A 248,945-nucleotide genomic window follows, 5' to 3' on the forward strand; every position below is an offset into this window, starting at 1 on the left:
GTTACACATCACATCACGACTACAGGACCACCTGTATTCTCTAAAGCACGACGACTAGCTCCTGAAAAGCTAAAGTTAGCGAAAAACGAATTCGATCACATGATGGACTTAGGAATCATACGACCGTCAAGTAGCCCATATGCATCTCCGTTGCACATGGTCCCTAAAAAGGACAGCAACGATTGGCGTCCAACTGGTGACTATCGGCGATTGAACGCGAAAACCATTCCCGATCGTTACCCGTTGCCTCACATTCACGATTTGACAGCTACCTTGGAAGGTACAACTGTCTTTTCGAAAATCGACTTGGTTAAAGCGTATAACCAAATCACTATGGCTACTGACGACATACCGAAAACAGCTATCATAACTCCTTTCGGACTCTATGAATTTTTGCGAATGCCTTTCGGTCTAAGGAATGCTGCTCAAACATTCCAAAGATTCATAGACGACGTTTTTCGAGGTCTCAACTTCGTACACGCGTATGTTGATGACTGTCTAATCGCAAGTCCGGACAGAGAAACACATCTCAAGCATCTGGATCTTGTTTTCGAACGACTTCAAAAACATGGCATTACTGTAAACGTTCAGAAATGCCAATTCGGAACCGACTCGTTAGACTTTCTGGGACACACTATCGATGCTCAAGGTATCCGACCCCTTAGAACCAAAGTGGCGGCCATTCTGGATTACCCAGAACCGACCACCGTCAAGCAATTACGCACGTTCAACGGCCTGGTAAGTTTCTATAGACGTTTCATACCCAAATGCGCATTACTTATGAAACCTCTGACCGACCAACTTCGTGGAAATGCGAAATCCATTAATTTGGACGACACCGCACGAAAAGCATTCTCCACAGTTAAGGAACTGATTGCTAAAGCAACAATGCTCGCACATCAGGACACCCGAGCACCCATTAGCATCGCAGTAGACGCATCCGACTCAGCAATCGGAGGAGTCTTACAACAATGGGTTAACAACTCCTGGCAACCTTTGGCATTTTTCTCTAGAAGGTTGCTAGACACCGAATCGAGGTACAGCACATTCGGTAGGGAACTCGTAGCTATGTATTGTGCTGTACGGCATTTCCAACACTATATCGAAGGCCGTGAATTCACTCTTTTCACGGACCATAAACCGCTCACTTTCTCGTTAAGCTCTCCTTCTGACAAGTACTCTCCTCGTGAGTCTCGACAACTGGACTACATTTCGCAGTTTACTTCAGATATTCAACACATCTCTGGAGCAAACAATGTAGTTGCAGACGCTTTATCTCGTATAACTTCCTTGAACAGTTTCCAAGGAATTGACCTTCTTAAACTCGCCGAGCTTCAAAAGAAGACAGTGATCTTCAGCACGAGTTATCGTCCACAACACTTAAACTACGCATCAAACAGATGGGAACAGGTAAAGAAACCTTACTTTGTGACACATCTACAGGTAGGGATCGCCCAATCGTGCCGAAACATTATCGACGCAATGTCTTCAACACATTGCACAAACTTTCGCATCCAGGTGTTCGTGCAACCATCAAGCTTATAGCAGAAAGGTTTTGCTGGCCTGGAATGAATAAAGACGTGAGGGAGTGGGCACGCTCCTGTGTAAGCTGCCAAAAATCTAAGGTTATCAGACACAATAAATGTCCCTTAGGCTCGTTTAAAACTCCCGATGCCCGTTTCGACCATGTTCATCTGGATTTGGTAGGACCTTTACCAGATTCAAATGGATACTCTTATCTCTTAACCTGCGTTGACCGTTTCACTCGATGGCCAGAAGCAGTACCTATTAAGGACATCACTGCTGAAACAGTGGCCCGCACCTTCGTCGAACGATGGGTAGCAAACTTCGGTTGCCCTTCAACCATCACTACAGACCGCGGACGTCAGTTTGAATCCGATCTTTTCCGTCGTCTGACCACACTTTTAGGAATCACTCGCTTCCGAACGACCGCCTACCATCCACAAGCAAACGGGTTGGTAGAACGTTTTCACCGACAACTGAAAGCTTCGCTATCAGCAGCAAACGTTTCACAGTGGACCGACGCTCTTCCACTCGTCTTACTAGGTATTCGCAATGCAGTGAAAGCTGACATTGGATACACTGCGGCTCAACTCGTTTATGGAACGACACTTCGACTTCCAGGAGAATTCGTGGATCCTTCATCCTCTTCAATGAACATGGATCTAACCTCCTACACGAACAGGCTTACAAACGCAATGCGTTCAGTTAAACCTGCTTTCACTCGACCTCAATCAACTGATGTTTTCGTTCAACCTGGCTTACGATATAGTACACACGTTTTCATTCGTCGAGACTCGCATCGACGACCATTCGAATCAGCATACGAAGGACCCTTCAAAGTTCTTCAACGTGAATCTAAGTACTATATAGTCGATAAGAACGGAACAAACGATAGCATCAGCATCGATCGCTTAAAAGCAGCGTATTTAGAAGGAAATCCTATCCACGTCGATTTTCCTTCGGTACAATCGAACGACACGACTCCGACACTTACAATACCTCATCCGACAACCAACACACACGATGATACTTCGACAGTATCCGAAAATAAACTTAAAACGACGCGTTCTGGAAGAAGGGTGAGATTTCCAGAACATTTAAACGACTATTGCACGTAAGGCACTTCTCGACATTTTATATTATTTTTTAAAAAAAAACAATTTTAATATGCTTATATATTTTTATTTCTATTTAAAAAAAACAAAACAAAAAAAAAACAATTTTTTTAATGCTATTACGTGTTCATGAGTTTATTTTCCATTTTTTTCCGCCGACATTGTGTTTTTACGCACATACGAGTGTATTTCGACATGCACTTACATTTTCTTTTTTCTTTTCCAGGACGGCTGGAAAAGAACGATGACGTTTATGAGGATCCGAAATTTTCATTGTACATTTTCTTTTTTACTATGTTGTACCTCCGTCCCATATAGTAAGGAAAGACGACCAGACGCTGCTAAATTTAGTAAGCTATCAGAAGAGTGTTTACCAACGACAAACTCGTTGGGTTTAAACTTCTGGCTGGCCACGTCTTAGGGTCGTCACTGCCCCACTAGGGGGGGAGTGATCTGTAGCGGTAAATAAATCCCCAAAATAAATAGCATTAAGTTTTCGACATTGGATGCTGACCATATGTTTTAGTGGACTCATCTAGCTGAAGGCGCTCGGTCAGGCATCCGCACCAGATCACGTGTGGTAACGCCGTGCTCAACATCAACCGCAATCGCTAGCCAGATTAGATCAGAGAATTCCGATATATTGGTCATCGCCAAATATACTCTTCCGATCTCCTCGACTCTGTCTTTTGATTTCTCTTGGTGGGAACGAAATATATTAGAAGGTGTTACTGGTAGAAGCGTTGTCAAACACTGAATACCTGTGACATCATCATGATCATCTTATGAGTTTGAAGTAATTTTTCCTCACTTCAAAAATCAAGACTCAGACATATACCTATACCGAAATCTATAATCATTTACATAGATAAAGGGTATATACTATCTGTTAAATTGTAATACGTCTGCTCATCGAGTGGTAATTAAGAGTGAGTGATCGCAAGTTGTTTATGAGATACTCATGTTACAACATATATTTATTACATGGATGTTCATCTCCCAACATAGTTCCATCGCTGACTATCAGATCCCGAAGTTATGTAAAAAAATCCTTGAACACATGCAAAGCGTATTGCATTCTATTAGTGATTATTTACAAAAATATGAATACCAACTTCCTACTGAGTGTGCAGACTCCGGTTATCTAATCACATGTAGGGCCAGTTAAATGTCATTGAGCCTTAGCCAAATAATCCGGCAGTTGGATCACTGAATACCAAACAGATAATCGATCCCTGTCGAAGTCGAGGCCAATCAGCGAGCATCTGTTAATCATATGCCATGGACTGGCCAATACGTTGGTGGTCTCGCTATCTTCTCTGTACTCACTCTTACCAATATATTTCCATGATAACATCCTTTATGTTATACGGTCTTCAAAGCGGTCATAGCATCTAGATACGTCGAAGGGGTAATCCACGTTTAATGCTGGGCGCGAGGTGTGATTTCGAAGTTAGCTGGTTTGTCCCGCCACTCCTGTCCAACTCCAGTAGACCTCTGATCATTCTACATAGATCGTCTACGTTGGTGATCTACACTAGTGAGCAAGATTTCGAATAACACAATCTATCATCATCATTTTTGTTATTTCATTGTGTACTTATTCTTTTTCACTTTTATCGTCGCATATATTGATCGATTACTGTGAACATTCGTTGCATCATACCAATGTTGATTAACACGTATTAGCAGCATATAAATGCATATGTGTAATATGTCTGTTATAATATCAACCACTGGTAAGTATAGCCACAAGGCATTACGAATGCATATCTGTTTGTAACTTATCCACCTGCATAAGCGAGACAATACTAACTGTCGATCATGAATTCATCTTTCTGCTTAGTCACTATCGACTATCTTCCGTCAGAAACTATCCACCAGAATATTTTACTTACTCGACCACTGCCTGCCTAATTTCAAATTGGTGAGTTCCATGGTCAAACAGAGGATACGAATTTATAAGCTTACGGTGAGATTGAACTATAAATTTCCTGCAACCTTAGATCTCGTTTAGACTGCCGGTCAGAGAATGCCACGTATTTGGCTTAAATTAATCTTGGACTTACACAAATTCAGTCTACAACACTGTTTTAATCCAAGAATTTATTCAGCATTACCTCATATCAAATGTAGGTTCAAACTACTGTCTACCACAAATTTTCATTAATTGGAAGCGAGAGTAACCCAGGCAATTTTCATAATTTCATTAGATAATTTCATACTATGTTTATGATGCCCAACAACACTACGTAGTTGTTTACACGTAGAGTGGTCATATATTCTGTCACTGCCATCAAGTTCTACTCGAAAACATGTATATTCATGACTCGTCATGCCGTGGAAGAACGTATTGCATGTACACGAGCAATCTTGGCCCATGTCCTAACTAGACACTTTGTCGTACGTAATATGTCACTTAACACTAGGTAATAAGCTCTTTGCATCAGCCTTTTGCGAAATGGCCACGTTATTTGAATCCTCCAAAGTTTAGTTACATTGGTGGCTACCATTTTAATTTATGTTTACCATACTTTTTGTATTTGCTATTGTCTCACATGATAAACCATGGCTAGATTTCCTTATTACACGAAAGTCATTTTAATTCCGTTTTTGGTTTGTTCAGATGCAATACGAGTTTGGAGAATATCTAAACGACTTCTGAAATTCGTCACGAACCGCACCATATTCTTCGTATATGTTTTTATTAACACTTCCAACTGTTACACTAACAACACCCAAACGAACGTTCAGTTCAACTGTCACCATACATAAGAACAATGTTATTTCGATTCGACGTTATTACACATCCGAACTATTGTAGTTATTTAACTTCAATATCTTACTTTATTTTATGAAGTATGGCTTCCGCATGGTTGTTATATAACGAATGATTTCGATACATCAATCGGCTGTTCAACTACGCGACGATTTAAAACCCGTCCAGTTTAGTTGGCAGTCTGACGACAATATCATTCGTGCAAACCATCAGTTTACGCAGTCGAGAGGATCTTTTTGCAAACTGAAAACGATATTGTTTCCCCTATGCCAACATTAACAGCGTTTTTCATTGGTATCATTGACATGAGTCCAGAATGACACTCTTGGTTTCTTTTGTTCTTTACGATATTTCTCGGTTCACTTATCAAACAAACATGCAGCACTCATCGTTTATCATCTTTTAAAGACTTCACCATACCACCTTTACGATCGATCTGTAGTCTTCGACCCTCACTAATTGCAACAGCAATCCTTGGCTTTTCAAACTCTGACTACAAGTTGATCAATAGCTTCGGACGACAAAATCACGACTTCACGGTTATACTTCTGTACTTAAAGTTAGTCTGTTAAATACAGATATAACTAGAATTCGACACTTACGAACAGAATCTGTCAACGACACTGCCTGACTTTATACTTTAAACCAATGGAAGTAAAAACATCAAAATCAATTGATAATACATTTATGCTACTGTTACTATGACATCATTACTCCCTCGACAAACTTAACGCTTCTCATAGGAAGAACTCAATCACTTTTCAAAGCTATCTATTTCAACGCTACTTGATATAACTTTAAAACGTTATGCTTTTCCTATTCTTTATATGGTTAACCACTTTACATTCAACCAACGTTCTACTAAAATATTATTTCTCGTTGTTTCCCGATCAGCTTGTGCCGCCTCCTTTCCATTTGACTTACAGCTTCGCAATACTCGCGGTCAGCACTTAACGTGGATTACCCCTTTATCAGATCAAGGTGCTCTGGATGCTTTGAAGACTTCATAACATAAAGGACGTTATTGCAGAAATTTTATAGTAGGTACAAGCAAAATTGTGACCATCACCGCGAGCGACATTCCATGGCATGCGAATAGCTGATGAGCATTTATTGTTTTTGGCCTTGAAAGAAACTGATGATCTGTTCGATACTCAGTGACTCAACTGCCGGATGATTTACCTAAGGCACAGTGACGTTTTGCTGACTCTACAGTGTTAGTGCACTTAATGTTTTCAGTTAAAGAATCATAAATTTCAATCAATTTTCTGAATAGCAGTTTATAATAGTACTTATTTCTACTACTGGTAATCTTTGTAAAGATATTGACAACCCAAAAACTGGAAATCCATACAAAAAGTAGAAATGAAAAGATGTTTGCTTACTACCTGGTGAAAGCTGCACATAACCGCACGTTTCGTGAATGGGTATGATCAATTTCCTGCAGTTTAATGATTTGGTGGTTGCTTTCACAATTCAGTAGGAGCTTTTATCGCCTGAAGCGGATATATGACAATCACAACCTCAAAGAATGTTAAAATCTTCACTATCAATTAATTTCCAGCATAAAAGTAAGACGAAATAGTGAAAATCAGCTGAAACTTCAAAAACGAAGACAAAATCACAAATCATCATTCAATCGTTACTTGTTGCGCAGCCTTGATAGCCTCAACGACAACAATTTTTATGATGGTATACACTCTATTCACATAATTTCTCATAAAAATACCACTAGTCTACATTTGGTGTATCGCTAGATGAAAATCAGTGCTTGCCGACGATGTCGTTACAGAAAAACTTTTGTAGTAGCACCTGAATAAGGAATTCTCAAGACTTCGCGTTGCTATATACTGCGGAGTAAAAATACTCCGTTTACTTCATTTTGGAATCAAAATGTAGCTTTGTAAGGTTATTTGAAATTGACTTGAACTTTGAACAGTGCACAACCTAGAGATAGAAGTGTGGCACAAAATAGTGCCTCAATACTACAGTGTCACTACCTTATAGATTAGATATCGAGATTTGCGCAGAGCTATGGACCTCGAGCTCCTGAATACTTTCAAACACATGGGCTATTCAACCTTCAAATTTGCTGAGTGAAGCTAACGAGCTTTTTTCCTTGAGATTTACGTGTTGGTAGTTGAAGTACATCCTTAGTTCCTTATGTGTATGAATCTTGTCATATTCGTAGAACATAACCGGATAACTCCAAGGTGTGTACCTAAGGAACAATGCTTGGTGGGGTAGCTCAGGATACTGTTTTCTGACCCTTGTCATGTAAATGCCTTTTCTAGTCTCCCATCAGTAATTTTCTAATATGCAGACGACATCGAGATACATAGAGCGATAAAAAAATGAAGGTAATGATTAGGGCTATCACAATGACCCAAATAAATTATCTGAATGGTCTGGAAGTTCTCAGATGTTGATAAATGCTTCGAAGCGCGTATATTGAATACAAAAGTACAAATAAAGACACGGTGAGTAGCATTGAACGAGATACACAATAAATTAGAAGTAATCGTTAGGTGATACCTGAAAACTACTCCACAAGGCCGTAAGATGGATGCCAAAGTTTGTGGGACTACAAGGTTAAGACTTAGAGCCCTGAATGACGTTGATGTTAAAACGTTTTCGACCTTGTCTACAGTGTTCATTGTTCCTAAATTCAAGCACTGTATACAGGCAACCAAGCCGTGCCTAAAAACGGCAGTGACTGGTTAAAAAAGGGCCAGAAGAACTGTGACTAAATTAACTACTAGAATCCCATCGTACAAAAAGAGATTGGACAATCTGAGACTGTTTCCCTTGTCACGCAAAACTGCGTTCTTTAAATAACCCAACGATAAGTTTGCACCTTACATGCCCTTATTTTTCCTGTCCTCCAAAACGAGCGATTTATGAGGATGCTGTGTAGAAGTTCGTCAGCTCAGAACAAACTACTTGCCATCTAACAATCATCAATAGACGGGGTTCGCAACCTCAACGCGTGATTGAAGCTACATCTGTCGACGCATTCAGGAGGAAGTTGAATGGACTAAGATATTGTCATTGCCATGACGAACACAAATTATCCAGCCTCTTATCCTTTCCAAACTTTAATTTAAAGTGGGTTCCCCAGAGTATACATTGGAAATGAATTTGTGATAAGGATGAACAGCAGTTGATATGAAGTCATCCAAATTTTAATGAAAATCGAACTCATTTAGGACTAGTGCTTCGCATTGAACAAGTTTCCCACAAGAAGCAAATGCATTATGGGGATAAATAAAATATGATATTACATCAGGTTCTGGTTTTCCGGAAATATTTTCCTCAAATCTGTTAAAAATATAACTGGAGGGTAATGGACCATCAGAAAAATTAGCATCTATCAAAACTGCATCAGATTTTTGATCATGATTTGATTCACTCAACGTATTCTTTTCAGATTCATAAGAAACTTCATCAAAAGCATGTGAATTATTGGGATAATCATATCTGGTACAACAACGTGAGACATCTGTTGAGTTGATTGATTAAAAACTGTTGTCTGACAATGATTCTGAGTTTCGTCTAACTCTGGTCCGCTATGTGACTCTATACCGCTTTTCGAAGTCGTGGATAAAGATAAATGATCGTTAGAAACACTCAACTTAATAGGATAACAACTACAAATTTTAGCATTAGTTGCAGCGTAATGAACCGTAGTATGAAAAACTGACTGGATGTATCAAATCTCACCACATTTGAAGCATTTAGATTCACGAAAGACACATGAATTAAATGAGTGGAACTTGCCGCAGGACAAACACTGACCAAACTTGTGCCCATCTTCGTGAAATGCGTTGAAACTTCTCAATGAATTATCTGCATGACCTTGAGTATGCACTGGGTTGGGATGACGTGGTAATGTAGTAGAATTTTTTGTATCCTGATGAATCATTTTACGGAAACTTCCCTCTTTACTGCATTTGAAATCTGTATAGTCTAGCAGTAGTTCCATGAGAGTTGATTAAGGAAGCGAAATAGGCTTTTCCGGCATAGCCAGAGTTTTTAGTAAGCTGTAAGCCTCCTTTCCGATGAATGTAAAGAAATGTGCCACAACATTAACATCTTCAACCCCTACCTTGGTCATAGCCCAGATTTCGAACCTTTCAAAGTAATCCTCAAAAGCATGAAAATTGGAATGCATGTCCAACCATTCCATCGCAACACCAATGTGATAATTAGGAGTATTTTAATTACTGTACGAACTAGGAATCCCAGGAATAACTCGATTTAACCAGGAAGTGTTAGATGAGCACGAACAAACTTATTGCATTCGGAATTCAAAATCAAGCATTCAGCAAGTACAAAGCAATCGTTATTTCATACAAACACTACAGCAACATTGGAGATTTTGTAACATTTCGTAGTTTGTTTACTTGTAGAAAAACTAACATTTATTTTCGTGTTGTTCGCCTCTTTGCTCAATGAACAGCTGCTTTCCAAAAAGAAACTACAGCTCTTACTACTCTATTTTACTCAATAACACGAGGACCTATCGTTCATCCAAAAGCGAGTATCGAGATTCCTGGGCTATTCAGCTGCAACAGATTCCAAGTCTGTGTAAGCTTATTGATGGGTTTTGTGGACCCTTCGTCGATTATATACAGTGGCTTTCCGTTTCCATACATGACAGAAGATGTAATCAATCAGTAGTTTTAACGCCCTGAGTCTTTAATGAGAAGACAGAAATGAACCTTATTATTTTGATAAGCAGCCTAATCATAATGCAATATGTTAGAATCAGAGGGTGAGGGCGTGTTTCCGCGTAATGACAAGAAACTTTGAAAAAGGCCGTCCCATGAATAACCAACTGTTAGTCGAACATAAAACCTATTTTGAACAGCGGCAAGTACAGTGCAGTGGATTCCATCATGATTGTAAGTCAAATACATTATCTACAGGAAATAAAGAAGCACTGTCAACACTCTTCACAACCTCTGGATTGCAGTAAGCTGTCGACAGATAATCATTTATTAGCAATAGAGAAAATGACCTTTAAAAGCCTTATTGAAGGTCTATATCAATGAATGTTTCATAGTAGAAAAAAGTCTAAATGAAGAAAAAGATCGAATATCTATTGCAGTCTAAAAAACACTATAAGGTGTGTCAAAACTCCAACACAGCTGGAATATTAACCAGAGTTTTACAAATGAAAGCAAACTTGAGTTTAGCAAATATACATACTCATGACGTTTTATGTTAAGCTGCCACTCTATATGAATGACCGAAAAAGTAGGCTACTACACTCATTGTTTTCTTTCTCCACGTTAGTCCCTTATCACCACCTCTCCATTTCCTCCACCCATTTGCCCGCAGCGTTAACACAATTTGTTCTATAGCCAACGTTGTTTTCTCCTTTTCATTGATTATGTGCAGATAAATAATTCTTATATGTTTTACAAAGATTGAGTTTTAAAAACCCCATGTCCCCAGAATCTCTTCGCCCACAACTGGTCGTCCGATGCTGAGAGACTTCTGCTGTCGATTAGGTGTATCAAATTTTCCTGAGAGCATCACAAAAAATCATGACTCATAAATAACAAATCTATTGTTCTATACCAGCTCATTTCAAATATATCGAGTTTAGCAGACTGATCGTGTTTAGCGTCTCTCCCTTGTTAAGCGGGATCATGGATGCGCACGATTGAGGAGTCCCACACTAAGACAAAACGTCCGTCCAGCGTTTCCAGGTTTTCCATGGTGATATAGCTTCAAATGACTCATGAATTTTTAGTGTGGAGTCGAGTCTTTGTTGACTATGATCGCACAACAAGAAGGTTACGTACCAGATATCAGAAGGCGATTGGAGGTTGTAGCGAGATATATTTGTTAGCGATCTCGTGGTATCTAAAGAATACCGAGATCGTGCCAAAAGGGTACAAGCGAAATCAGTGAGCAAACGTAAGTGCATGCAAGGTCACAATCAAAGGAATAATGTATGTATTTTGGTACAGTTTCACAAACAAGTACGGTAAAACAATCCCTGGTACAATTGGTTATAATAATAATTGTTTCCATTACACCAATCGCGCTCTCTCGATAAAAGTAGGTCACTACGGGAGGCCCCCGCTGGAAAGGGTTTACACTTTCGATACGTAGCGGTTTCGTTCGTGGGACTGATCGGCAAACGTGCGATTGTAGGACTAGAGGGTTGGCAGAACAGGAAGCGATCGTTGATCCTCGATTTTCTGCCGAAGATCTTTTACGCAGAACGGTACCAGGGGAAACGTGTCGTATTTGTTGCTTGAGTTAGCGTACCACACCAGAGTGGTTCGTATCCAGGATCTGAGGATTGCGCTCGTAGTGGGGCGGACCAGAAAACGCTGCAGACGTAGGACGGAACCACGTTGAGCCAAGAAACTGGAAGCGGCCATAACAACCAAGCGCGAGACCAAACGTATACCAGACAGATTCGAAACAAGAATACCGACTGAGTGCGTTGACAAGAGCGTAGATGATCAGGCCAGCTTTCGCCGAGGTTGACTGAAGTCGACCGTATCAAACGGGCGATGGTTGGAGGCGTGTGCTAAGGATACAAAAAAATCAAAAAAGAGAAAAGACGTAGCATGCATGTAGTATAGGAATGGTCCTACACCGTATCCGTTGTTGATTGTCCGGTTAGTCGCGAAAGCGTACGGGTAGGCGTACTCGGCAACCGGAACGTGAGACGGTAGTTTCGTTCGTACTTCGTGAGCCTGCAATCTCATCCGAAGTCAAAGGCAGCGTGGTCTGCTGATCCGGACGTGTGACTGACGTCTCATCCGTAAATGGTGCAGATGACACGTTCTGTCAACGGGGACGTGAGAATGAGGTCCCTGATGCATCTGGCGTGGGATCTAAAGTACATGTAGAGATTCTGCTAGCAGGTTTGATGGGTCCAACAATGCGTCTCAACTTGTCAGGTAGGGCACCGTCATCAACATGTGCTGGTTTGAGACGATCAATGCTGACGATCTCGAAGCGGCCATGTCGATCAACCTTGAAGGTCCTTTCGTGACGAGGAGTCACGAGAAGAGGTCCTTCGTAAGGTTGTTGCAGAGGTTTGTGTACCGAATCTACTCGTACGAAAACATGTGAAAAGGTAGATACCTCTCGAGGGAGAGCAAACTGTCGATGCTGTATTCGAGTTGAACCGGAGGCAGTGTTCGCATGAATTCAGACAGTCGATGAACGCAGTCTGATTTATCGAAATCATTACTGCTCCGTGGTACGAAAAATTCCCCCAGGCAGACGCAATGTCGTCTCGTATACAAGTTCAGCGGCGGAGCGTTGAATATTTGGCTTTAAGCTCGTTCTGACACCTAAGAGGACGAGCTGTAAGGTTTTGCACCACTTGTTGTTTGCGTGTGCTTGAAAGGCACTTTTAAGTTGGCGATGAAACCGTTCAACTAAACCTTTTGAAGCTGGGCTGTAGGCGGTAGTGCTGATGGGTCAGGATGAGCGAGGAGTGTAACTTCATCCAGAGCCGTTTTGATCTCTGAAAATACAGTACGTGCGGCATTGTTCAATTCTAAATTGCGTGGATTACCGCGAAGTAAATCGCTTAATGGTCTTAACCGTTCTGCCGTGAGTGAGAAGAAACGTCGATAGAAGTTAACCAAACCGAGAAGTGCCTTCAGTTCCTTGAGTGTGGACGGCATGTTGTACTCCCTTACTGCACGTACTTTGTCCTCGCAAGGTAAAATACCCTCTTGCTTAATGATGTGACCCAAGAACATTATTTCTGGTTTGCACAATTCACACTTGTCCGGGTGGACTACTATTCCATTATCCGAAAGACGTTGGAACAAGTGTGTAAGATGTTGATAATGTTCATCTGCGCTTGATGATGCGATTAGCAGGTCATCAATATAGACGTGAACAAAATCTAAGTCTCGTACTATGCTATCGATAAACCTTTGAAAAGTTTGAGCAGCATTCAGTAATCTAAATGGCATTCGTAGGAACTCAAACAGACCAAAAGAAGTTGTGATAACGGTTTTCTCAATATCTTCAAGAGCGACTGGGATCTGATGATATGCTCGTACCAGATCGATCTTAGAAAAGATAGTAGTGCCCTTGAGCGATGCCGTGATGTCGTGTGTGTGGGGGATGGGATAGCTCTCAAAGCGCGTAACTACGTTTAATGCACGGCAGTCGCCGCATGGTCTCCAACTAACCCCATCCTTTTTGCGCATCATGTGAAGAGGTGAGGCCCAGGGACTGTGAGAAGGACGAATAATGCCAGTAGCTAGTAAATCGTCAAACTCACATTTAGCGAAAGCTATTTTGTCCGGTGCCCGTCGGCGTGGTCTTGCTGTGACTGGGGGACCGCGGCTGACTATGTGGTGTACCACACGATTGGTCACCGATGGAATCTCCCCGATTGGCTTAGTTAACTTGGGGAATTTCTCGAATAAGGCGTGGAATATATCGTCATGAGAATGAAAGACGCCTAAGATTGGGTACAAGTTTGTTTGAGCTTTGAGGCCCATGAATTTTCTGTTCGACGAAGAACCAATTAGCTGCAGCCTACGTGAATCGTAGTGCTGTAGGAAACCAGTACCGAGTATGGATGTGGGAACATCGGCAGTGATGAACGTCCACATATACTGTCGTCGGTTGCCCGAGGTTGACCGTGAGTTGTCGTGTACCATGGGTAGGAATGGCTGAGCCATTCTCAGCGCGTAGTCGGAGTGTTGTAGCTTGTGACTTACTGTTACCATGAGGTACGACAAAAACTAGGGCACCAGTTTGTACTAGGTACCTAGCGTTTGTGCGATAATCGTGCACATAAAATAAACGACCAACCTGAGGTGAAGGGCCGGCGAGTACGGCTGCATTTACTCGCCGGCTTGGGAGTTTCCCGCCTTGTATGAGCGCGGCGGGCACCGGACCCGAAAGAGCGGTGAAACCAGTATCAACCCCACCCCGCTTCCGAAGCCGCTTTTTGGCGTGGCTTGGAAGATGCCCTCGTTGGGAGAGTGGTTACGGCTTTCCGAGAGTGTGATCTGTCCCGAGGGACGTATGGTTCGGGTATGTTGCAACGGTCTCGAAAGCTAAGACGTGTATGAATACAACCGCCCTTATCACCTTGAGCCGGGAGGTGACTAGCGTCGATGTCCTCGTTCGAACGTGACATTGAGACAACTATGTAGTCGGCTTAGCATCACCCAGAGGGTGACGTGTTAATAATGTCCTTAACCGCTCCTCTCTCGATGGGAGGAAATATCCGAGGACCATTTCCTTGAGACGATTATAAACGTTAGGCACATTGGGGTTGAGGACGACCTCACGGTTGCGTACCAGATATCAGAAGGCGATTGGAGGTTGTAGCGAGATATATTTGTTAGCGATCTCGTGGTATCTAAAGAATACCGAGATCGTGCCAAAAGGGTACAAGCGAAATCAGTGAGCAAACGTAAGTGCATGCAAGGTCACAATCAAAGGAATAATGTATGTATTTTGGTACAGTTTCACAAACAAGTACGGTAAAACAATCCCTGGTACAATTGGTTATAATAATAATTGTTTCCATTACACCAATCGCGCTCTCTCGATAAAAGTAGGTCACTACAAATTCAAGTATAAAAATTTCTAAGATCTCCATAAAATTCCTTCTGAGAATCAATATTTGTTAAGCACCATTGATTTAGTTATTAGCAAACCTTATTTACTCTTCAAATTGTAAAAACAAACACATTTCGGTTGTCATTAACATACGCAGCGGTAGATCACATGCAATAACTTGTAAAAATAGAGACTTTTCCTTATTGAGAACTATTTATTTATAAATCACATCTCGCTAGTCATGATTATATTGTTGGCAGCGATATTAATCTGAGTTCCAAATGCCTTGATAATGTATATTCCAGTAGCATAAATTTTCTAAACTCTAACATGGGCACACTTTCAATTTCCTGTACGAATATAGACTATATTCACAGTTATGGACTCTTCCAGATGGGTTACTTGGATTATGATTGTTAGCTTGTCACACAAGATCAGTAAAACTTTGAAAACAAAGTTCAACTATGATTATTTTCAAAGTACCAGTGATACATATCAGGATTAGTTGACTGCAAGGTATGATTTCAGTGACTTCACTACATTTAATGATCCAGAACGTCAACACACCAGAGATGTATGTGGCTGAAACTAACTGGATTTTACAAAGCATTAAATGACCAGTAGGCTAACGGACGAAGGTTAACTAACTAGTAGCAAATGTTCAGACAATTGAACATATTCTGAAAGTATTTGTTTCTATATAAAGCACACAAACACTAAAAACTTGTGTGGAAACTCAATTTAAGTACTGTCAATATGTAGCGTAGTGGATTAATGTTACTCTCCAGTGATAAACACAAAAGCTTATGTTATCATGTATTATTGAGTAACTTCCTACTTATCATTTAAATGTAATTCGATTATTTTTGTGAAGAAAAACTTTTGTTGTTGCTTAATCAGAATCGAACTGGAAAGATGATTATAACATGCATAAATACGTCAAGAAAATCTAGGAACAAGTCGGAACCAGTTGCAAACAGGAGATATTTTCAGGTCTAAAAAATATACATATCGAATAGATCCAAATGGTCTAGAGATTTTTTGTTACAAAATAATACTTTCACATCCGCACCCCGAGTTAAATAACGAAAAGTCAACCACACAATAAACTGTTAAAGTAAAATCAACAGTACTATCTGTGATCCGGTAAACATTCAAAAGTGGATTTGTGAACAAGAAGTGAATTAAGAAGCAGATCGTATTGTAAATAACAATAAAGTAGCATATTTTGTTGGCACTATTAAATGCTGGAGTACAGTCTGCTTATATGAATGTTCTAATATTGCTTATTAATCATAAAACACTTGATATTCTTACTGAATTCAAGTTGCTATTTGGGTTTTACCGTGGTGAGTGGTTATCTTCATTATCACACATTTTAAATGCTTCGTTATTATTTGTTTCGATTTTTAATAATTCCAAAATACAATTCTATACCGTCTGTTTCAAGTCCATGCTTCTCAATTCATATTCCTGTATCTTATTGACTAGTTATTGCGTTATGATTCCTACCAATATTTAAAAAGTATGTTTACCCGGGGCTTTTTAGATACGTTTGTATATTCACAAGTAAGTTTTCTATGAAAGCTTTTGATAAAATGAACTAGGTGTTTACTTAACTGTGCTACCCATTCGTAGCAGGTAATTTGATGCACCTCTTTTTGACTATTTCTCATATAGTTGCATGCTATTTGGAGATTTGCAAAGTTTGGGGATGATTTTTGTCATAACTTTAGATTTGAAGAACTGATTTGAAATAATCGACTGATATTTACACAGTCTGATTTGACTACAAGTTGCGATTATCGCTTGTTGTAGTGAAGGATAGTAGTGTATGCTTATAGTTATTACCACTTAATGATCAGTATTCACTGACATAAATTGTAGCAAGATGACGACTTTCTACATCAGCTAAATTAACTATTTAACCTCCTCTCTTTAGTTAAAAGGATTTTTATAAAAAGACAGAACAAACAAACAGTAAAATATTTTGTCACTATAATATCACACTTATGTGCAAAACATCCCGCAAAATGAAAAGCATCATTATATTGTCATTGTACATTAATTACTAGCTGCTGAAATCTAGACTTAACCCTAATATTTGGTTCATGTTAGACACATCACTTCCCCTATCCCAAAAAATGCTACAGGATGTTTGGATAACAACATTATAAAGTCTTTAATATTCATAAGATTCTTTTCATTTAACTAATGTTCTCTTGTAATTCACTTCTTTTGTGACCAATTTGATTCGACAACAATATTGACCTAATTGTAATCATGAATGATTAATCTGAATTTCAGCTTTGGTTTTTTTAGTTTGTTCATTTATTTCTTTTGTATATGATTGTTTGTTGAATCATACCTCTAAACCAGTCTTTTTGAATAATTTTCTTTCATGACATTGAGTTTTATTTCAGAAGTTCATTAGTAAATTAATAAAACTTTTCATGTCCCAATTTTAAAAGTATTTGCGTGTCACTATTTAACATTTTGTGACATACTTACACAATTCAGCTTATACACATTATACTATGACCATCAAATACCAATGTCAACAAGTGACTACAAATCCTTTTTAATGAATTACTGAACTGTTCATTGAGTTTCAACTAATATCCAACTATTGTAAATTTATGATGATAGTTAACCTTGAATTTCTGTTTTCATTCTAAATAAATTGACTCACGGAAATGAAAACGCAGGTATTTTTTACAATTACTTTTATCCAATTAGGCAGATATGGTTTTGGAGATCATTTGACACATCATACGATTGTTTATTAAAAATAGCAATTGATATAATCGATTCACAAATGAAAACGAGAACAAAAGTGTGATACATGGGTAAAGGGAATCAATGGAGTTTGACAGAAGATTCAGCTTACTAAGAAAACATTTATTTTTGGGAAAACAACCCAATAAACAACAATGGTCATAAAAGAGAAATAACTTCCATCGCTTGTACTGTATAAGCACATCAGCATCATTGCATAAGAAGGCTTTTAGTCATTTAAATAATAAGTCCCCGAATAAAAATGCAACTTCTTATTATAATAAAAGTATTTCAATTTTATTTGTGGAAATACCCTAAATAAAAACGCCCAATCAATTTAACGAAGTGTTTACTTTATTAGAAAATTTGTAGAGATTGCCGAGTTTATAATTAGTTTTCATCACAAAATGAAATCAAAAGAAAAACCAGTAAACTTTAAGAAGCACTAAAGGGTTGTTCAATTCTACTTTATGACTTCTCAGTATTGAAAATTCCTGGGCACTTCATTGCTCAATCCGGGACTATAAATTTTAATCAGTTTACGCACTAGACAATAAATGTTTTATTAAAGTAAATGGGTCCATGAAGTGTATGATAAATATTCACTTATCTTAGCTCACTTTGTAATAGCAAACTGAGTAACTATATAATCAATAACTATAACTTAACTATTAAATAAAATTAGTTTCGATATAAGTCATCGATAAAGAAAACTATTTATTACTAACTGATAGCTTGTCTTACAAAGCAATTTCACCAATTACTTGGGAGCTACAGTAAACATTTTAATAGAAACATCCTTTGCGGAATATGATATTGAAAGGTGTGTTTCCTATAAAAATGTGTTTCCACCCGTTTAATTGTTTATTCGTAATTACTTTTTTAGTGACTTTTTTAGTGACCCTGGTAACAATACCCCCCCTTTTTTATTAACTTATTTCTACTTATTTATTTATTTATTTATTGCGTCATTATTCCAACTCTTTCTGAAGTTTAAATTACATCAAACATAACTGACTGATTTCAATTCATATTTTCTTTATTATCATTAATCTATGTTCATGAGTTCTAATCACTATTTCAATGTTCCGGAACTTTCCCTCCCAAACTCTATATATTCGAAACAAAATTTTATGACCTCATTAACCCTATCGGAATCTTCGCTACACCATGATACATTTATTTATCCTTAATCACCCTCTTAAGTATACGCATGTCAATATCTGTAATAATTTTGAATTTCAAATAATTTAGGTTGTAAGCAGCTGATGAGAACCTGACGAAATAAGATGAATTCATATTATTCTACACCAATCTTTGTTCTTGCTCTCTTTAAGATAATAAAGGGAACTATGTGTATGAAATCTAATTTGTTACGTATAACATGTTGTCAGTTGATAAGAAATTATTAGCCAGTTACTTGAAAATGACTATATGATTTCTTGGCGTCCAACAACAGTGATAACTTGAGTCAAAGATTTAAATTAACAAGTGATTACATGGTGTATGCAATTTATGTCGACAGATGTGACACCGATCGGAAGTGGAAACCCTGGCAGCAAAAGGCTAAGAAGATCAAGTTGTAAAGAATAGAAAGGGAAATAGAAAGGGATCGTGAATAGGAAGAATCATGCAGAATGTGAAGGACAATCAAGGGAAATTTGCAAATGAAGTATTCAATGTATTGCTCCCATATTTTACCAAGATATTCTGTAATTTTGTATTAAAATACATGGGCTGTCCCCACCTGTGTTCTCGTTCACTACAATTACATTGATGACTAGTGAAATGAAAAGTATATCTCCTTAAACTACATATAACTGAGTTAAAATAATATGCCAATATATTTGAATCGATAAGAGTAGAGGTGAACCGTAAACGTAATACAAATTTCATACGCACAATATTTTATGTACAAGAGAGACTTAATTACAAGTAACTAAGTGAAGTAAGTTAATGAACCGGTACAAATCCTTGCTCATTAACAGTTAGTAACCAATTTGTAGACTATTTCCATATTTAGACGTTTGAAGAAAAGATTATCTATTTCTATATTTTTCTGCAGATTATGGTACGACTTTACTGGGAAGATATACCGACAAAAATGTATACTTTATTAAAAATTTAAGTAAAAAGTTAAAAATTTAATGCGTTTCGCAAAGTGGAGTAACTAACAGTTTTCCATAACCAAATAACTTAGAACACTGGAAAATGGAGGTTTATCATCGTATTTCTGTTAATTCACACTTAATACTATCTTACTTACTTACTTACTTACTTACGCCTGTTACTCCCTATGGAGCATAGGCCGCAGACCAGCATTCTCCAACCCACTCTGTCCTGGGCCTTCTTTTCTAGTTCCATCCAATTCTTGTTCATTTTTCTCATGTCTATCTCCATTTCTCGGCGTAATGTGTTCTTTGGTCTTCCTCTTTTCCTTTGACCTTCAGGATTCCATGTGAGGGCCTGTCTTGTGACGCAGTCGGGTGCTTTCCTCAATGTGTGTCCTATCCACTTTCAGCGCTTCTTCCTGATTTCTTCCTCCACTGGGATCTGGTTTGTTCTCTCCCACAGTACGTTGTTGCTAATAGTGTCCGGCCAACGGATCTGAAGTATTTTGCGTAGACAACTGTTAATAAACACCTGTATCTTGTGGATGATGGCTTTCGTAGTTCTCCAGGTTTCCGCCCCATACAGTAGAACTGTCTTGACATCTGTATTGAAAATCCTGACCTTGGTGTTGGTTGACAGTTGCTTTGAGTTCCAGATGTTCCGCAGTTGTAAATATGCTGCTCTTGCTTTGCTGATCCGCGCCTTCACATCTGCATCAGATCCACCCTGTTCATCAATGATGCTGCCTAAATATGTAAAGGTTTTTACATCTTCCAAATCTTCTCCGTCAATTGTGATTGGATTGGTGCATTCTGTGTTGTATCGGAGAGTCTTGCTTCTCCCTTGTGTATGTTGAGACCTACTGCTGCTGAGGCTGCTGCCACATTGTTCGTCTTCTCCTGCATCTGTTGTTGCGTTTGGGATAGAAGGGCCAGATCATCTGCGAAGTCTAGATCGTCCAACTGCATCTTAGATGTCCATTGTATCCCGCGCTTCCCTTCAGACGTTGACGTCTTCATGATCCAGTCGATAACCAGGAGAAAGAGAAAGGGTGAGAGTAAGCAACCTTGCCTAACACCGGTCTTCACTTCGGACGACTTTGTCAACTGTCCTCCATGCACAATTTTGCAGTGTAATCCATCATGTGAGTTCTGTATGATATTGACTATCTTCTGAGGCACGCCGTAGTGTCGAAGAAGTTTCCATAGTGTTGTTCTGTCCACGCTATCAAATGCCTTTTCGTAGTCAATGAAGTTGATGTAGAGTGATGAATTCCATTCAATTGATTGTTCCACAATGATCCGTAGAGTTGCGATTTGGTCTGTACACGATCTATCCTTACGGAATCCTGCCTGTTAGTCACGAAGTTGGGCGTCTACTCGGTCCTTCATCCTGTTTAACAATACCCTGTTGAAGACTTTTCCCGGTATTGAGAGAAGAGTGATGCCCCTGTAGTTATCACACTTGCTGAGATCGCCTTTCTTCGGTATTTTGATCAGAAGTCCTTCTTTCCAGTCTGTTGGTACTTGTTCCTCATCCTAAATCTTATTGAAGAGAATGTGGAGTATCCTTGCAGTTGCCGCTACGTCTGCTTTTAGTGCCTCTGCTGGAATGTTGTCCGGTCCTGCTGCTTTGCCACTCTTGATTTGTCTGGTGGCCATGCTGATTTCTTCAATTGTTGGTGGGCCAACATTGATTGGGAGGTCCGTGGGTGCTGCTTCGATATTGGGTGGGTTCAGTGGGGCTGGTCGATTCAAGAGTTCTTTGAAGTGTTCTACCCAGCTGTTTTGTTGCTCTTCAATCTTGATGATTACCTCACCGTCCTTGTTTTTCACTGGTCGTTCTGGTTTGCGGCGATTTCCAGAGAGTTTCTTTGTCGTGTCATACAATTGTCTCATGTTTCCTTCTCTTGCAGCCTTTTCCGCCGTCGTTGCTAAATCTTCCACGTATTTACGTTTGTCGGTTCTGATGCTCCTCTTCACCTGTTTGTTTACTTCTGTGTATTCAGCTTGTGCCTTGGCTTTTTCTGCTCTTGTTCGGCTGGTATTGATTGCTGCCTTCTTGTTCCTTCTTTCTTGAATCTTATCCAGTGTATCAACAGTGATCCATTCCTTGTGGTGATGCTTCTTGTGACCCAGGACCTCATGACATGTTGAAGTGATTGCCTCTTTGATCCCCTTCCAGTTGCTCTCCACAGTAGTTCCTTCTCCATTGAGTAGATCATGAAAGGCCTGGAACTTGTTGCTGAGGTCTATCTTGAATTTGTTGAGTTTGTTAGTATCCTGAAGAAAGGCCGTATTGAACTTTTGTGATATTGTCCGCCCCATTGTCCAGTCCTTCTTGAGTTTCAATTTCATCTTGGCGACCAGCAAGTGATGATCTGATGCTATATCAGCTCCTCTCTTGGTTCTCACGTCCTCTATAGTCCTCCTGAACGTTTTGTTGATGCAAATATGGTCGATTTGGTTTTGCGTGGTGTGATCCGGTGAAGTCCATGTGGTTTTGTGTATGCGTTTATGTGGGAATATGGTGCCGCCTATGACCAGTTTATTGAAGGCACATAGATTTGCAAATCTCTCACCATTTTCGTTCCTTTCTCCCAGTCCGTGTCGTCCCATGATGTCTTCATATCCAGTGTTGTCCGTTCCAACATTGGCGTTGAAATCTCCCATCAGAATGGTCAGGTCCTTTGTTGGGCGCTTCTCGATGATTGACTGCAGCCTATTGTAGAATTGATCTTTAGCATCCTCATTGTAGTCGTTGGTAGGCGCATAGCGTTGGATGATGTTCATTGAAATACCCCCTTTTTTTGTTTTGAAGGAGGCTTTGATGATCCTTGGTCCATGAGATTCCCATCCTATAAGTGCATTTTGCGCTTGTTTGGACAGCATCAATGCAACTCCTTGTGTATGTGGTGCATTTTCTTCATGGCCGGAGTATAACAGGAGCTCTCCTGTAGTTAGTCGTTGTTGTCCAACTTGTGTCCAATGTGTTTCACTGATCCCAAGTACCTCTAGGTTGTATCTTCTCATTTCTGCAGCAATTTGGAAGGCTCTTCCGGTGTCCCACATTGTACGAACATTCCATGTACCTAAATAAATGGTCGCTCTGGTTGTCAGAAGGGGCATCGGCCTCGTGACTTACGAAGGAATTCGGCTTTCATCATGAGGCGTCATAATTCTTCTAAATGAAGACCTTCTGACTCCCAGGGCAGAGTTTAGAAGGTTTGAATAATTTTTTCTGGTTAGCGTTTTTTAGCGAGTTATTTTTCTACGGGATGGGGACGCTAACTCCATGCCCAACCCTCATCCTTTATCCGGGCTTAGGACCGGCAGTAGCCCCCGGAGGGACTCCAGGCAGAGTTTAATACTATCTACATTTCAATAAATTGTCGAAACTGGTTATTGTTGAAACGTAGAGCTTTTCACGATTCGACATTAAAATATTTACATATTAGAAATAAGTACGGAGAATTTCTAAGTATCCATTGAAGATGTTTGACAGATGATTGAAATGATTTTAAAAACGATTTCTGAATGGATTAATAAAAAACGTTGAAGTACACCACATGTGAACTATAAGTTTAATCAAAGACTTTAGAAAAAACTGTATATCCTAAAGTAGACAGTAATGAATTAGTGAACTGTTATGTTTAATATTTAAAATATTATAAACGTTTGAGTTGCCATTATGAAATAACATTGAAAAATTAAGATCATGATCTCGCCTTTTTGAGTACGTGCAACACAACTGCTATTAACATTACGTTCGGTAAAATACACATGCTTGTATGAGGGAACACCTTATCATCTAGCTTACAACTTGCACAATACTGTTGCCAAACACAGTAACTAATTAACGCGAATAAATACACACATAACTTTTATTACCATAATTATTTATTAATCAACGGCATAGAATGGATAATAACTTACTTACTAACGCCTGTTACTCCTCGTGACGGAGCAAAGGCCGCTCACCAGCGTTCTCCATCCAACCCTGTCCTGGGCAATTCTTTCTAGCTCCTTCCAGTTGTCATTCTGCTTCTATTTCCCGACGTAATGTGTTATTTGGCCTTCCTCTTTTCCGCTTCCCTTTAGGATTCCAAGTCAGGGCTTGCAACGTGATGGATAATGAATAGTCCTAATATTGATGAATTCGCAAAATTACGCAACAACTTTTCGTTTGACCAAAAACTGTAATACTCTAGAAAACAACGACATCTTTTCCAACTGACAAAGAAGCTCTACTTTATTAAACACTAATTACAAATCTTACTTATACATAAATGTTCTTTTCTTCTTTCTCGCAATTTATTATTCATTTTCAATAGTGTAAACTGTCATTTATTCACTATTGTTTGACTCATTAAATTTGGCATGAATTAGATATACCTTTTACGTAATCTAATAACAGTGATTTATTCATAAGTCTAAATAAATATAACCATTATTGCAAGCTTAAAGGATACATCTAAATAATTCATTGAAATACTGAAAAAGAAATCAACTTCGCTCTTTATACATTATAAGTTTTATTATCTCTTATCACGATAATTGACGGCTTCAATCTACGTAAATGGACGAATTACGTTCCATTTCCATGTGGTCGTTAAGAAAATTCATTTCACTTATTTTCTTTTATCTCGATATCTATTAGAAGCCAGCACTAATCATCATGTGGCGCTTAAATAGAATTGATGTAGTATTTTTTTTCCTTAAGCAACAATTTTATGTTACACTTTGACAGAACCGTCTGGATTGTTTCGTTAAAATAAAATTCTAATGTAAAAATGCAAATTCTGACATCTAGTCGAACCACTTTATGCTACTTTTGATTGAACTAATCAGGTTACATTAGCGCACAATTTACAGCCAATTATCAAATTAGTAAAGGAAACCATAAGTTTACTCCTAAACACATGGACACTCATTTAAAAATACATGATAACCAATCACTTATTTTTAAATTCTTATAATCATGCCCCCAAATTTTCATCAATAGGGGCCAGGAATTTCAACAACCGGTGGATAAATATCAGCCATACGGGGTAGGTCAAATAAATTACTCACAAAATACTTCATTTCATTGAGTTTCGAATAAAATTCTCTGGTACTACGTTAGACTCTTTACTGTGAAAAAATTGGGTAATTTTGCAAGCAATGCTAAATGTTTTGTGATTTTGAAAATGTTTCAGTTGTGAAATTACTGTTTAATTAGTTCTCTTGAATTTGATTAACTTCCTTATATGTGATTATAAGCAAAGCAGGATGATAATGAAATAGCAGAACTCTAATAATTTGAAAAATGTTATTTACGCTTTGTTTGGAACTTGTTCTACTTTGTTTCTAGAATGACATTTATTACAAGACAGGATGATAAATCTCAATAGCTAAAAAGCTTGTATTAAGATTAATAGGTTAAATTTGTTGAAAAAGGCGAGACTACAATTTATGGACGAACCAATCAGATTTGAGATGACGGGTCTTGGATTTTAGGGCGAAATTTATCCACTCATTTAACTAAATACTCTTTTGACATCATAGCTAACATCAGTTCGTGTTGAAAACACTAAATCTAGTCCGTAACCCTAATCACCAACTATAAATCATAACTATAATTCCTCACACTGTTTTACAACCCTCATTTGGTCCTACTTAGTAGGTGGACATTTTAGCGTTACTCTAAGGTCGTCCATAAATTATAGTCTCACCTGAACAACTGGAATTCCGAAATGTATCATCTCTAATATGCTATATATGTTATACACTATATTCCTTGTTTTATATACGAAACATCGTAAACTGTAATTATTCGCAGTCCTGTTAATTTCTTAATAGTTTCAGTAAAACTGAAAATCAGTGTAGTCCAAAATAGTTGTCGGTGATAGTTCGTTTTAGAAAGTAGAAGAAATGTTCCTTTAGTTCTACCTCTGAACTATCTGCTTCTTATTACATATATTCTAATTTAAATTCATGTTACCAGTTGCTATTGAATTTTGTATCCACAGTTCTAAACGTTCAATCTCTACCCAAACTCATTAATTCGTGAGGGTTCAGTAGTTAAAAAATTGTATAATGATCTGAAAAGGGCTACATTTTATTAAAAGAAGCCGTAGACAACGAGGTATATCGTCCATGTCATTAAACAAAATAAACACAATTGGTTGAAGACTTCCTAAGAAAAGTACATTTTCTTTGCCAAACCATCTTCATTCTGTTTGAAACCATTTAGTTCTCGTTCTTATATGACAAGTTATGTCATAAAGACGGTAACCATATCTGAATTATCAATCCAAAGTATTCTTTCCCATACATCTACAATAAAGAAGATTCAGTGTAGCCATATTAACCCACAACTTAAAGAGACATTTCAACTAAAGACAGAAATCTAAATACATTCTCTGTAGCTTTTAGCGTCTTTAGAGTTGTCAGTTGTAATGATAAACACTATTATTTGTTCTGTTAACAACCATGTATGGTTAATGCATTTTGACTTCATGCCTGCTTTCCCATGAAGTGGATGGACAAAAAAACATTTTCAAGTGATTTTATTTTTATTTAACAAGAGTTTCATGATTCTTGAACTGCCAAAATCTTCGTTATACTAAACGTGAAACTTAAAATAATGTTTTGATATATAGTACTAGACTATTCTTCTGTACAATAGTTCAAGGCAGATTCTCTCCATTTTCCCATCAATATCCATTTTTATCATTTATTCTGCAGTAATTTGTTCCATCGGTCAAAATTTTATTAAATAGCCAACCAGTTTAATTTTCAATGAGCATAACTTGAATAGTTTTACATTCATTGAGAACATGTCAAAACCAGATTTTTTCCAAGTTCCATCAGATACATGTCTGCAGTGAATGACAATGTATTTGATCAGTTAATCAACAACCTTTCTTTTGGTGTCTGGTGTGCTAAATTTAATGATACCAATGTCAATCAATATGTCTCAAAAATCGGTCAAATGACTACAAAAGGTTTTATTCAAAATCAAAGTTACTTATCCACATACTGACTCCAGACATTCGAATACAAATATTAAAGCTGTAGTACATATGACCGAAGTTTTTGTAATGGTTACATTCCATACTTTCTAGATTGCATCAATAAAACAGTCGTCACTTAAGGACAGGGCGAGACACTAATGGAGTTATATTAGATTAGTACCAAATTTTAGCCAATCTAATGTTTAGGGCCAAAGCAATGTTTCTGCGTTTGTCTGATTATGATTTACATTGGAGTTGAGCTTGATAACATGATAGAAACGGAAAAATATTTTGGTTTGCAAAACGATCACCTTTTTTCACTATGATTACTTCCAGTAAATCACGAAAATGTTAACAAACCAATACAATAGATTTATTGGCTTTTATTCAGTTTGAGATAGTATTCTGAAGATGTTTCGTTGTATCTCAATTGATCAAATATGTTCTCTCGAATAAATTTTAGACACAGTACTCAGTATATTCGCGGAATGCTGTCCATCATTTAGTAACACCCTTTTTTAAACCGTATAACAAAAAACTCCCATACTAGGACGAGACGCCTGTGCAGTACTTCTAGGTTTACAATTGTGATTTAACATTGATTGGTTCATGAGTTTGAATAAATTCGACCATCTCCACAACCCGGAACTTAAATAATATGCCGTCATTTTACTGAAAAAGAAACAATGATTTATTTTGACTGAACTGTAAAGACTTTCGTGTGCTTTATATTTTAATTGTTTGGCTATTCAGTTGGTCACTGCTTTTTGTTTGAGAATAGCAATTATTTGGGGAATTTTCAGTGCTTTAAACTGTCTACTTATTTTAAATACGTCACAATAACCATAGATTATTATTACTATTAGCTTGACCTGTTCTGTCATCAGGTCTACCAAATACAGGAACGGCAGTGTGCATCTTATCAATACTTTGATGTTGGTAAACAATTTGTCAGAATGTTTCTCGTGGAAATAGAATTAACGAATCAGAAGTATGGCGTAAGTTACTTGAATATTATAGGCTATTGTAATGCATACAATGATTGATAATAGGGTAGAAATCTCTATATAAAATCAGTAGTAAATTTAGCTTTTAAACTGTTTGACAACTTTCATGATAAAACATCTTTTCCCCCAAAAAAATGATTCGTCGTCTTAGAAAATGCTCTTTCTATCTCAAGTCATTTTTTTATGTTATAGTAATGATCTTATTAACAATATGGAGTTATTATTATTTTATTAGTAATGATGTTAGTGAAAATCATTCAATATCCTCAATGGTTATAGGTAACTTCACGGTAAGAGATGACAACTACTGAATTCACTTGTACTTAAGCTGATAAAAAATAAAAACTACAAAATGTGTTTAAATGACCAATTATACTGATGAAATAAAGACAAGAATGCCTGCTTAAACTGCTGAGTCCCCATTTTTTTTAAAACGTATATTTATTGTCATAAATTTTCCTGTTTAAGATTTGTTTTAATTAAATGGTTATGTTTTTTGTATGTAATTATGTGTGACCATAAAATGTTTATAACCTAGTATGAACTCAGTCACTAAAAGACCCATACATCACCATCACTATGGTCCATATATTTCATAATCCTCAACCCTGTCGAGAAATGAGGAGCTATTACTATGAAATTCTTACATCAAATTTATAAAGAGTTAAAAAGAGTCATCATAAGAGTAAACATGTATTAATGAACATGAATCCCTGTTCATCACCATCCAAAGACTTTTATAGATATTTTTAGCTATTGAGCTGATTGTTTATTTTTTGTTACTCATTACCATCAATTTTAATAACATAACAATAGTTAGTTAAATTTTGCAACATGAAAGTGTCTGTCTTCAACTATTTAGCCATTCAGAAATGTTAAACATTCGAACGCTTTTTAAGCCGTGTTTCATTGACGAAACACTGTTATGACATTACACATAAAAGCATTGATATATATATTGGATTGTATATTTCTTTTTCTCTTAACTTTTAGGATGACAAGATACACATTTCTATTTTAATTGATAGTGAACGGGGTCTTTTATACATGGATAGTCTTCTGAAATCCCTTTTTTATTATCAGAAACGATTTCATTTTGACTTTAAACAATGTTGTATATCCGATCTCTGTGATAAAATCAGCGACGATTCCTCACATTATAAAGATAGAATGTTACATATTTATCCAACTGTATTTCATATTTTAACAAATAATAAGTCCAGCAGTTATTTGATCCATTTTCTAAATATGTGGAAATTGCATAATGTGGAGTATTATTTTTATGAGTACAACACGTATTTGGTAAGTCTGTTTTCTGACAGACACCATATAACAATTTCTTATAAATTGCTTCATTGAGGATAAACCATAGTTTATATAAACTTTTTTTTGGATGAAGCTATAACTCAATTCATTAAATATTCCTCAAAATTAAATTTCATATCTAAAGGATCTACAGTTGTCTTGCTTTCTAAATTACTATTCAAATATGAAAAGGATATTAAGAGCTGGTTTTCCAAGACTATTAGGTTTATTCAAAGCTTAAGATAACACTCATATTTTCAACTTGGTAACATTTAAAAGGTTGTTTGTGGAAAATACTTAAATAATTATAACTCACTGCTAAGAAATCCCACACTAGGACGAAACGGCCGTCCAGTGCTTCCAGGTTTTTCATGTTGGTCTAGCTTCAATTGACGTATGAATTCAACTATTAAATTACTATAATATCCACAAAACTCCGTTTTTTGATAATTTTTAATAATTCTTCATCTTATTCTGCTGTTACGATGGAAAATAACTAGTTGAAACAAGTATTAAATATTGAAGTACCCATTCGAATACAAATACCAAAACTCTGCATTCAACCGAAGCTAGACTAAACTCACTTTCTACTTTCTTAGATTATAGGAACTAATATGTCAGCAATAAACCATGTTGTAAAGTGATCCAATAAGATACATATTAGATTATTCTGTTTGTTAATAACACTAAGTTAAACTTTTCGCTTGAACCATCCACCACCAGTAACCTAGAAGTCGGAGTTTTTATGAGACTGTAAAAGATTAATGTCATCCATGTTTTTGCCTTACTATCAAAAAGGACGGATAGTAGTACCATTTGTAAACGTTTCTGTAATATCCATGCACTGAACACTATACTCACTTCACTACCTCAGTTTCTCTTCGATGAGAAACGAATAAAATCTAATCACTGATGTTCCAACACAAACTTACCATTAAAAACATGGATCGTCTTTTGTCACAAGAAAGCGCACTAATCACAGCTTCAAATGCTTAATAAACAGATAAGGAATTCTCAGTAGCTACACAGATACGCATATTTTCTACAAATTCCCTATCTGTTATTTTCGTATATTCTAAGATGACCGAGAAACTGTTTTTGTCTCATTAAACTGCCAAATATTCGTTTATGCACATCTGTGAGTCCTTTGAGTCATTGAAATTCAATCATCTCATCACCTTTGAGTTTATTTTCATATTTGGTGCCATCATCTAGAATCTAAAACTGTGACGTTTACTGTTATCCTGTCATGAAAAGATACATTATTTGATTGTGTTTATCAGGGTATTCTTGTACACAACTAAAAATGAGAATCGAACTGATTATTCTGATCGTATTAAGTTCTCGGAAGATAAGCAAGTTCAAGCATACTGATGTCATTCCTGTCAAGTGGCTCTACATGATACATGTTGAAAGTGTATATGGGTAAATGTAGGTAAATTGCAATGAGATAATTTATTCTATTTTGAACTTTCAGCTTCATTATTGAAATAACAGTCGATAAAGTAAGATCATTTGGTTCTTCTATTCTAAAAATAATGATGTTAGCGATAACAAAGAAAAGAATTAAATCCCTTTTTATTGATGAACGCTTATGACAACTCAACTCTCTTTTCGAATATGATAGAAAATTGGACTTTAGCAAGTTCTTAAAGAATTCCAGTAATGCAAGTGATTCTCGTTTGTGTTTAACGAATTAAACATTAAATTCATAACCCATACTAAAACACAAAGACATTCCGTGGAAGAGAATTTTCTTTGAGCACTTTATAAACGATCATAGAATTCGCTTAAAGGTTAAAATAGGAAAAATTGGTTCAATGAAGAGTTCTCTTTTCGGCGACTTCATTTTCAGAAATATACAATCGCAAATATATATACTTTTTTTTCAGGATGATAATAATCAAAATAATAACGATAATAAACTTCTGTTAGGCATGGTGACAGTGAGGTAGAATAAACAAAGGTATTAAAAAAAAATATTTTTAAGCAGGGAAACTAATTATCGTTTGATTGTTAATGGCTTAAATTGTCCTCAAAAGATAGATAGGGAAATTATTATTGGGAAAGGATGGTTCAGCATGATAAGATAAAATGTTTCTGATTCTTTAAAAAGAACGTTCTTCGCAACCAAGTTGCGAATAGTATTCTTCAGCCGATCATTGTCTACCAATAATCTTAAGGATAAATTATCTCATCTGACCAGCTCAATGTGCACTTACCAATTTGCCTGCTCATGTGGAGCCAAGTATATAGGTCGTTTGATGCGTACTTTATCCAAAAGAATTCAAGAACATTATCCGGCGTGGCTAAGAAGAGGAGGAAAAGGCTCAATAAGAAGTTCGATAATCAAACACCTTGTGAACACAGGTCACTCAATCAAGACAGACTCTGCGTTCAAAGTCATCTACAATGTAAGAAGAATTCTTCCAAAGACAATTATGTTGCATCTTCGTGGAATTGCCGAAGCAATAGCCATACATCTGGAAAAACCAGAATTGTTTTTCCGAAAGAGATTGGTACAACCTCTGCTTCTATCATGGACTTAATGTCTTATAACTCTTTTTTCATACTCTTCTTCCTTTATAGCCACCTGCTTCCCCTTCCATGTCCTTTAACCCTCTACCCCCAACTGGTTTATTTCTGGTTCTGCGATCCTCCTGGTTACATTTAATCTCAATTTCAGCATTTTATCTTATCATGCTGAGCCATCGTTTCCCAACGATAATTTCCGTATATATCTTTTGATGAATACTTAAGCCATTAACAATCAAAAGATAAGAGTATTCTTTCGAACAAACAATACTCTAAGATCAAAACTAGTAAGAATCAAAGATCCGATACACAAGGAAGAACAACAGAATTGTGTTTATGAAACCAAGTGTAGTGACTGTAATGCAACTTATGTAGGTGAAACATCAAGGCAACTGAATGTGAGAGTGAAGGAACACAAACTATGGTTAAAGTACATTCCTATATCTTCAGTTGAGGTAAGAAAACTCAAGAACAAATCAGCGATAGCATTACAATCGATAGAATCAGGTCATACAATTGATTTCAATGGCACAAGAATCCTTCAAAAAGGTCGAGGCCCTACATATATGGGCTAATCCAAACAGTATTAATAGGAGAGATCGAATGCAACTAGCTAACCCATGGCAACTAATAATTAATAAGTAGACCTGAACTGCTTATTCCATTCTATCTATATCGTATTAAACTAATTAACAGATGTTACTTTCAACGATTCAAATCAGTTATCTTATCTAAATATGTTAAACAATTGATTGGAACATTAAAACAACATAAACTTTCAATTACAAATTCTTCCTCTTTGAATTCATTCTTTTATCTTGTTTATATATCTTCATTTAATCCATGCTGTGACATTTTTGATTCATATCGTATATAAAAAATTATATGTGGTGGTACTGTGTTCGATTCCCAGAGTGAACATCAATTCTGTGATGCAGGTACATCCAGCTGAAGAGTCCCAAATAGGACGAAACGCGCGTCCTGGATTCCACTGCAGCTTGTGACTTCAAACAATATCGAGGCATACGCACAGTATGCACATATGCCAACAACAGACTGATCAATTGCAGTCTTAAACTTCAATGGGACTGTTTGATCTATATTGTATTTTTTCGGGATATATAGTATTTTTATAGACATGACCATCACAAAAAATATAAGCATATGATTCCCATACTGTATCTAGCAGAATTCAATATGAGAATTAATATTGGTTTACATGAGTGACAGTCAACATGTCACCTACATTTTCATTTAAGCCATTTTATATTCATTCTACTTCAAATCAGAAAAGATATTTATCAACTGTCCACATAGACTTATAACAGAAGTTAAACGAATTGACTGTCAGGGAGACATCAATGCCAATGTAGTTCAACAGCATAATTATCAAGTACGAAAATACTTTTTTCATCCTATTGAATGGCTAAAGATAAACATCAGAAATCTTTGGGATTAGATAGCATAGCTGTTGTTATAATAATAGAAGGGCATAAGCTATGGAATTTCGCAGTTGATAATGGAATTAACATTTTCTGTAACCCTTCTAGAGAATAAGATGCAAACTGAATATCGATTAGAAGATAGCAACTACTGTGTCTGATACTTGTTAAGTGATTTCTGAGTCACAAGAGAGAGGAAAATTTGAAAATTCTTACTAATGATGAATGACAAATTTTTTTAAATTTTAAGTGGTCAGCAATTAGCAGGACGATTGATTCCCTTAAATGTTCATGCTGAGAGCTACCTGATCATGTTATAACAGGATATTGTAGTGTTTAATAACAATCATCTTTTGCGATAATTCTGATTTATGTTCCAGGTCATTGTACTTGATCTCGATATGATTCTTAACACTAACATTGTTGAACTATGGAATCACTTTGAGAAATTTCCAGAAACCCAGGTTAGTTAGTTCTTAATTTCAAATTTCTGATCCTCATATATTTAGTTACTTTATTTTAAGACATATTTTGCATGAACTGTAAACTAATTATAGTTTAACTCGACCGCATCTAATATATTCAGACGTGAATTTATCACTAGATTGTTTTTCAAATTATTCTCATCTTAGATTAATAGAATCTAGTAAAATGTACAGAAATTCACTATTCTCATTAAGAGTATTACTATTTCGGATATTTCAATATTTTACTCTATAGCGATTGATTTTAATCCATTTATCAACGGATGTTTAATCTTGTGAATTTAATTTCGATGAAGCAAAATATTACTGAAAAGCATTTGACTTTGATCGCCATTAGGTTGTTTTGATCATTTTTTTTCTTTCAAATTAACTGACATGTGAAATTATCTCAAATCCAGTACTAGCGATTCATTTAACCCCAGTACATAACTTTTTACTACAAACTACCAATTTTTAGCAATCTGTACAACAATACCATCCCAATTATATTTCTATTTCTTTTTAAAACAAATTATACTCAGCTAAATAAATTATTTAGTCGTTGAAATATTAAAGTATAATATGAAAGAAAGCAGATAAACTGTTACTTTGGAAATGAGTTGAATGAAATGAATACAGTTTGTAATAGACGCTCTGTAAATCCTCCAAGTAGTTTACAGAAATACTGATCAATGGGTCGGAATACAATCAGTGAGCCAATAAACAACATGTTAATGATACTTCCATAAATATCACTGGTGTATAATAACTACGCTCATTGATTACCCATTAGAAGACTAAGTATAACTATAGATATTACAGCACCATTTTATTAAACATTCAATTAATAGCGAGTAAGCTGATGTGATTACGAAATCAAAAATTTTCGAAAAATGTATGTTGTCAATGTATACAATCCACAGGAGTAACAAATAGAATGACATATCGATTACAAACTCCAATAAAAGCGAGCTTGTCCAAGATCTAGGGTGAGAAAGTGATGTGGAGATGAATGAACTGATTAGGAAAAATCGGACGTCATAAACTGGCAGATTCATAAGTGCATATAGGATTAATACTATTTTGATTAACAAAGTTTTGATTGAATACTGCTTGTATTAAATTAAATAAATCATCAAGAGAAATGTTTATTGTTATTCAGACTGAATAGTGCAACTTTGCTGCAGCTGAAAAAAGACATATTACTCATAAAAATGCAGTGTTTAGTTTCATTTTCAATGTTATAAGCGTTCTAAACATTGACTGAATATTAAACGATGGCCTGAATCGATAAGCATAGACTACGTAGGTATTATTACTTGGAAAAATAACAAGATAGAGTACAAAAAGTCAGACAAAAATGACTTCTTTAACTAATGAAATGTTTTGTGAAGTATCTTTCTTACTCAGAACATGTGGATTCAATTTTCACATTCCAACGATTCATAAATACAAATAAGATTAAAGCCCAATATAAATATTGTAGTCAACACTGTACATACTACTGACAAGATATATGTATCCTATAAAATCTCAGTCGTAACAATCCTTCTACTCAATACACTTTTAGGAAACTTTTGAAAAATTGAATTATCATCAATATTGTTATTTGACTCAAACTTTAATATGAAACTATATCTGTCTAAATATAAGTGTAGTACTGAAAAACGAACATCTTAGTCGTAAATTGACGTTAATTTTCCGAAAGTCTTACGCACACTTCTTATTCATGATATGATGCGATTAAAAAGCGAAATTAGATTCTTTTGCTCCTTGTGACTTCTTGTTCAATATTACTTCCGTTTATTTTTTAATTCAATACGTTAATTAATCGGAGTAATATTTGTTTCTGTTTTCCAATGTGATATTTTATTCGATGTAACATTGATTTATTTCACTATCATGTTTATGCAAGATACAATATTCCTGTATTAAATTAACATAACCTTTGCTCAGTATGATATGCAGCATACGATTTGTTATAACTCGAGATTTTCTCATCCATGTGACTTTATTCTAATTAATAGACAATATGTGTGTACAATCAATATATAAATGAGTGTAGTTTCGACTAGGCTCGTAGTCGTGTTCTGGGGTTAATGAATCTTCACTTATATCATTCATGGTGTCCTTACTTCTCGTCGTGGGAATTGTAGTAGTTTCTCGTTGCTCTTTTCAAGTATAAGTAATAAGCGTCAGCGTAATTAATAGTTGGTTTATTATAATTAATATAATTTATCTTCACAATTGATCGATCACTGGCTGGTGATCAATGTCACGTATGTCAGGTTCTTCTTACTGCAGATCAAATACTATCGACCAAGTTGCAATGTGGCCACCAGTCTAGGTGACTCGACATTGCGTGCACCATGTTGAAATAAGACGGTGGTTGGAGGTAGTCGATAGGAAACCCTGAACCTAGGTTTCGTGTTACTTTGCCGATACAATTCGAACTGCACTAATAAGGACCTGACATACATGACATTGATCGCCACCCGGTAATCAATCAATTGTAAATTTATCTCAGTCCTACAGGAAGTCAGTCACGGCCCGGATAGCTCAGTGGTAACGTCTCTGACTGTGGAGTTGGGTAACACGGGATCGAATCCATCAGGGAGTACCAGTTCCCTCAGGATTACAGGTACACCTCGCTGACGAGTATCAAGTAGTACGAAGCCTAGGTCCAGGGTTTCCTGTTGACTACCTCCAACCACCATCTTATAATTTATCACCGTTATAAATTTTATAGTCAAACGGCGAAGTCAGTAAAATAATATGGATATTAAGTGTCATTGCGTAACTTTTATCGCCCACTTCTATTGTTATAGAAACGTGTCTCCATGTGTTTCCAGAAGTTCCCTATTAGAATTTTCACTTTAGTTCACACATAATTGTTCAACTAGTGGAATATATCTAGAATTCACCCATATTTATTATCTTTTTATAAATTTTCACTAGTAGATTATAATGTATGAATACTGCCTTTAAGTCATCATTACTATTGTATCTACATTGTACACAAGTGAAGAGAATTCACTAAATAAATGAATTCATTATTTTTGATGTACTCAAATTTCTTCTATATTTCGATCATATTTGGTACATCATATTTTGTGTTTTCTTGTTTCTTTCCTAAAGGTGATAGGCATTGGGTTGGAACAAAATCCGTATTTTCAAGAAGTTATGAAAAATTTAATCAGTGACTGGGAAGTAAGTGTGAACATTCTGTTACATTTATTGACAATATTATTATTAAGAGACAGACAGTTTGATGCGACCCAAGTTTTTTTCAAAATAATTCACATTAATTGATGTTTGACAATGTATTCTAAATCTGAGTATAAAGTCAGCTATCATTTTTTGATACTGTTGTAAAGTTACATCTACAAATATATATCGTTTGTTTTATTGATAAACTGGGTAGCTCTTTATTGAAAAGTATTTACAGAGTATGTTTAAAAGAAATTAACCTTCACATATTAGGTTCCATTTCTTCAGAGCAAATAAGTTTACTTACTTGCTTATATATATCAAGTACGCCTCGTGAAGAATAGGCCGCCCACCAGAATTCTCCAACCAACTCTGTCCAAGGCTGAACTTTCCAGTTGTCTCCAATTGCTATACATTCTTTTGATTTTTCCCGCCGATTCCCGACTCAGTGTCTTTATTGGTCTTCCTCTTTTCCATCTCCCTTCAGGATACCAAGTTAGTGCTCACCTCGTGATGCAGTTTGGTGATTTCCGTAATCTGTGTCCTGTCCACCTTCAACGTCTTTTCCTAATTTCCTCTTCAGTTGGAAGCTGGTTTGTTCAGTATCTTGCGTAGAAAATTGTTTACAAATATTTGTGCTTTTTTGGTGACGGTTGTAGTAGTCTCGATGTTCGTATTGAAGACTGTGACTTTGATGTTGGTTGACAGTTGTTTTGTGTTCCAAATGTTCCTTAATTGTAGGAATGCTGATCTCGCTTTGATAATCGTTGCCTTTACGTCTGTATCAGATCCCCCTTGTTCATCGATGATACTGCCCAGGTAAGTGAAAGTTTCCACCTCTTCCAGAGTTCCTCCATCAATTGTGATTGGTTTTGTGTTCTCTGTGTTGTATTTGAGGATGTTGCTTTTTCCTTTGTGCATGTTGAGGCCTACTGATGCAGAGGCTGCTGCTACACTAGTTGTCTTCATCTGCACTTGTTGGTGTGTATGGGACAGGAGTGATAGGTCACCTGTGAAGTCCAAATCGTCTAGTCGCATCCAAGCTGCTCATTGTATTCCGTGCTCTCCCTCAGATGTCATGGTCTTCATAATCCAGTTGACCACCAGAAGGAAAAGCAAAGACGAGAGTAAGCAGCCTTGTCTGACTCCTGCTCTCACTTGAAGTGAGTCTGTCAGCTGTCCAGTGTGTACGACTTTGCAGTGTAGTTCATCATAAGTGTTCCGTATGATGGTGACGGTCTTCTCAGGTACACCACAGTGTTGATGAAGACTCCATAAGGTTCTCCTATTGGCCCTCCTCATATTCATTGAATTTGATGTATAGTGACGCGTTCCAGTCAACTGATTGTTCGACGATGATCCGTAGTGTCGCAATTCGGCCAGTGCATGACCGATCCCTACGGAGTCTGGCCTGTCGATCTCGAAGTTGGGAGTCAGCAACACTCTGAAAAAACTTTTTCGTGGTACCAATATGTTATGGCTTTAAGTTTGGGTCGATTTTTATCCTGTGCTAATTGTTGTGTCCTTGACTGGAAAATTAGAGAGCAGCGTACTTATCGATCGATTACAGTGACACGTAAACACGTACGGACGGCCTAGAGTCTCGATTGGTCCCACTTCCCTGTCTAGCCCAGCCTGTTGAGTCCAGAACACAAGTCACAACCTTTGAGATATGAATCATTATATTTCAAACATACTTTGTTTATATACCAATCAAGCATACCACATCGTACCACAAAATAGAAAACAACATTTTGTACAATATTCAACAAGTGAACAGATATCGACCAATAGAAAATGTCCATCTAAAGTCCAAGGACACCATTGGACTTAACATCATAATTATTGGTCTATTCCTCCGCATCCACAACACAATAGTAATGTGATGTCTCTGTAAGTCCCACATTTGCTCAGATCTTCCTTCTTTAGTATCTGGACGAGGTATCCTTCTTTCCAGTCTGTTGATATTGTTCTTCCTCCCAAATCTTTCAGAATAGAAGGTGGAGCATCATTGGAGTTGCTTCTATATCTGATTTCAAGTGCTTCAGCCGATTTTTCTGGTGGCCATCCTGATTTTTTCGATTGCTGGTCTCGTAATATACATAGAAATACCTGTAGATGCTGCTTCGATGTTTGGTGAATTCTGTAAGGCTGGTCTTCGCAAGATTTGACCGTTCAACAACGATCTGTAGTGTCGCGATTTCATCTGTGAACGATCGATTCTTACGGAATTCAAACTGTTGATCTCGCAACTGGGCGTCTACTTAATCTTTTATTAGGTTCGACAACAATTTCCTGGTACTGATGCCTCTGTATTTCTCACACTTTCTGAGGTCTTCGTTCATTCGTATTTTGATGTGATATTCTTCTTTTCAACCTGTCAGCACTTGTCTTTTTTCATATATCTTTCTGAACAGAACGGGGATCATATTTGCAGTTATCTATATGTTTGACTTCAGTGCTTCGGCTGGAGTGAGAGTAAACTACAATCTCGTTCTAAAATTTGACCTTGTACCTGGAAACCGACCAAAATGAAGTGTGAATTACTATTTAAACAATCATAATCCATAATGGAGGGCGTAATTTGTTCTCTGTCGTTTTTAATAGCTTACATTAAAAATGTCAAGTATTACGTGACGAAAATATCGCTCCATCATGCAAGAGACGTGTGAAGTGTTGTGCAGTAAGATTACGACACACCACAGAAGTCATACATCCAAATAATTTTATAATAGAAATTACTCTGAGTTGTCTACAACTGATTGACTGAATAGACGATAACATAGCTGCAATCACTGACTACGATACACTTAGCTGACTTTACTACGTGGATTTTATACCCAGCTGTACAGTAACGTCTTCAAGAAGGTTTGTGAAAGCCTCTTTGACGTCCGATGGGTTCGGTGGTGTTGGTCTATTCTTGAGCGCTTCAAAGTGCCCTACCTATCCATTTCACTGTTCGTGAATCTCAGTGGTTGGCTTGCATTCTTTGTCATTGGTTGATCGCTCTTGTTTACAATGTTCTCATATTTCCTTCTTTTGCGGAGTTTTCTGTTGTCATTGCTAGGTCTTCCGCGTATTTCTGCTTGTCGGCTCTAATGCTACTCTTCATTCGATTATTTGCTTCTGTGCATTCGATATGTGCCTTGACTTTCTCTAATCTTGTTTGACTGTTATTAATTGCCGTCTTTTCGTTCTTCCTTTCTTGAATACTGCCCTGGGTTTCGACATAGATCCATTCATTGTGATGATGCTTGCTGCGGCCCAGCAACTCCTGACACGTTGAAGTTACTGTTTCTTTGATTCCTTTCCAGTTATCCTTCATATTAGCTTTCTCCTCCTTAAGTACATCTTGCAAGACTTGGAACATGCTGTTTAGAGTTATCCTGAATTCGTTGAGTTTGTCAGTATCTCAAAGGAAGGCGCTATTAAATCATTGTAATGCTGTTCCTCCAGTTGTCCAGTGCCTTGTTAGCATCATTTCATCTTGACAACCACCATTTGGTGATCTGAAGCTCTTCACCTGGTTCTAACTTCTTCCACTGACCTTCTAGATTTCTTAGTGATGCAATTATGATATCCTCATACCCAGTGTTGTCCACCCGACTTTGGCGTTTAGGTCTTCTATCAGGATGGTTAGGTCCTTTCCGTGACACTTTTCTACAATCGACTGCAGCTTCATAAAACTGATATTCATCGTCTTCGCTGCTATCATTAGTGGACGCACTGCACTGGATAAAATTCATTACTTTATCTTTCTTTGTTTTGAAAGATTCTTTGATGATTCTGAATCCATGAGATTCCCATCCTATAAGTGCTTTTCGCTCTTCTCTGGACAACATCAGAGCAACTCCCTGAGTGTGTGGAGTATTTACTTATTTGTGACCAGAGTACAGTAGAAACTCTCTTGTATCTAACCTTCTACCCATAAAGTGAAAAAAATTAGACAGAATTCTGTTAGTATTCATAGGGGAACTTTAATGTCGATCTCTGGCTCTGCCAACTTTTATAAATCTAATCGGCCATCTGTAACAGTGCACTGTTAGTGAACGAAGACGAGATACCCAGAGAGATAATAGTTTGCCATTTCGAATGCCTTTACATCTTTTACATAATGTATTAGTAAGTTGTGATGTGATTGTTTACAATCGGACATATTCTTGTTTCACTCAAATCATGAACCGATCAACAAATTTTACCAAAACAGTCATCTTTTTCAAGTGATAAATTTCAAAATACATATTTCCGAGTAAAACAATACTACGTTAATATCAGTCATTCAGCTTATCTGTTCGAACTACTACTACAAGTGTAAATATTAAAAATTAATAAGTCAATTAATCAACAACTAACTTAATTTTAACAAAGCAAAATATAGAAAGTCACGTTCATATTTTCATTTCAGGGTTACGGATATAATGGTGGGATTTTATTGTTCGACTTGTCACAACTACGTTTGATGATGTGGAATGATATATGGTTGAGCATAACTGTACACTTGTTGCAAATTAAAGGATACCTAATCACAGGAGAGCAAGTGAGTCGAAACACATTACGAATACATGACATTTTAAACACAGTCAATGCCCAAATAAAGACATTTCCTTAACACTGTTATGCAGATTGATTCTGTCAATTATCATAGATATGACTGTACGGATGTTCATTTCAATGCATTTCACATCATATGGTTCTTTTTAGTTGATAATAAAACTATCCTGGCAATACGTTTTTGAGCCTTATTAATGAGTTATTCTTGCCTGTAAAGAACGTGTTCATTATGGAGAAACCAAATTATATCATTCTCAGAAATTCCCTTAAAATTGTTGGGGATTTTGTTATGAACACTTCTTCTGCTCCTTTTTCTCTTACAATATTAAAAATCAGGAAGTTTACTTCTCAAATGATTACTATAAATAATCTGATATTGGTTTCTGAAGAATTCTTTCAACAAGTGGGCGATACTTCTTTGATTATAATTATGTTTCATGTCTCTCTAAATGTTATTAATCTTACAAATGAAAAACTGAATAGTGCAATTTGAACCATCGATTTTAATTAGTAATGAATTGAGAGAAAGAACTCGATATTACAAATATTTTACTGTATTAAAATCTGTCAAGAAGTTTAGTATCAATAATAACTCGGCACAATTTTAAAATTTCTAAGATTTTAACAATAACAAAGTTTAAGATTACGCTCGAACTCAAGAGTGTTGTAAAATTTGGTTCCATAATTAGTAATTCAGATCGATTCTTCATTGAATACTGCTCTCAATGTTCCTATTTAAGAACTGTTATACGAATATCAAATCAGAGTAAAACGATTGCTTGTACAGACCTACACTGAAGCTAGTTTCTGTGTTTCGGTTTGAACTTCTTCACATGTGTAATGTAAAATAATGCAATGCAGATATTTCGATAATAAAATTTATTTACGTATGAAAATTCAGTGATATTAAGTTGTTTTCGAACTATCGTAGAGTAGTTTCTGTCTTTCTATAGTAATATCCGAATTCAAATGAATTCTTAACTGCATAACCATTTACTAACCTAATATTTTTTCCAGTACATTAAGTAACATTTTGGAAGTTCTGAACGGAAATTCGATGATCATTCTTTGATTAGTTGAACCCCTGAGAGCATACCTATGGTATTCTAATTGTCGTATGAATTAGGAATTCCAGGATTAACGCAATTGAATTAAGAAGACACAGACACCAACGAATGTATTGTATTTAGAATTCGAAATCAAGCATTCAACCAGTACAAAGGTATCATTAGTCCATTCAAACACCACATCCGCCACAGCTTAAATAGAAGTATAAGTGTTTGTAATCGGTTGTACGTCTTCTTGTTAAGTTCATCCTGAGTCTGTCCGACATTGTATAAGATAAAAACTTTGCAGTATCTAGAAAGTGCTCATTAGTATTGGAATTAACAAACGAAATCGGAACAGACTCACCTGGAATTGTATACAATCAGCATGTCGGTTTTGTACTGAAATCATTAATATCTAGAATTCGAACCATAGATTTTTCAATCCTATCCTCCCCCACGAAATAATGTTGGATCTTTATATCCCCAAGTTATGAATGATGTGGCTTCATTTAAAACATATTTCTCACATTGTTTAGAGTAAACATTAGAACTGTTTTTGTGATAAGGGTAAACAGCAGTTGATATGAAATCATCCGAAATGTAATCAAACTCGAGGTCACTTAGTACTCGTGCTTCGCATTGAGCAGGTTTTTCACAAGGATCAAATGCATTATGAGGAGAGGTAATATATGATACGACATTAGGATTTGATTCTTCTGAAATATTCTCATGAAATTCATTAGGACTGTCATTGCAGAGCGTAGGATCGTTAGAAAAATCAGCATCTATCCAAACCACATCAGGTTTCCGATCATGATTAGGTTCATTTAACATATTTTCCTCAGAATTGCAAGTAATTTCATTAGAAATATGTGAATCATTAGGAAAAGTCATACCTGGTACAATAGCATGAGAATTCTGATAAATCGGTTGATTAGGAACTGTTGTCTCACAAGAATTCTGGATTTCATCTAACTCTGAACTGTCATATGACTCTGCACTGTCTTTTGAAATCGTTGATAAAGATAAATGATCATTAGAAACATCCGAATTATTGAAATTTAAATTACAAGATTTAGTACAGCTTGAAGCAAAATGGACAGTAGCTTTGCATACTGACTGAATGTGTCCTACCTTACCACATTTAAAACATTTAGCATTACGAAATACACATGGATTGCGAGCATGAAACTTTCCACATGATAAACATTTACCAAACTTCATCTCACCTCTGTGATTTGCTTTGTAATTCCTCGTTGAAACACCTTTCATATTTACACGAGAATAGGAATCACTGTTAAATGAACGCAAGTTTGATTGACCCTGAGATTGTAGTTCATCATGACGACTAAGCAAAGTATTAGAAATCTTCATCGACTGGATATCAAGTTCATTGACTACTTCGTAGTTAATACATGCAGTTCTAGCATCTTGAAAGGAACAGTTTGGCATTCTTAACAGCTCTCTTTCCAAACTCGGTATGTTAATTCCTGCAATTAATCGATCCCTCAGTTGCACATGAAGTTGATCACCGAAATTACACTTGGCAGCTTGTTTCTGTAATTCAAGGATGAATTCCCGAGCCTTTTGGTCATTTTGACGAATCATCTTATGAAACTTCGCCCTTTCACGGCATTCAAAACTGGTGCATTTTACATGACTTAATAATAGCTCTTTAAGAGTTGCATAAGGGAGTGAGATAGGTTTTTCTGGATATGCTAAAGTTTTTAATAAGCTGTACGCTTCTCTCCCAATGAATGTGAGGAAGTGTGCCACAATATTAACATCCTCATCATCTTCTTTGGTCATGCTCCAAATTTCGAACCTCTCCAAATAATCCTTAAAAGCTTCAGGAGTTGAATGAATATCCAACTTTTCCATTGCAGGTTCCATCACGACGCCAATATGGTATTCTAATTGTCGTATGAATTAGGAATTCCAGGATTAACGCAATTGAATTAAGAAGACACAGACACCAACGAATGTATTGTATTTAGAATTCGAAATCAAGCATTCAACCAGTACAAAGGTATCATTAGTCCATTCAAACACCACATCCGCCACAGCTTAAATAGAAGTATAAGTGTTTGTAATCGGTTGTACGTCTTCTTGTTAAGTTCATCCTGAGTCTGTCCGACATTGTATAAGATAAAAACTTTGCAGTATCTAGAAAGTGCTCATTAGTATTGGAATTAACAAACGAAATCGGAACAGACTCACCTGGAATTGTATACAATCAGCATGTCGGTTTTGTACTGAAATCATTAATATCTAGAATTCGAACCATAGATTTTTCAATCCTATCCTCCCCACGAAATAATGTTGGATCTTTATATCCCCAAGTTATGAATGATGTGGCTTCATTTAAAACATATTTCTCACATTGTTTAGAGTAAACATTAGAACTGTTTTTGTGATAAGGGTAAACAGCAGTTGATATGAAATCATCCGAAATGTAATCAAACTCGAGGTCACTTAGTACTCGTGCTTCGCATTGAGCAGGTTTTTCACAAGGATCAAATGCATTATGAGGAGAGGTAATATATGATACGACATTAGGATTTGATTCTTCTGAAATATTCTCATGAAATTCATTAGGACTGTCATTGCAGAGCGTAGGATCGTTAGAAAAATCAGCATCTATCCAAACCACATCAGGTTTCCGATCATGATTAGGTTCATTTAACATATTTTCCTCAGAATTGCAAGTAATTTCATTAGAAATATGTGAATCATTAGGAAAAGTCATACCTGGTACAATAGCATGAGAATTCTGATAAATCGGTTGATTAGGAACTGTTGTCTCACAAGAATTCTGGATTTCATCTAACTCTGAACTGTCATATGACTCTGCACTGTCTTTTGAAATCGTTGATAAAGATAAATGATCATTAGAAACATCCGAATTATTGAAATTTAAATTACAAGATTTAGTACAGCTTGAAGCAAAATGGACAGTAGCTTTGCATACTGACTGAATGTGTCCTACCTTACCACATTTAAAACATTTAGCATTACGAAATACACATGGATTGCGAGCATGAAACTTTCCACATGATAAACATTTACCAAACTTCATCTCACCTCTGTGATTTGCTTTGTAATTCCTCGTTGAAACACCTTTCATATTTACACGAGAATAGGAATCACTGTTAAATGAACGCAAGTTTGATTGACCCTGAGATTGTAGTTCATCATGACGACTAAGCAAAGTATTAGAAATCTTCATCGACTGGATATCAAGTTCATTGACTACTTCGTAGTTAATACATGCAGTTCTAGCATCTTGAAAGGAACAGTTTGGCATTCTTAACAGCTCTCTTTCCAAACTCGGTATGTTAATTCCTGCAATTAATCGATCCCTCAGTTGCACATGAAGTTGATCACCGAAATTACACTTGGCAGCTTGTTTCTGTAATTCAAGGATGAATTCCCGAGCCTTTTGGTCATTTTGACGAATCATCTTATGAAACTTCGCCCTTTCACGGCATTCAAAACTGGTGCATTTTACATGACTTAATAATAGCTCTTTAAGAGTTGCATAAGGGAGTGAGATAGGTTTTTCTGGATATGCTAAAGTTTTTAATAAGCTGTACGCTTCTCTCCCAATGAATGTGAGGAAGTGTGCCACAATATTAACATCCTCATCATCTTCTTTGGTCATGCTCCAAATTTCGAACCTCTCCAAATAATCCTTAAAAGCTTCAGGAGTTGAATGAATATCCAACTTTTCCATTGCAGGTTCCATCACGACGCCAATATGGTATTCTAATTGTCGTATGAATTAGGAATTCCAGGATTAACGCAATTGAATTAAGAAGACACAGACACCAACGAATGTATTGTATTTAGAATTCGAAATCAAGCATTCAACCAGTACAAAGGTATCATTAGTCCATTCAAACACCACATCCGCCACAGCTTAAATAGAAGTATAAGTGTTTGTAATCGGTTGTACGTCTTCTTGTTAAGTTCATCCTGAGTCTGTCCGACATTGTATAAGATAAAAACTTTGCAGTATCTAGAAAGTGCTCATTAGTATTGGAATTAACAAACGAAATCGGAACAGACTCACCTGGAATTGTATACAATCAGCATGTCGGTTTTGTACTGAAATCATTAATATCTAGAATTCGAACCATAGATTTTTCAATCCTATCCTCCCCCACGAAATAATGTTGGATCTTTATATCCCCAAGTTATGAATGATGTGGCTTCATTTAAAACATATTTCTCACATTGTTTAGAGTAAACATTAGAACTGTTTTTGTGATAAGGGTAAACAGCAGTTGATATGAAATCATCCGAAATGTAATCAAACTCGAGGTCACTTAGTACTCGTGCTTCGCATTGAGCAGGTTTTTCACAAGGATCAAATGCATTATGAGGAGAGGTAATATATGATACGACATTAGGAATTGATTCTTCTGAAATATTCTCATGAAATTCATTAGGACTGTCATTGCAGAGCGTAGGATCGTTAGAAAAATCAGCATCTATCCAAACCACATCAGGTTTCCGATCATGATTAGGTTCATTTAACATATTTTCCTCAGAATTGCAAGTAATTTCATTAGAAATATGTGAATCATTAGGAAAAGTCATACCTGGTACAATAGCATGAGAATTCTGATAAATCGGTTGATTAGGAACTGTTGTCTCACAAGAATTCTGGATTTCATCTAACTCTGAACTGTCATATGACTCTGCACTGTCTTTTGAAATCGTTGATAAAGATAAATGATCATTAGAAACATCCGAATTATTGAAATTTAAATTACAAGATTTAGTACAGCTTGAAGCAAAATGGACAGTAGCTTTGCATACTGACTGAATGTGTCCTACCTTACCACATTTAAAACATTTAGCATTACGAAATACACATGGATTGCGAGCATGAAACTTTCCACATGATAAACATTTACCAAACTTCATCTCACCTCTGTGATTTGCTTTGTAATTCCTCGTTGAAACACCTTTCATATTTACACGAGAATAGGAATCACTGTTAAATGAACGCAAGTTTGATTGACCCTGAGATTGTAGTTCATCATGACGACTAAGCAAAGTATTAGAAATCTTCATCGACTGGATATCAAGTTCATTGACTACTTCGTAGTTAATACATGCAGTTCTAGCATCTTGAAAGGAACAGTTTGGCATTCTTAACAGCTCTCTTTCCAAACTCGGTATGTTAATTCCTGCAATTAATCGATCCCTCAGTTGCACATGAAGTTGATCACCGAAATTACACTTGGCAGCTTGTTTCTGTAATTCAAGGATGAATTCCCGAGCCTTTTGGTCATTTTGACGAATCATCTTATGAAACTTCGCCCTTTCACGGCATTCAAAACTGGTGCATTTTACATGACTTAATAATAGCTCTTTAAGAGTTGCATAAGGGAGTGAGATAGGTTTTTCTGGATATGCTAAAGTTTTTAATAAGCTGTACGCTTCTCTCCCAATGAATGTGAGGAAGTGTGCCACAATATTAACATCCTCATCATCTTCTTTGGTCATGCTCCAAATTTCGAACCTCTCCAAATAATCCTTAAAAGCTTCAGGAGTTGAATGAATATCCAACTTTTCCATTGCAGGTTCCATCACGACGCCAATATGGTATTCTAATTGTCGTATGAATTAGGAATTCCAGGATTAACGCAATTGAATTAAGAAGACACAGACACCAACGAATGTATTGTATTTAGAATTCGAAATCAAGCATTCAACCAGTACAAAGGTATCATTAGTCCATTCAAACACCACATCCGCCACAGCTTAAATAGAAGTATAAGTGTTTGTAATCGGTTGTACGTCTTCTTGTTAAGTTCATCCTGAGTCTGTCCGACATTGTATAAGATAAAAACTTTGCAGTATCTAGAAAGTGCTCATTAGTATTGGAATTAACAAACGAAATCGGAACAGACTCACCTGGAATTGTATACAATCAGCATGTCGGTTTTGTACTGAAATCATTAATATCTAGAATTCGAACCATAGATTTTTCAATCCTATCCTCCCCACGAAATAATGTTGGATCTTTATATCCCCAAGTTATGAATGATGTGGCTTCATTTAAAACATATTTCTCACATTGTTTAGAGTAAACATTAGAACTGTTTTTGTGATAAGGGTAAACAGCAGTTGATATGAAATCATCCGAAATGTAATCAAACTCGAGGTCACTTAGTACTCGTGCTTCGCATTGAGCAGGTTTTTCACAAGGATCAAATGCATTATGAGGAGAGGTAATATATGATACGACATTAGGAATTGATTCTTCTGAAATATTCTCATGAAATTCATTAGGACTGTCATTGCAGAGCGTAGGATCGTTAGAAAAATCAGCATCTATCCAAACCACATCAGGTTTCCGATCATGATTAGGTTCATTTAACATATTTTCCTCAGAATTGCAAGTAATTTCATTAGAAATATGTGAATCATTAGGAAAAGTCATACCTGGTACAATAGCATGAGAATTCTGATAAATCGGTTGATTAGGAACTGTTGTCTCACAAGAATTCTGGATTTCATCTAACTCTGAACTGTCATATGACTCTGCACTGTCTTTTGAAATCGTTGATAAAGATAAATGATCATTAGAAACATCCGAATTATTGAAATTTAAATTACAAGATTTAGTACAGCTTGAAGCAAAATGGACAGTAGCTTTGCATACTGACTGAATGTGTCCTACCTTACCACATTTAAAACATTTAGCATTACGAAATACACATGGATTGCGAGCATGAAACTTTCCACATGATAAACATTTACCAAACTTCATCTCACCTCTGTGATTTGCTTTGTAATTCCTCGTTGAAACACCTTTCATATTTACACGAGAATAGGAATCACTGTTAAATGAACGCAAGTTTGATTGACCCTGAGATTGTAGTTCATCATGACGACTAAGCAAAGTATTAGAAATCTTCATCGACTGGATATCAAGTTCATTGACTACTTCGTAGTTAATACATGCAGTTCTAGCATCTTGAAAGGAACAGTTTGGCATTCTTAACAGCTCTCTTTCCAAACTCGGTATGTTAATTCCTGCAATTAATCGATCCCTCAGTTGCACATGAAGTTGATCACCGAAATTACACTTGGCAGCTTGTTTCTGTAATTCAAGGATGAATTCCCGAGCCTTTTGGTCATTTTGACGAATCATCTTATGAAACTTCGCCCTTTCACGGCATTCAAAACTGGTGCATTTTACATGACTTAATAATAGCTCTTTAAGAGTTGCATAAGGGAGTGAGATAGGTTTTTCTGGATATGCTAAAGTTTTTAATAAGCTGTACGCTTCTCTCCCAATGAATGTGAGGAAGTGTGCCACAATATTAACATCCTCATCATCTTCTTTGGTCATGCTCCAAATTTCGAACCTCTCCAAATAATCCTTAAAAGCTTCAGGAGTTGAATGAATATCCAACTTTTCCATTGCAGGTTCCATCACGACGCCAATATGGTATTCTAATTGTCGTATGAATTAGGAATTCCAGGATTAACGCAATTGAATTAAGAAGACACAGACACCAACGAATGTATTGTATTTAGAATTCGAAATCAAGCATTCAACCAGTACAAAGGTATCATTAGTCCATTCAAACACCACATCCGCCACAGCTTAAATAGAAGTATAAGTGTTTGTAATCGGTTGTACGTCTTCTTGTTAAGTTCATCCTGAGTCTGTCCGACATTGTATAAGATAAAAACTTTGCAGTATCTAGAAAGTGCTCATTAGTATTGGAATTAACAAACGAAATCGGAACAGACTCACCTGGAATTGTATACAATCAGCATGTCGGTTTTGTACTGAAATCATTAATATCTAGAATTCGAACCATAGATTTTTCAATCCTATCCTCCCCCACGAAATAATGTTGGATCTTTATATCCCCAAGTTATGAATGATGTGGCTTCATTTAAAACATATTTCTCACATTGTTTAGAGTAAACATTAGAACTGTTTTTGTGATAAGGGTAAACAGCAGTTGATATGAAATCATCCGAAATGTAATCAAACTCGAGGTCACTTAGTACTCGTGCTTCGCATTGAGCAGGTTTTTCACAAGGATCAAATGCATTATGAGGAGAGGTAATATATGATACGACATTAGGAATTGATTCTTCTGAAATATTCTCATGAAATTCATTAGGACTGTCATTGCAGAGCGTAGGATCGTTAGAAAAATCAGCATCTATCCAAACCACATCAGGTTTCCGATCATGATTAGGTTCATTTAACATATTTTCCTCAGAATTGCAAGTAATTTCATTAGAAATATGTGAATCATTAGGAAAAGTCATACCTGGTACAATAGCATGAGAATTCTGATAAATCGGTTGATTAGGAACTGTTGTCTCACAAGAATTCTGGATTTCATCTAACTCTGAACTGTCATATGACTCTGCACTGTCTTTTGAAATCGTTGATAAAGATAAATGATCATTAGAAACATCCGAATTATTGAAATTTAAATTACAAGATTTAGTACAGCTTGAAGCAAAATGGACAGTAGCTTTGCATACTGACTGAATGTGTCCTACCTTACCACATTTAAAACATTTAGCATTACGAAATACACATGGATTGCGAGCATGAAACTTTCCACATGATAAACATTTACCAAACTTCATCTCACCTCTGTGATTTGCTTTGTAATTCCTCGTTGAAACACCTTTCATATTTACACGAGAATAGGAATCACTGTTAAATGAACGCAAGTTTGATTGACCCTGAGATTGTAGTTCATCATGACGACTAAGCAAAGTATTAGAAATCTTCATCGACTGGATATCAAGTTCATTGACTACTTCGTAGTTAATACATGCAGTTCTAGCATCTTGAAAGGAACAGTTTGGCATTCTTAACAGCTCTCTTTCCAAACTCGGTATGTTAATTCCTGCAATTAATCGATCCCTCAGTTGCACATGAAGTTGATCACCGAAATTACACTTGGCAGCTTGTTTCTGTAATTCAAGGATGAATTCCCGAGCCTTTTGGTCATTTTGACGAATCATCTTATGAAACTTCGCCCTTTCACGGCATTCAAAACTGGTGCATTTTACATGACTTAATAATAGCTCTTTAAGAGTTGCATAAGGGAGTGAGATAGGTTTTTCTGGATATGCTAAAGTTTTTAATAAGCTGTACGCTTCTCTCCCAATGAATGTGAGGAAGTGTGCCACAATATTAACATCCTCATCATCTTCTTTGGTCATGCTCCAAATTTCGAACCTCTCCAAATAATCCTTAAAAGCTTCAGGAGTTGAATGAATATCCAACTTTTCCATTGCAGGTTCCATCACGACGCCAATATGGTATTCTAATTGTCGTATGAATTAGGAATTCCAGGATTAACGCAATTGAATTAAGAAGACACAGACACCAACGAATGTATTGTATTTAGAATTCGAAATCAAGCATTCAACCAGTACAAAGGTATCATTAGTCCATTCAAACACCACATCCGCCACAGCTTAAATAGAAGTATAAGTGTTTGTAATCGGTTGTACGTCTTCTTGTTAAGTTCATCCTGAGTCTGTCCGACATTGTATAAGATAAAAACTTTGCAGTATCTAGAAAGTGCTCATTAGTATTGGAATTAACAAACGAAATCGGAACAGACTCACCTGGAATTGTATACAATCAGCATGTCGGTTTTGTACTGAAATCATTAATATCTAGAATTCGAACCATAGATTTTTCAATCCTATCCTCCCCACGAAATAATGTTGGATCTTTATATCCCCAAGTTATGAATGATGTGGCTTCATTTAAAACATATTTCTCACATTGTTTAGAGTAAACATTAGAACTGTTTTTGTGATAAGGGTAAACAGCAGTTGATATGAAATCATCCGAAATGTAATCAAACTCGAGGTCACTTAGTACTCGTGCTTCGCATTGAGCAGGTTTTTCACAAGGATCAAATGCATTATGAGGAGAGGTAATATATGATACGACATTAGGATTTGATTCTTCTGAAATATTCTCATGAAATTCATTAGGACTGTCATTGCAGAGCGTAGGATCGTTAGAAAAATCAGCATCTATCCAAACCACATCAGGTTTCCGATCATGATTAGGTTCATTTAACATATTTTCCTCAGAATTGCAAGTAATTTCATTAGAAATATGTGAATCATTAGGAAAAGTCATACCTGGTACAATAGCATGAGAATTCTGATAAATCGGTTGATTAGGAACTGTTGTCTCACAAGAATTCTGGATTTCATCTAACTCTGAACTGTCATATGACTCTGCACTGTCTTTTGAAATCGTTGATAAAGATAAATGATCATTAGAAACATCCGAATTATTGAAATTTAAATTACAAGATTTAGTACAGCTTGAAGCAAAATGGACAGTAGCTTTGCATACTGACTGAATGTGTCCTACCTTACCACATTTAAAACATTTAGCATTACGAAATACACATGGATTGCGAGCATGAAACTTTCCACATGATAAACATTTACCAAACTTCATCTCACCTCTGTGATTTGCTTTGTAATTCCTCGTTGAAACACCTTTCATATTTACACGAGAATAGGAATCACTGTTAAATGAACGCAAGTTTGATTGACCCTGAGATTGTAGTTCATCATGACGACTAAGCAAAGTATTAGAAATCTTCATCGACTGGATATCAAGTTCATTGACTACTTCGTAGTTAATACATGCAGTTCTAGCATCTTGAAAGGAACAGTTTGGCATTCTTAACAGCTCTCTTTCCAAACTCGGTATGTTAATTCCTGCAATTAATCGATCCCTCAGTTGCACATGAAGTTGATCACCGAAATTACACTTGGCAGCTTGTTTCTGTAATTCAAGGATGAATTCCCGAGCCTTTTGGTCATTTTGACGAATCATCTTATGAAACTTCGCCCTTTCACGGCATTCAAAACTGGTGCATTTTACATGACTTAATAATAGCTCTTTAAGAGTTGCATAAGGGAGTGAGATAGGTTTTTCTGGATATGCTAAAGTTTTTAATAAGCTGTACGCTTCTCTCCCAATGAATGTGAGGAAGTGTGCCACAATATTAACATCCTCATCATCTTCTTTGGTCATGCTCCAAATTTCGAACCTCTCCAAATAATCCTTAAAAGCTTCAGGAGTTGAATGAATATCCAACTTTTCCATTGCAGGTTCCATCACGACGCCAATATGGTATTCTAATTGTCGTATGAATTAGGAATTCCAGGATTAACGCAATTGAATTAAGAAGACACAGACACCAACGAATGTATTGTATTTAGAATTCGAAATCAAGCATTCAACCAGTACAAAGGTATCATTAGTCCATTCAAACACCACATCCGCCACAGCTTAAATAGAAGTATAAGTGTTTGTAATCGGTTGTACGTCTTCTTGTTAAGTTCATCCTGAGTCTGTCCGACATTGTATAAGATAAAAACTTTGCAGTATCTAGAAAGTGCTCATTAGTATTGGAATTAACAAACGAAATCGGAACAGACTCACCTGGAATTGTATACAATCAGCATGTCGGTTTTGTACTGAAATCATTAATATCTAGAATTCGAACCATAGATTTTTCAATCCTATCCTCCCCACGAAATAATGTTGGATCTTTATATCCCCAAGTTATGAATGATGTGGCTTCATTTAAAACATATTTCTCACATTGTTTAGAGTAAACATTAGAACTGTTTTTGTGATAAGGGTAAACAGCAGTTGATATGAAATCATCCGAAATGTAATCAAACTCGAGGTCACTTAGTACTCGTGCTTCGCATTGAGCAGGTTTTCACAAGGATCAAATGCATTATGAGGAGAGGTAATATATGATACGACATTAGGATTTGATTCTTCTGAAATATTCTCATGAAATTCATTAGGACTGTCATTGCAGAGCGTAGGATCGTTAGAAAAATCAGCATCTATCCAAACCACATCAGGTTTCCGATCATGATTAGGTTCATTTAACATATTTTCCTCAGAATTGCAAGTAATTTCATTAGAAATATGTGAATCATTAGGAAAAGTCATACCTGGTACAATAGCATGAGAATTCTGATAAATCGGTTGATTAGGAACTGTTGTCTCACAAGAATTCTGGATTTCATCTAACTCTGAACTGTCATATGACTCTGCACTGTCTTTTGAAATCGTTGATAAAGATAAATGATCATTAGAAACATCCGAATTATTGAAATTTAAATTACAAGATTTAGTACAGCTTGAAGCAAAATGGACAGTAGCTTTGCATACTGACTGAATGTGTCCTACCTTACCACATTTAAAACATTTAGCATTACGAAATACACATGGATTGCGAGCATGAAACTTTCCACATGATAAACATTTACCAAACTTCATCTCACCTCTGTGATTTGCTTTGTAATTCCTCGTTGAAACACCTTTCATATTTACACGAGAATAGGAATCACTGTTAAATGAACGCAAGTTTGATTGACCCTGAGATTGTAGTTCATCATGACGACTAAGCAAAGTATTAGAAATCTTCATCGACTGGATATCAAGTTCATTGACTACTTCGTAGTTAATACATGCAGTTCTAGCATCTTGAAAGGAACAGTTTGGCATTCTTAACAGCTCTCTTTCCAAACTCGGTATGTTAATTCCTGCAATTAATCGATCCCTCAGTTGCACATGAAGTTGATCACCGAAATTACACTTGGCAGCTTGTTTCTGTAATTCAAGGATGAATTCCCGAGCCTTTTGGTCATTTTGACGAATCATCTTATGAAACTTCGCCCTTTCACGGCATTCAAAACTGGTGCATTTTACATGACTTAATAATAGCTCTTTAAGAGTTGCATAAGGGAGTGAGATAGGTTTTTCTGGATATGCTAAAGTTTTTAATAAGCTGTACGCTTCTCTCCCAATGAATGTGAGGAAGTGTGCCACAATATTAACATCCTCATCATCTTCTTTGGTCATGCTCCAAATTTCGAACCTCTCCAAATAATCCTTAAAAGCTTCAGGAGTTGAATGAATATCCAACTTTTCCATTGCAGGTTCCATCACGACGCCAATATGGTATTCTAATTGTCGTATGAATTAGGAATTCCAGGATTAACGCAATTGAATTAAGAAGACACAGACACCAACGAATGTATTGTATTTAGAATTCGAAATCAAGCATTCAACCAGTACAAAGGTATCATTAGTCCATTCAAACACCACATCCGCCACAGCTTAAATAGAAGTATAAGTGTTTGTAATCGGTTGTACGTCTTCTTGTTAAGTTCATCCTGAGTCTGTCCGACATTGTATAAGATAAAAACTTTGCAGTATCTAGAAAGTGCTCATTAGTATTGGAATTAACAAACGAAATCGGAACAGACTCACCTGGAATTGTATACAATCAGCATGTCGGTTTTGTACTGAAATCATTAATATCTAGAATTCGAACCATAGATTTTTCAATCCTATCCTCCCCCACGAAATAATGTTGGATCTTTATATCCCCAAGTTATGAATGATGTGGCTTCATTTAAAACATATTTCTCACATTGTTTAGAGTAAACATTAGAACTGTTTTTGTGATAAGGGTAAACAGCAGTTGATATGAAATCATCCGAAATGTAATCAAACTCGAGGTCACTTAGTACTCGTGCTTCGCATTGAGCAGGTTTTTCACAAGGATCAAATGCATTATGAGGAGAGGTAATATATGATACGACATTAGGATTTGATTCTTCTGAAATATTCTCATGAAATTCATTAGGACTGTCATTGCAGAGCGTAGGATCGTTAGAAAAATCAGCATCTATCCAAACCACATCAGGTTTCCGATCATGATTAGGTTCATTTAACATATTTTCCTCAGAATTGCAAGTAATTTCATTAGAAATATGTGAATCATTAGGAAAAGTCATACCTGGTACAATAGCATGAGAATTCTGATAAATCGGTTGATTAGGAACTGTTGTCTCACAAGAATTCTGGATTTCATCTAACTCTGAACTGTCATATGACTCTGCACTGTCTTTTGAAATCGTTGATAAAGATAAATGATCATTAGAAACATCCGAATTATTGAAATTTAAATTACAAGATTTAGTACAGCTTGAAGCAAAATGGACAGTAGCTTTGCATACTGACTGAATGTGTCCTACCTTACCACATTTAAAACATTTAGCATTACGAAATACACATGGATTGCGAGCATGAAACTTTCCACATGATAAACATTTACCAAACTTCATCTCACCTCTGTGATTTGCTTTGTAATTCCTCGTTGAAACACCTTTCATATTTACACGAGAATAGGAATCACTGTTAAATGAACGCAAGTTTGATTGACCCTGAGATTGTAGTTCATCATGACGACTAAGCAAAGTATTAGAAATCTTCATCGACTGGATATCAAGTTCATTGACTACTTCGTAGTTAATACATGCAGTTCTAGCATCTTGAAAGGAACAGTTTGGCATTCTTAACAGCTCTCTTTCCAAACTCGGTATGTTAATTCCTGCAATTAATCGATCCCTCAGTTGCACATGAAGTTGATCACCGAAATTACACTTGGCAGCTTGTTTCTGTAATTCAAGGATGAATTCCCGAGCCTTTTGGTCATTTTGACGAATCATCTTATGAAACTTCGCCCTTTCACGGCATTCAAAACTGGTGCATTTTACATGACTTAATAATAGCTCTTTAAGAGTTGCATAAGGGAGTGAGATAGGTTTTTCTGGATATGCTAAAGTTTTTAATAAGCTGTACGCTTCTCTCCCAATGAATGTGAGGAAGTGTGCCACAATATTAACATCCTCATCATCTTCTTTGGTCATGCTCCAAATTTCGAACCTCTCCAAATAATCCTTAAAAGCTTCAGGAGTTGAATGAATATCCAACTTTTCCATTGCAGGTTCCATCACGACGCCAATATGGTATTCTAATTGTCGTATGAATTAGGAATTCCAGGATTAACGCAATTGAATTAAGAAGACACAGACACCAACGAATGTATTGTATTTAGAATTCGAAATCAAGCATTCAACCAGTACAAAGGTATCATTAGTCCATTCAAACACCACAATACCTTTATCGATTAATATTAAACAAATCCATTTCATATGATATAACATATAACTTTATTTATTACTCAGAAAGTAATAAACTTACCAATAATTTTTACCCTTCGGTTTCACTTTCTGCATTTCAGGATGTAATGAATATGATCGTATGCAAATACAAAGATCTTCTGTATGAAATTCCTTGCGAATGGAATGTTCAATTAAGTGCTGGGTCAGAACCTGAAGGATGTCCGGTTAGTTGGTTAAGTCATGTGGAATTGCAAAAACGCAATTTTTATACAATTAATAAACAACCAAAAATTATCCATGTCAATCATCATATAAAACCGGAAGATAAATATTTTCCAAAACCCGTATCTATCAATAAGATTGACCGATCGGATGTTATACTTAAACGTAAGTGAGAGTAGATCTTTAGTAAAGTATCTAATAATTCATGGGGTTAGATAAAACTCGAAAAGGGTAAAAACGTACTAAAATCACTTGGTGCGATGAAAATCTCCATCAAAATTAAGCTTGCTTTGAAAGGATGGCTAATATCAATGTATTCAATGACACATTTCCAAAGAAAGACCTTCCACTATAGAATATATATATATATATAGAGAGAGAGAGAATATATATATATAGAATATATATATATATATAGAATATATATATACTTTTTATTGAAATTCTGGGGACTTCGTAAGTAAAACCTATTTGCCGAATGAACACATTAGTGTTTTTGAAATTTTTAAAGATATGTTCATATAGATTCATAAGTACTGTCAGTAGTTTAACACGAATCTGGAAAACTAAGTGGATCCTAGATTTTAAGAAGGAGGAATAATCCTTTTTTAGTCTTAAAAATGTTCAGATTAGTTGTACAAAGTACTAGTTCATCAAATTTAGCTTGTTTAAGAATTCTTACTTAGCTAATATTTGAATATCGATATCATCGAATCACTGCCCACAGATGATGGAGCCACCAGAAGAGTGTTGTTATCATTGGAAGTAGGGTTATAGATAAAAGAAATGAATCACATGACGATGGTTTGAACATACATACTACATGATCGATGCCTACTCAAACATGGTGTGTTAGCATAGAATTAGTCCTAGATAAGGTTATGAATGGCTACATCAAAAAATGACGTCATTTTACAAAGTTAATTAATCTTGAACTGATCCGTGTTGAAAAGAAGCGGACTTCTTATTTGAGGTCTGAGAACTAATCACAACGTGTAGTTTAATACTTCGGTTATCACATTGTTAAATGTGGCTCAAATGGATTCAATGTTAATGCGTTTTCTTATATCTTGAATTTTAGTATTAACTCATAATTTTCCTTTATTTTGCTTATTTTGGAGCTACACTCTCTATGATTGTCACCAAAGTCATTATTTTGTCTCATCTTTTAGTATGTCGATTTATTCTCTTAACTCAATCATGTTTAAATCAATCAATTGACTTTCTTCTATTAGGAATTCTTAAATATTTGCAGAAATACACAGATGTATTCTGCAAACTTTATTTCATTAGGTTCTTAATGAATTAACATTTTAACAGTTACAGTAAATAAAAATTATCCCAGCTGATGTCCAATGATGTTTAATTAACAGTAATGTATAATAAATCCGAGAAATAGGAGCAAGTGCAAAGATACTCCTCGGATTGTTCATAAAAAACTGGAAAGATAAACACAGACCAATCAACTGAAATGAGAGACACCAAGGAATGGAGATGTTAAAAATTCTGAAAACGACAGAAAAATTACACTTCCGTTAGTACTAGGCACAGTTCTTGACAGGCTGTTATTGGCCTAAATGAGAGATTCTCTAGACACCCATGTAGCGACACTGCGGATCACTGTTGAACAATCACTTAAATGAAGCTCGTCACCATACATCAACTTCCCTGACTACGAGGAAGCATTCAACAGCACGGATAGGAGGACCCTGTGGAACCTTCTTCGACATTACGGAGTACCTGAGTCGTCACCATCATGCAGAGCTCCTACGAAGGGCCAAATCGCAGTCTTGCATGCAAGAAATCTCACACGTCCATTCCAAGTGCTTACTCCCGTCTCATACCTTTCTTCTGGTTGTTGGCTGCATTATGAGGACCTCCGGTTCTCGTGAAGAGGATGGAATACAGTAAGATACTTTGGACGCAGCTGGACGATTTGGACTTTGAAGATCATTTAGCCATGTTACCACATGCACAACGATAAATGCACGCGGTTTATCAGTGTTGCAGCAACCTACGCAGAAAGACATTAAAATTCGCAAGTGAGGAAGCAAGACTCTGAAATACAATAGTGAGCATCAAACAAGTCCCATTCGGTGGCAAAGCTCTGACAGAGATGGAAGCGTTTGGGTGCCCACCTGGACAGCATCATCGATAAACATGAAGGACTTGGTGCAAATGTGAAGGCACGAATTGCCAAGCGAAGACGATATTCATACAAAAGAACTGTTACTCAACACCGAACTCGGGATTCTCAACGCAAACATTAAAACAGTTCTATTGTGTTGGGTTGAAACTTGAAAGACTACCAGCACCATCATCAGGTATTCATAACTAGTTGCGACTCAAGGTACTCCAGACACATTGGCTAGACTACTAGCAATAACCTACGCTGGACAAGAACAAGTCAGCTGCCAGTTGAGGAGGAAATTAAGAAAAGAAACTGGAGATGGATAAGACACTGTTCGGAAATCATTGAACTGAATCACGGTTCCAAGCCTTAACATGATACTCTCAAAGCGAAAAGAAAAGAAGGAAACTAAAACGCACATGAAGTTGGAAATCGAAGAAAGATGTCAAGACCACCAATAGTATTTGGCAACAACTCTGAAGAACAAGTCAAGATTGAATTGGTTGGAGATCTCCTGTCAGTGGCCTATGACTCAAGAAGGATAATACGCGCAAGTAAGGCGCACTAAGTAGAAGAATCTTCACGTTCATGTATCAGCATTTCAATTCTGATTTTCATACTGAGACTGCAAATAAGTACCTTTTACTTCAAACACTTAGCACATCATCCACTGGTCTACTGATTATAGATGGCCAACAGCTTGTACAGCAGGTAGGGAGTATGTTTAATTTATACTGGTATGAATATTTTCTGTGTTGACGTTAGGGATTACAAGTGTTTTTAATTTTTATTAGTTTTTACTCATATAACTCACTTTTCACGGGTTCGCTATTCTGTTTTATTATTGATAGGACATGAAATGTACTACAGACTCAGTTCGGTATATTACAAATTTCGTGCACTTAAACGTGAGTGTTTTCAATAACTTCAGTGTTTACCTACCTTTCAGCACTTCGATTGGCAGACCTATTCATGATCCCTGATTTGAATCAACAGATCTGAGAATTAAATAATGGATGTAAATAAACACGTAAATTGTAAATAATTGGATTTACTATAAACGGTCTTTTTAATTTCATATATTTCTTCTGACATTTCATATGAAACACCCCTTTACTTTTGCTACGTATTGGAGGGAACGAGAAAACATCGACTTTTACGTTGAAATCGAAAAAATATCGACCACTGTACTTGAACTCAGTGTAGCGGTAAATAAATCCCCAAAATAAATAGTTCTAAGTTTTCGACATTGGATGCTGACCATATGTTTTAGTGGACTCATCTAGCTGAAGGCGCTCGGTCATGCATCCGCACCAGATCACGTGTGGTAACGCCATGCTCAACATCAACCGCAATCGCTAGCCAGATTAGATCAGAGAATTCCGATATATTGGTCATCGCCAAATATACTCTTCCGATCTCCTCGACTCTGTCTTTTGATTTCTCTGGGTGGGAACGAAATATATTAGAAGGTGTTACTGGTAGAAGCGTTGTCAAACACTGAATACCTGTGACATCATCATCGGTAACACAATGAAGTTAACATTGACACGGTACTAGGCAACTAATAAGTTAATTTCTACATGGTGTTGTATGAAATCTCCTTCGAAAAATTTTACATTAGCGCACTAAAGTTGTCCACTATTTCCTAGTTTTCATTGGTTCCTTTGCTGATACCAGTTTATAATGAAAATTATCTTTAAGGCGAACAGATTTTGGAAAAGTCATCACATGAAAAAAATACTACTGAGAAACTTCAATATTTCTGCGTCGATATGACTTAATACCGTTTACTACGAAAGTGATAATCTCATAGTACCGTATTTAGACTGCCGAAAATCAAATGTAGCTTAATTATTTAACCGGAACATTTTACAGTCAGACTAAGTAATATCTATAAAACAAGTTAAGTGATGCAGAGACTGGAAGTACCTTTATGAACACGCCAAAAGTAACAAATAACCATTCCGATTAATGTACAAAAAACTAAAGCCTGTTTGATGAAGAAGTTCTGAATAACGAATCCCACAATAGTGCTGATGAAGACCTTATGAAATGTTTTAAGATGAGAGACTAAGATAGAGAAATCTCAGATTGCGTGCAGTACTGAACGAGTCATTCACACCCTGAAGTTTCATTCACTCTGTAGTATCGAATGAAACTATACCTAACTATGATCACTAGTAGCCCAGAAACAGCGTAACCGGATCAAGGGGTACCAGATAAGCACGAACGAATGTACTGTATTTAGAATTCGAAACCAAGCATTCAACGAGTACAAAGGAATCATTAGTTCATTCAAACACCACACTAACTCTGTATCATTGACAGCTAGACAGCATATATCATAACGACAATCTCTGCCAGATGAGATGTCTGTCAGTGACATTAGTTACTAATAGATGTTGGCTTATATATTTTCCAGTAGCTTAGTTTGAAGAGTGAGAACGTCCAAGCATTATTGAAATTGTTTTGAAGATAATTTTGATACAAACAAGGAAGAAGACTAAGAGTGAGCTGTGTTTGAGAAGATTACGATATCGCCTAAATCGGCGAACAGAACGAAAGTCAACAGCACAATCTAAATTACTCACTGAGACACAGCCCTGTTAACCAGAGGGAGGAGACCAGATTCAGTCGAGGGAAAAGAGTATTCCACAAGCAATCGGAAGCACGGACAAACAAGCAAACAAATCAAACGTACATATAAAGTATTTAAAGATGTCCTTGGGAGATGTCAAAAAATCGTGCATTTAACGAGAAAACAAACCAATGACGTTTAAGGTCCTTCTTAGTGGGAAATACAGTCTGAAGGCAAAAATGGGCGCTTTTAGGGTGAATATAGGAAATTTAAATTTCTAAGATAAAGTTACGAAAATAAGACGTTTATCAAATAATTTCTGGCGATCTATCATCCCGTTTGAACGTAGAAAGAGACAGAAAACACAAGACTTGTTAACTGACTATGTAGAGGAGGAAAAGCTTTGTACATGAGCCGTGGTGGATGTAGCCTCCATTCCTAACCAAGTTCCCATGTTTAGCATTGTCGACTAAAATTATCACGCTAAGGAACAAGGCTGAATATATATATATATTGTTTTAGCCTCCTAGCTTCCATGACATCAAAGGCTTAGTCCTGAAAACTTAAACACCACCTGTATTTATGTGACCACTATATAGGATTAAACAGATATCAAGATGTTTCTCCATCCTGGAAAAGAAACCGCATATAGTAAGTCTTCACGATAAAAAATAATTTAATTTAAAACACCCTAAATACTAACGAAATGACTTATTGATTCGTCAACAGATATTTTCAATCTATCAGTATATATTTTTTAATATGTATTCACAAATGTTCATTGCAGTTTAATAACCTTCACGTTTCTTGTTTAAACTTTAAGCTGATTTTTATGGACAAACGGTAAATTTCCCCAAAAATAATTGGTTATTTATTCTTTCTAACTATTTGGTTTTTTCGATCAGTCTTAATACAAAAAGACTTCCGGATTGTTTTTCTTCATTAGCATTTCCATTAAAGCTAAGTAATTAATCAAGAAACAGCATTTATTAAACAGGTTCAAGTATTTACGAGCGACACAGTCATATACCTAAGAATCTAATCACTGTAAGAGCCAAGTTTCCGTTTGACTTTAAAGCGATAATTGAGTAAAAGTTGGAATATAGATCGTACCGAATATATATTTAAGTACCTGAATTAAAAGGCGCAGAGTAATAACAAATAATCAAAGTATAATTGGATTGAGTGAATACAACTGTACCGAAATAATAGTAGTGTTAGAATAAAACGAGAATTAGACCTTATTGTAAATGAATTGTATTTATGTTGACAATGGCATAAAGAATCACCAGCAGTTATCTCAGAATGAAAATAGCTTTGAAGATGGATAATCCAGAAATTCAAATGTAATAAAATGCATATAGAAATACTCAAAATCGGCAAAAAATGTGTTCAAATTAATTAAATCAGGTGTTAAGAATGTAAAAAAATTCAACGTGTTCCAAAATTCATACATTGATGGAATAGCAGAATATCATACAAATTATAGATAGATAGATAGATAGATAGATAGATAGATCGGTATGTATGTAGCGGTAACTAAATCCCCAAAATCAATAGCTCTGTGAGTCTTCGACATTGGATGCTGGCCACATTAGTTTTGATGGACTCATCCAGCTGAAGGCGCTCGGAGATGCATCCGGACCAGAGCATGAGTGGGGACGCCGTGCTTAACATCCCCAGCAATCACCAGCCAAAATAGATCAGGTAATCCAAGATATATTGAGAACCTATCAAGCATATCTTCTAAACTATTCGCTTCTGTCTATTGATCTCACTTAGAGGGTAGGATTCATATTAGGTGTTACTGGTTAAAGCATTGTCAAACTCCAAATACCTGTGACATCTTCATTGGTGGGCCCAACGTGATCTGTTACACCAAACTGCACACTGTGAGTCTGTTACTTTTGGGGGTTTATATATACTATTGCTTTATTTTAATTTTTATATATTGTGATATGTTTTCCATGCTTTTTGGATATATAATTTTTTCGCTCGTTCATTCTCGTACTTGATATTTCACCATGACGGAACAGACACCCAAGGTACCTAAGTTAAAGACTATGTCCTCACCTTCGTTTCAAATAATGATCTTCTGGTCAGACAACATCGAAGCCTGGTTCTGCTACGCAGAGGCCGACTTCCACGAGCACAGCGTCAACGACACGCGTGCACACTTCTTCGCAGTAGTCAAGGCACTACCGCGCGAGTTTAACAGGTGCGTAACACCTAGTATGTTCACTAGTGATGTTTCGGAACACTACGAAACACTTAAACGCGGAGATGTAGCTGATCGACAGGGATTAAACCGACTGCTTGATAATATCGACCTGTAAAACGGTTCTGCAAGAGACATGTAGCTAAGAATGAGAGAGGTTATCGGAAAAAGAACTTTCAATGTTGGCTTATTCAGACAACTTTTCCCATCTAAGCTTCCTTAACAGGTGCACATCGTGCTGGTCTCGTGTCAAAACAACGCGTTAGGCGAACTGGCTGCATTTGCCGACCGCATCTTAGAAATCACGAAACCTTATAATGTACACGTTATCTTAGATTTCGTAACCATCGTAAACGGTTACATACTCCGCGAAGATGCACTTCACGCAAGCGATCTGTCTCTAGACCGCGAGAGACTGATAACCCAGACTGGTGCTGATATCATAACCAGTACGGAATACTTTCTCGAAATTGCAGCAAACACTTCAATTTTCCGAACTTAAAATCGACCGACACAAAAAACAATATGGGAAACTTCCCAGCCGGCGCGCGTTAATAGCAACCGTAGCTGGCGAAAACAGCCATCTATTATACGTCACAAATGCGATAATGAAAATTCGCTACCTCGTCTATAATGGCGCAAAAGTTAGCGTTCATCTAGCAAATTCTAACGACCGGCTTCACGAATTGGTTTTAAATCTACATGCGGCTAACGGAAAGCCTATCTCCACATACGGTAAAAGGTACGTTTACCTTAACGTGGGTTTACGGGAACCCATTCACTGGATCTTTGTTGTCGCAGATGTTTCTATGCTAATCATTGATATAGACCTCCTACAACACCACAATCTACTCAGATACGCGCAAACGAGGGCTAGTAGACGGAAACACCAGTTTTTCCGGTTACAGATTATCTTCTGTCTTCTATCAACCATTACTTGATAAGTATTCTGGGATATACTAACCACAACCGAGATCTCGGTGTGTAACCAGCAATGTTACACGTCACATCATGACTACAGGAGCACCTGTATTCTCGAAAGCGCGCCGACTAGCTCCCGAAAAGCTGAGGTTGGCTAGAAACGAATTCGATCACATGATAGGGTTAGGAATTATTCGGCCGTCAACAGCTCATGGGCATCTCCCTTGCACATGGTCCCTAAAAAGGACAGCAACGATTAGCGCCCAACAGGTGACTATCGACGATTGAATGCGAAAACCGTTCCCGATCGTTACCCGTTGCTTCACATTCACGATTTGACAGCTACCTTCAAAGATACAACTTTGTTTCGAAAATCAAGTGGGTTAAAGCTTATAACTAAAGCCACTGACGGCATTCCTGAAAGCACTATCATCACCCTTTTGAGACTCTACGAATTTTCGTGCACGACATTCGGCCTAAGGAATGATGCCAAACATTCCAAAGGTTCATAGATGACGTTTTTCGAGGTCTCAACGTCGTACATGCGTATGTTGATGACTGCTTGGTAGCAAGTCCGGACAGAGTATCCCATCTCCAGAATCTGAACCTTGTTTTAGAACGACTGCAAAAACATGGCATTACTGGTAACATTCAGAAATGCCAAATCGAAAACGACTGCTTGGATTTCCTAGGACATATTATTGATGCACAAGGCATGCGACCTCTTAGAAGCAAAGTGATTGCCGTTTTGGATTATGCAGAACCGACTACTATTAAACACTTACGCACATTTAACGGCCTTGTAAGTTTCTATTGACTGTTTATACCGAACTGTACATCACTTATGAAACCACTAACCGACCAACTTCGTGGAAATGCGAGATCCATCAATTTGGACGGTACCGCGCGAAAAGCATTCTCGCGAAAGCAACTATGCTTGCACATTAGGACACCCATTAGTATCGCAATGGACGCATCCAACTCGGCAATCAGAGGAGTTTCACAACGATGGGTTAACCACATCTGTCAACCTTTAGCATTTTTCTCGAGACGGTTGCTAGACACTGAATAGAGGTACAGCACTTTTGGTAGGGAAATCCTAGCTACATATTGTGCTGTACGGTATTTTCAACACTCTGTCGAGGACCGAGGTTTCGCTCTTTCTACTGATCATAAACCTCCTACCTTCTCCTTAGGCTTATCTTCAAACAGGCACTCACCTCGTGCATCTCGACAACTGGACTATTTCGCAGTTTACTTCAGACATTTAACATATTTCTGGGGCGAACAATGTAGTCTCAGATGCCTTGTCTCATATAGTATCCTTGAGCAGTTCCTTAGGAATTGACCTTCTCAAACTTGCCCAGCTTCAAAAGAAGGCACTGATCTTCAGCCCAAATTATCTTCAGCAACCCTAAAACTGTGTACTAGACAGGTGAGGACAGGTAAGGAAACCTTACTATGCGACATACCTACAGGTAGGGATCGTCCAATCGTGCCAAAACACTATGGACTCAACGTCGTCAATACGTTGCACAAACTTTCTCATCCAGGCGTACACACAACCATCAGGCTCATAACAGAACGGTTTAGTTGGCCTGTTATGAATAAAGACATAAGGGAGAGGGCACGCTCCTATGTAAGCTGCCAGAAATCTAAGGTGATTAGACAGAACAAATGTATTTTAGGCTCATTCAGAAATCCCGATGCTCGTTCCGACCACGTACATCTTGATTTGGTGGGGCCCTTACCAGATTCAAATGGATACTCTTAACGTGTGTAGACCAATTCACATAATGGTCAGTAGCAGTACCCATCATGGACATTACTTCCGAAACAGTAGCCCGGGCCTTCGTCGAACGGTGGGTAACAAAATTCGGTTGCCCTTGAACTATTACTATAGACCGTGGACGCCAGTTTGAATCTGGACTTTTCCGTTGTTTGACTACACTATTAGGAATCACACGATTCCAAACGACAACCTACAAGCAAACAGGTTGGTAAAACGCTTTCACCGACAACTAAAAGCTTCCCTATCAACTGCAAACGCTTCACAGTGGACCTACTCTCTTCCACTCGGTGTTCGCAATATTGCATATGCATTGAAAGCTGACGTTGTATACACTGCAGCTTAGCTCCTTTATAGGACGACACTTTGCCTGCCGGGTGAATTCGCGGATCATTCGCATTCAATAAATATGGGTCTAACCTCCTACACGAGCAGGCTTACAAGCGCAATACGTTCAGTTAAACCTGTTTCCACTCGACTGCAGTCAACTGATGTTTTCGTTCAACCTGACTTTCGATATAGTACACACGTCTTTGTTCGTTGAGACTCACATCGACGACCACTCGAACCAACATACAAAGGACAATTCAAAGTTTTTCGACGCGGACCTAAGTATTATATAGTCAACGAGAATGGAACGAATAATTGCATCAGCATCGACTGCGTCAAAGGAAACCCTATCACATCAATTTTCCTCCGGTAAAATCGAACGTCACGACTCCTGCATTCATGACACCTCATCTGACAACATGCACGATAGTAATTTGGCAGTATCTGAAAATGGACTCAGAATAACGCGTTCTGGAAAAAGAGTGAGATGTACAGGACATGTAAACGAATATTGCGCGTAAGACACCAGTTAAGAGTTTACTTCATCCCAATTTTCCTTTGTATTACATATGATAAAAAATTTTAAAATGCTTATACTTATATATTTACTCCAAAAATACAACTTTTTGCTAATATGTGTATATTTAATTTTTTTCTTAGAAAAACCAAAAAATTCTTTCAAAATCGCTATCGCGCAATCGCATGTGTGTGAGTTTATTTTCCTCTTCCCCCCCTTTGTGTCTTTACGCGCGTACGAGTGTATTTCGACATGCACTTACCTATCCTATTTTTCTTTTCCAAGACGGCTGGAAAAGACGATAAAAAGAACGATGAAGTTTAAGAGGAACCGAAATTTCGATCGTACCTTGTTTCTTTATTACTTTATTGTACTATGTGGGAAAGACGACCAGACGCTGCTAAAATCGTTACGCTAAGGAAGAAAATCGGTGACATATTTATCCAAGTAATTTGAACATCCCACAGGTGCTGAAAGATTGACAATGCCCTTGCCGGTAACACATTTATAATCGATGTATGCCAACCCAGTCAAATCGGAAGTCAGAACTGAGGTGGTTCAAAGTTGCATTTGAAAGTCTATCGATGTTTCGTGAAACATTTGGTCCAAGCTGGCTAACGGTTGTACGGGGTGTCTAGCATGGCGTGCCTCCCCCCCCCAGTTATCTGGTGTGAATGCCTGATCAAGCGCCTTCAGCTAAGCGTATCAAGTAGAACTGGAGAGGTCGACATCAATGTGGAAGACCTACAGAACTACTGATTTCGGGCATAAAACAACACACTCCAGAAGAAAGTTAAGGTTTCCGAACGCTTCAACAACTGCTGAGTGTAGAAAACTGAATAAAATTTTCTTCCAACCTGTTTTTTGTAATTTTACTTCAGAAAAACAAAGACAATATATGTTTTATGTAATATGCACTATATGTGAGCATATTTTTCTACTAAAAATCAAAACAACCATTGTGAGAAATTTGTTTCTGTCATTGCTTGTTATCAAAATTTATGTACACAAGTTTATTTTCCTTTTTTCTGCTATTCTGTGTTTTTATATACGCACAAATGCATTTCGGCATGCGCCTACGTTCACTTTCCTTGTCTTTTTCAGGAGGACTCGAAAACATAAGAAACTAATGAAGAATACGAGGTACAGAAATTTTCATTGCACTTTTTTCAATGCTATTGTTACCATATGGCCCCCTAGATCAGGCAATGACGAGCAGGCGCTGCTGAACATAGCAAGCTATCAGAGGAGTGTTTACAAACGACCAACTTACTGGGTTTATACTTCTGACTGGCCACATCTTATTGTCATCACTGCTCAACTAGAGAGGGAGTAAGCTGTAGCGGTGAATAAATAGTTCTGTGGGTCGTTGGCATTGGTGTTAACCCACTAGTTCTACTTGATATACTTAGCTGAAGGCGCTTGATCAGGCATTCACACCAGATAACTGGGGGGGGAGGCACTCCATGCTAGACACCCCATACAACCGTTAGCCAGCTTGGACCAAATGTTTCACGAAACATCGATAGACTTTCAAATGCAACTTTGAACCACCTCAGTTCTGACTTCCGATTTGACTGGGTTGGCATACATCAATTATAAGGTGTTAAAGGTAAAGGCTTTGTCCAATTAATATTACGCATGTTGGCCCACTTCATCTCCATTTGTCAAAAACTCAAACATAGCAAGTTCCTAAATTTTCTAAAACAAGGATTAACCCTCTATCAAATCTGTGAATCACATCATTTATCTGAACACAGAATCAACGAAACATTTATTTTAATAATTTTCTTCATTGAGGTTTGAATACCTAGACTTTACGCGCTAACAATAAACGGTCCGAGAAGACAAAATCTGCATTTATATTATTTAGCTTTATCTAGGTAAGTGTTATTCGGATTTTGTTATCTGTACTCAAATAAGTCCGTGCTTTTATTTTTATTTGATGTGCGTGAATAAATGTACATAGTTTTTTGCCCATAAAGTTTTAACAATATACAGGAACTCTAAATAACCCATCTTCACTGCATGAATGTCTAGTTACGTTAGATAAGAAAATACCGAACTGACTTTAGCATGCACTACAATTTAAGCCGGCAATCACAGCTGCTTATGTAATCCATACTACTGTTCTGTTTATTTCACTAAACTGATAACCCAAGCAACCGAAAAAGAAATAATGGGGACATTCCAAATATAATTTAAGTGAGAATATCTCAAATTAAGTTAGGCCATTTAAGTGCCATACAATAACTATTATGTAAAAACTTAAGAAAGACAGATAGGAGCTTGGGCCAAGATGAACATATTGTACATTCTCAATCTAGGAGATTAGATCGATGGGCAGAACACTTTAGGGATCAGTTCAACTGGCCTTCAGCCACACTTCGGTTTCCCACGATCTCCAGTCAACCTGAATGGCAAGTTAATGTAGGTCCTCCGTCCCTTTACGAAGTTGAAAAAGCCATAGGAAATCTGAAACGAGGGAGAGCACCAGGCCCTGACAGGTTTACTCCTGAGATTTTTAAGGATGGTGGTCCAGTATTAGCAATGAGATTAACCGAGGTCTTAGATAGAATTTGAGAACTGGACGTAATCCCATCTGACTGGTCTCAATCACTGATTGTGCCAGTCTATAAGAAAGGACAAAAGTCCTCTTGTGACAATCACAGAGGGATCAGTTTGACTAATATAGTGTCTAAAATATTAGCTTCAATAATACTTCGACGCCTTACTAAAGCTCGTGAAGAGCAGATTAGAGAAAACCAGGCCGGTTTTCGACCTGGACGTGGTTGTATAGATCAGATATTCACACTACGTCAGGTTCTAGAACACAGACACACATTCAGACGCCCCACAATGGTAGTATTTCTCGGACTTAAGGCGGCATTCGACTCTGTTGATCGTGAGGTTCTATGGCAGTGTTTGTCACTGAAAGGAGTACCAAAGAAGTACATTAACCTTATAAAGGCTCTTTACTCGAACACAACTTGTCGAGTGAGAGCTTATGGCGAACTGTCATCAGAATTGATTACCTCAAGTGGTGTTGGTCAGGGCTGTCCACTCCCTCCACTCTTGTTTAACTTTGTCGTTGACGTACTTTTAGAGTTAACACTTTACTCGTCTACATTTCCAGGGGTTGAACTTCTACCAGGAGGTTCACTTGTTGACTTGGAATATGCCGATGATATAGTTCTGTTTGGTGAGGACTGTGACAAAATGTAGAGTCTTCTGACCACCATAAGCAACAGTGCAAGCATGTTCAGGATGCGATTCTCCCCCCCGAAATGCAAAATGTTGTTTCAGGATTGAGTTGCCTCGACAGCTGAACTAATGATAGTGAGTGAAGTAGTTGAGTGTGTCGACCGCTTCACTTATCTTGGAAGTCTCATCAGCCCTTGTGGTCTGGTGTGTGACGAAATCTCAGCACGGACACAGAAGGCTCGACTAGCTTTTACCAACCTGCGTCATTTATGGCGTAGGCGAGATATCCGTCTATCAACCATAGGACGAGTTTACTGTGCAGCAGTTCGTTCCGTCCTACTTTATGGCAGTGAAACATGGGCGGTAAGAGTAGAGGATATCCGTAGGTTACTAGTATTTGATCATAGGTGTCTTCGAAGCATTGCTCGTATATTCTGAGACCACTGAGTAAGAAATGCAATTGTTAGGACACGGGTACTAGGTAAGGATGGCAAATCAATTGATCACCTAGTGAAACTTCATCAGTTGAAATGGCTGGGACATGTGGTACGTATGCCCAACAACCGACTGCCCCAACGAGCGATGTTTTGTTGTATAGGAGTAGATTGGAAGAAAGCTAGGGTAGGCCAGACCAAAACATGGCACAATTCCATGAAGTCGCTGACAAGTAAATTGAGTCATGTTGGTAGGTGTAGACTACCTGGTTGGGGACCGCGAGATGATAGCAACCGACGGTTAGAGACCCTGAATGACATGGCTCAAAATCGTTTGCAATGGCGCAGGTGCGTACACTCTTTGTGTTCTCACAAATTTTCATCTCCTTATTCCTCCTTGTCTCTTTTTTTTCTCTTCCCAAATTTATTTCACTGGATTATACTCCTTGAAGAACATCTTCAAACCCTAATTTTTCTCATTACAGCTTATAATTTTACTAGATCTAGCACTACGGGATTTGAATCGACCACTGTATCTCTGTGCTAATGTGGTGTGGCAACTCAAACTGATGTACGTTCGTACGAAGTTCTACGTTGTTACTGACTGACTGACTGGGCCAAGGATACAGGCTTAGCAGTCCTATGACGTATGAAAGCAGAATTTGACTCTGTAGACCGAGAGGTTCTGTGGCAGTGTCTCTCATTGAAAGGCGTATCTCAGAAGTACATAAACCTTGTGAACGCTCTTTACTAGAACACTACAAGTCGAGTCAGAGCTTATGGCGAACTGTCATCTGCTTTTGCAACCTCAAGTGGTATCCGTCAAGGCTGTCCACTTTCTCCATTTTTTTTAACTTCATCATAGACCTACTGATGGAAATAATGCTCTCATTGACTGAATTACCGGGCATTAATCTCCTACCAGGAGGTCCACTTATCGACTTAGAATACGCAGATAATATAGTCCTGTTTGGTGAAGACGCTGATAAAATGCAGTCTTTTGGTAGCACTGAGCAACAATGCCAGAATATTTGGAATGCGCGTCTCTACCTCTAAATCCAAGTTATTGCTTCAGGACTGGTCTGTGTCAATACCTGAACTAAGGATAGGGAGTGAAGTAGTCGAACGCGACGACAACTTCACGTATCTTGGAAGTTTGATCAGCCCTAATGAGTTGGTGCCTGATGAAATCTCAGCACGGATTCGAGAAGCTCGTTTCGCTTTTGCCAACTTACGTCACCTATGGCGAAGATGAGATATCCGTCTATCAATTAACGGACGAGTATACTGCGTAGCAGTTCGTTATGTTCTACTTTACGGCTGCGAAACGTGGCCATTAAGAGTAGAAGATACTCGTAAATCACTTGTATTTGATCACAGATGTCTTAGAAATATTGCTCGCATCTGCTGGGACCACCGGGTAAGTAATAGTGAGGTTAGACTCAGGCGATTGGGGAATGATGGTAAACCAGTTGATGAGGTTGTGAATCTTCATCGACTGAGATGGTTGGGTCACGTGTTACGCATACACAACCACAGACTACCACGGCGCGCAATGCTGACTAGTGTTGGAGACGGTTGGAAGGAAGTTAGGGACGATCAAACCAAAACGTCGCATTAGTCCTTGAAGTAACTAACTTCTAGTCTGAGACATGTTGGTAGATGCAGACTACTTGGTTGGAGACTTTGGGTGACATGGCTCAGAATCGATCACAATGGCGTCGGTGTACGCACTCTTTGTACACCCTTGTAACGATTGATTTTTGTAAACTGAGATAGTTCGTGCTATGGCTTATTTTCTACTTTACATTTAAGCTGTTCATTGTTGGCCATTAGTCTAGCTATAAATTTAGACGTATTAGATGCTGCAATTTACAAATCGAATTCGGAACTGTTCTGCGTACCTATGCAACGAACTGCTCATGCTATTCTCCTACTGCAATGTTCATAATAGTTGCCTAATATCCTCATTTTTGTTCACCTTTGTCATAGACATGATCATAGATATGTTCTCGTCTACATCCGCGTAAATTGGTTTTCTAAAAGAAAATTTATCTAACGACACATCTTAGTAATATTTATTTCCCTTGTAGCCCGTTACGTCTAAAATGACTAACGTCAATATTCAATATGATAACGCGCTACTGGGTATTCTCCAAAACGAAGGGAAGTTAGAGAAGTTTTTAGATGTGATATTCGGGTTCTTAATGCGCAGGTATCTATTGTAACACAGGATGTTGATTGTCTTCAGGACCGACTTTTTCTATATTATGACACCAGAACAAAAAAAAATAGGTTTCCCACCTGGTGTGAGCATCGAAATGATTCTTAAGGTGTGTTGTAATATCAAAATATTTTCCAGGCTTACGAGAAATATAAAACAATATTTGAGGGTTACCAGCGTCATCGTCAAGTAGACACCAACCAACCAACCAGTAAGTCCCTTTCCCGGTTCACTTTAAGAAATTGTAGAATCAGTCACCAAAGAAGAACCAAAACAGTCAAATGCCACTGACTTACCTTCAAACGATGATAAAAAAGTATCTGGGTGTCCATCAAGCGTCACAAACTTAACATCGAAAAGTGAAGAGTATGTGTTTGTAAATAGAGTTTACTTCCAATAACTAGAAATGATGAATTTAAAGTTTATCAGGCAGATCCCGATTGCTACAACGGAGCCAATAGAGATAAATACACATGGAGCCAGACTATCAAGGATATTGATATTAAAATAAAGGTTTTTATGCTCTTAATTTAAATAACTTTATCGCATACAGATACCAGAAAACGTGGATGCTCGCAATATTTCTGTTAATATTGAACGCAAACATATTCGTGTTTCAATTCAAAAAGACAAGAAAGAAATTTTTTGTTTCGATGGGGATTTGTGTTGGGAGATTCACAAGAATGATGCTATCTGGACCTTCCACTCCAAAGAAAATCAAGTCAGTCATCAGTCCATTGCTTATACATCTTGAATTTATGTTCGTGGAACTCTTGTTATTGCTAAAATGAATCTATCAAAATGACCCCATTACTCCCACATGTACTGATACATTTGCGGGTGCCCATATACCTCGTACCGAAAAACTATCACATTTGGTGTACGAGTGTTATTGTACTAGTATATAGATGTTAGCGCGTTAGTCAGTAAATTAAAGTCAATGCAAGAACTAACACAAATTTAATAATAAAAATCACATTTCAGTTATCAAAATGAATCATAATGACAATATAGAACCTCCAACCTGCAGGTTATTATCAATCATGTTTTATTTAATTAGATTAAACACGAGTCCATAACCTAGTCAGTTAGTCCATGTTTTGGTTGCTTCTAGTCTCCATTGTTTCACGTAAAAATAAACTATTTAAACTCACGTAGTTAATATTTTAAACAAAGCATACTGTCTTCCTAAAACCTAGGTGCTGACTGCTACTTTCCCTCTGAAGTATGTTACCAAACCATATCGTTAACTAAGACACACTGAAAGCAATTATAACTCAAGTGTCATGATCACTCGGTTATAAAGTAACAAATATAGATTGAATTAATCTGAAATCGACTTCTCTTAAACCGTGAGAATAAAATTACTCTGTACCTTTCTTTCTACGAACTCACCCTTCCTTCCTGTATCATATTCTTATACACAATCTTTCTTTTATATATTATCACCATCGAAGTTACTACTTCTGTGAATTTGGTGTTCATCTTGTTGTGCTAACGAGGTATGACACCTTGAACTGATGTATAAATGTGCCTAGTCTCACGTTGTAGCGGACTGAGTGACCGACCCGAAAGGGGAACTGGGTTAGTAGTAGTCTCAGCAACCTGAAAGTGTGACCCAAGGGACCACTGTTCGAGGCATTTCGGAAGTCCCTATCGCCAGAGACGGTCACTCGCGGGGTAATGTGGCATTTCTAGGGTCAAACTTTCCTAACCCCCTCATTTCGTCGTGAGGGCATATTGTCGCTGTAGATGCCGGTTATCTGAGGAAAACATCTTGCTGTCACCACACCTGTACAGTTAACAGTACGACTTCGTCCTCGAACCAAGAGCTTACTGCTTTTAGTCTTACCGTGCTCCAACCGACCTGTCTGTCATGATAGGACATAAGGGAACAATTGTCCCAGCTGATATACCTCGATTAGGTCAATATGATATTCAAACTCGACCACCACGTCGAGGTAGCAACCACAGTCTACCCGACGGGCAGATAACAGTAACTACCTGCTACAATTTCTCTCAGAAAACCGATCATTCCTAGCAGGTAAAAACTTGAGACATAAGCACAGACACTGTTCAAACTGGGAACCCCCAACACAAACACAGTGTTGAACACGAGCGGATTTATCCCCATCACGCATCGTTAGAGAGGCTCGATTGAAAACTGCTGCTATTACTAAAGTAAACACATGGATTATGACCATGCCGCAGTAAATATACGCATCTATGCATTTCACTAAACGTATGGAAGTCACAGCAAGAAAATTACTTAGGTGTCAACTGAAGAACATCTGGAACTCAAAACAAATGTCAACCAACACCAAGGTCAGAACTTTCAATACAAATGTCAAGACAGTTCTAATGTATCGGGCGGGAACCTGGAGAACTACGAAAGCCATCATCCACAAGATACAGGTGTTTATCAACAGTTGTCTACGCAAAATACTTCAGATCCGTTGGCCAGACACTATCAGCAACAATGTACTGTGGGAGAGCACAAACCAGATCCCAGCGGAGGAAGAAATCAGGAAGAAGCGCTGGAAGTGGGTAGGACACACATTAAGGAAAGCATCCAACTGCGTCACGATGCAAGCCCTCACATGGAATCCTGAAAGCCAAAGGAGAAGAGTAAGACCAAGAAACACATTATGCCGAGAAATGGAGACAGACATGAGAAATATGAACAAAAATTGGATAGAACTGAAAAGGAAGGCCCAGGACAGAGTGGGTTGGAGAATGCTGGTCTGCGGCCTATGCTCCATAGGGAGTAACAGGTGTAAGTAAGTAAGTAATGCATTTCACTAAACATGGGGAAGTCACAGAAAGAAGATTCCTTAGGTGTCGATTTGAAGATGAAAAGATCAACGACGCATTCAGGGGAAATTAGCTAAGGACCTAGTCGGGTGTAGAGAAATAGTTCATGTTAAAGAAGCTTGGAAAAATATCCAAGCAGCCGCAAATACAACCGTTGCATCTATCAATTACTGAAATCAAAAAGTTAGGAAAACCCAGTGGATCTCGATGGCATCTACTGAGTTGATAAAAGCCCAAAAAATCATCCCGACAAGCTTTAAGAATGATAATAAGCAACTATAACTCAAACATGAACCAACAAAATGTTTACCTAATGGTCGTGGGGAGCGATGAAAAACGAAAAAGAGATGGAGAGGGCAACAACGATAAGTTATAGCAGACAATTGTTCATACTTATCAACGAAGTGGGTATTAAAAGGTAAGTGTTGATGACACCATCCCATTAAAGGACGGGACTATTATTTTTCTAATGTCGTCATAGATGTCCTCCTAGGAATAACACTCTTCATCTAACTTCTCAGGAGTTGATCTCTTCCCAGGATACCCACTAGTTGACTTACAATATTCGAGTGATAGTCCTGTTTAGTAAAGGTGGTGATAAAATTCACTCTTCTGACCGCTTCTATCAACAGTGCAAACATGTGAGAAATGTTGCTTCAAGACTGGTCTGTGTCACCGCTTGAACTATTGATAGGGAGTGAAGTAGTTGAGCGTGTCGACCACTTTGGGAAGTCTTATCAGTCTCGGTAGGTTGGCGTCTCATGAGATCTCGACACAAACCCAGGAAGTTCGGTTGGCCTTTGGCAACTTTCGTCACGTGTTGTGTAGGTGAGATATCCATCTGCTAACCAAGGGCATGTGAAAAATGATCGTTGATCGCAGAAGAGATGCGTAGACTAAAGGTTTTTAATCATAGGTGTCCTCAAAGCATTGCTCACATTTCGTGGAACGACTAAGTGGGCAGTGTGGACGATGAGCATAGGTACTTGATGATGATGGGGGGTCGGTTGTAAATGAATATTTGGTTTTGTACTCCCCTGAGTCAAGGATATGGTTATTGTTTATGTTTAATTCTGAGTATCATTCAAACCCTTTATTCAATCATTTTAATATTACGTGATATAACTGCTGTAACGAATGTTTGCTCAAGTTATTATTTTTTTAATCAAGATCCAGCTGTGTCTTGACAAGGTTCAGGAACGGTGGTGGGAAGCTGCTTTTGATGGAGAAGACAAACTAAACACACGGAAAATCGATTGCTCTCGGCCTATGCACGAACTAGACGATGAGGCGCAGGCTAAAATCCAACAGTTAATGTACGATGAACAGCGCAAACGCCAAGGACTACTTACTAGCGAACAAGAAGTAAGTGTTGATTCTATTAGCATCTGCTGTTCATCCATTTGCATTGCTTTGTAAATATTTATGAGGTCAAGATTGTAGGAACTATGTTGAGCCCATCGCTACTTAGACGCACCGTTAGGCCATTCAGAACTTGTAAATTATTGGAGATTAAATAACCATTCTTCGTATATGCTACCTTATCAAGATTGTTTGGTGGCTGTAAGGATCCCAGATGTTAAAAGCTTAGTGAATGGTCTTTAGTAATACCTCTATTAAAATTACGAATTTCCCTGTCTTAAGTATTTGAAGTCATAAGAAATCTTAAACAAATATTAAATCGGTATATATGCAAATATAAATCCTGAACATATCATTTTCTTTTCTAATTATTTCAGAAAATGAAAAACATACTCGCTAATGCTTGGAACAAAGAGGGTTCACCTTTTCGAGGAACTCCGTATGACCCTAGTCAAGTCAAAATAGACGGCACAAGTATGCACATTCAAACCCAACCGATGTGAAGATGAACCAAAGAGAACAATTATATTAACTCCATGTATAAGGTTCATAGGAGTCAAAATATGTTGAAATCGTAAAACTGTTTTGTTGATACTAAATAAAAAAGCGAATTTCTTATCCCTACTATTAACTCGTTAATTTTCTAAATTAATGGAACCAAAATTAGGCCGTTAGCGTTTCCGTTACCTGGATTTGTACTTTTTTTTCGCTCCAAATGGTTGGAGATTACAGAATCCAACGTCACAACCCCATGTTGAATTAGTCAGTACTAACATGTTGGGCTAAATGTATTTTATGTAAACTTACCTTATCTCATGCAACCAATTAAGCCAGTTGGTGCAACTGACTCTTTCGACCACGTAAAGTTGTGGGTATCGAAATAGCATTAATTTTAAAGTCAAGACATGTTCCTAGTCCTAGTTGTTAATCACTTCTGTCCTATTTAAAGGGTTGGGAAGATATCTACTTTCCCCACCTGTATACTCATCTATTTGAATTTGATGTCACAAACAACTAAAATGTTCAAACCCTGGTTTAAGAAACCAAATAGGCAGTCCCGGTTACATCGTCACTTCAAAAGGACATTAATTGGCGAGGAGTGGACTTAACGATTTGTTAAACCACCCTTGATGCTTAAACTATAACTAAACCTACCTCTAGATTGGAGAAAAATATCAAGACATTCTGTTTGATCTCTGAACAATTGATAAATTGCAATTGTGAGATCACTAAACCCTAATTAAAATGATCAACACCCAAGGAGTAATAGTCAGGAATTATTAGTTAGGACAACCATTAAACTAAGGTAACAGGACTAGTGTGAACCAATAACCTATCAGGTTTTTACATATGATGCCCCTAATAAATAATTGTTTTGACTACTACTCTTCCAAACCATAGGGTTCACCTCACTGGGACTGAAGAATAGCGAATGGCATCCTCGATTTCAAACGTGCTGACCACGCTGAGACAAGAAACGCCATTCTTGAACTGAAACATGAACTTATATCTCAGGTATGAGTTAGTGTTGTAGTTATCATCCGAAGTGTATTCGACGAAATAATGTGTGATTTCACATACCTTTCTAGAACTAATCAATCTGAAAACTCAATCAGTTAGTAGTAGGCACGTAAAATGTAGGTGTCTAGGTCAACGTCTTAGGGTCCGTAGGTTGGTTCTCATATCTAATAGATACCAGATAATTCTTAAAAGCTAGCTTGGTCGTATGATAGGTTGAAAAACGAAGTCCCGTGACTGCAAGCTGTGCTAACTCCTAAAGAAAATATGAAAAGCCTAAAGGGTTTCAGTACTTTGTTTGTTTGCTTTTAAAGCATTAACTGTGTGGTGGCGATCCACTGATACAAATGTGGGTATTTTTTTGTTTTTCTGTGTACTCGTAAAATATGACCACATAAACTGATGCACTATAGTGAGAACCGACGAAGCAACTGTCCCAAAATAATTATCTTGTTGTTAGCAGATTACTATGTGTTGAGATTAATGACTAATTAAAAGCTAGAGTATGAAGGCTAAAGATACTACTAAATTATTAAGTGGAATGCGTTTTAAGCTAACTTTCGATGTCCGAGTGCTTAAATCACTGAACAATTGTGTGGTGCTTTTGATCCCAAGGAGGTAGTCACCTAGGTTATCCCATATAGGAAAACATGATGGACTGATACCTGTTTAAAACCTTGTCACGGTATCTTTAATTAAAATTAGAGGTCGCATATACTAGTTGCAGAGGGTTATAAGTATGAATTTTCTGGACACATGATTATAAAGCTTTTAAAGTATAAACGAAGCAATTTTGTTTTTGGTGGATTAACATTTAAAATGCACAGAAAGCAATTATATATATATAGCTGTTTAAAGTCACCATGAACGTCGTATTGGTAAAGATCATGATACCTATTACACGTATAAATTTCAAAAGTAAAACCGCTAAGTAAGATAAACAGTTAACCGAATGGTGTATTAATTTTTTTACTCATGGTGATCACGTAGCAGACCCAACGCCAAAGAGACGCCTGTTGCTGAATTTGGCATATCTGTAACCTGAATAACTGGACGTGATTTTGGTTTTTTTGGATTCCTTGATCTGCTTTTAGTTTTACATAGTGGGCATATTGGAGCGTTTCGATGAATCAACTGTTGACACGCTTGACATGTCTTCATGGGTGGACATTGTGCAATCAACTGAGATTCGTTTGTATGGAGCAATGACTCACCAAAATCTAGACTAACTGACTTGACCTGATTACGTAGGGAAGTTGACGGAGATTCCGAACTGATATGGTCTAGATTACAATCAGACAAACTTGTATATCTGCGAAAGTTAACCTGGAAATGTTCGTTATTCGGCCACGGTGAAACGCTAAAATTACGATTGTGCACGCCTCCTTCACGCTTATTTCTTTCTTCGTTAAAGGGAAAGTCATCAAGTACTTCACTGTCTAGTGAAAAATTAAAACAAAGTAAGATTAACAACAAGATTGATAAATTTTGATTTCAATTTTTGTTATCAATCTTAGCCTGAAGATTGGATAGCTACAGAACATTTAAAGCCAAATTAAACCAGTAATACGTAAAAAAATTTCTGACCGTGGCTACTTACCGTATCACTACTTTACCGTAATGACCCAGAAGGGCTTTATTGGCTGAAACACTTATTTCTGATGTTCTGTTATACCAAGCAGGTTGGTTAAATAGCAATGAAGTATATGAGTATCGTCGCGCAAGCGATTGAATTGGGCTGTTATGGGAGTGAAGGGTATTTAACGAATAAGCAGCTCCTCTGACAACATTGTGTTGCCTGGATGGAACGGCTAGAAATGGTCAGTCCTAAAAACAGTACATTTCACCTCGACACAGATTTACAGTGCCGATGATCAGAAAAGTACAGAGTTAGTACACCCATAACTTACAAAAATCCCGTGTCCCTGTCTTAGGGAGTTGTTATTTGGACCTAGCTTCTGTGCCTTAAATGTTGACAACACCACTTCTAACCTATTTTGCTATATGAATTTCTTAAGAAAGACTTCTTTTAAAGTGTGGGTGACCGTGAAGTCATAACTACTCATACTCACCTAGTTAACGATAATATCCATCCTCCATTCCTAAAAATGTATCCTATCGATGCCGTTAACATCTCTTCTGGATACAACTTTTTCTTCTATGTCCGAACAACGCTGACTTCGTGTATTCACGAAGTCTTTTCCTGGTCTTCTAAATCAAGCTCTAAACTAGGTATCGAAACTTTTAGTGTCAATCACACAGAGGCTTCATTAGGTAAGGCTCTAAATTATCGTGTCAGTGACAAATACTGTTTCTGAAAATCATGGAGGATCCAAGTGGTCTTATCTAATCACCTTGGAAGACCAGCGCGATTTACCATTCAAATATCTGGTTATTTGAAAGCTTCCTGCGTTTTCATGACGTGAGTAAGAGAATGAATTTGGAAAGTAGAACAAACTCCGACAAAATAAATTCACCTCAACAGTCTTATATTAAGTGTCCAATCAAATGTAAGCGAGACGTCAGGTTACGCGTAGTTTTCGTCTACGCTTTGATTCACTGCAGTTTTGATGAACTGATTAGACCAATTTACAGGGAGCTTGATCTTTTTAAAAAGCTAGACACTCGTTGATAGTGATCTAAGCATCCAAGTAGGAAAGCAAACCCTAGATAAAGACACTGCTGGACACCAGCACAGATAATGGAGATCGCGTGGTGCACTTATACATAGACGACCATTAATTTTTAGTAAGAACCAACTAAGGCATTGAGAAGCAACATTGCCTGACACAGCGACTTCGACATTAGCTCAAGGAAGTAAATAAGTAAATCCCATCAGATATCGTTCAGTAGGAGACTGCCGTTCCTTCTTCGACACATCTAAAATGTGATCATGCTTTAGCTTCAGAACGCTTCCTTTTTATGGTCCAAGATGTTGCACTGGGAAATCCTGTTAGAACTTAGCTTAACGATAAAGAAGTTGGTTGATTTTAAAAATAAATAAAAAGTCTGAAAACGACAGAAAAATTACACTTCCGTTAGTACTAGGCACAGTTCTTGACAGGCTGTTATTGGCCTAAATGAGAGATTCTCTAGACACCCATGTAGCGACACTGCGGATCACTGTTGAACAATCACTTAAATGAAGCTCGTCACCATACATCAACTTCCCTGACTACGAGGAAGCATTCAACAGCACGGATAGGAGGACCCTGTGGAACCTTCTTCGACATTACGGAGTACCTGAGTCGTCACCATCATGCAGAGCTCCTACGAAGGGCCAAATCGCAGTCTTGCATGCAAGAAATCTCACACGTCCATTCCAAGTGCTTACTCCCGTCTCATACCTTTCTTCTGGTTGTTGGCTGCATTATGAGGACCTCCGGTTCTCGTGAAGAGGATGGAATACAGTAAGATACTTTGGACGCAGCTGGACGATTTGGACTTTGAAGATCATTTAGCCATGTTACCACATGCACAACGATAAATGCACGCGGTTTATCAGTGTTGCAGCAACCTACGCAGAAAGACATTAAAATTCGCAAGTGAGGAAGCAAGACTCTGAAATACAATAGTGAGCATCAAACAAGTCCCATTCGGTGGCAAAGCTCTGACAGAGATGGAAGCGTTTGGGTGCCCACCTGGACAGCATCATCGATAAACATGAAGGACTTGGTGCAAATGTGAAGGCACGAATTGCCAAGCGAAGACGATATTCATACAAAAGAACTGTTACTCAACACCGAACTCGGGATTCTCAACGCAAACATTAAAACAGTTCTATTGTGTTGGGTTGAAACTTGAAAGACTACCAGCACCATCATCAGGTATTCATAACTAGTTGCGACTCAAGGTACTCCAGACACATTGGCTAGACTACTAGCAATAACCTACGCTGGACAAGAACAAGTCAGCTGCCAGTTGAGGAGGAAATTAAGAAAAGAAACTGGAGATGGATAAGACACTGTTCGGAAATCATTGAACTGAATCACGGTTCCAAGCCTTAACATGATACTCTCAAAGCGAAAAGAAAAGAAGGAAACTAAAACGCACATGAAGTTGGAAATCGAAGAAAGATGTCAAGACCACCAATAGTATTTGGCAACAACTCTGAAGAACAATACAAGACAGAATCGATTGGATATCCCTGGTTTTCATGGGATGATATGTTGACAGCCGTCATCCGCGGAACAAGAATCTTATACACTAGTTTTTGTGATGCTACTTTCATTAAGGGAATATCCAAATTATGCTTTTTTCAATAAATAGCTAACCCTAAGAGAACTAATGATTTACATGGTTATTGAAAACTGATGACAGTAGTGAAGTGGAATGAGGTTAACCCACCATTCTTATTATTTTCCATCTCCGCAGTAGATAGGATTACATTATCCGTCGCAATAATCTCATTAGGATTGTACAATGGTTTATGATCGTCTCCGTGATCTCTTTTCGAAACTTGAACGTCCTTGACATCTTCGCTACTTGTTTTTATGCTTGAGTTTTGCTGTAGCTTTGTGTTTTTGTGACTTGCTTTTTTACTTTGTCGTACTTTTGACTCTACTTCATACCCGTTCTCCAATAAAAACTGCTTGGAACTTAGATATTTTTTAATTGACTCGTTTTCTAATCCATTTGTCTCATTGCAAATGACCTTGGCGATGTCCCTGAAAAGTTGAAAATTTACATACTTAAGCTTCGAATGTTTTTTACAACTGACTTAAGAAATAAAATAATTCCACACGATAATTCTTGATTCTGATTCGAATTAAGTAAATAAGGTCTTTAAGCTCCATTTTGATTGTTGTCTTACCTAAAGGTGGTATTCCCATAGGGAAAGTTTTGCATTAAGACGGGGAAACTTATGATTAAAACTGTGTTTGGATGCTAATTAGAACGTATTGATGTGAATGTGATGACAAACGATCAGCTACAAATAGTGATACAAAAGCCATAAACAGATAGATCTAGAAAAGCACGGCATCCAAACACTTTTTGTTAGTAAACTAGTCAGTTAGTAAAATAACAGGCTTACGTACAAAACACTTATGGTAAGAGGAGATATTCACATCATTTGTAAGCCCGCAGAGTAAGTCAGTCAGCTACAACGTGAAACTAGGCACATATATTCATCGGTCTCAAAGAATATTGTTATTAAAATAATTTCCTGAACCTTATCACCAGAGGACTTCTGTAAGTTATTTTTACGACCGAAGTGACCAATTATATCTTACTTTTAAACGTCAAAAACCATAAGCTTGACTTTAGTATGGCCTATCTCTACTAAACTGCAAGCTGATGAAGATTGTACTCTTCGTAAGTACAACTGTTTTCCATAGATATTTATTCTGTTCGACCTCTCATCAATATTTTGTATGTTTTACTCTCCTTTTTATAACCAATTATATTTCATATTTCCTTACTAATCTGTACTTGATAAACAAATGAAGTATTAATGACCGCGTTTTGGACTATAGTTTCGCCCAGACTGATTTAACTGTATTACAGAGCGTGTTTGTAGGACAAATAAATCGCAAAATTTCAGTTTGTTTTTTATGAACTAGAACAACTAATAATTAATACTGTGTTTCATCTAATAATTTATTCAGTTTAACTAACTCTACATCACTATCCTCAAAAACTCTGGGTTTAACGCATCTGATTTCTACCCCTTCTCTCTTTAAAATGGTCATAAGCTGCTCAACTTTGCGAGGATTCAAGCTTCCACTCAGGTTGCTGATGGAAAGCGAATAAATGAAAGTTAATTGGAGCCAACCCGAACTCATTCAGTGTTACATGTATTCTTCCAATCAACCGCTTTGAGAGTAAATCAATGATCTGTATTTATATAAGATATTTCCACTAATTAATTACATTCTAGCTACTTTCCCTTGATAGTACCAAACAGTTACATACTATTATTTATCATTGATATTCTCACATCGTTAACGTTTGTTACCAACCACCGTTTACGATAAGTTGAGTTGCTTTTGTTTCTTAGTGTTTTTGACGCCACTAAGAAGTAGATACGAAAGACCTTAAAACAAAGCACGGTTAGAGTCTAAATATGTACTCGAAACAAGCAACAGTGAATGACCACAGTATAGTAAATATTTACCGATGACTCTGTCGATTGCCATTTTGAATAGTTTCTCTCTTTATGTTTAAAGTTCTGATTTTCTGAGAATGAGTGGATGTCAAGGCATAGTCACAGTAAATGGCTACTGCTATCTGTATGTTGGACCTGGAACATAGAATGCACTAACTAGATAACTAAGCCTACCTTTTAAAACAAAATAAAATGACCACTAATATAACTTTTTGAGGTATATATGTGGCTTACTTATGATCTTCAAACACTTCTTTGGGAGGTTTGTATGGATTCCGCAAAGGTGCTAAATCAAAGTCTTTTCTGTGTTTGTTTATGTTATTTAAAAGTTGACTATATTCACCGTACAGCTTTTGAATACAAAAAACACTCTTGTTTCGATCAGACCAAGCTTGACGCACTATTGCTCCTAGCTGTAAAAAGTAATTTGGCGTTAATGAATACTTTATTCAAAGATTTTTCGACTAAAATAATAAAATATTACGAAAAACATTACTAGTGAGTATAATCCAACCCAAACAGATTATTACCACATAGGAGTGCAGTTGTGAAGCCTATTTAATGATATACTTAACATCGCCAAAGGATCTTAATTAAGTAACTATTAAAAATGGCTGGACGATATACTGAATTGATTGAAGCTAAACACGCAAACGACCGGACAACATCTCAGTGGCCTAGAAGTTAGGCTTCCGTTGCCAGAGCCTGGGGTCCTGTGCCCGTGCACCCAAATACCCTTGTACGGCCAAGGGTGAAGACAGTCCGCTCGCCCTCTCGAAATGCTCTCAAATTACCACATGTATAAAGCTTCTACCAGGGAAGCCCTACCTTGCATTTTCATGACGGGGGTGTTTTTTACGAAATTGAGAAGACGAGAAGCGAATGTTCGGCGCCTTAACCGGGTTGGTGGTTGGAAAACCCTGATTTCTAATTAGTGGTGTACATGGGCTCCAGAATCCTGAGGAAACAAATGGATTATGAACCTTTTGTTAGGAATGAAGATCGAGAGGAAAGTAAAGAGTGAATCCATATAGGTCATTATGAATGATTCTGAGACATGACACCTGATCGAAGTTACGACATGGAGTCTGACCAGGTAGCCCGTTTCTACCAACATGGATCAGAACAACAGGCAATGACTATCATGAACTGATGCCACGTCACGGTTAGGCCGCTCAAGATATTTTTCCAAAATTTGCACTAGCAAGCATCACTTGTCTAGGTAGGCAGTGGTTAAGCAAAAAATATATATAAACATACTACCACAGCCAATGATATACAACCTTATCAGCCGATTCCCCATCATCATCAAGTACCTATGCTCATCGTCCACACTGCCCACTTAGTCGTTCCACGAAATGTGAGCAATGCTTTGAGGACACCTATGATTAAAAACCTTTAGTCTACGCATCTCTTCTGCGATCAACGATCATTTTTCACATGCCCTTGGTTAGCAGATGGATATCTCACCTACACAACACGTGACGAAAGTTGCCAAAGGCCAACCGAACTTCCTGGGTTTGTGTCGAGATCTCATGAGACGCCAACCTACCGAGACTGATAAGACTTCCCAAAGTGGTCGACACGCTCAACTACTTCACTCCCTATCAATAGTTCAAGCGGTGACACAGACCAGTCTTGAAGCAACATTTCTCACATGTTTGCACTGTTGATAGAAGCGGTCAGAAGAGTGAATTTTATCACCACCTTTACTAAACAGGACTATCACTCGAATATTGTAAGTCAACTAGTGGGTATCCTGGGAAGAGATCAACTCCTGAGAAGTTAGATGAAGAGTGTTATTCCTAGGAGGACATCTATGACGACATTAGAAAAATAATAGTCCCGTCCTTTAATGGGATGGTGTCATCAACACTTACCTTTTAATACCCACTTCGTTGATAAGTATGAACAATTGTCTGCTATAACTTATCGTTGTTGCCCTCTCCATCTCTTTTTCGTTTTTCATCGCTCCCCACGACCATTAGGTAAACATTTTGTTGGTTCATGTTTGAGTTATAGTTGCTTATTATCATTCTTAAAGCTTGTCGGGATGATTTTTGGGCTTTTATCAACTCAGTAGATGCCATCGAGATCCACTGGGTTTTCCTAACTTTTTGATTTCAGTAATTGATAGATGCAACGGTTGTATTTGCGGCTGCTTGGATATTTTTCCAAGCTTCTTTAACATGAACTATTTCTCTACACCCGACTAGGTCCTTAGCTAATTTCCCCCTGAATGCGTCGTTGATCTTTTCATCTTCAAATCGACACCTAAGGAATCTTCTTTCTGTGACTTCCCCATGTTTAGTGAAATGCATTACTTACTTACTTACACCTGTTACTCCCTATGGAGCATAGGCCGCAGACCAGCATTCTCCAACCCACTCTGTCCTGGGCCTTCCTTTTCAGTTCTATCCAATTTTTGTTCATATTTCTCATGTCTGTCTCCATTTCTCGGCATAATGTGTTTCTTGGTCTTACTCTTCTCCTTTGGCTTTCAGGATTCCATGTGAGGGCTTGCATCGTGACGCAGTTGGATGCTTTCCTTAATGTGTGTCCTACCCACTTCCAGCGCTTCTTCCTGATTTCTTCCTCCGCTGGGATCTGGTTTGTGCTCTCCCACAGTACATTGTTGCTGATAGTGTCTGGCCAACGGATCTGAAGTATTTTGCGTAGACAACTGTTGATAAACACCTGTATCTTGTGGATGATGGCTTTCGTAGTTCTCCAGGTTCCCGCCCGATACATTAGAACTGTCTTGACATTTGTATTGAAAGTTCTGACCTTGGTGTTGGTTGACATTTGTTTTGAGTTCCAGATGTTCTTCAGTTGACACCTAAGTAATTTTCTTGCTGTGACTTCCATACGTTTAGTGAAATGCATAGATGCGTATATTTACTGCGGCATGGTCATAATCCATGTGTTTACTTTAGTAATAGCAGCAGTTTTCAATCGAGCCTCTCTAACGATGCGTGATGGGGATAAATCCGCTCGTGTTCAACACTGTGTTTGTGTTGGGGGTTCCCAGTTTGAACAGTGTCTGTGCTTATGTCTCAAGTTTTTACCTGCTAGGAATGATCGGTTTTCTGAGAGAAATTGTAGCAGGTAGTTACTGTTATCTGCCCGTCGGGTAGACTGTGGTTGCTACCTCGACGTGGTGGTCGAGTTTGAATATCATATTGACCTAATCGAGGTATATCAGCTGGGACAATTGTTCCCTTATGTCCTATCATGACAGACAGGTCGGTTGGAGCACGGTAAGACTAAAAGCAGTAAGCTCTTGGTTCGAGGACGAAGTCGTACTGTTAACTGTACAGGTGTGGTGACAGCAAGATGTTTTCCTCAGATAACCGGCATCTACAGCGACAATATGCCCTCACGACGAAATGAGGGGGTTAGGAAAGTTTGACCCTAAAAATGCCACATTACCCCGCGAGTGACCGTCTCTGGCGATAGGGACTTCCGAAATGCCTCGAACAGTGGTCCCTTGGGTCACACTTTCAGGTTGCTGAGACTACTACTAACCCAGTTCCCCTTTCGGGTCGGTCACTCAGTCCGCTACAACGTGAGACTAGGCACATTTATACATCAGTTCAAGGTGTCATACCTCGTTAGCACAACAAGATGAACACCAAATTCACAGAAGTAGTAACTTCGATGGTGATAATATATAAAAGAAAGATTGTGTATAAGAATATGATACAGGAAGGAAGGGTGAGTTCGTAGAAAGAAAGGTACAGAGTAATTTTATTCTCACGGTTTAAGAGAAGTCGATTTCAGATTAATTCAATCTATATTTGTTACTTTATAACCGAGTGATCATGACACTTGAGTTATAATTGCTTTCAGTGTGTCTTAGTTAACGATATGGTTTGGTAACATACTTCAGAGGGAAAGTAGCAGTCAGCACCTAGGTTTTAGGAAGACAGTATGCTTTGTTTAAAATATTAACTACGTGAGTTTAAATAGTTTATTTTTACGTGAAACAATGGAGACTAGAAGCAACCAAAACATGGACTAACTGACTAGGTTATGGACTCGTGTTTAATCTAATTAAATAAAACATGATTGATAATAACCTGCAGGTTGGAGGTTCTATATTGTCATTATGATTCATTTTGATAACTGAAATGTGATTTTATGATCTATGCACTAAACTTCTAACCTAGGAATTTCACTTTCGAGTCTCGGTCCATATAATTAGATGTTGCCAATGGTAGAATGTTGTCAGTCCATAAATTTAGTACACCTTAAGGTCGATCACAAAAACTAGGGGCTGATCACTTGAAACTCTGCAATTCTGGTTATTAACTTAGATGACAGACAGACACAAGGTCCCCCACGCAATATCCACTTAGAAAGCAACCTAATATGCTTCAACGACGAGTTACTATTTCGAGTTTTGTTAACCCTTGCATGTATTTTCTGTTACTTTGTCAGTCAATCGTACGCAAGATAGAACATGCGACATGTGCATGGGTCCAAGCTGTCATACTACATTAGCACACCGAGATAAATTTTGAAGTCAAACCCAGAATTAATACAAGCTGGTTCGAAACAGGAGTTAACATGCACTATCACAAAACAACCCACATAAAATAAAATGCAAATAAAGTATTTTCCAATTGATATCTGCGATGGTTTCAAATAGTATGCTACAAGCGGTCTGTCATTACAAAACTAACTCGGCTATCCAAGTGCTTCTCGGAAAACATATACAAAACAAGAATTAAAACGATACTTCTAGATACCAGTGAAAAACTAGATCAGAGTGCTTATTGAACTTAACAGTTCTGTGGGTGAGGCTAAAGAACAAGTCAAAACTTAAAGTATATTGAAGGAACACTGACCAAGTCTCCCGATTTTGCAGAAAATTTCATTACGTTTGGATTTTCAGGAAGTTGGAATGGAACTTAGGGAAAGTGCGACAAAAACCATAAAATTCCTCCTTGTCTGAGTTTTTTCTAATACTTCAAGTCACTTTGGGAAATTTCGAGTATTCCCCAAATTTTTCCCCAGACCTTGAAGAAAGCGGTGAGACTATAGTTTATGGACGACCTTAGAGCGACGCTGAAGTGGCCTTGAGAGCGGACACCTACTGATAAGGACTAAATGAGGATTATAAAGCAGTTGGAATTTTCATTTACAGATGACAGTTAGGGTTAAAAACTAGATTTAGGGTTTTCATCACGAACTGACATTAGCTATAATGCCAAAACTCTATTTAGCCAAATGTATGGATGAATTTCGCACAAAAATTTGTGACCCGTTATCTTATGTCTGATTGGTTCGTCTACAAATTATAAAGTCCCCAGTAAAACCTTTGTTCGTCTGACATGTAAGAGGTGCTTGTTCGCAGAAAATACTCGACCAAGTCCATAAATACCTATGTGGAAACAACTCCCGGCACGGAAAATTTATCAGCGATAAATATGACCCAATCTTCCTATATTAGGGGAAATTTCATCCGTTTTGAATAAGTTTTGGAGAAGCTGCAATGGAAAACTTTGGAAATTTTAAAGAAATGGCACAAAATCTCAAAATTCACCTAAATTTTCCACAAAATAGGGAAGTTGGGGAGCACACACGGTATTACTAAAAAGTAACTAAACACTAGGAACTAACCGTAGATATATCTTGCTCGACATTCTGTAGTTGGTTCAGGATAAAAGACCTCTCGTCAAGCAGACACCGCATTTCCGTCTCATATTGGACTAGTCTAATCGATTCTTCCTCCATGAAGCCAGTTGCGCTGTATATATCCCCTAGAGTCTTCAAAAGCAACTCCGAACTTTCACTTAAGATCATATAATAAACTGAGCTTCTCATACTTTAAGGCCCCCATTGATTGATAATCTCTCAGGATGCCTTCTTTTACCATCTTTTCAGAACTCTAATGTTTGACAATATGACCCCTAATTCCAAAAATACCCATAAAGTGAATTAGCATAGACAAACAAACCTTCTGACATCTTAGTGGCAAACCAGTTCACTCAACTTAGGAACTTTAATAGTTGCTTAAATTCACACATTTATAATTACTGAATTACAACGACTAACTAAATTCCTAAACATGTAAGGATTTAAATGGTTTTGGAAGGAATAGAAGAAGCTTTCGCTTAACGGGTTTCCATATCTAGTAACAGTGAACCACCAATACTTCCAGGCAAGAACCTAGGTGTATCGTCAACAAAAGAGGAAAGAAAAAAGTTGGCAAATCATAGTAAGATACTATCCTCTTAAAGGACTCTCGCGAAGTCGCCTGGACTAGTCAGGCCGGCAACGAATTCCAGCATTGAACTACTCTTAAGGAGTAGAAGGTCTGTCTACAGTCTGTTCTGTTATGTTGTGTCTCCGGTTGCTAGGTGTTACTCTAAGTTTTGTGTTGGAACCAAGCTTAGGTAGGTGTATTTAGGATGCTGTAAGCCTTTAGAAGGTCACATCTAGGACGCCTGTACTCTAATGAGTAAATATTTAGTGATTGGAGACGCTCTTCATAAGCCTTGGATTTGTGTCATCGAACTGCTTTCGTGGCTCGCCGTTGGATACGTTCCAAGGTGCCCTTATCCTTCTGGAGTAAAGGAGGGAATCCTATATTTCCGTACTACAAATGGGGACAAATAGAACCGTTGAATATTATGTGGACCGTTCTTCCATCGAACTGGCCAAAAATGAGATACAATGTTACTAATGCAGGGTGTGATTGAAAGGATATTTGTCGCCGTTAGCGTAAGACTTCAGATCGTAGTGTACCAGCACCCCCATATCTCTTTCAACTCGGAATAACTCTGGAGGGTAGTCGCCCAAGTTGTAGCTGTAGTTTGCAACATGTCACAGATGGACTACTTTACACTTTGAAGTGTTAAACGTAAGTCAGTTGTTGTCTGAACAACTATGAAGGCTAGTCAGATCCTCCTGAAGTGCCAATCTATTCTCTTGGTTGTAAACTTCTCACCAAAGTTTCACATCATTAGCGAAAAATGATATATCTGACGATACCCGCTGTAGAAGTTGGTTTATGTAAGTTAGGAAAAGAAGAGGTCCTAGTACTGAACCCTGGGGTACCCCACTGGGTTATTTCATAGCCTGGGAGATTGTGAAATGAAGCCTGACCTTAAGATGCCGATTATTTCAATATGAAGTAAGCCAATCAATTAAAGGTGATTTCATACCTAATCGTTTGAGCTTACGTATACGAAATGTATGATTTACTTTATTAAAAAAAGCTTTTGAGAAGTCAAGGTATATTACATCAACCTCGAAACAACTAAAAGTGCTGTTCTGCCAGTCGGTCGACGGTGGCGTCACCATCGTTGTTGGTTGGGCCATTAGGACCTTGCAACTGGAAAACACCGGCTCTAGCTTGTTGAAAAGAGGCGGCATGACGGAATAGGCCCTCGGATTGGAGACCGTTTCATAATGATAATAATACTATATATCCTTAGACAACAATACGTTACATTAGGCATACCAGTTCATTGCATGTATGCACCGTTGTTACCAGCTCGTTTGTATGCCACCCAGCAGTGCCTTTTGCGGATTACCAAACGAAGATCGTAGTTCTTGGTGATTGCAGGTTGATGTAGATTTTGGAGACCATTTGAGGAACAGACTGCCTTGTACCACATAAGATCGTGTGCAGTAAAAAATCCCGATGGGCATCCAGATCAAGTTGAGGCTGAACCTCCCAATTCACCTGCCGTAGATTGACCTGTAAAGCTGACACACCCAATCACTTGAAATTACAGCGCCTTTTGTTGGTAGAATGTATTAGCTCAGTTTTGATGATGAAACTAAAGGCTATGACGGCGTGATCGCTTCTCCCTAAGGGAGCCAGGATTGAGAGGTTGTCAATTTGCAGTTCTTTGTTTGCAAATACCCAGTCTAAGCGCAACGATGTTTGACTTTCTCTTCAACGAGTTTCTTACTCAACATTTTCGAACAGTCCCAGATCCTCAATGGGGTCGAAGAACCGAGCTTCAGCAGACTTTTCAGCCCCGATGTACGCATGTTCGGTGAAAGTGTCCATCTAGTTCTTTCTGGCGTAAATTGCACTGTTTCGAGAATTTCTAGCTAGTGCAATAATTTAAATAATTCTAGCCGCCACACTAACTCCTTCATGATGTGGAATTAGGATATGTCTCGGTCTAAGAAATACGATCACGAGTGAACGAAGCTATGGACCAGAAAACTATCCACGAAGGCGTGTTCTGACAATTCTTCTTGTATCAAACTTTACAATAGGTTCAACTTGTTCTTCTTTTATCATAGTATATCCCGTCTGATTAGTTAGCCTTATTTGACGACTGGATTCTGGAGATCACCAGCTCTCAAACCCCCAGTAACAAGGGAAAACATCGGATGAACCAAAACGAAATTATAGATCTCTTTAATAACTTTATGGGTTTTCTAAACTGTTCAAATAACCGCAGATGGCCCAGAACTCTCCAAAAAAGACCTGCTCCTCGGTTGCGAGGAGTGAAAAACCTTAACTCTTTTTGATATCATACCAACAATAACAGGTCGCAAAGATGAATAAAACCCTAATCTCACACAAACTACAGTTACTGTAAGAAACGTCCTCCCCACCCCGCATTAATGAAAACTGTAGACTGTGAATTTGAATTTCTGGTGCGATGATGAAGGCTTACTGTATTATTGGTAGTACCACAGGAGTTAGTAGCCGTCCTTTACACAGTCATCAACATAATCTTTTCTTTAATCTTCAGGTAATAAATTGATAGCTGGTCAACTCATATATAAAGAGGTGAACGTATATTTATAGCAACCTACTTCGCAGTCAGTCGTTATTGCGAAAGTCTCAACTTCTACATTCGATGGAACCAATGCATCGGTAATATTGGTCTAATGCAATCATACTGATGTTTCATTACCTGGATCTCAAAGCCCCATAATTTTGACTCCAATTGTAGTTAGTGCCGTTTCTGAGTGTTTACATGTCTCAGTCAGTAAGTATACCTGATAAATTTAAGAATCATACCTGTTTTTCGGTAGTAATCTTGGGTGATTGTAATTGACGTTTCAGCCAAACGGTTTCTGTTGTATCAGTGGTTTGAATGTGTTGTTATTACTAAATAAATATAGCTTATTGTTATGGTACGACAAGCCAGAATAGACAATAATGTGACTTCCACGTAAGATCTAATATATTAGGTTTTCACATCATGACAAGTCTACAATTTTGAAATTAGGTCTATTATTATAGCAGTACTAATGACGAACTAGACCATAATTCCACAGAGTACTACTCCGTGGTTGTTTTTATGTGAATTGATTGGTTTTATTTTATCCCGCTGATACTGAAACGTATGTTCTGTTTGTTAGGAACGCTTCGTGTAGATAGCCTATAATTAGATGCACGATTCTTGTATTTCCTGAACAACTGTTAACTTATAGTTGAACTGCTCACATTTGGAGCACATTAAGCTGACCTATCCTTCTTTGCCTGGTAGGAATACATCTATCTGGTTGAAACTGATATTTTTAATGGTCTAGTTCCTTCATGTTTCACAGTCTGATTGTACAGAATATATTTGTAGTGGAGAGTAACATATATTACAAGAGGAATTATTAAAGTAAATTTCGTTTATTTTGTACCTATATATTATCCTGACAGAGCCAGTTCTGTGCTACTTTGCACGTTTTTATATGTTATCTTGACCAAGCGTCGTCCTCTGGTATATTAAAACTAGGGAGTAAGTTAATGAGGAACCCAATGACACATAACTACCAGTTATAGAATTTCGAAATTTTACGATTACGCCTATTGTAAATCACTTTTATTTCCATTAAAGACGACATCTACCGTTAAAACTCTCACAAACTAACTGAATTCACAGTGACCTTAGCTTAGTTGATCGTAGTCAGTCAACAGAAATAACTGAACGCCACTAAAACAGAAAGAGAGCCGTTATACTGAAGGCTTTTTAAATTATCACAGTTCGGAATGAAACGATACCTAAACCACATTTAGTTCTTCGGGAAAGTATTCCATAGGACCAACCGTGTTGATGGAGTTGGTATTCCTATAAATCTGAGTTTTGCATGATCCTAATATATTGCTTCCATTGAGCCCTAATAACTTCATTAACTATATATACAGTGAATGAGAAAACGTATTTATTACTCATGAATGGTGTTGTTATCAAACGGTAGACTTTGGACAATTCTATGCCCTAAAGAGAATTTTCAGAGCAAGTAGATCCCAAATTAGCAAATACCGTCCGTGAGCTAGTGGCTTAATCGAACAATTTCCATCTACCGATGTCTTCATTTAACATGACTTACCGAATTACACATGTCATTGTACGTTGCGGTTCATTACGTCTACCTTGTGAATAATAATGTTCCTTACCGTACGCTTACATACTACAAGTGTGGCGTAAATAAATTCTGACAGGAACTGAATGTATTGATTAAATAACAACAGCAAATTGAATCAATGCCCTAAACAGCGTTGTATCTACAATGTTGGATTAATAGAACCTAAAAATGTAATACGTAAAGACTTAAATTACATCTAAAAGTAGTAAATTCCACAATGTATGATTTTCCATACCAACCCTTACAAATAATGTTCTCGAGACTAGACAACGGATCTCATGCAGACCGAATAAACATATAGCCAAACATATAGGGTCAATAATGTCATCGATGTAGGACGGATTTACACACCTACTGTTTCCGTTTAGACTGATTATTGTGGACTATCCCCTAGGATGAAAATAACATTTACTGTCCTGGCAATTTAGTTGTGTTCAGTTTCTTTTTTATTTGAATAAACCTGCTTAAAATCTATATATCCAAACATTAAGTCTGGGTCAGGTTTTGTATAGTTAATTGATATAGCAGATTCGCACCCCCAGAGTCATTCATTTTCACACTTTTGAGGTATGTCTCTATACATGTTTGTATCATTGATTGAACCGTATACACCTTAGCACATACCTCAAAATGGTGAACCTGCGAATGCCTCAATGGTTATCGATTATGTCGACTTACCATAAGGAGGATCTGATGCAGGCGTAAAGGCAAGAATTTTCAAAGCGAGATCAGCATTCTTACACTCGGGGGACCTATAGAACTCAAAACAATTGTCAACTTACACCAAAGTCACAATCTTCAATAAAAACGTCTCGAGATAAGCCCTAACTTGGAATCCTGAAGGGACATGGGAATGAGGAAGGCCGAGGAACACATTACGTTCGGAATTGGAAGCAGATATGAAAAGGATGAATAGAGACTGGAAAGGATTGCCGAGGACAGAGTTGGATGTAGAATACCAATGAGAAACCTATGCTGCTCAACAAGGGGTAACAGGTGTAAGTCGATAAGCGAGTAGGTCACACCACTGAGACTAGTACCGACAAGACCTATATCCTTCAGAACAACTAGGCTTATTGACTAGGGGATTGGAGAATACATAGGTGATGGACCACCTCTTAATAGTAGCCACTGGAATGTGATAGTAAACTGTTTCCTTATAACTTGGGATTGGAAAAGTAATTGTCATTATCTTGTAAATACTAAAATGTGGGTCATCACCATACTATAAATGTAAATAGGAAGTATCATAGGTGGTGCTACTTACTGTGATCGACAATCAAATTGTTTTTATACTGTAGATATAGACATTCCTCCGAGTCAGACTTCACTGACTATACCCCGGTTTTCTACCTGCTTTTAGTTTTGCAACATGAAAAATAGACAAAAGCTGTCATTGAAAGGGTCATGTAATAACATCTTGTAATATCCCGAAAGCTGACTAAAATCTTAAGTGTCGTGAATCTATTTAAACTAAAATTACACATTCAATCACGGGAACAGCTATAAACATCTGTTACGTAATACTGACCAGATATTTTTGGTAACCGTTACTTATTATATGATATGTAGCATATGAACTATCACTGTGAGGAACTGAAATAGTATTCATGAAGTCCTTTCTATATGTTTTGATTGCTTACGAAATGTTCTCTGCATACACGTTTAATGTGACGATTTGTCCCACTCTTAAGTGTAAAATTATCATCCTTGATCGCTTCACCTGCATATTACGTTTGTTTTTGGTTCCAGATGAAATTTATCACTCGTTTTACTTTGAACTTTAGTTTTATTAATGTTCAATTTCATGTGCAAGGATTTTACAAGTTGCGCTAATTTTATTTGAACTAACCTTCGAATTCGGTAGCTTCAATATGCATTTTTGGGTTTGGGTTGGCGTTGCTTAAACAGATTGAGTCAATCCACAGCATAATAGGAGGAAAACATTTATGAGCTACCCTGTGTCATTTTATTTGGACAGGGTACTAGTTTGTACTATTTGGCCGTCTAAATACCGCGTGTATTTTTAGATTCAGTTACATAAATTGTGTTGAATAACTCAGGGGGCTGTATAGCCAAAAGGTGATATGATTTTGTAGTGGCATAGGACCATAACCACACAATCCTCAAAGCTGAATACGAGATTACTCGGAAAATAGATATTCAATATTTAACGCGGAGAAATACCTAACGATGGAGAAGGCGCGAACAAGGGATTGAATGAACGGGATTTGACGAATGGCATGGCTTGGCCATTCAGGCATGGTTCCTACTGAATACTACCTTATATCTTTTATTCATATTAAATATATTGTTCTTTCTCTAGCCTAAGCTTGTTCTTCATCATGTATTGGTAGTTGTAACGATACAGTGAGTCGGTGTAGACGATGATGTGACTTCCACGTAAGATCTTATAGATTAGGCAGTTATATCATGACAAATCTACAATTTTGGGATTAGGTCTATTATTAGAGCAGTACTAATATAATAGTAGACCATAATTCTACAGTTTCATTAATTCTGCCATAATTCCTATGAACAATGATACTGGTTAGAGCTGTGGACAAATTAACCACTGTGTTTATAATTTACCTGTGGGACGGATGAATATCCAGTTTTTACTGGGCGCTACACAGAACCCAAACCACACCTTGAAGGTCAAGATATGGTTACCCTCCTATATATTTGTATGTAAGAAGGACCGCTTTGAAGTTATTACGACGGGCTGGGTTCAAGTAAAGAAGTAATCTGTATTGACTTAAACCACAATTGAACAGGAGAAGCGTTACATATGGTTAAGGTTAAGATCTAAGAGAAATGCTACTGCCTTTTCAGACTAGTGTCAAAAGTTCAAGTTGTTCGAACACAAAATATACTCGTTACGGATAAGTATAAACTAAACAGTTTCGTTGTACTGGTGTCTTGATATCTAAGAAATGCTATTTCGGCACGTTAATATTTCTACTTTGGTGTATTTTCTACTTTGATATAATATAATGCATTTCTGCCAGGGCAGGTACACGTCCTTTTTACAGGCGTGATCTATGTGTTACAACATTAGATTGCTTAAATATGCTTCCCAAGTGGGGTTGTTAAATAAATAAAATCAATACAAACAAAAGATAGTGCATTTGTGCAGATGTCTCACTGCGTTAATGATTAGACTTAATGTTTTACTACTGCACTGAATACGGCTTTTAAAATACTTTTCCAAAATGGCATGGCTTCTACGTTACACACCAGATTTAAACTCAGTATAATTTTTCTAGAATTCTGGTTGTGCTAAGTATTTGTGCAGAAGTTTTTAAGTTTATGGTTGTTATAGAGTATATTTGTAGAGCGCTTGGTGTCAACTATGACCTCGACCAAGAGAACACTTCAAGTTTATTCCAAGAATGGAAAGCTCCATAGCTGTGCCCTGAGAGCGTGATGCCGACAAAGGAAAACAAAGGAGCAACAAAAAACTTGGATATAAATGCTAAATAATGCTTAACATTTTGTAGTGTAACAGACTTAGGTATGACAAATTAGTAGATAAAACTCATACTAGCTCCTATCGCTAGAGTGAAATGTGGGGATGAGAGAATGCAACAATAAGTAACAATGAATTGTATCATCTAACAAGGTGGAGTAGGTTCAAATGGTTGAAGGGGAGTTGAAGTTAGAGTTAAGAAGGCTATTTTTAGAATAGAAAGTGCATCAATAGAGTAAAGTGTTAAGAACCACACATTTTATTGTCCGATTTTTAAGTTTTACTTCCTAATCTGGCGCCAGCCACAAAGTCTTAATGTAAAGGCCAGAGTTAGTATGTTGTAGGTCGTTTTAGTAGATTAGCTAATCCGGCATGAGATTGGAAACGTGACACTGAATAACGAGAGTAGGGGAACAACCTCAATATCAATGAATCAATACCTCGTTATTAATTACAACGAACCTAATACAAACAAAATATTCCGCCCCACAAAGATGGGTAGATTGAGGTCGTTGCTCTCAACATCATTGCTTGCTGGTCAGTAACTTCACCCTCCCTCCTTTTGTGATGCTACGCCCGCTTACGCTTAATTTTCGACATGATACCTCCCATGATCCATTTTAAAAGCTTATCAAGCAGTCACAAATTGTGAACTATGGGTAAGGCGTCGATGCAATGCTTTAAATGACGGTAGTATAAAGTATGGGTTGCCAACCAAAGTATGGGTATCAAAAAGGGTATAGTGCGAAATAGATTTTTACCGAGGTGGGCGGAAAAGTGTGTGCTTATAATAGTTATAGATAAAGTAATGGATGATGAGATAAAGTTAATGATAATAATAATAATAGTAATTTATTCCCAAGTAACAGTTTGTTACACGATGCATGCTAGTTTGCAGGCAAGATCAAATTGTTACAAAATATACAATTTTCACCATAGTAAATTACTCAGCTGGGTTGATATTTTATAAGACATTAATGTAGGTGGTTTTAGTAAGAATCGTATTGTCAGTAGCATAATTGGCGCGCTTTATGAAGGTTGCGTAGCGACCTGTAACTGATGGTCAAATGGTTCGAATGGTTGTGGATGGAGTAGAAGAAGCTTTCGCTTAACAGGCTTCCGTGTCTAGTAGCAGGGGATCACCAAATCCTCCAGGCAGGAACCTAGGTATGTTAAAAACAAAACAGGAAAAGATATTAGTACATCATAGTGCGATACTATCCTTAGTCCTTAAGAATAGATCAAGTTGCCTCTTAAAGGACTCCTGGGAAGTCGCTTGGACTAGCTCGACCGGCAGCGAATTCCAGCATTTGGCAACTCTTAAGGAGTAGAAGTTGTGTCTACAGTCCGTTCTGCTATGTTGTGTCTCCAGTTTTTGGGTGTTACATCTTAGGTTAGTGTTGGAATTAAGCTTAAGTAGGTGTTTGAGAGGATGTCCAGAAGTGTTTAGGATACTATAAGCCATCAGAAGGTCACCTCTAAGACGTCTATACTCTAATAGGTAAAGGTCTAGTGAATGGAGGCACTCTTCGTAAGGTCTAAATTTGAGTCCTCGAAGTGATTTCGTGGCTCACCGTTGCATACGATCCAAAGTGACCTTGTCCTTTTGGAGTGAGGGGGGAGTACTATGTTTCCGTACTCTAAATGGGGACGGATGAAACTATTGAAGATTATATGGAAAGTTCTTCCGTCAAACTGTCCAAAAATGCGCTTCAATGTTATCAGTGCAGGGTTTGCTCGGAAGGCACTTTTGTCACAGTTAGCGTAAGACTTTAAATCGTAGGGCACCAGAACTCCTAAATATTTTTCGACTTAGGATACTACTAGAGAGGAGTTACCTAAGTTATAACTGTAGTTTGCGACGTGTCGCAGATGGACTACTTTACACTTTGAAGTGTTAAAGGTAAGTCCGTTATCGTCTGCCCAACCTTGAATTCCAGTCAGATCCTCCTGAAGTGCCTATATATCGTCTTGGTTGCGCATCTCTCTCCAAAGTTTCACGTCGTCGGCAAAAAGTAATAAGTCCGACGTTACCTGTTGAGGAAGATCATTTATGTAGATCAAGAAGAGAAAAGACCCCAGTATTGAGCCCTGGGGGACCCCACTAGGACATTCCATAGCCTGAGATAAAGTGAAATTAACCCTGACCATAAAATGTCGATTTTTCAGGTATGAAGTGAGCCAATCGATTAGAGGTGGTCTGATACCCAATCGTTTCAGCTTATTGATAAGACACGTATGGTTAACCTTATCAAAAGCTTTTGAGAAATCTAGGTGGATGATATCAACCTTCCCCTTGTGATAGAGGATGCTTGTCCATCTGTCCACCGCAGTCGGCAGGTTGGTAATACAAGAGTAACCCTTCCTGAAACCATGCTGTTGGGGTGAGAAGAAATTTAAGGACAGTAAATAGTCATTTATACCATCGCATATCAGGGACTCCATGATTTTTGAGGGTATGGGGAGAAGAGCCACCGATCGGTAACTTGAAGTCTCGCTGCGTCGACCTCCTTTGAAAATTGGTGTGATGTGAGTCAGCTTCCAATTTTCCGGTAGTTTTCCTAGACTTAGCGAGTGTGAGAACATCACGCTAAGCGGCGTTGCCGAGATTGAGGCTGCTTCCCTCAGTATGGTGGAATGGACCATGTCCGGGCCAGGAGAAGTGTCCAATCTTAAGTGCTGAAGTTTTCAGAACACCAAGTCAGCGCTTAGGTTCACTTCGGAAAGTCCTGTGGAATTGCAAACGAAACTATCGTCAGTAAAGCTAATGTCGGTCGGTTGAAATGTTTGGGAGTAATGTTCAGTCAGAAGGTTAGTGGCGTCGCCATCGTTGTTGGTCGGGCCGTTAAGACCTACCAGTTGGGAAACTCCAGTTTTGGCTTGACGAAGAGAGGCTGCATAACGGAATAAGCTTTTAGGATTAGAGGCAAATTTGTCCATAAGCTTTGTCTGGCACTGAAGCCTGTCTTCTCCTATAGCCTTCGTGCATATGTTCCTGATATGTTTATATTGCCTGTACGCTCCGCCGCTGTCAGTTCGTTTGTATTCCGCCTAACAGTGCCTTTTGCGGCTTAGCAGGCGAAGGGTACGGTTCTTGATTATTGTAGGTGGCTTGTAGCTTTTGGGAACCGTTTGAGGAACTGAATGGTTTGTAGCACGTAAGGGCGTGTGCAGTCAGAAGTCCCAATGACCGTCCACATCGAGTTCGGGGTGAACATCCCAAACCACCTGTTGTAGATAGTCGTGTAGAGCTGGCACATTCAACAGTTTAAAATTCCAACGCAAGTTATTGGTGGGGTATCGTAGCTAAGTTTTACTGACAAAACTGAAGGCTATGACGGCATGATCGCTTTTTCCCAGGGGAGCCAGGATTGAGAGGTTGTCAACTAGAAATTCTTCGTTTGCGAATACACAGTCTAAGCGCGATGCTGTCTGACTGTTTCTCCAACGAGTTGCCGACCTCACGTTTTCGTATAAGCCCAAGTCATCGATGAGGTTGAAGAACCGAGCTTTAATTGAGTTGTCGCCCCCAGTATACGTGTGTTCCGTGAAGTTGACTCTAGGGAGATTAAAGTCCCCTAGAATCAGGATGTGTATGAAACCGAGACGAGTAGAGCGGGATAGTCCTTCCAGCATACGACTATCGTACTCGATGTCGGCAGTTGGCTTCCTGTAAATGATTCCGACTAGACACCTCGAAGTACTAGACAATCTTACAGAGCACCATATAGATTCCTCAAGATTGTTAAACTCGAGGTTGTGAATTTGATGCACCTCCAAGCAAGAACGTATGTAAACAGCTACTCCGCCCCCATATCCTGATTTTCTGTCATTGTGGAACAAAGACATCCCAGGTAATGCTAGCTCATGGCCCGAGAACTGAGAAGATATCCAGGTTTCAGATATTCCTATCAGATGGGCCTTATTAGCATTGCTAAGTTCACGTAGTTCATCTAATTTGTTTGGTAGACTCGTGGCGCTCATATATAAGCAGTTCATGCCTTCAATTTGGAACGCGTGAGCTTCTTCCTGTTTGTCTGTATGAGCCTTACGTGAATGGACAGGTAGCCCACCAATATGAGGTTTGCTGAGGTGGTAGGCCCTGTCCTTTACACGTTTTTTTATCGTCTAGACAGTCCACAAGTGGAATGGTCAGCTCCAACTTGCCTTTGTGCTTGGTCCCAGCTTCGTATGGTCTATCCGGGTGCATGTGGATTCCAGGTGGCAGTCGACGTCTGTTGGCACGAAATGCTTCCAGAGTTGCAGCCACCATATGGGAAGATGTGACGGTTATCTTCATTAGACGGGGTCTAGAATCACCATCCTTCTTGGCTAGTCTCGTCACATGCTGAGTCAGTATGTTTTTGAGCCTCAAGGACTGTCTGATGAATTTCCATTCCCTGATGTCAGTCTTTGATTGAGTAGGGTCCGTATATTCCGACATACCTTGCACGATTATATTTCTCCCGCGAAAAAACTGATCGCGAGTTTCTTTGGGGATGTTCCGGATGAGATTGCGCTCAGAATACGCTATGTCAGGCAGTATTCTTACATTCCCATCTGATTTCAGTAAGTGACGCGCTAGTAAGACATCCTCTGCGTCGGTAGCATTCTTAAGTGTTACACGAAGTAGCTTCGGGTGATTTTGATGCTTAGATTCCTCGAGTGATCCGTGTGACTGCCAAAGGCTCTATTCTTGGAAGTCCAAGTTTCTTGTTCAATTCTCCCCATATCATCCTATCATTTCTGTCCTGCAAACTGAGAGAAAGGTCAGGGTTGTCTTTGAAGTTCATGACTATGAGAGAGTCATCACGAACCGTTATTGTCGTCCCAGGTTCTCCGGTGCATTCATGTTTAGCACCTTGTTGTTTGGGGGTCGAAGCACGTTTATGGATCCTTGGCTCCTTGATGACCGGACGGACAATCTTGAGGGTAGACTGTGCGACCAGATCACCAGTTGACTTCCGTTCAACAGCTGGGATGTTCACCTTAGACTGTGACGCCTGGCCCTTTTTAGCTCTTTTGACATGGGTCCAATCACCTACAGAGTTTTTGGAAACCACTGTCGCGTTCAAGGACCTTGAGCTGTGAGGCCCGAATTAGCTGAGGGAGTCGAGTACCGTCGTCGTAATCATGGTGCTGATTTTCAGCGTGTCATCATTAATGCTGTTGCATGCTCCGTCGTTGGAACACCTGTCGACATCCCTGTTCTCGTTTTCAATGCGCTCTCTTGTTTTTCTACCCATTTTTAAACTGTCTTTTCCCAAGTTTGCAGACCTGTCAGTAGGACAGTGATATTACTCAGCAAGACTGCAGCATCCGTGCTGCACGTAACACATTCCCACTTATGATCCGACTTGCTGGGTCTGTTGTAAGCAGTTGCTGTGAGATCTGTGCACGCTTCGTGGAACCAACCTTTGCAGTTGTCGCATTGCATGCTAGATGTAACAGCAAAACGCATCCAGGTCGTTTGCATGAATTTTTCATGACTGTATTGACGTAAACTGTGTTGCAGATGCTAGCAAAATCCTAAGATCGTAAAAAATATACCAAAAAGCACACTGAAAACGGACAAAAATGGATAAAACGGATGAGTTAAACTGAACTAGTCTTTACGTGAAAAGCTGAAAAAAACAAATAGTAAGCTGAGGCAAAACCACAGTTAACTATTAAATAGGGTGAAACACAAAAAAGTAATATACCGAACGTATAGCTCAGGATAGATTTTTTGGTCAGATATGGTACTTTTGTTGCTTAAGAACACAGCAAAAGTTTGATAAATGCAAATCACATTAGGACTAAACTTCCTGTCAAGAATATATCCGTTCGAAGTTGGGGGCTTCTAGGAACCAAAACCTTATATCCCTTGGAATATCCAAGGCTTCAATTATGATGCAGGACGAAGTCATCGGTTCCATATCTGTTTTCGATGGCATATCTCAAGGGGGCTGAGATAGTGTAAGAAAAGGAAGGGACGAGAAGCAATATAGTCGGAGGCTGGTGCAGATAGGACAAGAAAGAATTCACATTAACTCGGCGCTAATGCTATTTTGTGTTATCTTAACCGATGGTGGGTTACAGGCACTATAGATGCAAGACCACAGTTAGTAGGCGGTCGATTGACTTATGTAAGTGTTTTCGCTTACATACGTCAACCAATGGTGAGAACACCACTTCTTTAGGTAAAATATTCCGGTGAACTGCATAGTTGAAGAAACTATGTTTCTCAATGATGCGTTTTCTTCTCGGGCTTCGAACTCTTCTTTCGTGTCCCTTGAGTTGCATTATTATGAAAAGTTATCGGACTCGCAAAGCTTACATACCTACGCCCGTTGTCTTTAGTGGAGGAGTGTAGAACACCCACAAGGATCCCCGATTGTACTCTGTCCTCGACAATCTTTTGCAGTTCTTTCCAGTTACTATTCATACTTTTCGTGTCTGTTTCCGATGTAGTGTGTTCTTCAGCCTTCCTCTTTTCTGTTTCCCTTCAGGATTCCAAGTTGGGGCTTGCCTCTTGATGCAGTTAGGTGATTTTCCCAATGCATGCTCTATTACATCCAAAGTTTTCTAGTTCCCTCTTTAGCTGAAGATCGGTCTGTACTCTTCCACAGAAAGTTGCTTCTGATGGTGTCTGGTAACAGATCTGGAGTATTTTGAGTAGATCATTGTTTATAATTGCCTGTATATTATTGATGATAGTCATAGTAGTTCTTCAAGTTTCAGCTCCGTACGGTAGAAATGTCTCGACGTTTGTATTGAAATTTGAGACTCACTGATGCAGAGACTGATGCTACACTGGTTGTCTTCATCTGCACTTGTTGGTGTTTATGGGACAGGAGTGATAGGTCACCTGTGAAGTCCAAATCGTCCAGTCGCATCCAAGCTGTCCGTTGTATTCCGTGCTCTCCCTCAGATGTCGAGGTCTTCATAATTCAGTTAACCACCAGAAGGAAGAGCAAAGACTAGAGTAAACAGCCTCGTCTGACTCTCGTTCTCACTTGGAATGCATCTGTCAATTGTCCTTCATGCAGTGTGGTCCGTCGTATGAATTCCGGACGATGTTGACGATTTGGTCAGGTACACCATATTATCGAAGAATGTTCCGTAAGGATTTCCTATTGACACTGTCAACCACTTTTTCATAGTCATGGAAATTGATGTATAATGGCAAGTTCTATTCTACTGAATGTTCAAGTATGTCCTGTAGTGTCGCGACTTGGTTTGTGCACGACCAATCCTTGCAGAATCCAGCTTCTTGGTCTGGAAGTTGAATTTATTATGAACCTTTCACCCTTATAACACAGTCTCCTGTTCGAGTAACTTACACAAGTAAACCCGTATTATTTGTAATAATTTTATCATTACTGTAAACTGGCATGCCTCATGTAACATTTTGTCGTCCGAGAATATATATCATTATTAGTAAATGGTGGGTGGCTTATATTTGCCGAATTAGCAGGATTTGCATCTTTTGGTGCAAGAATATTACTCAGTACATTTAGGTGGATTGCGACAACTAGTACAGGAGTACTGGTCAAGGTATCCTGTCGTACACAGAAGCTGTCGTTCGACAAAATCGGTATCACGTCCTAGACCGATGCATATATGTGCCTGATCTTACTGATTGATTGAAAACAGTCGCAATCACATTAAGGTAGGTTTTGCGCGACTCAACTTCCCCAAATTCTAATTGTGACAGTTACGAAAATCAATACCTAGAATCTATATCTTTCACCTTCAATTGATTTTATAGATTGATCTGATACCGACCGGAGCTGCTACCTTAACGTGGTGGTCGGACTTTCCTATCGTTATGACCCAACCGAGCTCTACTGGCTGGAACATATGTTTCTGTGAGTTCTACCATCCCAGGCAAGTTGATTGAAAAACGGCACGACTAAAAGCAGCAACTCAAGGTTTGAGGGTGAAGTCGTACTGCTGACTGTAGAGGGTGTGACAACAGTGTAGGTATAGCACTGAGTCCTAGGGCAGAACTAGCTCTCTTAGACTGGATCCCAGTAGACTGCCTCCTGTACGCTGTCTGACTAAAGGCAACGCTTCAGGGGTATCGTCCACTGATGGAGGTTACGAGCACTTGAAGGTCAAACTGTCGCAAGATGATTGGTGCGCCACATAGACAATTCAGGAAGTTTTTCAGAAGCGCTCAAATCAAGACATTTTTAGATTTGAATTGAGTTCAACCACACCATGTCTGATAACGTCCATTCTTCAAGTAACTAAGACGATGCCATCGTGATGATGGGTGATATAGGACGAATGTTATTATGTTATCTCGAAGATTTACAGGTTGCGACAATTTTGAGAGCTGTTTGAAAGAAGTACATAAGGTAATATGACTTCTGTGGCTAATAATTATTTTTTTAGTATACGCAGTTCGTCAGAGTCAGATGCTTGCGTTCAGGATGCAGTTTACGCACAGTCATTCTAACATGGTACTTTGTTCATTCCATGTCTTAAGAGCAGTTTTTAGGAAGGTGTGTGTTAGCTGTACAAATTATTTTGTGTAGTTCCGAAATCCTGATGTACGCGATTGCTTGGAACACCTTGTGAGGACTAGACGGTCTGACATGTGAGCTTTGCTTTTCATAACGCATTATATTCAGATTTACTCAGAAGTACTAACATCCAAGAACCCGTTTCCTACGGGTGTATGATTATATAAAAGATTACTGGATTGCCCGGAAGTCAATGTAGGCTCGCTGTTACCGGCGACATGTATTAAGCATGGGCAACCACACAAACAACCCTGTCGAAAGTGCTCATAAACACCCAAAAGAATGTCTCAGAAGAGGTGATTCTCTGCTATTGACGTCCTGGAAAATTTGGGGTAAAACAGACATTGACCTATGTTTACGTCCATATGATGCTGCAAAGGATCTTCAAAGTTTTCCAATTCTTCAGGTAAGAAATATAGTTAAATTTATCATTAATTGCAGGTTCCAATGTCATTTAGAACTCTTTTTAAATGAGTCCACATCTTTTGCAGCTAAAATTGTAGCTGTAAACTATAAACGTGCTAGGACAATGAGACACGAACTTATAGAAGGAAAATGCATCCGGTGCTACGACAAGGGTATGATGTATGTTGTTGATACTTCACGTGCACGATGTGCTTGTGAGCGTTTCGATGACTACATGCTGCCCTGTGATCATATTCTGTATGCACACTCTAAAGATTTAATTCATGGAGGTAAGTGTGTGTTCATTTGTCTCTATAAGCTTTGTAGACTTATCGCTACAGGGAGTGATGATCTCCTAGAGAAGTTCAATAACAACTACCACTCAATCCATGCTCTTAGTGAACCTTTGGCAAGTAAACTCATCCGTTCATGCCTCGAAGCATCAGAAGACATATGCGCACAAGTGATGAGTTCAATCGGTGCTAATGATGTAGCTACATCGTCAGAATCCATTGTTAACACTGACCACCGCTATGCTTCTTGATAACAAGAAGTTCTAATACTGTAATTTTTTTAGTTTTACACAAATTCATTTATCCGGCCATGAACTTATTCTCATAGCGTAAGGGCAGAAAGAGTGTACTGTGCAGTCTTATGTGGCTGTGAGACAGGGATGTTGCTTCGCTTTCTTGTGCAATAATTACCAGTTTGGCGCACACGCGATTAGTCATACAGACCGTTTGCCAAATACTGCAACCTTGAACATGGTGTACTATACTACTAGTTCGAATTTCGACCTTTCACGATAGATAAGGATTGCCGTAACTAAAAAACTGATGCGTTATAAATGAACATGTTTATTAAGTTTAAATCCAGCAAACATGATTCATCAACAAATAACTTCTAATTCCTAAGAATTGTTCCCGTTAGGTATGTGAACACTTGCGAAGCCAGCTGGAAATTAGACAGGAAATAGTTATTGGAGTATAAATGTTTACCAGAAACTAGTATAAAAACAAACCGATATTCAATTACAGATCGAAAGTGCATTTAGCACACCCTTCCTTTGGACAGTCAATCACGCTTATTTCCTTTATCTCTTGCGTTGCTTAAGAAATTCTGGGTCGCAACATACATGGATTGTATTATTTAATTTTTTGGACGGGTTACACTTCGGAAACTTAGGAAATGAACATATATAAAGACTATTATGTGAACTTAATTTGAATCGTCCTGTATAATCTGCAATTATTGATGCATGTTTTATTTTAGTCCCACGTAAGGCATAAGTAATTGTCATTTACGGCATCAGCACGTAAGCTAAACAGACCAATCTGGTCACCTGAGATCAAGATATCTTGATTATCGAATCGTGCTTTTCAATGCTTCCTCGTAACCGCTTTATAATAGTACATATTATGCTGTTAGGTATCTTTGTAAGAATACCGGCAGCCAAAACATTGTAACTCTACGCAAGAGGTGGTAAAGCTATCTTAGCTTAGCCTGTGTTAAAATCTTCACATAATTATACCTCTTCCTCATGATTATGATTTATTTCCTGCAATATAATGATTTGATGGCTTATATATCTAGCTGTAGAAGGTGATATTAACACCTTGGTATGTGTTATAATCATCTATAGCATATACATAATATTTACAACCCTCAGGAAAGCTAATATTTTCACTATTAACCTATTTCTGCCATAAAAGTCGAACAAAACAGTGAAAATCAGCCAAAATTGTGATGAAGGGAAAAACGATAAATCTTATCATAGTATCGTTACTTGTAGCTCAGTTTTGGTAGCCTTGACGATATATGCTAGGATCATGTTATTTCATATAAAAATAAATGATTTGTCTACTCTAAGCATATAATTAAGTATAAATAATTGCTAGTCTACGATACAAATACGAAAAAACTATTATAGCAGCACCTCGATAATGAAATTTCAAGGACTTCGCGATACCATGTACCGCAAAATAAAAAAACCTTTTCACTTAATTGTGAAAGTGGAAAATGAATTTTCGAATTTATTTATAATTAATTTCGAATTTCGGCTGTGCAAAAAGCAGAAATGAAAAAGTGGCTAAAAACAGTGTCGCGGTACCCCATGTGCGTTGCCTTTGCCATGGTGACCCCCTAATTCGTCCCAACGTTGGACCCAAATAGATCACATCGCTATCAGTCACCGATGGAGGGGCTCGATGGAAGACTGTCGCTCATTCTGGAGCACATGCTTAGATTCAGATCATGCTCGAGTACGAGCGCGTATCTGTCTGCGTCTTATTGGACGTAAGAAAGACTCTGCAAGTAAACCTTTTAGGGCCCTACTTAGTGATAGTCAAGCTAAGAGTATATTTCAGGAACAACTAGGAAAACAGTCAGGCAGCCATGTATGTGATGCCCACCCCGAGGCAGCATGCAATGATATCCGAAAAGCTGTGGAAACAGCAATGATATCTGCTAGTACGGTAACCCGTAAAGTCAGGGAGCAACACTGGATCTCAGCAGCATCTATCACACTGATAGATGCTCGGAAACTCATTCCACCTGGCTCTGAACATTGCGAAGAGCGGAGTCAGCTTAAGCGCAAGCTGAGAAGAAGTCTACGCAATGATCGTGAACAGTGGTGGGTAGCGAAAGCAAGAGAGATGGAAAAGGCAGCGGCAATAGGTAATAGCAGACAATTGTTCAGACTTGTTAAGGAAACCGGTATTAGGAAACCGACTGTTAGCGAAACACTCAGAAAAATGGACATATTATACATTCTCAATCCAGGAGATTGGATCAATGGGCAGAACACTTCAGGGATCAGTCCAACTGGCCTTCAGCCACACTTCGGTTTCCCACGATCTCTAGTCAACCTGAATGGCAAGTTAATGTAGGTCCTTCAACTCTTTACGAAGTTGAAAAAGCTACAGGAAATCTGAAGCGAGAGAGAGCAGCAGACACTGGCAGGTTTACCCCTGAGATTTTTAAGGATGACGGTTCAGTATTAGTAGCGAGAGGAATCAGTTTGACTAACATTGTGTCTAAAATATTAGTCTCAATAATAATTTGACACCGAAACTAAGCTTTTGAAGAGCAGACTAGAGAAAATCAGGTTGGTTTACGACCAGAACGTGGCCGTATAGGCCAGATATTCATACTGCGTCAAGTCCTAGAACATAGACACACATTCAGATATCCCACAATGGTAGTATTTCTCGGACTTAAGGCGGCATTCGACTCTGTTGATCGTGAGGTTCTATGGCAGTGTTTGTCACTGAAAGGAGTACCAAAGAAGTACATTAACCTTGTAAAGGCTCTCTACTCGAACACAACTGGTCGAGTGAGAGCTTATGGCGAACTGTCATCAGAATTGATTACCTCAAGTGGTGTTGGTCAGGGCTGTCCACTCCCTCCACTCTTGTTTAACTTTGTCGTTGACGTACTTTTAGAGTTAACACTTTACTCGTCTACATTTCCAGGGGTTGAACTTCTACCAGGAGGTTCACTTGTTGACTTGGAATATGCCGATGATATAGTTCTGTTTGGTGAGGACTGTGACAAAATGTAGAGTCTTCTGACCACCATAAGCAACAGTGCAAGCATGTTCGGGATGCGATTCTCCCCCCCGAAATGCAAAATGTTGTTTCAGGATTGAGTTGCCTCGACAGCTGAACTAATGATAGTGAGTGAAGTAGTTGAGTGTGTCGACCGCTTCACTTATCTTGGAAGTCTCATCAGCCCTTGTGGTCTGGTGTGTGACGAAATCTCAGCACGGATACAGAAGGCTCGACTAGCTTTTACCAACCTGCGTCATTTATGGCGTAGGCGAGATATCCGTCTATCAACCATAGGACGAGTTTACTGTGCAGCAGTTCGTTCCGTCCTACTTTATGGCAGTGAAACATGGGCGGTAAGAGTAGAGGATATCCGTAGGTTACTAGTATTTGATCATAGGTGTCTTCGAAATATTGCTTGTATATCGTGGGACCATCGAGTAAGTAATGCAGTTGTTAGGAAACGGGTACTAGGTAAGGATGGCAAATCAATTGATGATCTAGTGAAACTTCATGAGTTAAGATGGCTGGGACATGTGGTACGTATGCCCAACAACCGACTGCCCCAACGAGCGATGTTTTGTTGTATAGGAGTAGATTGGAAGAAAGCTAGGGTAGGCCAGACCAAAACATGGCACAATTCCATGAAGTCACTGACAAGTAGATTGAGTCATGTTTGTAGGTGTAGACTACCTGGTTGGGGACCGCGAGATGATAGCAACCGACGGTTAGAGACCCTGAATGACATGGCTCAAAATCGTTTGCAATGGCGCAGTTGCATACACTCTTTGTGTTCTCCCAAATTTTGATCTCCTTATTCCTCCTTGTCTCTTTTTTTCTCTTCCCAAATTTATTTCACTGGATTATACTCCTTGAAGAACATCTTCAAACCCTAGTATTTACGATTACTGCTTATACTCTTACTACTTTTACCACTATGATATTTGAATCGACAATTGTATCTATGTGCTAATGTGGTATGGCAACTCGCTCTGATGTACGTGCAAGGTTCTACGTTTTTAATGACTGACTGACTGTATCACGTCACCATATATTATATGCCCAAAAGGTCACATTTCTTATAAATGTGCTCTGAATCCCCACGTTAGCAGTGAACGATAGTTGGTCGAAGGCGAGAGAAAAAGGCCTGTGTCTTTTGCTATAGAAGAGGCCACAGATCAATGGATTGTAGGCCTCGTGTCATGTGTAATATCGAAGTTTGTCAGAATTGGCGTCACACACTATTGCATAAACCGGTTGGGGCTTAACGTGCTATGATTGACTGAGTAGAAGACATTCATTTTTGGTACACAAAATCACTAAAAGAGAGTGTGTTTGTGAATCTAATCCTTATGCACTTCAAGACTGGAAACAAAGAATTTTGTCTGCATGTTTTCTGGGCAATGGCGGAGATACTACTCTAGATGACTTGTTAATTCATAGACCAAGAAAACCTGTGAGGTACAGTGCTTGGAGACGGCCTCGTTTTGTGGGTTTACTTTGACCACAGTTGGTGGGTGGCGAAGTTATTTTGCTCATTGTCTGTTACGTGCCTGAAGCGCATCGTGTCCTGGACTTAAGTTTAGATGGAGCGAAGAGTCCTTACGATATTGACACTACTAGGATGGGTTTCTTTCGGATCGACAGGCTTTAACAAACGTGATGAAATGACTCTGAACTATATTTCTCAATCCGAGGATCTTATACAGCTGTTAAAGAATATATATAACTATGCGTTTTCTGAAATCCGTTCCTCCGATAAATCACCATTTTTAAATGATTCAAGTGCAATTATCATAATAGAGTGCGACGCTTGTCTTGATGAAAATCACTGGATTGTCCCTTACCTTGGAAGATAGAAAGATATGTGGCTTACGGCAGTCACTCCCTAGTCAGACGAAGATTAGGAAGTCTGAGATTAAAACTTGTATACAATAAGACTTTCGGGAAAGCTACACCCATGCCATGCAGCAGACGATTAATAATGGTATGTGGTTGTAGTTACAGGTACGCAACTTGGCCCATCATGCTGTGATCAATACCAAGAAAAAAGGAAAGTAAGAGTAGTATGAGACTGTTGCTAAGGTGGCCATAAAACCTTTAAATGATTTTTTCTACCGAGGTGCACTACAACAACAGGTTTGGTTGGTATCCTGTTATGTTCCTACAGGGAACAAGTTACCGTTTCTGTGGATGTAGAAGAGGTGTTCATGCAAGTAAAGGTTAGAAAAGTGGGTAACTAACTTAGAACTAGTAAGGGAAGATTTTCCGTAATCCAATAGCATAGAAATGATAGTTCATGTGCTTTTGAATCTAGTGTCCACTCATGGAGCCGTTGGAATTGACTAGGAAATCATACACGATGCCTTTAAACTTCAATTTGACCCATAGGGAAAGCCTCTGACCAGGAGAGGACATTGTCCACCATTTCATCACTTTGCAATCCACTAGGACCTACTGCTCCAACATACCCTCCTGCCAAGCAATGCTTAGCAAACCTTTGTGGGTTACGCACTGGTTGAAACCAGACTCTGACTACTAGTGTTTTGACCTCGTCGAAATATTTGGTTAAGTTTGTGCTGAAGCTCGCGACAACCAACATTCTCCGAAGTATTAAAAGTGAAAATAGAGAGAACTGCGCACAAACCTCCGGACAGTGTTTTGTTCCATATTAAAGCCAGGGTGGCACTTATAAAACCGCTATCCGTGCCTAGATTAGAGCTAGCAGCAGTATTGAGTACCCGAATAGGTGAAGTTTTGAATACAAGTCTTTCACACACATGTGAAAGATGTGAAAGCTTGGTCTCCTGAAGAGGGTCGAATAACTGCGGACTATATGTTCGGTTCACGGAGGTACAGGCGTACTGTTGTAAGTCCCTTGCCTCCCGTCGACAAAGAGTAGTTAGCTAAGGGAGTCATGACTGGACATATCCAGATGTATCTCTACGTAGCTGGGGGGACTTCTGAGGCCTGTCTAACGGAAAGAACACACTTAAAGTCCCTCAAAACCATTTCAGTGAACAATATTATCATTTGTCTGTTTCTTCTCCCTAAATCGTAGTTTAACCCTTTCTCAGGTCTCTTTTAACCGCTCTTTATGCTCTTCGTCCTTCTTTGTCGGAGCTTTTGTTAGTCGATCGTGATTAAAGATGTATCTTTTGTTACTTAATTTACTGCTGCATATTCCTGGACTGTTGACAATGAAGTCGAGTCTGGTTAAACTCAAGGTCATAGCGTGGTTCAGTGTATGACTTAACTTTTGGCTGACCTTCAGAGAAGGGTTCTCCAATCCTGGTTGGAACCATCGAACTGTGGGACTACTCGAAATATGCGACAGAAACGGGGTGTTCAGTGTTTTTGAGACGATGGTTCGACTTTTGGTTTTATGGGTAGTGTGTTGACCATAGGTCTTGTTCCATTAGTTATGCTATTGGTAACTGACTTATTCAATTACAGCAGTATAAGAGTGAAAAACACATTCTCTAATTATCAGGAACGCTCTCTAACTAAGGAAACGTGGGCCCTCAGAAACAAAACTTTCACTGACCTTGCTGACGATTTTACGAATATATAGTGGTTAGCAACCGTGTCGTTCGAAACTTCTCCTCTTACGAGTGTCTGAAAGCCAAAAAACCAGATTCTGAGAATGACGAAACGAGATGATTAATTCCAGTGATGATCAACCTGTTAGATGTGCCTAATCTAAGCTGACTAATTGTCTAGGAGATGTGCAGCACGACGTACCCAGGCGTGATCTGATGTAGATGTTTGGTGTGCACATTTGACTACGCGTGTATCCAGTAAAACTAGTTTGATCAGCATCAATACTGGAGACTAAAAATACTCTACCTCGATGGTTTATTTAACTCTACACTTTTAACCAATTTTTAAGGTCGATATCCGACCTTTATAGGCCTCTTTTTGAAGGTAGCGTTACGAAGTGACTGGTGTTTATGAAACATTGTTGCCACATGCACAATAATCTAGAAACTCTCCGCTCACTTTGTTTTCTAATATCAATTACACTGTGTCTGAGTACTAGTAGTAATACTACTAGTATCACTACGAAACAGTTAAAGAATGAGGACATATAAGTGAAAATGGGGCTATTCGAAAATCGACATTTATTTCCTGATATCATATTTTCCTGTATGATCTGCTGCAAACGTTTCCATAGGGTATCTATTCTCACACCAAAAAGCCACTCGTCGTTGGGCACAAAGTACACGACTTCATGCGGCCCTCCACAAATTTATTATTTGAAACATGTAGGCCATTCTTACCCGAGAAATTCGCACTTATGTATGTATAAATCCACTAAAAGTTGTTTCCATGCATAAAAATCGTCGCTGCATTTCTTGGGTATAAAGTGATGACATCTTAGTATGTATAGACGTCCTAAGACAAGTTTGTCCTACAATGATATCAACTCTTGAAGACAGGATTTCTCTTGTATAATGACTGAATCCATGGATACTGTGATATCAGTTAGCACCCTGACTTTTTTACGTCATTGAATTTCGTTTTCGGCTGGATCCATCAGCCCAAAAACGTTGTGGGGCTGTAAATCCTAGTCCTGATTCTTCACACTTATAACTCAGTAAGTCGACGGTATCAAGGTCAGTGCGGCGTCACTCAAAGGTTGTCCATAAATTATAGTCTCATGTGGTGTGTGTTGCCAACTAGGGGAAGCCAAACCTAAATGTGGCATCAGTCCATGAATTCACTTACAGCTGGAAGGAGCCATGTAGGTAGGCTACCTGTTTAAGATCAGAGCAATGATCGTAACCAGTAGTTAGACTTTAAGTGACGTGGGTCAAAATAATTCACAATCTCACACATGCATTCAATCTTTATCTCCTCTTAGATTCTGAGTTGCACAATTAATTTCACAAAGATTCTTTATTTCCACGTACGCACATTTTCTTGAAGCATGTCTCACCCATTACCCTTCCTATTATTTTATTTATTTATTTGAACACATAAATATTGGTACAGAGGCACCGAATACATATGCGCCACACAAATCAAGTGATTTGCATGTGGGCTATAATACTGCCCCGGTGCCCAGGCCGAAGCAGGTGATTTCCTTGGGAGGCTACACCCAGAGCCTTCGACTTAAAGGTCGGATCCTCAAGGCTGTGAAGTCCCATGGTAGCCGGTGGCCAATAATTGGTTCATACGCCATTTGTTACTTCAGGATCCTGGAGCCCATGTGCAATATTGGTTTGGGATCAGGGTTTTCCAACTCCCCTAGGTGGTCCCTACGTGTCCACTAGCTCGGTTAAAGCGCAGGACATTCTGTTTTTGACATCTCAATTTCGTAAATAACACGAGAAGGCAATGAATAGGACTTCATTAACAGTGGCTATATACGCGTGGCCATGTGAGAGCATTTCAAGAGGGAGAGTGGACTCTCCCCACCCTCGGCCGTACCGGGGCATTTGGGGGCACTATTCAAGCACTAATGTGTCATCTTACTGTGCTGGTCTTATATGGCAATTGGAACCAGTGTACATATGTGCCAAGTTGCGCGTTACAACTGACTTACAATGTTCAGATATGTTATTTTAGGAGTCTCTTGTTGACTAATCTCACTATTCGGTGTTTTATTTTCCAGGTTATTAAAGGATTACTTTTCCGCATTTATAAACCGTCTATGATATATCCGTCGTCAATCCAAAAAGGACATTTGGTCCAATATTATCTACCCAACAAAGTATGAAGTGAAAGTTTTATCTGCATCAATGTCCTCATAACAATTATGTCAGGCTCAGAAGAGGATAGCAGCATTTTTGTTAAAAGACTGTATGCTCGCTATACCAAAGATGGGATTATAACTCCACAATCTCTTGTCACTTGGTTTGTTGATTATTTAAATTATCCCTTTATGTATGACGAAAAATGTAAGTCTAATTTTGGCTTCTTCAAAGATCCTAAAGACACAAAAAATCATCCATTTCAAATTGTTTCTTTTATTACCCGTGATGCATTACAGAGTAACACGATTCTACGGTTTTCAGAAAAAACGGAGCTGTTTTGTTTATATCATTCTTACCGATTTACTTTTGTCGTTGATTTTAGTTGGTCGACTTTGTGTTCAAGTGCAGATGGAACCTGTTATGTAAACAGTATTGTAAAAACAATCAACCAAATTTTCTACATCCTCTCTGAACCCAGCTCTTATAGTTTTCCCGGGACTGGTTATAAGTTGTCCAACTTTACAGTTTTTTGTTCCGTGATCGTTGTTGTTCCTAACTCAAAGTGCTATACATTATTGTCTGGTTGGGTTGTTAACACTAAAGAGATTCCCAATAAAATAGCATATATTTCTCGTTCGCTTGTGAAACTTGAGCGTACGTTTTTGGAAGACATTAAAAATAAGCGTGATGACTCGAAATATACAGGGAGACGATATGTTTTCTTATCGGACCTACTTAGACATGGGGCTTTATCTGTGTCATTACTGACTCCTATTTCAGGACCTGCCACAATCTTGTTTTTCACACACGGCTGTTTTGCAACATCTGATTTTGGTGTTCCAGAATTAGTTATGTCTCATTTAAACGTAGAACATGTTCGATGTGTTTTTATTTTGATGACAGACAATATTATTCCTGACGTCCACAAACCATATATTCCTCATAATATGTCTAAACAATCTTCTCTCATGACTGCGGGTATTCAGCAAGTGGAGTTGTGCAGTGTCTTAGCCAGTAACACTGATGGATTCGTTGTCAATATCCCGTATGAATCTCAGCATTTAGCGGTTCAGATGAATTCGTGGAATAAATTGGCCGAATCTTTGTTAGCCGTCCCCATATTTCGTCATAGCGAATATACAACATGTTATAGTGATTTTAACCGTGACTCCCGAGTCATCGTCAAAGCAGGTTCAAAAATTGTAGAATTGCCTCCACATATTTTGTTAACAACAAGATTAAAAAGTGGGTTCCGGCTTAAATCTATCTCACTAACTAAGAAGTTCACTGTTCCAAAAAGCCATTTAATTACTGCAGAGGCTTCTGTTTACAATAAAAATGAAGAGATAGAAGCTTGTGTTCCACTTACTGAGAATGAGAAAATCTCTAATGATTGTGTGGCCACTAAATTAAAGTTAGATCTTGTGATGGTATGGGGTGTAAATATAACATTCCATTGTTCTATACGTGGAGGGTGGACACGAATACTTCGTTCTCCTATTGTAACTGGCTCTACTGATTTCCCTACAAAGAACATACATGAAGACGCTTTGTTATCTCCCTTTTTTAACTCTTTTACTACTCCTGAAAAGTCGTTGGTAGAATTGAAGGTTGAAGCAAATTATTCATTTTTACGACAGCTTTTTAATAGACATGCTTTACCTTACAGTAATCTGGAACTATCGTCAATGTTTTCTCGTCTTCCATTGCCTATCCAAATGATAACTTTGAATGATTTACTTTTAGCGCATGTTTATGAGTTCAATAGGGACCCATTTGTTCGGAAGGTTCCTGATTCATTTGCTAATCGTTTGTATCCTGTGTTTGTTATGAAAAACAATCTCCAAGGTGATTTGGTTGCAACACCAATTCTACAAGATTTACAACCGACTAATAATCCTGACTATTTATCGATTCTACGCTTTATCGATTATTGGAGACTTTTCATTGATATTGACCTAGTTCAGTGCTATCGTTGGATGGACTTGCATCACATCTTCTTACTCTTGGAATACGATTCACCTCTACCACCTAACTTACATTTCCCTCCATCAGACAAGCGCGATGCTTCTCCTCTATCATGTCGTCAAGCTCTTTTCCGTGTTCATACTCTTCTCTCACAATGGTCAAGTTTTGTCTTGCTCGAAAATAGTACCTATATAAAGTTGTTTCATATCGGTGACTTTGCTGTTGGGAGACTTGTACATAAATCCAGTTCTTTATCATCGATTTCTTCTGTTCCTGGGGCTACCCAGGAAACTATGGACGCGAAAAAGGTTAGTGAATGTGACGTTGGTTGCAATAAGACATGTTCGGGGGTTTCCATGTCATCTGTGTCTCATTTCTGTTTGATTCGTCTCGAATTAAAAATTCCCGAAGTTAGATTTTGCATTGGATTTGTCAATAATACTCCTGTTGATATCCAACACGAAATCATGGAGTATCTCAAAACACAATTAAAGTCTCTCCATTTTCCACCAAGAGGGCGCCAAGCTATTCCCAAATCTAGACACAAATCTGGCACTTTTCAACATGTGGCTGAGTGCAAACATGTTCCACCTCTTCAACGCTCCTGGGAGGATACACCATGTTGCACAGTCTTTAATACTAGGCTTGATCGTCTTGTAATAGACTTCGGTACATTCTGTAACCCTGTGGTAAAAGCCTCAGACTGCATTTCCACTAATAAAAATAAGTCTGTCAAGCTTGACCATACTCAGGAATCTGAACGTGTGTCAAAATCATGCAAACAAAATCGGCTTCTGTTTTTACAAACCGTTCCAGTAAATGATGCGACTATCAATCCATTATTGTTGGCTCAACATCTTTATCATTCTGTTTGTGTATGGGCAGTTTTTTCATCAACTTGGAAGTCATGTATGCAGTCAATATTCTCAAGTCTTGTGAACATTCGATTACAGGAAGGATTTCATCTAGCTCGAGTAGGTCCGCAATCCGGATTTGTGTCTTTGTTAACTGAACTGGAAATGCAATCACTTGAAATCAGTAACACTGAAACTCCATGTTTAGTTCAGTATCAAGTCTATCCAACTGTTGACCCTAAAAATGTAGAATTTCAGGGACATGATTTAGGACATTTGACTGTTATAAATAATTTTTTAAAAAGCCGTATCGATGCTGTTGTGTTAGACATGTTAAATTCACCTGACTCCTCCACGGTTCCCGACATTAAAAAGTCCTCGTTTTCTCCTATCATTATTGCTTCCGAAATATGGATCCAGCCTGTCGATGGTATTATTAACTCAGTTGATTCAGAAGCTGAAAACTGGTCGGGATCTACTTTTTCCGAATTACCCCGGATTATTTTTAATGAAGACGAAGAGTGCATAGTTTCATATATAACATTGGATAACTTATATAACTTTGTAACCAACAAATCCACAGTTTGTATTGGTTCTCCCAAAAAGATAACTTTACTAGGTGGTGATGCATATTTTCCACTAGAGTGTTCTACAGAAATCTGTCTAGTGTACAGTAGCATATCTAGGCTGATATCTCGTTGTTCAAACTTAATTGCTTTGTTCCCTTTATTGGGAAGTGTTGTTAACAAGAAACCTTCATCTAATCTTTCAAATAATGTTCATAACCAGCGTCTGCTAACAAGTTTTCAATCACGTCTCCTAAATTCTGGTTTATTGGTGGAGGTTCCAGTTTCTGTAGATGAATTGAAAACTGTTTTTATTAAATGGGGCTGCAACATAAACTCTGAATTCCCAGAAAATACTGATATTGATCTTCCTAAATTGCGTTGTTTTGTTGGTCGGGGATCTTTGAAGCAATCTGTTGTTGATTCAGATGTTATTGATGAACCAAATCCTATGGTTACGATGATTCTTATACCAGCCACAATAGGTGATGTATTTCATCCTATTATGTTTAGTATACTTACCAATCACCTAGAAAATTCTGATGCATCTAACCACCCTTCTCTTCCTGTATTTATCTATGCGTGTTCTCGTGTTTATATGTCATATCTAATTGATGACAAATGGACATATAAGGCCCCAGATACTCACATCATTGATATGCGCTCAAATGACCGACGTTTTCTCCAATCAGATAAACATGAATGTAATATTGTTGGAAAGTTATATTCTTTACCATGTGAAGTCCCAGACTGTTTTCTGAACGTGGGTTGTCAAAACGAAAGATTGACTCAAGAGTTGCACGCATTGTGGTCTGATTTGATGTTCTATACTGAAATTTTAGAGCACTCGTACAGTTATGGTTTCAGTGTTGCAATTTATCGGATTATTTTACATAACTCTATTCCTGACGCTAAAGATGTCAATTACATACTTAGACACTCAGAAGTGTGTTTTCCAATTCAACCGTTGTATGTAGATCTTACATCATTCTCATTACTTACCTGTTCTCATCTTTTTCCCTACGTTCATTTGCTACACAAAAGAAGTAATAAATATCTAGAAGGAAGTATTTGTTCTAAACATCTACCTGCTCTGGGTTGTGAAAAGCCAAAGCAATCTGCATCTCCACTGTGCTTCTTGGATTCAGAGGACCTGGCAGTTGAATTTTACATGTCTTCCGCTAATAACTGCGACTGTTGTGAAATCCAGAGAAGTTGTCTTTTCAGTACATTTACTGAGTATCTCAAACCCGTACCGAATTTGGATGGTGTTTATGTGTTGTCAAAATCCAAGTTAACGTGTCAAGGAAATCGCACGATCCGTCGTTCTGTAAGTCAAAATATCTTAAAATCTTGGAGTAAAGCTATAAATATTTCTGGTTCTAGGGAAATCCTCAGTCAAACAGACACTCGCAACGCGTACACTAGTTCGGTGACTTGTAACTTATCGGAAGCCAGCGGAGAGAGCGAGGCTTTGTGGGATTCACGCACTCTAAAATCGAATAAAGAGGTTTCGCATTGTAATCATTCTATTTCGCATTCTTCAGATTCACTACTGCGAAAATTGGTAGAGTGGTTTCATCTAGTTACGGAAAATTCGCCCGATATTTGCCCCCTATTCTTACGCATTCGTGGAATCTTGGAGTACAAAGGAACATCTATAAATGTACCTTTATGTAAAGGGATACCTACTTTCTGTGCTTCTCATTTTCACGGGCTTTTATCAGAGCTAATCTTGAAAAAGGCTTCTCAACACAGCTCATCATTCAACCATAAAGTTGCATCTATGAGCAACAGCTCTGCATTAAAAATTGATTTAAGGGAATTATATTTTTATATCGAGATTCTACCTATCGTGAGACCACATTCTGATCTCTTTCCTTCTCACAAATTTAACGACAGTATTTTTAAGAAGTCGCGTCATAAAAATAAAACAGACATGAATTCGGGCCGTGTACGAAATCAACATCTGGAGACTTCAGATATCTTTCACTGCTCTTTTATGTCCAGTAGTTATTCTATTAATATGGCTTACTCAACAATGGAGGAAGAATGTATTGTTATAGATGACTGGTTAAACCAGAACTATGTCTCTAAAATTCCGTCAATACAACAATGTTTTCTCCGCCTTTTCATTTTTCAAATGTTGTGGCATATACATGACAAGTCGGTAAATTGTATGCGTTCCCTCACTCCAGTGACGGAAAAATCCCTTGAAACTGTCCTCCAGCACATTGAAGATACTTGTAAAGCGATACATACTCCACTCTTTAATCCCTGTAGCATGTTAGTCAACCACTCGTATATATCTAGCGAAGATGAACTCTCAAAATCAAATATAGATTTCGAAAAGTCATCAGCTGTGGTAGAACAACTATGTACCGTAGCACCGAACTTTCGCAGTCTTAGAAAACAGGTTCGCATGCAACGAATACACTTGGACTTCGTTTCCTATGACACTGATGTAGTTGACCAGTTTGCGAAGTATTTTGAGAGTATGCTTGTTTCCCATTCGTATGGGTCCCTTCAATATATTAATGGGTACTACTACCTATCAAGCTTTGAAGAGACTTCTGAAAGCGTTCTAGAGAAACGACACACGAAGAGAAGTTGCAGGGACGGTAACACAACTAACTATTTTCCTGGTGTTGGAAATTTCAGCTCTGGTTTTCAAGACCCAAGTGTTACCATGGATAAGATTTCTTCACATCAGTCATCGTTTCCTGATAGTATGGCTATTGCTCATACTTCACAAAAGAGGGCACTTGCTAGGTCTCTAAAATATCAAACTCATATGAATGTTTCATATGTTGGTAATGAGTGGTGTGGAAATAAAGGATCATACTTATCCAAGCAAAATCCTTGTCGAACCCATAGATCATATTCACTTTCTAGTTTTGACTCTCATTATTCCAAAAAGGACAATGAAGCTGTCTTTAAAAGTAATCTTGTTAGAAGCAGTATGAGCCTATCCGAAAGTAATTCAAGAAAAAGTATACATTCACTTGTCTTAGATGAATATATACAATCATCAAATAAATCCATGCCATTTTGGTTTATATTCCGTATTTGTTCCAACTCGGTTAGCGTTTTCTTTCATCATACAGATTTACACATCAAGAGCATTCACGGTCAAAGGCAGTGCCAAGATTTATCACTATCCAAATTTGCACTGCCTAAAAATTCATCATACCAAACTTATGAGGATATATTGTTACTTGAATGTCCGTACTGCACTATTTATCAAAATGTAGTGAATTCCATTTATTCTGTCATTCGAATGCTCAATCAGAAGCTGTTGTTGAAAAAACTTTATGATGAACGTCTATGTGATCAGCTTTTGTTGCCACCCGACGAAGTGGATATGATTACAAAACGCGAAGTAGTTAGTTCATCTGAATGTGATGAAAGCAATACTCGAAATGGATCTTTTAATGCGAGTAATTTTCGTGGATGGAAAGTCCGAAATAGACATCATCTCCGTTCATTCATTCATCATATACCTCCAACAGATAAAGAAAAAGCAGCTTTCAGTTGTCACAAATTGAAGACCCACTCAAATAATCCTAGTCATATCGACAGAACTAATTGCATAAAATCTTCCAGAATACACAATACCAAACATTCCGTGAATATCGGTGGTAATCAAAAGAAACTCCAATTGCGGCGCAAAATTTGGCCACCTGGTGTATTTGCTTGTCCAGTACAGATGACCAGCTATATTTATTTACATCCTCGAGTCTTTCTTAACTGTCAAATATATTCTGTTGAAAAAGGCAGACGTATCATTCCGGTCCTTCGTCGGCTTCTGGAAAATTTGGCCATAACAAACCGATCTAATATGTTCTTCCTCATTGATCACCCTTCCAAAACAGATTCAATTTCTGCTTTTGCCAAGCAAAAACGACAGGCTTATTGTGACTCAGAGGTGCAGTTAATACACTCATCAGAATCTTCACAAGACCCTGTGTTTTATATGTTATTGAAAGAAATTACTACTGCAACATTTTCATCCGAGCAGCAATCAGGTCTATTAGATAAACGGACAAGTCAAACAGAACCAAAGCATTTATTAGAACCTAAGTTAAGTACCAAGATAAATAAAGTCAAACATATTTCTTCAGATGTCCTCACTTCAACCTACTTTGGCAGTTCTGAAGAAACTTCGAAAAATATTCACAAAGGCATCCGATTTGCGGGCAATTTAAAGAAAACTTACAAGCACAACGACCACATTGGGGAAAATGTTTTGCAAATAACTCTTCATGGCATAAGTCAACCTAGCAGGCGACTTTGTTCTTCTGTTCACCATATGCTACAAACTCGTTTAGATGGACTTGTTCTTCAACATATATCAGACAGTCTTTCTCGAAACGCCATTAATCGTCTTACGTTGGAGGACTTTACGTTTTTACTCAATAGGCGAATTGAACATCCCCTCATTCACTTTTATATCGCACTACCTAAGTTTCTAACGGGTAATGATCGTAGTTTGTTTGTTAGTCAAGCAGTTCTCTCTTTTTGCCACTACTTTCGACAAAATCTTCTTTTATTCTTAACTCCAGTTAAAATTGATGATGATACTAAAAAGCGTCTGAAGGAACTAGGTAAGGCTGAGTTATATCTTTTCAATCGTCCAAGCGCTCAGGGTTTCTCTAAACATGGTGTTGCAACTATCTTGATTCAGCTTATGATAACTTCTGGCGATAAAACACCTCAAAAAAATTATAGCTTCACTAGGCCTTACGTTATTACGGAATCCACATCATCTGATGAACCCGCTTGTCCTGGAATGTCTTGCAATCTGTGTTTTCAAGACATGTCTAAAGCAATTAGGAATTTCTCTGAAGTTAGTAAGTCTGATTTACAGAAGCATCCAGTACCAAGACTTGTTTTATCAGTTCGTATGTGGGAGCGTGGACATTCTGATCTGAGCAACTTAAAGATGCGCCTGATGACTTCTGTTCATCATGCTCTCTACGATCTAATAACAGAACATCTTGTTTTGACTTCGCCATTATTTCCAGATGTAGAATGCAGCAATGATACCTTAAATAAGGAGTCTTCCCAAAACTCAAATAGTATTGACTTAGCAAATTCAGATTCAAAAGATACGTTTGTAAGTTCCAAGAATATGCCTCTGAGTTTACTTGTTTTTCAATGGATGAAAGAAGGAAGAAATATTGAATCACCGCTTGTAACAGACGTCTCTACTAGCCTTTCGTCTTGTTTATTTGTTGAACAACTGATTTCGGATCTTCTAAAGCCATTTATTTCTCATGATGATAATTCGGTTCTTGATAGTTCTCCAAATACAATTTCCCGTAAACAGGATTCTACAACAGACTTCACTTGTGTATCTATTATCACTGGTGGGACATTTAGTCCCTCTGAATCAGCAGCGAGTTCAAATACTAAAAGTGAAGCAAAGTGTGAAGAGAATGTAGAGATATTTAAGCCAGGTTTCACCAATAAATATATTATAGTCGGCCGCAATCGAAACGCCTGGAAAAGAGCTCTCAACGTAACTCAGACGGGACAGCAACCCAAATCTATCGCCATTCCAAAATCGTTAGATAAAACATCACATATCTGGCTTATTGAATTTACTTCTGATTCTGGTAAGTTTCCTTTTTACTTAACTGTTTTGATGAATTATTATTATTTTAAATGCTATAAGCACCTGCTACTAGGTATTTTTAATTTCTCGCTTCATACAGAAATAATACACTTTAACGTCTTAACATCTCATGACTCATTGGACATGCTGTTTGGAGGTGAACTGGGAAAAAATGTCCTGTAGAAATTCTGATGGTTAGCATTGAACCCAATATCTGTTATTGAATTACTGGCAAAAGTGACACTAAGTTCGGATATCTTTGTTTAAAGTATCAGTATTTATTCCTATAGTCTTGCAATAATATGGCTCATTCAGTAGCATTTCATACGTGCTAATGTTAACGTATATTAATTGCAGTAATCCATAAAATTGTATATATTTTACTTTGACCGTCAAAATACTATTAATATTAGATTAGGAAGAATCATCATGTTGATAAGTACGTGTTTTTAGTATTTCCTGTTTGTGGATTTTCTTGAATTATCTGAAGTGGAATACCGAATTGTCTAATGATTATCTATTTGAGAACAATCAAACATATTCTTCTTAAAGTTGGTTTTTAGACAACTGTATCAGCTTCTGAAAAAAACCTCATCCCGAGAATCGGCAGACGTAGGACATGCTAAAATATACTTTATGAGTCAGTGTTCTCGTCCGATCACTGCAGTTAAGCAACATTGGACCCGGTCAGTACTTGCATGGGTGACCGACTGGAAATACCGAGTGTGGCCGGCACACGGGCAGTATCCCAGCCCTCACACATATCAAAAGAGATTTGTGTGACGGATATGTATTTGGTGCCTCCTTGTACTAATATCTATGTTAAAATAAATAATAAATAGTGTTTCTTAAATCCTCAAGGAATTGAAGGAATGCATTTTTAGAAATTCCAGTAACCACCTAAAGTTAATTGTGTTTGATTGGTGTTTGAGTAGGACTAACCTTGTTTCTTCAGTATCAATATCACTCGGAGTTTGATCAAGTGTGGAGGTCTTCAGTTAATGGTAGGCATATTTTCGAATGACTCTAATATTTTAGATACAATTTACATGCATCCCTAAGCATTAATTTATGACTCAAAGCCCGACTAGGAAAATAGAGACTATTGATACTTTTTATATAACGATTAAGAAATAAATGGTTTTACTGGGTTAGCACCTATCGATATATTTTACTCCTTTGATTCACTGTAAATATGTAAATATATTTCCCCCTAAAACTGATAGAGCACATTCACAAACAGTAATGAATGTTTCATTTGATGTTCTCCTGCTTGGCCAGTTATTTATCAATAGTGTTTGTTATTTACTCAAAATCCCGACCGAAGCTGCTACCTTGAGGCGGTGGTCGGGCTTGCCTATCGTGATGACCCAACCGAGCTATATTGGCTGGAACATATGTTCCTGTAGGTTCTACCATGCCAGGCAGGTCGATTGGAGAACGGTAAGACTAAAAGCAGCAACTCAAGGTCTGAGGGCGAAGTCGTACTGCTGACTGTAGTGGGCTGTGATAGCAGTAAGGTGTTTCCCTCGGACAACCAGCATCTGCAGCGATGCTGCCTTCCCACAAGGAGGAGTGGGGTTAGAAAAGGTCGACCTTAAAAATGTCACACCTCACCTTACCTCACGGATTCCCGTCTCCGGCGGTAAGGCCCTTTGAAGAACGGAGCTAACACATTAAAACCCTTCCACGAAAAGGCCGTGCGCGACCGGCCTCGAGCAGTTGTCCTTTGGGCTCTGCAGTCACGCTCCCAGGTCGTTAAGACCAACACTAATCCAATTTCCTTTTCAGATTCCTCAAGAAATACCCTTCCACGGTGTGGGCAGCCTGGAAGTGATACCAGCCCTCATACCCGTAACAGCACACGAGACCAAGTTGGTCACATTCAAATCCTTCCTACACCTCCTAATACCTCTCTTATCTCCATGACTAACCCTCCTCACGTCTCTTTATCACCTCGCACCGCTAGGGCGAACGATTCGAGTACGCGGAACGTTATTCCTGGTCTCCTGAAACCACGCTCTTCACTACACGTAGGAGCTTTTAACGTCCGAACACTGTGCCAAATAGGACAGCAGGCTTCGTTAGCTAGGACTTTCGAATCTCGCGCCATCGATGTGTGCTGCGTCTCCGAAACGCGCATACAGGATCCGAGTAGCGTCATTCATCTGACCTCACCATACCAAAATAAAGAACCGACTCGATTCACACTTCGTGTATCTGGAAGCGCTGATTCTGCTTCCCGTGGCCTCGCCGGCGTAGGTATAGTATTGAGTTCTAGGGCAGAACTACCTCTCTTAGAGTGGATCCCAGTAGACAGTCGTTTGTGCGCTGTCCGACTGAACGGAACAGTAAGGATCCGGAAAGATAGGGACACTCGTCGTCTCTGCCTATTCTCCCACTGACTGCAGCGCAGATGATGTAAAAGATGAGTTTTACAGAAAGCTCTCCGACCTCCTCCTAGAAGCTAGGCGCTCGGATGTAATAACAATGGCCGGTGACTAATGCTCAAGTAGGTAAACTAAGCGACAGGGAAAGACACCTGGATGGATCTTATAGCATCGTGGCTCAAAGAACAGATAATGGCGACCGTCTGTTGCAGCTATGCTCAGATAACCGCCTGTTTCTTGCAAATACTAACTTTAAGCATAAGGAAAACATCTTTTAACATGGCGACCGCCTAATTCGTCCCAACGTTGGACCCAAATAGATCACATCGCTATCAGCCACCGATGGACGGGCTCGATAGAAGACTGTCGCTCATTCTGGAGCACATGCTTAGATTCAGATCATGCTCGAGTACGAGCGCGTATCTGTCTGCGTCTTATTGGACGTAAGAAAGACTCTGCAAGTAAACCTTTTAGGGCCCTACTTAGTGATAGTCAAGCTAAGAGTATATTTCAGGAACAACTAGGAAAACAGTCAGGCAGCCATGTATGTGATGCCCACCCCGAGGCAGCATGCAATGATATCCGAAAAGCTGTGGAAACAGCAATGATATCTGCTAGTACGGTAACCCGTAAAGTCAGGGAGCAACACTGGATCTCAGCAGCATCTATCACACTGATAGATGCTCGGAAACTCATTCCACCTGGCTCTGAACATTGCGAAGAGCGGAGTCAGCTTAAGCGCAAGCTGAGAAGAAGTCTACGCAATGATCGTGAACAGTGGTGGGTAGCGAAAGCAAGAGAGATGGAAAAGGCAGCGGCAATAGGTAATAGCAGACAATTGTTCAGACTTGTTAAGGAAACCGGTATTAGGAAACCGACTGTTAGCGAAACACTCAGAAAAATGGACATATTATACATTCTCAATCCAGGAGATTGGATCAATGGGCAGAACACTTCAGGGATCAGTCCAACTGGCCTTCAGCCACACTTCGGTTTCCCACGATCTCCAATCAACCTAAATGGCAAATTGATGCAAGTCCTTCAACTCTTTACGAAGTTGAAAAAGCTACAGGAAATCTGAAGCGAGAGAGAGCAGCAGACACTGGCAGGTTTACCCCTGAGATTTTTAAGGATGACGGTTCAGTATTAGTAGCGAGATTGACTGAGGTCCTAGGTAGAATTTGGGAACTGGACGTAATCCCATCTGACTGGTTTCAATCACTGATTGTGCCAGTCTATAAGAAAGGACAAAAGTTCTCTTGTGACACTCACAGAGGAATCAGTTTGACTAACATTGTGTCTAAAATATTAGTCTCAATAATAATTTGACACCGAAACTAAGCTTTTGAAGAGCAGACTAGAGAAAATCAGGTTGGTTTACGACCAGAACGTGGCCGTATAGGCCAGATATTCATACTGCGTCAAGTCCTAGAACATAGACACACATTCAGATATCCCACAATGGTAGTATTTCTCGGACTTAAGGCGGCATTTGACTCTGTTGATCGTGAGGTTCTATGGCAGTGTTTGTCACCGAAAGGAGTACCAAAGAAGTACATTAACCTTGTAAAGGCTCTCTACTCGAACACAACTTGTCGAGTGAGAGCTTATGGCGAACTGTCATCAGAATTGATTACCTCAAGTGGTGTTGGTCAGGGCTGTCCACTCCCTCCACTCTTGTTTAACTTTGTCGTTGACGTACTTTTAGAGTTAACACTTTACTCGTCTACATTTCCAGGGGTTGAACTTCTACCAGGAGGTTCACTTGTTGACTTGGAATATGCCGATGATATAGTTCTGTTTGGTGAGGACTGTGACAAAATGTAGAGTCTTCTGACCACCATAAGCAACAGTGCAAGCATGTTCAGGATGCGATTCTCCCCCCCGAAATGCAAAATGTTGTTTCAGGATTGAGTTGCCTCGACAGCTGAACTAATGATAGTGAGTGAAGTAGTTGAGTGTGTCGACCGCTTCACTTATCTTGGAAGTCTCATCAGCCCTTGTGGTCTGGTGTGTGACGAAATCTCAGCACGGATACAGAAGGCTCGACTAGCTTTTACCAACCTGCGTCATTTATGGCGTAGGCGAGATATCCGTCTATCAACCATAGGACGAGTTTACTGTGCAGCAGTTCGTTCCGTCCTACTTTATGGCAGTGAAACATGGGCGGTAAGAGTAGAGGATATCCGTAGGTTACTAGTATTTGATCATAGGTGTCTTCGAAATATTGCTTGTATATCGTGGGACCATCGAGTAAGTAATGCAGTTGTTAGGAAACGGGTACTAGGTAAGGATGGCAAATCAATTGATGATCTAGTGAAACTTCATGAGTTAAGATGGCTGGGACATGTGGTACGTATGCCCAACAACCGACTGCCCCAACGAGCAATGTTTTGTTGTATAGGAGTAGATTGGAAGAAAGCTAGGGTAGGCCAGACCAAAACATGGCACAATTCCATGAAGTCACTGACAAGTAGATTGAGTCATGTTTGTAGGTGTAGACTACCTGGTTGGGGACCGCGAGATGATAGCAACCGACGGTTAGAGACCCTGAATGACATGGCTCAAAATCGTTTGCAATGGCGCAGTTGCATACACTCTTTGTGTTCTCCCAAATTTTGATCTCCTTATTCCTCCTTGTCTCTTTTTTTTCTCTTCCCAAATTTATTTCACTGTATTATACTCTTTAAGTAACATCTCCAAACACTAATCTTCTTGATTACTGCTTATACTCTTATTACCTCTACCACTACGGGATTTGAATCGACAACTGTATCTCTGTGCTAATGTGGTGTGGCAACTCGAACTGATGTGCATACGTACGAAGTTCTACGTTGTTACTGACTGACCGACTGATTTACTCAAAATTTCATTTTATTCTTCACAATATCACTTTAATTTATATGGTGCCTATCTTGGTATCAGTGTTGTTATTAATTTTTTCGTTCTGACTATGAAGAATTATTTTAAATCACGATGACCAATTTGTGTAAGTTATAACATCGTTTTTTGTCTGATGGACTTGGTTCATTTCCCTACAAGGTCGAAGTCAGACGAATAAAATTATTTATCTGTTAAGTAAAACAATTCACAGAAAGGATTATATAGACGTGAAATATGGTTTCACTGCTTTTTAGATTATGTGAGCTTCATATTTCGAATTTTCTTACGTTTCGTTAAGTAGTTCACGTTTCATTTTGAAATAACGCAGCTTAATCAGTAAAAGTGTACTATTAAATTTGCTCAGTAAAATATCAGGCTTTTAAACATATAAGTTACCAATATTTTTTCTACTGGATAGGTATTTATTATGATGCATCTTCACGAATGCAACCATTGAAAGTTAACATTTCACCAAATATTTGCTCAGTAAACATTGAATCTAATCCGCCCATCAGAAGACTTTATCGTAATGATGAAGCGTCCACTTGTGAAGCACGCTTTTTATCTAACAATGATGCTAAGAAACGTGTTACTCAGTCATCTGATTTTCATTGGTGTCTTACAGATAGTTGTTGCAATTCCGCTCTACTTGGTAAGTTCAGTATTTGCTTGTTTGCTCTTATTCTACGGTTGTTCCAGAAATTCATGTCCCGAACATTCTAGTTTTCAAGATTGTGATGTTTTTGTTGAATTTCCAGTAAAGGTTTAGAATGTGTAATCGCATTCATTCGTTTTATACAATTTCTTTTGGGTAATGTGTGAGATATAACAGACAGTCGTTTGTTTTCTATAAGCCCGCTGATAATTAGGAAAGTCATATTTTAGGCATTAACCCAGTAAGAAATCTCGTTTTCAATTTTTGACTTTGTGAAGAAATTTTTGGGTGAAGTTTATAATATTTCGTTTCAGTCTAAACTGTCTGTAGTTTGACCTGGTTTTAAACTAAGGAAGATAAGTTACCAAAAATTTATCAATTATCTCTAGTATAATTTGTGTTTATTTTGTGGTTTTACTCCTATTCGGCGTTTCATTTACCCCAGGTTGAAGAATCTAATCGATGTACATTCTGACGAGAGACTAACTTGATTTATAATAATAAAGTCCCTTCTCTTAGTTTATAGCATGCATCTTTTTACAATTGGACTTGATAGTCTTTGTTATATTTCCTTTTATGTATCGCATCATATGCTCAAAAATAGCGCCCTACCGCCTAAAGTAAACTAAAGTTATTTTCCTTAATAATTCATTCGGGAATCTGACAAAACATCGAACAAATGGTTTCCAACTATTTCTTGTACAAATCTCTTAAATTTGTTTTACTTCTGTCATCGTATGGATAAATTGTTTATAAATCGTGTCAAGATTTTTCACAGAATAATAATCCCCTTTGTCTTCCAACTTCTGCGCTAAGTAAGTGGAGCGGGATTCTAACCTGTGACTTCCTGGCCGAAAGTCGAACACCTTAACCACTAATCTACCGCTCCACTGCTACATATCGTGCATGATTAAGATTTTGTACTTTGAAATGAATTTACTTAAGGTTGTCATCAGTATTCCCCTTTTCAGTATCAAAGTTCCCAGAGTTTTGTCCTGTAAAAATTGGAATGATTCAACACACATCAGCTGATACAAATGATAGTGCTCATTTGGACCAAACTGATCGTTCAGATTCAAATGAATTCTTATTTCAAAATTACCCTATATTACAAGAAAAATATGGAATAAATATACATATTCCTAGACAGAGCTTCTGTCTTATATATGTAAATGGGCGTCATATTCAAATGTTTACTTATAATTGGACAAAAGAAGAAGCTGAACGTATGTCAAACCGCTTACTATTATCTGTTGAATGGTATAATCAACGTTATCAGGTAATTTTCTCTCCTTTCATTTTATTCACTTATGCCATCCGTTTTCCATAGGGTGCAACAAGTTAGTGTTGTTCCTGATTAAAAGTAAGCATCAACATAATATCTGTTTGGAACTTCATGTTTTACGTTACCTCTTTATTAATTTGTGGGAATTTACTTGTCACTGTAATTTATATTCCTTATTAATTTGGTCCAAATACTAAGTGGTGGTAGTGACTTATAAAGTTCAGAATAATCAGCTACTGATCTTTTAACAGCATCGTTTACCACAGTACTTCGCCGATAATTTCGATTCAGTGATCTCCAGACATTGAGAATCACCGCTTCCGATTCTCACTATTTAAAAATAACTACTTGAACCATCTATCCCTGTGATCCATCTGAAAATCTTAGATTGACACACATATACTGTGATTATGATGGAGCCAAGTTAATGGTATCCTGGTCGTCACTAAAGAGGAAATTTCATAGGTTATCTTTAACATAGCAAATAATTATGATAGACAGATAATCGAAATTCTATTGGTGATTACAAATATTTTTATGAGTAATCAACTATCGTTTGTCGTAAATACGATTAGAATCCCTATAAATGACTCTGTTCTATATCTGCTAAGTTCAGGTCTTGAAATTTGAAGATAAGCGAATAACAATCCGGATGAACTAATAAGTGAATGTTAGTCTTTGTATACCACATTTTACCATAAAGGTATCAGGTTGTTTTACTCGCTTATTTTAGCATAAATAAAAGTTTGTTCAGGATAGTTTGTTGTATTTGAGATAAAGTGTCAACTTCATCAGTTGCTATCCTCAGAATTTTTCTAGCATTACGCTATAAATGAATTTTCTTAAATTAAATAGACTTCAATTAGATTTTCGTTGTTATTTGCTTACTATTTCGTTACTGAGTTTATCATTCTACCTCATTCAATCTGTTTACCTAGCTTTTATGTTCACTATCATTTCAAAAGTTGGGCTTATTTCATGCGATCAGTAATTCAGCTTTTCGCGGTTGTGCTGCTCGTGCTATGGATTTGATACGAAATACATGCCCTCCTGAGTTAAACATTGGTACGGATTCTCCGTGTACAGCAGTTAGTCAGACTTCAAGTAATTTATATAATACTTCGCCTTTATCGTCAGTTTCATCTACACCCAATGCTCAAATTTCTGTATCAAGTATTTCTATGAATATTCTATCAGCTGTGACTTCCATTGCTCGCAGGCGAAATGTAACACCATCTACAGCTGATATGAATACTAACTGTATTAACAGCAGTAATATTTTTCACACTCCTTCCTCACCCGCCTTTCAAACTCATTCGTCATCTCTTCATGGAACAAACAATTCACGGATGGAATTTAAGGAACATAAGAGTATCAACAACTTCTTACGACTGTTTCAAGTAAGTTTACCCCCTTTTTACTAGTTCACATTACATTCTGGATCGTCGGCATGCATCCATTTTATTCTGTCTTCGAATGATTAAATAATTAGTATGAGTCTTTATTCCCCCAAGTCTCTATGAAACACTAGTCATTGGTGTACTACTAATTACTTACAAATATCGTAAAACCCCACACAACTTTGCTGTGGCTGTTTTGTTGTCTGATCTATGCAATAAATTCAGCTTTGAGAAATAAAGAACGATTTCGATTAACATCTACGTTAACTGTGTCTCAATAATAAGAATACGGATAGCTTTCCACTGATATTCGGCGCGTATACCGTAGAAATTAATCACTCTTATACCTATTTCTATGTGATGTTTATCAGAATTTGATGCTTGTGCAACACTATGTTTCTCTCCTGATCGAAACTTAACGATCACCATCAAAAGTGATATTTTTGCAGAGAAATTGTTTTTGATGCTTATTTTCTTTCTATATAGTGAAAATTCCCATTTCGACATTTGGTAAATAAAGAAGGAAGAAGTTTAGGGTCGTGATGAAAAACTAATTGAAAGGAAGTTTCTTTCCACGAATAATTCATTCCTGTTTAACGTTTTCTTGTGCGTTGGAATACAGCTCGATGCGGTACATCAGGAAAATTTTCAGATGTGTGTCAATCTCGAAATATCCTCAAATTCTGAAATGCATACGATTGTTAACATAGGTGTTTGTCTGAATCCAGTTTTACCATGCGTCTGTCGGAATATCAATCAACACTTGATTGAGAGAGCTGGCAATATTAAAGTAACATCTAAAGTGGGTAACTCATAAAGTGTCTGAATTTACGGTAAGGATGAATTTGAAGCAATCGGCTGACACTAAGATTTTCATCAGAATATGAATTGCTAATTCTCTTTTGGAGTCACTCTATATTGTCACTGGGGAATTCGTATCTCATCTACCCTAACCACTCACATTAGAAGAAATGTGCATCCATATGGAATAGTTTCCTACATGTCTAATCTCAGCTATATGTTTTGTCAGTCATCATCAAAAGGCAGATATATTTTTTACGAACAGATGATAATGGAAGCAGTTTCAAAATCAATAGTGTTACTTAAAGTAACTAGTTGACAATAAATAAGATGATTCTAACAAATATTATTTATTATGGCAATGTCATCAGTTCCCGATGTATGAATAATAATACAGGTGAGAGCTCAGTGCGGTACAATTCCCAGTACCTATAATCATTTTTCAGTCTTTAGGATTTTGTAACATTCCTTGACTTTCAGATGTCATTTGGTAGAATATTCATCCAACTGTCCAAACTTCTACACTGAGTTTTCCGTTTCAAACATTCGCTATGAGGTTGACAGAAGTGTACTTTTTGCTAAAACCATCTTCCAAACTTGAGTCAACCTCTACTTTTTGTTGATTTTATCAAGTGTACGATTAAAAACAATTACTAATTATCGGTGATCTCAGCGATCTTGATCATCTCAAAGTTTGTTCTGACCGTGATTCTCTAAAAATTTCCGTTATTTACGTCTGAAATCTTTTGTTATATACTACCGCTTGTTATTGTGAATATGGCCATCTTTGTTTTATTTTATGCAATATTAGTTTTGTACCTGTTCTGTTCTGATATTCTAGCTAATAGTTTTGATTAAACCAAGATAATTCTGCATATTTGTCACTTTTGCTTTTGTCAAGTTTCTAGGTCCCATTTCATGAAGTCTTTATCGTAGACAATGACAATGCTGTATTCCTCTACTAGTCTAATTAACTATAATCTACTGCCTACCCCAAAATGCACAAAATGTTTTCTAAACCTGTTTTAGCTATATGACTTGTTTCCATGGCAGTGTTTACTTTATACAGGATGATCATCATCCTCATCATTCGTACATCCCTTCTGAAGTCACTGTTTTTTTATTTAAAAAATTAATTTCAGGACTGTGGTTATATACCGCCTTTGATACCACCTAGTAATCCAAACTTACCGTACATTGATATGTTACAACGGTACAGTGAGCAAGCCTTAACGCTAATGCATGCTGATATTCGGCGGTCTCAGTATATCGAATTGTTCAGTGAATATTTTAGAAATTGGCAAGAAGGTGGTAAAAACAATACAGCAAATAAAGAGTCAAATCCAGTAAAATCTATACCAGTGAACAAGGATACTGGACAGAAGTTTTCTCATTCTAAGTCTGCAGTGGGATCTGTGAGTTAGACGAACTTTTTTCATATTATCAAACTAATGTTTCATATTGTTATTATTACTATTGATACCAGTAACTAACTCATTTTCAACATAATAAACACTGTTCAGCAATTATGTGAATTAGTCGTAATGTGTATGATGTATCCATACTTTATACACCAAAGAATATTAGGAAGAGTTTTTAATACCTTGAAAATTCACTGGTTTTCTACGTTGAGGTTGCTAATTTTTCGCTTCAGACAAATTGGAGGAAATTGAAGATTTCAATACTGTTGTATATGATCTCACACACCAAACCCACACACTCAACATCACAACAAGCGGCTGATGTCTGAAATATTTGATGTTTAAATTATTTCCCGGTCATATACCTACATAATACTCCCTAGATTGCTATACATTTTGATCATTTTACTAAGAAAAATGTTGACTTGACACTTCACTCCCAACCACTAGGTTGGAAATTCAGACCTAGTTCCATTTGTGTCGGTTTGGCCAACCCAGTGTGTATGTGGCTCATAACCGATTACACAACACTGTTCACGGTAGGTTTGTTGAAATAATCATTTCAATTAAATGGGTGAGTATGCGAATATTTCAAACAGTATGCACCTAAATCCAACGTTTTACCTAATTTGTGAGATTAACATCATTCAAAAAGAATGATTTTAATCGTCTTCGACTTTCTGTGTTTAGCCTCATATTTGTTAACATTTAAGGATTAAACATACTTTAATTTCGGTATTTACAAAGCTGTTAGAATTTTTGACAATAGTTTACATGGGACCGTAGTTGATTGATAGAAGGTTATATTATTTTGTTTCTTTTCTACTTGAACGATAGATTTGTAATAATTTAACATTTTTTCGTAGCGCTACTAACATTTAGTGATCTGATACAGTCACCGAAGTGCTGTATAATGGGATATCTAAAATTTTGAAACAATGTCTTGTACGGACGACTATGCAATCCAAATTATGTAGAGACAGAAAATTGACAACAGCATTTTCTAAATGGTTGTTGATTTTAAGATTTACATGTGTACCACATATGCTCCTAGTTAATAACTATATAACTAACAATTCCAGTTCGAATTATCATCCCACTCAACCCTATTTTAATATGAAATGCACCTGTAAGATTTTGACGGGGTAGAATTTTCGACTAGATAGTTGTTCTCTTTGGTACTGCGTTCTCTGAATTAAATGTAATAATTTCGGTGCATTTATTATCGTTCTGGAAAATTATTATTATTAGCTTTATTCAATACTATATTTTTGGTACAATACAGAATTTTGAGCACAAAGTATTTCAACAAGTTTCCATTTCTTACTTCTAGGTCGATCCTGACGATAAATATTAGGTGGTTGCCAGTTAGAAGTTAGCAGTCCAGGAATCGACATCTGAATAATGTACATTCTTTTCGCTGCACATTACCAGCAACCACAATGTCTCTGACTGGGCTTTTTTGTAACTCGTACAGCGAAAGATTGTAAACTTTTCACAAACGCACCTGAATAGGTTGTATGATTAGTAAACATAATGATGTGTTAAAACAAGCAAAAACAGATAACTTGTAGAAATATCTTGAGGGTAGGAACAGGCAGCTCAGATGTACAAGCAGGCTGTTTACTTCTTGTATGTGCCTACGAACAGTAAAGTACAACTTCTGTTGCGTAACTCATGTACTAGAGAGAACGTTAGTCAGTAACTACAATTCTGCTGAGTTCAAATTGCTCGTCATAGCAACTGAGTTATCCTAGTTTTTCAGAACTGTTCCTTTTAGGAAGCAAATTAGCATTAAAATTTTATGTGGTTCATTGTGATCTATGTTCATCACCTTCCTTCTCTTAACTGTGTTGAGCGATGGCACAGTAGTTAAAACATCCTACTTTTAGCCACTAGGTCGCGAGTTCGAACCCCCTTCTACCTTCGGTTCCGGCAACCGGATAGTGTCGATAGACTTCACACTTAAAGTATGGCTTGAAATTCAAGTGCACAAACCTGTAACAGGTAAGTTAACAAAAAGGTCTTTTAAGGTCATACAATAAACGCAGGACTAAGTTTGCGCAAATATTCTGTAAGTTACAACGACTTGTTATTTCTGATAGTCTCATTCCTTTCCGTATATGTTACTATAACTGTATATTGTATGTCTACATTTGAATCACTCAATAATTTTAGAAATGTATTGTAATGCTATGTTATCATGTTTTCTAGATACACCTGACATCATAATTCCGTTCATATATATCACGTTCTCTAGAATTTATTGATTAGAAATGCATGTTCACTAAAACACAGATTTGTTTGTTTTTCTATTACTTCCATAATCTTCTATTGGTCAGTACTTTCGAAAACTACTGTTTGCTATCAGTCGCAAATTAAATACTGCCATATCGGTTTTTTAACTTAAAGGATTTATCTTGTGACCATCTCAAAGTGATCAGTCATTATCCCAGCAAAGATCCGTGAATTTCAATAAGTAGCATATAATTTACTATAAGATCACTATATCGCTTTTTTCAATAAATGAGTTATTTATAGTTACCCGATCAACCATAATAATAATCTTTTTGTGATCAGTAGTGAATATTGTCGGTAAAGCGCGTCTGTATATGAACCTCTGTAGTAAAGTCTATTTTTCCATTTTCTCAACGGATGAACATAACCTTTGTGTTCTTGAAGTGGTTTTAGGTATCTTAAAATGTAGGATTTGTTACACCTAATCTTGTCTGATCAGTCATTTGAGTGGGTTCCTATTGTGTATGTTGATGATACTATGATAAGGCATTTTATACAACCATGATTAACTGGAGATGGATATCACAATGATTATTTGCTTTATGGCCATTCCTACCTATAGTTAATTACTATTTTGTATTACAGTATTGCCTGTTGGAGTTTATATATTGCCAGTCTTCTAGACACATTTTATTCTCTCCCCATGCAATTTTCGTCTAATATGATTAGGCTAAGGAACTTCTGCCCAGTGACCAATTGTTCAAACGGCTACAACGTTATTCGGCTATTAAACAAGCCTGTCGTCACTTGCACACCATATGTACTCCCATATTATTTTGTCCTAATACACGTTCAAAAGTTGTGCAGCTAATCAAAGAAGAAGAAAATGCTATGAATAAAACAGCTCAGTTATACTTCAGTTCTATTTCACGTCATTCTTCTGCAGCTACACCTACGGACATCACCGTTACTTCTGCCAATAATACTGATTCTACCATTTCTGATTTAACAGTACATAAGGAAATAGGTGATTCGGATAAAATTCATTATCATACCGAACAAGCTACAAACCAGTGTAAATCCAGTGAAAATGAATCGGGCTCTTCAAAGGAGTAAGTTATAGAATTTTCCTGTTTCTGTTTAGTTTTGAAAGTGCACAATTCAGCCAAATTAGGAACATCGTGAATCGATAACTGAATTCTTCCATGAAGTGAGATTATCCTACAGTAAGCAATTAACAACTTTAGACCTTTTTTTATTTAAAACAGCAAATCTTCTATAAGGGGCTATCAGTGAGATTATTTTGAGATATGGGAATGAAAATATTAAGTCTTGAGTGTCATCTTGTCGATTGGACTGTATAGACTACACAAAATAAAAGATAAAATGTACGTAGGTGAAGTGATTCCTAAGCATTTGTTCTTAGATGAAAATTACAATGGCATATCCTTAATTGTCTAGTTGCTAGCTATTGAAATGAATTGATTAGCTGATTTTGAAGTAGATTTGCATGTATTTCAGATCCTAACACACCAAAAGTTTGAAGTCTGAGAATTTTTAGAGCTTTTTACTTTGTAATAATCCTAGATACGTTTCAATTGTTGTCGTAAATAAATTGGCCTTTAATCAAATGTTGATTTCTCAAAACTTTCCAGTTTTTCTGTAAAGTCAACTCCTGTTAGACTAAAACAAGTATCGGACGCCGGTGGGAGTCGTTTTTTATCTCCGTGGCTAAGTTGGTCACACAATTCAGCTACTCCGGGTAATCTTGATGACACAAATATACTTTCAACGGATATCTTACTTGCCGATAACAATTCATGTGCTGACAATTCGCATCATCACGATAGTTGTTTTACTTCCGTCTTAAACTTCAATAATTGGTTACGTCGTGTAGCTCACCAATTTCTAATGAAATATTCTCAATATTTGCAACAAGAAGTAGGCTTTCATTCAATACCAATTTTCAATAGTTCCGTTTCATTAAATAGACGTGAACAGGCAGCAAAACCTTATATTAACTATGCACTGTTTCGTCGTTCTATACACTTGGCTGGAGTACATATAATTGAGGTTAGTTGCTTTATGTTTAATATATTAACTGTGAGACTAACCCTCAATATTCTCCCATCTTTCTTAACTTTACTATGAACTTGTGTTTAGATAACTAGAAAACGTGTTTTTTAATCCTATAACGATGGGTTCGAAAATTGCTATTCCTACTCCTATCGTAATAATCAAACAATTTCGTTTTTTTTTGTTGAAAACTACACGTGCTTCCTGCGAGCGAGTAATGAATGTGTAATGAGAAAATGAAATTGATGTGAAGAAAACGTACTATGTTGTGACGTCATGATGCCCGCTACATTTTAAACAATGAGGTCACCAACGTTTTTGTTTTATCAGTCAGCTAGCAGCAACGTAGAACTTCGTACGTACGTACATCAGTTCAAGTTGCCATACCACATTAGTACATAGATACAATTGTCGATTCAAATATCATAGTGGTAAAAGTAGTAAGAGTATAGGCAGTAATCGTAAATACTAGGGTTTGAAGACGTTATTCAAGGAGTATAATCCAGTGAAATAAATTTGGAAAGAGAAAAAATAAGGGACATGAGAATTCAGAAGATTAAAATTTGGGAGAACACAGAGTGGATGCACTCGTGTCGTTGCAAACGACTTTAAGCCATGTTATTCAAGGTCTCTAACCATTGGCTGCTGTCATCTCACGGATTCCAACCAGGTAGTCTACACCTACCAACATGACTCAGTCCACTTGTCAATGACTTCATGTATTTGTGCCGTGTTGTGGTCTGGTCGCTCCTAGCCTTCTTCCAACCTACTCCTACACCATAAAACATCGATTAAATAAAAATTGATTATTAGATTTACTAAAGAGTAAGAGTGAGAGACTGTATCATATATTCCACATAACAGAATATAAACACCTAGTTTATGATTGATGAGATGTTTTATCAACATTGTATTTATTTATCATCTTGATATAATTCGGTTTCAGTGCCTTTTTGTCTTAAAAAATTATCAAACTACTTCTAAGTAGTGCAGCTGTACACTAAAATAACCCATCAAAATTGTTCTTTGAACTATTGGACCTAATATTTACCGACCTTTTCATAGACTTCACTGTACTTGACTTAAAATTTCTGACGTCATTCTTACCGAAATAGTTAAAACCAAATAGATTGATGGTAACATGCATAGTTATCATCACATTTTACCTATTATTGCCCTTACACACATAATGTAGAATTTGTAGTATAAGCCTGCTAATCCTTCTTTGGTTTACATTACTGCTGAACGACATTCTGAACTAATCACTGGACTTAATTCAAAATTTCTGAATTCAGTTTCGACAAAGCAAGTTTTTGTTTGCTTTTACCATATTCCTTTTTTTGTTATGGTATTTGCTATGCAAGACCAACCACTGCCGACTCTGCCACACCATACTGGCCAGCACAGAAGCTATCTGGAAGAACATCAGGCTTGGGCAAAACAAGGCATAACATCACTCCATCAATCCTTTAACTTTTGGTTTGACCCATGTATCGAGATATAGGGATCCCTGTTAGACCTCACGTGATAATCGTAATCTTTGGCTAGAGATTTTAATGACATGTCTCAAAGTTGGCTTCAATGAAATTGCTGTACTCATTATCTACATTTCATTCGGCCCTTTTTATACTTACATCTCGCTAGTTCTGTTTCAAATGTATTTCTCATGTTTACCTTTCTATTTCATTTAATAATATTTCTTTCCTTTGCTTTTCATCTCATCCTGTTGATTCCCTCTCTTACAGCTTGGATGTTGAGGTGTAGTAACTTGAATACATTCGTTTTATGTTATAAGTTCTGTGTGTTACTTACAAACTAACTTCATTACTTCTTTCGGACAGCTGAGGGAATCGTCAATCTAGTCCACTTAGGTCATTAAAAAAATACAAGAAATTCAACCACCTTGCTCTATTACTAGATTTTCATATATATAATTAGAATTCGTTGAATTTTCTCACTGGTAACTTCGTATATATAATACAGTAAAGTTAACCTCCGTTTTCAACTATCTTTATTACCGTCAGGAGTATGATATTCAGAATATATTTGGATATTTGTAATAAAGCGAAGAGACGTAAATTCGGTACATCTAAATGTCGTCAAATTAAATGAGTTTTTCTGAATGTTTAAACCATTCGGTTGTTTATTTTATTTTCGTAAATGTAATTAGATTCTTTAGAATTCCATTGTAAGGAATTCGGCTTCATAATTTCAAACACATTTCATTTATCTTCGGTAAATTTCGATAATTGTTCGTGAAAGCCACTAAAAAACCGAAAATCGTCTCCCATATACTTTGAATCAGCCAAGATACTTGATGATTCCTAGTAAATTCTAGAAGTTTGGACGTTTATGCTTTTCTTAACCGAATTGAATTGACAGTTAATCTACTACTTATTTTAGTGTTTTTTTCATAAGGTTCCTCAAGTTTTAGGTCCCTCGTAACAGCTACATTGATGACCCTTAATTTCTGTAACGAAACTAACTCTAAAAGTAAGCTTCAGTTTTATTCCCGCCTTGCAAACTGTTCCGGTTTCAAATGTTGTGAATCAATCGAATTTCAGAGACCGAATAAAACGTCATCATTTCAAGCTTTCTGTGTACGTAATGATAACAACTTAAGGTGATCAAGGCGTATTGTTATTCTTGATGCCGATTTATTACAGCACCACACAAGTCGGATTTGTAGAAATCTGGAATGTTTACCCCTTATTACGCAAATGTAAACAACATGGTGTTAATGAATATTTGTTTGGTGAACGATAGTGGTGGTTACAATTAGTCTATAAGTTTCAAATTCAACATGTCTTTAAAAGTTGAATACACGACTGATTAAAATGTCACCATCGTTTCGGTCCGTTCTATGAACTATCCACTGCCTGTATTTCGTTATAAATTGCATGTTAGTACTTTTTAATACGTAATTGAGTGTCATGCTGTTCGTATAATTCAATTAATCGTTAATTGTTTCTTATTTACTTCAGCTGTTTGTCCGCGATTTTCATCTGTTCGTTAGATTGGGTACTATCGAAGTTAGTCGTTTTAGCTGGCATGCTTCACGTTCTGTAACACTTGGGCCGTATACATCCGAAGTGATTTCTCAAACGGCAGCATCAGCTGCAGCCAGTATGACATCAGTTATGTTCAATGCAGTTTTTCGTCGAAATATGGAGAGGTCATTTCGTTCGCCTAGTGCTAATTCTTCTTTTAATATCATATCTAGTCCATCAGATGGGAAGTATTCTGATTGGTTTGAGTATAGTAGTAATCTTTCGTGGAACGAATCAAGTAAACTCTGTGACTACACACATCTCCATTCATTTTCGTACGACTTTCATTTGCGTGCAATTCAAGATTATTTAGAAAGTGAGTATTTAGTTGTCTACTCTAAATAATCCAGTTATTATGCGCTATTATTTCATTTAGTCGATTGCGATTCATGGTTAACCAATTAAATAAACCGAGTTTGCAGATAGATTCTTGTTCAAGTACCTTCTTAACACTTGCCTGACATGTCCATTTCTAAGTAAATCCATTTCGGTGTCCGAAATCAATGTTATCGTATGTTTGTAGAAATCAGACCAAGCTTGGAATGTTTGAACAACGGTGTTCTTATCAGTTCCTCGAGGTGGATACATCGAAAAAAGACTTAACCAGATAATGATATTTTTTAAACCACTGTTAACTTCCACATAATTTGTGCGTTTTATTGTCAACGTACTTACTTACTTACTTACGCCTGTTACTCCCAATGGAGCATAGGCCGCTGACCAGCATTCTCCAACCCACTCTGTCCTGGGCCTTCTTTTCTAGTTCCATCCAATTCTTGTTCATTTTTCTCATGTCTATCTCCATTTCTCGGCGTAATGTGTTCTTTGGTCTTCCTCTTTTCCTTTGACCTTCAGGATTCCATGTGAGGGCTTGTGCTGTGACGCAGTTGGGTGCTTTCCTCAATGTGTGTCCTATCCACTTCCAGCGCTTCTTCCTGATTTCTTCCTCCACTGGGATCTGGTTTGTTCTCTCCCACAGTACGTTGTTGCTAATAGTGTCCGGCCAACGGATCTGAAGCATTTTGCGTAGACAATTGTTAATAAACACCTGTATTTTCTGGATGATGGCTTTCGTAGTTCTCCAGGTTTCTGCCCCATACAGTAGAACTGTCTTGACATTTGTATTGAAAATCCTGACCTTGGTGTTGGTTGACAGTTGCTTTGAGTTCCAGATGTTCCTCAGTTGTAAATATGCTGCTCTTGCTTTGCCGATCCGCGCCTTCACATCTGCATCAGATCCACCCTGTTCATCAATGATGCTGCCCAAATACGTAAAGGTTTTTACATCTTCCAAATCTTCTCCGTCAATTGTGATTGGATTGGTGCATTCTGTGTTGTATCGGAGAATCCTGCTTTTCCCTTTGTGTATATTGAGACCTATTGCTGCTGAGGTTGCTGCCACACTGTTCGTCTTCTCCTGCATCTGTTGTTGCGTTTGGGATAGAAGGGCCAGATCGTCTGCGAAGTCTAGATCATCCAACTGCATCTTAGATGTCCATTGTATCCCGCGCTTTTCTTCAGACGTTGACGTCTTCATGATCCAGTCGATCACCAGGAGAAAGAGAAAGGGTGAGAGTAAGCAACCTTGCCTAACACCGGTCTTCACTTTGAACGACTTTGTCAACTGTCCTCCATGCACAATTTTGCAGTGTAATCCATCATATGAGTTCTGTATGATATTGACTATCTTCTGAGGCACGCCGTAGTGTCGAAGAAGTTTCCATAGTGTTGTTCTGTCCACGCTATCAAATGCCTTTTCGTAGTCAATGAAGTTGATGTAGAGTGATGAATTCCATTCAATTGATTGTTCCACAATGATCTGTAGAGTTGCGATTTGGTCTGTACACGATCTATCCTTACGGAATCCTGCCTGTTGGTCACGAAGTTGGACGTCTACGCAGTCCTTCATCCTGTTTAACAATACTCTGTTGAAGACTTTTCCCGGTATTGAGAGAAGAGTGATATCCCTGTAGTTATCACACTTGCTGAGATCGCCTTTCTTCGGTATTTTGATCAGAAGTCCTTCTTTCCAGTCTGTTGGTACTTGTTCCTCATCCTAAATCTTATTGAAGAGAATGTGGAGTATCCTTGCAGTTGCCGCTACGTCTGCTTTTAGTGCCTCTGCTGGAATGTTGTCCGGTCCTGCTGCTTTGCCACTCTTGATTTGTCTGGTGGCCATGCTGATTTCTTCAATTGTTGGTGGGCCAACATTGATTGGGAGGTCCGTGGGTGCTGCTTCGATATTGGGTGGGTTCAGTGGGGCTGGTCGATTCAAGAGTTCTTTGAAGTGTTCTACCCAGCTGTTTTGTTGCTCTTCAATCTTGATGATTACCTCACCGTCCTTGTTTTTCACTGGTCGTTCTGGTTTGCGGCGATTTCCAGAGAGTTTCTTTGTCGTGTCATACAATTGTCTCATGTTTCCTTCTCTTGCAGCCTTTTCCGCCGTCGTTGCTAAATCTTCCACGTATTTACGTTTGTCGGTTCTGATGCTCCTCTTCACCTGTTTGTTTACTTCTGTGTATTCAGCTTGTGCCTTGGCTTTTTCTGCTCTTGTTCGGCTGGTATTGATTGCTGCCTTCTTGTTCCTTCTTTCTTGAATCTTATCCAGTGTATCAACAGTGATCCATTCCTTGTGGTGATGCTTCTTGTGACCCAGGACCTCATGACATGTTGAAGTGATTGCCTCTTTGATCCCCTTCCAGTTGCTCTCCACAGTAGTTCCTTCTCCATTGAGTAGATCATGAAAGGCCTGGAACTTGTTGCTGAGGACTATCTTGAATTTGTTGAGTTTGTTAGTATCCTGAAGAAAGGCCGTATTGAACTTTTGTGATATTGTCCGCCCCATTGTCCAGTCCTTCTTGAGTTTCAATTTCATCTTGGCGACCAGCAAGTGATGATCTGATGCTATATCAGCTCCTCTCTTGGTTCTCACGTCCTCTATAGTCCTCCTGAACGTTTTGTTGATGCAAATATGGTCGATTTGGTTTTGCGTGGTGTGATCCGGTGAAGTGCATGTGGTTTTGTGTATGCGTTTATGTGGGAATATGGTGCCGCCTATGACCAGCTTATTGAAGGCACATAGATTTGCAAATCTCTCACCATTTTCGTTCCTTTCTCCCAGTCCGTGTCGTCCCATGATGTCTTCATATCCAGTGTTGTCCGTTCCAACCTTGGCGTTGAAATCTCCCATCAGAATGGTCAGGTCCTTTGTTGGGCACTTCTCGACGATTGACTGCAGCCTATTGTAGAATTGATCTTTAGCATCCTCATTGTAGTCGTTGGTAGGCGCATAGCATTGGATGATGTTCATTGAAATGCCCTCTTTCTTTGTTTTGAAGGAGGCTTTGATGATCCTTGGTCCATGAGATTCCCATCCTATAAGTGCATTTTGCGCTTGTTTGGACAGCATCAATGCAACTCCTTGTGTATGTGGTGCATTTTCTTCATGGCCGGAGTATAACAGGAGCTCTCCTGTAGTTAGTCGTTGTTGTCCAACTTGTGTCCAATGTGTTTCACTGATCCCAAGTACCTCTAGGTTGTATCTTCTCATTTCTGCAGCAATCTGGAAGGCTCTTCCGGTATCCCACATTGTACGAACATTCCATGTACCTAAATAAATGGTCGCTCTAGTTGTCAGAAGGGGCATCGGCCTCGTAACTTCCGAAGGAACTCGACTTTCATCATGAGGCGTCATAATTCTTCTAAATGAAGATCTTCTGACTCCCAGGGCAGAGTTTAAAAGGTTTGAATAATTTTTTCTGGTTAGCGTTTTTTTAGCGAGTTAGTTTTCTACGGGATGGGGACGCTAACCCCATGCCCAACCCTCCTCCTTTATCCGGGCTTGGGACCGGCAGTAGCCCCCGGAGGGACTCCTTTATAAAGTTTTGTTATTCATAATCACAGAGTCACTGAAGCCATACTTAATAACTTGCTCGTGTTATCGCTAGTGGAAGAGCATAGATCGCCCATCAGCATTCTCCATCAACCTCTGTCCTCGACAATCCTTTCCAGTTGCTATTCATCCTTTTCATGTCTGCTTCCGATTCCCGACGTAGTGTGTTTTTCGGCCTTCCTCTTTTCCGTCTCTCTTCAGGATTCCAAGTTAGCGCTCACCTCGTGATGCAGTTTGGTGATTTCCGTAATCTGTGTCCTGTCCAACTCCAACGTCTTTTCCTAATTTTCTCTTCAGTTGGAAGCTGGTTTGTTCAGTATCTTGCGTAGAAAATTGTTTACAAATACTTGTGCTTTTTTGGTGACGGTTGTAGTAGTCCTCCAAGTTTCAGCTCCGTACAGTAGAACCGTCTCGACGTTCGTATTGAAGACTGTGACTTTGATGTTGGTTGACAGTCGTTTTGTGTTCCAAATGTTCCTTAATTGTAGGAATGCTGATCTCGCTTTGATAATCGTTGCCTTTACGTCTGTATCAGATCCCCCTTGTTCATCGATGATACTGCCCAGGTAAGTGAAAGTTTCCACCTCTTCCAGAGTTCCTCCATCAATTGTGATTGGTTTTGTGTTCTCTGTGTTGTATTTGAGGATGTTGCTTTTTCCTTTGTGCATGTTGAGGCCTACTGATGCAGAGGCTGCTGCTACACTAGTTGTCTTCATCTGCACTTGTTGGTGTGTATGGGACAGGAGTGATAGGTCACCTGTGAAGTCCAAATCGTCTAGTCGCATCCAAGCTGTCCATTGTATTCCGTGCTCTCCCTCAGATGTCGAGGATAACATTCACCGTGATTCCCTTCTTTGTTTTGAAGGATGGTTTAATGATCCTGGATCCGTGAGATTCACATCCTATAAGTGCATTACGTGCTTCTTTGAACAGCATCCGAGCAACTCCATGAATGTGTGGAGCATTTTCCTCTTCGTAACCGGAGTACAGCAACATCTCTCCCGTATCTAGGCTTTGCTGTCCATCTTGGGTACAACGGGTTTCGCTGATTCCTAGAACCACCAATTTATATCTCTTCATCTCCACAGCTACTTGTTTGGTTCTCCTGGTCTCCCACATTGCCCGAACATTCGATGTACCTTTATTAATTGCTGCTGAGGTTGTCAGAAGGGGCGTCGGTCTTGTGACTTCGGGAGAATCTCGGCTTTGACCATGAGGCTTCGTAATTCTTCTAACTATAGATCCTTCAACTCGGAGGGCAGAGTTTAAGTGGTTTAATTATTTTAATCTGGGGGACGTTTCTTTAGAAAGGTTTTTATTTACTGGATGGGATTGCCGACCCTATGCCCAACCCTCCTCCTTTACCCAGGCTTGAGACCGGCAGTAACTGAAATACAAAGTTTTAGCAGCACTTTAGTAAAGCCTTAAAAGCATTTTCATTTCATCTACAAAAAAGTACACTGGTAATTCATGTATCCATTTCTGTTAAAATTTGTTGTTTTCTTTAACTGTACGGATGGAAACTTTTCAACTGGTTTTTTTCAGCGGTTGAACTCCATAAAATCAACATCCATTCATCTTGTCACTTTAGCAACTACATGTTTATCATACTGATACTAGCAGTTCAAGTTTAGTTTTCATGCAAAACAGGCCTTGGGTAAACCTACAATGTTAAAATTTCTTTACTGATCAATTTTGTGCAACCTATTTTGCAAGATTATACACTTATTTATTCATTATGGAATATTCGTTGTCATTTGTCAAAAAATAGAAGTTATTACAAGTGAACCAGTTTCGGTTTCTCTTGCCATCGAAAATATCTGTTCTAGTTGTGACTTTTTCTGATTCATTCAAAACGCACTTGAACATTATCTTCATTATTTCTCTTTCAGATTGTTTTATTAATCCTCTCTGTATTTTTTCTCATGTAACATATCGTACTTTGAGGCTGTTTACACTGAATCCGGATACTGAATAGTATAATCACTTAAGTGTCTTTCAAAAACGTTTAGTGTTTTTTAGTGTTAAGTGATGGTAATGACTGAATTTCATGTCTCGGAATTCTTCTTTACCGTTTAGTTCTCTGTTGTTGGTTACTCTTTTTAACTTAGATCGACGATGCTTTCAACGAAGTCAGTGTTCTGATGCATCACGTAGACAAACTAGTGCAGTTGGAAGCGTATATTCTAATGTGATTACTATTCCCGACTACCCTGTCACAAAATTTCTAGAAGATTTAACCTGTATTGCTCAAAAATTACCACTCTTTTCTCGGGGTTACTTATGTTGCTTTCCTGTTACATGCCACGTTAGTTTATGTCTGCGACCAGACCAAGTTTTTCATCATCTTATCGAAGAACATGCTTCCTACGGTGTAGATGTGAGTTCAAATAAAGATTTTATTCGCGTTTGATTCTCAACTCACTTTTATATTTACTTCCTTCTAAAGTCATATTCCCTGTCTAATCACTTCTACTACTACAATACTTTGATACTTCCGCCACAAAGTACTAATTTGTTGTGGCGAATTACGGAGATATTCATTTCTGCTAGGTTTTTACGTTATTTATGACTGACTTACTTGCCTATACTCATGACCACAGGTGGCTTTACAATTAAAGAACTATGCTTAGTCGATTGACTGGTCTAGCAGAATCGCCTTAGGTTAAGGTTGGTATTACTATCTGTCAACAGCAGCGCTGTAAACGCATCGTTGACACAGCTTAACTATTAAATTCTGTTGTCTTTCACTGAGTGGTTAGATTGTCACTCAGCCATGTTGACCTTCACCGAAATTTAGTGTGGATAAAAGAACCTTATGGAACCGTTTTCGACACGATGGTGTGACTGCAATGGCTGTCACTATCAAACGAAATCCATATGACGGACCACACTGCATGGAGGACAACTGACAGATGCATTCCAAGTGAGAACCGGAGTCAGACAAGGCTGCTTACCCTCGTCTTTGCTCTTCCTTCTGGTGGTTAACTGAATTATGAAGACCTCGACATCTGAGGGAGAGCACGGAATACAATGGACAGCTTGGATGCGACTAGACGATTTGGACTTCACAGGTGACCTATCACTCCTGTCCCATACACACCAACAAGTGCAGATGAAGACAACTGTTAGAATAACTTGGGGAACTGATTCAATCATACTGTTCATTTGTATTATCAAGTATGTTTATAATACCTCAGTATCTGTTTTCTTAATTTTCAGCTGCTTAATATCTTTCGGCCCTAGTTTATAGACCTAATGACTAATAGTTATCATACAGGTCTGTAACTGTTTATACTCTTTGTATCAAACTACATGACTCATATCACATTGTGTAACCTTTCGGAAGTACATGAAATGCACACTTCAGTTTCATATTACTTAATAAAAGTAAATCATACGAATTATAAGAAAATATCCTTCACGTTTTCTGACAACATAAACAAACTATTTATGTGAATTACTTTTATCTTATACACTTGCTTTCTCTGTTAAAATAGATTCTACGCATGACTAGACGGGAATATAGTGCTTCCCAAACGAATCCGCCATATAACAAACATTTATCATATAATTTTGCTTTAGTTGAGCAATGTCATCCTGAACAGGAATCTGGATGTTGTAGTTCACGTTCAACCAGTTCAGATCATCATTCAAAATATCAACCATGTTCAAATTTAAGAATGTCTTCTGAATCGAATTCTTCCTCTACCACTAACAGTAAAGATCAGTCTTGTAAATTTTCCGCTTTGGGAATAGCTAGTGCACATCACATTGTTGAGAATTTAACAAAGCTTGATAGTGAACTTTCTAATAGACAGTCAATATCCCAACCTTATTCAGTAACAGGAATTGTTGTTCCTGATGAAGTTAACGGAACTTATTCGGATATTAGATCACCAGTAGATGGATCTATTACAAATAGACTACTTCATTTGGTTGTATATCTAATTATTCTAGATTCAAAACATGAATTTCCAGAATCTAGACTTGCAAAATTAAATTCAAGTTCATGTACACAAGTAAGTTTTTTTAATAATTTAATGTCTGTAGTAAAATTTGCGTTTTCAAATAAAATTTATTTGCCAGGTTACTATTATTAGCAACATCTTTTTCTGACGGGTCAAATACATGTTGGTAACACTGCTCAAGAGGATACCTTATCATTATGAGTTAGTATCTCCGAATTCTATTTAAGTTGTCTAGTCTCGTGAATTGAAAGTAATCTAAAACCATTACAATATTACTTTCAGAAATTATTAGTTTGATCTAAGAATTCGAAACATGTCTGTGTACGTTTGTGTATTGATTTTCAACTTGAGGTGAACATTTGGTCTTATTTTTCCACCTTCTTTCACTTGTTTTTTTCTAAATATTGACCTCTGGTGCTTCAATAGTATATGTCTGAAGTGAGAGATAATCAATACCATTAACAACAAGGTAAATATTGTAGAACATGATATGAATGTATATTGGTTTAGGCTATCATACTTCACCCCATCACAAGGGGAGGTAACAAATTGTAGTCAGAACTAACACATCATTAGTCACCAATGCTTCGTAGATGTAAATTTGCATTAAACGTAATCACATTCTGTTACAATTTCTATATTAGTTAACCAGATTAATTTTAGTTGTGTTGGCACTACCGTTAAGAGTAATAAACACGTTGTTGGTCACTGATTAAAAAAATATAATTATTCTACTCACAGGCACCATTTTGGTTTGAGAATAATTCATCTCAATTTATTAAAAAATCTGTTGTTATCACGATGACCAGTTTTGTCCTGGGGGAGTTTGCTTTGTGTTCGTGAATATTTTCCAGGATCAGGTTGAAAGATGGGGGAAAACTACTTCAAGACTTTTAAGGATGTATGGTGAACTGCAAGTGTCGATATTTATTTACAACTTGAAGTGAACGCAGTATATGTCTTGTCAAGATTTTCGAAGTTAATAATGTTAAGTTCGTCGGCAGTAATGTGGTGTATTCCATCGATTATATTGATGTGTAAATGAACATAAATGGGTTTTTCACTGATTTGTTGATGTTCATCACATAGATTCATATCAATCTAGAGAGTTTAACGGATAAGAGGTTGCTTCGAAATATCCATAATATCTGGTGCAACCAGATAGAATGATTCTTATGTATTCAGTGGTTTCACTATTTTATCGAGGATTTATCTGAGCTAATTACGCTGTAGAAAAAAGGATTTTTATTTTGTATTCAGTGTATTAGAGCTAAATTTATAGTAGTGCTGATGAAGTTCTCAATAGTTATTATGTCACATGTCTATCTTAAATATCAATATAATCCTACATATAAATTACGATGAGTTATTAGCGCGAGTGAAAATTTGTGATCATACACTAGATCTTCTCGTGAATTGATACGTGGTAACCCGATAATGGTTGAAATAGGTCAAATATGATTAAAATAATGCGATGAACCTTTTCAAAATATCACATCGTTTGGTTACTATTTTAGAAAAAAAATGATTGTCGACTTAACTTTCAATCCTGTAAAAAAATAATAATAATGACTAAGTCTTTATTCCTAAAGACAGTGGTTAATTTACGCTTGTGCGAAATACGTAGAATTTCATTTTATTTAATTAAAATGTACTTCATTTTAATTATCTTACTATCATCTTTTTGTATACAGTATTCATAACAAAATCATGCTATAATCTCATAACATTTTAGTTTTCAGCTCAAATACTATTCATCTAGTTAGTTGAGCCTTATTGTTATCTCACAAATCACCTTAATTAATTTGGAACCCGTGTGGGACTGGGTAGATGAAATACATACAATTTTTGTTTGTTTTTTGTTCAAACTTACCTGTACATGATTTGAGCATTTTGTTTGTTTCACAGGTATACAATTCATCGTATACTGTAGTTATTCCTTAGTGTTATGTCCCATATAAACCAGTTTTATAAATTTTATTCAACATTTACGTAGCTACCCAAAATGCATCGGATGATTTTCGTCAAAATGTGTTTTTGCGTTGTAATTTGGGTTACTGCAACATAAAATATTTGTTGGTTCGTTTAATAAATGAAAGAAAAGTGTTTGTTTGTTCACAATAACCGTACATATCATAATGTTTCCCACTTCTGTGCGTTTCACCACTTTCTACTGAATTAGATTCTTTGTTTGAATGAGGTTATTAGACAATATAAGATAATTAATTGCTTGAGTGCAGAAATCAGTAGAAAAGATCTTATTTAGAAAGGAAATTCATATTTTTATTTTTGAAACAAAACACTTGATGATCGTTTCCACTGTCATCTAATCATCTCCATACATCAAAGTTCCAACGTGTTTTAATCAGATGTAATTTAATCTGAAAATTTTATGAGTTAGTTTCTGTATGCAATAAACAACTATCTAAACAATTTTTAACTTGTAGCTCTTTTAATTCTAGATCAAGATTCCGTAACTATCTCGACCTTTTTTTCAATTAACATGATTAACACGTTCTGTCGGTTTTAGTTGAAATGTTGTTTTGCAAATCTAAATATTACTCTCCTATGTTACTTATCTTGAATGAATCTTGCAATGGTGTTTTAATGTATTATTTTGATATTCCAGACCTGTTTATCACAATGTTACAAGATTTATTTACAATTTTACTAAAATTAGTAAAGACATCAATGACAGTCAATCAGAGAAAAATAATGTACATAACTCACTTTCTAAATAAGCTAACTTGACAGTAGGTTGAAAGTAATATCTGAGAAACTTCTATTTATATGCCCGCATTATTTTATTATTTCAATGTTAATATGGATAATGGGTTCACCATTGGGTCATATACTAGCTGCCATTTTTCTAGCCGAACGAGAAAATGGTCCACTCAAAAAGATTATCCAAATATTCACATTTTACTGTCGACATTTGGATGAATACGTTCATCCTCTGCAAAGATAATGCATTACAACGAGAGGCTCTTAGGCAGTTTAATGAAATAATCTAGCCATTGAGTTTACGTCTGAATAAGAGAGTGATAGCAGTATAGTCTTTTTGGACGTTCTCTTAAATAAGAGAGCTGATGGATCATTAAGAAATTTGAACAGAAAAAAATACCTAGACAGGGCTGTACACACTTTTCTTTAGCTTTGTACCTCTACAGTACAAAAGAAATTTGTTCAAAACTCTTGGTTACCGAATACTTACTGCATGTTCTACGGATATGGTTGAAGCAGAGTTAACCACCTTGCGTAATACTTTTAGGGAGAACGAACACCCTAGAAAGATTATAAATAAATATATGATCACGAAGGTGGAAATACGCAAAACACAAACGGTGAATAAGAAATCCATGTTCATGAGCCTACAATTTAGAGGGAATGTAGCTAGCGAAATATTAACTCAGAGATTACGCAGAACAATCCAAAACTCATTCAACGCCGGAGAACTATGACACCGAGGCTAAAAGATGAATTACCTAAAATGACTACCTCATTTTGTATTTATCAGTCCAACTGCTCCTGTGGAGTAAGTTGTATTGGCCGAAGTTCTAGGAATTTATATTTTCGTGCTCGACGAACACCTTCCAGCGTGGCTAAGTAAAGGTCTGGTGAAGAAAGTGAACATCTCTAGTGTCAGTATAAACCAATCCTCTCCAATAATTTATCGGGTCAGTAATTGCCAAAGCTTGTCAAACTTAAGGGCCTTCAAACGGCTGAAACAGTAGCCACCCGAATTAAGAAACTGGAGCTATGCGTACAAAAGAAATATTTTCAACTGCTTCTCCCCTAGCCAACCTCAAGGCCAATTATTCAATAGTAATCTTGGCTATTGAATGACCTGGTTTGACTACTGTACTCAAATGTAATTGTCTCTGTTATATTTATTCACAAATCTTTGTATTATTATTAGCGAAGATGGATGGTGGCTAGCAGTGGAATCCAGGCCGGTCTTAATATAAACTTAGGTTCATGAATAATACTAGAGTGACTGGTTTAAATCTTGATAACGCTCACTAAAGTCAAGGCCTCATACAGTAAATTTTAATTTTCAAAATTCGAGACAGTATGTATTAAAACTGGACTTTTGAATTCAAGAAGACGTAGTAACAAATTCGCTTATAAATGAAGCTGAACTACTTGGCGAGATTTAGGCGTTGTAGTTCGTTAAAATTATTTTTCGGGGGTACTGTTTTGAACGTTTATACACCTTCAGTAACATCATAAGTGAGTTTAAATTCAGTTGGAAAGATTAATTGATGATTCATACTTTTCCCTATGTTTACTCTTAAGTGTCCAGTTGATTGGCCAGCTATTCGCCCTTGCGTTGATCCGTGTTCATTTACATATCAACCAACCCTTGTCAATCGGATACCTAAACCATTTGGCATTGAGGATACAGATATTTCTAGTTTGACAGCGGAACGACAATGTCAAAATCTGAATATCTCCCCTACGGACTCTGGTGACTATAGAAGATTTTCAAAGCACTCTGAAAACACTTTCGACAGCGATGTACGATGGCACATGTCCTACTTAAGTATGTGTCCTTCTCATCAAGTTCAATTACATCGTGTACTTCGAATATCTCAATCCAATTTAGAATCTCGGATAACACAATTAATTGGTCGGTCTGGCGTTGATTGTCATAAGAATCTACTCTGGTATAAACTGTTCGATACAAATTCTTCTCTGGCTACTCAGATTCTTTCGACGAATAGTCGTTCTTTGTCCCAAGATGCTGTTGAAACCAACTGTCGAGTGGAAGACGCTTCATCTATTTCTTTAGGCACCAACCTGAACCCGGTAGATAGTTACCTATGTCCTGTTCTGAACCATCAGAGTCTGTCAATGCGAGAGATAGAAGTAATTTTTTTATTATAGTCTGTTTCTTCCTATTAATTAAAATGTGATTAATCTTATATCGACTCTGCATTGTAAACTGTTTTAAGTTTATATTTCGTTATATCACGACGGTTCTAGGTTTTGAAAATATCATGTCGCAAAAGAGTAGTTAGCCTAAAAGCACTATATATCCTAAAGAAATAGAACAACATGAACACCATCAGACTTACTTTTTAGTTTACCACAGTTGTCATCTAAGTGAGCATATTACTTTTCTTTAGCCAATTAACTAATTTATCTTATAATAACCTTGCAGATAGTTTTCATTGGTAAATATAAAACAGATAGGAAAAGTTTCAATAACTTATCACATTCCCAACTGTTATATTTATAAAAGCACTCTGAAGAAACCAATATGGAGAGCAACATAGCAAGATGAATTATAATATAAGTGAAAAGGAACTAAGTAAGCGAAATGACATACCATTTTATTAAGTATAAGTTACATATACATTCCTTTCTTGACGAACCTATTTATATAGATTTTTAGTATATTTATATTGTCGTCATAAGTGAACTCCTCGATGCTCATTTTGTTCTACGTGAAACTTAATTTTTGTTGACTCGTATCGCAAAAGACAGGCATGATAAAAAAAATCTACTGATTTCGAAACGAAATTATATATCAGTGTTCTTTTGAGTTTAAAGACTATTGTTGTCCTTTCGAAAATCTGCTTTCAAAACTCCCTTACAGCGCAAATGTTTTTGATTTTAAAAATAATAAACGCATTTCGCTGGCTAACAAATATGATATCAAGGTTCAGGACATAATCCGGGTAGATATTTATTGATTTAGCCTAATAGTCTAACTATACTATGTATTCTCATAGACAGGACTTAGTCGATATTTAACACCATAGTTTAATATTAATTACCATCGTGATATTGACTCTTATGTGTGAGCACTATTCTTGTTAATTTATATTTGCATTATCTATCGGTTTTATGCATCTTTTTTTCTGAAAATTCCAAGGAATTAGTTGATTCTGCACCATTTCAGCTGGATATTCTACGTTTGGACCCTCGTTTAATTGAATTGTTTAATGTTGGTGGTTGCCATTTGAACTCTGTCAGTGTATTGTTAAACAAAGAATTTATTGATTTACAGCAGAGTAGTCACCATCAAATTGACCAGATGAAATTGACTATCAGTTCAAAATTATATAAATATTCTACATCGGAAACTATACCATGTATAGCCTACCGATTTAGTCATTCAGTTGAAAGCAAATTGGACGAAGTATCAAATACCGATCGTCAATGTACACAAAATTATATGGTCTTGTTATCACCATCGTTCACTGAAGGTCTTATATTTCTTAGTTGGTGTGAAAGTAGTAATGATGAATGTGTTCTAGATGAATATTCTACAGTTTACACATCTTGTCCTATGAAAAATACGTACTCTAATGGTGTTGGTACTAGGAAAAGTAGTTGTTTTATAGATGCCGGTGAGAACAATGCAAAAGCACCCCAAAGTCATCATATGGAAATAAGAAACCATAAATATAAAGTAGGTTTGTGTGCTTGTTTTTTATTATAGATTTAAATAAGAACTATGCAGTAACTTCACACATCAGAATTGATGATTATCTTCAGCAGTCTGCACTAAAACTTCATTGCCGTTCATTCTGTAGTTCTACATAAAATGGTATTTGACCTTTCATTTTATTTATTTATTTGAACACATGAATATTGGTACAAGGAGGCACCACACAAATCAAGTGATTTGCATGTGGGCTATGATACTACCCGGGTGTCCAGACCGAAGCAGGTGGTTTCCTTGGGTGGCCACACTCGGAGCCTTCGACTTAAAGGTCGGATACACAAGGCAGTGGAGCAACGTCAGGAGATGCGGTCCCATGGTAACCGGTGTCCAACAATAGGTTCATACGCCATTTGTTTCTTCAGGATGCTGGAGCCCATGTGTACCAGTGGTTTGGAATCAGGGTTTTCCAACTCCACTAGGTGGACTCTCCATGTCCACTAACCCGGTTAGAGCGCCGAACATTCGCTTTTCGTTCTTTAATTTCGTAAAGAACACCCTCGCCGCGAGATGGCAGTAAGAAGGACTTCCTTAGCAGTGGCTACATACGCGTGGCCATGTGAGAGCACTTCGAGAGGGAGAGCTAACTCGCCCCACCCTCGGCCATACCATTTGGAGGCATTTATATCGGGGCATAATATCATGAAAATCCCAAGTCCTGTATGAAAGCTTTACGATTCTACCACATTAAATGAGTTACCCCTCGTGGGGGGGATGGGCCTCTTGACGGGATCCTTCAATAAACTCTATCTTCGGTTCGAATTTCCAGTTTTTTTCAAGTGTTATTCATTATCTTGATGTCTACTTCCGATTCCTGACGTAGTGTGTTTTTCGGCCTTCCTCTTTTCCGTCTCTCTTCAGGATTCCAAGTTAGCGCTCACCTCGTGATGCAGTTTGGTGATTTCCGTAATCTGTGTCCTGTCCAACTCCAACGTCTTTTCCTAATTTTCTCTTCAGTTGGAAGCTGGTTTGTTCAGTATCTTGCGTAGAAAATTGTTTACAAATACTTGTGCTTTTTTGGTGACGGTTGTAGTAGTCCTCCAAGTTTCAGCTCCGTACAGTAGAACCGTCTCGACGTTCGTATTGAAGACTGTGACTTTGATGTTGGTTGACAGTCGTTTTGTGTTCCAAATGTTCCTTAATTGTAGGAATGCTGATCTCGCTTTGATAATCGTTGCCTTTACGTCTGTATCAGATCCCCCTTGTTCATCGATGATACTGCCCAGGTAAGTGAAAGTTTCCACCTCTTCCAGAGTTCCTCCATCAATTGTGATTGGTTTTGTGTTCTCTGTGTTGTATTTGAGGATGTTGCTTTTTCCTTTGTGCATGTTGAGGCCTACTGATGCAGAGGCTGCTGCTACACTAGTTGTCTTCATCTGCACTTGTTGGTGTGTATGGGACAGGAGTGATAGGTCACCTGTGAAGTCCAAATCGTCTAGTCGCATCCAAGCTGTCCATTGTATTCCGTGCTCTCCCTCAGATGTCGAGGTCTTCATAATTCAGTTAACCACCAGAAGGAAGAGCAAAGACGAGGGTAAGCAGCCTTGTCTGACTCCGGTTCTCACTTGGGATGCATCTGTCAGTTGTCCTCCATGCAGTGTGGTCCGTCGTGTATACACCTACGCCATTGTGATCGATTCTGAGCCATGTCACCCAGAGTCTCCAACCATTGGTTACGATAGTCGCGCGGACCCCAACCAAGTAGTCTGCATCTACCAACATGGCTCAGGCTAGAAGTTAGTGACTTCAAGGACTAATGCGACGTTTTGGTTTGATCGTCCCTAACTTCCTTCCAACCGTCTCCAACACTAGTCAGCATTGCGCGCCGTGGTAGTCTGTGGTTGTGTATGCGTAACACGTGACCCAACCATCTCAGTCGATGAAGATTCACAACCTCATCAACTGGTTTACCATCATTCCCCAATCGCCTGAGTCTAACCTCACTATTACTTACCCGGTGGTCCCAGCAGATGCGAGCAATATTTCTAAGACATCTGTGATCAAATACAAGTGATTTACGAGTATCTTCTACTCTTAATGGCCACGTTTCGCAGCCGTAAAGTAGAACATAACGAACTGCTACGCAGTATACTCGTCCGTTAATTGATAGACGGATATCTCATCTTCGCCATAGGTGACGTAAGTTGGCAAAAGCGAAACGAGCTTCTCGAATCCGTGCTGAGATTTCGTCAGGCACCAACTCATTAGGGCTGATCAAACTTCCAAGATACGTGAAGTTGTCGTCGCGTTCGACTACTTCACTCCCTATCCTTAGTTCAGGTATTGACACAGACCAGTCCTGAAGCAATAACTTGGATTTAGAGGTAGAGACGCGCATTCCAAATATTCTGGCATTGTTGCTCAGTGCTACCAAAAGACTGCATTTTATCAGCGTCTTCACCAAACAGGACTATATTATCTGCGTATTCTAAGTCGATAAGTGGACCTCCTGGTAGGAGATTAATGCCCGGTAATTCAGTCAATGAGAGCATTATTTCCATCAGTAGGTCTATGATGAAGTTAAAAAAAATGGAGAAAGTGGACAGCCTTGACGGATACCACTTGAGGTTGCAAAAGCAGATGACAGTTCGCCATAAGCTCTGACTCGACTTGTAGTGTTCTAGTAAAGAGCGTTCACAAGGTTTATGTACTTCTGAGATACGCCTTTCAATGAGAGACACTGCCACAGAACCTCTCGGTCTACGGAGTCAAATGCTGCGTTTAAGTCAAGAAAAACCACCATTGTCGGGCGCCGACTAGTATGCCTGTGTTCTAGAACCTGACGAATAGTGAATATGTGGTCGATGCATCCACGAACAGGTCTGAGGCCTGCCTGATTTTCTCGTATTCGCAATTCACGACTCTTAATTAGGCGGCCGATAATTATTGACTCTAGTATTTTAAACGCTATGTTAGTCAAAGTAATCTGTCTATGGTTATTACAGGATGATTTTGACCCTCTGTGACAACCATAGAGAGATCAGTATATTTGTAAATGAGTATTTGTGCATTTATTCGGTAGCACAATATACGTTTTTGTCCACTCTTGTGTTTTTACTCAAGTAGTCAGGTGGGTGGGTGGTGTGTAGCACGTTGTGTATCAATACCAGATTTCTGATACCACCTGTCATTACAAGTTGTTGCTCTAGTTGTCAGAAGGGACAGCGATTTTGTGGTTTCGAACGATCTCGGCTTTCATCATGAGTCTACATAACTCTTCGAAATGAAGATTCTTCAACTCTCAGGACACGCCTTAAATGATTTAAATGATTTTTTGCTGTTTGGTGTTTTTTAGCAAATTTTTTGTCTAGGAGATGGGATTTCTGACCATTTGCCCAACCCTCCTCCTCTATCCGGGTTTGCGATTGGCAATAATCCTAGACGGGCTACAATCGAAGTTTTGTCGAATGATTAATCATGTTTAAGTATTTCTTCAGTATTGCGTTTCAAAACTTAATGTCCTCAGGTAGCAGATCAACTCCATCTTCCCATTGCTCTATCGAAATTTATAAAAAGGGCTAATAACTTTATATGTTGGTAAATATTATCGATCAATCGACTTATTTGTTATTTTTGTCTTATAATTCTAGGATTTTCAATTTCGTGCAGTTTTTCGAGCTGTTGGTGATCCAACCAATCCGTCGTCAATGCGCCGGTTAATTGATTCAGGTAGTGAAATACAGAATTTATTTTTTAAAACGTCAACACTAGCTCTAGTAGCCACTAATTTCATTGAGAAACTCAGTTTTTTCGTTTGGAAAACATTGCACAATTGATAAAATCTTTTTGATATAATTCTGCTCTGTTCGTTCAGTTTAATTAATTTGCATTGATGCTTGACCTTCTACAACTTTTTAACTAACAACTATCCTCCGCTTAATCTTTTCTGTTGAATATTTTATTTATTTAAATTAAATTCGTGTCTAATTTGTTTTGCATATTTAGACATTAATAATGATTGATGAGGAGAATCATGACCGTACTTTTTTGCGTTGTTTCATTCGTCTTTCTATTTTGATAAACGAGAAGAGAACCTTATTTTACAGAAAGTTTCTTTTTATTATTTTTAACATGGTGATTTGGTTAAGTCTAGTGGTGAGAATGGTTACCAAAAAGCTGTTCTGAAATTTTCCCACATACTGAGCTTTATGTCTATGATGATATACGAGTTTATTGTTAGATAATAAATTCACCGACTAAATGACATCGTTTCATATTCCAGATTCATACTAGAAAACCAGGCCAAATTCGTTCCCCTAATGTTTATGGTGGCCTACTCACTAAAGAATTATTCAAAGTGGAAAATCATACCTTTTGTTTATTTTCTCTTCAGTGAAGGAATTTTCTTATTATTATTAGCTTTATTCAATATTATATTTTTGGTACAACATAGATTTTTCAGCATAAAATATTTCAGCGAATTTCCACTTCTTATTTCTTGATCGATATTGACGATAATTGTTGAGCGATTGCCAGTTAGATGTTAGCATTTCAGAAATCGACATCTAAATAATGTTCATTCTTTTAATTGAGTTTTACAGCAAGCCATTTCGGAAAAACATGGACGCATTATTGACTCTCAACCCAGGAGAGTGGACCAATGGGTAGAACACTTCAGGGATCAGTTCAACTGGCCTTCAGCCACACTTCGGTTTCCCACGATCTCCAATCAACCTAAATGGCAAATTGATGCAAGTCCTTCAACTCTTTACGAAGTTGAAAAAGCTACAGGAAATCTGAAGCGAGAGAGAGCAGCAGACACTGGCAGGTTTACCCCTGAGATTTTTAAGGATGACGGTTCAGTATTAGTAGCGAGATTGACTGAGGTCCTAGGTAGAATTTGGGAACTGGACGTAATCCCATCTGACTGGTTTCAATCACTGATTGTGCCAGTCTATAAGAAAGGACAAAAGTTCTCTTGTGACACTCACAGAGGAATCAGTTTGACTAACATTGTGTCTAAAATATTAGTCTCAATAATAATTTGACACCGAAACTAAGCTTTTGAAGAGCAGACTAGAGAAAATCAGGTTGGTTTACGACCAGAACGTGGCCGTATAGGCCAGATATTCATACTGCGTCAAGTCCTAGAACATAGACACACATTCAGATATCCCACAATGGTAGTATTTCTCGGACTTAAGGCGGCATTTGACTCTGTTGATCGTGAGGTTCTATGGCAGTGTTTGTCACCGAAAGGAGTACCAAAGAAGTACATTAACCTTGTAAAGGCTCTCTACTCGAACACAACTTGTCGAGTGAGAGCTTATGGCGAACTGTCATCAGAATTGATTACCTCAAGTGGTGTTGGTCAGGGCTGTCCACTCCCTCCACTCTTGTTTAACTTTGTCGTTGACGTACTTTTAGAGTTAACACTTTACTCGTCTACATTTCCAGGGGTTGAACTTCTACCAGGAGGTTCACTTGTTGACTTGGAATATGCCGATGATATAGTTCTGTTTGGTGAGGACTGTGACAAAATGTAGAGTCTTCTGACCACCATAAGCAACAGTGCAAGCATGTTCAGGATGCGATTCTCCCCCCCGAAATGCAAAATGTTGTTTCAGGATTGAGTTGCCTCGACAGCTGAACTAATGATAGTGAGTGAAGTAGTTGAGTGTGTCGACCGCTTCACTTATCTTGGAAGTCTCATCAGCCCTTGTGGTCTGGTGTGTGACGAAATCTCAGCACGGATACAGAAGGCTCGACTAGCTTTTACCAACCTGCGTCATTTATGGCGTAGGCGAGATATCCGTCTACCAACCAAAGGACGTGTTTAATGTTTTATGACTGTGAAACATGGCCGCTAAGAGTAGAGGATATTCGTAGGTTACTAGTATTTGATCATAGGTGTCTTCGAAGCATTGCTCGTATATCCTGAGACCACCGAGTAACAAATGCAGTTGTTAGGACACGGGTACTAGGTAATGATGGCAAATCGATTGATGAAGTGGTGAAACTTCATCAGTAGATATGGCTGAGACATGTGTTACATATGTCCAACCACCGACTGCCTCGACTAGTGATGTTTTATGGTGTAGGAGTAGGTTGGAAGAAGGCTAGGAGCGACCAGACCACAACACGGCACAAATACATGAAGTCATTGACAAGTGGACTGAGTCATGTTGGTAGGTGTAGACTACCTGGTTGGAATCCGTGAGATGACAGCAGCCAATGGTTAGAGACCTTGAATAACATGGCTTAAAGTCGTTTGCAACGACACGAGTGCATCCACTCTTTGTGTTCTCCCAAATTTTAATCTTCTGAATTCTCATGTCCCTTATTTTTTCTCTTTCCAAATTTATTTCACTGGATTATACTCCTTGAATAACGTCTTCAAACCCTAGTATTTACGATTACTGCTTATACTCTTACTACTTTTACCACTATGATATTTGAATCGACAATTGTATCTATGTACTAATGTGGTATGGCAACTTGAACTGATGTACGTACGTACGAAGTTCTACGTTGTTGCTAACTTACCGACTGAAATGTGATTGTCCGCTTACCACAAAATATATTGATCATTTCTTTTTATTGATTTGTTAGATAGCAGATAGATCCCACTTAATATTATGTGCATGATGATAACTGACTATAGTAAGTCTCAAATGAAGGAAGTAAATCTTTTTTTAACGTTATCCAAAATATTCGCTTCTGTTCCAACATAATTCAATGTAAAGTTTCAGTCAGGTTCTCACATCTAACTGCTTGTTATTCTGATTTTCTATTCAGTATACAGACTTTATTAATCAAACGTTTATCAGTACTTGTACAACATCCCAATTATAGTATTTTTTGTTAGGCTGGATTCATTTTGTTTTCACAACTTCGATTTCTTGGCTTTATTATACTACAAACAGGGTTGTGTTCAGTTATGATGGTTATTGCTGATCATTTTTTGATCTAGATCGAAACTTGGATTGAGGGAAAAGGAAAGCGAACTGATTTCTTTTGAACTCAGTTATATCCGAAGTTGCGCCACCGTAGGTCCTGGCTTCGAATCCCGCGGGGTACGGGATCGTGGATGCGCACTGCTGAGGAGTTCCATACTAGAAGGAAACGGCCGTCCAGTGCTTCCAGGTTTTCCATGGTGGTCTAGCTTCAACTGACTCATGATTTCAATCCATAAACTAATTATTTAATAAAAACATACATACCAATTCCGAGGTGAATAGCTTTCAAAGTTTGTTATTATCAATCTTTCACCCGTTCCTAATAGCAACTAACGCGATATGGAATGAAATGAATGAACAAAATCATATTTTCAATTATTTTTTTATTTCATGTCTGTGCACGTTAAACAACCTCTTATAAACAATGAGTACTGGGCGAATATTTCGTTGTTCTGAAAGTTACTATTTTATATCCATGACTACTTTTATGAATAGCTGAAAACCCTCAGTCTTTAAAAATGTATGATCAACATCAATAACTCTTTTCATGTACGACACCATCACTTACATGTTTCCCTACATGTCTTGACAACAGTAAATGTGAATCATAACCTATTATCCGTCGTCGAAATGAACATTTTAAATTACAATGATTGAAAACATTTTTCTAATCAACTCTCAGTTCGTTGTTCAAAATATGTTAGTCATTAGCATAGGAAATCACTTGTTGTAATTGATCTCAGGCATATCGGTTTCTAAACGAGCAAATCGACTGAACTTCAAATTAACAACAAGCGTTCATCACAAACTGATCAGTTTGTTAAATAAACCAATCTACTTTTTTTACAGCCAAATGAAATGTAAACCAGAGTAACCTGTTAAATCTAAGTTTAATATTGGGGTGTTGACTGGAATTTACTGAAAACTGTTCACTGTGATGAATGTATTTGGCTAATTGTATGCAGTTACTTAATGAGTTTGGAAATTGACCTTGTAAGGTAATTATATAAAACCCTGAAGCAAAACATAAAATATATTGGTTCAAATATTTCCAAACGGTTACATTAAATACGTACGTGGAGCACTCCACCAAATTTACTTGTAATATTATTGATCGCAGCAGTAAGCGTTGCGGATTGAGATAACTAGACGAGCACTAGCTTCCTTAATACTGAATAAACATTTTGGCTTTCAGGGCTAGTCAATAAAAAATATAGTCACAAAGATCCTTCTCAACCGCATTCACTAATTTACCAACAAAAAGTGCTTGTTAATATACACTCACACTGACAGATCAATTATGATTCCAAAATTTTCATTTTCATTCAAAAAAGGATAATCAAACTATGGAGAACGCAAGTAGCATAGTATAATTTACAAGACAAGAAAATAAAAGGGTTCCCATTCAGAAACAAAACAATGAGCTTCGATAGAGTTGGAAACTAAAAAACACTATCGGCTTCTCTGTTAAATCGACTCGGTTCTCTAAACAAATTACTTTCTTTTAAGATCAAATAAAACGACTGATAGATTAACAGATTATTCTGAAGCGTACTTAGTATGTACGACAAGGATGGCACGTTTGAATATCCTGAAAAGGTTCTGCATAAAATACAGTAAAATTGCAATAGTATGTGCGACCATAAGTGGTGTAATCTATGAATTTAAACTCATCATTTTACCTGCCAACCAATTTATTTTAGGGAAACGGGAACAGCAAACTTGGCTAGTTAATATTACATCTTAAGAGGACAATTTAATTTTGCCACTGATATGTACTTTCTGAAAAAGCTACCTGATACGTAGGGACCGCAGAATCTAAGACACTAATGAACTATAGAATATATTTTTACCTGAAGCGGCACGAGGTATTATTACATACAACCTATAAGTTTTCACGTGCGTTGAAACTAGTGCTCCGGATCTTGCCATTAACCACCATCAATTCCGTCGTTATCAGTACAGAGCGTGGTACAAGACGCCACACTGAATCAGCAGAAAGAAACGAAGTTAACAGGATTACTAGCAAACAATTCAAAATACTAGTAATATTAATTATAGTGCGATAGACTAAAATATGGTTTGAATGTGGATATCCATTTCTGATGAGTATTCGTCTGAGTTGAAGTAGTTCCTCACCTTTTGTGTCATGTGAGCATATTTGCCTAGTCCTCAAGGAAAAAGCGAACTAGGTCCCTGTTTCTAGCCAATGGGACTCGACTATTGAAATTTGCATTCTGACCAATCTATGTTGGTTTTCTATGTACATGTGTTTGTGAGGGAGTATCTCTCCTTTTCAACAAGACATATGTGATCTATACGACAGTTCCATAAACAAGGAAATGGAATTTAGTCTCAAGTTAAACGGCATTTTGTTCACATCAATTAGACTAAGTGGAACGACTTGATAGTTAGGGTGTTCGGCTTTTAGCATCTAACTCCCAGGTTTGAGCCCGGCTTCACCTATTTTGATTTGAGAAATCAGATATTAACATTAGCCCTCAAACTTAGAGTGTAACGCGTAACCGAGTACATAGAGTTTGAGTTAAATTCTAAATTTTAATTTCAAGTGGAGCATTTGAGATTTTCGTTGTACAAATATTCTGACAACTCTACTGCTGATTATGTACATTATATATGTAGTCTAAGATACTGATATTCAGTGAGTTTTTGTAAACTAACAATATTAACTTTATGATGAATTGGTTTGTCATTTAGTGATCAGAAATGTTACCAATGCATTCCAAGCTTTTTTTCGTGACAGACTATCCAATATAATATCCACTTATGAATACAACTACGTTGGGAGTGAGATACATGATTGATGGTATTGAGTGATAGTTGTGCGAAATCGCGAATTAACTGCCGTTTGAAGTATGAATCGGGATCACTGGATTCTAACTAAGCGGATTGGAGACAACGCAGTCACCATGATGCTTGGAGGTCATAAGTGTGTATTATTCAGAAGTCCCAAACTAAAGCGAAACAGGTATCCAGATGTGTCATGTTTTCGAGTGGTTGTTTACCAGAAGTCAGTTTGTAATGTTAGCTAATTTTACACTCAACAACCTCTACAATTGACCTATTCTACATGTGATTATCTTTTTTTATCAATTGTGAATTTGCACTACCTTAAGGACAAACGTTTTTCGAAAAAATGAAGAAATTCGTACACTAAGAAATGCCAAAACGTTTTAGTATTAGAGATGCAAATGAGCTTCCATATCTTAGACTTCAGTAATCCAGAAACAAAAGTAATTAATTACCGGTGTACGGGGTATGAGTGAGCAGTCGTTGTGGAAACGCGTTATTAATTCATATAACAAAAGACCGTAGGAGAATATATCTGCAGCAAATGTATAGGGTGCTACTCGATTTAGACATTCAGGAGCAGCATAAAATGGGTTTCCAACGACTGAAACTGTATTTGCATGATCCATAAAAGTGAAATGAGACAAGAACTTTACTAATAAATTACCAAACCGAACAATTACATTTAACTGCTCAAGAACAATATTAGTCAACTAAATAGCCGGAAATGATTTAAAACTAGTTCGAGGTTTTGAATTAGTGTTGCGTCCAAATGCTCGTTGTATTGAGTCATGGTGGATTAGCATAAACTCCTGTCCATCGTTTCGAATCAGCATTTACTTCGGTGTCTTAAAAACACAGGAGTAAAAGTTAGTGTTTAGTATTTGGTGGATAATAAAAACGGACAATTTGGCTTGATGGTGATATGACAGGAAGTGCTGAAACACGTATTTGGATATTCTGAACAACTGAACTAAATTTAACTCCGTATTCACGAATCTTGGTCTACAAAAATAAAACTGTGAGAAAATTAAAAAAACGAGTGTAACGATATGTATAGATAAAAAAAAACCTACTGTCTCAAATCCAAGCATAAACCCTAATCGGCCACAAGTGCAGTAAATTCCAGTGAACTGCTTGATGATATTAAAATTTCTGATCGAGTTAGACAATTTAGTACAAGTAGATCATTAGTAATTAATTGCTTCCATTGTGGTTCAATAAGTGGAATAGACTGCAGATAGCTGAAGGGGGTAATTGATTTGCTTGAACACGACAATTCGTCAGTATGTTGGTTTGCAAATGAAAGTAGATGAGCTAAATTCAAATCAGAGTTATCTATATCTGTGGGATATTCTTCGTTTGAATAAGAGCTGACTGGTAAAAATTCATTGGTTTCATCATTTGAGGGTATTCTGCTAAACTGGTGAGATTGCTGTCGGTTGACACGACTGCTGTGACGTCTACAAAGATTATGAGAATGACAAGATTTATGTGATAAGCCATTGGTATGCTTGCTTCCTTGAACAAATGCATCGCTTTCGGATCCAGATAACTTGGATTGAGTAAGTCGATCTTGGAGAGTGCCATTACAAACTGTCTGATAGTCAAAGTTAAATGTTGAATCAGAATAATTGTCTGTTGTATCTGGGTGCGATCGAGCGTGAACTCGGATAAGGATATTCTGTAGTGTATGTAGAGAAAGGACTATTATAACGATATCATCACATTGTGAAAAAGAAACGAACAACTTAGAAACTATGTCAAGTACTATCTTTTTCCTGCAGAAGTTATTCCTGAACATCGACGAACTATAGTTTTATGGTTAGTGTTAATATCTGTTTGCGAAACGTTTTTGCTTTAAAACAGTGAATTAAGACCCATCTTATCCGATGAAAAGCGGCGACTACGATCAATATCAGTCAACATACTCAGAAAGTCCAATTCTTATGTCCTAGTTTTTATAAAATTGAAGTGAGTGGTATTGTAAATTATTTTTAGAATGAGTGTGTGAACGAATAACGCTAACTGGTGCTTTGTGATAAGTTATGAAGATGATGTAATACAATAACATTTATCCCCAAACAGAATTCACGGTTTTCGAAATCATAATTATTGAATTTGTTCCTTTTTTTACTTGTAGTGATGTTCAAATACAGAAAATGAATGTCACGTTGTTTAGGCTAAATCTTCAACTCTATTCTGTTATGAATACAACTTGTTACTATTTCAAGCAAACAGGCGGCATCTAAATATCAGATTAAAGTCTGGAACTCCATAATAACAGGAGTTTAAATTAGAACAGTGCATATGGGTGTGGATGAAATCTCTTGTAAAAAATACCTGAGAGGTTAAATCTCGATGAATTAGACTGTGACTGTGCAGATGGTGAAGGCTACAGGCAATATCCAAAGCTAAATTGATCCGAACAGACCAAGACAAGTTAAACGCTACAGCGGCCAAAAGACCTGCTAGACTACCTTCACTAGCGTACTAGTAAAAAAATAATTCCAAAAGGTAGGATATGATGAAAGTAGATAACAAATCCAAGGTCACTGCATAAAAAAGCAAACAAATAATAACTAACTAATCGTACGAACAAAAATTGCATTTACTAATGTCACCCGATATTAAAGTTTTTAGAAACCAAGTGAACATACACATATAAATCTATAGATACGCAACCAAACAAGTGGATGTGGTTTTATTATGTATATTGTGATCATTATCTCCACTTTTATTTTTCCACCAATGAAAGTACCACGGTTATTTAAATAGAAATTTTTTGAAAAACCCATGGCAACACTATATTCGTATAACCAATCAAGAGAAACATAAAAACACTAATATTCATAAATATAATGATTACCACCAAGACTTTTTTTATACAATAATAATATTAACTTGAATCTACTTCTAATGAGAAATAAACCTTTTTTGAACTACTTGTTGTGCGCACACTATCTTTTTTACCAGATACCCAAAAATGTGTTACACAGTGGGTGAGAATACAGCAGTGTAAAGAATTTTGATACCAATGGATGCAAATTATCTATTCCATCGATGATTTCTATTGTAATAAATGTACACTAACTAACACTACGCCGATTATCACAGATTATTGGTTTTTTAGTAACGAAATTGCCGAAGTAAACGTAATACAAATAGATGGAAAGGAAAATGAGATTATTAAAACAGTGACTCAAAATGTAAGTTTGTGTGTATGTGTATGAGGTCACGGAGCAAGTAGACTGTGACTACGAAAGGAAAGGAGGGGATAACTTAAGAACTACGTACTTATCCCGCTGTTTATTCAATACATGCAAACAAAGTAATTATTCTACTGTATGACACCATATTCTTCAATGTACATCTGCTGAATAAAAGAAATACGGAGAGCAGTTTACGTGCACCCATATATGCTGAGCACGTTATTAATTAATTGCGAAATAATAGCAGATATTAAATATTTCACTTGTATTCATGCGTGATACGTTTTTAGGATGGGGTAACTTAATAACACAAAATAATTATGCTTAAATAACGTATAAGGTTTTATTGTTCACAATTAAAAGTATACTTCTGTTAAACACACAAAGCAGGCGCCGATCAAACAAGATCCATAGAGTCTGAAAAAATAAGAAAATAACTGGTGTTTTGAAAGTTTTACTCTTAATAAAAGGAATAAAAATAATAGCAACTGACTAAACTGAACGTTTATCCTTTAAAAATAAGTTTTTTAGCACATTAGTTCGTAAAAACTGGCATGAAGCCGACATTTGAAGAGCAATCACTGCCAAAGACTAGTCAAGTATTATATTGTATTGTTTGATACTCTGTAATGAAATCAACAGACAAAAAAGTAGGGAACTCAGAAGCTAACAGGGATAAATTTCAAAGCAATTGTGTCGTAAAGATATAAAGACTTACATTTATTTGGTCAAACTACGTTTTTAGCAAGCAGGTCACAAGACCGATTGTGACAAATATTATATAACCACTAAACAAAATACTTCTCGACATCGACTTTTCCACCTCCCGTTATCTTTTAAGTCTAAGGGTAATTAGAGTTACTAATAATAATAATCATGGTGATTGCAATAATAGTGATAATAAACATCATATGATACTAATACCAAAGGGTATTAGTAAACGAAGAATTAACCCAAATTACAAATGCTTCAATGACAGCTATTATAACCAGTATATTGAGTTTCAATGTTTGCCGTATATTTTTGGTTCGTGAAGATATTTAGCATTAGTTGTGATCACCAGACGGAAAACCTACAATGCGGTATCTCAATTACATTTCAATTGTCAGTATAGGGTTTGTGGAGATTATTAACTTTTTAATTGAGATCATGAACCGATTGGTGTTAGACCACCATTGAAAACCTAGAAGCACTGGGCGGCCGTTCTGTCCTATTGTGGGGCTTCTCAGAAGTGCGCATTCACGATCTCGCCTGCAAGACTCGAACCCAGGGCCTTCAGCCTCGCGTGTGAACGCTTGACCTCTAGACCACTGAGCCGACATCCAATTGTGTTAATGTCTAACCTCAACCAATCCACGAAATTGCGCGACCATCTTCCATTGTATTGAGGTAGATACCTGTCTCTACCCGACACGGATGGTGGTCCAACATCAGTCGGTCCATGATCTCAATTAGAAACATTTCAATTGTATCTTTCTAATCTTTAACATTTCAATATAACCCATCATAGGTATGTGAAGCACATATATCAGAAAGCGCATGAGATTTATACATTAAAACATTGCTGTTTGTTTAACAGAAGTGTTTAGACACGCTAGTTGGAAGTCGCAAATAGCTTACGCCATGTTCTCTGCTTTCAAATAGTTCCGGAAAGTGTCCTGTAAACTTTGCCGTTCTCCCAGAGTGTATTGGCTTGGGCCGGTTATCGTACACCAACTTAGTTTCGTCGTAGTCGTTAATTATCGGGAAGACGTCGTACCGCTCGATTGTTCGGGGAGGGGCAACATAATTGAACTTTCTTCTTAATAATTGGCTTTAAGATACTTAATCCTGATGTTTTTGTTAGTTCCTATCTAAGCTACGTTATATATGTAACGTACTATAGTACTTAGTTTTGCGATGGAGGGCTTTGAAGGGTCCTCCTTACACCGCTTCGAGGGATACGTGTAATTAGTCTCATTGCACAAAACGTTAACTACCAAGTCATCAGGTGGGAAGCACGAAAATATATGTTGATTGTTGTTGAGAGTGAATAGGTTCAACTGAACTCGTCTCATTCACAAGCCCGTTTCATCAGTAATGTACTTGATAGGCACTGCTACTGGCCATCATGTGTAACAGTCCACACACGTTAGGCAAGTGTCCTAACAAATCAAGAGGAACGTGGTTGAAACGAGAGTCAGGAGTTACAAAAATACCCATGGGACATGCGTTGTACGTAACCACCCCGGATTTCTTCCAGTTTACACTGAAGCATTCCCACTCTCTCACTTCTTTGTATATACCAGGCTAACAAAACCGTTCTGCTAAAAACTTGATGGATGCCCGGACACCGGTGTCCGCTAACAAGAAGTACGTCATTGTTGACGTCCTCAGCAAAAAACAACTGATGATAGCATCCAAGGAGTGGATAGTAGGCAAGGAACTTTGCGCTTTTCCGAACGAGCTGGTCGATATACACCTTCAGAAGTGCGACCAACCGAATGAAAATTGGTCACTTATGAAATGTAAAGTTATTCACGAATTAGTTAAGTTACATACACAGAAAGTATAATTCACTATAGATTCTCTGCAGTCTGCCAAAGATCTGTTACTTTCTATACAAATACTGCAATCTCACCGGGAAAACACTTCAACGGATGAAAACACTCTGCCACACAACACTGAGAAGCACAAGAGGTATGTACAATGATCTTACTAACATGTCCTAGAGCTGCCATGAAGCGTAAACAAGAATATCTCTACAATTCAGTAGACATGGATGTTGCTGAAATGCAGGCTGGCAATAGTCATGTTCAATATCCCAAATTCAGGTTGTTTGACAAATTAGTTTCGCCTATTGCTAAGTAAGTTCCATGACTATTTACATGTTCAAAAATTAGTTCGACGCAATTAGAGACATCCCCGTCTACATCGGCATCAAAGCGTGTCCATGGTGCTTCAGCAGACCAGTAAGTCACCTGCATCATCAAGTGGACTTCTTCAGGTTAGATAGGTTGCATGCAATGGTGCAAAACATTTCGTCAACTATGAATGACTTCAGCCAAACGTTACTGGATATGTCAACAGCCATTTCGGATTTGAGTGTTAGTGTAAAGCAATTGCTTTCGAAGTCTAATGAGCGCGAAAGACCGCATCAATTCGATTGCGGACTATCGAGTCAGCAGATCCCTTTGTCATCTGAAGAGGAACTACAGATGCTGGATACTGGTTTGTCGCAGAAAGAAACCAGGGACAGATTTGTAAGTCATTAACATGAATTTAATAATTTGTTACTATTACAGATGGCAATGGTCACTAGGTTATCAAGTGACGATCCAAAAACGTCGATGCGTTTTGTTCTGTCGCATCTGTTGACACGGGAGTTTCCCAGTAAATTCACGTTACTTGGCACCTCTTCAAAACACGCACTACAGAAATGCACGTTTTACAGCTGCATACGAAGTAAACTATATTTATTACTTAAACTTCATGTGCCTTAACTCATCGCTTTCTGTCATCCTCTGTCAACGAAAAAGACCTTGGTAAGCCCTATGACAAAGTTACTTTCACGATATCCGAGACAAGATGATAAAGCGTAATAGAAGAAAACAAGACCAGGTATGTACTAATTTAAAGTGATAACCTCCCTACGGCTGTATAGTTACAGTCAACAATACTAACGAACATAACCGTAAGTTCAGCTTCAAGTATTTGGCTGTACCAAAGCATGTCATTGAGATATGGTTGTGACTTTGTTTCTTTTTTTAATTCAGAATTCACTGGACGACTACCTCAATTCTCAATAGCCGTGCAATTGTTTTGATGTTCTACCTACATTTCAATAAACATTTTTTTCGAACAGCTTACTCTTTTACTTACATGGGAAACTGTTGAAGTGTTGAGAATGTGTGTTTGAGTGTCAGTTAACTTTTGGTTAAATGCACATTCCTTATAAATAAAACATCACCTGTTCCTTCTTTTGCAGAAAATTTCAAATAACAATGAATAAGCAATTGCATTGGATATGCAAAACAATCGATGCTTAAGCTTCGGCTCTAGTGTTGTACAATAATACGCTTTTCCTTTTAAATACAAATTTTCAAAAATGTACCGCTTTTCCTCGACTCTGTCGAGGAAATCGGAAGAGTGTATTTGGCGATTACCAATATATCGGAATTCTCTGATCTAATCTGGCTAGCGATTGCGGTTGATGTTGAGCACGGCGTTACAACACGTGATCTGGTGCGGATGCATGACCGAGCGCCTTCAGCTAGGTGAGTCCACTAAAACATATGGTCAGCATCCAATGTCGAAAACTTAGAGCTATTTATTTTGGGGATTCATTTACCGCTACAAAATTAAAGGCGAACACAGGATTTATGTGTGTATTTGGGCGAGAAGTAGGCGATTCCGCGGAAATTTAGGCGAAAAGTAAACAATGCGGCGGGTATTCAGGCGAAAATGCGAAAATTCAGCGGTTATTTGGGCGAAAATGCGACAATTTGGCGGATATTTAGGCGATAAGTCCTTAATTTGTCAACAAAACGGCGAAAAAGGGGAAAATCCGCATTATTTCCCCCGAACAGGCGAAAAAGGCGATATTCTGGCGCGTTTTCCCCTTTATTTCCCCTTTCGCCACCAAAGCATTTACCTCTTTATTTCCCCTTTCTTCGCCTTTATTTTGTTGAAGATAAATCGTGCTGAAGATTGGTGTCTCTTTTTTGAGGCTGTGCGAAATTAGGAAGGTCGATGCCTTGGAAACTATTCAAGGAGGTTACATGAGACAAGGCATCCGTAACTACATTGCTTGCTCTAGAAATATGTTGTTTATCTGAAGTAAATTTCGAAAAGTAGTATAGTTGTCGAGACCCTCGAGCGCGCTTGTCTGAAGACGAACTCAGAGAAAAAGTAAGAGGTTTGCGGTCTGTAAATAAAATGAATTCTCGGCCTTCCACTGAGTGTTGAAAGTGCCGTGCAGCACAGTACATGGCTAAGAGTTCCCTACTGAAAATGACACACTTCCATTTACTGTATTACAGCCATCTCCAAATGAATGTCAAAGGTTGCCAGGTTATTTTACCCATTATTGTAAGACTCCCCTGATTTCTGAGTCGGATGCGTCTACGGCGATACTAATGAGAGCTTCGATGTCCTGATGTGAAAGCACAGTTGCTTCACAAATAATTTCCCCGACCGTGAAGAACGCTATTTACGCCTTATCATCCAAACTGATGAGTACAGCATTTCAACAAAGTTGCTCTGTTAAGAGTCTCAAGAGTGACAATCAATTCGCTGTGAATCGTCGATAGAGGCTTATCGGTCCACTGAACGTGAGAAGTTGCTTGAAAATAGGCTGTTCTGAATGATTCAGAATGGCCACCACGTTGTTCTTCAGAGGGTGTACACCTTGAGCATCATTAATATGTCCGCGTAAGTCAAAAAGGTCTGTAACGATCTGGCATTTCGAAATTTCCAAAGTAATAGCACGTTTTCGACGTTATTCGAAAACCAGACTCAGATGTTGAAGATTGGATTTTCTGTGCCGACTTGCGATTAGGCGGTCATATTGATGTGAGTGTATGAAGTTGAGATCTAAAAAGATGCTATTAATGAATTACTGGAACGTTTATGCAGCATTTTGTGGACTGAAATTTTTGCGCAAAAAGTCGTAGAGTTCGAAGAGAGTGATAACAATCAGTTTAAAAATGCCGTCTGCAGCCATGCGAATTTGGATATATGCTTTAACCAAACCGATTTTCAACAAACAGCTATACCTGTTAGGTTAATTGTCAAATCGTGAATGTGAGACGACGGGTAACGATAGAGAGTAGGTTTCATATTCAGTCGGTAAAGATAACCAGATTGACCCCAATCATCTCTGTACTTTTGAGGACCATGTATAAGAGAGATGTCCATGGGCTGCTCGATGGCCGTGTCATTCATCAGTATACCACATGCTCGAATTCGTTTTCGGTTAACCTTGGCTCTTCGAGAGCTATTCGGAGTGCTTTCGAGAATACAGACGGTCTTGCAGTTGTGATGAGGTGTGTAGCACGGTTACGCACGGTAATTTTGGTAGTGTTTTTCAATTTGTGTACTTGTTGAGTGTCCGTTAGGTGCATAGGTGAACTATATGCTTATCAATAACTTGGTATAACCTAAAACAGGATTTCAAAAGTCCTTAGGCTGACAACTTTGTACTTCCTTCTGCTAGCCCCGTTTACTCGGGTCATTGGGTATATTATGGTATTGTAGCAGGTCTATGCCGGCAACTGGCATAGAAACATCAGCAACAACAAAAATTCAGCTGATGGATTTACGTATATCTGTAGAATTCTGGCCTAAGTCGGCATAAGTATGCTTATCTCGGCTACTGAAATGATATGCCTAGTCTCAAACTTGTAGATTTTCATGGTCTGTTTAATTAATCTATAATATCTTGCATGAAAGCCACTAAATCGACCATATGACTCGTCCTGTAGTGATAATCAGCAATATGATGTTTAGCACTTTTGAAGAACATATTTTAGCTGGGGATAGGATAACATATTTGATATGAAAATGATCAAGTTACACAGCAATCAAGCCTGCATGGACGAGTGACGTCATTTCGATTCTGTGATCTATAGTTCACCATTTTTGACTTTCTCTAGGTGTCACATGTTGAGTGTAAATCTTCTCAGCAATTAAATGTTCACCTTCAAATATCGTGTGGTTGGGAACCAATACAACTGCACCATTCTCCTGCCATAATCAAGGTGGTTGGTTAGTGAATCAAGAGTACTTGTCGTGCACCGTAGATTACAAATATTCTGGATATTAACAAACTGAAATATGAATCAAAAGGAAAGCAATAGCAACTGATTGTGAAATGCATGTAATAATTTCGAAATGTTTGATTTAATTTTCAGCACGCTCAAAATGAAAATCTACGTGAAGATTATTTAAGTTAGACCAATGTGGATTACAATAATTAAGAATGATTTAGTATGGAGATATTTTAACAAGCCACATTAAGATGCACAGCAATAACCCTTGGTCTATAGCCAAATTTATGAGCAATACGAGTATTTTGTGCTTATAAACAGAACAACAATTAATATTACAGATTTGTTGATATAAGTATAATCTTTGGTTCAAATTAGAATGTCGGTTAATGTTCGTGTCGGTATACTGTCCGTATGTGTTTATTTTTAGTTGCATGTCCATTAGCAAGCTAACTTAGGGAATGTAAATGCAACTGCAGAGAGAGAATATCTCAACTAGTGCTACACTTGGTCCCAACAACTCGATTTTAAGAAAAACTTTATCAATTTTGCAAAAATTTTGGGTTTTTCCTAGTCTTTTCACAAGATTTCCCCAGACTTTGTGGAGAATTATGCATTTTCATATAACTTGGAGTAAAACCCTAAAATCCCCCCGAATTTCTTCATAATACGGGGATCGGAGTTCGTTGATTTTAACACATTTTATTTGGTTGCTGGAAGGTCTTCCTAACCTCATTATTGCTTAATCGTGATAGGATTAAACAAAACTACTAATACGTATGGATTGTTAACAAAAGTTATTTCAATACGTAAAAATAGTGATCGTGTGGATTTTGGACATGTAGCTAATAGTAATCCGTTAAATGTGAGTGGATCTGCGAGAGATATGCTTTACACCTAATGCTTTGATGTGCGATAAACTGATATTTTACACTCGTACTTACCGGCTGATGGTGCATACATGTTAGTTGCAGGTATCGAATTCGGGATAAAACAGAAATTGACTTATTTAAAATGGAGTGATTACAAGCTGTTGGAATCAGCTAAGCTTATGTGCCATAAATATAGATGATATGGTGTTGTACGATGCTTCCGGTTAAATAAATCAATACAGGACGAAAAAATATGAGTGCTACTCATTTGATTATCAGGGAGAGAGAAAGCTGTAACCAAGGGAATACAACTCCCATCTCATGTCCGTGAAAATGTTATGAACCTTTGTCAGCGTTAAGGTTAATTCGATAATTGTATTTGCAGCTTGTAAGAGATTTGCTTCACTGCTTATGCTGATCATTTTCACGAATGATTGTGTCGCTAAACCTCCCATTAAAGTGACAGGATCTTAAGTTGTCTGACAAATATTCCAAAAAGAAAATTCACTGAAATTTTCCATTTTAGGTAAAGATGAACAGAATAAAACAACACTACTGAATGACAGTTACAGATATTTTTGACAGTTTTGCCGCGTATCAGTCGTTTTGCGTGACTGTTGAGTCGTAATAATGCTTTATAACGACGTTGAGAGACCATTATAAATAAATACTGATGATTTTGATCTTGGATTACTTGGTGTGAGTCAGGCATTGCTTTTCCAGGTGTTTAATAGTTTTTAATATCTCCACATCTAAAGGCTTGGAAATATCAGAAGCATGTAGGGTTATTAACTCTGAGTTGCCTGATTATATTGCAAATTGTGGCCTATTAATTTCAATAGCTGGGTCCACAGTCTTTATTTTGAACGCTTGCTCAACTAAAACCTGCGTAATAGTCCAGTAGTTACCAACGCAGTAAGATAATATTTAAATGTGGTTTCTTCATTATCTTAACGTCTTATCAGACAAATAATTTAATGGCTGAATTCATATACCAAAATACTTGCAGGGATCATGACTACGATGGGTTAAAGAGCAAAATTTGTGAGGCATTTCAAACAGTCGTTTAAATGAAAAAATGGAGTAGAGAATATGACTTATATGTAAGCTTGGTCAACATGTAAGTTGATGTGGAGTGTAAAAATAAGAAATCTTGACGGTAGAGTTTAAAATTTGAGGCATAACCAATGGATATTGTTAGGTATATAACGGTGACAATATGGAATTTTCATGAGAGGCTGTTGTAGCTTGTCTAGTAACATTCATGAACATGCGAAGACGATAATTAGAATTAGGATGTATCAAATCAGTCATGAGCGTTATATACTTTTCCTGAAAACCATATACTTTCTTATCATATTATGTGGTCATCTAAAGCTAGCAAATCATGAAATAAAAACGGTTTTGAAAATAATTTATATGAAATATATGTGAATAGTCTAGGTGACTATATATATATGTTATGAGGTACCATAACTATGGTAAATCATCTAACGAAGTAATGAAGCCCTCTCACGGTTTGTTGACCAAACTAAAACGTACCAAAATTTCTGTTACAGAGCCGTGTTGCGATTCTGTATTGTGGAAAAGCCCGTTTAACTTTTGTTGACCAGTTAGGTTTCTTATTTTAAGGAGCGGCTCTCTTAAGGTGGAAAGATTACATATGAACTTACTAGGTGCGACGTGCCTGTTAAAATCGCGCGGCCGCACTTTCACTACCCCTAGAAAAAATTCAATGTCGCAGACTTACGGAACTACTTATAACGAGGATTTATTCACCGCTACAAGGTGTTTATTTAACGTTCATTCTTGTTTTTGTGAAAACGTAGACAGTAAGTTACCAAAAGATTTCAAAGCAGCATACAGAGGTGTGCGAAAATTCTGTAAATTTATAGATTATTACGCTGTCGTAAGACTTAATTATCAATATTGGTAATTAATGGACAAAAATTGGCTACACGACGATATGGATTGGTAATAAGAGATGATAGTTCTTCACGCTTGGCCTATAAGCTTTTGGCAAGCGTACTAAGACCGTCAGTACCAGGTCTGAAAACTAAAAAGGCTGGAGGTGGGGTTGTATTTATTAGATTTCAGAGAGGTTTTTTATCGTTAACTCAAAGGTCTTAGTGCTGCATGCGGTTGAAAGATGAGGATCCGGCATGTGGGACCTCAATTACAGGGTAATTTAGTTTTCCTTAAAAGCCGAATAATCCCTTATGGTCTTCGGGAAGTAGTATATGAGACGCTGGATGATTTGTGAGCATAGAAATGACTGAAGCGTTTCAGTCTTTAGTGTATGGTACTCCCATTGCAACGTTTTTGAAGCCTTACGTCAAAACTGATTGATAACAGATCAAACCAATGGATTAAATTGTCTCCGATTTGAAAAGTTTGTTCTATAGCACGGCTGGCAACAGCGTTATTGTAGCAGAGCTTCTGGCGTGGTAGTGCTTAAACAAACAAGGAGACACATTGTGTGAAAGAAAAAAGCTGATCCGGGAAAGAAAATCGTCATGACGATTTATTCTACTTGGTAAACTAAATTCCTCGGAGTGAAAGTGGTAAGACTTTCTCATGTGGTTTATATTTATTTCCGACTAGTTTATTTGCAGGATGTATCATACTGAGATTATCACCTTATCTCGTATATCGGGTAGATTTTACGCCCGAAAGGTAGATTATGGAGGTCATTACCGATTAAAACAAACCCATTGTAGACCTGTAGAATTATAGTCTACTTAGTTATTAGTACTGCTCTAATAGTAGACCTAAGCCTAAAATTGTAGATTTGACATTACGTAACTGCCTAATCTGTAAGATTCTATGTGGAAGTCATGTCATTGTCTTAACCTTTCTAAATATTAAATAAAGCCCACTGAAACGGAGGGAACATGCTGAAAATCACTCAAGAGCATCTCACTGCGAGGCAATTTCGTTTAGTTTTTTCTCCTTTCACATTTGATCTTTAACCTTTTTCAGGTATCTTTTAACCGCGCTTTATGCTCTCTGTTTTTCTTTGTCGGGGCTTTTGTTATTCCACCCTAGTTAAAGATGTATCTTTTGTTATTTCATTTATTGTTGCAAGTTCCTGAACTGTTGAAAATAAAATCGTGTCTGGCTAAACTCAAGGTCACAGCGTACTTCAATATAGAACTGTTGGCCTTTGACTGTCTTCCCGGAAAAGTTTCAGGAATCCGTGTAAACAGATATCTGACCCCATCTTGTTGAAAATATTTTTATTGATTTTTAGGTATCTAGCTATTGTTTATTAACTATTCCTTTTGTTGTCCAGCAGGTTAGTTTGTGTTCGGGAAACTTATGACTGTATAGCACAGGCTGCATTGTTTGTGGTATTTTGTACTTTTGATATACTTCGTTTTCTTTCTCGAACCAGAACCTTCTAAACTGAACTCAGAGTTTGTGTTCTTATATTTAGTGCTATTGGTTCTAACCAAACGATGTTCGGAGTTGAACATGGGATGACTGGGAAAATTCATTTTCGAAATTTTACGTGGAGGGGAGGTGGACAATGGCGAAGGTGGCAACTGTCGACCAGAGTGGCATGGCTCAGCCTTGCATGCGTGGTCACTGTGTAACTTATTGCCAACCAAGTTTAATGTATTATTCTATCTTTAGCACAAATGTGTTCTTCAGAAATGCTAAACATCTGACTGTTGATTGTCATGTACGGTGAGCCAGGACAGACAATGATGTGACTTCCACACAATATCTTGCATACTAGGTAGCAACATCATTCTAAATCTACACCTTCAGGATAAGGTCCATTATTAGAGTAGTGCCAGTGTTGAACTAAACCATAATTCTACAGATATAATTTAATGAATCACTGAGCAACACTTTGTATGCTGTTCACAAGAGAGTATTCTGGTGGAATCAAATTAACTTTAGTTCGTTAGTTTGTAGTGGCATTGGACAATAGCCACACAATCCACAAAGCTGTGAACACGAGACTACTCAGAAAATAGATATTCAATATTTAACGCGGAGAAGCACCTAACAATGGAGAAGGCGCGAACAATGAATTGAATGGACTGGAGTTGATCGAGTGGCATGGCTCGGCCATGCAGGCGTGGTCTCTGCTGAATGTTACCTTATATCTTCTATTCATATTAAATATATTGTTCTTTCTCTAGCCTAACCTTGTTCTACATCATGTATTGGTAATTGATACGATACAGTGAGTTGGTGTAGTCGATGGTGTGACTTCCACGTAAGATCTTATAGATTAGGCAGTTATATCATGACGAATCTACAATTTTGGGATTAGGTCTATTATTAGAGCAGTACTAATATAATAGTAGACCATAATTCTACAAGTTCTAAGTTGAAACAGAACATTGGATTTCGGTAGTTACAACCGCGACAGACAACATTAAAAGATTCCTATCACTTGACCATACTAATTGAAATAATTACAACTCTACTTGAGAGACCTCTTATGTGTAAATCAATGTCGTAAGTTATAGGTAATGTTAGTAGAATTTGCATGTACCTGCCCCGACAGAAATATATTATTATATACTATTTGTTGATAACTTAACGCTTGATGTATTAAACCATCCGTATATCAAGTCACTGACTTTATTATTAACACGTTTACCAATCAACAGTAACTACATATTTATGTACTCTCTCCATTTAACGAGCTCTTTACTCACTCAGCTTCTTATTATGACTAGTAATTCCAGTAAAAAGGGAAATATCACCTACTTTTAAACCAGCCAAGAGGTCGAAGTCTGAGTCTAAGGAATCAGTACTTGACAAAGTCAAACCTTCATCTTCAGAACTTTACGTTCCTTGTCCACAAATATGACTATGACTGCCTGAATTTAGGTGTGACAACCCCTAAGCCTACTGGATTATACAAAATGTACGATGTCCATATACACCAAGATCAACACAATGTTCCCGTCAGTAAGATATAACCAGGCCGAAACCAAAAATTTCACAAACTAAGTAGAATCTACACGCTGTCATCAACTAAGAAACAATCTGATATTTTTCAGCAAGTTGTTTAATATTCAGTCTGTCATTTCTAACCTCCAAATTGTTATCCATGACTCTGCCTAAAGACTTAGAAATAAAACATACACTAATAGCTGTAAAACACCGAAAAACCGATGCGTTGTATGTTTTTTACAGTGTGTTATAGTTTGTTGTGCAACGGACCGCCAATACGCACCCACAACTATGATGTTATCGCTACGTCCGAAAGACTAATTACCCTATTTTTAGACCATAAAGAGCTTCACCAACTATTCCCAGAACTCCCACCCACCCATGAAACACTTTTTATGAAACCATCATTGATATTCATTCATGGATAGCGGAATGATAGAACGCGTGGTTTCTCCTTTCTTACCACTCATCACTAGTCGTGCCCTCAAACCAGTTTAGGGGTTTCGCGTTTGTTTACAATCTCATGACTTTTCCTCGAAGTCTCACGTCCTTTTTTCACTTTCTACTTCAGATAACTCACTAACCCCATACGTGCTGCTCAACCATGGCCGATCGAAAGTAGCTCATAATATCCAAGATAACCTCAATCTACTCACGTCTGTAGGGCAGAACATTTTGCTTAATTACGGCTCCTTGTGGTCAAGCGGGATGTCATTAACCAATGATACTGATGCCAATTCCCTATGGGAAATACCTATTTGACCCATATTTATAAACTTGATTGGCTTCACTCCTTACTAAGAAATCCTACTTTTAGCAAAATGGACAAGCAAGTCAACTCATTTCTCTATAGAAGTTATAATAATAGAAACGAGTTATGATAATTTCAACAAAAATAGCCATTTATTTATTCAACACTGCTGTTCTTACTATATTTTAAAGATACACATGGATTAAAACTTTCAGCTCTTTTAATGCCTGTCTGTCTGTACAGACTTTTGACCATTTAGGGCCATTATTTGGTCTATTTTCTTTTAAATTCTTGAAACAAACCTGCTTAAAGGACGACCTAATAAAAGAAAATAAGTCTAAATATTCACCTCTTCATTATTTCATCACAAATGACTTAGCTTTATCAGTCACGAAGACTATATGTTCTACTTTTTACTCTTCTTGTTACCCCTTTCTCAGCTGCCTCGTGGCATACCACCAAAAACACATGTACGGAACATATGAATCCGTTCTGATCCTTGATTGAAGCCTACGTTAGTTATCTGAGAACACAATTGGAAAACAAAAAATACATTAAAGTTGACGTTTTTAACTGACTTTATGCATTTACTGCATTATTTGTCGTTGTAAACAGCTCTGAAATTTAGTTGAATTCATTCTCGACTACCAGTTGCTCTTCACAGCGTGACAACTGTTATATTAAACACCCAGTATCTAATTTACAAAGTTTGCTCCCCTGTTTCTGTGATCAATCTGTCTTATGGCATATCAGCCCAACTGAATAACTCATTACAGTGAATCCTATACCATTTGTAACAAAATTGTCCTGACTATGAACTAGCCTGCCTCATGTAACATATCGTTATTTGAGAATATATCGTCATTGTTATTAAAACTACAGTGTCTATATTTTGACACTTCACGTGGTTTGCTCCGTTATAATGACGAAGGCGCTTTCAGTCCTGACAGCACCCCTAGAAGAAATTATCTAATAATCATTAAGTGGCGGCGCACTCCCAGGTAATTAAAAGCTGGCACATATCACGCCAACTTTTAAAGAAAGCGAATGCGATGAACCTTAAGCTACCGGTCGGTAGCACTTCATTCAGTGTCCTAAGAGGTAATGGAGTCTTTGATATTCTAAGCTTTACGAGACTGCTCGTGATTGATAAACTTCTCTCTTGACTGCTTCGGACAGATGGAAAAGCATCTCTGATCACAGGGTGAATGTGGATGTGATATATAATGATCTCTCAGAAGTTTTAGATAGGTGCAATCGTACATGTCTCATCAGTGATCTAAAACGCATAGGGGTCAAGTCACCATCAAACGACCGGTTTACGTTAATCAAAAAAATCAACCTTTTAAGTTAGGATATATTTTACTTTTGCTCAGGCTACCGAATATCTCACCGAGGTCTCTTAGAATCCAGTACCACAACAAGTATCGTCTGAAATGATAGTGACTTGTAGCGGAGTTCAGAACGTGCTTTCCGTCCTATTTGGGATATGTAAGCCGGATGTACCTCCATCACAGAGTTGATGTTCACTCCGTGACTCCAACCCACCACCGTTCGCTTCAAAAGCTATGGCGTTATCCTCTTAGTTACTGAGTCCAGATAGACACTAGTTTGTGCAATGAAGTGAAGTGCAAATTCATTTCGTATTGTTTGTTTGAGTCTTCCTATTGATGTTTAGGACTACAACTGATCAGTCTTTGATTGCAGTCCTAAACATTAATGGGAAAATTCAAACAAACAATACAAAAATGAATTTGCACTTCACTCTATTGTATAAACTAGTGTCTATCCAAACTTGATCTTCCATAATAAGGATAGTGGTTTGTTGAACATGTGTTAAACCTGACAGTTTGATCTCTAGTGAAGGGCCAGCGTCTCCTTAAAGATGTTCAGTGGTGCGGCTGATGTCACATTTTCGGGTAAGGTGTCCTAATCATTGGCCACTCGATGAGAAAAACGGAACCCCATGTTAAGCTTATTCGACTGCGGTTTGTGAACCATATTGCTATGGCCCCGGAGATTATTAGTGCTGGAGAAGGAAAAATGATAAGACATATTAGCACCCAAATCATAATTAAGTATACGAAATGCCTATATAAGGTCACTTAGAGTCCTACGATGTGACAAGGGGTAAAGGTTTAGGCGTTTTAAGCGCTCTTAGTAAGAGGTTTTGAAATATTTTTCACTAGTTTTGTTCCCACATGCTGAACAGGCTTAAGTGAGTTAGTATCCTTAATTAGACGTGGGCCAGCTGTGTGGATAAAGTACTGATATTGCTCGTCTGCCTGTTAACTACACTTAGGCCAGTACCCGAAGAAATCAGCGATCCAGTGTCACTAGATGTTAGAGCATGTTAAACGAAAGTTTCTTCCATTCCCTCCACAAGCATTTAAACTATTTGCAAGTGGGCGGGATATTTGGTTCGTCTAGGTCACCTGTCTTAGGACTGTTATTTCCTTTATGTTACTAGTCACCATGTCACATTAATCACTTCATTTCTTTACAAGTGATCTAGAAAATCTTGCGTATTTTTTTCGACATGCCTGCGTTGACTTTCTTGGGTAGGACGTGGTCTTTCGCGTCCGACGACTTTGTTTGTACTGGTATTGTTAACTTTTTATTGAGGATATTGTGGTAAGTGTCCTGTCTGATAGTAGATTCACATAGCGTTTTCATCATGGTTATGCCGCTCACGATAGCCAACGATCCAACTGTTTGTCTTCCAAATGTGATAGACAAGGTATATATATTGATTTATATTAATTTTCTGTGCAGATTTTCTGTGTGCTTCTGTTTCTTATAATGGGAGCTTTACTGATTTTTGACGCAGCACTATCACTTTCAAGCAGCAAGGGTGGAGTGATGGAAACCAGTTTGCGTTCACCTGTCCCTTTTTACCTCGGGGCAGTTTGCATATTTTCCTTTGTATCGTCAGTGCTGCATTGTGTTAACTTGTATTTAGTTGTTAATAAATACACGTTGTGTGAAAAACAGGTAAGTCTTGGATGATGTGTTCATACTGTGGCTTGAATTTGATGCCAATATCAATAATATATTACTGTTAGTTTGCGAAAACAAAATTATCTTTGCATTTTTTCTTCGTGCCTCTAGTGGTCAATGCAAAGGGCCCTTGGTTGGTTTATTAATTAAATTTTTATTTCTACTGACCTAAAAAAAATGCAAATATGCAAACTAAGAGTTTTAGCGGCTTATCTTATCCCACGTTTCACCATTTAAAACCCATTTTCTCAATCAGGTAGACACAAGATATCTTCAAACTACGGTCATCTCAGTGGGCGTTTGCCTAATTATTTCTTCGGCAAATATCCCTAAAACGAAGTTAACTGAGCTTATTTTATGTGTTAATGACATGTGGTTAGCCCTAACATAGTAGTTATTTGGAAACTCGCCATTATAGTATATAATTGATTGTAAAACTTATATTTCCTTATGTTGTCTTAGTTTGTCAACCAAATAAGTTCTACAATAGTTTCTTGATTGTCTGTCCTCATAGGGCTCATTGTTGTCTTCCACATGACTAGAGACATACTATTGGGACAAATAATAGTACCACCAGGAAAAATTCTTTCAGCTAAACGAATATTTTTCACTTTTATAATGAAAAAAACAACTACAGCGTTACACTCTGCATAATGTGTACAACAACTATAGGGCAACAAATCTACTTCTAGCTGCATCTAAACTATTAGCTTCTGTAATACTTTTCAGACTGTACAAAACTTCTGAGAACCGACTCGCAAGGAGCATTCTGTTTTCCATTCTGTCAGGTTATATTTTCACTCTTCGCAAAATTTCAGAGTGCCGCTATATCTCTTACAGGTTTACAATCATTGTGTACATTTTGTTGGGCATTGTTGTGCTCTGTGAATGTCTACTGAAGAAGGGTGTGCCCGGGATGCTTATGCAGATCTTAAAAACTATGTAGACACATACCTCAATGATTCAGGGAATAAAACATTGCAATTGATGACATGAAGAATTCAAAATATAATGGAAAACAAAGAGTGAATGCACCTATATCATTGCAAACGATTTTGAGTTGTCGTTCAAAGTCTTTAACTATCGGTTACGATAATCACGCGAACCCCTGCCAGAGAGTCTGCACCTACCCACATGACTCATCTCGACAGTTATTGTCTTCATGAGCCGATGCGATGTCTTAACATAGCCGCTCCTAGCTTTTTTCCAACTTGCTCGTACATTGGCTACCATCGCACTTCGAGATAGTCGGTGGATAGTCATACGTAATTCATGTCCCATCATGACTCCCTTGCTGGGGTCCGAGAGAGAGTGTAACTCATTATTTTGAGATTTTATTAGACTATTATTGGCTAAGAATGGAAACCAGTGGCTATCCTGCATCAGTCTTCTTTCATATTTTCCATAATTGTGAGATACTTAAGTGAAAGAATTCAATCTGATTGTGTTCTGCTCAGCAGAATTGTCGTAAATAGTCCTTGTATACTTATGTTTTCGTTTTCATTGGTTTATTCTGACTATACTCCTGCTCTGTACATCTCTTCAAAATTTCATTGTCTTATTCGTGTGGCACATATTCATTTTGATTCTCTTTTCTACAAATACTTATGTTTTAAGTAAATAAAAAACTGTCCTTAGAAAGTTTTTTGATCTCAAACAACTAATCCAATCGCAGTCACTTGAAAATGCGCGAGTCGTTAATTTATTCAGTTATTCTGTGTTATAGAAGTTTTCAGACCCTGTGAACTGTTATGAGTAAAATCAAACTATTTTGGACAAACACTCTTCAGTATGACCTTATGATATAACTCTTCTAGAGCCTATATGTACCCCAAAATCAATTTTTAACCTTATTCACATTCTGTCCACTGTCTAAATCTGTGATGTGCTAAAAAATGGTGATCACAATCAGTTTATTAGTATAGCTGGACTTGCTGCCTGCTCGAATGTGAATTAGTCCACTTTCAAAGTTCACATATTAGAATACTAAAAGATGAACAAGAGAATGGAAAGTATTTGCGCATTCATCCTATACAGTATCGAAATTTACTATGATTGAATGTATTTGACCTTCTGAAACACAACTTCTTCGTACGCTGATTGCGACGGTGACATCAACTCCAAAATAAATGATATGTCTTTTACCGACAGTTCATAACGTCTTTCTAACTTACTTCTACACAAACCAGCTTATTACATGCTTTGGTTACTAATGATCAAGTTTTCCCAACACGTGTTGTAACCACCGTGGATATATGTTTAGAATTTCGTCCACTGAATTACTTCCTTTACTTAGTAATTTACACCTAGGATCATACATGACCAATACTTCAAATTCATTTATGATCAAGTTTTTGCAGACTATGCATCTGTTTGCTATCAAGAGTTTGTATTTCTTAGGTGTAGTGTGAGATATAGAGGACTATATGGTAAATAAACAAACATCTCTTTCCCTGATGATATATGGGTTCATGCACTTAGATTTAAGCCACTCTTTGGGTTGTAGGTGGTGTTAGTACTACCCAATTGCAGACGTCAATATACTTGAAGCTCAGCTAAGCTTACAAATTTGATCAAGAGCTATACTCACTAAGTCGATGTTTTCAACTATTCTACTTTTGTTAGACTTCCCATCACTACAGATCAGTTTTAAAATGGCATTTTTCGTTTTAGAGATAATTTCCACATTCTCAATACTATGGTTTCTAAAAGACGGGTAAACTTGGCCATAAAATGTGGTTAATACTATCAATTTTTGTCACTAGATAACAGAAAATTACTAAAACCATACTTCAGGAAGTATGTTTGCGAATAACAAAGGTTTAACTAGTTAAGTTTACCATTGTTCCTAAAAATCTGTGGGATTAATCTCTTAAGTTCTACTATTCTCTTTGTTTCCGGTCAAATTATCGCCTCAACTTCACTAAGATTTTTGAATCAGATGTTCGTCCATACAGTTTGTTAATGTGCAGTGAGAATTTGAATTACAGTGGACTGCTTCTGAATGTTTGAAGTGGATGTCGATACGCATATGTTAGAAAGCTTTTCCTAATGAGTCTAGAAAGAACTCTTACTGGTAGTCCTACATACCTGGTGGCACAGCCGCATGACTCTTGGGTAAACTACTTAAAAATGACCATTTACCTTTCTGAAAAATATATTTCTAATTTCATGTTGCTTAATTCGTGTTTTTAAGATCTTATTGCCGAAACCAGAGGATATTGGGGCAATAAGTTCTGTTCTTTATGTTTCCGAAGGACCTAAACAGTGTCTAAGTAAAAATATCTTTTGGTCTTTACAATGTCTTTTTTTATATTGGCTCACTATTTGTTGTCATACAAGGCTCTAGGATTTATTTATTTATTTGAACACATAAATATTGGTACAAGAGGGAACCAAATATATTTGTGCCACACAAAACAATCAAAATTCAAAGAGAGAAAGAAGGTAAGGAGCGTAAAAAAAGAACAATAACGAACAGATTAGTGTAAGGTACTGTAATAGTAATGAAAATAATAATAATAGTAATAATGGGGGAAACCGAAAGGTACAATCAGAAGAAATCTTTCAGTTAAGGAAGAAACAACCATTTTTTATGAAGTAAGTAAAAGAAGGTTACAACAGGATCGCCACTGGCTTCTACTCTGAGCCATATCTGATAACGTCTCTAGCCACTGTGTTGCACCATCTCTCGGACCCCAGCCAAGGAGTCGTGAAGGACCAACGGAACCCAGCTCTTTGCAGCTTTCTTTCATACCACGACACGATGTCATACACTGACCACCTCTCCGCTTTTTACAACCAGTCCCAGCGTCGGCAAGTGATGCACGACGTGTAATTCTCTGGGACGACATTCGTAGGACTTGTCCAAGCCACCGAAGTCGGTGTTTCAAGATGGTGACACCAATTGCATTATCGTCTCTGTGTCCGAACACAAGATGCCGAACCTCAGCATTACTGACATGGTGTTGCCACTGAATGTCAGCAATCCTTCGGAGACAGCGATGATCGAACACAGAGAGTCGTCTAACGTCCTCAACTCGGAGAGGCCAGGTTTCACAAGCATAGAGCAAAACTGCTCTCACCGACGCGTTGTAGATCCGACCTTTTACAGCCAGACTAACATCACGAAGGCGCCAAAGGTGGCCCAGATTGGCATAAGCCGCTCTGGCTTTCACTATACGTGCATTGATCTCATCACTCACACCCCCACCATCACTCATACAGCTACCCAGACACACGAACTTCTCGACTACTTCTATCTGCTCATCATCCAGAGTGAGTGCAGGGTTAGAATCCTGCCAGTCTTGTAGAAGTACTTTGCACTTCGAAAGTGCAAAGTACATACCATACTGATTGCCAACTGATTAAGTGCGGATTGCATGCCTTGGGCATTGTCGCACAGTAAGACAATATCATCCGCATACTCAAGGTCGAGAAGTCTTTCTCCAGGCAACAGATCCACACCACCATTACTTACATTCATCAGGGCTGTTTCCAGAATGTCGTCGATGGCAAAGTTGAAGAGGAATGGTGAGATTGGGCAACCCTGTCTAACCCCACTGCCCGAATGGAACAATGGAGAAAGGTGGTTGTATGCCCTCACTCTGCCTGAGGTGTTTGTATATAGGGCTTTTAGGATGTTAATAAACTTCTCAGGTACACCCTTCTTCAATAGACAATCTCAGAGAACAGTCCTGTCCAACGAATCGAAGGCAGTCCTGATGTCAAGAAACACTACGATTGTTGGCCTTTGATAAGTATGGCGGTGTTCTAACATTTGGCGGAGGGTGAAGATATGATCAATACATCCTCGACCAGAACGAAACCCAGCCTGCTCCTCACGAGTCAATTTTTCTCGGGTTTGTGGTCAAACTCACGGTCATCCGGAGTAGACCGACGGGCTTCAATGAGTTGTAAGGAACCAAAAGAAAACAAGTGCTTATAAGCGGGACGCAAGTGGCTTTACTCTACATTTTGATGGCGTCGTGAAGTTGCAACCAATGCTCATCTATACTTTTCGGTGGAATGTTAGCTAGCCTAGAAGCTAGCTCGGTTCGATACCTACTTACAACAGAAGTTGCAACCCGCTTGCTAACATCAATCCATTGGTGGCGGTCACTTTGTTGGCCACTGAAAAGTAAGGTTCTTACCTTGGCGTAGACCAAGGCATGATCAGAGTCGAGATAGGTACTCCAAAAGGAGCGGCAGTCTTGTGCACAACCACGCCAGCGGTAGCTGATCGCGATGTGATCAGTCTGAGTCCAGGCATGAGGTGTAGAGGGAGGACGCCAGGTGGCACATCGGCGATGACTGTGCCGAAAGTTAGTGCTAGCCAGAAACAGGTTGTGGTCTGTGCAAAGTTGCAGTAGACGGTCGCCGTTATCTGTCCTGCGGCCAACAAGTCCCCATCAGTCGCCTAGACGATTCTCTTCTGTGCCTAGACGCCCGACCTGAGCATTCAAGTCTCCGGCTAGTACCACAATATCTGTCGAACGCACTTTCTGGAGAAGAACAGATAACTGGTGGTAAAACTCATCCTTGATTGCATCTGGGCTGCAATCTGTCGGAGCATAGGCGGAGATGACGAAAAGACATTGTTTCTCACACCGATTTCTTCTCACTTTGATGGAACTCTCTAATCTAGCAGCACATAACCGACTGTTAATGGGGATCCAATCGATTAGTGCTGCCTCAGCTCTAGCGCTTAGTGCGACACCAACGCCAGCAAGACCAGACGAAGATACCACAGGGTCCCCGGATAAGCGCACGTAAAACAAGCTTTTTGAATCGACAGATGGAGATCGAATTTGTAGTACTTCACCAGAGTCTTGAATACGGGTCTCGGATAGACAGCAAACATCGATATAAAGACTTTCCAAAGACATAGCCAGCCCTATCTGTTGTCCGACCTGCATAAGTGTGCGAACGTTGAAGGCAGCCAGTTTGAATAGTGCACGTGGCTTCAGAAAAACTGTTTCAGTATTCGTATTTTGTGGTAGCATACAATTTTCAACCGGACAGTGACTCGAGAACGTTTAGATAGAACCGAGTTTTCACTATAGGCGAGCTTCTGTATAAGTCGAAAAATAAGGATACATAAAGTGGGAATAAAAGAGAGTGAGTAAATGACGTAGTAAATAATAATAACGTGAATCGTTTGACTGTTAATCGAAACAAGTATAGTATTTTCCCTAAGTATTGTCATTTCATTCAGTTTGTGTGTGAGCTGTGATACTGCCCGGGTGCCCAGACCGAAGCAGGTGGTTATCTTAGGAGGCCACACTCGAAGCCTTCGACCTTAAGGTCTAACCTACAAGGCAGTGGGGCATCGTGAGGAGATGCAGTCCCATGGTAGCCGGTGACCAACGATTGGTTCATACGCCATTTGTTCCCTCAGGATACTGGAACCCATGTGCACCATTGATTTGGGATCCGGTTGAATCGCCGAACATTCTCTTTTCGTCCTCTCATTTTCGTAAACAACATTCCCGCCACGAGAAGGTAGTGAGTAGGACTTCCCTTGCAGAGGCTGTATACGCGTGGCCGTTTGAGAACATTTCGTGACGGGTGGTGGGCCCACCCCGTTCTCGGCCATACCACGGCATTTGGGAAATAAGTTTGGTTATCAAGATGTCTCATCATAAGATTGATTCAACTGTATTATCATGGGTTTTAAGTCCTTGAATCCCTTTAATTTTAACCCATATATCTCGTTTAGCTTTCCTCTTCAAATCGTTTAGGGCAGGATTCAAAAATAAATTACAGGTAGATTAGATTGTTAGGTGAGTTAACGTTAACTATTTTCCTATTTTCGTCCCAAAATACTGTCTTAGTGTCTATTGTTATTACTTGTAAAAACCTTTAAAAGTGAGAGGAAATATATCTATTTAACTGGTGTGACTTTTCAATAAAAAGTCCTCCATCCTTATCGTAACATAATGTTTGTATACAATCAATTCCGGAGCTTCCAAACTATATCTTACCTTATTATCACACATAGTTCACATTTTCTTTGACTTAGCGCATAGATAGTGTATAAACCAAGAGTTCTCACTAACATTCAACTCTCAGACAACCATTGAGAGGTAATTCTTTATAAAAAAAAAAACTAACTAGCGTTGGATACATAATGAAAACTCTATACGTGCTTGATGGGTTTTCCAGTTTAAGCTTTATACATTTCCCTTAACTATCTTATTTTGTCACTGTCTACTCAGATTTAGAGGACCTTCCACTTTGTGATCCTCGATTTTTGCATTATCGTAATTTAGATAGCCAGGTTGATAAAACAGTACAACGATGTAAACATATATTGTGTTAAGTAACGGTCGTTTTCGGAGGGTTTTAAATGTAATTGCATGAGGTATTTTAGATATATGAGTTTTGCTTCTGTTTTTTTAAAGTAGTATGGATTTAACTTGTCCATATTGATAGGAAAAGTAATCCTTGGTATTCTACTCCTACTATATTGTAAAGAAATTCCGTTTATTTAATTGTTTGTAAACTTTCGAAATATTTTTACTCATACATCTAATTTCAGGTTGTTGATTGCTATATAGCAGGGAATGCCATTGCGGTAGCTCATGTGATTGGTTTCTACTTTTTTCTAATGTTACACTATCGTGAGGCTGGTGCCTTTTGGAGCCGATTGACTAACGACCCTACTGTATTCAAGCAGGGTTGTCTGAATCCAAATGTTAATCTTTCCACGAAGCAGTTAGTGATGCTTAAGCGAAGAAAGGCTGTTCAACGGAAGTTGGAATGTTTACGGGCCTTTCGTCGCTTACCTTTTTGTAAAACTGATCGGTCGACAATGCAAACTGATAAAACAATAATCACTTCCGCAGCGGCTTTGTTTTCAGATATATTTTACGTATGTGCAGAGTTCTTGTGAATTTCGTGTACTTTTAAATTTGCTCACATTTTTTGAAATCTGATGTATGGTTTTGAGTCTTTGGCAGATGAAATGACAAAGATGTTATCTCTACGTTGATGTGTTATGACAAAGTACTGTTTCTGTTTGTATTTCCATACGTAATACACCCAATTACAGGTTCAAATATGGCTTAAATCAGATGAGTCTTTTCTAGTTTCTAACTAGAAACAAGCATTTTTTTGGAAAAATTATGCTAATATAAATGCATATAGAAATGTGAAAATTTAACGACGGGTTGTCGTTTCTCTGATTTCGGTTAACACCTATACTTAAAATGTTGTTTATATGTGATAAACAGGAAAATATAGGGTTATATTGGGGCTTGGTAAAGTCTGACGTACAACGTACCGTCGAACTGTTTACAGTTTCCACAGTTGTCGACCACAGTTAAGCAGTCGTCGTAAAAAAATTGTCTATAATAGAAAGGCACTTGAAACTTCTATGACAGCGAGTCCTTTGCGTTTCGTCAGCCCAAGGCTCATAGCATAATTGTCAAAACTATTCAACTGATTGAGATTTGTCTATCTTGTAATTAAGACGATATGATCTGCATACTGGAGGTTGGAAAATATTACACCGTGTAACAGATTTACACTGTTTCCACTCATTTTCCTCAGTTTTGTTTCCAAAATATAATTGATGACAAGATTCAAGAAGATGTAGTGATTGAGCAATACTATCTCTATACGTTTAGTTTGAAAAGATGGATTGAGATGGTTTTCTTCTTTCACTAACAATAAGAAAATTCACCGACTATGAACAGAAAATAGAAGCTTTAAAAATTATATACCATAGTCAAAAGGGTGCATATATATCAGACTAAAACATGGCCAATTTTAAAGTATATTCCCTTGCTATTATTAGCGTTAGATACGGCTGACAGGGATACGGCATTATGTACTGGATAAAGTTTTGGACCTAATTTTTTGTCCATAGTGATACGAAAATGATAAAAGACATTTTGCATTACTAAGCGTTCTCACGTATTTTTTCTTCTACCAACTTGGTTAGTTGTGCCTCAACCATGTTTACTCGGAATCGGCATGTAAGACATGGCCTATTTTGATGTACTGTCTTTGACAGGTATGCATGTAGCACGTGTTGCCAAGTCATTGAAATACTATTAGAATTCACTTTAACTAGAATTTAGACTTGGGAACAGGAGGTTTAGCTTAACACTAACTATATTATTAAAGTGTCCTTTATGAAGAACTTTCAACTTAGAAACGCTATTTTTCGAATGCGATCATAGTAACGGATGAAACACTCCATGAATAGACATACTCCCAATTTGACGTCCGTACATGCCTTTAAACTTCAGTTTTAAATCCTCACTTTTCCATTAGCATAGACATTAGTCAACACACTGATTTCTCTAACGTTATTTTTGCTTCTCAACTAAGTAAGTTCTGGCTTAAATGAAAAGGCAACTTACACTCACAACTGGATAGTAAAACAGCTCAATCAACATATTATTTAAATTGATTGTTTTGCGTGAATATCTATTTTTACACTGGATTTGATACGTGTAGGTTTGAAACTCGCATGTGTTGAAATTTGGAGACAACGAGTTTCAGGTTATTTACTTGTTATTGTACCAGGGAAGTAATGACATTAGCAGAGTTTAAAGAAATAAAGTATTGTTTTCGTTTCATCAGGCAGTTTTAGTTTTTGTCACCACTATTGCCCATAGCTAATTATTTATCGTCGACTTTCTAAGGCAAATACTTCTACTAGCTCACAACATAAAGACCATAATATTGCAAAGTAAATAAAAATTTACTAGCTTCGTATTTCGTAACTGTCTTAACTGGTTTGAGCTCTTAGTTTTCCATGGGAATCGTGTCATAATGTAATTTCTCATGTAAAAACAATGACTTTGCTTAGATTGTGACGTGGTTTCTTTAGGCATTCGTTATTTTCTATCAATAACCAGAGTGTATGTTGTGTATCAAATAACACTTGAACGCTCGTATACTTACCTCTTTCTGTTCAGGAATATCCTATAAACAAGTGCTAACCAATCTGTCTTCGTGACATGCGCTGTTTTCTCTTTGATTGGGATATCAAGTTCAAACTCATCAAGTAATTGAAAACAGTTCTCTAAGTTCTTTTTTCTTCATAATCATTCATTTCCAATTGTCTTTCCATTTTTTGACGATTAAACTGAAAATAAACTAATGGAATTTCAATATTACTTTGTACTACTAGCCGGATAACAGTTAGTCAGGACAGACTTTTTTCGTTTATGAAGGTAACTGCATGTTGCCTCAGGTCACGCTAAAAGACAAGAAACCGAAAACATGTCACTTTAGACAATTTCCTTAATTGTCCTTCAACCATCGACACTGTTCATCTCTCATGCCTGAGAAATAAATAGCGGAATATTTGAAAGGACTCATTTTGATACAAAGTATATCATGTGTTCATTTAAATTTGTGAACATTTCCTTTTTTATGTTATGGACTATCAATGCAATCTTATCGACATAATAACTGTTTCCCATGTTTTGCATGATGCGTGCACACGTAGAAATTAAGATGGGGGTGTATGGTGGTTGTGTTCAGATGCTTTTAAAATCTTCATAAAACTACATAAAGGAGCTTTTTTAACACAACCTTTTTTTGCTAATCACATCTAAAAGAAAAATTTTAGTTGGGTCTATGACAAAATGCTATTTAAATGTACTCTTCTAGTTCTCCATCCGTAAAGGCTATATATAGACAACAGGTAGTAATCTAAAACCTCATACGAGGATGCACTTATACTTGAGATGATAATTGTTTGAGAAATCCAGGTGAAATGAAAATAATGGATTTTTGACGTCTCGTCCAATCAGCTTATTCAAGGCATAAATACAGACGAATATTAGTGATCACATTCACAGTGACAGGGTTTATACAAGGGTAGTTGTAAACTAAATATTCTCAAATACCGTTTATTCGCAGACTAGAGTGTACAGACATTGCTTTAAGTTGTATATTCTATATCTCCTAATCAGATTCGATGCATAAATTTGGCGCAAGTCATCGTACTGTGCTGAGAATTCTATATTGTACCAAAATATAATATTGAATAAAGCCATTAATAATAATAAATAAAAAATAATAATAAATTTGGATTCATTATATAACCTACACGTACATTATATTCTAACTACACTGATCAAGTACACAAATTTCTCAGTTATCTATCTCCTTTAATTCTTGAATGGTGATAGAGATGTTATTCCCCACTAACCACTCCATGATAAATGTGTTTATCAATCAAGTCTCTTTTAGTTAAATTATTAGCACCTCTGAGAAAATTTTGAGCTAAACTTTTTACGATAATTAGTGTATGATGTTTAATTCTTTGACGATGGTGAAAGGTAGATTATCAGTATTACGGCTACTTAATTCACTACATGATTAATCTATATCTTATTTTTGGTCGTTTTACTAATAATTTTTTATTCTACAGTCCCTATTCACTTTTACGATTTATATTTATATTTCCTAATGTTATCGCTTTTGATATCTGGTTTAATTTGTAACAACCTCTTGTTGTCAGTCAATCCAACTTCTGGCGATGTCACTGTTTGTCTGTCGACGGTATGGATGATTTTCTTAAAACTCACTCTTAAAAGTATTTTTGATCATATGACACAGTTTTGGATTTTTGTTAACAGAAAGTTTGATGTCGTTCTTATTTTTTATCTCATCTTTTTTCCATGTCTTGCACATAAAGGATGTAGACTTAGTCGCAAGTGATATAGTCGCAGGCCTCTTTCTTCTACGATGGCAAACTAAACAGTGGGTTGGTACCGGTCATCGTATTCCTTTAAGCTTAATATATCAAGATACTTCTCCTTCGGATTTAAACGTTGATATCTTGGTGAAAGGTGACCAGGTAAGTATCACAGACCCATAAGTAGTTATGTTTACGGTAGTCTGTGCTAACATGTCATATAATATTTTAATGAAAAGGTTAAGTTTTTGATTTACAACTCCCTAGTCTTTTTTTCACATTTCTGTTTATATTGGGTCGTTTTTAAACTGTAAATAACACCTGTATTGTGGGTGAACATTAGTTCTTTGAAAAATACGTTCTTATCATCTCGTTCTATTCCGCTTTTTTTTTCCATTCTCCCCGTTTTTATTGCTATCGCAATAAAAGTGATTTCATATGCCTCACCAGCAAACCATAAATAAAATTTGTTACATACTACTCATTAGTTAACAAGAATTCCTGGCGTGGTATTTGTTATTCGTCTAATCAATTTATTAGCTACGTGTACAAGTTCTTAATCTGTTCATGTCTCACTCGGAGTTACTTTTCATGTAGCTTCCTTTGTTTCACCGTAAACATTCCGAAATTAAGGTATAGAAACTGAATTTAGTCGTGATTAATAAAATAGGAGCGGATCGGTAACTGAGAGTTTAGCATACTTTAAGAGCTACTAGTTGTAGCGATCTTCAAAACAAGTAATTTGATTGATATTCTCAACAGGATCATTAAATTGGTTTTTTTGAAGTAGTGTTGATTTAATATCATACATCCGATTTCCGTTAACACTGAAGCTGACTAAGGTAGTGTTAAAGTCAACAAATCATCAAAACATACATAAGATTTAAAATGTTGTAAAAGTGGGTTATGAACAATAAGTTGTGACCTGATTGATTAAGTTATTACCTTTGTGGTTTTTAATCATTTAAATGGCTATATTCTAAGAACTACTACAGGTTTCTAGTTTATTATTTATTGAATAATTCTCTATAACAGCACTTTTTATTATAAATATTACTTATTTATGCTTTAACTACCCTCGTTAGTTTAAACCCCAAGTTTGTTTGTGTTCGTCATGATTGAATTATAAATTCCAAAAAACCGTTTTATTTGTGTACCAACACATCTTTGGAAATTGACTAATCTCACTCCAATACAAACTTATTAATAATTTCCATAATTCCTCTGTCGGTAAATAGAAATTTTCGACGCGGAAAGATCAAACAACCTAGAATAGGTTTTGTAAATTATGTTAAAGAATTGTACTCAATTAGAAGTGAAAATTTGGAGAAGCTATCCAATTTAAAGTTCGTTTGGATCATGGACTGACCTTAACCAAACAATCAGTGAGAAACAAGGAACACAGGGCAACTGTTTCATCCTAGTAGAAGGTTCCTCAGCATAGCATATGTTAAATTAAATAGCTGTAAAAATGAGTGATCGTAACTTATCATTTAATGTATTGAATGAAGGGGACAAAATAATATTGTTATCACAGAATGATTAACTTAAATAACGTAATGTTCTACTGAACAATCCAATCCAAATCAATAGCATTATAATAAGGTAGCTCAGCAATGAATTGGAGAGTGCTTGTCTATCCTTAAATTGAATAATCAACCCCTAATTTATACAATACGTGTAAACCTAACCATCATACAATGATTTTAACAGAATAAAAGTCAACAGTAATCTCAACCGACTGATAATAGTTGATAAAAGTTAAAATCGAACGTTTTGTCCTATACTCACTTTTTGTCCAAAGAAATGCTAAGAAACAAAGTTTGAAGCCTGTGATATGTCGAAATGGATAACTGAATACTCAATAAATCCTTTACGAATAAATGAACAGATAAATTCCAACTTTGTTAATTATCGGCTTCCAAGTCACTATTTTCGATTCTGGTAACATTACTTTTTTATACGAATATTCGTCAATATTAAAACATGATCTCAATCAAAAACTTAATAATCTCCACAACCCCTATACTAGTAATTAACATGTGCTCACTAGTGACTAGCTTCGTGAGGGAATTCTCGGAGTTCTAGTGAGAAGCCGTGACCAGTGGAGCTAATCCTTGTCGGGTAGAGACAGGTATCTACCTCAGTACAATGGAAGTTGGTCGCGCAATTTCGTGGATTGGTTGATGTTAGAAACTATCACCATTGGATGCCGGCTCAGTGGTCCAGTTGGTTAAGCGTTCGCGCGCGAGACCGAAGGCCCTGGGTTCGAATCCCGCTCACGGGATCGTGGATGCGCACTGCTGAGGAGTCCCACAATAGGACGAAACGGCCGTCCAGTGCTTCCAGGTTTTCAATTGTGATGGTCTAACATTAATCGGTTCATGATCTCAATCAAAAACTCAATAATCTCCACAACCCCTATACTAGTAATATTAAAACAGTTTAACAAAAATTGGGTGCCGAGTATAGAGAAGACATTGTGTGTGAAAATTATATTAGAAATAATCTGTAAATATCATACAAATGTTAGTGTTTGTCAAAAAGTTTTAATAACGTCAGATATTACTGTTGTCTTTAAAACACTGGAAATGTTGCCAGGCTACCTCTGAATTAAAATCGTTTTCATGATATACTAACCATTTAGTTGGTTATTCGTCAATAGATCTCTCTCATTTTTATATTCAAGATAGACCTAAATAAGCTTTGCTTATTCTTCATGTTTTTCCAGGATCATTAATTAGGGATGAATGGGAAGATAAAAACACTGTCTTCTAAACCAAATATCAGTAATCAATGCTATTCACAGTAAAATAAAAGTTCAGCTGCTCTTACGCATATGATTCATTTGTGCTTGGTGAAGATGCTAACAAAATTTATTCTTGTGATCACTTTAAGCAACGATACAAGCAAGCTTGAGATGCGTTTCTCTCCCACTAATTGCGAAATATTATTTCAGGACTGGTGTGCATCAGCTCCTGAACTGATGATAGGGGCTAAAGTAATTGAAAGTGTCGATCACTTCACTTATTTTAAAAGTCTTATTATCTCTAGTAGCTTAGCGTATAACAAAGTTTTGACACTGATTCAGTAAGCTTGGTTGGTTTTCGAAAACTCGTGCCACTTGTGACGTGAGCAAGACATCTGTCTCCCAGTCAAAGAACGAGGTTACTACACAGGAGTTCGTTCTATTCTACTCTATTATCTTGAAATATAGGGGATGCTACTATTTGATCGTAGCTTCTTTACAAACATTGTTCATGTACGGTGGTACTATTGAGTGAGCAATGCTGAGGTTAGGCAAGTCGATTAATGAAGCAGTAAATCTTTATCAACTGAGATGGTTGGGTGATGATGGTCAGTATAGGATAGTATTGTGGATGCGGAGGAATAGACCAATAATTATCATGTTAAGTCCAATGGTGTCCTCGGACTTTAAATGGACATTTTCTATTGGTCGATATCTATTCACTTGTTGAATATTGTACAAAATGTTGTTTTCTATTTTATGGTACGACGTGGTGTGCTTGATTGGTATATAAACAAAGTATGTTTGAAATATAATGATTCATATCTCCGAGGCTGTGGCTTGTGTTCTGGACTCAACTGACTGGGCTAGACAGGGAAGTGGGACCAATCGAGACTGTAGGCCGTCCGCACGTGTTTACGTGTCACTGTAATCGATCGATAAGTACGCTGCTCTCTAATTTTCCAGTCAAGGACACAACAATTAGCACAGGGTAAAGATCGACCGCAACATAAAGCCATAACAGATAGGTTGGAAAAAAGCCAGGAGTGGTCAAAGGAAGACGTGGCATCAATCTACAAAAACAGTGTTTGTTGGGCTGTCATGTAGGTAGGTGCAAACTACCTGACGGGGCTCAGTCCGATCATTATCAGACAGTAGTTAAAGGCTTTAAGTGACGTGTTTCAGAATCATTTGCAGTGGCTTAGGCGCATTCATTTTGTCTCCCTCTGGATCTTAAGTTTCTCTATTATTTTATAGTTTTTTCTCATTCCACCAATCAATATTTTCTCCTAGTGTGGTGTATCTCTTGCCTAATGTTTTATACTACTGATGATTATTCTGCTACGTCTACTGTTCTGAAATTCGTCGTAACAATTTCATTCTGCTGTGCTAATGTGGTGTGGCAACGAGAACCAACAAACGTATGTCTTAGACTCTACTTAGCGTACGACCGACTAACTGTTCTTAGTTCTCATTCTGCTGTCAAACAATATCATTTATTCTTACGCGGTGAATCTTATTCACGTCCTGTCACAGAATTCTGAAAGTGGTTGGTACTTTGATTGCCATTTGAAATCTCAGTACTACGTAAGAGTGTGCTTACATAAATCTTTACTTATCGAGTTTAAAACTTAATATATATGTTCACTATTTTTCAAATGGTGGTCTCAGTTTATAAATCGTAAATTGTTAATGACCGAAGCTGCTACCTTGAGGCGGTGGTCGGGCTTGCCTATCGTGATGACCCAACCGAGCTATATTGGCTGGAACATATGTTCCTGTAGGTTCTACCATGCCAGGCAGGTCGATTGGAGAACGGTAAGACTAAAAGCAGCAACTCAAGGTCTGAGGGAAAAGTCGTACTGCTGACTGTAGTGGGCTGTGACAGCAGTAAGGTGTTTCCCTCGGACAACCAGCATCTGCAGCGATGCTGCCTTCCCACAAGGAGGAGTGGGGTTAGAAAAGGTCGACCTTAAAAATGTCACACCTCACCTTACCTCACGGATTTCCGTCTCCGGCGGTAAGGCCCTTTGAAGAACGGAGCTAACACATTAAAAACCTTCCACGAAAAGGCCGTGCGCGACCGGCCTCGAGCAGTTGTCCTTTGGGCTCTGCAGTCACGCTCCCAGGTCGTTAAGACCAACACTAATCCAATTTCCTTTTCAGATTCCTCAAGAAATACCCTTCCACGGTGTGGGCAGCCTGGAAGTGATACCAGCCCTCATACCCGTAACAGCACACGAGACCAAGTTGGTCACATTCAAATCCTTCCTACACCTCCTAATACCTCTCTTATCTCCATGACTAACCCTCCTCACGTCTCTTTATCACCTCGCACCGCTAGGGCGAACGATTCGAGTACGCGGAACGTTATTCCTGGTCTCCTGAAACCACGCTCTTCACTACACGTAGGAGCTTTTAACGTCCGAACACTGTGCCAAATAGGACAGCAGGCTTCGTTAGCTAGGACTTTCGAATCTCGCGCCATCGATGTGTGCTGCGTCTCCGAAACGCGCATACAGGATCCAAGTAGCGTCATTCATTTGACCTCACCATGCCAAAATAAAGAACCGACTCGATTTACGCTTCGTGTATCTGGAAGCGCTGATTCTGCTTCCCGTGGCCTCGCCGGCGTAGGTATAGTATTGAGTTCTAGGGCAGAACTACCTCTCTTAGAGTGGATCCCAGTAGACAGTCGTTTGTGCGCTGTCCGACTGAACGGAACAGTAAGGATCCGGAAAGATAGGGACACTCGTCGTCTCTGCCTATTCTCCCACTGACTGCAGCGCAGATGATGTAAAAGATGAGTTTTACAGAAAGCTCTCCGACCTCCTCCTAAAAGCTAGGCGCTCGGATGTAATAACAATGGCCGGTGACTAATGCTCAAGTAGGTAAACTAAGCGACAGGGAAAGACACCTGGATGGATCTTATAGCATCGTGGCTCAAAGAACAGATAATGGCGACCGTCTGTTGCAGCTATGCTCAGATAACCGCCTGTTTCTTGCAAATACTAACTTTAAGCATAAGGAAAACATCTTTTAACATGGCGACCGCCTAATTCGTCCCAACGTTGGACCCAAATAGATCACATCGCTATCAGCCACCGATGGACGGGCTCGATAGTAGACTGTCGCTCATTCTGGAGCACATGCTTAGATTCAGATCATGCTCGAGTACGAGCGCGTATTTGCTTGCGTCTTACTGGACGTAGGAAAGACTCTGCAAGGAAACCTCTTATGGTCCTACTTAATGATAGTCAAGCTAAGAATATATTTCAGGAACAACTAGGAAAACAGTCAGGCAGCCATGTATGTGATGCCCACCCCGAGGCAGCATGCAATGATATCCGAAAAGCTGGGGAAACAGCAGTGATATCTGCTAGTACGGTAACCCGTAAAGTCAGGGAGCAACACTGGATCTCAGCAGCATCTATCACACTGATAGATGCTCGGAAACTCATTCCATCTGGTTCTGAACATAATGAAGAGCGGAGTCAGCTTAAGCGCAAGCTGAGAAGAAGTCTACGCAATGATCGCGAACAGTGGTGGGTAGCGAAAGCAATAGAGATGGAAAAGGCAGCGGCAATAGGTAATAGCAGACAATTGTTCAGACTTGTTAAGGAAACCGTAATTAAGAAACCGACTGTTAGCGAAACAGTGTCAGAGAAAGATGGACATACTATACATTCTCAATCCAGGAGATTGGATCGATGGGTAGAACACTTTAGGGATCAGTTCAACTGGCCTTCAGCCACACTTCGGTTTCCCACGATCTCTAGTCAACCTGAATGGCAAGTTAATGTAGGTCCTCCGTCCCTTTACGAAGTTGAAAAAGCCATAGGAAATCTGAAACGAGGGAGAGCAGCAGGCCCTGACAGGTTTACTCCTGAGATTTTAAAGGATGGTGGTCCAGTATTAGCAACGAGATTAACTGAGGTCTTAGGTAGAATTTGGGAAATGGACGTAATCCCATCTGACTGGTCTCAATCACTGATTGTGCCAGTCTATAAGAAAGGACAAAAGTTCTCTTGTGACACTCACAGAGGAATCAGTTTGACAAATATAGTGTCTAAAATATTAGCTTCAATAATACTTCGACGCCTAACTAAAGCTCGTGAAGAGCAGACTAGAGAAAATCAGGCTGTTTTTCGACTTGGACGTGGTTGTATAGATCAGATATTCACACTACGTCAGGTTCTAGAACACAGACACACATTCAGACGCCCCACAATGGTAGTATTTCTCGGACTTAAGGCGGCATTTGACTCTGTTGATCGTGAGGTTCTATGGCAGTGTTTGTCACCGAAAGGAGTACCAAAGAAGTACATTAACCTTGTAAAGGCTCTCTACTCGAACACAACTGGTCGAGTGAGAGCTTATGGCGAACTGTCATCAGAATTGATTACCTCAAGTGGTGTTCGTCAGGGCTGTCCACTCTCTCCATTCTTGTTCAACTTTGTGGTCGACGTACTTTTAGAAATAACACTTTCCTCGTCTAAATTTCCAGGGGTTGAACTTCTACCGGGAGGTTCACTTGTTGACGTAGAATATGCTGATGACATAGTTTTATTTGGTGAAGACGCTGACAAAATGCAGAGTCTTCTGATCACTCTAAGCAACAATGCAAGCATGTTCGGGATGTGATTCTCTCCCTCGAAATGTAAAATGTTGTTTCAGGATTGGGTTACATCGACACCCGAACTAGTGATAGGGAGTGACGTAATTGAGCGTGTCGGTCGATCCACTTATCTTGGAAGTCTCATCAGCCCTTGTGGTCTGGTGTGTGACGAAATCTCAGCACGGATACAGAAGGCTCGACTAGCTTTTACCAACTTGCGTCATTTATGGTGTAGGCGAGATATCCGTCTATCAACCAAAGGACATGTTTACTGCGCAGCAGTTCGTTCCGTCCTACTTTATGGCAGTGAAACATGGCCGGTAGGAGTAGAGGATATTCATAAGCTACTAGTATTGGATCATAGGTGTCTTCGAAACATTGCTCGTATATCCTGGGACCGCCGAGTAAGTAATGTAGTTGTTACGGAAAGGGTACTAGGTAAGGATGGCAAATCGATTGATGAAGTGATGAAACTTCATCACTTGAGATGGCTGGGACATGTGTTACGCATGTCCGACCACCGACTGCCTCGACGAGTGATGTTCAGTGGTATAGAAGTAGGTTGGAAGAAAGGTAGGGGTGACCAGACCAAAACATGGCACAGGTCCATGAAGTCACTGACAAGTGGACTGAGTCATGTTGGTAGGTGTAGACTACCTGGTTGGGGACCGCGAGATGAAAGCAACCGATGGTTAGAGACCCTGAATGACATGGCTCAAAATCGTTTGCAATGGCGCAGGTGCATCCACTCTTTGTGTTGTTCCAAATTCTGATCGTCTGATTTCTTCATGTCCCCCTCTTTTTTCTCTTCCCAGATTTATTTCACTGGATTATAGTCCTTGAATAATATCTTCAAACCCTTATTTTTCTGATTACAGCTTATAACCTTACTACATCTAGCACTACGGGATTTGAATCGACCACTGCATCTCTGTGCTAATATGGTGTGGCAACTCGAACTGATGTACGTTCGTACGAAGTTCTACGTTGTTACTGAGTGACTGAATGATTATTCATAAGATTAAGTAAAGGAAATAGAGCGTCATCACAGGTTGATTGAGAATTTGTCGGTTGGATATTTACCTTTCGATAGATCTTAGAACAGCCAATTTTGTCAACTGAGACAAATAAATCATATTTCATGTTTTTTGCCCCTCGCTTACACCGATATATATGTGGCTAAAATAGTAGATTGAGAAAAATGTATAGAACTTCACTCCAAGACATGTCCTCAGTTCGCAAAGTTATTGACTGATGAACTGAACTGTATGAAGATGAAGGCTTCCTGGTACTGATTTGCGTAGCAGTTGTAATCTCTGGTTGAAGATATGGCTGAAAATCAGTTTCAATGTTCCCCACTTGTATTCTTTCTTTATTTCCCATTAAATGTTGGGTTTAACATTATCTGATTTTCGAGCCTTATTTTTGTCGTTTTTACTACCATTACCACTATTAATTTGACTCCTTTTGTTTGCATTCTAATACTATCCTCTTGTTGTGCCAATGATAAGTGTGGGACATATTTGCGCCATACCTTAGATTGTTTAGGGCTAACTGAGGGACGTAATCAAATGAATAGACAAAATACACAGTTACTGATTAAAAGGTTGTCGATATTATGTGATGAGGTTTTTTATAAGCTTTTTACACAACAGAAAATGAACTCTTGGGACACATCACTTATTTGTTTTCCAACCATATTCGTCTTTATCTTCTAGTCATTACTAATAATGAGATATTAATTAAAGTTGTGTGTTTTGTACGCACATTAAAATCGAAATATCTCCATTATAATTTTACAGATTCCGGATCCATGGCTCGGTATTCAAAGAATATATCGAATTGCCGAATTAGTAACTGCAGTCTACGGAAAGTTATTATACTATAGCATGAATCTTGGTAAACCAGGTGCCACTTGTAGACTGCTTCATCATTTACCTTGTTGTTTGTAAGTTATTTTAACTGTATACCATATTTATTACTAAAGTAAACTTACATATATTCATTATATTTTGTAAGTTTCAAGTCAATCATTGAATACTCATTTGGTTTATGAACATTTATATAATTCACCATGACTGTATAGCCATAGTTACTTCGTGATGAACCATGTACAATATGTCCAATCCAAGTGTACTTTTTGAAAGACTAAAGATGAACTATCGGTATTGAATTCTCAGCATATACGATAACGATTTTTACTCCACTAGCATAATTCCTAAATCTTAATTGGAAAAGTAAACGATCAGCTAGAAGGTAGCCTCGCCACAGAAACTCCTTTGGATGCCATGAAATTGAATACTACAAACAATTCAAAAATACCTCAGTTGAAAATTACTGGCCATAAAGTCACTCACTGTACACCAATATTTTATACAAACATTATATTCTACACACAACTTCATTAGGTCATTATTACTTAGTGTGATACGTAGAAACGAGTTATGAGAAAAAGTTTTCAAACTCATGGCTAATTTGTAATTAAGCCCATGAGTAATAGTTGAATCCATCATCAATTCGATTCGCTCACTCATTTCATGTGAGCAAATGTTTACTGGTTTTCTTTGAAGCTCTTAATTTTTTATGCAAAAAGTGTACTGTATTGGCGACCGTAAGAGACTTGTTGGATAGTCAAGTACCACCGCTTAGGCATGAAATAATTAACAGTGAAAAAACAGTAAAATTACAACGGTTCAATGGGTTTGATATGACTAATTAACCCATAAATGTTAAATTATCCACTATGGTAAGAGAAAAAGGTCAACTTTACTTATTGTAAGTTCGATTAGCGATGTGAAATATGATTATACTCCTATAGGATTTTCGTCACCAATTGAACTGAATAAAAGATTCAGTAGACGCCCAACTTCAAGATCAATTATCTGGATTCAGTAAGGATCGATTGTGAACCAACCAAATCGCAACACTACGGATCATCGTTGAACAATCACTTGAATGGAACTCGTCACTATACATCAACTCCCATGAATACGATAAAACGTTTGACAGCATGGATAGGAGAACCTTACGGAACTTTCTTCGACAATACGGTATACCTGCGAAAGTTGTTACCATTATACGAGGGAATACACTGTTAAGTCGTGCATGGAAGACAGCTGACAGACTTATAGCGACTCACGTGCAATTGAGTTTATTCTCATTTAGCTCATTCAAGGTCTTTTGTTAACCTATTTAATGGACAAAGTCATCCATGCTATAATAACTTGTATTTGTATTATTATTGTGCTTGTATGAAATACGTATGCTTGAGCATTGTTTAGCGCATACGCATATATTCATTCTGCTAGCTTCATTATTAGCTGCTTAGTCTATTCGATGACTCATCCAACTCATATATATATATATATGTACATTTACACTACTACTGCTACTGCTACAACCGTAGTTCGCTTACTCGTTCGTTTTGCCTCTGCTGTATGGTCCGAATTATCTGTTAAGTAAACTGTAGTAGCTGCTTCTTTTTAGCTTCTGATTTCAAACACCGTTGAAGATTGTACGATAACGGTTCGAGGGTGATTAGTTATCGAAGCACAGCCACTACAGACTCATTCCAATTAAGGACTAGTGTCAGACGAATCTGCTTACTCTTGCCTTCACTCTTTCTTCTGGTGGTCGATTCGATTATGAAGATCTCTACATCTCAGGGAAAGCACGGGACACAAAGGACATATTGGATACGACCAGACACTTTGGACTACAGATGACCTATCTCTTCTAACCCATTCACAGCGACAAATGCAAGGGATTATAGCCAGTGTAGCAACAGCTCTACAGCAGTAGGCCTCATGATAAACAAGCGAGAAAACAAGATCCCGAAATACAACACAGAGGCACTAACCCAGTCACACTTGATGGAGCTCTTTGTTATACCATATGGCCTCTCATTAATATCACATAACTAAGCCACCAATCAGAATCTTGGTTTCCATGACTTATTGTCCTTGAGTTGGCCAATTACATTTCCAGTCAGCACTAGTAACTTTGAGAAACTGCTAAGTGCTTATTGGCCCATGATTCCGTAGCTTCTTCCTCTACCTTGGTATTCAGTCCAGAAGTCAGTCACTTGCCTCAATGAATGAACGAATGTTGTATTTGAAGAAGACGTAGTTTATACACAGGCATATCAGACCACACCACAACATAAAATAATGAAAAAATATACATGAATGAGCCGAACGATTCTGTTGATAGGGGAGACTAAATAACAAAGTGACAACAATTTAGGAGTAGTAAATCGTATACTAGAAGTTAATGTATCAAACAAAAGCTTCTGGCAAAAAGTATATAATAATAATAATAATAATAATAATAATATTATTATTATTATTATTATTATTATTATTATTATTAATGTTCACAACTAACCGATCAAATCGCTTCTTGAACGCCCACCACATCAACCTTGTCTAGTGGGTCTTGTCTATCCCTGTTGTATGTGACCTGCCAATTGAAGGACATTACTATCCTATCGTATTAGTGTGACTGTAATCCATATTTTATTATTCGTTTAGATAAGACACTCAATGCTGGTCGGTGTGTTTGTGCGTTTTACTTCATGACTACAATTCCTTTCATTATTGTACTAATGGAATTATATATATATATATATATATATATATATATATATATATATATATATATATATATATATATAATCATGTGCAGACTTATAATAAATGATAATTCGAAAAGAACAGTTTTTTTTTACAATATCTGTTCCGTTATAACACTGAAAGTTATAAAAACATACGTACTAGGGCAGCATCAATAAACAAGGAGGACCTGATATAGATAGAAAGGCAAAGTTTGGCAAAGCAAGGCCCACAATTGAAGAGCATATGGAACTCAAAACAATTGTCAACCAACACCTAAATCAGGATTTTCAATACAAACCCCAAGATATTTCTACTGTACGGAGCTGAAACTTAATGAATCACTCTACAACCATCATCAGAAGTACACAGGTTTTTATAAACAATTGTCTACGCAAGATACATCTATTAGTCCTCGCATAGCATAGGTCGCCTCTTTCCCTTAAAGTAGCGTGATGGTTCTTTAGCCTTCACACGTACTAGTATCTCCTTTCTTTAATGTTTCGATGAGGTATTCTTTCTAGTAGTCTGTTGATACTTGTTTTTTCCTTCAAAACCTTTCTGAATGTAATGTGGATAATTTTTGCAGTTACTTCTATGTGTGACTTCAGTGCCTGAATGGCCCTTTCGGACTCTCGCATTGTACAGCCATTCAATATACCTATGTTAATTATTGCTCCAGTTGTCAGAACGGACGTCGGCCTCGTAACTCAAAGAATCTCGACTTTCTCTATGAGGCTTCACAACTCTTCTAAATGAAGATCATTCAACTCCCAGGACAGAGTTTAAATGGTTTTTGCATCTTTGCGATTTTTAACAAGGTTGTTTTCTGCAGGGTGGGGTTGCTAATCCTATATACAACCTTCCTCTTTTATCCTAGCTTTAGCTCTAGAAGGGTTCTAGATTAAGTTATGCGTAAGTAATAATACATAAATGTTTAGGTCGGTTAATAAAAGTTAAATTAGAGTTATGCATCAGGATCACGTATTAGGGTTAGGGTTTGCATCACGATCTGACATAAACTATTTTGTTTACTTACGTTTATTTATGTTGGGCAAATACTATCTAGTCACACAAATATCCTTTAATACTGTGAATCAATCAGAAGTAGCCAAATGAAAAGGCCATTTGATAACGAAAAATGACCGTGAATGTCAAATGCATATCACTGGCTAAGGAATGGATCGATTTTCTAAGGGGTAAAAACGTATACATTAATGAGTATTTATGCTTATTATTCGGTAGTCCGATAGACTTACTCTTCTACTCTTGACTTATCTCCCAAGTATTCACTCTGTGGGTCAGAGCGTAGCACTTCGTGCACTAGTATCAGATATCGGACACCGCACATCATAATGCCCTTAACCATATAAGCTATCTTGCACCGCTCTCTTAATTTCGCGCAGACTTCAAAGTTGCACTTAATTGTTATTGATTTACTCAAGGCTATCAGTATAGTACACGTTAACCAGTTTCACTGTTGTTGTTGAAATAAGAAACTGTCATCATTCCCATCCTATACTCTCCTGCTACAACCACCTTGGTGAATCACTGGAAATAGGTTGAAATCAATTCAGAAGTCAAAGAAAACAAATGAAATTAAATGTTCTTATTTTTTATGCATATATGTATATAACGATGAAATCTTAGATATTGAGCTTTTTTAATTCGGCTTCATTTTAAGTGGAAGTTTTGTTGTCATTTTAGTCAACAACTGTAATCTGTGATTCATCATAAACTTAGGAATGCTCATTTCTTTATTTCTGAAAAGACAGCTTCAAATTTTCTTCAAGCGCATAATCAATAAAACACATTTGTTCGGAAATGAGGTAAAACTTTAGATTAAATACAAATTAGTTAAATTAAATGTGTATGCTCAGATCATTGTTAAGTAATTAAATTCTACTTTAATTAAATTCTAAAGGCACTTTAATACTCTTGAATATCATAACAAAAGTTTTAGCCAAATATGTTGAGTTAAAATTATTCAACAGAATTCACTAATGAGCATCGTTTGTTTTTCTTCTTTCTGACTAAGTGAATTCTGTCTAATTTTCTTTTCTATCATCAAGTTTGATATGAATCTATAAGTATGTTGAAGTAAGGATCCGTATGAATAATGTGTAAAGCAGTATAGTAGCTTATAAAGTTTTAATAAAGTCGATTGTTTTTGTTTACGTGAACATCATATGAAATTGGAGATACAATATGAATGATGAAAGATGTAGTATTACTTTATATCCTGTATTTTTACGCGTTTCTTCAATGGTACATACACACAAACTTTGTTGGTTATAAATATAATAAATCTACAAATTAATTAGTTCCCTATTTTAAACTCAGTTTTGATCGATAATTTGTTATTCAGTGCTGACATCTTATGATCACAATTTTCAGTCAAATGATCTTTGCCTAAAACCCTCAACTAAACACTTCAATTTTAAAGATTGGGTGTTACTGTTTGCTTCCGGCTACTAAATGTCTCAGAACATATCAGTTATCTCTATATATCTATTTATATCTAGGCTTTTTACATAAACCATTGGGTTGCGCACCAATCATCATCTAAACTCTGTCACCGTTACCTCAATATACTGTTTTTATTCTGGTTGCTCTATGATATGAAGTTTTAAGTACCAAAAATTGAGGTTAATTATTGCCTTTTTCATAGTCAAAACCTCTTTGTTGTGAACAGATTTGTTATTTATAATGGTTCGGATTTCTCTTGGTTGATATTAAAGATGATTTGATTAGTCTCTACTGGTTTATGTATCGACTATCGTCAGTCACAATATAAACATGTAGAGATCTATGCCCATTTGGTTTCGAAAATCAGTCTTTACTAAGACACCTCAGTTGGTTTAATAAAAAATTTAAGCGACTGAAGTGATTGGGTCGATTATTTTCCTAACCAAGAATCTATGTTCGGAAATAAAGGTACTGCTTATGTGCGAATTATGCGAAGAAAGTATGCCAACTCTACATTACTTATCATTTAAGAAATGGAATAATCATGTATGAAAATAAACATATGCTAACTCAATGACCATTTACTCTTCACTTCCATATAAGGAGAGTGTTCCAGTCATTCAACAACTCCGAAGTTTTGATGATATTAAACTAGAACAACACATATAAGCGAACAATTGTTTTCAATTAGATCGTCATCAGGCTTTACTCTAATATACATGAATATTTATACGAAAATTTCAAACCAATCAAGGCAATATGGGTCAATAATCACAATGAAATAGAATAAGTCACTACACATAATAGGTAAAAGTACAAGTTGATAGTAGTAGGAAGACAGGTGAACTGATAATAGTGAGAATAATAAAATACAATAACAAAACTCTTATCAATATTTAATCGTTGGAAATAGAAGGTCAAACAAACATGGGTAAATAGACTAGGAATAGTAATCACAAAACATTAAAATCATTACGTAATAAGATGTGTGTAAATAATTAGATAGTGAAGAATACAAAGAGGCGGAAAATTGCAAACACATAATGGATGTGGAAATAAGGTTAACGATAACACAAATAGAATAAAATAAATAATGATAATAATAAAAAAACCTTAAAAAAGATTCGTTAGTTAAGTTATAACTGGCCATGGAAGGGATAGGGGGGTCACGTATTTCTTCTGTACACATAAATTGGGGTTATATGTACGAATTCCAATGGCTTCAGCTATATATAGGAGACGGGAACGGACTCCGTCGGGAAATGATGGAGGTATACGATAGATAACTCGAAATGATTCCGATTTATCCACTGCATGACCGCTATCAATAAGATGTGCCAATATAGAACTGCGAATAGATTTTCTCTGGCCCTTTATGTACCAAGTTGGTAAATGTTCACTCATTCGTTGGTTAAGTTGCCTGGTAGTGCGCCCTATATAGCTATCTCCACAGGAGCATCTGAATTTGTAAATGCACATAGAAGAGGCCAACTCAGGTAACTTATCCTTCGTTTGAGTAGACATCACTGGTCGACAAGAGAAGGTCAACGCAAGATTGGCTTCGTAGAATGTCCTGGTGATTACTTTGGTTAACCTATATTTCAGAGTGTCACTAGCCACATCCCCGTTGAATTGCACTTTCATGTATAAAGGTTTCTCACGAACAGTCGAAATCTCCGACTTCTTTGTTATATCATGCATGTACTTCTTAATGAACGCGCTGGGGTAGCCGATCTCGGTCAGTGAGTTGTTGATAAATTCAAGCTCCTGACTTAGAGTGTCTACTGTACAGATCTTTTTTGCTCTGCTAGTGAGACATCTGACCAAATTTCTCTTGTAACGGATGGGTGTGAAACTGCAGAAGTGAGTATATTGGCATGAAGAGGGGTTTCTTCTATACACGCTTCTACTTAATGTGCCGTCACTTCGTCTGCTTAGTGTGACGTCAAGGAAGTTCAGCTTCTTATCATGCTAGCTTTCACCAGTGAAAGTGATCGCTGGGTGAACACTGTTGAATTGGTCTAAGAGTTCCTCTTTACTAGTGTCTTGATCTACGATGATGGTGTCGTCAATGTATCGGCAATATAAATCCAGTTTCTTAATAGTCTCATTGAGAGGTCCATTTTCTAGCTTTGCTAGGAAGAGATCAGCTAAAATCGGACCTAGAGGCGAGCCCATGGCTATCCCGTCTATTTGTCTATAGTAAGTATTGTTGAAGACAAAATGTACATTCAGAGTGCATCTTAGGAGCAGTTCCCTTAGGGTATCGTTAGGCAAGCCAATGTTGATTTGTTTTTCCGATATTTGCTTGCATATAAACTCAATAGTTTCCATAAGTGGTACGTTGGTGAACAAAGATCCTACATCCAATGAGATCATATTTTTCATACTAACATTAATATTTTCTACTTTGGAGGTGAAGTTGAAGACATCTTTTATACTATTTCTAACAACTGATTTGTGTAAAGGTTCTAAGATTCGTACTAGCCACTTTGCGATTTTGTGGTAAGGAGAATTGTACATATCTAGAACTGGGCGTAGAGGAAGACCCGATTTATGTACTTTAGGCAAACCATACAGTCGTGGTGTAAATGATCCAGTCGGCTTAAATGAATCGTGAATCTCGGTCGTAATTATTCCCTTTTTCTTTAGATCTTTAAGGAAATTGGCCAATTGTCTTTCTACTTTATTATTGTTGTCACAATTATTAGTAATTTTCTGAAATTTGCTAGAATCGCTAAGCATTGTTTCCATTTTTCCCATGTAATCATTTTTGTTCATGAGAACTATACCTCCTCCTTTATCCGGTTTGGTTATGGTCAGGGTTTCATCTTTTCTTAGTTTCATTAAAGAGTCTCGGTGCTGCTTGGTTAGTAGGTGATTTGTGGTACCCTTACTATTCTTGTATTGTTGGCAGCTATCAACTAGTGTGGTTTTAAACCGAGCAAGGTCCTCCAATGAGGTAGGAATCAAGTCAGTTGTTTGTGAAAATAAACTAAAAAAAAAACTAAACTTTAGTGTTCTGTGCAAGACGATTAAACGAAACTTAAGATAAAATAGGAGCAAAGAACACTCATCTTTATTAACATAGTGTACGCTTTAATTACTATTACGCTGTTTTTTTGCGATATAAATATCTAAAACAATTAGTCCCTTTGATAAATTTCGATAATGTAATAAGAAGACGAAGATTATCAGAACTGTTATATATTTGCGCAATACATTTCGAACAATCTGATCACACATATACTTGTTAAATGTGTGTGTGGTCACACATACGCAGGGAGGAGCAATCGTGATCTCAACATTAGGGTGAGTGAACATGTACCCAAATGGCTGCAGAAACAAATACAATCAAGTGACCCAATAAGAGCAGAGGATAAACATCCATCATCCTCTATTGCTAAACATATAACTTAAAACAATCAGTCCCTTTGATAAATTTCGATAATGCAATTAGAAGACGAAGATTATCAGAACTATGTGATATATAGCGCAATACATTTCGAACAATCTGGTCACACATATACTTGTTAAGAGCATTTATATATAAAAAAGAAAGGTCAACTAGACAGAAAACGGGGTAAGAGGAGATAAGGATAATGATAAGAGTAATAATAATAATCATGTGAACACAAAGCGAAACCTAATCACTCTGGATAATAAGTCAATATTACCAGGGTAGGTTTAAGGTGAAAGAACAAACTGTTTTTGAACACACAAAGGGGGTTTGAATTTTCGTATGGCTAAGGCTTCAATAAACCTTAGTATACGCCCTTTTACACTTTTATACAACAATACAAAAGCTGAATTTAGATCAATCTTGTGACCTGTTTCAATTATATGTTTAGCAATAGAGGATGATGGATGTTTATCCTCTGCTCTTATTGGGTCACTTGATTGTATTTGTTTCTGCAGCCATTTGGGTACATGTTCACTCACCCTAATGTTGAGATCACGATTGCTCCTCCCTGCGTATGTGTGACCACACACACATTTAGATTGGTAAACACAGTGGGATGTGACACAATTGTTTTCATGTCTTTTAGGTTTTGGATGAAGCATGCAACTTGTTCTTTCTTTGATAATGAGCTTTGCTGCACAATAGGTTTTATTGATGACTGATTTAAGTCTTTGTTTCAATAAAAGGCTATTTGAATCACCTCTGAATGGTAAGGTGATGTAGACAGGCTTTTTCTCTACCGATGCTACAGTAGGTCTCGCTGTACCATGGACTTTCCATCTATTTATAAATTTCAAAGGATAGCCATTTTCTATTAATGTTTTATTTAGTAACAACATCATCAACGGCGTCATTGGTACAAATACGGACGAGTCTGTTGAAAAGACACCTTATCAAACCACGTTTGTATTGCACAGGGCAATAACTATTATAACTAAGATATTGACCTGTCCACGTTGGTTTTCTAAAAATAGATCGCTTGACTGAGCCATCTTCTCGTCTACTCAGAAGTATATCTAAGAAGGGAAGCTGATCGTTCTTCTTTTCCTCACATGAGAGAATGATATGGTTTCGGAGAGTGTTAAGTTTATTTAATAAAGAGTACATATCCTCTTTCCTCTCACAAACAACTAAGATATCGTCCACATATCTCTTATAAAGTGACATGTATATATATCACATAGTTCTGATAATCTTCGTCTTCTTATTACATTATCGAAATATAAATATCTGTTTTCTTCATTTATTTGAAAAAAGTAGTGTTATCTCTCCAAAAATAGCTTCCTGGAAATTTAGTAAAATTATTTTCAATTTAACGGGAGCTTCGATTTAAATCACCGATTAACACTTCATAGTGGATGGTAAAAATGCTCAAGGCGGTTTATAATTTGTAATTTGTCAGGATACATCTATTAGTCTTGTTTACTTTTGAAGATAAGGTAATACTGTAAATGTAAGTTTGCAACACTGATTAATTAACATTATTTCTTTATCCTGTCTACTAGCTACCCCTCAAGGATTAAGGTGATCAAATATCACTATTTCTGTGTACTTGAATCTTGTTTATTATACAACGATTTCACCACCAAATAATGTAATGTTATTCCTATTATCCTAACTATGGTGTATTTTATCCTCTTTCGTCTATCAGGTCAAGTTCACTTTAACCGTTATGCTTTAATTGTTTGGTTAATTTCGTATGAAACTTTTAGTTGTGTTGTAACATGTGGACTGCAGGTTAGATGCGCAGCGTATTATATCGACCGGATCAGTGACACGTAAAACACGTAAGGACGACCTAGAGTCCCGATTGGTCCCGCTTACCCTGTCTAGCCCAGCCAGTTGAGTCTAGAATGCAAGTCACAGCCTCTGAGTTATGAATCGTTATATTTCAAACATACTCTGTTTATATACCAACCAAACAGACCACATCATACCATAAAAATAGAAAACAACATTTACACAATATTTAACAAGTGAAATAAATACCGACCAATAGGGAGTGTACATTTAACGTCCAAGGATACCATTCGACTTAACACGATAATTATTGGTATATTCCTCTGCATACCTAACAAGTTGCCAATTGCCTGTCAATACTGAAGTACTTTATGTTACTGAAGTAGTTTTACACTACTCATATAGGTGTTATCAGAAAGCCTTATAAACACTATTATTATTATTGTTATTATTATTATTATTATTATTATCTATACATACATTTTCTGTTTATTGCTTTAATAAAGAAATTCTTGTAATCCTGTATCATCTGGAAATACAAAACTTAGTTGTTGTATATGCTCAAAATATACATGCGATCTGGCAGCTATACTCGAGTTCACTTGTTTAGGAGAAGATCAGTTTATTAAACTGTCTTATGATAATTCAGTATGTTATTACAAAGAATTGTTTCCATATATTATTTAACAACATTACTTTTCATAACTTATATAATTTCATTAATTCATCTGCTAAATTATTTGAAACAAAAAATGAAACTTTCTTCCGGCCTACCACTATCCTAATGTGGTTGGTTATTATATATTGATCTTTTTTCTGTATAAAAAAGCGAGAATTCGCTTATAAGCTATCGAAAATCGGTCCATGTTTTGATGACCTCATGCTAAAGAATGAATGTGATGGTTGAACACACACATTTTCCCGTCTGTTAAATGACAACTTTTTTACTTTTTCTTATGCGTTTAATTATAGTTGATTAAATTAGTGAAATGCAGACATCTGGTTTTATAATCAAATAAATTTTGAAAATTCTATCTATGCATTAATCATTTCAGCAATATTGTTTTATCAGCATGGAGATTCGTAGAGATTATTGAACATTATTGATATCACTAACCAACACAAGTTAAACATCCATAGAAAACCAGGTAGCACTAGCCAAATGCTTCATTTTAGTATGCAGTAACTCAGCAATTCGCATCGACGAGCGCGCAGAGTATCGTGGATTGTCTTATTTGAAAGAATGCAGTGATAAAAAATCGCTGGCCTAATATGACTGAATCATTGGGAAATTCAGTGTTTATGATCAACCATACTCTTTCAAATGAAAAACAAATCAGATAATTTCTAGTAAAATCCTTAAATTAGGCATCTCAAAGGAAATTAAATCAAATTAAACATAAATTGTGTGAAACTGAATCTTATTTCCTTTGAATTATTACTTTCCCATTATTTGACCTGTTCATAGAAAACAAACCGTACTTTATGCTCACCACTTAAAAGTTTAAACTTTATTTTTGGAGGTTTGTGTTAAAACAGTTAAATGCGTAGTCTTTCAGATACCTCATACATAAATTATCTTTTTCTCTGTCGCAGTCTTTCCTCCTGATAAATAGAGTACTTGTCCTTTTGATTAGTTTGTCTATCGATAAGTTAGCCTTGCGAATGAAAATAGACTCTTGTACGATACTATATTCAACATTGTTTGTATTTAAATATTGATTCTGTGCATTGAAAACTGAATCATGTAGGTTTTTAAGTAACTGAGAGGAATTCATGTTGAGAGCAGTGTTAAACTATAAATTCTGGCCTTTGTACTTAAGCACTGTTTTCATGTGCTTTTTCAACTAGTTTTACTCTACAAAATATGAAAATTAGATATACATTAATCAATGTACTTTTTCGATATCTGAACAGCAAGATGTCATCAAATCGTTTTAGAACATTGATATTACGTGAAAACTTTAATTTCTGAAAAATATCTATAGTTGTTTAATATTAAGTGTCCAGGCATTAAATTATTAAATTTTAGTGACAAGAAGTAGAACCAATAAACTACTTGGTTCATCTATCTCCTATCATCTTTCTATTCCTTTCTGGTAATTTTACTTTTGAATGTCTTGAATACTTAATGAATACTGTCAAATATTCATTAAAAGTATTAGTTATGATAAGATCGAACGCAATATCTGGTTTTGGATGTAACTTTTCATCTCGTTAATTTGTTTCTGCAAGCAGACATCAACAAAATATTAACCCATCTATCGTACCTGTCAACGTTTATCAGGAAGACGAACCAATAAACTAGCAGTTGCTCTTGATTCCTTTTTAGATACATCTTGCGTCGTCATGTTCTGTTGTCGATTATTTGAGTCATAAGTTAAGCTTCTATGGAAAAATCCTAGTAATAGAAAGAGATTTTAAACTATATCATTCCTACTATGTTAATAACGATAACATTGTTTTTGTATTCACTTGTCAACTTCACTTCCTTTCAATGTTTGTCTAATATCTTTCATAGGTTTACCAATCTCCTTACTTTGTAGCAGTCGATGATTTTAGTAAATGTATTGTTATCTCTATCCGTGGTACTTTGTCGTTCGATGACACTATAGTCGACTTGCTGTACGATGGTGTACGATTGAGTGAAGTTGAAGATTTTGTCGAATCAAAAACGGGTAGACGACCATGTTTTATTGGACATCGTGGTATGGTAGAACGATCAAGACATTTATACAGTTGTTTACTAACTGATCATTCAATTGAAACGGCATTTAGTAAAAAACCACAATATAAATTAGTGGTATGTGGTCATAGTCTGGGTGCTGGCATTGCATCTTTTCTTTCGGTCATCCTACACTGTAAATATCCTGATGTGAAAGGTTATGCTTTCAGTGCACCTTTGGGTATGATGAAGTAAGTATCATTACTACCATGTCATTTATTTTTATTAGTCACTAGCACTATCAATCCAGTCTCATTAATTATCGTTTCTGTTGTTTTCTCAAGAAAAGATACAATTTATACACGTGCTAACTAATCTCCACAGTGGAATAATCGTCGGTCACCTCTGTAGATTACTTACTATATATCGTCTCCGTAAAAATCAGTTTATTGGTGACATAATAAAAAATATTCTGTATAGCCTTTTTAATTTTACACTAATGTAAATTCTTTTTACCACCTTTGTGAATGTTAGGAAATGATGAAATTCGTAATCGGTATATATACAAAATAAACAGTAGGAATGGTGATGTGTGGGTGAGAATGATCATGATTGGTTGTCTGCTTAGTCAGACATGTTAGATAGTCTGACAGGTGTCAGATAAGTTATATATTCCCTTGTCCTTATTATTGTGACACAATTATTATTGATTATTCATTGTTGTGGATTGTGTCGGTTTTTGGTATGGAAATATATTTACGTTGTGGTCAGGCTAATTACGTGTTCTTGATCTGAGTTGTGTTGATGTCCTGTAGAATAGACACTGGGAGGGATCTATTGTAGATAATCGTTTAACGTAAATTAATGTCCCATACGTGGAAACGTGGAAACCCAACCGTTATAACATTAGACGAAGTAAAACCAAGCGTTATAACAAATGGTATAACTGCAAAGACGATAGTTCAAGCAAATACTTGTATAGTGAAAATTCCTATTTCGACATTTGGTAAATGAAGAAGGATTATTTATATTATGACAGTTGTTTTGGCAAATACGTTCAACTTTGTGTAGAGCTGATACATAGCTTCCATCGTAAAAACTAAATTCTTTTTTCGAAATTTAGTTAGGTGGCAACTGGAAATCGAATTTAACTACTAATCATAATTGTGAGTCCAAGTAACTTTAAGATTAATCATTGTTTCCTCTCCATACAAAGCATTCGTTCAGTCTTCAACATGTGGTGAATCACACATCCACTCAGTTCATTTATTTTAGCTGTATACTAGTCTGTTTTGTCTTCTTCCGTATCTTAGCGCAAAACTCAATTCTATGTGTGTAGAATTTGGCGTTACTTGAGCCAATGTACCTGTGAGTCACCACCCACCTCCTGAAAACCACTTTTTTCTAAAAGAGAGAACTATTATTCTATACATTGAAGTCAAACATAATAAATTACTCTTAATTATGATTACTAATGTGTTATTCATTTGAGTTTGTGTGCGATCATTTCAAAAACGTCATTATAATTACGATGTATGTCTTTGTTTTTAGATAAATATCTCAAGTTTGTATGATGAGTCATATCTTCCATTTACTGAACCCGATTGACTCAAAATTTATCTAAAAGGTTTCATTCACTAGTTTTTCACTATGGAAGTATTAAAACCAAAATGTTTCTCAATGTGAACAACATCATAGCTAGTGCAAATTAAACTGTAGACACAAGTCTGTCTGCAGGTGAATATAACTCTGTTTTTATAAGAGCTAACAAATTCTATAACAAGTTACTTTCTAGAAAAATTTGTGGAAACTAACGTAGATTAACTCGGTTTACTTGTGTTGGGACGGCTTCCGAGAAGGATGACGAAGCCTCCAGAGGCCTTAAAGGGGCCGAAGAGTTTCCACCAATTCAGAATCCGACAGAGCTTTCTACAATATCAACTCGGCATCCTGCAATTGGACAGTAGCAAAACTTGCCTCCTTGCGGATTGACTGAATTATAATGATGTTATAGCAAACACTTGTCTATAAATACCCATGGTTTTCTGTATATTTTTGATTCTTACCGAACAATCACTTCTATTTCTTCTATCTTCTGATTTGCGACTCTGGGGGTTCTATGCGTCCGAGTGCCTTTAGTTGTATATCGTATTCTGTGTTAATCATGTGGCGAACCTAACAACTTGTTCATTATAAATACATTCATGATTAATAATGTTATCTCGTTCAGGTTTTAGTTATTGTGACATCATACACCTTAGTCATATCGCTTTTTAACCTATTTTTAAGTGTATCACAAGCTGTTTTTGAATAAGTTCCTACTTTCAATTTTTGGAGGATACAATTCATCTGGATTATATTTACTAAAACTTATGGCTCCGTGTTTAGAATTTACTAGACTGAAGAAAATATTTTACTTGCTTTTACAAACAACAATCTCCATTTCGATTTCTACATAAAGTTGTTAATTCGATGTGATAAAAACGCAAGCTGGTAGTTTAGAACAGACAGTAAAAAGTGTTGGAACAAAGAAAACTAGTCGTCATTGTAATTACTATATTGGATTGAGTTTGAAATTCATTGTTTGGGATGTTTCTAAGTGTGATAAAACTTCAACATATTCAAGTTTAGGTACATAGCTCATGTTGTTTAGACCAAACGACTATCATTGTCGTCGTTTGGATGATTTAAAGCGTGTTACATCCATCAAGCTATTTGAAACAAGTCAAATAATAGGAAACATCTAATTAATACTTGCTCTAACACTAAGAAAGTTTACTTTGCTTTCATGATCTTCGTCCAACGCAACCTAAATTATCTTTTGAAAAGCTTATCCCTTGTTGTGTTAAACAGTTCAAGGGGATCGTCTTCCATATCAGTGTTTTGTACGAACGTGATTACTATTGTGATAGTTAATTTGGGCTCAAAACTTGTTTAAAAAAAACATGATAAGAACTTATTGAATTGAGTACTATGTGTTCAACTATTTTCGTTTGAATAGAATTGAAAGATCTCTCAACATTAAAGCAATGTGAAACATCAAACCGAACTGCAGTAAACTAACCATTTATTGTATCTACCATAACAACAATGGTACAACTATCATTCCAAAACACATTTGACGTCATAGTTATGCCACCTTAGTGTATCTATGGCTTCTGTACATGTTAATAACAAATCTTTGTCTACAAAAGTCATGACTACTACAGTGTGTAATTCACCAACAATTTTAGACTGTAAAATGATATTCTGGTTTTAGGTTGTATACTTCACGTTATTAACACCTTTGTTATAAATGTTTAGTCTAAAGAGTTTATGAGTCCATACCTTTCCAAATGTTATATCTCTTCTGAAAAAGCCGTCTCTCCATTTATATTAAACCGATCATGTCTGTATATTAGCGTGCATACTATGATTATTTTTCGAACATATATATGTATGATTATCGTAAATATATCAACAGAATCCTAGAGTTTCTAGTTACTGGTTGTTTTAATCGTTTTCCATTTAGTCAAGAACTAGCCGACTATTGTAAACCTTTTCTACTATCCATCATCTATGGATACGACATTTTCGCACGTATGAATAAATCAACGATATCGGATTTCAAGTGGAGACTAATTGATGCTTTATCTGCTTGTAAAGTACCCAAGCATCGTCTTTTAAGTCGGGGATTATTTGTATGCATGCGCCGTTGTTTGTTTAAATGGTGTTTACCTCAATGTTTTCAACCAGAATCTTCCACAACTGTTGGTAGTGATACTCTACTACTGGATGCAAGCACTCAAGAGCGTTTAATTTACTCCCTTCCACAAATTCCGTGTGATAATGACGAAATGCGAATTCGGTTCTCAGTAGATGATGATACTTCCAATTCAGGTGAATAATACCATGAAGTTGAATTATACTTTTTTCCCGAGAATTATTTATTTATGTGAACCTAAAAAGATGATTTTAAAGAAGCGTCATAAACGTATTATACAGCTTCATCGTCGTTTCGTCTTAGCACGACTTCATCAAGTCAGTTAAATACTCAACCTTGACACAGAGAAACTTATTAACAACACACACTTAGATGCTCATGTAAAATATTACTCTCTTTTCAATAATAAACCATATTGTTTGGTTTTATTATCAAATTGATTAACTATATGCTTCTTTTACTATGATTGATTACATGTAAGAAGTTATTAACAACATGAGTTATGTATCGAGGTCTGTGTAATTTTCACTGTACACTGAAATAGTGTTATTCAGTCTGAGTTAAATCGTCATACCTACTCTGAGAGCTTTTATTAGCAAACAGTCGTAAAATGGTATATTTTGTCTAATATTCTGCCAAGTTCGTATGATACTGCGTAGATGTAGCAGTTTTGTGTATACAACTAAACAGAACTATAAATGATCAAGGAAATACATTTTCACATGATTGAAGAATCGATTGTATTTTCAGAAATTTGTACTCGCTTGTATGTGAATCAGATTCTGTTTATATAAAAAATAATACCCTCAAATAGTACTAAAGTAATGGTAACATGCTATAAATTGTATTGTACAAGTTTTAATTTAGCACTTTCACTCACAGATACATTTCTCTGCTTTTCTAGTTATATCTCAATCTTTTAGATCTAACGTGTGCAAGAAATTAATTTTAGTTTCTATCTTCATGTTATTATGGTATGATAAAATTGGTTGTGTAAAACTACAGATAATTTTTGTAGTTATACGTAAGACATCCCCCTGTTGACTACCTTGTACAGATTATTAAATTGGGTTACGGAATGAATTCGTACTATTCTATGATGGTTGTTTTTACTCAAAACCCATTGAATACCAAATCAACTGTCTGTTAGTACATACTTTCGTAGTTATGAGACTTAAGGTGTTTTACTATTCCATTAACTGTCAAGTTTGAGTTTCGATGAAAAAACTTGCCTATAATGCTAGATATCTCTAGCTGATTTTTTAGTTCAGGCATGAATTAGATGATTATATTACAATAGATAAGTGTGATTACTCTTTGGGGCGCTTCAGAATCATCCATATCATAGTGGAATAGAATGACTGCTACTTTACATATGCACAGAAATATATTGTTTGATTTAGGATCGCTTTATGGTTGCTTATATCAAGTGTTCTACTCATATCCATTTAATTAAATCTCATTATAATTCATGTTAATTTTTCATGCCACTCTGTGTTTCATAGATTCCACACGTGCTTATTGTACTGCACGATCCAGTCGTTTTCGTCCTGGTCCACGTTCAATTTTGTGCTGGATCAATCCTAATAGTCTTCCAACAGATTCCCAATCTAAAATGCCTGTTTCACATGTTCAATATCCAAACAATAACAATACTGAAATAAATTCGTGCTCTTCTAATGAAATTCAGTCGCGTGATCTTGAATCATATGATCTATCTAACAGTGTGTTTGGTGGTTTAGTGCTTCATTTAGTCGATGTTAAGGTTGATACAGTTGTCGATGACAGTTCTACTGGTTTCGTGATAGATGGAAATAATTCTCAAGGAAATATCGAATGCACTTCACCAAATTGTAGTTCTAGAGTGGAAAAGATGTTTTCAGCAAAGTGTGGTAAAATGGGTGCATGGTACGTTTTTGTAAATGACTTCTCTCGTATAACTGTGTATAATTAAATGGAATGATCATTATTTGTGTTAGGACTATTAGTCGTAATCATTTACAAGAAAATTAGTGCACGTGTTATTGATTCCCAACAGTCAATAATTTCTTCTACAAAACTAATGCATCTCACATAGGAGGTAAACATGTGTCCTGCGTTATCTAAACTTGATTTCTATTTTTAATAGAACGGTTGCAAATATCTATTATTTAATGTTTTTTTGGGATGATGGGTCCCGTATTTACAGTTATTTTTTATGCTAAGAATCCTAAGTCATGAACGTTTTTAGAAATTGGATAGTTCCAATGTTCACTGTATATATCAGACAATATTTCAGTGATAAAGCAGTTTTTATTTTAAACTATTGACAAATTAAACAGTTAAATATGGAGAATGATTATTTTCATTTTACGAAAAAAATGATTTTCAGTCTAAAACAGAAGTACGTCTTCTGTCATCCCTAACTTTTATGTGTTCTCTTTTATTAAATCATTAAGTATTTCTTAATATGCTTTTAGCTCCATTTTATAGCTTGGACAGCAGAAATCACGTGACTACAGACATTTATCCGACCAGCGGTCATAGCAAACGTGATATTAAGGTTAAATACATTAATATATTTTCAATCATTAAACTCTTGAAATGATAGTGAAAAAGTACTTTTTTCTCATCATTGTCTGTTTAAATCATGTATAACAGATAAATCGTAACCATCAACCCCTATTCTCGAAACAAATGTTAACCTGATGGCGCTGTATTTCATAGAAGAACTAATCATTTAGCTCCCCTCGTATTTTTGAGTGAAACCAGTCATCGACATGGCTACATAGCATTTTACATTATAGTTGTGTCAGTTTGTGATGAGAACCCAAAGCCTAAACACCTAACCCCAACCGAGAACAATCTGGTGACTTAAAAGTGTTTGGTTCCTTTTAAGGGTCCTAGAAAATGGAAAATCCATGGATGAGTTGATATGTCGTTGTTCTTTTGAATCTAAACCAGAGTAAGTCGTAGAAGAAATTAATAATTATATTATTTATGTAAAATCTAGGCAAGACCATGCTATACCGAAGACCTACAGTGAATTTATGGGTGGCCTTGAAAGTAGCCAATCAAAATACAGCTTTCGTATTTGACTTTCAAAATGTTGGAAAACGATAGGATTACAGAAGGTTGAGAGTTAAAATCATAAATAAACTTATCAATGCTAAATATCGTTAATTCAAGCTAGATATCATAGTTCTGTTATCAGGATAGACCCTAATTCGTAGCCCTATGTTAATTAAATGCTAACGACCCTATAACTCCTAGGTACCAGATTTTAACCCTAAAGCTTCTAAACACCAACGCCCAACCTTCACACTCATAATCCAAACAAACTGACGTTGATAGCTCATTCTATAAGGTAATCACCATCCAGTCTTTTCAAAATTCGAAATATAATAAAAATCACGAGATTTATAAGCAAGATATCCACAACAGCGTTTTAAATTCACAAATCAGCCCGCTTAATTGTGATTGATCGCTAAAGGTCGTCTATGTGGTGTAGTCTTACCACGTCATAAAAAGTAAACGTGATAGGTAATACTGGAATAAATAACAGTTAGTTCAATCAAGATAACTTAGAATATTTTTTTTCTCCTTGCTACAAAGCATATAATATTATTGCTTGTTTTCAAAATATTTATTTACTCATTCAAATACAAGTATGTGTACAAACGGATGCCAAAATGTATATTCTCCACACAGTAAAAAGCAGATTATAAAGAAATAGAAGAAGAAAGGTGAGTATAATAAGAGAGGGAACAAAAATTAATAAAAAATAGTGAATGACAGCAGAAAAGATGGAAGAGGCAGTTCGTTTTATAAAAATACAACTAGGAAGGGAACCTTCAGTCAAAGACGTTCGTCTCACTCTTATGTAAAGAGTAAAAGAATATTACAGCAGGATCGTCGCTGCATGTTGTTATGAATCAATGTCTGGTAAGGTATCAGGTCACTGTGTTGCGCTATCTTTAGGACCTTAATAAGGGAGTCGTGAAGGACCAACGGATTTTAGTCTCGTACAGCTTTCTTTCACACCATAATAACTTCAGCAAGATTATCTCAGGTGTTAATAGATATATGCAGGCGAATGTCACTTTCCGGTCACCCAGACCGTGGAAAGATATTTGTTCTTGAGGGACCTGAAAAAGAAGCTGGATTAGTGGTAGTCTTAGTGACCTGGGAGCGTGACTGCAGAGCCCTAGGAATAACTCCTTGAGGCTGGTCACGCATGGCCTTTTTATGGGAAGTTTTAACGTGTTAGCTCCGGTGAGGTGTGACATTTCTAGGGTCGACCTTTTCTAATCCCTTCCTTCCTTGTGAGAAGGCAGCATCGCTGTCATGCTGGTTGTCCGAGGGAAACACCTTACTGCTGTCATACCCCTCTACAGTCATCAGTACGAATTCGCCCTCAGACCTTGAGTTGCTGCTTTTATTCTTTCCGTTCTCTAATCGACCTGTCTGGCATGATAGGACCTATAGGAACATATGTTCCAGCCAATATAGCTCTGTTGAGCTATCAAGATAGGCATACTCGACCACTACGTTAAGGTATCAGTTACGGTCAGGAAATTTATATATATCTATATATATCCTTTTCAGCCGTACCCTCGATACCTAATCTATTCTATTGCCATCGATACTGTTGCTACCTCTACTGTTCTGGGATTTGGCCTGACAACTTCATCTCTCTGTGCTAACGGAGTATGGCAACTTGAACCGATATACATCAGTACAAATTCTACTTCGTGACTGACTGATACCATGGTATCGTCTCATATACTGACCACTTCCTCTTTTTCTAATTAGTCGCAGTATCGGCAAACAAGGGACGATGTGGAATTCTCTGGGATGACATTCATAATGGACGTCTAAGCCACCGACATCAGTGTTACAAGATGGTGACACCAACTGGATTATATTCGTTGTACTCGAACACATGTCACTAAACTTCCACATTACTAGCAGAGTATTGCCACTAAATCTCAACAATCCGTTGCAGATAAGAATGATCAAACACAGAGAATCACTCAACATCTTCAACTTAGAGACTACGTCTCAAAAGCCGGACACAATATCGGACTTTCGACTGTAATTAATATGTGACAGCCAATCATAATTTGTCACTCCACCCCGTAAATAAAGCGGGTTTGAAATCTAGAATATAGTGTATTTAATTTGAATACCTTATCTGCTAAATCTTCGCTCTTATATATTATATTAAAAAGGATTAGAATATTTTAATCTACTCTGTCCCCGAACAATTCCGATTCTACTTTTCTATTAAGTATTGTTAGAAAACTTTAAAATAGACTTAAGACAAACTTCATTATCAATAATTAAAGTGTATTTATAATAGAAATACTATTTCGTTGATAAATTGTAGCTCAAGTCCTCTTTTTAATTCACGTTAACTTGAAATTGTCTTGAAAGTAGGTTTATTTTTATCATACTTTTTCATTTCATCGTTAGCCATGCTATGAATTCAAGAGTACAATTTTAACATCTTCCAGTTGCTCAAAATTTTAGGTAATAATAATAAGCAATTTTCTCATGTTTTAGTGAGACTATGATTGATGGACGACATTTGAACAGCGTTAAAATGACCTTGAACTCCGCCTGTAGCTCTTCTAGAGTTACTGCCGGTCCCAAGCCCGGGTAAAGGAGGAGGGTTGGGCATGGGGTTAGCGTCCCCATCCCGTAGAAAACTAACTCGCTAAAAAAACGCTTACCAGAAAAAATAATTCAAACCATTTTAACTCTGCCCTGAGAGTTAGAAGGTCTTCATTTAGAAGAATTATGACGCTTCATGGTGAAAGCCGAATTCCTTCGGAAGCCACGAGGCCGATGCCCCTTCTAACAACTAGAGCAAAAATTTTTATAGGTACATGGAACGTTAGAACAATGTGGGAAACCGGGAAGACCAGCCAAATAGCAACGGAAATGAGGAGATACAACTTGGCAGTACTGGGAATCAGCGAAACCCACTGGACCCAAGTTGGACAGAAAAGGCTAGCTACGGGAGAGATGCTGCTATACTCCGGTCACGAAGAGGAAAATGCTCCACACACACAGGGAGTTGCTCTTATGCTGTCCAAAGTAGCACGAAATGCACTTGTAGGATGGGAATCCCACGGATCCAGAATCATCAAAGCATCATTCAAAACAAAGAAGGAGGGGATCTTAATGAATATTATCCAATGTTATGCACCCACCAATGATAGCAACGACGACATTAAAGATCAATTCTACGAGCGGCTGCAGTCAATCATAGAGAAATGCTCAAGAAAGGACCTCACCATTCTGATGGGAGATCTAAATGCCAAGGTCGGAATAGACAACACTGGATATGAAGATATTATGGGACGACATGGACTGGGAGAGAGGAACGAAAATGGAGAAAGATTTACAAATTTGTGTGCATTCAACAAATTAGTCATAGGAGGCACAATATTTCCACACAAACGTATACACAAGGCTACATGGATCTCACCGGACCACACTACAGAGAACCAGATAGACCATATTTGCATAAAAAAAAATTCCGAAGGACAATGGAAGATGTGAGAACCAGGAGAGGAGCTGACGTAGCTTCAGATCACCACCTAGTTGTAGCCAATTTAAAACTGAAGCTAAAAAGAACTGGACAAGTGGACAAACAGCAATACAAAGGTTCAATACAGCCTTCCTTCGAGATACTGACAAACTCAATGAATTCAAGATAGCTCTCAACAACAGATTCCAAGCCTTTCAAGATCTACTGAAGGAAGAAGAAACTACCATGGAGGACAACTGGAAAGGCATCAAAGAAACATTGACTTCAACGTGTCAAGAGGTTCTGGGCCTAAAGAAACACCATCATAAGGAATGGATCTCTATAGAAACACTGGACAAGATCAAAGAAAGGAAGAACAAGAAGACAGCAATTAACAACAGCCGAACACGAGCAGAGAAAGTCCAAGCACAAGCTGAATACATAGAAGCAAACAAGCAAGTGAAGAGGAGCATTAGAGCCGACAGGAAGAAATACGTGGAAGAATTAGCAACGACGGCAGAAAAAGCTGCTAGAGAAGGAAATATGAAACAGCTCTACGATACAACGAAGAAACTATCAGGGAAATACAGTAAACCAGAGAGGCCGGTGAAAGACAAAGAAGGCAAGCCAATCACTGAAATTCAACAACAGCGAAACAGATGGGTAGAATACTTCGAGGAACTCCTGAATAGGCCGGCTCCAATGAATCCACCGAACATCGAAGCAGCACACACAGATCTTCCTATAGATGTCAACCCACCAACGACGGAAGAAATTAGAATGGCCGTCAGACAAATCAAGAACGGGAAAGCAGCAGGACCCGACAACATACCAGCTGAAGCACTGAAATCAGACGTCGAAGTAACCACAAGCATGCTTTACCCTCTATTCAAAAAGATTTGGGAGGAGGAACAAGTGCCAATGGACTGGAAAGAAGGACACCTCATCAAGATTCCAAAGAAAGGAGATCTGAGCAAATGTGAAAACTACAGAGGCATTACACTACTGTCAATACCAGGGAAAGTCTTCAACAGGGTGTTGCTGAACCGGATGAAGGATGCAGTAGATGCCCAACTTCGAGATCAACAAGCTGGATTCCGAAAGGATCGGTCGTGCACAGACCAAATTGCAACACTACGGATCATCGTCGAACAATCAGTTGAGTGGAACTCGTCACTATACATCAACTTCATTGATTATGAAAAGGCATTCGACAGTGTAGATAGGAGGACATTATGGAAACTTCTTCGACACTACGGAGTTCCTGAGAAGATTGTCAATATTATTCGGAACTCATACGACGGACTACAGTGCAAAGTAGTGCATGGAGGACAGCTGACAGATGCATTCCAAGTAAGGACCGGAGTCAGACAAGGCTGTTTACTCTCTCCATTCCTCTTTCTTCTGGTGGTCGACTGGATTATGAAGACCTCGACATCTGAAGGAAAACACGGAATACAATGGACAGCTCAGAACCAATTAGACGATCTGGACTTCGCAGATGACCTAGCCCTCCTATCACGTACACGTGAACAGATTCAGATAAAGACAGCCAATGTAGCAGGAGTCTCTGCATCAGTAGGCCTCAGCATACACAAAGGGAAAACCAAGGTCCTCAAATTCAAAGCGGAGAACAGCAATCCAATCACCCTTGATGGCGAAACTCTGGAAGATGTAGAATCCTTCACATATCTGGGAAGCATCGTCGATAGACATGGAGGTTCAGATGCAGACGTAAAGGCGAGGATTGGCAAAGCAAGGGTCGCATTCCTACAATTGAAGAACATATGGAACTCAAGACAACTTTCAACCAATATCAAAGTAAGAATCTTCAATACGAACGTCAAGGCAGTTCTACTGTATGGAGCTGAAACTTGGAGAACTACAACAACCACAATCAAGAAAGTACAAGTATTTATAAATAGCTGTCTACGCAAGATACTCAACATCCATTGGCCGGATACCATCAGCAATAGCCTTCTGTGGGAGAGAACAAACCAACTACCAGCTGAAGAAGAAATTAGGAAAAGACGATGGAAATGGATAGGACATACATTACGCAAATCGTCAAGCTGCATCACGAGGCAAGCGCTAACTTGGAATCCTGAAGGGAAGCGAAAAAGAGGAAGGCCAAAGAACACATTACGTCGGATAATAGAAGCAGATATGAAAAGGATGAATTACAACTGGAAGGAGTTGGAAAGGATTGCCCAGGACAGGGTTGGATGGAGAATGCTGGTGAGCGACCTATGCTCCTTCACGAGGAGTAACAGGTGTAAGTAAGTAAGTAAGTAAGTAAGTAAGTAAGTAAGTAAGTAAGTAAGTAAGTAAGTAAAATGACCTTGGGATGTCTACCCACTTACTAGGGCCAGATAAGGGTTATAGATTAGTGTAAGAAATTAGGATTTACAGTTGAACGTTAGGGTTAGGAACTAGATTTAATGTTTTCATCACTATCTGACGTCAGCAACAATGCCAAAATGATATTTTACCAAATGAGTGAATGAATTTCACGCCGAAATTCAAGACCTGCTATTTAAAATTTGATTAGTTCGTTCATAAAATAATGTTTTATATGCAACATAGTGAATTAATTATCTAAATAACCAACCATCTTGTAACTTCTTATTTGAATTATTTACTATAATTCATCTTGTTATATGTCAGTTTTAACATATATTTCACACCACGTTCTTTCCTAATTTTCACTGCATTTAATTTGCTTAATCATCCCAGCGATTTTCTATAGCTATCTGTGCATATCTCTAAGATTATCTGGTTTAGTAAATATCGATGCTACAACGGCCTGCAAATACTTTCAGTTGATATCCTATATATATATATATATATATATATATATATATATATATATATATATATATATATATATATATATTGGACCCACGTGTATCCATTGTTTGCCTAAATTTTCCCCCTTAATAACGATAGTACTTGTGTGTAAAGGATAATTGGGTATGAGTTCTTCGGACAACAGAATAATCATTTATTCAAGGCCTTAATATTAAGTATATTTTCATTCAGTTATATCTCAATCTTCGAACTTGGTGTTAGTTCTCAATGTGACCTATTGTCAAGAATTGGTAAAAGGTCTTATATCTTGAAGACATATATGAAGTCAAATTCTCGATTTTGATGTTCCGTACTTTTGGTTCACAAAACCATTATAATGTGCAATAAAAAATTGTTTGACTGTCCATTAACAGATTGAACCACAGTGTATTTTTTAAGATTTGAACAGGATGTATTTAGCACTTACGCAGTGCTACACATTACTTCTGATTGACAACAATCGCTCACCTTTCAACCAAATGATTATTAAAGGTAAGACCAAGATCTATTTACTTTTGATTATATTGTTATTAAGTAAAATGACGAGGAATTTCGACATATAATCAACGATGCACTAAATGTAATCAGGATTCGCCTAAAAATCAATTCTCACTATTTCAGAGTGTATACTACGATCACCATTTTTGTTTAAGCTTCTTATAACCATATTCAAGTATACATGAATCATTTCTTCATTAGCACCTTATCTTTGAGATGTCTCATTGCTCCTCCTGTGTTTTTTTATACTTCATTTGATGTACTTCTAGTTGTGTTAAACCTCGTAAATTGGGGAAAACGATAGTTGGTGTCTGGTCGAACCCACAACAATTTCAAACGATTCTAATCCACCCGAAAATGTTAAGTCATCATTTGCCAGATCGAATCTTGGAAGCAGTAAGTTGCCTACATCAAGAGTTACTTTCGGAATCAGCAAACTCTTTAGATAATAATGATATCCTAAACAGTTTAAAATCATCCGGTTATATACGAAAGTTGAAAAATACTTCTTAATGTCGTGTTTTACCCCCATTATCATTCCAGCAAGCGAAATTATTCATTTTTACTGTCATTCGATTCACTAATATCATTCTTTGACATCCGTTTAATTTCATTCCATTTTTTGATTTTAGTATTGTAAAGCTATAGTTTTTACTCTTTTGGGTTACCTTCATGTAATGCTTCTATGAACCATATATTTTTCATTGGTACGTTGTATGCAAATAACGTTTCTCTCTTTCTCTTCTGTGACATAACTGAAATCAAACTGAAAAGATATCTTAACAAGAAAAGCATCAAGAGTAGGTTGGTTTTTTGTCTTAAAACTTATTGTGAATATGTGCAAAATTTGTTTTTCATCCACTTAAAAATATGAATTATTTTTGGAGTCCCGAGCTTTAGGTGTTTGTTTGAAGAGTTCTAAACAGGCCAACCCTTCAAAATTTCTTCAACTGCTTCTACAAACACTTTTTTCAAGCCTAATGAATAATACGTCTTTTTATCTTATTTGTTTTATGAAAGTCTTTTTTACTCACTTTTTGCATCCGTGTCTTTTCATTTACGAAAATCATCGTTATTATCCGTATGTTAGCAAGTATTTGAAGACTACGGATTTCCTAAGTGATTTATTACCTTCTAGCGTAGTTGGCTGATAGTATTTGTTTTCCCTTGAAACTTCTTAACAGACAGTTATTTCAATTTAAGTGACAGATAAATCATACTCATTAGTAATAATTTGTATAAACACATTATACATAGCTGTGATTTTGACTAGTCTTTCGGGGATCATACACGGACAGCTCATCTGTTTCTCTTATTTCACGGTAACAATTATTAATTATTGTACTTACTAGTGTTTTTTTAAATGGCAAGTCTTTGCTCTCCTCTTAAAGTACTTTTATTATGTACTAGTTTTTTTATCATTCGTGAATATACATCTATTTTTTGTTCAGTTTAATATTAAAACTGATTGATTTTATATCACTTTTTATATAAAAGATTGTTAATGTCCTTGACTATATATTATTTCAGGTCACAATCTCTCCTTCGTTTTAAATAGTTTTCGAATACAATGGTCTTATTAGTTATCATAAGGGATTAGATCAGGATGTGTTCAAATATGTAAGAAACCATTCGATAGCGTGTAGACTTGCGATTTTCTTGTTCTGTCTAAATGTATAGTATAAAAGCCGAAAGAGGTGTATAGAAATCCAACTATATGTTAGTTGTTAGTGTCTAGACTAGTCAACAAAGTACACTGATTATAATGGAAGATGTCATTATTTAATGGAAAAATGACAGCGCAAACTGGATTATTGTCACAGATCTTAATGGGCCATCAACAAGTCTTGTTGTTGTTGGTAATTGGAGCCATTTTGTGTAATGCTTATTGGGTTATTGATTAAAGTATCCTAAATTATTGGAAGACCTTGAAAACGTTACTAAATACATAACCATGCATCGCTTCAACTTTTACCGTCTTCTTATCTTTAGAGCTTTAAAGATTTTTTCTTTGAAGTTTGTGTAAATGAAATTGTCCAAAAGTAAGTAGACTATTTGCAACTATGACGTTTTCATCCCTGATTGTTTTTACCTCATTTAGTCGATCACTATCTTAGTTAAATAACCGATCACAATAATCCCAGAAGTTTGTACAATATGCAACTAGTATTACTCCTCTTGGAGAAATACAGCTACCTCTCAGATTAGTTGACAAGACTTTGACCGGAAAATGTTATATATTTATATCTGGGAACTGTCTTACCAACTTATTAGGTATTGATTGGATAGGTAAATTTGGTTTGTGGGATTCGCCGTTGAATACACCAAAAATAGAAGCCCAGACATGGCCAGAGACTAACAAGCCTAGAGTCCAAGTACACATCGGTTATGTTGGACCAATAAACGGACAATATTTTTTTGGTGGTGGTAGATTCATACTCTGAATGGCCTGAAACTTATGTTGCGCGAAGACTGTCTACATCTCAGACAAGTATTTGGTAGTGTTGGGACACCTGTTGTTTTGGTTTCAGATAACGGAACGCAATTTACGTCATCAGAGTTTGCGGAGTTCTGCAAACGAAATTGAATCGAACGTATTAGAACCCGATAGTACCACCCTCAGTCGAATGGGCAAGCAGAGAAATTTGTTGATGTTCTCAGGCGAGCTCTCTTAAAGATGGGAGGAGAAGATAACATAGAAGGAACTGCAACTGTTTCTAATCTTATAGAATAACACTTTATCCAAACTGTCAAGACGGAAAATCACCAGCAGAAATAATACTTGGCCGACCAATTAGGACGTTTTTTATGTTTTGAACCCGAAAGACAGAACGAGTGGACTACAAAAAAACAAGAAAGGAAACTGCTAGAAAATTCAAAGTTTAAAGCAGGTGACTTAGTTTATGCATTTGATTTCCGTCCATGAATGCCAAAATGGATATTTAGGTGCATAAAAAGAAGACGTGAGGAGGTATTGTATGAAGTGACGATTAGAAATACACTAATTACTAGATATATAAATCAACTGCGAGATAAAAAAAGTTTTAGTGGGTCATCGAATCTCAAACCTTTGCCAATGGAGATATTATGCGATACATTTAATATTCCACCACCTCCACAAGTTGAAATGAGAGAAAACGAGTTGAAGTAAGAAGCTAGCCGAAGGTCATCAAGGGAAAAGAAACAAACGAGATTTTTTCCAAATAGACCCAAAAGTGAAGTCACACGAGCAAACTTCGTGAGGGAGGTGATGTGCGGGCGAGGATGATAATGATTGTCTGACAGGCATTAGATGAGTTATGTGTTTTCCTACCCTTATTATTATTGATTGTGTCGGTTTTTGGTGTGGAAATATATTTACGTTGTGGTCAGGCTAATTACGTGTTGTTGATCTGAGTTGTGTTGAAGTCCTGTAAAATAGATACTGAGAATGAATCTAGTGTAGATATTCATCTACGGCAAATTAACGTCTCTTTCGTGTAGACGAGGAAACTCCGACCGTTTTAACATTTATTTACATCAACTTGAATACAATCCAAATGAACTTATAGCTATAAAGCCTTTCTACATAAGTTCTGTTAGTTGAGTACCTCACTACGATATATACCGCGATCATTAGTATTGGTTAAACACCGAGAGATCGATATTATGTTTTGAAAAAGGACTTATTATTATTATTCACAAACATTTTATGGGTACATAAGTGTTGTGAAGAAACCATTTCGGCTTTCTTCAAAAATGCAATAATACACAAGTTTCAATAATGTTAGCATTATGTTTACCATATTTGAAAAAGAGAGTAATAATAATGGTAAATCAGGTTCTGTGTAATTGAGAAGAATATTAAATTGAGTTTAAAGAGGGAAAGGAAGAAAATAAGGGAATAGAAATGAAGGAGACGTGAAATACACAAATAGTTTAATAAGCGTGTTTATGAACATAGAACAAGAATAAACGACTATGTATATATCGCCAAATGAGTAACAAATACAAAAAATAAATAAATAGGAAAATAGCTTATCATTGCAGTAAGGTATGACGTTAGAGTAAGTGTTTATGTAGTCATAGTTTGGAGTGATGCTATGAAAGTCTCAATTAAGTGAAAAAGATAATGAAATATCAATATGTATGAGTCATATATGCATAGTAAATATAAAACGAGTCTGAGAATTTAATTTAAATGTAACACAAGTTATTGTCTTAATTACAGACTTCGTAATCTTAAGAATAACATTTATTTAGATGAAAAAAATAGAGAGAAAAGAAATGAACAGGTAGTGAAAGGGTTAAACCATGATAATAATAATAAGTGCACTCGAGTAAATACACGTAGATAAAGAGTAAAACTTGATATTAGTATAAACATTTGTGCAATAATAATTTAAAATGATGCTATGAAAGTCACAATTATTTGCAAAGGATAATCAAATATACATTTCTATGTGATATATATGGTGAAGATAAAACGAATCTGAGGAGTTAATTTATTTAAGTGTACCGTGAGATAATTTGTTTTTAGTTAAAGACTCTGTATGTTTAGGAATAAAATATGTTTAGAAGGATAAGATGAGATGAAAAGAATATCTAATGTGTCTAGGGACTAATAATGATATTAATAACAGTAATAATTATAGATCCGAGCATAAGCAGACTTCATACATTAAGATGAATAGAAATAAAATAAAATAGACGTGAAAAGTTTCTAAGATACGTTACAAAATAAGTGTGAAGTATGTAGCTTCCTGATTTATAATTTGACATGTTAATTAATCATGAATGGATTTGTCTACCTAATTTCAAATGAGTTTTTTTAATGGTTTGTTTACAACACTAGTAAGGCGCTTCTAGCGGTAAATAAATCCCCAAAATAAATAACTCTGTAAGTCTTCGACATTGGATGCTGACCATATTCTTTTTAATGGACTCACCTGGCTGAAGGCGCTCTGGCATGCATCCTCACCAGATCACGAGTGGGAACGCCGTACTCAACATCCCCTGCAATCGCAAGTCAGTCTATATCAGTTGATTCTCAAGATATTGATAGCCTATCAATATATATCTTCGAACCTCCTCACTCCTTTTTTTTTATTTCACTTGGTGGGTGCGATTCATAGTAGAAGGTGTTACTGGTTAAAGAGTTGTCAGCCTTAGTGCTGTTTCGTTTGTGGTTACAAAAATGTGATAATTAGATCTGTCACAAAAAACGATCACCTGTAGTGACTCACATTTATCACGAGAACACGACTGGTTTAATAAAAACAATTATTATTATAACCAACTGTACCAGTGTTTGTTTTAACGTGCTTTTGTTTGACTGTGCTAATGACAGCTATTTTGTGCTTCCATTCATATACTTACACTTTGATTGTAACTTCGCGCGAATTCGGTTACGTTCTGTAACCAAGCTTGTATCCTGGCACGATCTCGGTATCCTTTCGATGCCACGAGATCGCCAGCAAATAAACATCGACTTGGTCCATTAATTGCCTTCTGGTATTCGGCTTCTCGGGGATTTTATGGAGTCATTTGGAACGAGCTTCTTACGCCTTCTGATCTATTTGGCACGTGTTTCATGGTAGCGGTGTTCATAGTCAATTTCGACTCGACACCACGCTACAATTGGTGACCCGTATTTTGGAACACGCCTCAGCTTCTGGTCAAATCTTCCAAAGAAGCCAATTCAGTGAGTCTATGATTTATCTATCCACGTCTGTCGTATATTTTCATATTTTTTAATATATAATATACTCGACATGACGGATAACGATAAGAATAGTATTAATATAATAGACTCCCATTTATGTGTACCGAATTCTTGTTACTTTTTATTCGCGTGACGATGAATTCCACGCTTTATTCGAAAAGTTTTCCCCTATTAACTATTCTCCTCGCTGACCCGGCTGCTTGGTACGGAATGCATTCGCATACGCATTAACGTCTACCTCCCAGCATCAAATGGTTAAGTTGAACGGTTTCATTGCCAACTTTAAAGTGCTCTACGAGCACACGAGAACGACAACTGGTACGAAACCTTATCGCTCGTCCTCTTAGGTATTCGAACGAGCTTGAAGGCAGATATACAATGTTCCGCCGCTGGACTGGTATACGACACGACATTGTGTCTGCCCGGAGAATTCACACCACGGAGCAGACCTAATTTCGGTAAATCAGACTACGTCCATCGACTGTCTGCATTTATGCGAACGCTGTCTCCGGTGTCAACTCGAATACAACATCGACAGGTCGCTCTCCCTCGAGAGTTATCTACCTGTTCATATGTTTTTGTACGAGTAGATTCGGTACGCAAACCTTGGCAACAACCTTACGAAGGCCCTTTTCACGTGATCGCTCGTCACGAAAAGACCTTCAAGGTTGATCGACATGGACGTGTCGAGATCGTCAGCGTTGATCGTCTCAAACCAGCACACGTCGATGACAGTGCCCTATCTGGTAACCTGAGATTCAATGCTAGATCTATTAAACCTAGCGGGATCCTTAAATCTTTTTCAGGTCCCACGCTAGATACATCTGAGACCTCATTCTCACGTCCCACTCAACAGCACGCGTCATCTGCACCGTCTACGGACGAGACGACAGTCTCACGTCCAGATCAGCAGACCACGCCGCCCTTGATTTCGGATGAGATTGCAGGCTCACGCGATACGAACGAGACTGTCGTCTCACGTTCCGGTCGCCGAGTACGGTTGCCCGTACGTTTCCGCGACTAGCCGCACAGTTAGCAACCGATACGGTGTAGGGTTATTCCTATACTACACGCATGCTACACTCTTCTCTTTTTTGATTTTCTTTTTGTTTCCTGAGCCCACGCCTTCGACCACCTCCGTTTGGTTCCGTCGACTTCAGTCAACTTTGGCGAAAGCTGGCCTGATCACCCACGCTCTTGTCAACGTACTCAGTCGATATCTTCGTTTCGAATGTTTGGCACACGCTTGGTCTCGAACTTCGTCGTTATGGTCGCTTCTTGTCTTTTGGCTCAACGTGGATTCGTCCTACGTCTGCAGCGTTTCTGGTCAGCATTCCCTATGAACGCCATCTTCAGATTCTGGATACAAACCACTCTCGTGTAGCATGCCAACTCAAGCAACAAATACAGCACATTGCTTCTGGTACCGTTCTCCGAAAACGACCTTCGTTGGCAACTCGACGATCAACGATCGCTTTCCTGTTCGCCAATCTTTCCGTCCTACAATCGCTCGTCAGCCGATCAGTCCCACGATTTAAACCGCTATTTATCGAAAGTGTAAACCCTTTCTAGCGGGGGGCTCCTGTAGTGACTCACATTTATCACGAGAACACGACTGGTTTAATAAAAACAATTATTATTATAACCAACTGTACCAGTGTTTGTTTTAACGTGCTTTTGTTTGACTGTGCTAATGACAGCTATTTTGTGCTTCCATTCATATACTTACACTTTGATTGTAACTTCGCGCGAATTCGGTTACGTTCTGTAACCAAGCTTGTATCCTGGCACGATCTCGGTATCCTTTCGATGCCACGAGATCGCCAGCAAATAAACATCGACTTGGTCCATTAATTGCCTTCTGGTATTCGGCTTCTCGGGGATTTTATGGAGTCATTTGGAACGAGCTTCTTACGCCTTCTGATCTATTTGGCACGTGTTTCATGGTAGCGGTGTTCATAGTCAATTTCGACTCGACACCACGCTACACACCAACAGTGATCGAACTGTTTCATCTCTAAACTTTTATAGTAACTGACTTTCCCAGAGTTGTTTAATATCCACTCCAATGTTTTTGAGTGCCAGGATTCCTGTCATACATTATTATAGCCGACTTCTGATTATAACGAAGTATGCTTATATTGTGATTGTCTCATCTCGTAATTATCTATATAAATACGTTAGCCGTACGATATCCATATACCTTTGGATTAAGAACCATCAATAAAATTGGCCAATCATTACACTCTTGGGTGCCATTTAGACAATTTATTCAACATATCCATCACAACAATTGTACTCCTGAACTTCTCACCAACTAAACTTTTGCATAGAGCTGTTTCATGGAACTGCTTGATTCAGAACAAAAGTACGGTAATTATTTTTTGTTACCAGTGAGTAGAATATTCTGCATTCATCACATAATTTCACACTAGTGCATTACGTTTGAACCCCTCTCTACTTCGGCTGGAACAACCGGGTAGATTATTAAGCCTTCATGATGTTTGTATATTAATGATAAATGGTTTGAATATTTTTGAGCGCCTAAATCGAATTCCAAACGCGAACCTACAAGTTTCCCCATTGCCTTCTCTCTGATTTTGATACTGTTCCATTCGTGACTACTAAATTACAGATTGGACATTCCTTGGAATTACTAGTTGGTAAGCTGAATTTCACTAACTCGATATATCAAACCCTTAAATTTAGAGTGTAGCTCATACCCAGTTAACTAGTGAACGAGCTGTATTGGTAAACAAATACTTAAAATAACTTGATCTGTAAGTCTTCAATATTGATCCCAGACTTATTAGTCTAACTGTAAATACCTAGCTGAAGGTACTCGGTCACACATCCGCAACATATCACGAGTGAGTACGTCGCTCCACACATGCCTTGCAATTGCCAACCAGCTTAGACCAAACGCTTCTCGACATATTGATAGCTTTCAAAATATATCTTCAAACCCCCTCACTTCTGACTTGACTGGGTTGGTATGCTTCGATTATAAAGGTGTTACGTGTAAAAGCGTTGAATACCTGTGGCATCTTTAGAAATAATGAATTTTGTATTATGATACGTGAAAATACAATGTTTACCAAGGAATGAGATTGCATTGTTTTGCGATCTGAATCTCAATGAAAAGAGTAGTAGATAAAGGGTTAAAATCTTATACGAACATAATCATACTTATCATAACACTGAGTGTCATGTTTTTAGAACTAGCTCTTGTAAGATATACTTCTCCATAAAGAAATGATCATCAACAGTAGCCCCATGTGGGTTATCAACATGATCAATACAACGATTGCTCAACCTAACATTATGCGTTCTGATACATAGGGTGTTCTCAACGTGGAATATAAACCATGGATAATAATTTCTCTCGTCAAGTAATCCAATTACAAGTGATTGGAAAAGTATTTGATTGGCTTGAAATTTCCAAAGGTAAGTGGTTTTTATCGTGTTTATCGTGTAACATATGTTGAATATTATAATGAATAACCTGATAAGATATTCATTGTGTACCTTTTGTGTGTGTAGTTACTTATTCTATCCTGTTTACTCGTAAGAATGATACACGAAGGGGTTTGAATTTAAATATGAGAAGTGTATGTGGTGACCCATAATTTGAACACACTCATCTGTATAATTATTCGGCTCCAAGTACGAAATTTCAAAATCTTATGAACCAAGTAATCATTCGATTAACCTTTTCCTAGCCAAGTTAACTGCAACTCTGAATGGATTATACTGAGCATTGATTTTGAAACCGCAAAAGAACACTTAATTTTCTTCTGAACTACAGCTAAAAAAATCCACTGTAATTCCCCTGAATCACATTTATTTATATCCTCAGGATAAATGATGGTGATTGTTACATTTGTAGCCTAGGATAAAATGTTGGAGTCCTTATAAATAGCGACTAGACAATTTTCAGGCCCACATAATAAACTGTCAGTCAACCGAAGAGAAATTCAAATACACACTTCTCTTTGAATTACTTGCCCGTGATACTGTGCACAAGAACAATGAAAAATTCACAACCAAGTCGTCCGGTCCAGAGATTACGATTACCCCAAGACGCCCCACCTAGGATTTTTCCTCGCATGAAAATGCCAAAATAGTCTGTACATTCACGTTGAAACATCTCACAATAAATACACCTGCCCAAGACATCACACTTTTAGTGACCTACTGTTATCAAGAGAACGCGATGGGTTTAATGGAAACAATTGTTATTATAACCGGTTGTACCAGTGATTGTTTTACTGTGCTCGTTTGCTTAACTGTGCTAAAGACAGCCATATTACTACTCCATTACACTCCATACTTTCCTGCGGACTGTGACCTTGTACGCTTGTACTCTCGCCCACTAATTCCGCTTATGATCTTTTGCACGATCTCGGTATTCGTTCGGTACCATGAGATCGCTCAATCTTCGCCTTCTGTATTCTCTGGCACGCGCTTTCTTGTAGTGGTGTTCATAGTCAATCGCGACACACTCAAACTTTGAATAATTTTGTTTACTATTATATGTAGTGAGCCCTGACAAAATAGGTACATAGGTACTAATGGAAATGTTTTTACGAAATATCGCGCTGCTGTGCCACAAAATGCAAACTTTTTTCTAGCACCTTATTAACCACTAAATCAAAAGCCATGAGCTTTCCTTCCTCAGAGTTACCCATTAATATAGATTCCTACGACAACATTACATCATGATTTTAATTACAAAAGCTGTCAACATTTGCTACTCAGGTTTCGGTCCATCTATCATACGTACTTAAAGCTTCAGCAAACGAGAAAAATCAATGCACTTAAAAAACTCTACTTTCGAAATTCTGATGAAGAGTTAATGAAACAGTATTTATCTGAAGCTGTTCAGACTAGTCGACTAAAATGTGTCGCTATAGCAACAACCGATGTTTATTTCAAGCTGATATTGTTTAACAAAAACAAAAATAATCACATGTGCCGTCACTAACGCGAGTCTGTTTTTTACTGCAGTTCAGAAAAGAGTAAATGAACTGAATAAAGATGAACAGGCCCTACATAAGCTGAACCTGCGGAATGATGGATAAAACTATTTTGTTATAAGTTTTCCCTTTTTGTACACGAGTCGCGTCTTCCAATTTTCGAAAATATATCTGTCGTGCTAGTACGCCGCGTTCTTGCTTCAGAGGCATTTACCGTTCCTGAATGTCGTGTTGTTGTTTCAGACAGCTACTGCTTCCAAGTAAACGCTAATACTACGTGCAATAATTATTTACAAACATGAAACCTTGTTCGGCCTCAAGTCCTTTCGCCGAGTAAATGCAATCCCGTGGCGGTTGATCATTGTATCACAGAGTCCAGACTTATGGGATGACAAGTATTACGGGTCTTCTTAACTAAAATATACTGTGTAGATTTTAACCACGCGACAATTGCATTGTACCTTTACTGGACATTATCCAACTATATTTGAACGATTAAATAATTCAAATTTTCCAGATACGATTGGCATTTTGTCTTCGGTTCATTCATGATTGATTATTGCCAGAAGTATCTGAGTTTTTTTAGTCAAACACAAGCGTAGGAGTTGTTCTTGATGGATTTTCATCACTTGGACGTTCCAGTTTTTTGGCTTATCCATTGTCTTTGGATCCTTCTGGAGGTCAACTAGTCTTGAATCTGGATGAGGTACAAACGAATCGCTCAACTTTTGGATATGTGGATTGGATCAAACTCCAACATACCTCAGAATACTTGTGTTTTCAAATGTGTGTATTCATTTATTTCCAGATGTTTACACACCGTCTCTTTATTTCTTGCTTTTCCTTATGTATATAAGTCTTAACTATCCAGTCGACAGCCTAGAGAGTAAAGAAAGGCGAGAGCATAAACTCTTTACTGATTTCATTCCTCACTTGTAAAGTATATGTGAGTTGTCCTCCATAAACTACACTGTGATTCGGTCGATCGGAGAATTTGCGTAGGATAATAATGACCTCCTCAGGTACAACAAGATGTCGCGGTAGATTCCACAAGTTTTCTTATTCACCTTTTTCAATACTTTCTCTTAGCCAATTAATGTTGTTGTATGGTGGCGATTTCCACTCAAATGATCAGTAGCGTCGTGATTCAGTGGGAACACGATCTATCTTTATGCATTCTAACCTGATAACTGCTGGACATAAATTGCCCATATAAGGATACTGCGAATCGTTACTTAAAGTTGATAGTTTTTCATAAATGCTTTGTGAGTTTCCTATTAGTGAAACAGGATCGAAAATGCTGAGTTTGAAAAATTTGAAATGGTTTGAAGTAGATTTGGCTTTATTGCCTTTAAAGGAAGATTCTGATGCTCTACTTAAAAGTTTGGTACCTCCATGTGTCTAGTGCAGTAGAGGGATAGGAACTAAGCCAAGAGAACTTCAAGTACAGGATTTTCCAGTCTCTATTAAAAGTTAAATAATTCTTCATGATATTCTAGAAACAGTACATAAGACATTGAATAATTTGTGCTCGAAAAGAATAATTGAGCCGATTCAGTCTTCAGAGTGGAAGACTCCTATTGCTTCGACCTTGAAGGCTGATGGAAAGACCACTAAAATATGTAGTGACTATAGGTTAACACTGAAAGCCTGTTTGTTGAATTCAGCGTATACGACATTAAATCCCAAAAATATTCTCGATCGACTTCATGTTTCTGAGGTGTTCTAAAAAGTTAACGTAAATGATTCTGATTTTTAAACTCCCGCAGATATATATCACCATATGTTTTGACAATTAACACTAATTTTCGTCCAATAAAGTAGAAACTACCTCTCATTTGGTTTAAATTGTTCGCCAACCGGCATCTTATAAGTCGTTGGTCTGATTAAGTAGCTAATCATCAGAGACTTCTTACTGTATTAAATCGTCTCGATGAAAAGAATATTGCCGCCAATCCAAATACGTTAGCGTACTGTATATCTGGTTTTGAATACCTTGGATATCTTGTTAAAGGTAACGGTTTCGAATCAAATATTAAGCCTCTGGCCCTACTGACAAATGCACTATCTTCGACAAATCCTATAAAAGGACGTTCACTA

At 37.5% G+C, this 248,945-nt stretch overlaps 6 protein-coding genes across 8 annotated transcripts; 4 read left to right on the forward strand and 2 right to left on the reverse strand.

Annotated features, from left to right (window-relative positions):
- The first annotated feature begins 27,989 nt into the window (after positions 1–27,989).
- On the forward strand, positions 27,990–42,286 carry LGE1 (transcriptional regulatory protein lge1). Of its 2 annotated transcripts, XM_012943026.2 has the most exons (6): positions 27,990–28,082; positions 28,127–28,181; positions 28,885–29,193; positions 33,554–33,637; positions 36,776–36,847; positions 41,253–42,286. In XM_012943026.2, exons 1-6 carry the CDS (start codon positions 28,075–28,077, stop codon positions 41,454–41,456), a joined length of 732 nt encoding a protein of 243 aa, XP_012798480.2. In that variant the 5' UTR covers positions 27,990–28,074; the 3' UTR covers positions 41,457–42,286. The 2 variants fall into 2 exon arrangements, with proteins under 2 accessions (XP_012798480.2, XP_051071166.1); XM_051211128.1 differs by lacking the exons at positions 27,990–28,082; positions 28,127–28,181; positions 28,885–29,193 and having other exon boundaries at positions 33,158–33,637; positions 41,253–41,384; positions 41,428–42,286.
- Positions 42,287–69,835: 27,549 nt separating this feature from the next.
- NUDCD3 (NudC domain containing 3) lies at positions 69,836–78,942 on the forward strand. The gene is made up of 9 exons (XM_051208641.1): positions 69,836–70,090; positions 73,939–74,060; positions 74,097–74,178; positions 74,208–74,280; positions 74,318–74,435; positions 74,474–74,582; positions 74,623–74,790; positions 78,054–78,248; positions 78,623–78,942. The coding sequence occupies exons 2-9, from the start codon at positions 73,954–73,956 to the stop codon at positions 78,746–78,748; spliced, it is 978 nt and encodes a 325-aa protein (XP_051071167.1). The 5' UTR covers positions 69,836–70,090; positions 73,939–73,953; the 3' UTR covers positions 78,749–78,942.
- A 1,507-nt stretch (positions 78,943–80,449) lies between these two features.
- ZC4H2 (Zinc finger C4H2 domain-containing protein) lies at positions 80,450–91,829 on the reverse strand. The gene is made up of 5 exons (XM_051211130.1): positions 91,707–91,829; positions 91,501–91,672; positions 86,107–86,285; positions 84,111–84,430; positions 80,450–81,202 (listed from the first exon to the last, which is right to left on the reverse strand). Exons 1-5 carry the CDS (start codon positions 91,754–91,756, stop codon positions 80,733–80,735), a joined length of 1,191 nt encoding a protein of 396 aa, XP_051071168.1. The 5' UTR covers positions 91,757–91,829; the 3' UTR covers positions 80,450–80,732.
- A 25,593-nt stretch (positions 91,830–117,422) lies between these two features.
- Positions 117,423–166,059, forward strand: SZT2_1 (KICSTOR complex protein szt2). Of its 2 annotated transcripts, XM_051211131.1 has the most exons (13): positions 117,423–126,871; positions 132,562–132,795; positions 133,770–134,077; positions 135,022–135,483; positions 137,427–137,699; positions 140,673–141,055; positions 141,599–142,016; positions 145,004–145,385; positions 151,073–151,341; positions 152,462–152,983; positions 157,232–157,804; positions 158,817–159,356; positions 162,980–166,059. In XM_051211131.1, the coding sequence occupies exons 1-13, from the start codon at positions 117,925–117,927 to the stop codon at positions 163,163–163,165; spliced, it is 13,497 nt and encodes a 4,498-aa protein (XP_051071169.1). In that variant the 5' UTR covers positions 117,423–117,924; the 3' UTR covers positions 163,166–166,059. The 2 variants fall into 2 exon arrangements, with proteins under 2 accessions (XP_051071169.1, XP_051071170.1); XM_051211132.1 differs by lacking the exons at positions 117,423–126,871; positions 132,562–132,795; positions 133,770–134,077; ... (3 more) ...; positions 141,599–142,016; positions 145,004–145,385 and having other exon boundaries at positions 148,530–151,341; positions 154,668–157,804; positions 158,817–166,059.
- A 4,139-nt stretch (positions 166,060–170,198) lies between these two features.
- TESK2 (Dual specificity testis-specific protein kinase 2) lies at positions 170,199–171,759 on the reverse strand (the record flags this gene model as incomplete). Its single annotated transcript, XM_012944265.3, has 3 exons — positions 171,687–171,759; positions 171,443–171,592; positions 170,199–170,783 (listed from the first exon to the last, which is right to left on the reverse strand). The coding sequence occupies exons 1-3, from the start codon at positions 171,708–171,710 to the stop codon at positions 170,199–170,201; spliced, it is 759 nt and encodes a 252-aa protein (XP_012799719.1). The 5' UTR covers positions 171,711–171,759.
- Positions 171,760–188,012: 16,253 nt separating this feature from the next.
- Positions 188,013–238,054, forward strand: MS3_00003366 (uncharacterized protein). Its single transcript, XM_051211133.1, has 11 exons — positions 188,013–188,240; positions 188,274–188,346; positions 188,382–188,600; positions 196,150–196,482; positions 200,275–200,436; positions 209,444–209,589; positions 220,433–220,574; positions 222,448–222,842; positions 226,103–226,470; positions 227,800–228,202; positions 236,432–238,054. Exons 1-11 carry the CDS (start codon positions 188,146–188,148, stop codon positions 236,673–236,675), a joined length of 2,580 nt encoding a protein of 859 aa, XP_051071171.1. The 5' UTR covers positions 188,013–188,145; the 3' UTR covers positions 236,676–238,054.
- The last annotated feature ends 10,891 nt before the right edge of the window (positions 238,055–248,945 follow it).

Source organism: Schistosoma haematobium, chromosome ZW (genome assembly GCF_000699445.3).
Source record: "Schistosoma haematobium chromosome ZW, whole genome shotgun sequence".
Classification (NCBI taxonomy): Eukaryota; Metazoa; Platyhelminthes; class Trematoda; order Strigeidida; family Schistosomatidae; genus Schistosoma; species Schistosoma haematobium.

What these genes read in the sequence shown, in the direction of transcription:
- MS3_00003366 (XM_051211133.1), top strand. Translation starts at nt 188,146, where the DNA reads ATGCCTGCGTTGACTTTCTTGGGTAGGACGTGGTCTTTCGCGTCCGAC. An exon ending in AACTGTCTTATGATAATTCA is followed by an intron (nt 220,575 to 222,447) that starts GTATGTTATTAC and finishes TATCTTTCATAG; the next exon opens with GTTTACCAATCTCCTTACTT. An exon ending in TGTGGTAAAATGGGTGCATG is followed by an intron (nt 228,203 to 236,431) that starts GTACGTTTTTGT and finishes ATGTACTTCTAG; the next exon opens with TTGTGTTAAACCTCGTAAAT.
- NUDCD3 (XM_051208641.1), top strand. Translation starts at nt 73,954, where the DNA reads ATGACTAACGTCAATATTCAATATGATAACGCGCTACTGGGTATTCTC. An exon ending in TTAACATCGAAAAGTGAAGA is followed by an intron (nt 74,436 to 74,473) that starts GTATGTGTTTGT and finishes TCCAATAACTAG; the next exon opens with AAATGATGAATTTAAAGTTT. An exon ending in TCCACTCCAAAGAAAATCAA is followed by an intron (nt 74,791 to 78,053) that starts GTCAGTCATCAG and finishes TTTTTAATCAAG; the next exon opens with ATCCAGCTGTGTCTTGACAA.
- ZC4H2 (XM_051211130.1), bottom strand. Translation starts at nt 91,756, where the DNA reads ATGGTAAAAGAAGGCATCCTGAGAGATTATCAATCAATGGGGGCCTTA. An exon ending in GAAGTGTTTGAAGATCATAA is followed by an intron (nt 84,431 to 86,106) that starts GTAAGCCACATA and finishes TCAACTTTTCAG; the next exon opens with GGACATCGCCAAGGTCATTT. An exon ending in GATGGAAAATAATAAGAATG is followed by an intron (nt 81,203 to 84,110) that starts GTGGGTTAACCT and finishes ATTTTTCACTAG; the next exon opens with ACAGTGAAGTACTTGATGAC.
- LGE1 (XM_012943026.2), top strand. An exon ending in ATGAGTACAACACGTATTTG is followed by an intron (nt 29,194 to 33,553) that starts GTAAGTCTGTTT and finishes TTTATGTTCCAG; the next exon opens with GTCATTGTACTTGATCTCGA. An exon ending in AGAAATTTCCAGAAACCCAG is followed by an intron (nt 33,638 to 36,775) that starts GTTAGTTAGTTC and finishes TCTTTCCTAAAG; the next exon opens with GTGATAGGCATTGGGTTGGA.
- SZT2_1 (XM_051211131.1), top strand. Translation starts at nt 117,925, where the DNA reads ATGTCAGGCTCAGAAGAGGATAGCAGCATTTTTGTTAAAAGACTGTAT. An exon ending in ATTCAAGTTCATGTACACAA is followed by an intron (nt 152,984 to 157,231) that starts GTAAGTTTTTTT and finishes TTTACTCTTAAG; the next exon opens with TGTCCAGTTGATTGGCCAGC. An exon ending in TAAGAAACCATAAATATAAA is followed by an intron (nt 159,357 to 162,979) that starts GTAGGTTTGTGT and finishes TTATAATTCTAG; the next exon opens with GATTTTCAATTTCGTGCAGT.